Raw genomic sequence first — 283,197 nt, 5'->3', positions numbered from 1 at the left:
GAGGAGGGGAAGGGGGTCATTGGGTTAGGAACTGGTTTACATTTCAGATGGAGATTCTAATTGGCTTGGACCAGAGCCTCTTCACTTCTCATTACCACCAGGAGCCACTGAGTCCCTTTCATGTTTCTAGAGACCAGCAACCTCTTGCTCTCCAGCCAAGGCTCCAGTTTAACCCATTCTTGACCCTGCAACGTCTGTGTCCAGGCCAGGCCAGGCTTGCAGTGTAGGAGTGATGGATGAGTCTACTGCAGCAGCAAGATGCAGAACGAACACCTGATGTCTCCTCTAACCCCAGGCTTTGCTCCTTCTGTGTGGATAGGTCCCTGTTGCCATGTGGCGTGCCTTCACCCTACAGCCTCACCACGTGCAAGTCCTTCAGCCTGGGGCAGACATGCTTCAAGAAAGCCTGTCTCCCAGGCTGGTAGAAGATGGGTTCTAAATGCCACTTAGATTCCTATATCTGATCTTGTGTGGGTCGCTATATTTCTTCATTGTACTTTTAATTTTGTTCCAGTCTTGGGGCTTGAATATGGGGCCTGGGTGCTGTTCCAGAGCTTCCTCCCCGCCAAAGTCTAGCACTCTACCACTTGAACCAGAGTACCACTCTGGCTCTCTAGGAAAGTCCTATCTTCCTTCCATCTTATGTGACTTTTCTATTGTAGAGATGGCCCTGCATCTCTTTACTGAGATTGCACTTGTGGCATAAAAGCTATAAGAAGCATCACTTCTAAGCCACTGTTGTCATCTATATTTTAGTTAATTTTTTATATATGTGTATGGTACAGGGCTTAGGTGCTGTCCCTTAGCTTTGTTGTTGTTGGTGGTGGTCATGGGGCTTGAACTCAGGGCCTGGGCACTGTCCCTGAGCTCTTTCGCTCAAGCTAGCTAGTGCTTTACCACTTCCCTTCACTTTGTCCTCCAGGCTGGCACTCTACCTCTTGAGCCACAGCTCCACTTCTGTGCCATTTATAGTTGAGCATGGCTATCTGGTGTTTTGGGGAGAGCAACTGTCCATAAGGGAAGGGAGATAAAACAGAGGAACAATGTACATATTCAAGTCATCCCCAGAGAGTTCTCAATTTATCTCTACTTCTCCAGGCTCTGTGAAAAAAAAAAAAAAAGAGCAGAATGTCTCCTAAACTCCAGGCCACCCCTTTATGAGCTACTTTCACCCCACCCCACCCCCGTTCCTATTTCCATACCTAGAGCATCCCTGTGAGCCTTCCAATGCCTCCACCTGCTCCCCTGCCCTCTTCCTTCCCGCATAAGCTGAGGAGAAGGGTCCTCACTTCCTACAACTCCAGTGAGTGACCCTGGGCTTTGTAAACTGTAAAGCACTGCCATTATTAATGCCCAAGAGGAGAGGAAGTGCAAGGAGCACAGTGGAGGCGGGAAGGAAGGAACGGTGGATAATTGAGAAGGCAGATGAAGGCAGGCTTGGAGGACCCCACACTGAGTGGGTTGCCAGTAGGAAGAGATGCTGAGATTGAGGCCTGAAAGCCGGGAGCTTTGGAATGCAGAGAGCATTCAGATAGCCAAGCACTGTCATTATTCATCTCGCTGGAGGGGGTACCCTCAAAGGTTTCTATGACCTTCTCAGAGCAGTGGCTGCCTGAGGTCTGGCACCTTCTCCTAAGGTGCATCTTCTGTCTGTCGGTCAGTCTGTCTGTCTATCCACCCACCTCTCCCTGTCATTAAGAGCAGGGAAGATGCTTAGGGAAAACAGCTTTCTTTTTCCCCTGCTTATTCTTCAGACCGCTTGAGATGGAGAGAGACAGACAGAAGATTCTGGCTCTCAGGAATATTGGTGGGATTGTGGCAGGGAAAGGGGTCATGGATTTAAGCTCTCCACAGGCCCCCCCCCACACACCACCACCACCTAAAGGGCCACAGCAGGGCAGTAAGGCCCAAACAGCTTGGAGATGCTCGGCTCCCCCAAGGCGGGGCCAGGATATCAAAGTTGGAAGTGCGGGGGCATGTCAGCCTGGCTTTGTGAGCTGGGTTCCCCCATCAATGCATGAAAGCCTTGCTCTACAAACCTGCATTCCTGATTGGTCACGGCCTGGCCCCCAGCTGCATTCCTGGGCTAGAGAAGGCACAGGGGCCTGGCCTCTTTGTTCTTCTCAAATCAAGGCTCAGAACCATGACAGGCTGATCACATTACCCAGCTGAGGTCAGCCCTGCAGGAATGACCCTCTCCTGTTCCTCCCCCTACCTCAGAGCCTCTACCCCACCCCACTCTACTGTCCTCACCTGTGCTGAGCCTTTGGTATCAGCTAGTGCTGGAAGCTTGTTTTTGTTGAGGAAGGAAGGCTCACAAAACACAGCTCATCCAGTGTCATCCAATGCTGGGAACAGTGTCTCAACCTTTACTGGAGGGCTTGGCCAATTTCAGGCCATCTATAGCTACTTTGGAGTAGGCCCAGCTGCTCAGCCTGGACCCTCAGAACTCATATCCTGGATGGCATCTCAGACCTGAGCTCAGTACCAGGCCAGCTTTCAGTGTAACCGTGGATAAGATGCCTTTTGGTCCTAAGCCTCTGTTTAAACAGAGGCTTGACCCAGGAATGACATCTTACCATCCATCTTCCTTTCCTAGGCCTAGTGACAGGAACACAAATTTGACATTGTGTCTGTCTGGTTTGACTCTTCACACTGCCACTCACTTGCTGTGTAACCTTGGATGACTTGGTCTCGCTCTCTGGGCCTCAGTTTCCTCAAGGGGTAAATAAGTATAAATCATGAAGCTCTAAAGGATACTGCATGATAGACTGCTGGACTGTCAACAGTATAGGACCAAAGTTATCTTTCTGCTCTCTTACCTGCCCCCCTTTCCATTCCCATCCCCCTCCCCCGGCCCAGAACAAATGGCTTCAAGCAGATTTGTTACAAAATTAATTAACATCTTTTTCCTTCTTTTTATGAATTCCTAAAGCTCAAGATCAAGGACCAAACTGCTTGGAGCCAGCTCTGCACAAATCATGCCATGTTGTTCTGAATCGTTTGTTTAATTTATTTGTTTATCTTTGTGCCAGTTCTAGAGCTTAAACTCAAAGAGTAGGTACTGTCCCTGTGCTTTTTAACTCAAGGCTGATGTTCTACCACTTGAGGTACAGCTCTACTTCTGGATTTTTGATAATTACTTGAAGATAAGAGTCTCGCAGACTTTCCTGACCAGGCCGGCTTTGAACTACTATTCTCAGATCGCAGCCTCCTGAGTAGCTAGGATTACAGACATGATCCATAATCACCCAGCTCCTAAATAGTTTTGTGTGCCATTCTTTGTCTCCCCAGCAAGCCAGCCGGCCTTCCAAGCAAGATCTCTAATTTTGTCATTGGTCTGATAAATATCTATCAAAGACAACTGTGTAGGTCATCGGTAGAAAAACATCCCAGGCACTGGCTATGGCAGTGGGTGTCAGTGGATAATCTTGGTTTGTAGGGACAATGGTGACAGAGTCACAGATAGACATGTTGGGGCTACCCCACAAAAGACGTATGGGTAGCAGGGGACTTAGTTGGTCTGAGGACTGTGCATTGGCCTGCTTCCATTGGCAATGGAAACCCTAGGAAAGGTCCACCCCTCACTGCTGATTCGGTGTCTCAGAGACTTTCAACATCAAGAACTCCTCTATATTGTTCTCATTTTCATCCCCCCGAGTTGTGTTGAAGGATTTTTGTCTACTAAACAAATTGAAATCATTAGATCACTAATTAACTCACTTGCCTCTTGTTTTACTACTCAGGCCTACAGAGTCGGTAATCTGAGCTGCTGATTTGCAGGAGATAATTGCTGTTTCCACTGGGAGATGATTTAATTCCAACCGGAACAAAGACAGGTGATGTTTCCGATTGTTTAAGCAATCTGGTTAGAAGCTGGATAATATAGGAATGAACCTCACCCTTGAGGAGATTTCACACAAAGAGATACATGCAAAGAAACAGCTGGTTATGGTGCCCTATGACAATACTATGTCCTGAGTAAATCAAAGGTTATACATGCATGCCAAGAGGTTCTAACACAGCCGTGGGGGTGTGCTGGGTGCTCCCTTCTGTCCCTCTAGATACCCAGCCACATCTCCCTATTACCATTCAAGATTGAGTGCCTCTCCCTCCCACTTCTGGTTGGGTTTTGCCAAAAGGATTCCTTTGTTGGAGAAAGATGAAGTCAATGCCCTCTCTGGCTACCAGGTGACTGGGACTATAGCTGAAATACTGCAGTGCCTTCTTATAGCTATAGGACTTTCAGGATTCTAGTAACTACTTCTTGCTTACTCTGTCAGGACTGGAGCTATATTGCTAGCTATTCTCACCCTGGCCCCTCTCCTATACTTTTCTCTGTGGTCCTGTTTGAAGGAGCCATCTGTTGGCATCCTGTTGGGATATCTCTATAGGACAGATCAAGGAAGGCTTCCCAGAAGGCTGGAAATGATGTTGAAAGGATGAATAGGAGTTAGTCTTATTGCAGAAAAATGTAGTATCTGTGTGTGTGTGTGTGTGTGTGTGTGTGTGTATACACTAGGGCTTGAACTCAGGACCTTATCTCTATCTTTTAGCTTTTTCTGCTCAAGGCTGGTAACCTTGATCTACACCTTCACTCCTGGCTTTTTGGTAGCTAATAGGAAATAAGAGTCTCATGATTTTCCTGCCCAGGCTGGATTCAAACCGTGATCCAAAGATCTCAGCCTCCTGAGTAGCTAGGATTACAGGCATGAGCCACTAGTGCCCGGCTTCTATGAGGTTTTTTTTTAAATTAATAAACATAAAAGTAACTTCCAATCTCTATTACTACCTTTAGGGACACTTAAGGACTGGGTATGTCTAAGTTAACAATCATTGGCCTAGAGCTACAAGAGGCTACACAGACGCCAGAGAAAGGACCTGGGCTTTCCCTTCCTGGCCACATCCCAGGTGGGAAGAAGGTTGGGGGCTGTCCCCACTGGAGGCTGTACCTTGTTACAGACTCTCTCTGGACCTGAGTAGAGTCCTTGCTATCTCCACCCCTTCTTCAATTCAACTTCTGTCCTCTAACAGAGCTTGGCTGGCCAATGGCTGGTGGGAATGATGTTTTGGGAAAGAATGTCCCACGGTCCATCAGGCTGAGGGAGACAGCTGCCTGAAATATCACGTTTCAGAAAAAACATGCCTACCTCCTCTTGCCTGCAATCTTGGGCTCCCAGACGCCTGTGAACACCTGCTGGGGTCACCCAGCCCACTCGCTCTTATTCTGGGATGGGAAAGGACTGAGCCAGGCTGTGGGACCGTCACGCTCCTCCCCTCCCATCCGCCCAGTCTTGTCCCTCTCCTGCTCCCTGTCACCTCCAATTAGACAATTCACATTCATGCTTTTCAGAATCTGGCCTTCCCACCAGCTGAATTCGGCACCTGCCGATGCCCTCCCCCTCCCTCCAGCTTCCAGGACAGGGCTTCCTTTTGAGATTTCTGGCTGACCTCACCCTGGCATTTCTTTGTATAGGACACATTGCTGTCTATGCTAAGTCCCTCCCTCTTCCCCATCTACCCACTGACTGACACCTCCCTCTCCAAAACCCATCTGCACCCATCATGACAACGAGGAGCCCAATGCTACCTCTATTATTATTTAAACCCACCTACTATGTGCTTGGCACTCTGCAGTAAAACGGGCCCCAGGTTAACCCTATCAGGTAGGTATAGCTATCACCATGTTACTGTGGAAGTAACTGAGACCTTAAGTCACTTTCTAGGCTAGGGAATAGTAGCTATGAAGACTGCTCCTGATTCTTTTGTCTTGAACATCCTGACTCTTATGCACTCTTCCACACTGTCTCATCTCCCCAGAACATTGAAAGCTCTTGGCAGACAGACCTAGCCATGTAGTTCTCTACTATTCCACGGGTTAGAAGCCTCAGTCTCTTTACGGAGTAGTTCCATTGAGCTACTTAGTACCTAACTCACCTTCTGTCTATGCTCTGCTCTGGAGATAGTTTTTTTTTTGTTTTCCTTTTCAAGGGAGAAGCCCAACTCCTCTCAGTAGCCTGCAAAATCCTGGGCGATCAGCTAGCTACACAGTGCATTCTACCCCTTATCCACTCTGCTCAAATCCTGCCAGCCCCTGGCTTCTTCTCCTCACGATTTCCAGGGATGGCCCAGAGTCCCACCAGGAGCCACTGGCAAAGGCAACCTGTCCATCACATGAAGCTACTCCCAAGCCGCTGGCTTTAGTCTTATTTCCTGAGAGTGCCAAGGGCGCGGTGTCATTTCCGTAGCAGCTTTGTTGGCCTATGAGCAGGGTGAGACTTGTGATCCTCCCTCTCTCTCACTAATGGGGCAGTTAAGGATTCCAGGCTGACCCTTCCATCCCTCTCTGCTATGTCCACCATCTCCATTCCTTCCCAGAACTGAAAATACCAGACATTCCGTTCTCCAGCTGCACGAGCTACTTCCAAGGTGACCCTTCCCCACCAGGCCTTTCCTGTTGCGATCCTCGCTGCCCCAGATCTCGTTCTCCTTTTCCATTACACTGATCCATGGGCTTTTCCGGTCTCCCCTCTATCCTTTCTAGTCTGTCTCCCACCCCCCACATCTGCCATTTGATAGTGTTCTTAGCCTTTGACCGTATGTTTTTCATTCTCCACATATAGACTCTGATACCTTGCAAAGCAAACAAACATTCTGATCCATGCTGTGCCTCTTCGTGTTAAAGGGTACTCAGTTCCTACATATGGGTTTTAACACATTTAGTTGAGTTCTATCAGGGGGAAACTGAGGTTGAGAAGAGAGAAGAGTTGGCCTGGCCAAGATTAAAAGTCTACAGCCGGTAGAATCCCAGGCAATTTTCATTCTGGAAAAACAACACATAATTTTCCAGCATGCATAGTAGGCAGACTGACAAAAGTCAGGATGTCTGCCTTCTGATATTGCTCATGTGATAATATGGCTCAAAAGGGAGATGACCTAGAGGAGCTGGATCCCAGGAACCCTTCTGAAGCAAGGAGCATTCTCTACCTAGAAGCCAAGACGTTGGAGGTAGGATTTCTTGATATACATTTACTGGTTTGAATTGGAAAGACAGTTGGTGAGGAAAATGGATGGTAGCCAGGGGTTCCAAGGCACAGGAAGTAGAAACCTCAGTCCTATAACCACTAGGAACTGAATTTCACCAAGAACCTGATGCTACCTCCCCAGATCTTCCAAGAAGGAGTACAGTCCTGCTTGCCAACACCTCTATTCTAGCCTGAGAAACACTTAAGCCATGGATCTGGCTAGTTCTTCCGCACCCCACTCCATTCCCTGCTCCACTTTGACTTAGAGGATTGTGAGCTAATGTGTTTGTGTTGATTAAGCTGTTGTTATTGTGGCAATTTGTTATTACTACAATAGAAAAATAATATTATAAGTATGTGTCAAATATTGCATTAAAAAACTATTCATGGAAAATCTGCAACTCAAATTCAACTGGTTCTTTGGGGGTGGGGTTGTTTGGTGTTTTGCTTTTTCCCTAAATCTGACAACTCTAAATGCCAGAGACAGCATGAAACAGACTATCTCAGAGCTGGGACTTGTCCCTATCTGGTACAGAGTTCCACATCCTGGGAGAAGTTTGCACACCCTCTACCAGCAGAATACAATGGTTTCTAAAGAACCCACCCGACACCACCCCACCCCATAAGTTTTAACAACTTCCTCCAGACATTTTAGTGGCAGGAACAATTCCACCTTGTTTATACTACTCTAGGTGAAACATTGCCTTTAGTTATATACCTGTCACCAACTGAAATTCACACATCACCATCTTTATTGACATTATGAAATCTGTCTATATTCATCACTATTTTTAAACTATAATAGTTAAAATTGGCTTCTTTTATAAGTCCAGTATTGGTTTCTTTCTCATAGTGTGTGTGTGTGTGTGTGTGTGTGTATGTGTGTGTGTGTGTGTGTGTGTGTGTGTGTGTGCTGACATTGACTCCAAGGTCTCTCATGAAGCTTTGTGTTAGTATATTTTTTAAGAAACAGTAGTATCTGGAGAAAGGGAAAAATAAAGGATGGTGGGTGAATAATTTTTCAATACATCAGAACTGTATATGAATGTGACATCAGAAATCTCAGAAAAGAATACATGTATTGTTCTGTTATGATCTGAATCTAAAGCAGTCCCTCAATATTTGGTGTTTTGAAGGTTTAGTCTCCAGGGAAATTGTGTTCCCAAAGAGGACTTTAGATGGTGGTGGTCAGAGGACTCTGACTAATCAATGGTATCATCCAGTGTTGGATTCATGTGTTATTGGCCTATTGGGAAGTAATGGAAACTTTAGGTGAAGATTCATCAGAGGAATTAGGTTGCCAAAGGGACTCTTGAAGATTTTGTACCCTGTTTCTCTCTCTCCAGCCACGATGAGATTAGCAACTTCACCAATGTGTTCTAACTCATCACAGGCCCCAGAAACAAGAGATCCAAGTGATCACGGGCTAAAACCTCTGGAACTATAAACCAGATTAAACCTTTCCTCCTTTTAAGTTAATTTTCTCAGGTATCTTGTCACAGTGCTGGAAAGCGGATTAACGCAGTTCCTATAAATGTCATCAGACTGCCCATAGCACCAAAAAGGGTATGAACAGACTAGAGGCATTGTACATATTGGAGAAGTCATAAACATCAGATATCCAAATCTTGGCTTCCAGGCTTAATGACTATGAAAATGAGATCAGTTAACCTTTCTGAGTCTATGCTTCAGAAAGCCTCATTGGCAAAATATTTCTTGTAAGAAATAGTATATGGTTGGGTACCAGTGGCTTGTACCTATAACCCTAGCTACTCAGGAGGCTGAGATCTAAGAATCACAGGTAAAAGCCATCCTGGAAAGGAAAGTCTATGAGACTCTTATTGCCAATTAACCAACAAAAAGCCAGATGTGGACCTGTGGCTCAAGTAGTAGAGCACTAGTCTTGAGCAAAAAAAACTCAGGGACAGTGCCTGGGCCCTGAGTTCAAGCTTCCCCTTCTATCCCATGTCCCCAAACTGGCACCAAAAAGGAAGGAAGGAAGGAAGGAAGGAAGGAAGGAAGGAAGGAAGGAAGGAAGGAAGGAAAATAAAGAGGGAGGGAGGGAAGGAGGAAGGGAAAAGGAAAGAGCATATGGGAAACAGCTAGCACAAGTTGATCTTTAATAAATGAATGCTAATTATCATTATTAATAAACACAATTAGGGGCCGGGAAGGTGGTTCAGTGGTAGAGTGCTTGCCTTGCATGCATGAGGCCCTGGGTTCGATTCCTCAGCACCACATAAGCAAAAAGAAAAAAAGCTGGAAGTGGCGCTGTGGCTCAAGTGGTAGAGCGCTAGCCTTGAGCTGAAGAGCTGAGGGACAGCACCCAGGCCAAGAGTTCAGGCCCCACAAATGGACCCAAAAAATAAAAAAATAAACACAATTATAACCATAATTGCTTTATTCCATTTTTGCATTTCCCTTGTATCTCAGAGGGACAGTGGATCCTAGGATCCTAAGGATCTTAGGCCTCCAAAGAGCCACATAGCCACCCATCTACCCACTGTCCAGCAAAGAGGACAAAAATGCATATCCACCCTATGGTGGTGATTTTCTGGAATCTGCTAGTGAGACACAAGTGGTCTGCCATGCTCAGAGCAGAGGGAGGAGGACAAAAAGCCGCCATAGCTCAAAACCACATTCCTGAGGTAGCCTGGGGTGACACAGCCAGGAGGGGACAAGGAACTTCTCCACTAAGACTGTTCCTTGGCCACCGAGAGCCCAGCAGAACAGCCCTCCTTCCTGCTCACTCACACTCAGCTCTTCCTGTCCTGGGGCACTGGACATGCTGGGGTGTGGGCAGGAGAATAGCCAAAACCTGAGTCACTGGGAGGGGACAGTTGAGCCTTGAGTTGTGGTCTCTGTGGAGAGGACGAGGAGGGGCGGAAAGCTCTCTTTCTCCACTCCAGAATGGGAAGGCTGTGTCCTTGGCTCTAGAGCCCTCTGCCCTGTCTCCAGTCTTAATTCCCTTCCTTATCCCCTCCCCAACCCCAGTCCTCCACCTTCTCCACAACTCATTCCTCCTCCCATAGGCTCCTTTGTCAAAGAGGGGAGCAGGTTCACATGGGGAGAAGGGGGAGCTGACTCATCTAGGCAAATAGACCAGACTGAAGTCCATGGCTTAGACTCTGGATTGAGTAGATGCTTCTAGTTGGACCCTGAGCCCTGGGAGAGAGAAATCTCTCTGCAGCTGGGTCTGCACTCTACACTCTAGCTCTCAATCCTTGAGTACAGCATCTATTCACTACCACATATTGGATATGTGCATCCATGCATCTCCTCCTTAATGCTGACCTCTGGTCTTCTCTCTGCCTAGGCTTAGCAGAGGGAACTGTCTCCCTTTCACTGTTGCTGTTGCTTTGTTGGCCATAGGGCTTGAACTCAAGGCCTGGGTTCTGTCCCTGAGCTTTTGTGCTCAAGGCTGGTGCTTTGCTACTTAGAACCACAGCATCACTTCCAATTTTCTGGTGGTTACTGAGGTAACAGTTTCATGGACTTTTCTACCCAGGATGGCTTCAAACTGCAATCCTCAGATCTCAGCCTCTTGAGTAGCTAGGATTACAGGTGTGAGCCATTGGTACCAGGCTCCTTTCCTTTTGTTGGCTTAACAGAGCCTCAGTCAGGTTGGGCAGCCCCTAGGGAGGAGAGAGGAGCTGGATGGTATGCCTTAGTTTCCAGCACCCTGGCTAGGATCCCACCAAACTCCTCCCATTTGCAATTGCCCTTGGACCCTACCAGGCAGGGCCAACCATCCCACCGTCGGCCCCTGCTTTAGAGTGTTCCTGATCCTGTGGTCTCGACTCAACTATCTATATCTTCCTTCCCCTCATTCCAGACAGGACCTAGACCCAGGATCCTGAGAAGCACAAGGAACACGTCAGTCTGAGAGGAAGGGTCTGGAAACCTCCCTTTTCTCACCAAGGAAGAAGTATATTCATTACACACACTGTTGCATAGACTATCTTAGTCACTTCTTATGAGAACCTTCTGGAAGCTGACTGTCTTTATCTTACAAGTGAAATACCAACATGCAGAGATGTTGTTTAGCAGGTAGCTGCTAAACAATGGCTCACACCCACTTCTAGGCACATTCTCACTGCAGAGGCTCGGCAGCTCTCTGTGTTTCTTTCATAAGGATACTAATCTTATTCATGGGAAAGGGGGGTGGTCCACTTCATGACCTAGTCACCTCCTTTCTAAAGCCCGCCTCCCTCCCAGGAGTCCTAACGTGAATGTTGGGGAGACGCAAGCATTCAGACTGTCTATGGCACCCTCCAATCTGGCAGGAGCCCCACCATACCACCTAACTCTTTGTAGTCTCCTCTCAGGCTCCTACGTCCCCTAGAACCCACAGGGGCCCAAACCTAATTGGCTGATCCCACAGTCAGGCTGCTGATGCCTCCCTTGACTTTTCCTGCTGTGGTGTGCCATTTGTAGGGTCAGAACTTTCAGGAAGGATCTTAGCCCCAAAGAGGGCTGCTTTGCTGTTCTCTTTGGGATGTGGGCCAAAGGGCCATAGAATACTATGTTCAAGGTCCTGCCCAATGCTTGTCCAGCCCAGCCTCTCCCTTCTCACCCCAGACCCCATTATAACTTGAGCTGAGCTCATAGAAGCCATGAAAAGGGCAGTTTCTGACTCAGTGAAGTTCCAGCCACATGCCACCTTCTCCAAGGCACTCCATAAAAGGTGGCAGTTCAGAGGCAGATTGGATCCGTCACAATTCCTAGGTCTACTTGGGTCAGGGAGTGGGGATCACATGCGATAAGACCCAGCCAAGGATAACTCTGGAGACTGGAAAGATGAAAAGATGGACTGGCAAAGTGAGAGGATGCCAGAAACTCAGTAGAGTGTGTGGCTGGCTAGAGTCATCCAGTCCTGGCTTCCTCAGACAGGAAAGAAAGCAAGATCTGGGATAGTGGTGGGTAGAGAGCCATCCTCACATCCCGCGGAGCTGCCTGTTTACACTCCGTCTGCACATGGTGCCTTCTCCAGCCTGCCAACCCAGCTCCCTCCCATGCTGTTGTTGCCAACACTGCCCTCCTTGCCCCATGCCCCATGAAGGGGACATCTACTGCCTGCCACAGTGTTGCCACACCCCAAGGAGGAAGGACTCACTCCTGGGAAAACCCAGAGTAGCAAGTGATCGCCCAGTCCTTCAGTGGTCCAGCCTCGCCCTCTTTGTTTCTCATTGAGAATTTGAACCCTTTCCTTGCTTTTCTGCCGATATCCTCTCTCCAAGTCTTCGGGTCTTAGGGTTCTAACAGATGCGCCCTCGTCCCACACACACCGGCAAAGTCAGCATGAGCAGTCCACAGGCCCAGAGCAGCATATCTCAGAGCCCAAACCACCCTTCTTGTAAGGCCTGCAGCTTCCAATCTAGCAGATAACATGGGCCTACTCCAAGCATGAACCCTGAGCTCCGACGAGACCTTCCTATGCAGAGACCCACCTGTGTTTTCTCTGTCATGCAGCTTTCCTGTCCATTCTGGGACATCCCCAGGTCAAAGCCTGCCAGTGCTGGCTGCAGATGCAGCAGCAGGCCTTATCTCCTCTCTGTCCCTATGATCACTCAAGAGCAGCTATTTCCAGGACCAGGAAAGTGAAGAAGCACTGAGACAGGCTAGGGAGAAACAGAAGACACAAGCAGAGTGGGAGTTGGGGGTGGAGGGGAGGTGGGGAGGACAGAGAGAAGGAAAAAGCACTGAGAGGCCCAAATTGACACCACATGGCCTCCATACCGGACCCCAGGGCCCAGCAAACGAGGTTTCGTGCTGAGTCAGTTACCATGGTGACAAACACGCAGGAAATATCCAAGATAACTAGCATAGTGGCAATAACATGTGTTTTGGATAAAACCTCCTCACCCCACCCCATCCAATGGATCCATCGAATTATTGGGACAAACTTGGCCCTTGCACAATCTTCTCTAAGAGATGGGGACAGGAGGTTCTAAAGGTCATAAGGTGAAATGCACATAGCCTTAGGGAACTCGTGGGCCCGAGACAGGGTCTTGTTCAGGAAGCAAAGGTGTATTGCATGTTTCTCCCCTCACTCTGCATCCCCTGCATTAAGATTTGGGGGCCCCTAGTGTCTTCTGCTACAGAACACAGAGGTCAGGAAGAATCTGAATTTCCATTCAAAGTCATATGGCAGATCTAAGGGCAGGGGAAGAGACAAGGGGATCTTTGAGAGCCTCCAAACCCTGTCTTGGTAATTCAAGATCCATAGCAACTAAACCACAGATATAATGAGGATACACGGAGGTTGTAGGAGCCAAACACCTTAAGAAAGTGGCAACTCCACAGGCATGCCCACTGTCCCCCACATCCAAGGCAAAGGCAAGACTATAAGCAGGAAAGTCTGGACTTGGTAGCTCAATCCTATAATCCCAGTTACTCATCAGGTGAGAATCAGAATTGCAGTGGAAGGCCAGTTCAGGCAAATAAGTTAGTGAGACCCTCATCTCAACAAATAAGTGGCGGGCTGGGAAGTTGGCTGAGTGGTAGAGTGCTTGTCTTGCATGCATGAGGCCCTGGGTTCGATTCTTCAGCACCACATAAGCAGAAAAAGCTGGAAGTGGGGCTGAGGCAAGCAGAAAAAGCTGGAAGTGGGGCTGAGGCTCAAGTGGTAGAGTGCTAGCCTTGAGCTGAAGAGCTGATGGACAGCGCCCAGGCCCAGAGTTCAGGCCTCATGACAGAAAAAAAAAAAACAAAACAAAAAACAAATAAGTGGGTCGTGGTAATTCATAGCTGTAATCCTAGCCAGTTGGTAAGTGCAGATAAGAAGACTGTGGTCCAAGATCAGCCCCAGGCAAAAATATAAGATCCATGTTAGACACGCGCACACACACACACACACACACACACACACACACTTAAAACTGGCTGGAGTTGGAACTTAAGTGCCAGACACTTGCCTAGCAAATGCAAGTTCAAACCTCAGTGCCAAAATGAAAGAAAAGCAACAGGAAGAAGTGGGGAAAGGAGAGGGGAGCCAGGATCTCTGGATAGGTGACTCTCAGGGAAAGAAGAAAGGGAGAAGCTTTGGCCTGGCATACACAGGAAGGTGAGCCCCATATCTTGGGAGTGGAAGGAGGGATAGGAAAGCCTCAGAGGAAAACAATGCCTCTTAGAAAGCCCAAAGGATCTGGGAGAGCTGAGCTACAGGAAAGCCCTAGCTGGAAGCTAATCCAGTAGATCTCTTCCTGCCATCATCATATGGGATACCCAGGTTCCCTGTATTTCCATAGAAGGAACATGATGAGCTTTCAAATCAGAGGTCCTGTTTCCTCCTGCTTATACAATCCAGGTCAGACTCCAAGGCTTCTTGGGGCCTCTGTTTTGGCCTCAGCTGGGCGGAGCTCACAACTTCTCTGGCAGGGCCATTGGAGGAGTATTGCCATAGTGCACGTGGGAGTACTTGGCATGTCATAAAGCTCTCTGATTGCTGTTCTGACTCAGACAGCAAAGGAGTGGACAGGCCAAGGAGGCAGGGAGAGGTTTCAGGCTAAGGTTCACGCAAGGAGACTGGTGTCTCTAATGCCATTACATCCAGATTTCCTAAACAAGCCTCTTTGGTTGTGATTTCCCATCTTGGAAAGTTTCTGGGAGAAATAATCCATGACTTAAAAAAAAAAAAAAAAAAAAGAGTCGGGCGCCGGTGGCTCACGCCTGTAATCCTAGCTACTTAGGAGACTGAGATCTGAGGATCTTGGTTCAAAGACAACTCGGGCAAGAAAGTCCCTGAGACTCTTACCTCCAATAACCACTAGAAAACCAGAAGTGATGCGGTGGCTCAAGTGGTAGAGCGCTCACCTTGAGCTGAAGAGCTGAGGGACAGCACCCAAGCCCAGAGTTCAAGCCCCACAACCAACAGAAAGAAAAAAAAAAGGCTTGGGAATGATCCACCTGGTTATGGAAGACTTGATTTGGTTTGGAGTGTTCCCCTAGGGAATGGCAGAGCCAAATTCTGGCCTGCGGGGAACATGACAGGGTAATTCTCTCACCAAACCTCACTCCAGAGAACTGAGTACCATCAGTAGCTGCATCAGAACTGGGCCTGGAAGTGGTTTGACACCCGAATGAGGTTGTATCTTAGCTCCTTTGGGAATATAGGAGATGTCACCAGTCCAGATTTATTTTCTCTTTGGTTGTTGGCAACAGTAAAATCCACCCACTCTGGTCTCCTGTTCAAAAGCCTTGCTTTGCCTACCATGGTGGGAAGGATGTAGATGGAGGAGAGTCAGTTTCAGGCACAGAAAAACAAAAAACAAAAATAGAAAAACAAGGAATGGTCAACCCTTCGTACCTAACTCACCCAGCCTCAAACAAGCAAGGTTAAAGGGTAGGAATTCTATTTGTCAGAACTGGGCCTAAAGCAAGACCCCTGGCGAAATAGGAACTGGCAGCCCCTGGCAGGTGGCATGCCAGTTAGACTACATGCAGGGAATCCTGCAGACCAAGGCTGAGCCTGCCGAGCCCTGGCTCCAAGGGAGGCCAGCAGGAGGTCTGTGAGACCGGAACACCACCTCCCCAGCTGGCCGCCTTCTCTAGATCTGCTTTCACTCTCCTCCCCGAATTTTCCACACTGATTCTCTTTGGCCCTGGGCTGAATTTTCCAGCTCTTCATCTGGTTTTATATGGCATCAACAGAGGCAGGCTCTCTGACAGAAAACTGACTGTGGATGTAGGTACGTGTGCATGGACATGTGTGTGCACACAGCAGGTATAGGTGAGACAGAGATGATGGGGGGGGGGGGGGCGGGAGAGAAGAAACTGGTAGCTCTGAACCAAGCAATTCTGGTTGTTTCTCCGAACATTGCTGGAAAAGTTGAAGAGCTGAGGAACTAGAGATGGCTGAAGCCCGGAGGGATGGGAGGGGGGGGAGGGGGCAAAGTGCCCATCTACCCTCTGGCTTCATAATTTCCTGGCTTTGAAAGAAACAGGAGTAGACTATAGATTACAGAATACTGGGTAATCTGAGAAGAAGGAAGCCAGACTCTTTGTCTCACTCAACTGGAACCCTAGCCCATCCAACCCTAAGGAGTGAGGGTAGACTATGGAGGCACAAAGTCTGGCTGAAAGACTTTGGGGTATGGTGTTCCACAGCCCCAGGGTAAAGGCACAGTGCCGGCAGCCACTTTTTTCTGTGTGCCAACAAGCTTTCTCCCGGGAGATTAATGGGGCCTTCCTGCCACCCCATCTGGCTGGTATAGGAGCCAGAACACCACCCTTGGCTGCCAGCCAGCCTGTATCTGGGAGTCAGTACTCTCTCAGAGACTTGCAGACATGTTGCTTGGAAGTTAGGGTGGGAAGAGAGAAGTAGAGGCCTCTGGGGGAGGGGTCCTGGGCCACCAAGTTGGGATGTACTGAGCTTGAAACACAACCTGTCCTGGAATCTGGCCTGTTGCTAAGGCTGGATGGTGAGTAAGGAGGGTCTTGAGTTCGTTCGTCTTCCCTTCTCTGCCTCTCCTGAAGACAGGGAAATAATGCCCCATCTTTAGCCTGGGAAATACAAGACGCTTGTCTCAGAAGCAGTGGACTTCAGGTTTGTAAAGATGAACCCAGACATTTAGCCTAAGACAAGGGGTGGAAGCATTCTTGGGCAGGGGTGGGAAGAGGACTGAGAGTATAGAACAGGATCTGATAGGCTGACAGGCTCCATGGATGGGAAGATACAGTATAGATCTTGGAGTCTTCTAGAAAGAGGAAATTGTATACCTACAACAGAATGATGAAGCCAACCTTGTCCTTCAGATCAGGCCTGGGGGAAGCTAAGTGATTTTCCAGACACCAAATACTTATTGGTGAGTACAGCCTAGATTAGAACCCAATTGCTCTGTCACCTTGCCCCTGCCCCTGCCTCTGCCTCTCTTTTTGTCCCTTCTACTTCCTCTCAAGGCCTCAAAACTCAGAAGTGAGAAAGTACACCCAGAATGAAGGAAAGATAGACCAGCCACCATGATGGGATCTAAGTAATTTTTGCTTAGGAAAGGTATCAGGATTAGAGCAGTAAAGCTGAATCTGGGTCCCACAAAGGGGCTCTCTAGAACTACAGTGCCCATAAGACAGACCATTCAAGGTGGCACCCCAGACAACTCTCACCCTGTCCTGCAGACAGCCATAGTCTGCACTTGTCCCTCCTCTCGTCCTTCCCTGCACTCTGCTGGGTAAACAAACAGAGCACTCAGGGAACGCTCTACTGGCAAACACCTCCAACTTAGCAACCTCTCCCAGAATAAATAAACATACACTACACACACACACACACACACACTCAAACATACTCACTTATGTTCTTTCCTAGAACCAAGGGTTGCTCTCTTGCTCTTTACACAGTTTCTACCAGCCCAAATCTCAGACAAACAGGCTACATTCTCAAACTGTGACTGAAACCCCACCCCACCCCACTTCTACCAGAGTGCTAGACAACCTGGCATCTCAGGTGTAAACCCAGCTTCAGGGTCTTGCCCATAGCCCTACAGGAGGATTTTTCTCTTCTAAGAAATAATCAGCCTGGGATCACCAGAATGACATGCTAGGCACTTGGAACATGGAAGAAATAAGGGAACTTTTGAGACGATCCAGTAACTAGTTCTGCCAGAAGAAACCTTGGAAGAGCAAAAGGACTTGCCAAAAATAAATGAAATCTGTCCACCTTCTCACAAAAAGCCATTTCTCACCTCTACTAATTTACAGTACTGTCTCTACTTGGTTGGTTTTCAGGTGGCTGTTTTTGTTTTCTTTTTTTATGCTTTGAATAGCTTAAAGTGGCAAACCCTTGATTTGCAAGGGATGACAATCAGATAGCAAGTTATCCTACTTAGCTCTGGTGGCATGTTTAACAAGGTCCCAAGGTCCTTACCTTCCTTTGTCTTCTTCTCAGGTAGGGTGGCTTCTGGTGACGTGTTAGCTACCTCCCCTCAAGTCAGTTGGGAGTGTTGGCTGCTGAGAGCCTCCATTGAAATGGGCATAAGAAAGGCAAAATCTGTAGGCCTAAAGGACTACAGGTTGAGCCCAGCACTACAATGTGGTATACTAAGAAGGGGGCAGGGAAAGAGCTTGGCAATTGAAGCCCATGGCAAAGGGGGAGACACTAGAGATGTCTGCAGACCCAGACAGGTTGGCACGGAGCAGAGTAACACATAGCTTTAGCATCATTAATTTCTGATTTCAGATCTCTATTTTTCTGTAATTAGCTTGTAATTTACCTAACTTCATTGATCTCCAAAATATAGAGGGAATTTACCATCTTCTGGGCTTGCTATAATGATTAATAAAGTACCTTTTCTTACAGTCTCTATCTCTGGCACTGTTGATCTCACAGTGGCTGATAGATATAGTGTGATTTACCAGCCTTATTTATTATAGAAGGGGAAAACATATTTTCTGAGTCCTAAAAAAAGTAGTGTGAAAAATTAAGGCATTTTCATTTAAAATAGTTTTATTGACAAAAACCACATGAACATCTCCATAGATGCAGAAGAAGCATTTGACAAGATCCAACACCCCTTTATGATGAAAGCTCTGGAGAAACTAGGAATCCATGGAATATTCCTCAATATAATAAAGGCTGTATATTACAAGCCTTTGGCCAACATTATACTTAATGGTGAAAAGCTAAAGCCATTTCCTCTAAAATCAGGAAAGAGACAAGGATGTCTGTTTTCTCTACTCCTCTTCAATATAGTATTAGAGAATTCCTAGCTAGAGCAATAAAGCAAGAGGCAAACATGAAGAGGATGCAAATAGGGAAAGAAGTAAAATTCTCCCTCTTTGCAGAAGACATGATCCTGTATTTAGAGAACCCCATAAACTCCATTGCCAAATTACTTGAGCTGATCCAAAACTTTTGCAAAAAAGCAGGGTATAAAATTAATCCACAAAAATCAATAGATTTTCTATATAATAGATAACAACAAGAAGGGTGAGGCTTAAATTACGAAAGCAACTTCTTTTGTAATAGCGTAAAAAAATAGGAAATAACTTAACCAAAGGAGTGAAGGACTTCTAATAAAAACTTCAAAAATCTGAAAAAGGAAATTAAAGCAGATGTAAGGTAGTAGAGAAACCTTCCAGGCTCCTAGATTGGGAAGATTAGGATTGTGAAAATGGCAATATTGCCAGAGGCTATTTACAAATTCAATGCAATACTCATCAATATCCCAACCTCATTCTTTAATGAAACAGAAGAAGCAATCCACAAATTCATATAGAACAATAAAAGATCCTGAACAGTAAAAACAATCCTTAGCAGGAAGGACAGTGACGGAGGAATAGCAACAACAAACTTCAAACTCTACTACAAAGCCCTTGTAGTAAAAACAGCTTGCTACTGGCACAAGAACAGGCCTGAGGACCAACAGAATAGAACCAAAGACCCAGAAAGGAACCCACAGACTTATGGCTACCTAAACTCTCATAAGGGAGCCAACACAAACAAACAGGAAGAAAGATGGGCTTTTCAACAAATGATGCTGGCAGAAGTGGCTATACACATGTAGAAAACTGAAGTTAGATAGGTATGTATCACTCTGCACCAGAAGCAATTCCAAATGGGCCAAAGACCTTGAGGTAAAAGCATCTACCCTGAAAATATTTCTGGAAGGAATAGGAGAAACACTAGGGCTCCTTGGCCCAGGTTGAAACCTCCTTAATAAAGACCCAAAACACAATAAATCAAAGAAATGCTGGATAAATGGGACTGCATTAAACTGCAGAGCTTCTGCATGGCAAAGAACATAGCTAACAAGATAAATTGAAAGCCCACAGACTGGGAGAAGATCTTCACTAGCCCTACAACAGACAAGGGCCTCATACCTAAAATATACTTATAGCTCAAAAAATTAAATCCTAAGCTGGGAAGGTGTCTCAGTGGTAGAGTGCTTGCCTTGAATGCATGAGGCCCTGGGTTCGATTCCTCAGCACCACATAAGCAAAAAGAAAAAAGCCTGAAGTGGCATTGTGGCTCAAGTGGTAGAGCACTAACCTTGAGCTGAAGAGCTGAGGTATAGTGCTCAGGCCCAGAATTCAGGCCCCACGACTGGACAAAAAAAAAAAAAATTAAATCCTAGCCAGGCACCGGTGGCTCATGCCTGTAATCCTAGCTACTCAGGAGGTTGAGATCTGAGGATTGGGGTTCAAAGCCAGCCCGGGCAGGAAAGTCTGTGAAACATTTATCTCCAATAAACCACCAGAAAACTGGAAGTGGCGCTGTAGTGGTAGAGCACTAGCCTTGAGCTGAAGAGCTGAGGGACAGTGCTCAGGCCCAGAGTTCAAGGGCCACAACCGACCAAAAAAAAAAAAAAAAAAAAAAATTAAACCCTAGCCGGGCACCAGTGGCTCACGCCTGTAATCCTAGCTACTAAGGAGGCTGAGATCTGAGGATCATGGTTCAAAGACAGCCCGGGCAGAAAAATCCATGAGACTCTTATCTCCAACAAACCACTAGAAAACCAGAAGTGGTGCTGTGGCTCAAGTAGTAGAGCGCTGGCCTGGAGCTGAAAAGCTGAGGGACAGAGCCCAGGCCCAGAGTTCAGGCCCCATAACTGACAAAAAAAAAAAAAAAAAAAAGAAATCCCCCCTTAAAAAAAAAAAAAAATCCCCAAAGAAACAGCTACCCTATTAATAAGTGGGCTAAAGACTTAAAAAGAAACTTTTCTGAAGAGGAAATAAGACTGGCCAATAGATATGTAAAGAAATGCTCAACATCTCTGACCATAAAAGAAATGCACAAAACCACATTGAGATTCCACCTTACCCCAGTTAGAATTGCCATTATCAAGAAATCTAGGAAGTGGCACTGTAGCTCAAGCAGTAGAGTACTTGCCTTGAGCTGAAGAGGTGAGGGACAGCGCCTAAGCCAAGAGTTCAAGCCCCATGACCGACAAAAAAAGAAAAGAAAAAAAAAGAAATCTAATAACAACAGATGCTGGTGGGGATGTGGCCAAAAGGGATCACTATGACATTGTTGGTGGGAGTGCAAACTTTTTCAGCCACTCTGGAAAGCAATATGGAGGTTCCTCAAAAGACTAAAAGTAGAGCTCCCCTGTGACCCAACAATCCTACTCCTGGACATTTACCCAAGTGACCATAAACAAGTCCATACTAAAGCTACCAGCACAACCATATTCATTGCAGAATTATTCACCATAGGTAAGATATGGAACCAACCCAGATGCCCCTCAGTAGATGAATGGATCAAGAAAATGTGATATATATATACGTACATATATATATATACACACACACACACAATACACACACACACACACACACACACACACACACACACACAAAACGGAATTCTATACTTCCATGAGAAAGAATGGTATTACCCTATTCATAAGGAAATGGAAAGATTTGGAAAAAATTATATTAAGTGAAGTAAACCAGGCCCAAAGAAAAGTAGGCATGGTTTCTCTCATTTGTAATAACTACAATAGGTCTATGATATTCTTTTTTTTTTTTTTTTTTTTTTTTTGTTGTTGGTCGTGAGGCTTGAACTCTGGGCCTGGGCGCTGTCCCTCAGCTCTTCAGCTCAAGGCGAGCGCTCTACCACTTGAGCTACAGTGCCACTTCCGGTTTTCTGGTGGTTTATTGGAGATAGGAGTCTCACGGTCTTTCCTGTCCGGCTGGCTTTGAACCGTGATCCTCAGATCTCAGCCTCCTGAGTAGCTAGGATTACAGGCGTGAGCCACCAGCGCCCGGCTAGGTCTATGATATTCTTAACAGGCAATTCCAATTGCTAAGTGCATAGGCCCATATATAATGAAGCGTGTTTACAGGTTCTTACTATGTCCTGTTTGTAGTTATTTCCTTTTTTCCTGGTTTAGTGTTCTGTACCTTTTGTTTTGTATATAAGTTTATTGGAACTGTGGAAGGGAAAGGGAATCACAGCTACAGCAAGACAAAGGATGAACTAATGCAACATTGATACTCACTTGACACTAAGCTGGAAATGAACTTTACAACTTGGGGGTAGGGGTAGAGAGGGGTAAGCAAGAGAAAAGGATGGATGGGGTAATATTGTTTAAAAACAAATGTACTGGCCAGGCAGAGGTGGCTCAAACCTGTAATCCTAGCTACTCAGGAGGCTGAGATCTGAGGATCATGGCTCAAAACCAGCCCAGGCAGGAAAGTCCATGAGACTCTTATCTACAATAAGCCACAAAAAAACAGGGAGTGGTGCTGTGGCTCAAGCGGTAGAATGCTAACCTTGAGCTGAAGAGCTGAGGGATAGCATCCAGGCCCAGAGTTCAAGCCCTACCACTGACCAAAAAAACAACCAAACAAACAAAAAACAAATGTACTTGTTATCTTATTCGTGTTACTGTAACCTTCCTGCTCATGACCTTCTCAATAAAGATAAAAAATAGTTTTATTGGGCTGGGAAGGTGGCTCAGTGGTAGAGCGCTTGCCTTGCATGCATGAGGCCCTGGGTTCGATTCCTCCGCACCACATAAGCAAAAAGAAAAAAGCCAGAAGTGGCGCTGTGGCTCAAGTGGTAAAGCACTAGCCTTGAGCTGAAGAGCTGAGGGACAGCGCCCAGGCCCAGAGTTCAGGCCCCAAAACTGGACCCCCCCCCAAAAAAAATAGTTTTATTGTCCAGATTAATCTGGCCTTTATATATTTTTTTGAAATTTGAGTCTTGTTCATTGATGAGTACATGCTGTTGGTAGAATATAATTATTCCTCAATAGTGACAGGACATGGTTCAAGGACCTCCCCGCTTTTCTACAGATAGCAAAAATGTACAGATGCTTAAATCCTCAACTCATCCCTAGATTCTACAGAATACCTAACAAATTGTATACATATATACATACATACTGCATTGCTCAGGGAATCATGACAAGAAAAATGTCTATGCCTTTTCAGTATGGATACAACTTTTTCCTGAGTATTTCCCATCCAAGCCTGGTTGAATCTGTAGACATGGCACTTGTGAATAAGGGGGAGGGACTGTATTTTCTAATTAGGCACAAGTGATCACTAATACAGTAATAGCTAAATGTAGAGTTGGGTGTGATTGCGCAGACCCGTCATCCCAGTACTTGGGAGGTGGAGATGAGAGAACTGCAAGTTCGAAGCAGGCTTGAGCTACATAGTGGGAGAAAGAGAGAAAAGGGGAAAGGGAGGGAAAGCGAGAGGGAAGGGAAAGGACAGAGGGAGGCAAGGGAAGGGAGGGAGGAATGGAGAAAAACAAGGAGGGAAGGAGGGAGGAAGGAAAGGAGCTGAATACAAAATCCTCATCCTGCCAGTGAAGAATTACTACTTTTATTTATGTGCTAACTTTGCCGAGAGGAGATAGCAGTGCCAAGCAGAGAGGCAGAAGCCGTGGTATGTCTCTCATAGTACAGATATGAGGGGTGAGGCCCCTGGGCAGGTAGAGCTGCCTGGACTCTCAGCTCTGTCTTGTCCCTCCTGATAGACACCATGAGTAAGCATCTCTCACTTTTCTGACTGTCTGGTCCCCAAACTGTTGTCAGTGTAAGCAGACAGCAGAGATTACATTCAGGGCAAGGAAACTCAGAACAAGGCCAGGAGGGCTCAGAGTTAGGAGACCAGAATTCTAAGAACACTGGAATGGCAGGGGAAGCAATCAGCTCAGAGCTCAGGGTGTGGACCAGGCCTGCTCCCCAGGGCTAAAGGCTCAAAACCAACTGCTGCCGGCCAAGCGTGAGAAATCAAGCGCTCTGGAATGTTGTTGATTGGCAGTCTGCATGGTCAGGAAACAGTCAAGCAGAATTCACAGCCAGGAGGCCAGGAGACCAGGCTTCAGATCTAGGGAAGATCTAGGCAGCCATGGTGGGACCCCAGCAGCAAGAAAAAGGTTTTGATACAGGATTAAAGACTGACTGAACTGGAATGCCTGTGCTTTGCCAAATTTAGCCTCCAGGTCTAAGTTAATAAATCAAGCCCCATGTAGGGCTCTGCCCAGAACCCACTATGCAGAATCCTTAGGAATGGGAATGGCTGCAAGTAGCACTCACAGCTAAGAGCATGCTCACTCCTATGATACCTGCTAGCTTGAGACAGTTTACCAAAGCTTCAAAACATCTTAGTTTTCTCATGTTTTAAACAGGAATAATAGCACTTACCTCACAGAGTAATTGTGGTTGGATATAAATGGCATCTAGGTGAATGGCCTGGTTTTATGCAACCTGTGTGATAATAGCTGGGCATTATTACCTATTAAACATTAATTGGGTGTCTATTCTAGGCCACACCCTGTATTTTATGTCTATAATACAAAGATGAAAGATATAGGCACTGCCATCAAGGAGTTTAGACCTCAGGGGGTGGGCAAAGAGTCCTCCTTCAAATGAGCAGTCTCAGTAAATTATGATCATTGTTGTGGAAGCAGATGTTAAATGTGGCAAGGTGAGGAAAAGAGCACTTTCAGGGAAAAAGAAGTCAGGGAAGGCCTCCAGGAGGAGGCAGAGTATGGGCTGAGCCTACAAGGATGAATAGGATTTTGTTGTTGTTTTCTGGTAGGCATAGCACAAAAAGGGCAGTATGGGTAGAGGAAGTAGCAAGGACAATGACAAGGAGCCATGAGAAATCCACCAAGTTCTGAGAGTTAGATCAGCAAATTAGTGTTGGAACCAAGGCTTGCCTGACAGATGGCTTGATGGCTAAGCTTAACTGTCAACTTGATTGGATCGAGAGACCCCTAGGAAATTAATAAAGCACATTTCTGAGTGTGTCTGTGAGGGTGTTTCTAAAAATGATTGGCATGTGGCAGAGAGCAAGCAGAAGAGAAAGACCCATGGGAATATGGGGGCGAAAGGAGCACATCATCATTATGCTAAGGGCCTGTATGGAACAAAACAGCAGAAGGAAGTCCACCATACCGTACATTTCACTTCTTCTTGGGCAGGCATCCCTGTTGCTGCTGCCATCAATCATGATCATTATCATCATCATCACCACCACCACCACCACCATCACATCAGACTCCAGCTTCTTCAGTCTTTCAATGTGGATTCCCATCAGCGACTCTCCAGAGAGCTTCCAGGCTTTTAATCTTGTCCTGGGACTAGTATTGGTCCCTCTTGTTGTAAGGCTTCTACCTTCTTGGTTTGAGAAGTTTCTGGATTCTTTCTGCCTGTCAAGTGTGAAGGCAGTCAGGGTGGACTATCCAGCCTCTGATTGTGTGACAACCTTAATAAATCCCCTCATAATTGTATATACTTAGTCTCAAGAACCTTGACTCATACAGAAGGGGATCAGACTATAAAGGCTGTGGAGATGTTGTGTTAGACCATTTCTAAAGTGTCGTGAGCGTGACAAGAAGCCACTGAAGGAGCGTAAGGAAGGAAGTGATGGACAAGATTGATGATAGAGAAGTATTACTCTTGGTTAGTAGTCTGATGTGCAGTCTGTGCTAGAATGCTAGCATGGTCAAGGTTGGCTGAAGGGAAGTCCGTCAAGAGATTGTAGCAAAGGCAAGACATGAGATCCCAAAGGAAGGAAAAAGGAATGGGAACAGGACTGGAGCAGAACAGATGGATGCTTAGGAACTGAAATTGGCAAGACTTAGTGATTGAAAGTAGAGGCCCTGGAGAAGATGACAAGCTTATTCAAAATGAAGTTTTCATAAATGGATGAAGTATATAAAACTACATATGCTAATATTAGGGCCATTCAAAGGGTAAACGGGATCTTGCTCCTGAGTCCCATTTTGATCTCCTTAAGAGAACTTGAGGTTCAGTTGAGAAAAGAGATGTTGGCTGAAGTGCAGATCTGGGATTGTGGGCATGAGAATGTAGCTGAGATAGAGATGACAGTGTGTAGATTGAGAATGGAAAATAATATTGGATAGACATAGACAGCCCTGAAATTCTAGCCAATCACATGGGCCTCTAGAGGTAGGCCACAGGAGAGACTGAAGAATAATCTCCTGAAGCATGAGCAGCATCGCATAGATGGAAGGAGCAAAGCATGTGTAGATAGAGGGGGAAGCCGATGAGTTCCAAAGCCACTGACAAATCAAGGAACAAACTGAAAAGTGACTGCAGATGGTCCCTGGTAATTCCATGAAGTGACACTTTGCTGTTATTCGTGCCTGCCAGACCATGATAGTTGAGGACTGCCAGATGAAGGAAGAAAACATGGGTTCTTCTTTTGAAAAGCTTGACCCACAGGGAACTTGTATGGGGCTGTAGCTAGAGAGGGACTTTAGAGGGGAGGAAGGTTTTTATGTTTGCTTTTTAGTATGGAGAAGACTTGAACAGTGCTGTGGAATGGAAGCAGATAGAAAAGAAGAATAACACAAGGGTATGGCCAGCTGGGCATTGGCAATCAAGGAAAATCAATCTTGGATTCTTTAAGAGAGAAGGTTTGGCCGGGCACTGGAGGCTGAGATCTGAGGGTCACAGTTCAAAGCCAGCCTGGGCAGGAAAGTCTGTGAGACTCTTTTTTTTTTTTTTTTTCCTTTTCCTGTCTGTCATGGGGCTTGAACCCTGGGCCTGAGCGCTGTCCCTCAGCTCTTCAGCTCAAGGCCAGCGTGCTCTACTGCTTGAGCTACAGCGCCACTTCCGGTTTTCTAGTGGTTTATTGGAGATAAGATCCTCACGGACTTTCCTGCTGGGGCTGGCTTTGAACTGCGATCCTCAGATCTCAGCCTCCTGAGTAGCTACGATTACAGGCGTGAGCCACCGGTGCCCGGCGTCTGTAAGACTCTTATCTCCAATTAACCACCAGAAAACCAGAAGTGGGCTGTGGCTCAAGTAGTAGAGCACTAGCCTTGAGCTGAAGAGCACAGGGATAGAGAGTGTCCAGGCCCAGGGTTCAAGCCCCACCACACACACACAAAAAGAAAAGAAAAGAAAGAAGGAAGGAAGGAAGGAAGGAAGGAAGGAAGGAAGGAAGGAAGGAAGGAAGGAAGGAAGGAAGGAAGGAAGGAAAGAAGGAAAGAAAGAAGGTTTGTGATCACAAAGAAGGTAATAAAGGCCTAGACTAGCCTTGGAGGACAGGTGGAAATCGCATGCTAGGATCACTGTATCTTCTTCAAGGGGCAACAAAGATCAGATGCCCTAAGTATGTGAAGTCACTAATTTCTGGGTGAGGTAATTTTCCTCAGCAGGGCTCTGTATCTCAGAAATACAATTAGAAGAAGTGGCTGGGGGTGGAGGTAGGTCAATGTGAGCTATATTTCTGGGTGTTTGGCATGCTTCCTGCCCCACTGTACTGCTGGCCTAAGCTAGGCCTAGGGAGGAACCTGTAGGTCATGTCACTACTTGAAGCTCTTTTCTCCTCTCTCCCCTCTCCTCTCTTTCTCTCTCTCTCCCCCCCCTCTCCCTCGTTTTTCCTTGTATCTTAACCAACTTGCCCATCTTTAAAAAAAAAGGTTTTCTTTAAAGCAGAGTATGTATCACATCATTCCCAGAATCAAACTTTAAAATGATTTAGAGATCAGTGACTCAGATACATGTGGATTACATTTTCCTCTAACTATGTACTCGGTTACAAAATACTAGACTGGGAATTGGGATTGGTGGGTCGCATGTGGGACACCCAAGTTGTTACGAAGGGGTCTGATGTGTGTTCATGTTCCAATCCCTGGATCATCATACTTGTCCTGAAAACCTCTCTCGGGCTGTGTACTTCCCCAAGGCTGCAGATCATTGGACCACATTCCTAGAAGGCAGGACTTCAGCACCAGGATAAGCCAAGCTAAACCTTTCACAGGGCAGAGTTTGCTCTGCTATCTTTATCCACCCTTTCTGTTTAAATGAGGGGCAGCCTGAGGTCATGAGGAGAATGTCAAAAACAAACTCAAGATAGTGAGTTTCTTCACTCTTAGGAAGCCCACCAAAAGAGGATCCACAGATTAGGTAACTGGCGGTGCTCCGGAATGAATACCTCAGTCTAAGGTGAAAGTGGAGAACTTTCTGTGAAGGTCAAACTAATCAAGAGACCTAGCACTTCATTCTGTCTCTATAATGGTAAGGAGGTCTCTATCTCCTCACAGATCTGATTCTTCTACTGAAATATTAAAAGGTCTAGATTAGATGATGGTGATCTTGTATTATTCTGCTCTTATTTATCTAGTTCTAGTTCTTTCATACCTCCGTTTAAACTCATCCATCTTGTCTCTTCCATATTCATTCATCTTTCTTTTCAGGGGACACAAGAACACTGCTAAGCTAAAAGTTGTTGACTTTCTTCTTGTGTCTTCTTCAAACTTTGGGCAATTCTTTAAGGTATCATTCATTCATTCAGCAAACATCTGTTGACATCGATTTCTGTCTACTCTTTCATGAGCTTGGCAATTAAGCAGCTGAAGAAGAAAAAGAAAAGACTACCAAAGGACCAAAGAATTGGGCAAAAATTAGGTTACAGGAGGGCCCATTGGGACCTCCTAGTCATTATCTAATGGTCTCTTCTCCAGCCCATATTCCTATGCTCTTACCTTGGATAAAAGGGGAAACAACAACCCACATCTTGATCCCATAGTGAGAATAGAAAAGGGAGGGAGAAATAGGCAAAGGCAATGAGGTTTCATGTCAGGTGGCAGTAAGCTGGCAGTCCTCCAGTGCCTTGATCTCAAGGCCACATTTTCTCAGAGGAATGGTGGTGGGAGAGGAGCCAGCAAAGAGAGCCTTGAAATGGAATGCTGGAGCTTTCGGATGGACAGGGGCCCCATGCCGGTAACAGCTGCCCTGCAGATGGGGAAGAACATCTGAATGTTGAGTTTATATTTCTAGAAAAACTCCTGCCCACTCCCCTCCCTCCCCCCTCCCCCCCCTCTCTGCTCACAGTCTTGCTGTATTATAGTGTGTGTGTGTGTGTGTGTGTGTGTGTGTGTTGGTGAGGTTTAGCAAAATAAACAGAACCTAACCATAACTGTCTGAAAGTACTAAACTACCAAGAAAGACATAACAGATTAGCAGTGCAAATTAAACCTGATGGCCAAGACACTGAGGTGCTGCGAAGAGCCTACAAGAGGGGTAACGGTTTTTCTGCTCTGGTCTCTTTCTATAGACTTGAATGCTGAGCCTGTCTCAAGAAACGCAACTTTAGAAATGGAGGCTATGTCCACTTTAGACTCAGCCAGTCCCCTGGGCAAGAAAAGATCTTAGTCCACGCCATCTCTTTATCCCATCCCTGGGCTTTTAACTCATCTTGGTGGGAGCTGAAATTTACATCCTTTTTAAAAAGACACCACCTTTTTTTTCTTTTCCTTGGATGAACTAGACATTATGTTAAATGAAATAGTCCAGGCACAGAAAGATAAATACTGCATGATCTCCCTTATATGTGGAATTTTTTTTTTAAAGGCAAACTCATTGGAACAGAGATTTACCACAGGCTGGGAACTGAAGGGACTCACAGTATTAGCTAGACAGAAGAAATAGGTTCAACAGCTCTGTTGTGTATAGTATGTAGAGGATATATTACATAGTGTGTATATAGTGTGACCACAGTTTAACAACATACTATACATTAGAAAATTGCAGCTCAGTGCCAGTGGCTTATGTCTGCGATCCTAACGATTCAGCAGGCTGATATATGAAGATTGCACTTAGAAGCCAGCCCAGAGAAGAAAAGTCCTTGACACTCTTATCTCCTATTAGCCAGCAAAAAGCCAGAAATGGAGCTGTAGTCCAAATGATAGGATACCAGCCTTGAGTGAAATAGCTAAAGAACAGTGCCCAGAGCTCGAGTCTAAGCCCTAGTACTGACAACAAAAATAAATAAAATAAGTGAATAAATAGCCATTCCACCATGGAAATATATATATATATCACATCATGCCATACAATGCAAATAGGGAAAGTTTTTATTTGCTAATTAAAAAGTAATTAAAAGAAAAGCAGAGACAATCTTTCTATCTTCCTCCCAGGAACCTATTCCAGGGCTAAAATAATAATGTGTTGGCATTGAAAAAAATCTTAGAATGAGGGTCCAATTCTTCATTTGAATAAATTCAGGCTCACAAAAACAATTGCTTGTCCAAGATCTCTGAGACTGGAACCAGCTGTCCTGAAAGCCAGGACACACACACTTTCTGAATAGCTACCTCCTATCCTTCTTGCTAATTGCCCGATTTCCCTCATTTTTTTTTTAAAAAGGGGTCATACATAATAACTACTTGCATATTTTCAGCCAGTATGTATGCCTAGCTTCTATGGCTCTGAAGTTCCTATATCTTAATCTTAAGGTCTCCTTAGTTCAAGTGAATAGTTTATACTTACTGAGGCCCTGCCATTTGTCAGGCAAAGTGTTAAGTCCCAGGAACTCAAAGGTGAATAAGGCACAAACATCATCCAAAGTTCTACACATAGCCATCAAGGAAACTTCTGGAGTTCTTTCTGACAAAGAGACTGCTAACTATATCTATTAACCATTGATAAAAATGCCTAGGATGTGTGCAGGGTAGGTTAGTTAAGAGAAGTTACAAAAGTGAATTATAGTCTGTAAAAAAAAAAAAACAGGCTGGGAATGTAGCTTAGTAGTACAGTGCTTGCCTAGCATGCATGAAGCCCTGGGTTGGATTCCTCAGTACCACATAAGCAGAAAAGGCTGGAAGTGGTACTGTGGCTCAAGTGGTAGAGTACTAGCCTTGAGCAAAAGAAGCTCAGGGACAGTGCCTAGGCCCTCAGTTTAAGCGCCAGGACTGGCAAAAAAAAAAAAAAAAAAAAAAAAAAACAAGCAAACTAACTATTCTACATTCTAGAAGAGAAATCTCTCATGTCCCCACGTGTGTGAGTTACAGTTTGAATAGAAAATACCCCTCATCTGAGTGCTGGTGGCTCATGCCTGTAATCCTAGCTACTCAGGAGGCTGAGATTTAAGATTAAGCCAAGCTAGGATTATAGGTATGAGATACTCGATCCAGTTCACAATTTTTTTAACACCACCTTTAATATATATATATATATATATATATATATATATATATATATATATATATATGTAGTTGCACAAAGAAGTTTCAATTCAACAAATCAGTTTATAAGTACAATGCATCTTTTTGTAGTATCTTATTTATTTATTTTATTTATTTATTTATTTATTTATTTTTTTGGTCCAGTGATGGAGCCTGAACTCTGGGCCTAGGCACTGTCCCTGAGCTTTTTTTGCTCAAGGCTAGTACTCTACCACTTGAGCCACAGCGCCACTTCCGGCTTTTTCTGTTTATGTGGTGCTGAGGAATCGAACCCAGGGCCTCAGGCATGCAAGGCAAGCGCTCTACCACTGAGCCAACTTCCCAGCCCTCTTATTTATTTTTAAGTAGTTGTACAAAGGAGTTTTTTGTTTTTTGGGTTTGTTTTTTTTTGGTCGGTTGTGGGGCTTGAACTCTGGGCCTGGGAGCTGTCCCTCAGCTCTTCAGCTCAAGGTTACCGCTCTACCACTTGAGCTACAGCCCCACTTCTTGTTTTCTGGTGGCTTGTTGGAGATAAGAGTTTCACGGACTTTCCTGCCCAGGCTCGCTTTGAACTGCGATCCTTAGATCTCAGCCTCCTGAGTAGCTAAGATTATAGGCATGAGCCACAGGCACCTGGCTTACAAAGGAGTTTTAATTGCACAAGTATAATTCTACAAGAGTATGCACAGGATGCATCTTGATCAGTCTCCCTCTTTCCCAATCCTGATTCATAGTTTGATGGCATGACCAGGAGGTGTGAGAAGTGTGTGTGGTGGGGGTGGGGAGGAGGGAGGAAGTAAATCACTGGGACCATGATCTGGAAAGATATATACTATTCCCTGTTCCTTCCCTCCCTCTGTTTCATGACCACAGTGAGGCGAGCAGCTCAGCCCCAGAAGCCCACTGGCAGGACACTCTGTCTTGCCCCAGGCCTGAAGCAAAGGGCCCAGCTGACCTTGGTCCAAAATCGTGAGCCAAAATAAATAATTTCTCCCTTTCACTTGTTTTTCTACTACATTTGTCAGCGTGACAAATGTAGAGCTAACGAACATAATGTGAAAGAGAAGTTCCTAGTTTGCTAACAGATTCAGAGTCAGATAACCTGGATTTGAGTTATAGTTCTACAACTTGCTAGCAATGAGACCAGAGGCAAAGAGTCTCTACTTCTTCTGAAATAAGGAGAGTGGAACCCAGCTATAAGATTGTTATTAAAACACCAAATAAAAATCAGTGCATTTCCTGCCTCTTCATGACACACGGGAAACCTCTATAAATGTTACTTGCTTTCTTTTCTCTTGAATGCTGGTCTCATGTGGCCCACAGGGAAGGGTTTAAATACTTGTTTGTTGCGAGAGTGTCAAGGCTGAGGCCCTTACAGGTACAGAGAAGGGGTCTGATTTGCCACTTTAACTCTTCTCTATGTGACTTCCCTCTTCAGATCTGTCTAAACTAGACCCCTAGACCTTCGGTCAACATGACTGGTATCCCTTCCTGCTGACTCAGTTCCCTCTCTTTGAGTCCTTTACTGCAAAAAGATTGCTATGTTTGGTTTTGAAGAAGGAAAAGTGACAAGCCATGGGGGAGATGTAACTCCTAAAGAGAAAATTCTTCCATAATGAGTCATGAAAGACTCATGGGATTTAACATCAGAGGACATGCTTACATCAAGTATGGCAGTACATGCCTGTAATCCCAACACTAGGGAGGTGGAGGCAGAAGAGTAAGGGTTCAGGACCAATCTGCAACATAATGAGGGCTTAGTGCCTGTCTCAAAAAGGCAAGAGAAAAATTAAAGACACACATTCATTTCTTCCCTTCCTCCCTCCCTCCTTTCCTCCCTCCCTCCCTCCCTTCCTCCCTCCCTCCCTCCCTCCCTCCCTCCCTCCCTTCCTTCCTTCCTTCCTTCCTTCCTTCCTTCCTTCCTTCCTTCCTTCCTTCCTTCCTTCCTTCCTTCCTCTCTCTATCCCTCTGTTGGTCTGTCTGTCTCTCTCATACCAGGACTTGGACTCAGGGCCTCAGTACTCTTTCTTGGCTCATGGCTGGTACTCTACCACTTGAGATATACCTCCAGCTTTTTGCTACTACTTGGAGATATAGTCTCATAAACTCCTGCCTGGACTGTTCTCAGACCGTGCTCCTCCAGGTCTTAGCCTCCTCCGTAGGCAGAATTACAGGAGTGAGCCATTTGTGCTCAGCTTGGGACTCAGTTTCTTTAGCTATAAAAAGGGAATAACTAAAGCTACTCCCTTTTAAGTGTGAAGATCAAATTTAAAAGGATATAAGAAGGAACATAACAAATAGTCAAGTACTAGGTGGTTATTATTTTTTTATTTTCTTGTTCCTGGCACATATCAAGTAGGGTCTGGCCTGCACCAAATTTGGGGAAATGAACAATTCAATTTATTTTCTCTCTCTCTCTCTCTTTTTTTTTTTTTTGGTCAGTCATGGGGCTTGAACTCTGGGCCTGGACATGATCCCTCAGCTCTTCAGCTCAAGGCTAACACTCTACCATTTGAGCCACAGTGCCACTTCTGGTTTTCTGATTGGTTTATTGGAGAGAAGAGTCTCATAGACTTTCCTGCCCGGGCTGGCTTAGAATCGCAATCCTCAGATCTCAGCTCCTGAGTAGCTAAGATTACAGGGGCAAGCCACCAATGCCTGGCTTCAATTTATTTTCTCTAAATAGCAGTGTTCTATCTCAGCCTCTTCAGTCTGTAACACCCTCCCCAACCCCCTGCTCCCCATCTTCACCTGCGCTGGAGGAGGCAGGAAATGAAAACTGGACCCAAAAGCCAGCTAAGAGCTCTCTCCTTCTCCTTCTCTCTGTGGGGGAGTGTTCTTGGCAAGGAGCAGCTCCCAATGCAAATGCCGAAGGTGAAATCCATCACCAAGGCCTTGGGCTGAGTGAGATAAGATAGAGGAAAGTAAATCTAGGCTCCTAGAGATAAGAAGATGCAGCCTGGGGCCCAAAAACTGTCATACTCTTGCCAGCTGCCCACTTTTGCAAGGCAAAGTGGGCTGTGCAAGAGATTTTAACATCCCAGCTCCCTCCTTAAACAGTGGGAGGATCCTCTCAACCTGGGCTTTTTCTTCCTCTTGCCACAAACCCCACCTTCCAGGAGCAATTGGTGGTTTTTAATTGGATCCCTCTTGGCAAAAACAAATGTAAAAACAAAATAAATCTGCCAGGATCCCAGGGGCTGGCATCAGAGATCACAGATAAAGGCTTAGCTGCATACAGTTATACCGTCTGAGTTCAAATCACGCAGGCTTTTCCTTTTTGAATTTGTTATTTTTTTTTCTTTTCTTAGCAGTACTAGGGATCAAACTCCAAGGTTTCCCTGGTTCTGTGATCTAAGAACTTCTGGAGTTAAGGTTTTAGGAGATTTCAAGGCCAAGGTCAGCCTAGATTGTATAGTGAGATCCTGTCATAAAACAAAATAAAACAAAAATAGGGCCTTGCGGCCTTGCACAAGCTAGACAGGCATCCTATCATGATGCTACACCCCAGTCCTTAAAGTTTAGGTGTAGTCTTATTCCTCCTCCTCCTCTTCTTCTTCCTCCTCTTCCTCCTCCTCCTTCTCCTCCTCCTCTTCTTCTTCTTCTTCCTCTTCTTCTTCTCCTTCTTCTTCTCTTCCTTCTTCTCCTCCTTATTCTTATACTTATTCTTCTTTTTTGTTGGTCATGGGGCTTGAACTGTGGGCCTGAGCGCTGTCCTTCAGCTCTTCAGCTCAAGGCTAGTGCTCTACCACTTGAGCCACAGCCCCACTTCTGGTTTTCTGGTGGCTTATTGGAGATAAGAGTTTTACAGCCTTTCCTGCCTGGGCTGGCTTTGACTCGAAATTCTTTGATCTCAGCCTCTTGAGTAGCTGGGATTACAGGCATGAGCCACTGGCACCTGGCTCTTCTTTTCTTTTCTTTTGGACACTACTGGGGCTTGAACTCAGGTAGTCATACTCACTAGACAGGACTGTACTGCTGAGCCATGACCCCAGTCCTTTTTGGTGGCAGGGTCTGACTCCTGTGCAGGTACATGCTTGCATTTCAATCCTCTTAATTTTCCCAATGTAGCCGGCAGGTGTGTACTACCATGTCCAGCTATTGATTGAGAAAGAGTGACAAAAGGCTTCTCTGTGAGATATCACCAGATGAGCATGACAGATGGAGTAGGTGGGCCTGGAAGAAGAGAACTGGGCCCTAGTTCAAGTCTTGGCTCAGCCACTTGCCTACTAGCTGGCTGAATGACACATGCCACTGGGCAAGTTATTTAGCCTCTCACTCTTCAGTCACTCCACGTTTACCCTGGGTCAGGCTTATTGCCAGGTGCAAGGAGAGAAAAGGCCGTGTGGAACTAGTGGTCCAGTGAGGTCACAGAAAAGGAAGTGGAGGGGGCTGGGAAGGTGGCTCAGTGGTAGAGCGCTTGCCTTGCATGCCTGAGGCCCTGGGTTTGATTCCTCAGCACCACATAAGAAAAAAGCCAGAATGGTGCTGTGGCTCAAGTGGTAGAGCGCTAGCCTTGAGCTGAAGAGCTGAGGGACAGCGCCCAGACCCAGAGTTCAGGCCCCATGACCGGACCAAAAAAAGAAATGGAAGTGGATGGCCTTTTTATAAACACAAAATATATATGGGGTGTTGAGGGAGAAGGAGGAGGAGGTGGAGGAGGAGGAGGAGGGCCTTTCTCTTTTGGAATAATGACGTCTAGATGAAGGTTTGTCTTAAGAACTGATATATCTAAAGCTACTTTACAACTGTAGGTTAGGATGATGGCTGTGTTGAGAACTGGACATGGCAGGAAGGGAGGCTGACTGGGGATGATGAGTGGGTGAGGGGAGCTGATAAGACAGAGAGGCAGAGATGAGCATAGGAATGGTGGCATCCATAATCACCTTCCTCCTTTGGGTGCTCCTCTGAGGGCCCTTCTGTGTTGGGGTACATGAAGAGAGAATCAGATAGATTTACACTCTCCCTTGGCTGGAACCCGCAGTCAGAGGCAGACAGTTGAGATCAGGGAGTGACAGAACATGAGTGGATATACAAATAGACAAGATTAACTATTCTCATTGTATACACAAGAGGCTTTGCTAGCACTCAGCCAATTAGAAAACTAATCCAAACAGCCACCAGCTTCCCCAGCTCTCCACAGCTCTTGCAAACATCTGTTCTGTTTGCACTTGTTGCGGCTCCCTAACAAGTGCCCAAGCCTCTCCCTTTGATTCAGGTTCCCACTTGAGCCTTAAGAGCAAAGGAGCTGGGTGCCAGTGGCTCACGCCTGTAATCCTGGCTACTCGGGGGGGGGGGGGGGGGGGGGGGGGGGGGCTGAGATCTTAGGATCACGGTTCAAAGCCAGCCTGGGCAGGAAAGTCTGTAAGACTCATCTCCAGTTAAACACCAGAAAACTGGAAGTGGCTCTGTGGCTCAAGTGGTAGAGCACTTGTCTTGAGCTGAAGAGCTGAGGGACAGCACCCAGGCCCAGAGTTCAAGCCCTGACTAAGAAGAAAGAGAGAGAGACAGAGAGACAGAGACAGAGAGAGACAGAGAGAGAGTGAATACAAAGGATTGCATCACTCCTATTCCCTGAAGCCTCTCTCAGGTCTTGCTGCTCTTACGTATAGGACTCCTTCCAACTCACCTCCTCTGAGAAGCCTCCCCAGATCCCCAAACAGAGGGCCCACTCCAGCACCTTCCATGTAGCAGGGCCATATCTCCCGGAGTCCTACACTGAAAGAGAAAGGGCAACGCCTTTGAACTGGAATTCAAAGCCTTCTGGATGGTTCTGTGTAGTGATCTCTCTGGAAGTCTGGTTTTCCATCACTATTATAGTACCATTATTACTATTAGATTGCTATGCCTTGATTGTCTTTATGGCGGTGGAATCACCTGAAAGCTTCTGGAGCAGGTTAGCATCTAACTAGGTTCCTCTTATCTCTCGGCATTTATACCCTGTAAAATCACTTCTTCCTCCTGAATATAGATGGAACCTGAAACTTACTTAAAAAAATACAAGTATATTATTATTTTTGTTTATCTACTTATTTCTTTTTGCAGAACTGAGGACTGAACTTGGGGCCTTGCACTTGTCAGGCAAGTGCTCTTCCACTGAGCTAAATCTCCAACACCGTATTATGATTATTATTAAGATGCTATACAGAAGAGTTACTTTTATAGCTTTTTTTTTTCCAGAGCTCAGGGCCTTGCACTCGCCTGGCAGGTGGTCTTCTGCTGAGCTAAACCCCCAGCCCCAAAGAAGAGTTCCTATTTTGTAAGCCAGGTAATAAGTACATTTCTTTTTTTGGACAATGTCACACCTTCCTTTGCTTTCCCCTTCAATCTCTGTCCACAAATTATATATTTCATTTTCTGTATAGTGCATTTGTTCACCTTCTCTCCCTCTCTGAGCCCTCCCTTTGTCCCCCCTTTACAAGACAAAAAAAAAATAGCTAAAACAAACAGCACTACCAACACCACCAACAACGACAAAAACCATGTTTCTGAAACTTACTTTCAATTACTAGAATATGACAGTAGCAATGGAAGTTCACTTCCATCACCACATAACATGTGATCTTGACTTCTTTCCTGCTGATCTCTGTCTGTTTCTGTCTCTGCGTCTCTCCTTGTCAGCCTGCGTGTGTCAATGAGGCAAGCTGCCTTGGTAGAGACCCACACAGCAAAGGCTGAAGGTGGCCTTAGAAGTCAGGGCCCTCAACCTAAGCTCCTCCCAAGAGACTGGATTTTGCCCACAGCCACCTACCCTTGGATGCGGACCTTTCTCCAAGTAAGGCTTCAGAGGGGACCCCAGCTCTGATCAGAACTTTGATGATTACTCCCTCATGAGAGTAATCAATTCCAGTTAAGTTGTGTCCCCACTCCTAGTCCACAGAAACTGTGAGATACTACACAAGTGTTGGTATATGACACTGACATACAGTAATTTGTTACACAGAAACAGAGGTCAATACAACTTCCCTGTATTCCTTCCACATATAGAGTAGAAGTCAAGTGTGGACAGAATGAGTGAGTGGAATGAACAAATGATCGAATGAGCTGGACACTGGTGGCTCACATCTGTAATTCTAGCTACTCAGGAGGCTGAGATCTGAGGACCATGGTTCAAAGCCAGCCTGGGCAAGAAAGTCCGTGAGATTCTTATCTCTAATTAACCACCAAAGAAGCTGAAGTAGAGCTGTGGCTCAAGTGGTATTGCTCTAGCCTTAAACAAACAAACAAACAAAAAAGCTCAAGGATAGCATCCAGGCCCTGTGTTCAAGCCCCAGGACTAGTACAAAAAAGGAGGAGGAGGAGGAAAAATGGGGGTTGGGGGTGAGGGGGCGGAGGAGGAACAGAAGGAGGAAGGGGGAGGTGGGAGAGGAGGAGGAAGGGAGGAGAGAGAGGATAAGGGAGAGGAGAGGAGGAAGAGGAGGAGGAGGAGGAAGAGGAAGAAGAGAGAAAAACAAAGATAAGAAAATGGAAAACAGTAACTCATCAGTAGCTAAGAAAGACCTAAATGGCAAGATTGAGAATAAAGGCTTCTTCACTACCCATTACTTGTATTATCTGTGCCATTCTTTCCCTCATTGCAAGTAGGTCTCTGTCTCGAGTCTGTCTCTGTCTGTCTGTCTGTCTGTCTGTCTGTCTCTCTCTCTCTCTCTCTCTCTCTCTTTCTCTGTTCCTGCAAACTGCATTTAGTTATTCTTTGTGAATTTTTAATTTTCCTCCTTAAAAAAAAAAGTCCAGTTCTTTCTTCAAATATCTGACCCGGGTGAATTGCAGTAATTTCTGATGGAAAGCAGTCTTGTCCAGAAAGGCTCTTACCCACCCCGCTTAGGAATGTGGTTGCTGCAGATATTAAAACAGACCTGCAGGCGTCTGCACGGAGTGGAGAGCTCTGCCAGGAATGACCTCAGCCTGCACAGCGGGGCTCTTACCTATGAAAATCTGCTGCTGGATTCTGCGAAGCTTCCCCCTTCCAGGTACCTCTAAGTCAATGCCTGAGTCACAATTGCCCACTCCAATTGACTACCAAGAGTCAGGAAAGCAGATGCTCGTAAGAGCAGATGCTGTGGTTCTTTGGTCTCTTCAGATTCATGTGGCTTTAGCTAAAGGATGTAGGCCTCAAGGCTGATAGGCCCCCTTTCCTCTCCTTAGTTCCCTACTCTTCCTTCTCCCTAGATAGCACTGAGGGTCCCGTTCTGGGTAACAAATATCAATCAGGCTTCATTTCTGCAAGGGGCAACTGTCCAGAGAAAGCTAGGACTCTTGGGGCAGAAGCCAGGGTCTTTGCTGGGCAACTGGATTTCCATATGGGCCTCGGATTTCACTCTGCTTAATTAAGCCCCTATTAACAAATCTGAACATATCGAAGATGGAGTAGAAACTCTTGTCAATCATTAGATTTCCGAGGAGAATCCCAATTCTCATGCATTCCAGCCTCCAAATTCAACAACCTGTATTCCTTGATACTCCCAATGATTATAACCTTTGCCTAGCCTATTCTTAGCCAGGCAGAGCGCTTTCACATATGCTATTTCTCCTACAATATTTCTAGCTCCATTTAATGATGAATAAGTGGTAATTCAGAGACAGTAAGTAAAGTGTTCCCAGTTACACAGTGAGCAATTGGTAAAATTGGAACTTGAGCTGAGATCTATTGAGCCCCCTACTAGATCCACTACAACTCCATCTTCACTCCCCACCTCACCCCCACACTCGCCCAAGTCTCATTGCCCAGTGCTCATTTACCTCTAAGTTTGCATCTCATTTGCATGTTGATCTGTTCATGCTGAAATGTACACACCAGTTTATCCCATTGCTGGTCTAGTCACCCCACTTGGTTTGATTGAGTGGCTTCATGTAGATTGGTGTGACTTTCCAGACTAGAGACCTGGGTTTTAAGTTCTTACTCTGCCTTTAATGAGGGGTGTGACTGTGTGTGTATGTGTGTGTGTGTGTGTGCACACGTACGTACTGGTTTGGGGGCTTGAACTCAGGGCGCCTGGGCACTGTCTCTGAGCTTTTTTGCTTTTTTCCCCCTTTCTTTCTTTTGATGGTTAGTTGGAGATGAGTCTCTCAGACTTTTCTACCTGAGCTGGTTTTGAACTAGGAACCTTACATCTCACTCTTGTGAGTAGCTAGGATTACAGGTGTGAGCCACTGGCATCTGGCATCAGGAATGTGAAATCAAAGGCTTGTACTGTGAAGCTGACAAATTGGATGGTCTTTAGAATCCCTTTTTTTTTTTTTTTTAATCAGTTGCCTCTTAAGGGAAGGATCATTTTCTAAATCAGTGGGGGAATGGTTTAGCCTAATGCACAGCAGTTCCATCGGGAGCTTGGGCTGGAAGTAGAGAACATTTAGCCAGCTATTCCTAAAGCATTAGGAGGATCCTGACCTCAACTCTACCCCATCAGGTCCCTTTACTCCTTCTCCCCACCCCCCTTCCAGCCTTCTATATGTCATTATGGCCTCCATTAGATACAATTATGAGCTCCCCAAGTCCTTTTTCCTTGACTCTCATTGACCAGTGATTATTGCCTACACCAGGACCACACCAGACAGCCCGGCACTTCACTGATCTCTTGAGGAAGACTGAGCGCCTGGTCTGAAGGCTAGTCAATCCCCAGTGCTCAAGGAGACCCAGGGGGTGGGGGTAGGGTGCCTGCAGCTGCTCCCAGCTGTCCAGCTGAACAATGCAGATCCTGTCAGGCCCCTGGCTCAGCCTTCTTTAAGGGGTATTCAGATTGCAGTATCAACTGGAGGCATCTCAGCTGCTTCCTGTTTCTTCAGTCTCAGCAGAGATTCCCAAGACACTCAGCTCAGCTCTTCATCTGATGAGCGCCCCCAGCAGGTGGAAGGAGGGGTAGGAAAGAGTCTGAACCATCATTTCAGAGCCAAGAAGTCAAATTTCTCTGACTGGAAAGGACTCCAAGGACCAACGGCTCCAGGGCTCTGCTTCCAAGCATGCCAAGCAAGCATAAGCATAGGAGCAGAACTCAGTTTTCAGAAACATTTGGAAAGGTGACTTTATGGCCTCCCAAGTCATCTCTCTCCATAGTTAATGATCCCGAATGGAGAATTTTCTATCAAGTGTCCTCCCTCACATGTACACACTATTTGTGCTAGGAATGTTCTCCATGTCAGCCAGGCATGCCCTGCTCCTCTTCCCAGCCCACACCAAATGTGGCACTTAGGATTACCTAAGCTTAACTAATGTCTCCCCTGGTTTCCACAGCAATCCCAGTCCTTTCTGTGGCTTCAGATCTCTGCTCTAAGATTTTATCAACTTCTTATAAGAAGCGGTGAGTGATGCCAGAAACCATTCATTCCCATTCTTTTTTCCCCCAGGTTCCTAAACTCTTATTACTGACAGTTTTGATCAACATACTTACTTTTGTATTTTCTCTCATGGTTTTTTGTGTCGATTAGTGTCTCTCCAACATATTTCATAAACTTGGAATTCCTTCTGTGTACAGAGCCGGTCTCTTTCTTCCCTTTGAACTGGTGTGGGTGCTTGCCTCCTGACGATCAGGAAGTCCCACCTGAGAGCTAACTCTCTAGCTATACTTGGAGCCCATTTCCTTTGTGGTTGGGGCCTGAAAATGTGATAAAGGTTTGGCCAGCTGCCAACATATTGGCTGGTCCCCAAGACCAATTTGGGGCTATGAAGGATAAAATAGCTCTTGCTATAAAAATAGTATTTTAGAATGATCCAGAGTGGAAATAATCTTCCTGCAGCCAGATTCATTCTAACCCTCTTCTCTTGCACCTAGTATCCTGGTCTGCCAAAACTACGGTACTAGTAAAATGGCCCAAATAATGAGGAGCACTGTTTGAGGGCAGCCTGGACACCTGTGGAAGGGAAGTGGCTGGACAGGAACGTGGTGGGTCAACAAGGGCCAAACATGAGCCAAGTGTCTAGCTTCGTCCTCTGTCCCCTCCACCCACAGGCTGGTTCCTTTAAAGCTCTTCTTGAGTCCTAATGAAAAACAAGCTGGAGGCATGGCTGGGGGCTGGGGTGGGGGCTGCTGAGCAGAGTTTATAGGCACTTGCATTTTCTTAACAGCTCCCTCCTCACACATTCCTCCGCATTCTCCCTTTTATTAACGTGGCATCTTTCCCAGGCCACTTTATGGGACCGTGTGTGTTTTCACTTAGGCCCTGATTGAGTTTGATCATGTCTCTCCCTATGAAGAACCCTTAGATCTTGCTCAAGGCCTCCCTAGATCATGCCTCCCCCTGTAATGGCTTCTCCATTTTGGTTGCCCCAGGGCTCCCAGGCTCATCTCTCCACTGAACCCCCAGGACAGTTGTATTGGGGGGCACTTCTCGGCATTAAAGTTGCACCTTTTCTGGAGCCCCAAATAAGATATTCTAGTTTGATGACTCACCCAAATCTGAACTGACTCCTGGAACTTGTCCAACAGTCAGATCTGCTCCAGAGGATGAAAAGGAAGATTTGTCACAACGGAAGATTTTTTTTTCCCCCAAAGGAATGTGCAGCAAGCCCTGAGGGCTGTTTGTTGCCAAAGAGCAACTCTGAAAATGTTTGAAGCAATCGCAGCTCTGAAAGCACATAGCTTTCCAAGAGGCCTATTTTCAAAGGCATGGCAAGCGTTTTTTGGAGAGTTAGGCTTTGGCGTGTTTTTTGGTGTTTTTTTTTTTTTTTTTTAATTAAAAAAAAGTAGATACTCGTGTTGCTAGCAGAAACTCCATGCTTTTTTTTTTTTTTTGGTCGGTCATGGGACTTGAACTCTGGGCCTGGGCCTGGGCACTGTCCCTGAGCAATGTAGCTCAAAGCGAGCACTCTACCACTTGAGCCACAGTACCACTTCTGGTTTTCTGGTGGTTAATTGGAGATAAGAGTCTCACGGACTTTCCTGCCCAGGCTGGCTTCAAATCAAGATCCTCAGATCTCAGCCTCCTGAGTAGCTAAGATGATAGGCATAAGCCACCAGCATCAGGCTAATTGGCTCTTAACCTTCCCTTTCTCTTCAGTTCATTTCCAAGAGGGCAGGACCACAGTTTGCATGCACTTGCTCCCTGAGACCTGTTCCTTCTATCTGTCTTCTTTTATCTGGGAGACGGCTCCATTTCCCTCAGACATGAAGGGGCAGGCTTCATGACAACCCTGTGATTGATGCAAACATAGCCGCTGGGACCTGCAGTTTCTTCTTCTGTAAAATGTGAAAGCCACATTCTGCAAGGGGATGGGAATGAAATGCACCATCCCTGGCTGGCTGGAGACCTTTGGTAAATGCTAGGGGCCTTATGACTGCTATCAACCAATATTGACTGACCTCTCTGGGACTCTCCTTTAGTTCCCTCTTTGGCTAGCTTGTTCATACTGGCCCTTTCTCCCACCGTCACCAGTCTTTTCTGGAACGTCTGTGGAACACATTGGATTTTTCCCATTTCCTGCACCAAAGCAAGGACTTCTAAACCCCTTTGGGAAGTACGGTTCTGGGATTTGTTTCTTGTTGTCAGCAAGTTCTGGAAGAGGCATTATCCCCTCAAGGCTGGGAATGGGAAGTTTTTACAGGTACTGCTCATCTGGTGGGCAGATGGAGCTTTGCTAGAAGATATAGCTCTGTCTTCCAGATGGGAGGGTGCCTGGGATTGCTGAGGTGGGGCTAGTTGTTCTTGTCTTGGAGTCAGTGTGGGCATACACATGGGTCTGTGGCCTCCTTCCAATACCCTGGGATCCTTGAACCCCCTTTGAGTTGGCTATGCCTTTGACTCCTGAAATCCATATTCTGGCAATTAGCTAATAATGCCTCTAGCATCCTTACTATCTTCTCCATCCTGCTATCCCACAACACACCGTGCATGTATGCACATACATGTACAACACACACACACACACACACACACACACACACACACACACACACATTTATTTCTAGGGGAGAAGACAACGCTGGTTGCTAGCACTGGAAATACAAATGTTCCTGCCCAGGTAAATACTTCATTCATTCCAATATTTCTCATGTAGGTAAAACAGGGCATAAAAGGCCTCTAAAAATAGTTAACCCTCGAGCTCCGCCCCACAGCCCCCCCTTGCCACCCTCCCCCACAACATCACATGGAGCATTTTCCCTGAAGGAAGATAAAAGGAGGCCGCAGTAGTTAATGGGTGAGTTCTTCTGTCCCTGGCAACATCACAATGGATACCATAACTCCCTAATTCTCCATCCCGGAAATCTCATCTCTGCCTTGGCAGAGTAAGAATGTACTTCTGCCCATTAGCAGTGGCTATCCAACCTTTCTGAGAGTTGAGTTTACATGCCAAACTCATGCAAAAATGTTTTCTACCTTGTCACTCTTGTTCAAGTAGAACAACTCAACTCCACCAGCACCTAAGGAAAAAAAAACAGAGATGGCACAGTAGGCAAAAACTGATTTCAAATAAGTGAAATACTTGTCATACTCTCTCCTGCTGGGCCACATTGGCTCATCCTCATTTGTCTGTGCATAATTTTGGTTTGCCTGTGATTTTGTAATATGGCCTTAACTCAAGTCCTTGTTGATCACGAAGTTTTAGTGGGTATTCATTTCTGGTCAAATTAGAAGTGACGGGGGTGGGGGGGAAGGGGGGAGACATACTGCACACAAACTTCATTTGATGTAGCAGGGACTAAATGACTAAATGACGGGTGCGTGTTCTGCTCTGAGAAGCAGAGAGGGGTGGAATCCCACCCGAGGTTTGCCTAGTATGGAACTTCTGTGTGGTTTCAGGAACCAATCCAGTGACTGGTAATAGTCATCCCCAGTCAACCGTCCACCCCAGCAGAGTTGGAACTTGTATGTTGGGGAGATACTAGAGTCACGGAGACAGCTGCCACTCCATGACACTCATGGGACATTTCTAGAAAGAGTGCTTGCAGACATGTCCTGTGGAAAATAGCTCTGTTCTGGGCTTCCGACCCATCTCTGATGTTAATCCACAGCATGACCTCAGGAAATTGTTCTTCCTCCTTTAAGTCTCAGATTTCCCTTAAGGAAAATAGAAATAATTAATTATTATTAACAATATAATAGGCAATAATAATCAGTATTTCCCAAGCCTATGTCCTTATTTCCTCCCACCCTGCCCACATACCACAGTGTCCCAGAAATGCATTAGAAGGGAGTTCAATGACCTACTATTTTGGTGGCATCTCTGCCAGCTGCCTGTCTCTTGTGACAGCCATCTCAACCCCTGTAATTAGTCCCTGAGCTTTCTAGCCCAGCCCTGGAGCTGTTGGAGAACATCTAGGCCGGATCTTGCTAGGATATGGAGACAGAAATCCCAGTTTCTAGAAGCAAATCTGTTTCTGAGCTCCCCAAGGCTGAAGACAAGGCTGAGCGCTTACTCTCTGGCCACACCAGTGAGACAAGACTGGGTTGAGGACTCAACCAGCTGGGAAGTGTTTAGTTGGGCCACCAGGATGAGGAAGACTATGGATGGGAGAGCAATGAGCGGGAGAGGCTTAGTGAGGCAAGGACAATACGTTCATTTGGAAAGGGAGAGTGGAACATGTTGAGGGTTCCCAGGGGAGAGTGACAGGGACAGGGGAAATGGCTTGTGTCTTTTGGCATCAAATGAGTAGCATTCAAAGAACATGCAAAATGCCATCTTAATCGGCACCTGTTCCCCTTGGAAGCAGTTACTGTGGGGGCCAATGGCATTTGAGGTTGAGTCTGCCTTTGGTCATCCTCGGGAGAGGAAATGCAACCCATTGAAATGCACTTGAGTGTTGAAAGCCAGCCCCGGTCCTGGGCAGGGTGGAGCAGGGACAGTGACCTCAGCTTCTATTGCTTCTCCCTAGCCCCAAATGCTCTGTCACATACCCAGCTCAATCCCAGGCAGATGGCTGGTTGCAAATGCTACAGGGGCCCTCTGTGCATTCCCTTGGCTAACAGCCACATTCCAGAATAGCATATGTTTCATCTCAAGCCCACAAGGTTTGTACTTCCAAGCAGAGCCAAAAAAGAAACTTTGGCCAGGCTGCAAATTTCTCAGGAGAGGTGGGGGTCAGGGGAGGCCGCCTTGGGGAGGTTGAAGCTGTCTTGTGAGGATATTTGAGTTTGAGCAAAGCAAGGTCCCAAACGGGTGATGGACACCTGGATTTCTAACTCATTCCTCCTCAAAGCTCCTACGGAGGAGATGGAGGAGCAGAGCTGCTTGTTTTTCCTTTTATTTTCTCCTGCTGCTTCTACTGCCCCCAGACTTCCCAACTCCCTGAAAAAGAACTCCTCACCTTGGCCCCTATAGAATACATGATTCACAGCCCTGGGCCTCATGGAATGAGTTAGGGAGAAGAAAAGGGGTGACTCCTACTCTTTCTCTCTGCCCCTAGGAAATGCCTGCACTTTATCAGTGCTTGCTTGCTCCCCACTCCCAGCTCTGAGAGGTAAGCTCCTCCAGTCCTAGCCTTCCAGAAGATACCAAGTTTGCAGGGTGAAGTAGAAAGCATGGGGGAGTGGGGTCGGGAGTATCATGGGAAGAGACAGGAGAAGAGAGCGGAGGACCATGAAAGGACAATACATGGAGGTAAGCAGGGCACCTGTGACTCACATCTATAATCCCAGTTACTCAGGAGGCTGAAATCTGAGGATCAACAGTTCAAAGCCAATCCAGGAAGCAAAGTCCATGAGACTCTTACCAGCAAAAAAGCTAGAAGCAGAGCTGTAGCTCAAGTAGAGCACTAGCCTTGAGCACAGGGACAGAGCCCAGGCGCTGAGTTAAGCACCAGTACCAGTACCAAGTGAGAGACAAAGAGGGGGGGGGAGACAGAGACAGAGACTGATTGATGGTGGGGACAGAAGTACAGAAAGGGACAACAGAGGGTCTGGGGCTGGGATAAGAGAAGGCCAGATCTCTTCTGGTGGGTGGGAGCTGGGGGAGGGAGATGGTGGGAGCCAGATCTTCTCTGGGGTTCTGCTCTGTGGTAAGCTCAGGGATTTCTGACAGCAAAGTAAACTGTGGTATGCAGAGTTTACCCAGCTCCAATAAGCAGTGTTTGGAGTGTTTAATGTTTCTTTCCCGCTGAATTGGTTGACAGGCACTGAACCACAGCTAGCCTTTGGCTGTCTTTTGAGGAGGTAGAAGATGGAGAGGTAGGTAGAGATTTGTCAGGAAAGGCAGCGTCGCTGACCCTAATGGTGACAGGAACTGGGACACTCTGTTCACATCACCGTGAAGTGCCCGTGCAGAAAGAAGAGACGGAAAGACAATATATTCTTCCTTCACTCTGCCCAGCCAGCCAGGCCTGTGTACAAACAGCAACTTGGGGCCTGCATAGAACAAGGCCTGTTAACTGTTCTTCCTGTGCTCTGAATGACATGCTGACTGCCAGGAGGTTCTGCGGTCTCACACAGCATGCTTATGTGGATAGCTGCCGGGGACAGTCAGACGGACCACAAAATAAATCAGGAGGACACACCATTGCTTAGCTCCCAAGTACAAAATAAACTCAGCCTGGCAGAGTGCCCAGTCCAATGTGCTTGTGGGTTTTGTGCTAAGTGAGGTTGAATGAGTTGGGATATCTAGAGAAAAAAATAATAACTTTACTTTGCTTGTCTATTCAGGTCCTCTCCTGGGAAGAAACTAGCAGGAGAAAGTTGAGACACAAGGGCATACAGACTTATAGGGTAAAGAGGCAGAGAGTGGCCAAGGAAGAGCAGCAGATAGAAAAGGATGGACAGAGGCTGCAGTCCTGGACTGCCATTGTTCCTCTCCAACCTGTTCATAAGGGACCTAAGGGTAAGTGGCTATGTATTGGCTGTGTGGTAATGACACCAGAGACTTTGTTCCTCTCCAACCTGTTCATAGGGGACCTAAGGGTAAGTGGCTATGTATTGGCTGTGTGGTAATGACACCAGAGACCTGAGACACACCACTTAGTGGTAGGCATGAAGTGGACAGGAGAAAATGATGTCTGTGCATGGAAAGGTTTAGAAGTAGTGAGGAGAAGAATAGCTAAAAATACAGATTTTTTAGTGTTAATTAAAAAGGGGGGCGCTGGTATAGTGCTTGCCTCGTTTGGATGAAGCCCTGGGTTTGATTCCTCAGCACCACATAAACAGAAAAAGCCAGAAGTGGTTCTGCAGCTCAAGTGGTAGTGCGCTAGCCTTGAGCTGAAGAGCTGAGGAACAGCGCCCAGGCCCAGAGTTCAAGCCCCACGACTGAGGGAAAAAACAACAAAAAAGCAAGAACCCACTCTCTGCTTGGAAGTTAAGGAAACCAAAGAAGACAGGGTAATGGTGGGGTGTGTGTAGGGATGGAAAAGTAACACAGGTTGCTAATTAATTAGGCCATACTTTCCAAGGTTATCAATTCTTTCATCTCTATCAAAGTATTCAAAAATTGCCCCCTAAAAGCAATGATAGCTGGGCGCCAGTGGCTCACGCCTGTAATCCTAGCTACTCAGGAGGCTGAGATCTGAGGATCAAGTTTCAAAGCCAGCCCCGGGCAGGAAAGTCCCTGAGACTCTTATCTCCAATAAACCACTAGAAAACCGGAAGTGGCACTGTGGCTCAAGTGGTAGAGTGCTTGCCTTGAGCTGAAGAGCACAGGAACAGTGCCCAGGCCCAGAGTTCAAGCCCTACAACCGACAAAAAATGAATAAATAAATAAAAGCAATGATAAAGAATAGATTAATAACTTTAGTCTGGATCTATGGAGTATTTGCAGCTCCTAGAAACCAGCACCAGACTGAGGGAGGAAGAGGGTAAAGAATAGCAGGCCAGGCCCTTGTACCCCATCCATCCCCTTGTCCACTGGGGCCCTTGGACTGTTGCTTTTTTCTTTTTCTTTTTCTTTTCTTTTCTTTTTTTTTTTGGTCCCTCAGCTCTTCAGTTCAACGCTAGTGCTCTACCACTTGAGCCACAGCCCCACTTCTGGTTTTCTGGTGGTTTATTGGAGATGAGCGTTCCACAGACTTTCCTGCCTGGCCAGCTTTGAGCCTTGATCCTCAGATCTTGGCCTTCTGAGTAGCTAGGATTACAGGCGTGAGCCACCGGCGCCCAGCTTGGACTATTGCATTTGATATGCACTTACGTAAGACTTCCTTGAAAGAAAACTTACTATACCCACCTATAAAAACAGTCATTTGAAAACCGCTACGGTAACTGGGTGCAGATTGTTCACTCCTTTAATCCTAGCTACTCAGGAGGCTGAAGTCTGAGGACTGCAATTCAAAGCCAACTCAGGCAGAGAAATCTATGAGATTCTTATCAGGAAAAAAGAAAGTTGGCCAGGCAGAGGCAGCTCATGACTGTAATCCTTGCTACTTGGGAGCCTAAGATCTGAGAATTGGAGTTCAAAGCCAGCCAGGGCAGGAACGTCTGTGAGACTCTTAACTCAAATAGACTACTCAGAACAGGCCAGAAGTGGCACTGTGGCTCAGATAGTAGAGTGCTACCCTTGAGCACAAAGAGGCTCAGGGACAGCATCCAGGCCCATAGTTCAAACTCCAGGACAGGCAAAAGAAAAAGAAAAAAGTTGGAAGTGGAGATGTGGCTCAAGTGGTAGAGTACCAACCTTGGGTGAAGAGGTAAGGGGCACTGTCCAGGGCCTGAGTTCAAGCCCCTGATTCAGCAGAAAAGAAAGAAAGGAAAGGATAGGAAAGGAAAGGAAAGGAAGAAGAAAAGAGGGAGGAAAGGAAGAAGAGAGGGAGGGAGAGAGACACAGAGAGAGAGAGACAGAGACAGAGAGAGAGAGAGAGAAACAGAGAGAGAGAAACCACTGTGGTGTGATTTCTCTTGGAGCTCACCAGCTTGAAGAACCAAAAGGGAGCCTGTGGAAAACACATGTAACAACTTTAGGGGCAAGTCCTCAAATCCAAAATTCTAACCTATGGCAGATTATTGGCTCTCTCTTTCTCGCTCTCTTCCTCTCTTCCTCTCTCTCTTCCCCCCCTCTCCCTCTTGGCTATAGCTTTCTCCTTTTTTCATTTGGTTCATGAATGAGACAGAGAACACACTCCACCCTTCCTCGGGCATGTGCCTACAACATCACCAGCACGCAATAATGACATTTGTAATAATAATAAAACAACAATGGAACCATCTAAACACAGCAGCCTGGCGGCTGACCTAAAAGGAAGAATTAGTACAGGGGCTAAAACCTGTCTGCTAGCCCAGATTTAGCTCTATCTGACTGAAAATGCCAAGCTCAAAGACCCCATCTCTACTCCCCACCCCAATAACATTCCTAGTTCCTGGAACTGTAGGGCAAGGCAATGGCCCAATTTCCAAGAGATTATAGGCCTGGCCTTAACTTGGGAGATAAGGCCTTCAAAAGTTCCTCCTTAGCCATCCAGGCCCCGGAGAATGAGGCCTGCAACCTAGTGAGAATGCTGTTAACGTATATGACTTTGAACTTGAGCTTTATCTTCAGACTGTCCCCATCTGTTTATTTCCTGCAGTTGCTGAGGGGAGGGAAAAAAAGAAACAAAACAAGACTCAGAGGGAACACTATAAAGGACTTTGAACTTGTTTAAAGGGGAAATATTAAAAAGAGCCAGAGACCAAACTGGATTCCAAATTCAGAGCTGGCTTAGGAAAGGGAGTTTGCCTTCTCCTGCAGGCGTCCATCCGGAGAGGGGTGTGGGGAAGGGAATGAAACAAGGAAATGAAACAAGCAAGACAGCAAAGATTGAAATGCATGCCTAGATGTGGCAGAGATGGGTGGGGTGTGAGTTAGGTAGACGGTTCTCAACTTTTTCTTGCAGTACTGAAGTTTGAACTTGGGACCTCCCATTTGGTAGTTTAGTGCTCTATCACTTGAGTCATACCTTGTGTCCTCTTTTTTTTTTTTTTTTTTTTGCAGGTTATTTTTAGAGATGGAGTTTAGTAGACTTTTCTGTCCAGGCTAGGCTCAAACTAAAGCCCTTCAGATCTCAGCCTTCAAGTAAACAGGATTATAAACATGAGGCACAGGCACCCGTGCTTCTCAACTCTGTGTGTGTGTGTGTGTGTGTGTGTGTGTGTGTGTGTGTGTGTGTGTGTGTGTGTGTGTGTGTGGTGTGCCAGTCCTTGGGCTTGAACTCAGGGCCTGGGCAATGTCGCTGGGCTTTATGCTCAAGAATAACACTCTACCACTTTGAGCCACAGGTCCACTTTCAGTTTTCTGGTGGTTAATTGGAGATAAGAGTCTCATGGACTTTCTTGCCCTGGCTGGCTTCAAATGGTGATCCTCAGATCTCAGCCTCCTGAGTAGCTAGGATTACAGGCATGAGCCACCGGCACCTGGATCAGCTCAACTTTTTAAACAAGTAGTATTATCTTCTCCAAAGAAATCTGCCTCTGATCCACAGGAAGGATATAAACTGATCAAGGGGAGGTATCTCATTCAATGTGGATAACAGGTGTTTGTCCATGGCTGTCACCTGCCCCTTCCCTCCTGGCTCGGGGTCACCTGATGAGTCAGAAGCTCCAGCAGGAAGTGTTAATCACAGAATGGTCTCTCCTACCCATCCCCCAACTCTGCCATAACAATAGGACTTCATTGCTTCACTTAGCATTGTCTGTTCTGTCTCTAGGATGTTTTGTTTGATACAAACAAACCCCTTAGTAAACATTTGTGGAACCCTGGTTGCATTATAACTACTTTGAGTCTTTCCCTTTACAAAGTATATTCGTGGAAGTTTTCTGTGCTGAATGGCTGTGCAGGGAGAGGGAGAGGGTGCTGTCCCCATACAGATTGGTCCCTTGGGGGGGGGGGGGGACACACTGAGCATGCGCAACATGGTGTGGTCTGGTACCTCTCCACCTCAGAGGGCCTTCCAGATCTCGGAAGCTTGAGGCTTCCTCTTTGAAGCTTCTTTTCTGCCCTTACTTGGTCACAGATCTACCATCCATCCAGCCTAGAGACCCTCTGATTCCTTCCCCTCCCACTCTGTGCTCTGTGAGTCTTGCAGGGTCCACAGAGAGACAAGTCCTGCAGGAATCTGGGGTGTCTTACATAGAAAGGGCCCTGTCCTTTTTTTATTTTGTCAAGGTGGCTGATCTCTACTCACCTAAGTTCCCCACTTTCCTGGAAAAAGAGGAGCTCATCTTGTGCCAGGTCTTCTGTCTCCTTGTCCATCATCATTTGGGACACTGGAACAGGCCAGGTCCCCTCTAGGAAGCTCAAGGGGAGGGGGGTGGGGTCAGAGTCAGGCGCTGGCTGGGCCTCCAGGTTGGCCTGCCCTAGCCCCAGGGTTTAATAAACTCAGAGAGAGATTTTCAAAGGCCACTTGATCTATCCCATCAGGCAACCCCTGTCTCCCTTTCAGAGCCGCAGGACTGGAAAGAGAAAAAAAGCTCAATGAACAAGGCAGCCAGAGAAAGCCGAGCCGCGGGGCACCTTCTATGAATTTCTGATGAGCGCACAGCCCTGACTCCTGGGCCCCAGCCCAGTGCAGTCAGGGATGTTAGTTTAAGTCATTTCACACGGTTCACCAGCTCTCTGAGAGCAGCTTGTCTCCAGCCTGGGCCTCTCTAACAAGCCCTTTTTACTCGGGGCTTCTCTGAGCACAGACCTCAAACAATAGCAGCTTTCAAGGGGCTTGGCCCTCCGCTAGCAGCTTCCCTCTCCAGCCCCAATCTCTCTGTGTGCAGCTCACTGGCCCACCTGAACGTTCCAGCCCAGAGCCTGACCTGCCAAAGCAAGAGGTGTTTCCTCCCTCTCTGTCTCCCTTTTTTTCTTTCTTTCCTCTTTCCTCCCACCTTTCCTACCTTCCTTCCTCCCCTTTGCTTTCCCCCTTCCTGCCTCTTTTCCCACTTCCATCCTCTGCTTCTCCCTTCCCTGCTTCCTTCCTTCCTTCCTTCCTTCCTTCCTTCCTTCCTTCCTTCCTTCCTTCCTTCCTTTCCTTCTTCCTTCCTTCCCATCTTTCTGGTCTCCCCTTTTTGTTCCTCCCTAATGTTCCTTCCCTTTCTTCTCCTTTCCCATTGCACTGCTCTCTCCCTCTGTGAGTTGGCTGAGTGTCTACTACCACCTGATCCAGACACTTCGGTCCTATGGGGATGGCGCCCCCTGGGGTTGTGCAGTGAAGATACCAGGACAAGAGCAGCTCAGCCTGGCACTCCAAGCCTTCCTGAAATATTGAGCATTTTCCCTCCTCGCTTGAACCTGAGGAAGGGGCTGGTTTCCTCTATCCTGGGGGGCTGCCCAGGCCTGATAGGGTAGATAAAGGAGTCTCAAAGAGCGGGGAAGTCCATCTGGAATATGAGCACTCAGGTTCCCTACCAGAGCAGCTTTTCCACCGATGCAAAAGAGAGCCATGCAGCTCTTTGGTCAATAGCTCTCTGCCATTTTCTACTGCTTTTTCCTCTGTTGTCCCAGCTGTCCCCCAGGACTGTGAGTAGACAACTTCTGGTCTTCCCTATCTACCTTTGCTCTTATTTCTAGGACTACCTAACAGGTCCTCAGAAATTCCCCTGGAAATACTATTCGGCCATAAAGAAGAATGAAGTTGCTGGATGTGAGTGGCTCCTAGCTGTTCAGGAGGCTGAAATCTGAGAATTACAGTGTGAAGCCAATCCAGGTTGACAAATTTACAAGACTCTTATCTCCAATTAGCCAGCAAAAAACTAGAAGTGGAGGTATGGCTCAAGTGGTAGAGCACCAGCAATGAACAAAACAGTCAAGGGAGAAAACAAGGCCCTGGATTCAAGCCCCAGTACAAGAACAAGAAGTATGAGGAGGAGGAGGAAGAAGTCAGCAGGAAAATGAATGGAAATGGAAATCATAATGTTAATCAAAATAAGCCAGGCTCAGAATGACAAATGTCACATGTTTTCTCTCATATATGAAATCTAGATGCCCCCCAAAAGAAGGTCTGCTGGTGGAGAGAGGCAACCAGAAGGGGGGGAACAAAAAGAGAGGGTGGTAAGGAGTGAAAATAATCAGAGTACTTTATATGCATGTATGAAAATAGAATCATGAAACCCATTAAAATGATTTTTAAGGAGTAGAGGAGGGAGGAGATAAGAAGGAATAATGGGAGGGGTGGGAATTTCTATGCATGTATTGAAATATCACATAGAAACCCCAAATTTAACAAGAGAATTAAAGAAAAGTTTATCTAGAAAGATAAGGCAAATTAATCAGCAGGTGACAGTCATTCTCATGTTTAGACTAGACCTCTGGCCAAAACAAACAAACCAACAAAGTTCATACAGAGACAGGACAGAGATTCCACTTAATAAGAGTGTGGCCTTAACATCTGGATCCTTTGATGGTGACCTTTGACCTGGGGGAACTCCAGAAGGCTTTTGAGCTGTCATTCCGTGGCTATTCCAAGCTGAGAGAGGCTCCAGCCCCATCCTAAAACACCTGCCAGCGATTAAAGGTCCTTTCTCCTTTCACCAGCGGCCAAGGCCTTGCCTCAGGGCCACTACAGCTCTCTCACCTTTCAGAGAGCAAGGCAGCCCAGCCCGTTTGTTCTGGAAGCTGCTGCAAGAAAGTAAGTTAGCTACCCTTCCTACAACATACCTGCCTCTTCTCCACTTCTCTTCTAATACCCAGATCCCTATCACGTCTCTCCAGGAAGAGACATCTGGAGCCACCTTCTCCAGGAAGTCAAGTCTGGTCTGTAACAGCATGGCCAAGATGAAAGAATGGGGAATGGAGAAACAGCTGGCTAGTGGCAAGGCCTTCCTATTCTCCAGCATCACTGCCTCCTCCTGACAAGTGCTGCCCAGGTACCAGGTCTCTTGCTATCTAATCCCAGCTGTCCAGTTCCTTGGGAGAAATTGTTAAAGAAGCAAGCTGTAATCCTAGCTACTCAGCAGGTTGAGATCTAGGGATCCTGGTTCAAAGTTAGCCCAGGGAGACAAATCCAGGAGTCTTTTATTACCAATTAATTCTCAAAAAAAAGCTCCAAGTGGGGCTGGGAAGGTAGCTCAGTGGTAGAGTGCTGGCCTTGTATTCATGACGCCCTGGGTTTGATTCCTCACCACCACATAAGCAGAAAAAGCCGGAAGTGGCGCTGTGGCTCAAGTGGTAGAGCACTAGCCTTGAACTGAAGAGCTGAGGGAAAGTACCCAGGCTCAGAGATCAGGTCCCACAACTGGTCTGGGGGGGCGGGGGGGACTACAATTGCAGGTTTGGCTCAGTTGGTAGAGTGCCAGTCCTGGGAGGAAAAAGCTAAGCAAGAACAGGAGGCCCTGAATTCACACCCCACTACTGATACCCCAAAAGAAAAGATGTCTGACAATGCCACTATTAACTTCTGACTTCTCAACTTCCATGGTAACGTATGTCCCAGATGAGACTTACACCCACTGATAGTTGGGAACCATTGCCCTACACTGTTCCAAGCTATAGTATTGACTGCTGACACACTCAGCTTAAAGTTGGTTTAGCTCTCTTCAGGGACAGATTTCTTGAAGCTAATGGCCTCTGCACAAGCTCCTTCTGAGTTCTTGGGAGATGTCCTGGCAACTGTGTACTCATACTTGCCAATTCTTTTATTTAACCACAGTTCCCAACCACCTACCACCACTATGCTATAAAAGTTCAAACCCCACAGAGCCTGACCCAGTCTTTGGTTCAATTAGTGTCATGGTGATTTGTCCCAGAATCTGAGCTCTTTGTCACACCTGCCCCTTCTGAAGCTAAGCTCTCTTCAGATTCTTACATTTTGTTTGTTTTTTCTTTTATATTTTATATTGGTAGGGTCATGGGGCTTGAACTCAGGGTCTGGGCCCTGTTCCTGGGCACTTTTGTTCAACGCTAGTGCCCTATCACTTTGAGCTACAGCTCTACTTCCAGTTTTCTGGTGGTTCATTGGAGCTAACAGTCTCATAGACTTTCCTGCCTGAGCTGGCCTGCCTGAGCTGGCTTTGAGTTGCTGGGATTGTAGGCATGAACTACCAGCATCTGACCAGACTCTTGCATTCTTCATCTTTCTCAAAGCCCAATATTCCTTACACAGTAGAGCAATGGCATTACCTCTACCCATGACTCCAATCATCCCAGAGATCACATTTCAATACCTGTAGTGGCCATAGATAAAACTACTCCCAGGCAGGTGCTGGTAGCACCTGTAATCCTTGCTACTGAGGAGGCTGAGATCTGAGGATCACGGTTCAAAGCCAACCAGGGCAAGAAAGTCTGTGAGACTCTTATCTTCAATAAACCACTAGAAAACTGGAAGTGGTACTATGACTCAAGTGGTAGAGCACTAGCTTTGAGCTGAAGAGCTGAGGGACAGTGCCCAGGCCTAGAGTTCAAGCCCCACGACTGACCAAAAAAAAAAAAAAAGTAATCCCAGAAGGAGGGATCTATGAGATGTGCCCCAGATTGCTTGATACCCCAAACCCAGACTCTAGTTGTCAAAAAGAGATTCATTCCCAAGTGTCTGGCATAATATAGGTCAGATTGGACCAGGTGGAGAAAAGTCAAAACTTGCTTTTAAGCTAATTGTCCATTCTTCCTATCAGTGAAGATTGGGTTCAAATCTTTATTTTACTTCTTATCAGCCAAATGATATGGGAGCCTCAGACTCCTTTGTCAGGAAGGAGTACTAACCTGCATTCCTGGTGACAGGGTATCTTACGGCTATACAATGTTGCTAACTGGGTAATTGATAATAGGGAACCATTGCTGTAGCCATTATTAGAGTATGAACTACCTCACATCGTGGATGGGGCTGCTCTGTTACAGAGAGTGGAGAGGGCCCACCCTACTGGGCTCTCAGATGTTCAATTTCCAGACAGCATCACTCACGCCTGTCCCTCTCCCCACCCCACCCCCGCCCCACCCCCAATATACTGTTGGCATCCAACAGATGCCCTGTCATGCAATGCCTTTCCAAGCTCCTTTGTAAGGATCACAGAACTGGGCAGGAAAGCATAGGTGAGGAAAACAGGATGTGGGCAGAGGGCCTCTGCTCTCCCTTACCCACTGTAGCCCTGGGCAGCTGGAAAGGAGGGAGAAGGAAGGAAGAAGAGGAGGAGGAAGCCACATCTGGTTTGAGTGAGGCTCCCAGCAGGGGGGACAGGGCCCTGGAATGGCCCACAGAGCAGAGGGAAAAGGAAGCAGGGAGGGTTGGCTGGCAAGGGCCCTGGCCAGTCCTGAAAAACACAGGGAAAGTGGTTGGGGTTTGGGGAAAGCAAACAAATAGAGTGGTTGAGACGATAATAATAAAGAGAAGAGTCATTAAAGTGAAGAATGGAGATTGTGTCACACCCAAGACAAACAGAAAATAAAACGACCAGTCGATCCACTCTGCAGATGTTTGGCACCAAGTGAAGACAGATTAAAGATGCGTGGAAGATGCCGGAGTCTGCCAGGGCTCTGCCAGCAGCAGCTGGAGAGCAGGTGGACAGGATCTGCAGCCGGAGAGCCCTTCCCAGCCAAAGGGGAGCCAGTGTCAGAGGCTACTGCACGCTCCTCCATCCTCAGGACCCGGGCCTGACTTCAACACCTGCATCAATGCGGTTCAGGGAGGAGTGGAAGAACAGCATCCTTCCTGGATTATAGATGGACCCCTCTGTTTGTGTGGAGTCCCTCTTCTGTAAGATAGACCTGGAACCTCCCAGTGCTAGATGGACCTAAGTTTTTCATTGGATCTCATATCAGCGCTGCCTCTTTGTTGGTTAGTCAACGGCTTGCCACTGAGCACATTTTAATAACTCTACAGGCAATCAGACTTCTTTTTTGGCATCCCAACTTCTGAGCTAAACTTGTCTTGTACCAATGTCCAGGTAAGGATGCTCCATGCATAGGGCCTTTGCTCCCTCATTTACTCATTTTTTTGTGATGGTCCTGGAGCTTGAACTTAGAGCCTGGGTCCTGTCCCTGAGCTTCTGTGTTCAAGGCCTATGCTCTACCACTTGAGCCACAACTTCACTCTGGCCTTTTAGATGAGTAACTGGAGATAAGATTCTCACAGACTTTCCTGCCCAAGCTGGCTTCCAACTGCAATCCTTAGGTCTCAGCCTCCTGATTAGCTAGGATTACAGACATGAGTCACAGGTGTCTGGCCCCATAGTTTGCTTTTCGTGCCAGGCACTATGTTAGACTCCTCAGAGGTCACAAAAATACAAAACCGATGAAGACAACAAGCTGGGCACTGGAGGCTCACACATGTCATCTAGCCACACAAAAGGCTGAGCTCTGAGTATGGAGTTTCAAAGTCAGCCTGGGCAGGAAAAGTCTGTGAGACTCTTGTTTCCAATTACCCAGCAAAAAGCCAGCAGGAAGTGGAGCTATGACTCAAGTGGTAGAGTGGCAGCCTTGTGTGAAAAAGCTAAGGGACAGCGCCTAGGCCTGAGTTCATGCCCCAGTACCAGCACCAAAAAAAGAAAAAAAGAAAAAGAAAAAGCGAGGAAGACACTTTCTTCCCCATAACTATTAACAGTCTGGGGGCGGGGGATCAATATTTTGGATGACTGACCATTCACTCTTATGTACTCTGCCAAGTATCTTCAAATGGTTTACTTGATAATCAGTAGGAATTATTATTTCATTGTTCTTAGGATGAGAAAGGCTGGAGGGAAAAAAAAAAGAGGGATTTGATGTTTTTCCCAGAGCTGCCAACCTAGAAAAAGAACGTATACAACCCCAACTTCACCTGATCCCAAATCTAATGCTCTTTTCATGATGCCACAACCAAGCATAAGACCCCAAATTTGACAACTGCTAAGAAAATCACAGGCTCTTAAAAGACACAAGAAAGGGTTCTCCTGTCTCGCATCAACCCCTGCTCCCTGCCCCCTTAATTAGAACCAAACTTCATCTTTCTGCTCTGTACACCAGCAGGGAAGAGGCAGCACATCCCATGCCCAGCCAAGCCAAGTGCCTGCAGGTGTCTGAGGAATGCTAATAGCCATGAGTTGGAGGGGGGAAGGAGGCCCCAGGCTCTCCTACAGCATTTGCTTCTCATTAAACTCTCTCCCCTTCTCTCTAGACCCTCTCCACTCCTCCAGCAACGTGCCGCTTTCATGAGCCAATTACCCTGCCCAGGTTCCTCTGTTGTCTGAAGCTACCGACACTGCTAACGAAACCCAGATCCCCAGGGTCTGCCCCTGTGTCCACTGCAGAGCCCCAAGGACCTCAGGTAGAGAGAAGCAAAAGCTGGGTAGTTCAATTTCAGCTTGACTCCAGGAGGGGGAATGCCTCAAAGGGTGATTATGGGTAGATTTATGGGTAGAATTGGTTTGCCAGCCATGATCAGAGCAGAGGATCCAAGTAGGAGGAGTCAAGACCAGGTGTGAAGTAAATTGTAGGCCAAGGGCAGTTCCCCCCAAACCTTTTGCTCACACACAGATTATTGACAATGCCCAGGTAATGTAACTCAAAATGAATGGTAGGAAATGGAGCTATGGCTCAAGTGGTACAGTGCTAGGTTTGAGCAACAAGCTCACAGGCAGTGCGTGGGCTCTGAGTTCAACCAAGTCTGACATTTAAAAAAAAAAAAAATTGTGTTAAGAACTCAGCTTGAACCTCTCCCCATCTGCTCCACCATATAATACTCGGTAACTCTTAAAATTTTTCACTCACCTTCAAGTCTCAGCTTTCCAGGAACTTTCCCAAATAGTTCTTGAAAAATTGAACCACTCCTTTCTCTTTCATTCCTTAACATCCTGGCTGTATGTCTTTGAATACAGTATTACTCAATTTCTCAAATCCGTTTCTCGTTGCAGATTTATCCTTAGCTATGCCCTTCACAATTCCTAATATTTCTTTCATCTGAGGAAAAATGTCTTCCATCAACCCTGAGAAACTGTTAGACTCTCCTACTCTCCACCTTCTTTTCCTCTGTAGCTCTTGGTAACTCGGACTATCCTTATCGAATTTTCAATCCCTTAAGTGTCTCTTTCCTGCATTTGCCATCATTTCCTCTTATCTGTCCTAATTTTTTGCTGAGTTTTATCTAATCTGCTTCCTGATAAGCTTCACACCCCCTCCCCCAGTCACTATCAGTTCCATTTCTGGAAAGTTCCATTGGCTCTTTTCACAAATTTGTTTGTTCTCTTTCAAAATATGCTATTTTTTCTCTATTATTTTCTTTCTGATTGGGGGGGGGGGGGTATATGCACTGATTCACTCATGTATGTGTGCATATGATTTGTATATGTATGTGTGCATATGATTCATACACGTACATATGCATATGCAGACCCTGGTCCTGGGGCTTGCACTCCAGGCCTGGGCACTGTTCCTGAACTTTTTGTGCTCAAGGTTAGTGTTCTACCACTTGAGCCACGGCTCCACTTCTAACTTTTTAGTGTTTAATTAGAAATGAGTCCTATGAACTTTCCTACTCAGGTTGGCTTCCAACTGTGATCTTTAGATCTCAGCCTCCTGAGTAGCTAGAATTACAGATATGAGTCATCAGCACTCAGCTATAGTTTCTTTTCTAAAGATATTTTTTTTTTTTTTTGGGTCCAGTCGTGGGGCCTGAACTCTGGGCCTGGGCGCTGTCCCTCAGCTCTTCAGCTCAAGGCTAGCGCTCTACCACTTGAGCCACAGCGTTACTTCCGTTTTTGTTTTGTTTTGTTTTGTTTTGTTTTGCTTATGTGGTGCTGAGGAATAGAACCCAGGGCCTCATGCATGCAAGGCAAGCGCTCTACCACTGAGCCACCTCCCCAGCCCTTTTCTAAAGATATTTAAAATTATGCTAAACAGTTATTTTAGTTGCTTTCAGGTTGCTTTTTAAAAATATAATTTTATTTATTTATCTTGGAGTGCTGGAGATCTAGCCCAGGATTTTGCTCATGCCCAGGCAAGTTTTCTACCAGTTCTGCAGCGCTAACCCTCAGGTTATTTTACATTATTGGAATACTAAACCAGTTTGATATGTTCAGTGTCTTTCACTCATGGCTTATCACTTCCTTATGTGGTTTTATAACATTTTGTTGTTGTTGTTAGGGTAACTTCAAAGGGGGACTATACTTTGCTGTAAGATGCTGTGACTCTGGGGTGCATTCTTCCCAAATAGTTTTGCATTTCCTTCTGTTGAGACCCCATGAGTTTCACTGGTCTGGAATCTATTTTTACATTACGTGCTCAGCTTAGGAATTCCAACAGTGGAAATGCAGACACGACGGTCACATATGTGCGAGGACTGACACTTCTATTTCTCACAGATTTTTTTTCTATTCAGAGTCCCAGAAAGGGAATGATTAATTGTCACACTACCCTGGCCATGGGTGATATTTCTCTAATCCTTTTTTTTTTTCCTGAGAGTATAACCCTTAAAGTCTCAATGTAAGCTGCCTCGGTCTTATGAAGTAGAGATCATGTCACCTGCCCCCATATCCCTAGCACTTGGAGCTATATCTAGTCTGATATGTCATGATGATGGCTTCAACTCTCATCTTGCAGTGACCTGCTGATCACTTCTTCATTATGTTGTATTCTAGTGCATGGGTCTTTTGCAAATAGGTCAATATGACCTGAAAACTGTATTGAATTCATTTCTGTTTCTCTCTTAGTGCCTAGCGCAGTCATTGGCTTCTTATCCACTTAGACAACATCCTTACACACCCACACATGACCATTTCATATATGCAGAATCCCAGAAGGCAATGAGCATGAGAGCTGACAAAAGGATGGGAGAAGACAAATGGGAGAAGTGACCATTGTCCCAAACCATAGCCTTCCCGCTCTCTTCTAATTCACTTTTCTTTCCCAGATGGCAATGCAGGTCCTAAGAAAAGATTTGGAGCAGAGCTAGACCAGCTTCTAAGTCTGATCCTGGAAACCTATGAACTGGGTAGACTAGGAAAATCGCTTCTTTCAGGTATCAGATTTTGTATATGTGAAATGGAGGGAGGGAGAGAAGAGAGGGAGGGAGGGATAGAAGAAAGAAAGGGAGGAAGAGAAGGGAAGGGAAAGGAAGGGAAGAGAGGGAAGGAAGGAAGGAAGGAAGGAAGGAAGGAAGGAAGGAAGGAAGGAAGGAAGGAAGGAAGGAAGGAAGGACACATGCTTTGTATATCCAGCTAGAATTTCTCACTCAGTTATCTGCCATCTTTCTCTGTCAAATTTGCTCATTGGAGTTTCTAGCTCTCCTTCTAGTACCTCTCTCCTCTGACTCCTTTTCATTCAGCCTTTTTCCTCACTCTTCCATGGTCTTTCACATCTATTCCCTGCTGGGGCTTCTGTCCTGTGACTGTCTTAGGAAAGCGAGGTGGGGACTTGGGAGTGATTGGTATTCTCCCCAATGGTGAGGGTTTGGAAGCTCCAGGGAGATCAGAAGGAAAAGCAGAAGTTATAGAAACCTGGGTGTGTGGAAGCTGCATCTGCCTCCAGCTCCCTGAGCTTTGGACTAGAGACTTAAGGAGCCTCTTAAGTACGTTCAGAAACAATGAATCAAAACCAGCTGGAAACTGCCCTCCGACCCAGCTAATGACTTGTTTATTGTCAGAGCAGCAGTGCGTCATATAAGGGAATTTCAAAGTGTCACTAATTGGCAGAGGGCCAGTAAATAGCACCATATAAATCTGAAGGCGCTTCCACTTGGGCTGAGCATTGTAAGGAACAGATACCATGAGCAAAGGGAAGAGGGGACAGGCAGGGCACGTGCTAGGTGCCCCTTATCAGCTGCTGCTGCCTCTGCTCAGTCTCTGCTGCCCAGTGGGGACTGGAGTATTTGTTCTGCGATTGGAGAGGAAAGGCAGAGCACTGTGATGAACTTAGTTCAGGTTGGTGACTCTGGTCTGCATACCCTCTGCCCCACAGGTATTGATGGAGTGCTGCTGGTGCTCTGGGCACATGTTCAGATGTAAGTGAACTCTCAGTTCTCCAAAACCAAGAGGGGGAAAAGGCATCTGAAGAGTGTCGATAATATCAAACACAATGGAGGAGCTAGGTATGAGTGGCTCACACCTGTAATCCTAGCCACTCAAGAGGTTGAGATCTGAGGATCCCAGTTCAAAGTCAGCCCAAGCAGGAGAAATCCATGAGACTCTTAATTCTGAATAACCAGCAAAAAGTCAGAAGTAGAACGGTGACTCAAGTGGTAGTGCACCAGTCTTGAGCAAAAGAGCTAAGGGATAGTGCCCACGCCCTGAATTAGTCTGCAACAAAATAAAACAGAAAACCAAAGAGCTAGAATGTAGGAAAGACCACAAATTATGTCAGAAGGGGGCAGAGTGAATTGTGGTCTGTAAGGAATAGGGAAGATTTCATGGCAGTGAGGGGGAGAGGGGGGAGGAGGGAGGAATGGGATTCAATGGCAGCCTGAGGGAAGAAAGACTGAACGGGAGAGAAAGGCCTTCCCAGCCTGAGGGCCCCTGGCTGAGGTGGCTTTGGCACTTGCCTGCCTCTTCCCCAGCCCAGAGCAGTGCTAACAGGACATAGATAGATATTGAGGCCTTGAGTCTGGACCACAGAAGAGTTGTTGAGACAAGGCTCTTAAGGCACAAAGTGGCCAGCTGAGGAAATTAAACAGACATACCTGGACTCCCTTTGACCTCCAGCCTCAGAACCCCCAGATCTTCAGATGCTTTTTTCTTTTTCAGATCATCACAATCAGCCCTTGCCTGACTTTGGTGGCCAGATATCATGACGTTTCTAGAATTCAGGGAGTCTGAGGGCTGGGAATGTGGCTTAGTGGTAGAGTGCTTGCCTAGCATGTATGAAGTCCCAGGCTCGATTCCTCAGTACCACATAAACAGAAAAGGCCAGAAGTGATGCTGTGGCTCAAGTGGTAGCTCACTAACCTTGAGCAAAAGGAGCTCAGGGACAATGACCCAGACTAGAAAAAAAGAAAGAAAGGAAGGGAGGAAGGAAGGAAGGAAGGAAGGAAGGAAGGAAGGAAGGAAGGAAGGAAGGAAGGAAGGAAGGAAGGAAGGAAGGAAGGAAGGAAGGAAGAAAATTTAGGAGGCTAAGAGCTAGTGGCTCATACCTGTAATCACACTGTTCTGAAGGCTGAGATCTAAGGATTGTGGTTTGAAGCCAACCCAGGCAGGAGCATCTGTGAGATTCTTATCTCCAACTAACCATCAAGAAGTCAGAAATGGGCTGGGAAGGTGGCTCAGTGGTAGAGTGCTTGCCTTGTATTCATGAGGCCCTGGATTTGATTCCTCAGCACCACATAAGCAGAAAAAGCCACAGCTGTGGCTCAAGTGGTAGAGTGCTAGCCTTGAGCTGAAGAGCTGACAGACAGCTCCCAGGCCCAGAGTCCAGGCCCCACGACCAACAACAACAATAACAAAAAGTCAGAAATGGAGGTGTGGTTCAAGTGGTAGTGCTCTAGACTTGAGGGAAAAAGGTAAGGTACAGCGCCCAGGCTCTGAGTTCAAGTCCCAGTACTGGCACAAAAATAATTAAATTAGTGAATGAATATATGACACTCATGTTAGGAAAATTCCAAAGCTAATATGGAAGTTTTAAATTTTTTAATTAATTAATCAATCTATTTTTTGTGTTTAGCAGATGATATGATAGTTTCCTTTGCGTGTACTCTGGTTGGCTTGGCATCAACCACACCCTTATTAATGCCATTTGTGACGTAGCAAAAGTGGTCATTGACATTTCAGTAGGTTCTTAGTATTCCTTTAATAGTTCCAGAAAGTTTTCTATTTAAAGGATGCAATCTCTTTCAGGCAGAAAAATAGTATTTTTGCTATATGTGTAATGTTTTTCTCTTTTTAAAATTTTTATTTATTTTTTATTTTTTATTGATTTATTTTCTTGCCAGTTCTGGGGCTTAACTCAGGGCCTGGGTGCTGTCCCTGAGCTTCTTTTGCTCAAGGTTAGCATTCTACCACTTGAGCCACAGCACCACTTCTGGCTTTTCTGGTTATATGGTACTAAGGAATCAAACCCTGGGCTTCATGCATGCAAGGCAAGCACTCTACCACTAAGCCATATTCTCAGCCCTTAAATTTTTATTTATTTATTTGTGGTTCTGGTACTGGGGCTTGAACTTGGGACCCTGAGCTTTTGCTTGGCTTTTTTTGTTTTTAAACTGGTCCTGAGGCTTGAACTCTTGGCCTGGGCACTGTCTCTAAGCTCTTTTTGCTCAAGACTAGCACTCTACCATTTGAGTCACAGTGCCACTTTCAGCTTTTTTTATGATTTAATTGGAGATAAAAATCTCACAGACTTTCCTGCCCAGGCTGGCTTCAAACCACAATCCTCAGATCTTGGCCTCCTGAGTAGCTAGGCTTGTAGTCACTAGTACCCAACTTTGTTTGGCTTCTTTTTGCTCAAGGCTGGCCACTTCTGGTTTATCACTGGCTAATTGGAGAATAAGTCTCAAGGATTTGTCTGCTCTGTCCGACTTCAAACCTGGATCCTCAAATCTCAGCCTCCTGAGTAGCTAGGATTACAGGGGTGAGTAATCCAGGGCCCAGTTTATATTTTTTTCCTTTTCTTTCTGTCTCTTGATGGTTTCTTGGGGGCTGAGATAATGAAGAAAATCCAGAAGGTTCCCACCTCCACCTCCACCCATTTTGAGTGGTCAGTTTCCTTGTCATCTCCAGGCCCTTTCATTCATCTTAGTGACATCATCACCCACCTTTATTGGAGGACCATTCTTGGGGTCAGGGCAGATGTGGCACCAACCTTAACAGGAGTGCAGCTCAGGTACATAACTGAACTGATGGGTATTGAACTTGGGTTATGTGGGTTGGTGGAGTCAAATGAACATGGCTGACCAAAGAAAGTTATATCTTAGCTCCTTCTGAGCCAAAAGGTATTTTATTAATTTAAAACATAAATCAATAAGCAACTGTTTTTGACATAGTGTCTCACTGTGTAGCCCGGGTTACCATGGCATCCTGAGTGCTGGGATTATAGGCATGAACCACCACACCCAGCCTAAAGTTGATTTTATGTGACACAGACATAGAAAAAGATTCAAAAAGACCTAATATGAAAAGTATGCTTTCCACCCCTATGACTGGTTATTTCATTCCTCTTCCTGTTCTCAATATTTGCAATAGTACCGAGTTCTTTTTATAGCTTTTCTGAGCCTTTCTACATCTCGTATGCTCTTTTCTTTGAAAGATTTTTATTTGCATATATTAATTGAATAAGAGAGCGTTTCACCAACCAAATTCAACACCTCCACCTCTCTCCCTCATCTACTTTCCTGTCTTCTTAAAACAATATCAGCTAGGTGCTGGTGGCTCATACTTGAAATCCTAGCTACTCAGGAGGCTGAAATCTAAGGGGCCTAGTACAAAGCCAGCCCAGTCAGGAAAGTCTGTGAGAATCTTATCTCCACATAAGCGCGCGCGTGCGCGCGCGCGCACACACACACACACACACACACACACACACAGAGGCAGAAGTGGAACTGTAATTCAAGGGGTGGAGCACTAACCTTGAGCAAAAAAGTTCAAGGACAGAATCCAGCACCTAAGTTCAAGCCCTAAGACCAATACACGTGCGCGCGCGCGCACACACACACACACACACACACACACACAGAGGCAGAAGTGGAACTGTAATTCAAGGGGTGGAGCACTAACCTTGAGCAAAAAAGTTCAAGGACAGAATCCAGCACCTAAGTTCAAGCCCAAAGACCAATACACGTGCGCGTGCACGCGCGCGCGCGCACACACACACACACACACACACACACACACACACACAGAGGCAGAAGTGGAACTGTAATTCAAGGGGTGGAGCACTAACCTTGAGCAAAAAAGTTCAAGGACAGAATCCAGCACCTAAGTTCAAGCCCTAAGACCAATACACGTGCGCGTGCACGCGCGCGCGCGCACACACACACACACACACACACACACACACACACAGAGGCAGAAGTGGAACTGTAATTCAAGGGGTGGAGCACTAACCTTGAGCAAAAAAGTTCAAGGACAGAATCCAGCACCTAAGTTCAAGCCCTAAGACCAATACACGTGCGCATGCACGCGCGCACACACACACACACACACACACATACATTCAATAAGCTTCACTGTTCTATTTTCATGCATGCATATAAAGTACTTTGATCAAATGCATTCTCATTTACCCTGTTTGTTAACCCTCCTTCCCACTAGTGTCTACCCCTTAATATAGCCTGTTTTACTTTCCTTGATTTTTTTCCCTTTAAAAAAATATATATATTTATTGTACAAAAGGGATTGATTTTTCCATTCCTACAAGAATGAAATTTTGATGGGTATTACAATGAACCTTTAGATTACTTTTAGTAATATGGACATTTTCTTGGTATCAGTTCTGTTGATCCATGTGCTTGGAAAGTTTTTCCATCTTCTAGTGTCTTTATTTTTTTCTTCAAGTTTTTTTTCTTTTTTTGGTCAGTTGTGGGGCTTGAACTCAGGGCCTGGGCACTGTCCCTGAGCCTCTTTGTGCTCAAGGCTAGTACTCTACCATTTGAGCCATAGCACTACTTCTGATTTTTGAATGGTTAATTGGAGATAAGAGTCTCATGGGGATTTTTCTGCCTAGGCTGACTTTGAACCATGATCTTTAGATCTCAGCCTCCTGAGTAGCTAGGATCATAAGGTCTGTATTTCCTTTTTTTTTTTGTAGAGATTTTCCATCTCCTTGGCTAAGTTTATACCTAGGTTGTTCATATTTTTGTTTACAAAGTCATTATATTTTTATTTGCCTTAGATCCTAAGGATCTGGTCATTCAACAATATGTTGTTCAGTCTCCATGTGTTTGCTTTTGTAGTTTTTTTCCTCTATATTTTTCCTTTCTCGCTTTCTTTTTCTTTTTCCTCTTTTCTGTTTGTTTTTCTTTTGAGTTACATCTCTTCTTTAAAAAGAAAATCTTTCCCAGCTAAAACAAATATTTTGGGCTCTGTTTGGAACATGTAAGTAAAAGGGAAAAGTATATCATTTATGGCCTTTGTAGAACAGCAAAACCTGCCTTTAGAGTTTACATACAAATGTAAGCCAGGTACCAGTGGCTCATGCCTGTAATCCTAGCTACTCAGTTCTAAGTCAGCCCAGGCAGAAGACTCTTATCTCCAGTTAATCACAAAAAGCCAGAAGTGGAGCTGTGGCTCAAATGGTAGAGCATTAGCCTTGAGCAAAAGAGATTAGGGACAGCGCCTAGGCCAGAGTTCAAGCCTCAAAACCAACACATACACATACACATAAAAATACAATGTTTATCCTTAGGATAATAATAACCAACACTTTGTGTGTTGTGTCCATCTTCTCTTGCAGTAATCTTCATCAGTGTTACTGTCATTATCCCCTTTCTCCAAATACACAAATGGAGACAGGGAAGCCCATTGCCCAGGTGGTATGTAGCTAGCAACACCAGGGTTTGTACACCATTGACTCTGTGTGTGTGTGTGTGTGTGTGTGTGTGTAAACAACCTTACTCACCATCCATCCTCCTTGCCTCTGCCTTGTGAGTGCTGAGATTACAGGCATGAGCCATCAAGTTCAGTCCCACATCATTAACTTGTAACCACCAAACAATCTGTGTACAAAGGGGGAGTGGAAAACACCTTGAATATTAAAGAGTGACATCTACACAGAAACGAGGACCTACACTCTAGCCTCTTACTCAAATCTGCTTACAAAAACATCTCGTTTCCTCCTGAGATTTTTTGTTTTCCAAACTGGCTCTGTGGAGTTTGTCTGAGAGACAGAGATGCAAGCAAGAACAGAACCAGTGAGAACTAAGAAATACCTGAGGTATTTCTGAAAAGACCCATGTAACTCTCTCCACCCAGGTCATCTGGCCTTAGTGACCAGGGGAACCCAATGCCCTCTTTGCCCCGAGATTCATGGCAGTTTTCTAGTGGCCTTGAAGAGGCCCGTGCAGGGATCGGCTTCTAAGGAGGAGCTAGGCCATCACTCCAGACAGAGATGATTGCTCTAATGAGGACAGAGGTGGCAGCAGAGCCCTGCCTTGGCCCCAAGCCTCCAGTTAATGAGACTTCCCTAGAGAAAGTGGGAGGGTGAGCTGGGGCCCCTGCAGGGCAGCAGAACAGCTGGAGGCCAGCAATCATCCAGGCTGTTTATTAGGAGACAAAGAAGGAACTTTGCTCCCTGCACTGAGGTCAAACTCAAGGTATCCTGGGGAATGGCAGGGGAATTTATGAAGTGAAGAGACAGCCTGTTTGACAACCTGTCAACTGCTGCTCTCCCCGCCCCCACCCCCAGCCCCAACACCATTACCTCTACCTCCTCCTTGCCACATCCTGAAAAGCATCACCTTGGCGGAGCAGGATTCTCCAGGCCACCAGAAGGGCTTCTGGGAAATGAGGCACATAGGCTCACAACAGCTACTACCACACATCTCTGACTCAGGTCTAGGTCAGACACACACAGATCATCTTCCTTAGGTTTGGACATTCCCAGAGATAGGGTTATGGTCTCCAGCTCTGCCTCTGAATTGGTATCAAGAAAATGTCTACGTTTGGAGGTATGTGTGGCCCAGTTGGTTGCATGCCAGCCAATGAGCAAAAGCATCAGGGACTGAGTTTGAATCACAGTCTCAAACCTAAAAGACAGACAGAGAGCGGGGAGGAGGTTGTGAAGCTTTCTGAGACTGTAATCAAGAAGGGATTTAAGCACTGCATTTGGAACACTGGAGAAACAAGTAGAAGAAGAGACATGATTTATATTGAGAGATTTAAGTTCAGTCACTCCAGGTATATATATGGCAGAGGTTCCTATTAATGAAAGAAAGTGTGTGTGTGTATGAATGTGAATGATTGACACTACTTGAGTGGTACGTGTGCATGTGACAGGAAGAAGGGGACTATGAGTGTATGAGTATGTGAGTATGAGTGTGGGTGTACATTTGAGGTAGGCCGAGGGACAGCAACCAGATAAGCAAAATGTGCTTTGCCTGCACAAACTGGAACCCACCCGTCCCTTCACACACACCTTGGTACCCACACAGAACACAGAAACTTGAGTCTTTTAAGAAGGCAGAAATACAACTCAAGATGACATGCTCTAACTGAACCCCATCCCCCACCACCATGTAAAGCCTGTCCTCCCTCCCTCCACCCAGCTTCTCAGCTAGAAAAGACCCGGACATCCATGTCCCATCACCAGCCTCTCCCAAGCCTTCTTCTGCCCTCCACCTGACCTCTCTGTGCAGAGCCTGGCCCCAGCCCTCAGCAGGGGCTGCTGAAGCTGCTGCCAGAGCCCATCCATCAGGCCCAGAGCAACCTCTCTCCCCTCCCACTGTCCCCCACCACATGGAGCCAGTAAATGTCAGCCCTGCCTTCAGAGAGTCCGCGGGGAGGGACCCCCAGGGTCTAGCTGCCGCCACTCCCCCTCCTCTGCAGCCCAGTCCATGTGACAGCTACTGCGCAGGGGAAAGTGATCATTCCCCACCCCACCCTCTTCTTTCAGGCTGGAGCCTCCCCCTCCCACCTAGCGACCTGCTGGGATCCACAGAAACCAAAGCTGGGATCAGAGATGAAACATACCCGGCCATTGATGACAGAGACACAACAGTGGGTGAATTTGCATGTTATTTGCATAACCATGCATACTAAAAGGAGATGGGGTAGGGGGTGAGTCCCAATGGTTTTTCTCAGTGGCCCTGATACCCAAGGCTACCCCCCCCCCACCATCTTCTTCCCTGGGCCCTACAGAGGTTCTGCTCCAGAGTCTGATCCCTGAGCAGCCTGCAGGGCATCGCTACCTGTGGCATTTCTCTGGTGCATTTTCACAGCATCCTAAGTGTAAGAAATGAGAGGGGACCCAGAGTGACCTATACAGAGCTCAAGCCTTTACTAGGGGACAGACCTGCTAGGCTGCTCCAAGAAGGAATGGAGGCAGCAGTCATGGACAGGTGTTGGCTGAATTTAAGCAAAATTTTAGGGGGCAGTCACATGGGGCATATTATGTAGTCTATGGGAATTTGGGGGTAGGGTGGGTCCCAAGAAGAGGTGTTATGGTGTTATGTGGAATTGTGGGGGGGGTCACATTCAAAAAGGAGTGTAATGAGACTGTTGCAAGTGGGGCAGGAATATGTATATCACACTGGAAAAACAGTATCTGGAAATAGTAACATATTTTTGTAAACAGGTAGACACACGATAGGGACACACGATAGGGACTTAGCCATTGGCAAGCTGACTCTGAGATCTTCGACTAAGAAAGGTCAAATCCCAGCTTGATGGCTCCCCAATCCTACCTTGTGTTGGTGCAGAATTTGGCTGATATAATAAGAAGCCAATAGATATGCAAGGGGGAGGACAGAGAGGCAGGGGTGAGGGGAGCCAGTGGAGCAAATCAGGAGAATGGCAGGACAGTGTGGGGGGGGGGGGGCGAAACGCAGCAGAAAACATTTGGGGTTCAACAGTAGCAGTTCACACATGATTTTTTTTTCCTCCACACAATGCTCCCTGCTCCAACCTGTGGGCCCCTGAGTCAAAAGTTTCCAGGACAGTAACAAGCTTTAGTTTACACACAGCCAGCTGCATGTTCCTACTACTGTTTCACAGTGGGAACCCGCCCAGCATCCTCCCAGCTCCACAGGGCCTCAGCAATGGGTTCAAGCTGGACTCCTGCAAGAGCTGAGAAGATGTAGTCTTCCTGATTGGTGCATCCCAGGTGGGCCCTGACCTTCGAGACCTATCACAGTGAGAAGAGCCCAGAGCTGGAGGTGTTCCAGAGGAGCCTGAGTCATCCCCATCCCCTCCGCTTTGCAGAGTGGTGCACGGGAACCACCACGTCTCTGCCTCTTCCACACCCCCCTGGGTACCACAGGCCTGCTCCTAGGAGACTTCTTCTAACATGCCAGTCTGGAAAAGGACAGCCTCTGTCTGGGGAAGGAACATAGGAAAGAGGGGCCCATGAAAGAAGATGGGTAATAGAGTTGAGAGAGGAAGGATCCAAGGATAGGACTAGAGTTGCACGAATATGAAAGGGACCTCAGCAGACCACCCTGGCTATGTCGCTTGGCCAAACCCAAAGGAAGCAAAATCCTAGCCCGGGGCTGGTGTAGGATGGACCAGATGTGACCATGCTGTGATAGTTAAGGGACTTCATAGGCTTAGGGGTGCTGACATGCAGTCATCCTGCCCCACCCAAGCCCCAAGGGAATGTGGAGGAGGGAAAAACTTTTCTATAGATCTAAGCTATGGCAAGGGGTAGGAGCCAGGCTGAAATACCCCATTATGGCTCAATGAGAAGTGTTATGGCTCAATGAGAAGTATTGGACTCTAGAGGCAGACCTCCTCCTTTCTGAGTGACCAACCTTCAGCCTCTCTCTGGCCTCTTATACTCAGGACAGAGAGTTCAGATCTTTAAATGTGTCCATCCATGTGAATGGGCCTGACACATAGTAAGTGCTCAGTAATGCCAGCTTTTGAGATCTCAAGAAAAGTCCCAGGAGGGACTAGGGGCTGGGCCTCAGGGGGTGATTGGGAAAGGGGGAAATGTTGGTTTGAGGCCACAGTGGGCATTCTGCCTCACTAAGCTCTGAAGGCTGTAGTTGCCTCCAGGTACTGCATGATTCTATGCATTGTAGTCTTTCTTTGGTAGTACTGAGATTTGAACTCAGCTCTTCAAATTTGCTAGGCAGGTGCTCTACCATTTGGACCATATCTCCAGCCTCTTTTTACATTGGTTATATTCGAAGTGGAGTCTGGCTTTAAGCCTGGGATGGCCTGCACTTTGATTCTCCTACTAATTGGTGGAGATAACAGGTGTGCACCATCAGACCCACCCAGCATGTCTCCTCCCCCCCTATAGCTGAGATGATAATAGGCATTCATCATTGAGCCCAGCCATCTTCTCTTTGGGGTTTGGGGAAGCCAAAGGAATTAATTTCCTTCCTCTGTTGTATCCTTCGGCCACTATCCCTTGTCTCCCTGCTTCTGTTCCTCAGCTGATGAGAGAAAAAGGCCTGGGTTTCAGAGGCAAACGAACCTGTGTGGGAACTGAAGCAAATAGTGCTGCCTGTGAGACCTTGAACAAGCAATGCACATGCCCCAATTGTCCTGGGCTATAAACATCACAAGCTAAGCTGGGCTACTCAGGAGGCGATCTGAAGATCTCGGTTTGAAGCTAGCCTGGGCAGGAAAGTCCCCGCGAGACTCTTTTCTCCAATCAACCAATCAAAAACCAGAGGCTTTAGCATCTTACCTAGGTGTGAGCATACCTGACAATCCAGCAGGCCTTAGAGAGATAGGGATGTCTTTCCTGCTCAATGGGACTCAGGGCCAGGCAGGCAGACAGGCCCCTGTGAATTCTGCTCAGACAAAAAGCAGTTAATAGGGCTGGGAAGGTGGCTCAGTGGTAGAGCGCTTGCCTTGCATGCCTGAGGCCCTGGGTTCGATTCCTCAGCACCACATAAGCAAAAAGAAAAAAGCCGGAAGTGGTGCTGTGGCTCAAGTGGTAGAGCACTAGCCTTGAGCTGAAGAGCTGAGGGACAGCGCCCAGGCCCAGAATTCAGGCCCCACTACCGGACCAAAAAAAAAAAAAAGCAGTTAATAATAATGGTGGTGGCTCACATCCGTAATCCTACCATGTGAGAGGTATAAACAAGAGGACTGAAAGTTTAAAGCCAGCTGGGTGACACAGGGAGACCCAAAATCGGAAAACAAAAGAAAGGAAGGGAGGGAGGGAGGGAGGGAGGGAGGACAAGATGGAAAGGAAGAATACCCATGAGGCCTCAGGGCAATTTGCAGGAACTTGGGAGATCCTGGAGTGTTTGAGCTTTCACTCTGGGAGAAGTTGGGCCTCAGGCAATCTCCTGAGGATGGGCAAGGCCCTTATCTGGAGGAGGGTGGTGGTGCAGAGTGGCTCACTGGAATGGCATCTGATGCCTCCAGAGTAAAATCAAAGGCACTTTCAGGCTTCAGTAAAGCGCACATCCAAGTGGCTGGCATAGCAGCAGGTTCAGCTATCACCTGATGTCCTGAATGAGAGCATCTCCCACCTACTCAGAGACAGAGAGTTGGGGAAAGGTCTAATATGCAGACTTTTGTCACCAAGCTCCAGGATCTGCTCATCCTCACACACCTGCACACCTACCTACTGCTGGGCCTGGCTGCAAGCTGTCTTGGGTTCTTGAGACCCAGGATGTAGAAAGCCCTTTAGACGGCAGCTGGGACAGACCCTGAAGCTCTGTCTACACTAACTCCTTCTCTGCCGGGAGATGGAGAGGAGGGAGCCGGCAGCCTAAGTGAGAAAACAAACTTCAGACTCATTATTCCCCAGCCCCCATGGCTGCTCCTAGCACAATTAAAGGTCTCTAATCCAGATTGAAAAGCAAACACAAACTCTTGTCCCCTGCTTCCCCTAATCAGAGCCTCAGGCCTTGGCTCCTGTTTTTCAATACAAACTTTCAATCAAACATTCCTGGAGTAATTGAGTCCCAGAGCCGGGTGCGGAGCAGTAGACAGAAAGAGACCCAAGAGGTACAGATGCACCTAGGGACAGAGTCACAGGCGGAAAGCAGGGAGAGGAAGCAGAAAAGAGGAGCCCCCAGAGGGGCTTCCAATCATGCCTAATGCTCAGAAGGCTATGCCTCCCAACTCTGGCTCTCTGAATTGGTCTTAGGGAGGAAATAAATCCACAAAAACAGACTAGACCTGCTGAGACCTGCATGTCCTTGTCATGCAACCTCCGCCAGTCAGCAGCTCTGGTCCTATCAGCTGAGTCCCCTGGGTCCTGTATCCTCTTTCCAACATTGTCCTGTTTAAATTATATATATTAAAAAGAAGACCTGCCAGGCATCCGTGGCTCACCCCTGTAATCTTCGCTACTTAGGAGGCTGTGATCTAAGGATCTCGGTTCAAAGCCAACTCAGGCAGGAATGTCCCTGAGATTCTTAACTGCAAATATAACCACCAGAAAGCCAGAAGTGGTACTGTGGCTCAAGTAGTAGAGTGCTTGCCTTGAGCTGAAGAGCTGAGGGACAGCACCTGTGTCTACCTTTGATTTGAACTGCAGATAAGAATAACGAGTTCTGCTGGGCGCTGGTGGCTCACACCTGTAATCCTAGCTACTCGGGAGGTTGAGATCTGAGGATTGCAGTTCAAAGCCATCCCAAGCAGGAAAGTCCTCGTGAGACTCTTATCTCCAGTTAACCACTCAAAAACAGGAAGTAGTGCTGTGGCTCAAAGTGGTAGAGCACTAGCCTTCAGCAAAAGAGCTCAGGGACAGCACCCAGGCCCTGAGTTCAAGCCCCATGACTGACAAAAAGTATCATGAGTTCTTTCCCTACAGTTGCTTATCCAGAATGGACTCAAAAAATAGAAGTCTTCTCCTATTCCTGAGCAAAGATAGAAGAAAAATCTGGTCCATGCACCCCTGTGAGTTAGGGTCCAAGCATGACCTGGAGGGTACCTCCAGGTTATTTCTACTATACTCCCTCCCTTCCCATCAAGATTGGAGGGGAGAGGAGGGAATGTAGGCTCTAGGTCCAGATTTGCAGCTGACCTGCAAATCTGCAAAGAAGTGACCCCTCAGCTGGCACCAGCAGCTCATACCTGCAATGGTAGCTACTAAGCTTAAGGCTATAAGATCTAGAGATCCTGGTTTGAAGGCAGCCTAGGCAGGAAAGTCCATGAGATTCTTATCTCTAATCAACCACCAAAAAGCCAGACATGGAGGTGTGGCTCAAGTGGTAGAGCCCTTGAGTGTCAGAGCTAAGTGAGGGCCATGAGGCCCTGAGTTCCAGCCTCACTACTGCCCACCAGAAAATACCCTCTCCCCTCTCTTCCAACCTCCAAGAAGACTTTCCTCCATTAGAAACTTCCTCCTGAAAAATCTAAGGACACTGAGAGACCCAAGACACTAGAAAATAAGAAGTAAAATACTAAGCGAGATGAGAGGTTAGCAGTTTGTTCATTCTCCCTTCTTGGTTCCATCTTATGAAATCAAGTTACAAGCCAGGCTGGAGACTGGTAGGGGACTAATGAAGGAGGCCAGCTGGCCCTCCTAATTACAGCCCTAAGCCCTCTTGACAGATCTGCCTGACAGTGTGTAGTTGACTCCTTTAGCCCTGTACAGACTGCACCTGGAGCCCCCCCCCCCCCCTGCTCATGACCTGTAGACGGACAAGGTTGACTGGAAAAGGAAGATGGAAGAGGAGGGGCCAGGAGCCCCGTCATTAGAGCTGGAGAGAGACAGACTCTTGGGCAGCTGGAGGGAGTTGGTGGGGGTCAGCACAGGAAGGGCCCCAGCAGGAATGCAAAGACCTGGGTGCTGGGGCCTCCAAGGTATAAACGTTTTTCTGGATTTCCTCCTCTTGTAACCCCCATGGCTGAGATCGATGGTTTTCTGGGACCTCTCCAAAATCTACTCCATCAGCCCTTCCCCAAGATGCTGGGCCAGCATCTCTGAACCCAGTTAGCCGGAAGTTATGGGAGGACTAAAATGCTATAGTTAGCCCAAAGAGTTTTATCCCTAGCAACCTGAGCTGGTAGAAAGTTCAGGCTGAGCAGGGCCCTGGAGGTCCAGCAGAGGCAGAAGCTGGTGTGTGAAGTCTGCAAGAAGAGCAGTTTGGGAGACGCTCCTCGTGGCCGAGAGCCCAGGACGTGAGAGCTGAGCCAGGAGCTTCCAAAGGAGTCTGGCTTTGGGATTTACGAGTCTCTTGTTCCCATTAAAAAAAAAAGACTCTAGGCCTCCAGTGCTCTGGAGAGGATCATTCTATGGAGCCAAGACACAAGGCAGGAGGGAAGCTAGCTTCCCCCAGAGGCACTGTCCTTTCCCCTCTGTGGCAGGATTCACTGCTCCCTGACACCCTTGTTCTAGGCCAAAGCCTGAAATTTCTCCTACAAAGGACAAAGCGCATACATGGAAGATAGGGAAAGGGCTGTGTTTTCTTGATCTTGAGCCTGAGAAGGAGCTTCATATTATTGAAAAGTAGAAGCAAAGACCCCAGGTAGTATGGTTCACTTGCCATTTGACTGGAACTGCCATCAGATTGGAGTTGAGTTGGGTCTTAATATCTTTTCTCTGCAATGTCTCCATTGTTCCAGAAATAGCATCATTGCAACTCACATTAGGTTAGCAAAGTCCCTTCCTCTGTAAATCCCACACTGAGATTACCATAGCCTGTGTGTGAGTCTTTAGTTTTAACCCCATTTTGATCTTTTGGCATCAGATTGTCAGACAGAAGAGGACAAAGGAATATTGAACTGGGTGTGTGTGTGTTTGTGTGTGTGTGTGTCTAGCCTTATGTAGATGGGAGATGCTGCTGATGCTGATTTATCTTGTATTTGTTGAAGTCTTTGGCTTAAGGACAGTCCTAGGATGATGAGAACTGAAAGAGAATTGATGAGAGAGGCTCTAATGGTCCATTCCATCAGGAAGCAAGCTATGCTAGAGGAGGCTCTGGACTAAAATGCACATTATTGGGATCCACTGATGAGAGCAAAAAGAGGAACAAGAAAGAAATGAGGACTGGGTGTCGGTGGCTCATGCCTATATCCTTGCTACTCATGAGGCTGAGATCTGTGGATCAAAGTTCAAAGCCAGACCAGGAACGAAAGTCTTTGAGACTCTTGAGTTTGCACAGGGAAATCTTATATAGAACCTGGGACGTCCACACTCAACGAATATTATTTGTTATTCTACCATGGTGCCTTTGTGGTACACTATGTGGATCATATGTGTTAATGGTCATATGCTTGTGTATCATGGCCACGGACTGTGAGTTCTTGGCTAGCAGGGCCCATTCATTGAGTGCTTTTGTATACTTACAACCTGGGTTGTGATAAGTGGGACATGAGGTGGTTTAGAACCCAATATATGCTGGGCGTCATTAAGCATGCATGAACACATACATGAAAAAAATGAATGCTTATGCACGTTTGAAATGTATTATGAGCAAAACATGTGCCTGCCACCAGTGGTAGTCATGTTCCCTTGGACATGTGTTCCTTCACCCCTTCCCACAGCTTTGGGCACCTAGCCAGCAGCTTGTGGTCCACTGTTTTTGGAGGGAGTTCATTTTGCTTTGCTCCAAGGCAGCCAACATCAACAGCACAATGTAGAGATGGAAAACAGATCAGGACCAATGAAAGTTGTTCCTTCTCCAGCTGAGGTTCCAACCATTTTCAATCTGCTAATGAGAGCCAGCTAGTAGTAATCAGGAAGTGTCTAAAATTAGCTGTTTTAATTTGAGCAAGAGGGAAAGGGACTGACTCAGACTCCAGTGCAGAGTAGGATCCTGGGAGCCTCCAGAAAAGCCAGACCATCATCTGGTGCTCCAACACCCAAGAGAACACCCAGGATGGACCAAGGCTCCTGTAAATCAAGCACCTGGTCACAAATTAAAACAATGCACTGGCCATTTGTCCCAGAATTTATTGTGCTTCAAATTAAAGAGCAGAGGCCATGGGCTGACACCTGGAAAATGTTAGCTGGAGTTTGATTATGAGTTCTTTCTCCTACCCAACTTACCACTTTCCGATTTCATTATTTTGGTTCTCATTCTCTAGCCTTAAGAGCTAGGAATATTGTGAGTGCGTCATTGCTCCTGACAAACTTTTTTCTGACTGTCGTGGCCCACAGAAATCTCCACTGTCGTTGATCTTCTAGGAGAAATATATTATCTTCACCATTCAGGTACTAGTCCACCTAACATTCATTGAGCACCTCCCATAAGCTAGATAGTAAGGAACAGATCATGGATTTGCACAAAGAGGAAATGGAGCCAGTGCTGATTTAAGGAGCTTAGCTTGTCAGCAAAACAAACACGGAAATGAAGAACTGCAAGATTACGTGGTAGCTGCTCTCTGGGAAGATAATGCAAGTACCAGGAACACAGAGAAAACAGGCAGGGAAGGGGAAGATTTTATTTGATACTTGGTATATATATACTTTGTGTTATTGGTGCTCCTCCTCCTCCTCCTCCTCTTCTTTCTCCTCCTTTTTTTCTTTATTCCCCTTCCCCATCCCCTCTTTCATCTTCCTCTTCCTTCCCATTTTTTAATGACAGGGTCTTTAGCCCATTTTGTCATCAAGCTTCTGATTCTCCTGCCTCAGCCTCCTGAGTGCTGGGATTAGATGTATTAATTACTATGCCTACCACTTAAAAAAAAAATGTCCTTGTGCCCCTGTATGAGTAACTTGTGGCCAAAGTGTGTCTTCTAATTCTTTATATTCTAGCCTGCAGACCTTTCACATAGTAGAAATCCAAACATGTTTTACATTGGCCATTGCCTAAGAATGTGGAGATCTTTCATGATAGCAAATGGTAACTATTTCCATTCCTCTGAGAATCAACAAAAGTAAGGCAAAACTGGAGAGAAAAAAGAATTAAGATGAGGCCTTCTGTAGAAATGTAACAATGAAATCCCTTTCTGTATAATTAATGTAAGCTAACAAAATATGTATGATATTTAAAAAGTGAGGTCTTTTGGACCAGTCAAGGGTGACCCCATGAGATTGTAGGATCTCCAGCTGTGTGTGTGTGTGTGTGTGTGTGTGTGTGTGTGTGTGTGTGTGTGTGTGTGTGTGTGTTTAAAGCGCACAAAGCAAATTTATTTGAAGGAAAGCCATGAAAGTAGGGAGACTCCATTTGGAGAGGGCTCCCTCAAAAAATTCTCAAGGATCTCCACCTTTTAAATGTTTCAGAAACAGTAAAGTCTCTCCAATGTCCAGGACAATTTAGACCTGGCTCTCTCTAAGGACAAGAGAATGAAAAGGAACTTCCAAAGGCCTAGAGTGCCACAGATTCTCCACCCCAGAAGGCAGAATTTATGAGCTGGAGAAGTGCTAAACATCCAACTCCTTTCTGTGGCTTCCACAGTTCTCCTGAGCTGGACCCAGCCATTGCTCTCCCTGGCACATCTCCATCACTGCCATTCTGAACATCCCATCATGTCCCCACACTCAGCAGATCACATGCTTTTAGGACACCCTGCATTCTTCATCTGAGAACTTCTGCTCATCCTTCAAGGTCCAACTCGCACACCACCTCCTCAGCAAAGAATTCACTGAATTCCTCCCACTTAGTCCTCTCAGCAACTCCAACTTTTTATTTATATGTGTTGTGACACTTGCCAAGTTGTGTCGTAAACATTAGACTGTTTGGGTTATGAGGACCAAAGTGATCAAGACTTCAGGATCTAGAAAATCTCGGGGACTCAACGGAGGTCACATGTTTAGACAACAATTAGAGTAGTTTGGAGGAGTATTGCAACAGTAGTTTCCTTCTAACAACTTGAGGCTACTGATAGTTCCCCTGGGATTCTCCATTGGCATTACTCCAACCTATGTCTGGACACCTCACCTTTCCCTCCCACTGAGCAATCAGTTGCACCAAAGCCTACAAATTGCAGATCATTTGCATGTAAGTTGAAACATTTCCCTGCTTGACAACTACCACTCTCAGCTAGCCTTGGTGGTCCCTGCCTCTATTCTATATTAGAATCAGACAGATTCTTATTCTTAGGATCTGATTGCTTTCTTGCCTCAGGGCCAAAGCCCTCAAAATTTAGCCCTCACTATTCTTAGGCCTCTTTCCTGTCCTCTACCACACTGAGCTTTGTGACCCTGCTCTAGCTTGGACTAGCCACGAGTGTGTCTCCTAAAACGTTGTGTGCTAAAAGCTTAGACCCTTCTGTGGCAATGTCAGGATGTGGTTGACCGAACCTTTAAAGAGTGACCCCAAGAAGACATGTTGGTATACATCTGTAATCCTAACACTCAGGAGACTGAGGAAGGAGGATCATAAGTACAAGATCAGCCTAGGCTACATTGCAAGACTCCCATTTCAAATATGAAAATGAGAGACAAAAAGAAAGAAGAGGGCACTGGGAAGGTGGCTAGAGTGCTTGCCTTGCATGCATGAGGCCCCGGGTTCGATTCCTCAGCACCACATAAGCAGAAAAAGCGCAAGTGGGGCTGAGGCTCAAGTTGTAGAGCATTGGTCTACAGCTGAAGAACTGAGGGACAGCGCCCAGGCCCAGATTTCAGGCCCCACAACCAAAAAAAAAAAAAAGAAAGAAAGAAAGGAGGGAGGGAGGGAGGGAGGGAGGGAGGAAGGAAGGAAGGAAGGAAGGAAGGAAGGAAGGAAGGAAGGAAGGAAGGAAGGAAGGAAGGAAGGGAAAAAGAAAGAAGAGGAGACACAGTAGAAGGGGACTAGATCATTGGGGTATCCCCTGTCCCCTCAGGAGGAATATCCTGGTCTCCTACAGTGAGTTCTTACAGGAGCAAGCTCTGGCTTCCCGAGCCCCTGTTCTAGCTTCCTGTAATATGATGTCTCTGTCAGTGTGTGATTCCAGTGGTGCCATCTGCCATGTAGCCAAGGCACTCCCAACCAGAGGCCAGAGAGGCCTCACCAATCTTGGATTTCTAGCCTCCCAAAACTGTGAACTAAATAAACCTCTTTTCTTTATTTAAAAAAAAAAATACACAAAGGAGGAGGCAACAATGCTCAATAGGAAATAGACTCATTACCTTGCTCATGTAACGGTAGCTCCTCTGCACGGCATTTTTACAATAAAAAAAGTACAAAGAATACACCACCTCAGCTACTTTGTTATGGCAATGGAAATGGACTAAGACAGTCCTGATGTGCCAAGCCCTTCCTTCCTTGGGGCCATGCCCTTTCCTCAACATGAGCTCTAGAACACAGCTCAGATGGCAATTCCAGCTGTAGGATTATGCCTGCCGCATAGGTCAGTCTGAGTCTGATATCTCACCTGAGCTATACTTTCTTCATCATGGTGTCGCTGCTTAGGATTATAGCTCTAGAAGGCAACTGTGGGCAGTAGAGTCTCCTACCGGTAAAGGTAATTTACTTAGATGTCTGTCCACTACCTGCTATTGCTCATGAAGGAGAATCATGGTATCCTTCCTTTTGACTATACCTGACACTGTGTGCAATGTACGTTCTATTGAGTGGGAACAAATGTCCCCACCTGGGTTCCTAAGGCACACTCTGCCTGGCGTTTTCCCCAGCTTTCTGATATAAGGAGTACTAGAACCCTTTGCCTTCAGCTTTCCTCAAAACTAAGCAATTTACAGCTAGAGAATTGTGACTTCCTCTCTCCCCACATCCTTCCACATAAAGAAGCAGAAAGTGAGATGGACATCAAAAGCCTCTTTAAAACCAACATTTTGATGACTTAAGAGTAAATGAATGAGAAACATACGGCTTGAATTTCCTTTATGATACACCAGGGCTCTTTCTGGACTCACTTTCCATTGCTGCCAAGCTAATGATGAGGGTGGAAGTTGCCCAATTCTCACATCATCAACAGATGGCTCCCCATATTTGGAAAAAATTTTCATATGGCAGAGGAAGGAAACTGCCAGCTCCTCAAATGTGTTTCCCGCCCAGTGGCTCTTTTTGCCTTCCTCCATATCTCACCCAGGTTGAAAGGGAAACTCCACAGTATGGGGCCACTCCAGAGTGGTCCTAAAAGCCTGGGGAGGCAGTGCTTGCTGGCCTGGAGTGCAGCCTGCCCCTGGTCAAGCAGAAGAAATGTGGAACCAAGCAAAAGATCCAGAGGCCAATGTCAAGATCCAGTCCAGGTTTTGCCACTGACAAAAAACACTAAGATCCACACTTTTCTCCTTGGCAAGATGGAGATAATGAGCCTTTGGCTGTATCTCTGATAGATTTGTAAGGATCAATGGGACAGCACACATACCATGTCTGGCACCTGAAAAATGGTTAGCACTCATCAACTCTGAACACTCATCAACTCAGGACACTGAGGGGATAAATCAGTGAGTGGATTCTTTTGATCCTCTTGACTGGGCAAATTAAGACTGTTTTGATATGATAGGAAGAGAACTCAGGAGACTTATCCTTTGGTTTTAGTGCTCTGGGAAGGAACCACTGTAGACAGGCAGAGTTTGAGTGGCAGCTCCCAGACATCATTCTCAATACAGTGACAGACCCCATTTCCCAAGGCCCATTCTCATTTTCAGAGTCATTGGTGGATAGCTAAGATTTAGATGACATTTTTGTGGGGGGAGGAGGGCACTGGGATTTGAACTCAAGGCCTCAGCTCTTGCTTAGTTTTGTTTTTGGTTTTTGCTCAGGGCTGACACTCTACCACTTGAGCCACACTTCCTCTTCTGGCTGGTTAACAGGAGATAAGTCTCTTGGATTTATCTGCCCTGGCTGGCTTCAAGCCTCAATCCTTATATGTCTCAGCTTCCTGAAGAGTTAGAATCACAGGCATGAGCTACTGGTGCACAGCATAGTGGCACATTTTAAGTCAGAGAGACTTGAAGTAGACAAGGTAAGATAACGCCAGCATTAAAATCAAGTTACATAAGGAACATTTGCAGAATCTAACATTGTCAGTCTGGAGAAGAAAAAGCCATGCAAATGCTATGCTTCATTTATGTGTCCCAATATTTACAGAGTGAAAATTCAGTGTCTGGTAACCTTTTGTGTGTTGCCATAGTAATCAGAAAGATATTGGTGGTAGATGAATTGGTGCTCTGCTCAGCCTCTCTCTTCAAGGAGATAATCTCATCCCCAGCTCCTGGAAATGTCACATGGTGGCTAACACTCTAGTTCCCCCCACCCACCCAGGGTCATTCAACCTGCCATGTTATGGCCTAGTACAGAGAAAGGAAGGCCTGGCCTTTTTACCACCAGGCGAGACCATCATGGTTCAGAGTACCTCATGGGACCAGAGATCTTAGCTGAAACCACCATGGACTCAGCCTTTCCCTCTGTCCAGTCCCACCCTTTTCTTTTTTATCTTTTTCTTTTCCTTAAAAAAAAAAATTTTTTTTTTTTGTCAGTTGTGGGCCTGGGCACTGTTCCTGAGCTCTTCAGCTCAAGGCTAGTGCTCTACCACTTTGAGTTACAGCTCCACTTCTGGTTTTCTGGTGGTTTTGGAGATAAGAGTCTCATGGACTTTCCTGCCTGAGCTGGCTTTGAACCATGATCTCAGTCTCCTGAGTAGGTAGGATTACAGGTATGATCCACCAGCACCTGGCTGGTAGAAGCTCTTAGTGAGTCATGGGACCCCAGGATCTCACAAGTCCTTTGGTTCTATTCTTGGCTAGTGGCTAAAGGACCAGTCTTAAGCATCAGATGAGACATCTCTCAATGTCAGAACACCCTGAAGTTCTCCTTGGTGCTTGGATCTGTGGTCCCTACTCAGCCTAGTAGTGTCTTGTACAGTCCTGGAAAGAGCCTAAGAGGGTTTGTTTGGCTGGCAGGACTTAGGATCCTTGTAACTTTGGGTATCTTGTTCCTGGTACTCACAGACAACCCCTATTCTGCCCAAGGCTGGCTCTTCATGAACTCCCCCATGCCTGCTACCAATCTGCAGGTCCAAAGAGTGTTTAGTTGTAGTTAGAGCCTTAGAGAGAATGAGGAAGGCTTGGAACAATCTCCAGAATTCCACTTGGAAACAAAATGGGAGGTGGAAAAAGCATACCTTTCCAACAATGGAATGGAGGACTCTCATGGCAGGGTTAAGCTCCAAAGTATGCCCAACCCAAGCATCAACTCTGTTCATCTGCCTCTGTGATGGTTTTGTGTATCTTCCATTCTTTCTCCTCCATTGGCTAGTATTTATCAGTGTTTTCTCTTCTGCTATTCCAGTTGTTTCCCCTATTGAGTGCTTTTTCCTCTAAGATTTTAACCTTTCCTCACTCGGTCTCCATCTTTGTCTGCCTTTCCCTTCTCATCTTTTCTCTCTGGCCTTGGGCTGCCATTTCCAGCTGCATCCTTTATGTTAATTCCCTCCCCTCCTCTGAATGGCAGCCTCAGCTTCATTCCCCGCTCCGAGACTTTCTTTCACCAAGGGGAGCTCATCTTGGGTGAAACTTTGCAGCAGCCCCTACAGAGCAGACATGATGTGTATGATGTGTGTGTGTGTGTGTGTGTGTGTGTGTGTGTGTGTGTGTGTGTGTGCATGAGTGCTCATGGAACCCTCACAAACCTTGAGTAAGAGGTGAAGAGTAGGGGTGTGTATGTGGCAGGATTAAGCTGGGTCTTGGTCAAGAGCATAAGGAGCCTCATTTGTCTCAACTTCTCCCAGATGGGTTGGGGGAGACACCCATTGCAGAAATCATGGTGGACCTGGCAATCTGGCATGCACCAGTCAGGGGCCCAATGGGACTGCAGTGGAATTTAGTCCTTAATCTGTCTCTTCCCCTCCATCTACCCCCAAACAGACCTAGATAGACTCCAAGGACAGTGTGAGGCATCTCCCTAAGCCCCCTTTGGTGGGGTGGTATCTCCTCAGCCCCTCTTTTGAGGAAGAGCCTGAGGGTGCTGAGGATACCAGGGCAGCATGAGCCCTGTCCTGAGTCCAGTGGGCGGGAGGAGAGGGGGGTAAGGCAGTGCTCTACCTCTGTGGTGTTGCAGGGGACATTTGGGGAGGAGAGATCTGTTTCTGCATGCTAGCATCCCAGTTATACAGTATGACTTTCAAGTTCAGTTCTTTGGTGACTCATAACCTCATGTGATGACCAAAAGATGGAGAGGCGAGTTCACAAAGGCAACACGCACCCCGCCTCAAACACCTAGGAGGCTCCTTCTGGACGTTGTCTGCAGCCTGGTGTCCTTTTGAAGAATTGAAGTCCTCTCACTGGCCTTGCCAGGTCCCCTCACTGGCTCCTCACTCAAGGGAGACATTGAGCCTACATTCTGCTGACTCCTGCTCCACCTAAAGGCCTGGTATCAGCACTACCCCTTGCGTGGCCTCTTGGCCAAGCTTGGGCTTATGTGTCCCTCTCTGAGGAAGTCACCGCCATGCCCCTCTCCAGGACTCCAGGCACACCTGCCCCTCAGACCATCATGCAGTCAGTCATGTGACTTTCTGAAATGAACTCTTTGCGTGATGCTCTTCTGGCCCCCACTAACTGCTGCCCTTCATGGACTCAGGGAATCTGACGAGAGATGTACACCAAATAGCTATAATGTGCCAGGAATATACTTAGGCTCTTTGATATGTTTCCTCATTTAATCATGATGGTGCTGGTCCTTCATGGATGAATAGGCTTCCATGAAAAGTCAGCTTAGGACACAATGTGCTAGGAAATGGTTGATATAGCCAGGATCAGGCTTATTCCAGAATCATTCCTTTCTTGTCCTCTAGGACTCAGCCTGAGAGGGTCAGTGCTGAGTTCCAGATACAAACTGATGATGGCTGTTAGTTTTGTGCATAAAACTAAATGCACTTATGCATTTATAAATGCTTGGGTTCCCCAGGCTTTGGTGGCTCAAACCTGTAATCTTAGCTACTTAGGAGGCTGAGATCTGAGGATTGCGGTTCAAAGCCAGCCCAGGCAGGAAAGTCTTATCTCTTATCTCCAATGAACCACTAGAAAACTGAAAGTGGCGCTGTGGCTCAAGTGGTAGAGTGCTAGCCTTGAGCTGAAGAGCTGAGGAACAACACCCAGGCCCAGAGTTCAAGAGCCACAACTGACCCCCCCCCCCCAAAAAAAGGCTTAGGTTGAACAAACATTTGCCTAATGCATTTTCTATGCTAGACCTTGGGGAAATTGGTAGGCAGAGATAGACTCAACAAAGGGGGTGCTTATGGACGAACCCTTCCAGAAGGGATCGCTCTGCCTCTGGACCCTAGGTTTACCAATTCCGTTTCTGTGCTGATACCTACCCTGGCTGAGGGAGGAGGGGCCAAGTATAGGATGTGAAGGGTGGGCTGTGGGGTGACAGTGTTGGGGGTGGAGGGAGTCCGGGTTTAATGAGGTGACTGCCACTTGTAAATGAAACAGAAGGCGGAACAGCTTGTGTGAACTTTGACCTCTCCTGTCCATCTTGCCTTTCATCAGGAGTTTTATGAGCAGTGCCTCACTCAGAAGAGACCCACCGCAGCCTAGGGGAAGGTGGGCTGGGCCAGGATGCCCAGCTACAGTAAAAAGATGGGGTGAGGGGAAAGGGTCTAGGCTAGGGTTCAGTGGATCTCCTGTATCTCTATTGGCCCTCTGTGGGGTTTGGGGGAATAAATGGGTACAGCTGGGTTTGGGAGATGCTCAACACTGTAGATTGCAAGCCTGAAGACCTCTAAAAAAAAGTGTAAGATTCTGGGCCCTATCCTTAGTATTTCTATTTTAGCAGATTTGGGTGGGGGCTTGGAAATCGGTAATTTTCAAAAAGCTTCAACCATGATTCTTTGAAGCAGCTTAGTTTAGCAAGCAGTCTTGGAATACAAGGTAACACCTCTGTTGGTGGGAGCGTCAGCTGACCATTGATTCAAAAAATCACCGTGTTCCTCTTGTGTGTCTCCAAAGCCGTTCACTCCACTAAGTGTTTAATGCCATTGCCCCATCTGGCCCACCAAACTCTGCATGGTGATGACATTACCCACATTTTAGAATGAGCCAGATGGAGGTGGAAGACCTTGATGAAGGTTCTCTGGTCAAGCATCGTCATATCCTGTTGGCTTTATGGACCTTGTCTGTAGGTTAGCCATTAGCATCCCAGTATCTAACACATATAAATTAATACTCATTGTCTCATTTCTAAATATAGCTATGGATGGCCAGTGTTGGATACCATGATAAGGGCAATCCTAGGACTCTCTCTGTTGTTCAGAACAGTGCAAGCACAGGTCTGGTCTTAAGTGCTTAGTAAATGTTTGTCAGATCGATGGTAAATACTGTTAAGCAGAACAAATAAAATGGACCTCAGGTACAAAGCCTCTGGCGGCCCAATCTTCATTGTTTACCTCTGCATAACTATGAAAGAGTATTTTCTTTTTGTAACAGAGGAAGTTGGTTTGATTTAAAGGGGAGAGGTGTTTCTGATATCATGTAAGGTTCAGGTTTGTTTTCACTGATTAAAGAATCCAAGGACAGGGAAATGTTTAAAGTAGACAGAGCAAGTTTATTTGAAAGCAAAAGGAGCAGCAAAAGGGACTCCTTAGGCAAGGGAGGGTCATGGAGCTCAGTGTCTCAGTCTCACTCGAGGCCTGCTATATATAGGGTCTCTGGCTTCTTCTCCTGAAGGTATGCTTCCCACTCATTGGTCCAAGGGTGGACATCTTCTGTGAGCAGACTTGTAATTGGTTCTCTGCATATGTCTTCCTGAGTTACCCTACCCCTCACCTCCCAGCCCACTGCCATGTTGGAGCTGATCCTGGCTGCCATCTTCTACCTAGGTGTGGTGTAGGGGTTGGGGAGGTCCAACTTCTGTCTGGCTTCGGGTCTTCTAGGGTTGTCTTTAGTCATGTATCAAAGCTGGCCCCAGGACTACATTTACAAGGGAATGAGACAATGCATTAGACACTTGGACATTCATGGTTACTATCACATAAAGCCAATGGGATTTGACAATGATTGACAATTGAATTTTGGGAGTCAAATGGAGATATTTCCAAATGACAAGAGAGGGAAATAGCTCTGGGAACAAAAAGTGAAAAGTCTTGATCCTTGAGGGTGATTCAGTGTGGTCTACCCAATTTGGTCTCAATCATCCAGAGAGAATAGTCCCTAGAGCTGTGCATACCCAGAGGCCCGGGCTTTGTGGATTCCACAGCTTTATGAATTTTCAGCTTTCACTTAGTTTTAAATAATCATAACAACAACAACAAATATTATTATTTAAAACTGAGTGAAATTATTATTGTTTTTGATATTGTTGTTGTTGTTATTATTATTATTTTGATCAGTCATGGGGCTTGAACTCTGGGCCTGGGTGCTGTCCCTCAGCTCTTCAGCTCAAGGCTAGTACTCTACCACTGAGCCACAGCACCACTTCTAGTTTTCTGATGGTTAATTGGAGATAAGAGTCTCATGGACTTCCCTTCCTGGGCTGGCTTTGAACCATGATCTCCAGATCTCAGGCTCCTGAGTAGCTAAGATTACAGGCTTGAGCCACTGGCACCCACCTAGCCCTAACTTTTAAGGCCATCTGCTGTCGAAGGCAGATGCAAAGTCTCCTAAGGGTCACTGAGGGCTAGTCAGTCCCAGAAAGCAATGGTTAGTCTCCTCTGTGGATTATGGAAACAATTAAATGTACCTTATACACCAGGACACTTATGAGAATGAAATGCAGTACTGTGTAGTCATTCCAGAACACCATGCTTAAACTAAGGCTCTCCACAGGTAACCAGCACTATGGTCACTCTACTTCTGGGTCATTTCAACATTGAAGTGACCAGGTGTATGTGCCCACCAGTCAATACCTTGACTAGGCAACAACAGCAGGAACGAGGGGCAGGAACTTATCATGGAAGTGAGGGGTAGCGGCATCTGAAGGGAGGAGAAGTGTGGCAGAGAGGAAAGGGCTGGAGAGAGCCAGAGCCTGGGGACTCCAGGCTGTGGTCAGAGTGCCTGCTCCCCTTGAGCCTTGGCTAACCAGACTCCACACAGCTGAGCAAACCCAGATCAAACAAACAGATGGGAAATAAAATCTGGCCCCCAAGGAGTTATGGGTAGAGTCTAGCCCCTCCCACATCAAACCAGGAAGCAGGAGCAGGAAGGGGAGGTGCAAAGCAGCTTCACAAGGGTCACCTTCCTAATCCCTAGAGTATCTCCAGGTCAGCCTGAGGACAGGCATATATTTTGTGTGTGGCTTGGATCTTTTGCACAATTGGAGGAAAGCTGTAGGCCTTCTAAGTAAACACTCTTACACAAAGTATTTTGCCATTTCAGGTAATTCCAAGGTAATAAGCCTTGTTATAGGCAATGAGCTTCTTCTTAGCTCTCTGTCCCTCTTAGCTCTCTCTTTATTGAGAATTCAAAAATAACAAAACTCACCCACTTAGAGGGTATGATTCAATAGTTTTTAGGATATTCACAGAATTGTGCAACCATCACCACCATTTCCATTTACTTCCAGCCCTCATTAAAAAAAACCAACCAAACAAAAACAACACCTTTCCTCTTAGCCTTCAGCCCAACCCTTCCATTCTCTCCAGATCTAGGCAACCACTAATGTACTCTTTATCTCTAAATATAGACCTATTCTGGACATTTCAGATAAATGGCATCATATATTATGTGATCATTTTAACTGTCAACTTTCACTTAGCATAATGTTTTCAAGGCTTATGCATGTTGTAGCATCTAGAAGTACTTCGATTTTTAAATTGTTGAATAATACACTATTGAAGGGGTATGCCAAAGTTTCGGGTATTCACTTAGTATAGACAAATGAACAGACGTTTGGAATGATTCTATGTTTTTGGTTTTTATGGATAGTGCTGCTGCAAACACTTGTCAGACACCTCAAGATTTAAGTGTCTCTGGAATGGCAGTCACAGATACACCCAAAGGCTTCCCTAATCTAGTAGGCATCAGTTTGACCATCAAATTTCACTAACAGCTGAGCTTAGTGGTATGTGCTTGCAGTTCTGGTTCTCAGGAGATAGAGGTGGAGGGGGATAAGTCCAAGGCCAGCCTGGGCTATGGAACAGATAAGAACAAAACAAACAAAACAAAGTAGCAGCAGCAGCATCAACAACAAAACATTAATCATCACAGCACCCAAATATTCATTGAAAGAAAATCTACCTTCTCACTGTCTTTCATTAACTTTCAACAAGAACTGGAGCTCAAGACAAATACCAGAAGAATTTTTTTTTTTTTGGGGGGGGGGTCCGGTCGTGGGGCCTGAACTCTGGGCTGGGCGCTGTCCCTCAGCTCTTCACTTCAAGGCTAGCGCTCTTCCACTTGAGCCACAGCACTACTTCCGGCTTTTTTTTCCTGCTTATATGGTGCTGAGGAATCGAACCCAGGGCCTCAGGCATGCAAGGCAAGTGCTCTACCACTGAGCCACCTTCCCAGCCCCCAGAAGAATTTTAAAGAGACGGCTTGCTAATTTCTCTGGTTCCGTCACTGTTCTAGGAAGAAGTTTTGCTGGTTTAAAAATCTGACTTGTTGGGCTATAAAATTCTGGTCATTTAAATAAACTTCTATTTCCTTCCTCAGACATTAGAAGCAATCTGATAATCTAGTCCAGAAGCCCAACAACATCATTGCATAATAATAACAATTATAACCTGAGGCTCATAGCTAAGGATGTAGCTTAGTGATAGATCATGTACTTAGCATGTGCAAAGCCCTGAGTTTGTTCTCTATCACCAAAAAGGAAAAGAAACCAAGGCAACAAGTCCTAGAAAGAAGAGATTCAGCTGACCTCACATGGCTAGTTGGTTGCACGCTAGGCTAGAGTGCAAATGCCCTATTCTTATCTTTTTCATCCCCCTCTATCCCTTGAATGGGGCCATTTATAACCATGAGACCCAGGGTGTTTTATAGTTAGTGGATGCTACAGCAGCCAGGGACTTCCCACACTGTGGGGGTGAAGCCCATCTGAGAACAAGTATGGGAGTGCCTGGGATACTGGCCCATCTTCCTGCCTTCCCCTCAAGGCTCTAAGAGTTGGGAGTTCATCAGCGGCACGAGGCATCTTGTTCATATTTTCTCAACTGGGCGGTCCTGGCAGCAGCTCTTCATTTCCTGCAAAGGAATGAGTTTTTAATCTTCAAGCTCAAATTTACTCTGGATGGGGTAGAGATGGGAGACAAGAAAAGTACATCTTCCAGTGTAGAGTCCTTCTTCCTGTTTGGGTCCTTCTAAGAGGCTAGTAGTGTCCAATAGGTGAAAAGTAGGAGTCCTGTCTATCCAGACTCTGGGCAGAGATCCAGGAGGCCTCAGAGGAACCTCGGTCTTTCTTCTTCTATTTGGGACTAGCTGGAAATTAAAAATCATTTTTGCCTATATCCCTTCCCCACATTTTGTCTCGTATCAGTTAACCTTTCCTAGGAATCCCTCTGAACTTTTTGCTGTGGTTTGAATGGGTCTTCCCCACCCCCAAATTCTGCTATTCCAGTTGTTTTCCTTATTGAGTGCTTTTTCCTCTAAGATTTTAACCTTTCCTCACTCGGTCTCCATCTCTGTCTGCCTTTCCCCTTCTCATCTTTTCTCTCTGGCCTTGGGCTGCCTTTATGTTAATTCCTTTCCCTCCTCTGAATGGCATCTTCAGCTTCATCCCCTCTCCAAGAGTGCTAGCCTTGAGCTGAAGAGCTGAGGGACAGCACCCAGGCCCAGAGTTCAAGCTCCATGACTGACCAAAAAAAAAAAAAAAAAACCAACAAAAATCTACCATAAAGCCAAAATGGTGTAGTAGAGTGTTGGCCTCAAGCAAAAATACCCAGGAACAGTGCCCAGAGTTTGAGCCCCAGGACTAGCAATAATAATAATAATAATAATAATAATATGGGCTGGGAAGGTGGCTCAGTGGTAGTGCGCTTGCCTTGCATGCATGAGGCCCTGGGTTCGATTCCTCAACACCACATAAGCAGAAAAGGCCAGAAGTGGTGCTAACCTGGCCTGATGGTTAGGCAATGAGCTAGGCTGGGGCCCACAGCCTGAGACCCCTAGAACTTCCTCCCCTGACAGAAACTCAGACCCAGCTGCGGTTCTGCTGGGTAGGGCTGTAGGGCCAGTAAGCCCTGGGTAACTTGAAAAGCAGGCCCAGCCCAGGCCCATGGTTAAGTTCTGCTCCTTTCTAGTTGGGATTTGTCATGAAAGGGTAAGAGAGGCCTACCAAAGCCCAGACATTTGCTGTCACCTGTTTCACCTTGAACCTTGCTCCTGGCCTTGGTGAACAGGGCACAACTCCAGGATGAGCCTTCTGGAGATACTCCGTGTTTGGCCTTGGTGAGTTTGGAGAGCAACACTCATTGTGGAGTCAGGTAGGGCCCAGAGTCCAGGCAAGGAAGTCAGGACACAGCCTGAGCTCCTGTGGCGGGACGTGATGACCTGGTGACCAGTGCTGATCAGGTGCACACAATGGTGGCTGTGTCCCTATCTGTCCCCACCTCCACCCCTTCCACAGTAGCCCTGGCTCTTCTCTTTCTCTGCTGGGCTTTCCCAGGCCTTCTGAGCAGTGTGGCCTTTCCCTTGATTACTGGGACAAGCTACCAACACTGACAGCTCTGTCTTAGCCCCGCCTCCCTGGCCTTTCATACAGGAGAGGTGAGGACAGCGTAACTCCTTGTCTCAGACATGAAGTAGCTTGTCAGATAGGGTACAGGGGCTCCCACTCCTCTGCTCCCCTCCCTGGGAGGTGGGCACAAAGGGGCAACAAAGCCCCTGGTGTTCTTCCTAGGGTGACCTCCCTGCCCCTCCACCTGCCCCAAATAGCAAGCACTGATAGCAGCTAAATTGCTCAGGGATGAGTGACATTGGAGGATCAGGGGGAAGGGAAAGAAAGTGCTGTCCACATAGCAAATGACCCTCCCCCACCCCCCCATCCCCTCATCGAGGACAGGCAAAGAAATGGATGCCAAATTTGAGGGGTTCTCTTAGCCTCTGGATCTTGGGCCCTTAAATCAGGAAACAAAGAGCCCTGGTTTCCTGTGGCAGCTTCAACACCCTCCCCCTCCCCAGCTCCAACTCTTCATGGAGTTCAAGGTTCTCAGGACCTGTCTGAAATGATGTGTGCTTTCTCACATGCCATTACTTACCACACCAGAGGCTTCTACTGGGGTATTTGCCAGGCTGTCCACTCCGTGGGTCTGTAGACTCCAACTCTACTTTCAGTGGACAATGGCTCTTTTTTTTTTTTTTTTGGTCGGTCATGGGGCCTGAACTCTGGGCCTGGGCGCTGTCCCTTAGCTCTTCAGCTTAAGGCTAGTGCTCTACTACTTGAGCCACAGCACCACTTCCAGCTTTTTCTGCTTATGTGGTGCTAAGGAATTGAACCCAGGGCCTCATGCATGCAAGGCAAGCACTCTACCACTGAGCCACCATCCTAGCCCTACAATGGCCCTTCTTGAGGTACTTAGTCAAGCTACTGTGGGGGCTGCTAGGGCTAAGGAATGCTTAAGCAGCATGTGGCCATTATGTGTCAAGGCTACTATCTGTCCTATTAGAGCTCCTGGTCTCTGTGCATACCGGAAGGAACTCATCCCCCTTTTCTTTGTCTCTCCTTTTCTAGTTTTTCTTAAATCTATAACAGAAAAGCAACATTAGAGCTACTCTGTATTTTCCTCAGGACTTTAGAAAAGAAAAACAAACAAACAAACACTAGTGGCTTCAGAAAGTCTAATCTTGAAATCTGCATCCTCTCTAGAAAACTTAGTGGAAATCTTACTCTGCTTCTCACACCAACAGGCAATACAACTAGGCACTGGTACTTCATGCCCATAATCCTAATGACTCGGGAGCCTGAGAGCTGAGAATTGTGGTTCAAAGCCAACCTGGGCTGAAAAGTCTTGTGAGACTCCTACCTCAAATGAAACTTCAAACAGCTAGAAGTAGAGGTGTGGCTCAAGTGGTAGAGCATCAGCCTTGAGAGAAAAAGCCAAGCAAGAGTGTGAGGCTCTGTGTTCAAGACCCAGTACCAGAGAGAGAGAGAGAGAGTGTATGTGTGTGTGTGTGTGTGTGTGTGTGTGTGTGTGTGTGTACACAAATGCTCTGCTCTTCTCCAAGATATTGAATTTGTGGGTTCTCAGTAAAGAGCTGAGAGTATCAGCCAGTTCTCCAAAATAAGCAATCTCAGATTATTAGGCTCAAGGTCATCAAAAATGGTCTTATTTAAAGACCAAGATTATAGACTATGTCCTATTCACTTCATTTTTTTTTTTTTTTTTTTTTTTGGTATGTGCTGGTCCTGGGCTTGAACTCAGTTCCTGGGTGCTGCCCCTGAGTTATTTTACTCCAGGATAGCACTCTACCACTGGAGCCACAGCTCTACTTTAGATTTTTTGGTAATTAATTGGAGATAAGAATTTCACAGACTATTCAAATCCAGGCTTGGCCTTGCATTATGAGCCTCAGATCTCAGCCTCCTGAGTAGCTAGGATTATAGGCATGAGCTACCAGTGGCTGGCTCATTATTGAAGATTTTTAAAAAGACAGTATGTTGAGGAGGCTTTGCATGGACAACACATGCTGAAAATTGAAGTTGCCTTTGTCATTAGCTTTCTAGGTCTTCCGTGAGGCCCTCTTCTAAACCTTAAGTTCTTGCCTCCTTGATTTCTCCCTCCCTAGGCTAAGGAAATAGGGAGAAAAGGGAAGTCTGGTTTTAACTCCAGAAAGTGAGGGTGGGAGTGGAAGGGCCGAGAAACTTCTGGAATTTTCTGTAACTTTAGACAGGAAAAGGGCCAGACTTTCAAGCCAGGCCAAGATGAGCTGGCAGCCTTTTAGGCCCAGTGTATGTGTGTGTTTTGGGGGGTGGGGGGCAAGTTTCTGATAGCCATAGCTTACTCCCCTCCCCCCCCCATCTGATTTGTCTTCCATTCCCTCCCTCTCATCTTGTCTTCCCCACAGTGAGAGTGAAGCTGTCTAGCTTGTGTGACTGTGTCAGACCAGGTCTGGCAGGTAACAGGTAAAAGTAGAGATGAAGGATTCCAGTATCCAGTCACAGGCCGAGTACTGAGATCTGAGGCCCCTCCCAGAGTTGGGACCCTTAACTTCCAAGGAGGAAGTTCTTTCAGAATTGGGTGTTTCATTTGTAAAGCCAAAACCACATACCCCTTAAAAATCAACTGCTCTGGGCACCGATGGCTCATACCCATAAGCCTAAATACTCGGGAGACTGAGATCTGAGGATCACAGGTTGAAGCTAACCCTGGCAAGAAAGTCTGTGAGGTTCTAATCTCCAATTACCCACCAAAAAGCCGAAAGTGGAGCCATGGCTCAAGTCGTAAAGTGGCAGCCTTGAGCGAAAAAGCTAAGGGAAGGTGCTGGGAGGCCTTGAGTTCAGGCCCCAGACCAGCAGAAAACTAAATATAACTCAAGTGCTGCAGGCAGATGAGCGTGGCCATCACAAACCCCTCCATATCTAGGCTGAAGGTACAGGATGAAGAAACCCAAGCTGTTTGCCTAGAGCTGTCTGGAGTTTGGGGCAGAGGAATACTGGCTCCAGAGAATGAAGAGATAAAAGGGGTAAGGAAGACATATTGGCGTCTTTCCCAGGAAGCCCGTGATGGGAGAGGGGATTATGTCCACAGTCCCTCACCTCCTGCCCTGCCTGCCTGACCTCATAGCTCACATCAAAGTGGGTTCCCTGTCTCCCAGGCCCTCAGGCCGAGTCATCCAGGTCATCACTCCTGGCTCCCGATGATGGACAGACAGTAATCGCTCCCAGAGTGCTGAAAGAGGACAGGGACTTGGAGTCAGGGGCGCCCTGGCCAGCTTGGTGGTAGGAAAGGCTGCGGTGCTGGCTGTCCCCTTTCTGTAGCCACCCTCCTGGAACTGGGGCAATCTGGGTAGCTTGTGCTGGGGAAAATGGAGGCTGAGAGTCAAAGGCCCACAGATGCAGGAGACAGGAGGTTCAGAGACCTGAGGAGCCTAAGGATCCCTCATGGTGTGTTGAGTCAGGCGGTGAGAGGAACAAGGGAGCCCGCAGAGGAGACTGGAGAGAGCCTTGGGGAGACCTGGACAAGGGCTTGCTCAGTCCATCTAAAAGCCATTCCGGCAGCAGAAGCTTTCCAACAGGCACTCTTATCTGACACTCTGTTATTTAGTAAATAACAATTCATCTACCTAATTTTATGTAGGCAAAAACATGACTGATTATCAAATTGGGGCATCAGATCAACTTTTGTTAGTACATTAAGCTAGGAACCAGAGGTGTTCGAGGTCTTAGCTAAACTGTGTAGTCATGTGCTGAATAAAAATACATGATCCTATTAGGCTTTGTTTTTTGTTTTGCATGTGCAGCAACTTGAACTCCAGGCCTCACATTCTTGCTTGGCTTTTCTGCTCAAGGCTGGCGCTCAACCACTTGAGCCACACCTTCATTTCTACCTTTTTCTGGTTAATTGAGATAAGAATTTGATGGATTTTGTTTGTTTGCCTACTGGCTTTGAACTATGATCCTCAGTTCTCAGCCTCCAGAGTAGCCCTATTAGGCTTTTTGTTGATTGTGAATGGCTTGATCATATTTTCCATATTTTTAATCAAATGAATCTGTAGTGCTCTTATGACTTTGTGTGTCTGGGTCAAATTTTATTTCAACTTCACTGGAGCAGCTCAACAAATGATCTCCTCTACTAATTTACTTCTACCAGAGAGTAGAAAAGGCCAGGCTCCAGATAGCTAAAAGAATAAATAAAAAGAAAGGGGAGCCAAGATTTATAACACTAAAACAGTCAGAGTAAGATTTATAGGGTTAGAGAAAATGACTTGTGGAGGACACTTGATCTTAGTTATAAACTGTCACCGCTTAGGTAGGAAAGGAATAAAATCTGGGAGGCGGCTGCCATCTGGTGGTAAATATATGCATTTCATTTATTCATTTTAATACCATAAATGAAATAAAATCATATCCGATTATGTCTGTTTATATTCACCCCATTGGGACCTTCAAATGTGACAATTTACCAAACAATCCCATGGGAGGAAGTCACTCTTCTATCCTCCCTCTCATCCATCCCCACATCCAGTTCGTCACTGTTAGGATTTGGAAATGAAGTGTCCCCTCAAAAAGCTAAAAGTCTCAGTCCCCAAATGTTAGTATTATTGAGAGGTGATTAGATCATGAGGGCATAATTTCACCAACAAATTAATCCATTGATGAATCCAAAGCTGAAATGCCTATTGGGGGTGGGACAAGTTGGAGCCAGTAGGCCAACGGGAGTCTGATTTTATTTTGTTGGTCATGGGGCTTGAACTCTGGGCCTGGGTGCTGTCCCTCAGCTCTTCAGCTCATGGCTTTAACCACTTGAGCCACAGCATCACTTCCAGTTCTCTGATGGTTTATTGCAGATAAGAGTCTCATGGACTTCCCTGTCTGGGCTGGCTTTGAACCAAGATCCTCAGATCTCAGGCTCCTGAGTAGTTAGGAGTAAAGGCATGAGCCACTGATGACTCATTCAGTCTTTTTTTGTTTGTTTGTTTTTAAGTCAACTGAAAGCAAGTGAAACTAGAGGGTTATAATGTAAGTGAGGAATAAACGATTTCATGAACTGCTGAGAAAAATCAAAAGATTTGGCATTGTGCAACAGGATTATGGATCTGTGGCTGTCTTGTCCAAGCTAGTACAAGCCAGTGCAAGCCAGGTGCTGGTGGCTCATGCTTGTAATCCTATCTATGCAGAAGGCTGGAAAAATGAAAATTGTAGTTGGAAGCCAGCTCAGGCAGGAAAGGTGAGACTCTTATCTCCAATTGGCTCGAAGTGGTAGAACGCTAGTGACAGCACCCAGGCCCTGAGTTCAAGCTCCACAACCAACCAAAAAGAAAAAAAGGCAGTCTAGTGGTTGTGACAGATCACGTGACTTACAAAATCCAAACAATTTGCTTTACGGAGAATGTCTACTGACCCCTTCTTTGAGTAACTGTGGAGTATGTACCTTGGAACACAGCTGCTCATCCACTTCTGAAACCAGCAGCGCTGGGTACCCAGCACCTGTCTTCTTCACTTTACCACACTTGGTTCCAGTCTCACAGCGGCTGGGTCCCAGCTCTGTGGCCAGTGTCTAGGCCTGATGGCCTGGTATGATAAGCCTTATGCCTTGCCATCCCTGCCATCTGCAGCTTGGGGATCGAGTTTAATTCACAGAGGCAGTTCACAAAATAGGACCAGTTTAACAATCTACTGTAATAAAATGCATGTGAATAGTCTGTTATTCTCATAAAAAGCTACCTGAACACAAGTACTGTGTTACTGAAACACAGTATCTGGTCTGTTATGTAATGGCTATTAGCTGAGGAGCAGGACCATATTCTGCCTGGGGACACTGGGCAGGGGACACTTCAAATCCCTGGTGGCATGGAGCAGGACAGTGCAAGATTGTACCATACTACACAGAGTGGAGTATAACCGAAGACTTATGAATCATTTCTGGAATGTTCCATTTACTATTTTCAGACTGTGGTTGACCACGGGTAAGAGAAACCATGGAATGAAGAACAACAGATAAGGGAGTGAGTTTGGGGGTACAGAAGGGACATATAAAGGCTGTTTACAGGCCTTTCCGACTATACAGTTACTCTAACTTTCAACCCAGTCCAAAGCACTGTGAGGTACCTTTGTGTGTAAGACTGATTGTCTGTGAAAAGCAAGATGGAAGCTGGACGGGCCAACTGAGCAGGTAAGTCAAGGACCTCCTTGCCCCCGGCCTCCATGCCTAGTATTACTGGTATTGAGCAGAGCCATCTAGGAAAATAACCCAAGAACTGGAGGCTGTTTCCAAAACAGACTTTCTTTTTAATGGCGGTGACTTTATAACCACTCCTGTGCATCGAACAAAGTCATCCCCTCATGTGGGAAGGATACAGCACACACAGCACAAATGCCAACCACTGACCCACAACTTTAAAGGTGATATCCTGCCCCAGACTTCCCTTTTGTTCAACACACTGCAAATCAGAAACCTGAAACCTGCTAGCCAAGGCCAACTTACAAATGTGTTTGGCTGTCTTAGGGTCTCTTCAAATTTTGATTTAATTGATAACAGGCTAGGAGATATTCCTGAGAGCTGTTTTTTTGTTTTTTTTTTTCGGTTGTTATTTTGAAAAATACAAACAGATTCTAATTCCTGAGTCTTGGAAAAAATAAAGTTAGAAAAGCTATTCCCCACATGGCAACCACCAGCTGGTACTAAAAATTGCTACGAAGTGTGTGTGTGTGTTTTGTTTGTGTGTGTGTGTGCGCGCATGTGTAATTCCTTGGTTTATTGTCCCCACCACGCCTTACACCCCACCAGCTTCACTCACTTCTGTTACCCAGCTGGTAGTTCCACTTGCTTCCCTTCCTTATCAAATACCCCACCCTACACCCCCTTCTCAGGCTTCATCACCACTTGTGCAGTACAGCACCCACATTTTAGTTCCAATAGAACCCTCAGATTCCATGCGTTTAAGCATAACGAGTTCTTTCCAGCCACAGGAGCGTTTTCCGATCGCTCACAAGCTTTTCTGTTGGATGGAAACAGTTCTTGACTGGACTCTGTTCTTCAGTTCTCCCCAGTCTGCCTGGCCCTCGGCTCCTGGTAAAGACACTGGATGACAGGGAGACTTCCAGCAGGCCTTTCCATAGTGTGATCAAACTTTCAGCAAACAGACTTTATACTCCAATAAAAGGTCTGAAGTGGTGAAGATTCCTCAACTTATCCACATGGCTCCTCTGGAGTCTATTCAAGTGAGAAGCTAGTTCCATGAAACAAAGGAAAGAGTTCAGGGTCAAACAGCTCAACAGTCTTCACTGTGCTCCTGGTTGTCCAGCTTGGTTGTCTCCGCTTTGGTCCTGACTTGGCATCACCAAACCCAGACGGCGCACAGAATGTACAAAGAAGCGAGGAGGCTTGCAGACCAAGTTGAGTTCCTCCTTCCGGGACCCCAAGGCAGGCAGGACCAGCTGCCGGGCATGCAGGTGAAGGGGAATGTGGCGGGCCTTCGACTGCTGCAGCCCCAGCTTCTTCAGGGTGCCAACAGAAAGCTTCTACACAAAGCAAAGATGAATCCCTGAGAGCAAGGTCAACGGAGGCCACAACCGGCAGGTGAGGCCAGAGCACTTCCACTTATCAAGAACCAACACTAATGCCCTGAACGGAGAGCCTGCTTCAGGGAAGGCCTAGGAAGGCTTCAGAACCAGCTAAAGCAAGGAAAGAGAACCATACCAAAGAACCTCTTACTAGCCAATGTATAGCCTTTCAGGAGAATGAAGTACAGCTCTGAAAGACGATAAAGATGGCTTCTGTTTCAGACAGACTGTTCTGCTTGCCCACGCATCCCAACAAGAGCTAAGGCTAAAACAAATGAGGCAGTGAGGTTTTGCCGATGGATTCTGCAGCTTCATGAAGTCTCTAACTACTGTATAACTAGTATGGTTCTGTATTTGGAGACAGTCATACCTCCTTGTGGTGACTCCTTTCAGGGCTTATTACTATTACTATTATTATTGTTGTTGTATTATTATCAGCTCTGGGGATTGAACTCAGGGCCTGGGCACTATCCCTGAGCTTTTTTGCTCAAGGCTAGCACTCTACCACTTTGAGTCACAGCTCCACTTCAGTTTTTAGGTGATTAATTGGAGATAAGAGTCTCACAGACTCTCCTGCCTGGGCTGGCTTCAAATTGCAAATCCTCAGATCTCAGCCTCCTGAATAATTAGGATTATAGGCATGAGCCACCGGTGCCCAGCCCTTTCAGGGTTTTAATAGAAAGAAAGCATAGCACAGTGAGCTAAATCATTTTACCTGAGGGGCCAACTTATTCCAGTCTGAGTACTTATGATCACCAAGGATTGGGCAATCCAGTCCAAATGACAGGTGAACTCGAAGTTGATGCTTTATTCCTTAAGAAAAAAAGAGAGAAAGAGCATTTAAAGAGCTACAGAAACAATGCCAGTGCTAGCATCTACTTCAAATGATGTACATCAAAGCACAGTAGCAGGAAATGCCCCAAATCCAATAAGCAATAACGAAAAATATACCAGCTGGGTGCTGCTAGCTCACACCTGTAATCTTAGCTACTCAGGAGGCTAAGATCTGAGGATCATGGTTCAAAGCCAGCCCGGAAAGTCCGTGAAATTCTTATCTCCAATTAACCATCAGAAAACCAGAACTGGCATAGTGGCTCAAGTGATAGAGACCTACCCTTGAGGTGAAGAGATCAGGGACAGCACCTAGGCCCAGAGTTGGAGCCCCACAATGAAAAAGAAAGAAAGAAAGAAAGAAAGAAAGAAAGAAAGAAAGAAAGAAAGAAAGAAAGAAAGAAAGAAAGAGAAAGAAAGAAAGAAAGAAAGAAAGAAAGAAAGAAAGAGAGAGAGAGAGAGAAAGAAAGAAAGAAAGAAAGAAAGAAAGAAAGAAAGAAAGAAAGAAAGAAAGAAAGAAAGAAAGAAAGAAAGAAAGAAAGGTTGGAGATGCAGCTCAGTGGAAGAGTGCTTGTCCAGCATGAGCCAGGCCTTGGATTCTATCCCAATCCAGTAATAACAATACCAATACTAGTCGTAGTAATATAAACTATAAGCTATATAGTAGCAGTCAGCTCATGATACTAATATCACAAATACTCTACATAACCATTATCATGGATTTGATGTTTACCTTTTCCTTTTTGATAACTTTGATTTTTTTAAATAAGTCGTAGTATTTTGCACATTTTTTTTTTTTGGCCTAGGCGCTGTCCCTCAGCTCTTTGGCTCAAGGCTAGCACTCTACAGCACCACTTCCAGGTTTTTCTGCTTATGTGGTGCTGAGGAATCGAACCCAGGGCCTTATGCATGGGAGGCAAGCACTCTACCACTGAGCCACCTTCCCAGCCCCATTTTGCACATTTTTTATTTATAGTAAAATATACATAAAATTGCCCATTTTACCTGAGCACCAGTGGCTCAAGCATTTAATCCTAGCCACTCAGGAGGTTGAGATCCAGAGGATCATGTTTTTTAGCCAGAAATGTCCTTAAAACTCTACCTCCAAAATAATCAGCAGAAAGCACACCTGGAAGTGTGGCCCAGAGTGCCAGCCACACAACACCAGGAAAGCAAGCAAGTAAGCCATTCATTGATCATTGATATTTCGTTGTCTCCATCTTTTGATTATTGTGCTAATTCTCCTATAACCAGAGTATATAGACAGTTGCTTTACATTCTTCTGGGAATATATACAGAACATATATACAGATAGAAATGCTAGATTATATGGTATTTTTTTTCTTTTTCTTTTGGTGGTGGTATTCAACTCAGGTGCTCTACTATTTATGCCATGCCCCTAGCCCTTCTTGCCTTAGTTATTTTGATGACAAGATCTTATGTTTACACCCAAACCAGCCTGGCCCACAATCCTCCTATTTATGCTTCCTGCATGGCTGTACGCACACTACTACCAGATACTGGATTCTGCCAACTTTTTGCCCAGGCTGACCTCAAACTGCAATCCTCCTGATCTCCATCTTCCAAGTAGCTGGGATTATAGCCATGAGCTACCATATCCAGCCTATTTTTCTTTTTCTTTTTTTTGGGTCCGGTCATGGGCCTGAACTCTAGGCCTGGGCACTGTCCCTCAGCTCTTCAGCTCAAGGCTAGCGCTCTACCACTTGAGCCACAGCGCCACTTCCAGTTTTTTTTCTACTTATGTGGTGCTGAGGAATCGAGCCCAGGGCCTCAGGCATGCAAGGCAAGTGCTCTACCACTGAGCCACCTTCCCAGCCCCCTAATTTAAATTTTCAAGGACATGTTTTGTATATTTTTTATTTATTAACTCAGGGCATGGGCTTTGTCCCTGAGTTTCTTTTTGCTCAAGGCTGGCACTCTATCACTTGAGCCACAGTGCCCTTCTGGCTTTTTCTGAGTGGTTTACTGGAGATAAGAGTCCCATAGACTTTCTTACTTGGGCTAGCTTCAAACCACAAACCTCAGACAGATCTCAGGCTCCTGGGTAGCTAGGATTACAGGTGTGAGCCACCAGCGCCCAGCTTGTGTATTTTTTAAATAAACATATTCAAACTATATTTTTTGTGCTTCCCCCCCCCCCCCCCCCCCCCCCCCCCCCCGAGCTCTCAGTCTCAGAGCAGCACCAAAAGCCACAGGGTCAGCTTCCTTCACCCACCTACAGTATCAGTGGCTCAAAACAAGGGCAAAACTCAGCACAAGGCCCTGGGCCCTCTCACCAGTAATGGGCTGCAGTTCCAGGAGTGCCGAAGACAGAGTGCTGCTAAGGACCTGGTACTGTGTGACGGCGATGTGGGCATTCCGGCTGGCCCGCCCTTTCACCATTTTCCCATTGTCCATATGGTAGGTTGGGGCCAGAGTCATCTGAAGCCAAAGAAATCAAGACATAATTTCCAAAGCAGTTCAGAAACCCGTGCCTCAGGGAGACAGCTTCCCTACCTTGTGGTGCTGCCGCTGCCCTTGCACCTCCTTCTCAATCATGGGGATATCCACCACTCCTGCAGATGGCATGGGGACTCGCACAGTGATGGCCCTGAGGGTGACACATAAACCAGTGCTTCACCACGGAAGCCAGGGAGGAGCTCCCGGGACTTGGCAGCTTACAGGACCTCACAGCAGACTCTGTACTAACCACGGGCATTCTTCATAGTTTCTTATGCTGTCTATGAGGTAAGAAGAAGACTACCCACAGAAGAGATTTGGAATGGGTTACAGAGTCGTGGCTGTGGCTCCTGACTTTTGGGGCACAGTTTCTTCCTGTTTACCTATGTGACAAATATAATAGGTAGTCCTATGAGTTTTTTACTTGACTGGTTCATTCATTGTTCTGTTTGCTCATTTAGTATAGCATCAGAATCCACCACCTTTATTATTTTAAAAAGAAAAACGGGATACAAAACCATATTATCCTAATTTTCTTTTAACTGTACACAACCATTTATAAAGATTATTAAAGACTATGTTACTAACATGCTTTTCTTCTCTTCCTCCCCCCCCCAAATACTATATGATTGCTATTATAACTTTAGTAGTAAAAGATATAAGCTTATAAGAAGTATCCAGCTCTCAGGCTAGGCACTATACCAAGAGAATCATAATCTTTTATAGTGGTTTTTACAATTTGATTGTATGCCCTAGGAATTTATGGAGGGTTTTTCCTTTGGTTTGGTTTTGTGGTATTTTTATTTATTAAATTTATTTATTATTTTTTTTTTGAGACAAGAGTCTCTATGTAATCTAAGGCAAGCCTCAAACTCTTGATCCTCTTGCTTCAGCTAACCAAGTGAAACCTAAGATTTTTAAAGGGCTCTCCAATTACAGCATATCTATAAAACTAGGCTGAGATCTGAGCTTGCAGTTTGAAGCCAGTCCAGCCGGAAATGTCCCTGTGAGATGCTCATCTCCAGTAGAACTATTCAAAAAAGCTGGGAGTGACTCAAGTGGTAGAGCGCTATCCTTGAGCACAAAGAGGCCTAGGGACAGCACCCAGGACCTGTGTCTGTAAAATCTGTCAAACAAAAAGGACTATCATGTAAAGTAGAAAATAAATACTTGTAAGCAAAAGAGAAAAAGATAACTCAATAGAAAAATCAGCAAAGGAAAAATTAATAGTTTATTTCTAGAACAGAAAGTTTAAATTTAATAAGTACAAAAAGACAGCTCATGTCACTAGTACACAGGGAAATAGAAAATAAAATCCTATTATTATTTCTTTTTACCCATCAGAGTAATAAACTTTTTTAAAAGGTTTGTTCTTTAATGGGAGGTCAGTGCTCAGCCTTGTTGCTGTAGGGAGTACAAACCGAAAACTTTTGGAGAGCAGTTTGAGTACTAAAACTTTAAACATGCACGGTCTTCAATCAAACAGTTTGAGGTCTAGGAATTTACTCTAAAAACATTGCTATGGTTTGGATGTGGTTTATTCCTGCCACATTGAAGCTGAATTGCCATTGTGGGTTATTGAGAAGTTCAGCTTCTAAAGGGAGATTAGGTTATTATTATTTTTTTGGGGTCCGGTCGTGGGGCCTGAACTCTGGGCCTGGGTGCTGTCCCTCAGCTCTTCAGTTCAAGGCTAGCGCTCTACCACTTGAGCCACAGCGCCACTTCCGGCTTTTTTCTTTTTGCTTATGTGGTGCTGGGGAATCGAGCCTCATGCATGCAAGGCAAGCACTCTACCACTGAGCCACCTTCCCAGCCCCAAGGTTATTAAGAATGAGAACTAAGCCAGGTGCTGGTAGTGCATGTCTATAATCCTAGCTACTCAGGAGGCTGAGATCTGAGGATCTCAGTTTAAAACCAGCCTGGGCAGGAAAGTCCATGGGTCTCCAATAAACTACTCAGAAATCACTGGGAGTGGTGCTGTGGCTCAAGTGGTAGAGTGCTAGCCTTGAACTTACAAAGAGGTTCAGAAGTAGTGTACAGGCCCTGAATTCAAGCCCCAGGACCAGCAAAAAAAAAAAAAAAAGAATGAGAACTACTTGGAAACATGTTATTGTTATTGTTGGTGTTGTTTTTATTGTTGTCTTTTTAGTGGGGGCAACAGGGAAGAATAAGAATGAAGGGTAAACAAATGCAGTCATGACATCTAATATACACTATGTATATATTAGAACTATGTGAACTATGTGACCTGTGGACAGGGACAGGAGGGAGAAAATGGGGGAAAGTGAAAGAAGGGGTGACATTGTCCAAGAAGCATTGTATTCATCACCTGACTTATGGGATTGTAATCCCTTTGTACAACTCTTTCACAATATCAATAAAAGAGAGAATGAAAGAATGAACAAAAGAAAGAAAAAAGGAAAGGAAAGAAAGGACTATTACTCCAGTGGGACTGAGTTCCCTTCCAGCGAGGAGTTCCCACTGCAGAGACTGGAGTGTTAACCACACAAGCAGAAGGCAACCTTCTGGTTTTCCCTTTTCTATACATGCCTACCTGCCCTTCTACTTTCTATCACAAGGTGAAGCAGCAGCACAAAGCCCCCAACAGATCATACCTCCAGAAACCTATGTCAAAAGAACTTCTTTCCTTTACAAATTACTTACACTCAGGTATTGTTATAGTAAGAGAAAATAGAGTAAGCTAAATACATTCACCCATAGTTGCAAAAGACTCTGAATAATATGAACCATTTATCTAAAACATCTATTCATTTGGCAGAATATCCTAGAGCCGTTACAATGGAGACAGTTCTAAATACACAACATGAAATGCTCTCCAAGACATACAATCCAAGTGCAAACAGCAGGGTGTAAAGCACAGTATAAAGTATGCTTACAAGCTGTGCACCAGTGGCTCAAGTGCTGAGAGAAAGCAAGCCAAGACAGTGCCAGTTTAAGCCACAGTGTACACACACGTGCACCTACACACATACACAATGCCCCCATACAATACTGTGTTTATATATTCCCAGTATAACTTCGGAAGTTTATTATAAGACACTGTTATAGAGACTGCTTCTGGGAGAGAGAACTGCATAGATACAGAACAGAAGGATTCTTTTTGGCTCATATATCTTTTTCTTTGAAGAAAAACAACTATATGCACTAACATTCAAAGATCTCCAAGATAGTTCAGTGGCAGCAAAAAATAGGATGTAAATAGTATAATGTGATATACACTCATATATGTCTGTGTGTGTATGCACGTGCAAGTACTATATATATTAGACATAATGTAAATGAATTGAATAAGAAGTAGTGGTTGTTACTTGAAGGGAAGGATCTAGTAGAATGTGAGGGGAGGTAGATTCTCTAGAAGATTTCTGCTTTACCTTTGTTTGCTTATTTTAGCATAGGAGTAAAATCATATTATTTTATAATTTTTTTTGGGGGGGGGTCCAATCGTGGGGCCTGAACTCTGTGCCTGGGCGCTGTCCCTCAGCTCTTCAGCTCAAGGCTAACGCTCTATCACTTAAGCCACAGCACCACTTCCGGCTTTTTTTTTTCTTTTTGCTTATGTGGTGCTGAGGAATCAAACCCAGGGCCTCATGCATGCAAGGCTCTACCACTGAGCCACCTTCCCAGCCCTGTATAATTATTTTTGATAATTATGATGTACAGCTATAATTAAGAGCCACTCTTAACCACTTAACACTTTTAACTACTCTTATCAGACTATTAACATACTAAGCATCAAATTTTTTAACCTCTCTTTGTATCTTAACTGGCCCGAGTACAGTGCCTTCTATAAACAGTTCCTGCTCTGTGATGGATAAACGTCTAGACACAAGAAATGCTAGCTGGGCACTGGTGGCTCTCACCTGAATTCCTAAGCTTCTCAGGAGGCTGAGATCTGAGGGTCACGGTTCAAAGCCAGCCCAGGTAGGAAAGTCCGTGAGACTCTTATCTCCAATAAACCATTAGAAAACTGGAAGTGGTGCTGTGGCTCAAGTGGTACAGCACTCGCCTTGAGCTGAAGAGCTGAGGAATAGTGCTCAAGCCCAGAGTTCAAGCTCCACGACCGACCAAAAAAAAAAAAGAAAGAAAGAAATGCTGCAATCATGGTGCCTCATACCAGTACTTCTTCACCACCTGACGGGTTCTAAACAACTCCTGAACCTGATGTGCCACTTCCTTCTCCCAAGCCAAAACCATTACACCTGTGGTTTCTTTATCCAGCCGGTGGCATAGATGCAAAGGCTCTGCTTTGTGGCCATGAAGCATCTTTCCCATGATGGGCAGTACTTCATTGATGCAGAGCTGGACCCCAGGGCCACCTAAGAAGGAAAAAGTCAGAGGTTGGAGTGTTTTCATCAAAGAATCCTTCTTGGGGGAAAAGTTGTTACTACATTAACTATCAACTTGTTCTGGAGTGTATTACTAAAGTATGGAAGATCTAGTAATATCAATACATAGAAGATCTCCCTTACTGAAAATGAAGCTCAGGGCCCCAGTCTAGACTAAGTTGGAATCTGCATTTTAACAAGCTGCTTTGGCTCCTAAGCAATTAAAATGTTAAGAAACAATGTCCTAAAGCCTAAGCTTTCCTCCTTTTCTTCTTCCACTTCCGCTTCTTCCTTCTGTTCCCTCTTCTTCCTCCTCCTTTTCTTCTTCCTTTTGTTTGTCATAGGGCTTGAACTCAGGGTCTGGGAGCTGTCCCTGAGCTTTTTCCCCCTCAAGGCTAGCACTCTACCTCTTTGAGCTACAGCCACACTTCTGGTTTTCTGGTGGTTAATTGGAGCTCAGTTTCAAGGACTTCCCTGCCCGGGCTGGCTTTGAACTGAGACATTCAGATCCCAACCTCCTGAGTATCTAGGATTACAGGCATGAGCCACCGCCTCCCAACTTCCTCTTATTTATTTTTATTTTTTGCCAGTCTTGGGGCTTGAACTCAGGGCCTGGGTGCTGTCCCTGAACTTCTTTTGCTCCAGGCTAGTATTCTACCACTTGAGCCACAGTACCACTTCTGGCCTTTTCCATTTATGTAGTACTGAGGAATTGACCAAGGGCTTCATGCACAGCAGGCAAGCACTCTACCACTAAGCCACATTCCTAGCCCGTGTTTTTCCTCTTTTTGAAATGGGGTTTCACTGTTGCCCAGACTACCCTGGAACTCCTAATCCTCCTCAGCCTCAGCCTCTGGAGGCCCTGGAATTACAGGTGCAACTACAAGTGCAAGCAACTGGTACATCCACCAATACACTTGGCTCTCTTTCCCAGTTTTGGTGGAAAACAACCAGAAGACTAGCACCACACAGCTCTGGTATTCCTCTTCAGCAATCCCTGGGAGTGGGGATGGGGGCGTGCACCCACACATTCTGCATATCCCTGCTGTGGGCAGTTTATAAGACACTGGATACTTAAGTCTGTATCCTCTACAGTTCCCTGACATAGAACAAAACTTGGCCAAGGTCTGATCTGAATGCAAGAGGGTTTCCCGTGTAACGTTTCACAGTGCTCCTGGCTGTAAGAGAAATCAGCAAGTCCCTCCTTTTCCCACATGCTCCATACCATGAACAGGGAGACCATAAGGCTTATTGATGACCACGAGGTCCTTGTCTTGGTAGAGAATCCCGCGAGTCAGTGCCTTGGCAAGCACGTTGGGATGAACTCGCTGCAGCTGCTGCGTGAATCGCACCAGCTCTTGCACCCTCCGCTGAACAGGGTTTGTAGGTACCTAAGGAGAAGAGAAGGAACTGGGCATCAATGGCTCCCGCCTGCTATCCTAACTACTCAGGAGGCTGAGAGGTGAGAATCGATTTCAAGCTAGTCTGGGCAGAAAAGTCCGTGAGATTTTTTTTATCTCGAATTAACCAGCAAAAAGCCAGACAGAGGTGTGGCTCAAGTGGTGCAGAGCGCCAGCCTAGAGTGGAAAAGTGGAGGGACAGAGCCCAGGCCCTGCGTTCGAGCCTCAGTACACAACCAACAAAGAGGGAGAGGAAAGAGCGTGAGCAATGCATGGTGAGGACGCGTGGATGGCGGGCGAGCAGGGAAGAAGACCTTCAACAAGGCGCGGGCAGGAATGCATCTTTACCTTCGACCAAGGCGGCCGCTCTGTGTCTCAGCCCGAGAGAAGCAGACCCAGCCCAAAGGAACACAGCGTACCCCCACACTACCGCCACGCCAGATACCCTCACACCCGACAGTGACTAGACTCGGGGTCAAGGGTCCTCGCCGCGCCCCCCTGGCCTGGAGAGCCGGTGCGCGCACTGCCTCCTGGGACTTGTAGTCCTTCCATGCTTACCGGCAGCTTTTGCTTCTTTTGCTCCTGTTTCTGGGCTCGAAGCCTCTCCGCTAACTTCTGGGCGCTCAGAGGCCTAGAGGCAGTAGCCGCGGAACAAAATGACTTAGAGATGAGCGTCGAAAGACCCCCTAAACGCTTATTCGTGCCCAGGACCCAGAAGGCAGGCACACTACAGCATGGCGCCGCCATCTTTCTAACAAGGCGGGGACGAGACCAGACCACGTGGAGAAGAGTGACGTGTAGGAGGGGCTAGCGGGCGGGCTGTGGCGGGTCACGTGGTGCGAGGAGGGCGGGGCCGTCGCGTCACGTGGGCGGTGCGCGCTCAGTGCGGCTGCGCCGGCCGGTAGCTGCAGCTGGAGCGGTGGCGTTTGGAAGAGACGCGGTGAGTGTGTGGGGAAGCCGGACCGGGGTTGGTAAATGCCGATTCCTCAGTGTTTTCCGCATCCTTAGGGTTTTCGTTCGTGGAGAACACTATCCTGAGGAGCGATTCTCCCTTTCTGGGGGTGCGTCCTCACTCCAAAACACCTCCCCGCCCCCGCGCCCTCCGTGAAGCGGAGCCCCGTGGACGCTCGCTCGCTCGCCCCGGAGCTTTCCTGCCCGGGAACCGACCTCGTCCCTCCTGGCAACCACGTCCGCCGCCGGTCCCCGAGGGGAGCGGCGAGTCCCCTCCGGAGATGGCCGGACCGCCAGCCTCCGTCCCTCACCTCCCGACCCCCGACCTCTTTGTTTCGCGTTGAAACCTGTCCCCACCCCCCCTCCCTAGAATGGTCGTCGCTTTCTTGGTCCGGCGTCCCCAGCCCCTCATTCCCACGTAGAGCGGGCGAGCGAGCGAGAGAAACGGGAGACAGAGGAACACGCACCGTGCATCGCTTCTGTCCTCCCTCAGGAATTCGTTTCCTGGAGTCTCCTCTCCCACGGCTTCTCCTCCCAAAGGACTTCCCTTTCCCTTTTGCTTCCTTTATTTTTCCCCGTCTGTAGTTTGCAGCTGCCCCAAACCCTGTGTCCCACCTCTTGCGAGAGGTGCTGAGGGGACTCCCACGCCTGAACTAAAGCGATCCCTCTGGTTTCTCCAGAGGTCGGTCAGGAATGCGAACATCTGTTTGGGTTGGTAATCGTTATAAGAATACCCTGGGATGAACGTGCCCCTGGTGAAGAAAGCTAAGAGCTCGTCCTGTACGAGTGTCTGGAAAACTGGTGGACCTGTCAGTACCGTGGAGAGAAGGATGCTTAAGGGCTGCCTAGGGCGTGCGAGCAGGTAGTTGCATTACATTTGGGCCGACCCCTCCCAAAGAGAGGACAGCCGCGAGGAGCCTGAGACTGGTGGAGCTCGTCTGAATGCGACTTCAGGTCCAAGAGTTTGAGTTACATGTGATAGGTGGGTGGCTGGGAGTCTTTGAGGCTTCTTGGGAGATTCCTTGAAAGTGGAAATCTAGGAATGAGTTTTGGCAGTCCGAGGCAAGATGGATTAAAAAGGAAAGGGTTTGGAATCAGGAAAACCTGCTGGGATGCTGCCATCTTGGTGATCATTAATGAGGCCATGTCCATTCAGTAGTCGTTTTTTTCTCCACCTTGCAAGGTACTATTCTTTGAATTTAAATTGAGTATAAATGTTGCTGGCCAGTTTGGAACATTGCTGCAGTCGATCTGTAAGTCCCTTGGACAATTTTTTTTTTTTTGGGGGGGGGGTGGGGTTCCGGTCGTGGGGCCTGAACTCTGGGCCTGGGCGCTGTCCTTCAGCTCTTCAGCTCAAGGCTAGCGCTCTACCACTTGAGCCACAGCGCCACTTCCGGCTTTTTTCTTTGTGCTTATGTGGTGCTGAGGAATCAAACCCAGGGCCTCAGGCATGCAAGGCAAGCGCTCTATCACTGAGCCACTTTCCCAGCCCCGAGAATTTTTTTTTTTTTTTAATTCTCTGACATAAGTAGTAAGCTCAGCAAATATTTGTTAGATTGCTACAGGGCCTCAGGGATGTGTGAGGTGTTTCTGCACTTTTTGAGTTATCATATTTCTGTCAGTTTTTCACCTGAAGAATAAAGTTAAGTAAAAATGAATGTAAAGAGTGAGAAGACTTGTGTATTTCTTTAATATGATAGGTGATTTGAATAGAAATGAAAATAATTCCAAGAGAATTTGGAAAACACCTGTGTTTCTTGTGCGTATGCGTATGTATGTGTGCGTGTGTATGTGTGTGTGTGTGTATGTATGTATGTATGTATGTATGTATGTATGTGTGGTGGTGGTGGTGATTTGCCTCCCCTGCAGATAATAGGGCGTAGTGCTATTTCAGCATAAAATAATTATTACTTTCTGCTAATATGCTCCAGACTCAGGTTATAATTTCACTAAATTGTTAATCATCACTTGCTACCTAGTTAAATGAAGAATTCTGAAATCTTAAGAATTCTGAAATTTGGACACTAGAATGTGAAGTGATAGCATTTCATTAATTAAAACCATTTTGGGCTGGGTGCTCATGCCTGTAATCCCAGCTACTCTGGAGGCTGAGATCTGAGGATCGTGGTTCAAAGAAAGCCCAGGCGGGAAAGACTCTTCACCAATAAACCACTCAGAAAGCCAGAAGTGGCGCTGTGGCTCAAGTAGTTGAGGGCCAGCCTTGAGCTGAAGAGCTAAGAGATAGCACCCAGGCCCAGAGTTCAGATCCCATGACTGACCACAAAAACCAAAAAAAAAAAAAACAGCTTTTGGGGCACAGGACTTTCATGGGGGAGGGAGGAATGCTGGGAGAACTAGTTTCATTTTTCTTCACATCATTCAAGAAACATTTTTTTCTTACAGAACAGACCTCCTATAGCAGGCAGAATGTCTCTGCTTGGGTTTCAGGTTAACTCAAGGTGCACATTATACTGCCTAAAAATAAAAACAGAGATTGCCTCCTTTTTTTCTTTTTTTAAGGTTTTTCTTGTTAAAACTTGTAAAATGAATTTAAAGAATTCAAGTTTGTATTTGTTATCACTATATGGTGCTAGTTAATGTGGTTCCAGAAGCTACAACTTCCCTAAGTTTTGCCAATGAATATAGGCATTTCCTGGTTTGAAGTACAGCTGCTCTGAGTATAAGAATTTAGGCAAATATCCTGTAATTCCTTTTTTAATCTGTATATTGCTTCCTCCATCTCCTTATTCATTTGACGCTATTTTAGGCTTTCAGTTTTCTTACCAAACTCACATTGTCTTTCTGGGTGGTAACACCTCTTGTCTGAACCATTTTCTCATACAAGGAATGAAATTCTGTTAGTGATTCTTCATTGTGTGTTCAAATGTAGCTTATTTTTTGATGTGTCACAATATTTGTCCTCAAAATAACTATTTAATGAAAAATGTGATAGTTTGTTCTTAAGGGTATTTCCTACTCAGTGCCAGGACACAGAAAAAGTTGCCATGTTATTTCACAAATGTAAACAAGGACTAGATAATAAAGGAACATGAATTTCACTATCATAAATTTGAGGTTGATTAATCACACACAATTAAATTGTGGCTCCTCAAGAAATGATTTGCTAGTTTCAGATTAGCCAGAGATCCTGTTTCCCTGAAGAGCAGGAAGTACATTGTTTTATGGTTTTAGAGAGATTGAAAGGAGCAATTAGACTCTGAAGGAGTCCTTGAGGAGCCAGGAAGGCTGGGGACTAGTCCCATTTCAGCTGCTACAAACTGGAACAGAACATTTGAGTTTCAGTGTTTTGGCCATTTAACAGCTGGTCTTTACAATTTTGGCTTTTGTTCTATGAAGATTTTTCATTGAACATTTATTCAGTACTTTGGTTTTGATTTTTAACAAGTGGAATTTGATACTTACCTTGCTGATTACTGGAGTTTGAACTCCCAGCTTTATGGTCTGACTTGGCTTTTTTGCTCAAGGCTGGTGGTCTACATTTGAACCATGCTTTTACTGCCACCATTTTGCTAATTAGAGGTAAGAATCTCATGGATTTTTTTTTTCCTCCTGCCTGGCTGGCTTTGAACCATGGTCCTCAGGTCTCAGCCTCTTGAATAGCTAAGATTATAGTAATGAGTCACTGGTGCACAGTTTGACATTTACCTTGAATGCATTTAGCTCTTGCACAGAGAATATGGATTCTTCTGCTGTCCCCAAACTTAACTTTATACCAAAGATAGTACTATATTTAGAATTTGTTTTATTGTAAATATGCTGTACAGAGGGATTACAGTTACATGAGTAAGGCAATGAGTACATTTCTTGTCGAGCATTATTACCCCCTCCCTTGTTGTTCTCCCACAATAATTTACTTGGTTGAGTGATGTTGTTATTAGTCTTAAGATATCCTAAGAGAGGCATGGGAGGGATGCAGATAGATAAATAATATGTGGGAATTAAGGGTTCAGTTTGGAGGTGGGTCATATAGTTAGCACATATGAGATCTTGGTTTTAATCTCTGGGTTGGGTGGTGGAAGAGGGAGAAAAAAATATCAGAAAACAGTAGAGTAGACCTATAGTAGTGTAGACCTGTAATATGGATATTAGGTTTTATTTGGTAAAAACATTTTTAAATGACTCCATTGTACTATTGCCTCTTATACTTTCACTCAGCTTTTGAGTAAAGACAATTGAAGAAAATGTTTTCTAGACTTATTTCATGACACAAGTAGAGATAATTGCTATATTATTGAGAAAGCTGGAAATGGCCCACAGAGACCAGCTGACCCTACACAGTCCCCACCTGGCAGTACCAAAGGCTGAAGAGTTCCATCACTATATGAGACCTGTCTTACCATCAGGAAGGTCATTCATCTTAACTATAAAGAAGAATTTCACTGTTGGTTATTTTTGTAAATCAGTCTCTAATCTGTTTTGTGTTTATGCTAATTTATATTTAAAGATCATACTTGGTCTTACATAATTGCCTTTCTAAAAGTATGTGAATAGCAGTTTTAAAAGATGGGAAACACTCTTGCCATGCTTGGGATTTTGTTATTGTTGTTTTGGGTTTTTTGTTTTTTGTGGGGTTTTTTTGAGACAAGATCTTACCATATAGTCTAAGTTGGCCTTGATAATTAATATGGACAATCTTGGTTATACATTTAGCAACAGTAATAAATATCCAGAGAAGTCTGGGTATGGTGTTGCATGCTTGTAATGCCAGCCCTCAGGAGCACAGGTAGGAAGATTGCAATCCTAAGCCATCCTGAGTAAAAGCACAAGACTCTTTCTGAAAAACAAACTAAAAAAGCAGAAGAGCCAGGTGCTGGTGGCTCACGCCTGTAATCCTAGCTATGCAGGAAGAGATCTGAGGATCAAGGTTCAAAGCCAGCCAGGGCAGCAAAGTCCATGAAACTCTTATCTCCAATAAACCACCAGAAAACCAGAAATGGTGCTGTGGCTCAAGTGGTAGAGCTCTAGCCTTGAGCTGAAGAGCTGAGGAACAGACAGCATGCTAGCCCAGAGTTCAAGCCCCAGATTCAAGACAAAAAAAAAAAAAAGCAGCAGAAGATATTCAGAATCAAAGTTATCCATACAAGGAATATGTACTTTTTAAAAAATTAAATGCTTTTTAAGTTTATATATATTTATGTGTATGTATGTATATTTGAAAGGTTGAAAGTGCCAAAAATAGAACTATGATGGAGAGGGGAAATCATTCATAATTCTGCTTTGCAATTATATATTGCGGTTTTTCTCCAGTCTTTTTAATGTGTATTTTTTCTCAATTGTGGAAAATTTCAGGCATTTACCGAGGTAGAGAAAGTCCTGTAGGAAACTCATGTATTCCCTCAGCCAGCTTCTATAGCTAGCCAGCACAGAGCCAGTCTTGCTCTGCCTCCCTCACCTCACTGTCACCTCCAAGATGGTTTTGAATCAAATCCCAGACTGTCATTTATAACCACTTAGTATCTGTTTGTAAAAGAGAAGGACAATACGGTTATCACAGTAACTAGTTGGTGCACAGATTTTCCTGTTCCGCTTTTTCTTTTTCTTTTTTTCCTTTTTTGCCAGTCCTGGGGCTTGAGCTCAGGGCCTGGGTGCTGTCCCTGAGCTTCTTTTGCTCAAGGCTAATGCTCTACCACTTGAACCACAGTGCTACTTCCAGCTTTTTCTGTGTTTGTAGTACTGAGGAATCGAACCCAGCGCTTCCTGCATGCTAGGCAAGCACTCTACCACTGACCCACATTCCCAGTTCTCCTTTTCTTTTTAACAAATGAATTTGAATTGAGATCCAAGAAAGAGCCACAAACCATGCATACCCTTTAATTAGAAGAATAGTATTGAATGAGCATTCATAAGAGGCAAGAGGTCTGTGAACCTCAGACATGATAGAGCAGGGTGGCTAGGAATTTGCATGATGTAGTCAGCCAGACTGGGTAGGCTTCAAATCCTGGCTCTACCACTTAGCAGTAGAACCAGGATGTGGACTGCTTAACCTCTCTCACTTTAGTAAATTTTTTTTGTCTTTTTTTGGTACTGGGGACATTGCACTTGCGCGGTAAGCACTTAGACACTGACCTACTTCCCACCCTAGTATTTTTTCTTTTATCAGGATGGGGCTTGAACTTAAGACCTGGGTGCTGAGCTCTTTTTGGGTAATGTTTTTGCCCAGTACCAGCCTCAGACTTCTCAGTCTATCAACAATCTCCTACCATGGACATGTTCCACTATGCCCAGTTTATTGGTTAAGATGGAATCTGGCTAACTTTATTCCCCAGACTGGGGAATAAAGACTGAGCCACCTTCCCAGCCCCACATGTTTGTAGTTTTAAAAGCCAAATAGTTGAACCCCAAAATATGTATTCAAATGTTTTTTTCTTTCATGCGATTGTTTCTAACACATAAGATTATTTCTTTGTTGCTTTGTATGTCCCTCCCCCACGGTATAACCCCTGCTTTCACTGTATTTGATGTTATTATAATTTGTGGAGGGGAAGGGAAAAAACAAATCGTTTAAATAGGGATACAGGTGGACCCATTGCAACGATGAGATATACAAGTCGTTATGTCGAAAATGAACTTCACAGCTTTGATGGGGTGGTGGGGAGGAGGGGGGGGGGGAAGGATGGGAAGGGTTGGGAAGGGGAAACAAAGGAGGAGGCTACAATGCTTGAGGCTACAATGCTTGATAAGAAATGTACTCATTGGGCTGGGAAGGTGGCTCAGTGGTAGAGCACTTGCCTTGCATGCCTGAGGCCCTGGATTCCATTCCTCAGCACCACATAAGCGAAAAGAAAAAAGCAGGAGGTGGTGCTGTGGCTCAAGTGGTAGAGTGCTAGCCTTGAGCTGAAGAGCTGAGGGACAGTGCCCAGGCCCAGAGTTCAGTCCCCACAACCGGACCAAAAAAAAAAGAAATGTACTCATTATTCTGCCCATGTAATTGTAACCCCTCTGTACAGTATTTTCACAATAAAAAAAATAATTTAAGAAATATCCCAGCAAGTAATAAAATTAAATCCCATTCCTTCTCCCTGAAGATACCTCATTGACATTTTATGTTCTTAAGCTTTTCAACAATGGTGTCATATTACTATAAGTGCCTGTCTTGCTTGCATTTACGACTCAATCTCTTGATTTTGGAGTTAACAGGTATCGATAAAAATATTTCTTCCCTCTGTACAGCATCTTAAATAAAATTTAAAAAAATTAAAAAATAAAAGCCAAATAGTACTGAAAAGCTTATAATGAATAAAGTTCCCTCTGCCCTTCCTTCTTTAGAAGCAACCACTCAGTTATTTTCCTCTGGTATGAACTTTGTATTTACAACTCATTTGGTATACTTTGTTTCCTTTTCGTCCAGTGTTAGGTTTATAGAGGTCCTGTGTGTTTGTCTACTTCACCACTTCCCTATCCTTCCCTCACATAGTTATATTGTAATCTTTGGCTAAAACAGGCAGCATTTATGTCATCAGACTTCTGCCAAACAGTGTTGCTGTTGAGCCATATGATTCTTCCAGCTGTCTTCTTGTGTTTAGGTTAGTCTGTGCCTGTTTTTCATGCACTTACTATTAACTTTTTTCCAAATTTGCCAATATACTGGCTAGTCTTATCAGTAACATTTTTGTGTAAGCTCAGCTGTTGAGGTATCACCTGTTTGTTCCTTTGAGCTAGGCCTTTTCCTCCTGTCTTTGCCACTGCTCTTCTGTATTCTTTTTTTTTTTTTTTTAAGATTGGAATATTGGAGTCTTTATTATACAGTTAGCAGGCTGCAGACAGCCAAGTGTTACAAAGGCCTGCAGACCCCCAAATACACATAATGCAGCTAGGAAACAGGCTAGAGAAGAAAGAAAAACAATACCAACAAACCAGTTCAGCTTCGATGGAGAGCTGAATTGGGACACCATGATGACTGGAGATGAGCCAAGAGACAAGACGCGGGGCACACACGTGGCATGGAGTCTCTCCTGTGTTCTTGAAGCACTTAATTTTCTGACAGTCATTGCAATGACTGTTTCACATATATACTTGTTTGATGATTTGGACGCTTTTAGAATTGAAGGTTTGAGATGATTTGCCCTGAGAATGTTAAAATGTTGCTTTTCTGTCTTCTGTTATTTTTTAATTGCTCTACAGACATAGTGGTTCAGATCCTTTTTATGTGACCTTGTTAGAAGTGTTTTCTTTTCTCCCTCCCTGGAAACAATGTGCAATCCCTGTTGTTCTGTGGCTTCATGGGGTGTAGCATCTTGTGAATCTTTCTTTGGTTCTCTCATTCATGTCTTTTGTTTTCACTTTTCTCCCATCCTTTTTCAATTACTTTTTTTTTTTTAATGTCCCTTCTAGTTGCATGGATGTGACAGGCCCACTGTAATTCTTTAGATTTCCTCTGTTTTCTGCATTGGCTTCAGTTCCTCCAGGTGATAGATGAGCTTTGTGCCTGTTATTGTCTGCCTGGATATATCTTACCACAATGACTTATTCCTTGCCCTCTTTCAAGCCTGAGTTAAGAATGAGTCGCTACCTCATATTTGGTATTTCTGACCCTAGAAGTGATGAGGAGGGGAAGGGAAAAAGTGAGTGAAGGGAAGGGGGAGGAAGAACCTCTTGAACCCTCTACTGTAGGCGATGGACAGAAGAGATCTTCTGCTTAGAGAAGTGTAAGGGAAACCAGGAAAAGATGAAATGGAATCAAGTTGCTAGAAGGTAAAGGAAGATAAATACCTACGCTTTGTTGAATTTTGCCTTTAGGGTTTCATTATCTCCAGGCTTTCCTTGATCTACCTCCAGCACAGGTGTTATCTCCTCAGTATCTCCTGTGTGCTTGCTAAACTTGGTACAGACTTGTTATATAACTCGTGCTTGTTTATAGTAGTTGCCCCTAAAAACATAAACTTGATAAGGATATAGACCTTCTCTTACTCATCTTCGGTAAGACACATTGTATCTTAACAAGGTAGACTCTCTACTCAGAGTCCCCTGTCTTCCTTGTATTAGCCAGGTGACCTCTAGCAAACTGCTTACCATCTGTGCGCTTGGGTTGCCTTATCCAGGATGTTTTCGTGTGCAATGATAATGGAGTCTATTTCTTCAGAGAGTGGATGTTTCTGAATAGTTGAGCCATAGTAGAAATGCTGTGTAATATTTGGGGAGATGAATTGTATGCAATAATTGTAATACTCCTAACAGTGCCTAACATGTAAAGGTCTTTGAACATGGAAGTTCGACAACTTGTGAAGTTGGACAACTTGTGACCAATGTGATTCCTGTTATTTTAAACTCTGTAAACATAGACTGTATCAAGGTCAGACCATAGGAAAACCACAAACTGGAAGTGGACTGATTTTAATGCATATAGCTTTGTTTCCTAAAATCACATTGGTAGACTTTCAGCACTAGTCCTCTGTGACCTTAGTTTCACTCCACGTAGTTGGGAAGGGGAAAACAGAAAGATAAAGGAGACTCCTCCAAAGGAGGTGTGCAAATTTATGTGTGTGGATAAACATTTGCTTCAAACAGGTGAGTGGTGGGTGTCCGCTGTGGAACATATTTGATATGAAAGAAAATGGTAAAACTGTCCTTCCTGATGTTTAACAGCTCAGAAAATTAGACATACCAATTGATCTCTTAGATTTAATTCATGGTGGATGCACCTTCATTGAATCAGCAAACACTTTAACATTTACTGTGCTGTGTAAACATTTGCTCACTGTGTAATAGAAACTGGGCTAGGATTGTCAGTAAAACAGATACTGTACTTGCCCTAAAAGAGCTCTTTTTCTTATGGGAGAGGCCAATAACTACAAGTATTGAGATATGCTTGCAAATAAAGTGTTAAAATACAGGTTTGGTGCTTTAGGTGAAGAGGGAGGAAACCTCAGCCTACTAAGGTAACATTTGAACTGAACCTAGTGAGGAAGGAGAGAGATCAGGAGAAAGATTGAGGACCAGTGGTGCTGATGCTGTATGATGCCTGGTTTTATAGCCAGGAAAAGGAATTTAAGCTGGTGATTCACACCTTTATTCCTAGATACTGAGGAGGCTGAGATCTGAGGATCCTGGTTCAAAGCCAACCCCGGCCGGAAAGTCTGTGAGACTTTTATCTCCAGTTAATCACCGGAAAACTGGAAGTGGTGCTGTGGCTCAGGTGGTAGAGCACTAGCCTTGAGCTGAAGAGCTCAGGGACAGCGCCCAGGCTGAGTTCAAGCCCCATGACTTACCAAAATAATAATAATAATTTATTAAACATCCTGAGAAACCATGGAATGGATTTTAAACCATTACTTAACCCAGTTAGTGTCTTGATATTTATGGCTGTTCAGTAAGCTTTTCTTTTTCTCTCATTGTAAAGTATTTCAGATGGATTGGTAAGAGAAGAAAAACTGTCTTCACTGGACATGGTGGAGGCAAAGGCAAGATGATTCAGGTCAGCCTTGTCTACATAGTGAAACCTAGTCTCTAAAACCAACAACAAAACCAAACAAAAACTCTGTTCTCTTAGCAAACTACTAATGTCCTTGAGTCTTTGGCCAGATAATGTTCTTTTAAGAATCCACCCTTAAACATCAGTTTCTATTGGAGATACATGAAACCTGAGTTATCAAAATAAAGTGATTTATATGTCAAATGTTCAGTTTGTGCCAGATGCTGGTCTTGAAGCCTCAAGTCTGAAGTCCTACTTTGCCTGCTCAGTCAGATTGTCATACATGAAAAATGCTAGTCTGAATGTTGATTTACTTGTGTGCATAGCTTTCCCATTTGAAAACTAAAATTGAGCCAGGCACTGGTGACTCACACCTGTAATCCTAGCTACTCAGGAGGCTGAGATCTGAGGATTACAGTTCAACTTGCCCGGGCAGGAAAGTTTGTGAGACTATCTCCAATAAACCGAATAAATCTCAGAAAACTGAAAGTGGTGCTGTGGCTCAACTGGTAGAGCACTAGCCTTGAGCTGAAGAACTGAGGGACAGCGCCCAGGCCCAGAGTTCAAGCCCCATAACTGACCAATAAATAAATAAATAATAAAAATCACCTCTAATGTTTTTTGCTATATTAAAAGCAGTAACAGGATATTTCTCTTTTCACACACTTTTTTCCTTTCTTTTCTACTACTTGGTACACAGAAAATATTTTGGATCAGTATTTTTAGTCTCCTTCCTTAGCAACATGTGCTGTTTTTTGTTTTTTTGTTTTTTCAGGATATCCCTTATCAGAAGCTTTGCAGAAGGGAAAGCAATAACAAAGAAGTTGTCATTCTTTGCACAGTAACACTAACCTCTCCAGTTACCAGCTTTTCATCTGGAAGATCCATTATTTCTTCCACTTTTGTTCCTTCTATGTGATATGTTACATTTGCTTTATAATTGAAAATGATCCATAGAAGCAACATCTGAGCTTCTGATCGCAGAATATCAGTATAACTTATTTGGGTACTTTCATTCAATGGCCTACTAGAATTTGGGCTCTACTTTTCAGTTTTTTTGTGTCTCTCTGCATTTTTTTCCGGGGGGGGGGGGGGGTCCGGTCATGGGGCCTGAACTCTGGGCCTGGGTGCTGTCCCTCAGCTCTTCAGCTCAAGGCTAGCGCTCTACCACTTGAGCCACAGCGCCACTTCTGGCTTTTTTCTTTTTGCTTATGTGGTGCTGAGGAATCGAACCCAGGGCCTCAGGCATGCAAGGCAAGTGCTCTACCACTGAGCCACCTTCCCAGCCCCGTTTTGTGTCTTTCTGAAACCATACTTTTGGTGAGACTCTTCTCATCAGAAATAGGTGAAATATATAGGTGTTGAGACATGTAAGTAGTTTGCTGGCAAACTGGAAGAGTCAATGACATCAGTATGACATTTTATCAGTAACTTATGTTAAAGTAACTTTTCAAGTAATAGATTTAGATAGATATTATCTCATAGAAGCTCAAAGGTGTCAGGCACCCTTAAAGATAAAAGTAGAGAAGTCCAGTAAGTTAAGCATCAGTCAAGGAAATATTTCAAGCATGGGATGCACAAAATAATCAAATCCTTGCACAGCCAGGCATAATTCCTATCTCTGTTTGTGATTTCAAAGGAGAAAATGCTAAGCTTGCTTTATGCACTGACAGCAAAAGCTGCAGTGTACAACATGAAGTGAATTCATTCAAACAAGGTATTTGATTCAGTTTCTCTACTTCCATCAAGCTGTGGAGTATTCTCCTTATACAGGATAATGTATACAGGATAGCTTTTCCTTTCTCCACAGCTGCTAAAAATCAGATGTGTTGACATTAGTTCAGAAACCACAGTTATAGAGGGGTTTGGCTGCCAACTCATAGGATGACTATCCTTTTTTTTTTGGCCGGGGGGGGGGGGGGGGGGGTCCGGTCATGGGGCCTGAACTCTGGGCCTGCGCGCGGTCCTTCAGCTCTTCAGCTCAAGGCTAGCGCTTTACCATTTGAGCCACAGCACCACTTCTGGCTTTTTTCTTTTTGCTTATGTAGTGCTGAGGAATCAAACCCAGGGCCTCATGCATGCAAGGCAAGCGCTCTACCACTGAGCCACCTTCCCAGCTCCAGGATGACTATCCTTAAAAAGATAAAAATAAAAAAAAACCCTTTCTATGTTTATGCTAGAGAAATAAGTCTTTGTGATGGTGTTTTTTTTTTTTTTTTTTTCTGGTCCTAGGGCTTGAACTCATGGCCTGGGCACTTACTGTTCCTGAGCCACAGATCTATCACTGTACCACTTGAGCTGCAGCTTTTTCTGAGTAGTTGAAGATGAGTCTCACGGACTTTCCTGCCTAGGCTGGCCTCCAACCATGATCCTCAGATCTCAGCCTCCTGAGTAGCTAGGATTACAGGTGTGAGCCAGAGAAATAAGCCATTCCAGTTACTGTTTTGTTTTTTAAATAGAAGCTTGCTATAGATAAGTGTTAACTGTTTTGTTGGTTTGTTTTCTAATTTTTTTTTAGTGGTACTGAGGACTGAACTCAGGACTTTATACTTGCTGGGCAAGCATTTGTCCACTGTGATCCATTCCTCCAGTCCACAACTAACCTTTTTTGAAGCCAGAAATATACCACCCTTTCAAGCATGTGTAGATCTATTTCCTAGCAAAAATGCTAAAAACATTAGAACTTTTCTATGTGATTTTTTTTTCTATCTGGCAGTCTACTACAGTATATTATTCCGAGTTCCTTCTGGCATGCTACTTGCTTGAGCTGGATACTGTACTCTGGATGCCCAAGAGAGAGACATCCATCAGAATGGGGAAAACATCTGGGAGACCTCTCTGATTCTCAAGTAGAGAGAAGAGCGAAATTTTGCCCTCTGTGCTAGCATGAAGATGCCATGGAAGCAAGAGCTGCTGCCATCTCTGATGGTTTCAGATCGCAGGTCCTCTATTTGTGTAGATTTTTCTCTTGACCCTTTCCTTTGTTTCTTGTTGGATTTTCCTAGGAGACTCACTTTGATTTTGTTTTAGTATAATATTTCCTGCTACACTGACAGGTTTTAAAGTATGTGCTGTTTCTTGCATGAACATTTTAGCCTTAAAATTTTTTTTGTTAATGAGATTGTAGCATTTACTGAGTATTTGACTTTAATTTTGTTGTATGTTAGCGTTGAGGGATTTCTCCGTGGCTTAGTAGTCATAATAAAGATACTGCCATAGGTAATGCCTTTGTTTTCCTGTGGCAGAAGATTTTCTGCTTCTGTTCTACAGAGCAAGTCCTACTGAAATGAAACCTCCGTAATGATCATGTGAGGGAATTTACATGTGAGCTAGTTGATACAAGTTAAGAATTCTTTGTTAGGTCTCCACAATTGTCTATGAAGCTCTTTAGCAATTCTGTGTATCCTTTACGGTAAACACCAATGTGTGTGTTTGAGAGGGTGTCACAAAAAACATTACTCTAGCAGGAATAAAATATGATTTATTTGATGTATATACATGTAAGATAGTATGTGAAACATCCTTTGAACTTTGTCTATGAGAAAACAGAATGATTATAAAATGACGTATTATGTGGGCAGGGAGAATTACTTCTCAATCCGTTCCTAAGTAACAGAACATTCCAGACAGGAGCTGTTGTACTTATGCAATTTTCTTAAATTATAGTGGGTTCAGTGGGCTTTCAGAACAGTAGACACTATAGTAAATAAAAAGCAGGAAGTTTAGTATTCAAGATTAGTCATCAAGATTTGACCACTAGTCAGAGATAGAATCCAACAAAAATGATTAGGCATATTTCCCAGGAGAAAATAATAGAATACATCTAGAGTTCAGGTGAGAAGTCCATAGCGAGGCTGGGAAGGTGGCTCAGTGGTAGAGTGCTTGCCTTGCATGCATGAGACCCTGGTTCGATTCCTCAGCACCACATAAGCAGAAAAGGCTGAAGTGGTGCTGTGGCTCAGCACTAGTGTAAAGCACTAGCCTTGAGCTGAAGAGCTGAGGGACAGTGCTCAGGCCCAGAGTTCAGGCCCTTGATTGACTGAAAAGAAAAAAAGAGTAAGTCCATAGCACAGTGCTTGCCACCAGAGAAAGTAGGTTCGTTCGCTTAGCTTTCTGAATGAGGGACTGCCTGGTAGTGACTAATTAAGACCTAGTCATGAGTTAAACAGTGTGTAGAATGATTTCAAGTAAATCTGCTTTAGTAGAATGTTACTGCTCTGTGTATACATATGCTTTTGATAGTTTTGAAGTTTGTTTGTTTTTTTAAACTGAAAAGCTAACATTTAAGAATATTTTTAGTTAGTAACAGTGTAACTAAGAGCATGGTCTTGGCAAGGAAAGTTTTTCATGGTTTGAATTCAGGACTAAGTATGCCAGTGCCTCAGTTTTCTCACTGTAAAATAGTGTCATAATACAGGCTGAGAATCCCTTATCTAAAATGCTTGGGGTCAGAAGTGTTGCAGGTTTCAACTTTTCTTGGATTTTGGAATCCCTACACAGACACACAGACACAGACACACACACACACACACACACACACACGTTATCTCAGAGACAAGATCCAAGTCTAAACACAAAATTAGTTTGTGTGTCATAAAATACTTTCAGTGCACCTGCACCTTGCTATAACCAGTCACATGAGATTAAGTGTGAAATTTTCCACTCATGGCATCTTGGCACTGATTGGCATGTTTCAGATTTTGGATTTTGAGGGTACAGGTGGCCAACTCATAGTTCCTAATAAAGTTAAAGAGAATAAAGGAACAATACTTATAAATAATGTGTGGTATGTGGTAAGTACTATAAAAAAGGTTTTGGAATAAACTGGTTTAATAATTGAGCACTAAATTCTGAAGATACCTTTCTTCAAAATTAAGATCAGTGCTCCTTTACATTTTTCTTTTATATTTCCCACACGGTATTTTTACCTAGGTATAATTTAGTTACATTATGTAAGCTTTTCCTAATGTAGTTGTAAATAATATCCTAAAACTGATTAATTGATCTGTTAACCATACTTTTATCACTAATCTTCCTTTGAGAACATAAACTTTTTTTTGTCAAGGTGATGTACAGAGGGGTTATGGTTACATAAGTAAGGTAATGAGTAAATTTAGAACATAAACTTTTTTGGGGGGGGATCTGGTCGTGAGGCCTGAACTCTGGGCCTGGGTTCTGGGCCTGGGTACTGTCCCTCAGCTCTTCAGCTCAAGGCTAGCACTCTACCACTTGAGCCACAGCGCCACTTCTGGCTTTTTTTTTTTTCTGCTTATGTGGTGCTGAGGAATCGAACCCAGGGCCTTAAGCATGCAAGGCGAGCGCTCTACCACTGAGCCACCTTCCCAGCCCTAGAACATAAACTTCTAAGTGAGAAGTTACTTCATATAAATTAAAATTTTATGAAAATATTTTAGTGATGACTAATGCTGTTTGCTGGAATTAGCAAACTGGAAAGCTATTCGACTACAGTGATACATACACTTAAAGGAAGAATGGTGTGATGGCATATTTGATTACTTATTGAGTATTAATAGTATATTTATACCAAAATAGATGGACTCTAGAAAAACTGCCTTTTATTCAGGTGTTTCCTTTTTGATGTAGTAAGATCTCCTGGAGCTTGGCTCAGTGGTACACATCTGTAATCCCCGCTACTCCGAAGGCAGAGAATGGAGGTAGGAGGATCATGTGATACCATGCCAAGCAAAAGCGCAAGACTCTGTCTGAAAACAGACAGAAAGCAAAGGAATGGAGGACAGTGCTCAAGGTGGGGGCCCTAAGCCCTGAGCTCAATTCCCACTTACAAACAAATCCCCTAGAGCTTCTGGTTCAATATTTTAGCATATATACTAAATGTGCTTTCTAGAAAAATCAACTTTTTTTTTTTTTTTTTTTGGTCGGTCATGGGGCTTGAACTCTGGGCCACAGCGCCACTTCCAGTTTTCTGGTAGTTTATTGGGGATAAGAATCTCATGGACTTTCCTGCCCCCGTTGGCTTTGAATTGTGATCCTCAGATCTCAGCCCCCTGAGTAGCTAGGATTACAGTCGTGAGCCACCAGTGCTGGGCTAAAAAAAAAAAAAAAAAAAATCAACTTCATTTGCAAGAATCTACAGTCTCCTTTTAACAAGCATGCATATGATGGAGTTAAATCATTAAAATTGCTTGTGTTTCATGAGGCCCAGCTTTCTCCCCAAAGATTGCTAGTCAAATATTGGACCAGAGAGGGTTCATTTCCTAATGCTTATGATTTTATGAATCTTATTTTCTAAATAGTTACAGTATCAAAGAACAGTTCTATTATATGAGGTAGGATATGCAGTAAGGAACTGAGTCTTCTGTTTACCAGAAAAAAATTAATTAGGCAAACTTTTTCAAAAACTTTTTTTTGTCAGTCCTAGGGCTTGAACTTAAGACCTGAGTACTGTCCATGAGATTCTTTTTGCTCCAGGCTAGCACTCTACCACTTGAACCATAGCATGCCATTTCCTGCTTTTTCTGAGTAGTTTATTGGAGATGTGAGTCTATGGATTTTCCTGCCCCAGCTGGCTTTGAACCACGATCCTCAGATCTCAGCCTCCTGAGTAGCTAGGATTATAGGTATGTGCCACTGGCACCTGGCTTTCAAAAAGTTTTCTAACAATAAACCTGCAATAATTATTAATGATTTTGTTCTTCCTGAACATTGATGGAAAATGATAAAAAATACCCCAAACTCTGTGTATTGTCTTCTGAATGGTGTATGCCTAAAATATTATTGCTATTATCAGTTCTTAGATTTGGCAAGTTTATTAAGGTTTCAAACAAACAGTTCTTTGTAATAATTTTTATTATTCCAGTGCTTGAATCTAATTGGCCATTTTTTCTTACATCTTTGAATGTTAATAGCCTTTTCCATTTATCACAGTGACTTGATTTAAATGCCCCTTCCAGGTTTAGCTGTCTAGGAGGATACAGTTGTTTGGTAACAATAAGCAAACTAGTATTGATTATTCTTAACCCAGTGACTTCTTCACCTGAGGGTAAATGGATAATTGAGACTTCTTAGCACTCTTGTCCATGGGTTGTTTTCATCTCCTAAGTATCCCAACCCCATCTCCTATGAGAGGATCACAGGTATTTCTTAAGGGTCACAGAGTATTGATGTGGTTGTTTTGCTGGGAGGTTGGTGGAGACCTTCAGAAACAGAAGCAGTAAGATGGCACTGTGGAGCACCAAAGTCCTCTTCATTTGAGGTTACCTCTTTTAGACTGATTTAATTTAATTCTTTAAGTTTGGAATACCCACTAATAAATACATTTCTGTAAAGCAGAGGGCAGTGCCAAAACACCTTTAAAATGTATATAGTTGGGCTGGGAAGGTGGCTCAGTGGTAGAGCGCTTGCCTCACATGCATGAGGCCCTGGGTTTGATTCCTCAGCACCACATAAGCAAAAAGAAAAAAGCCGGAAGTGGCGCTGTGGCACAGGTGCTAACTTTGTGCTGAAGAGCTGAGGGACAGTGCCCAGGCCCAGAGTTCAAGCCCCATGGTCGACCAAAAAAAAAAAAAAAATGTATATAGCTTATTAAAACTATTTAATGTATTGCTATTTCAAATGGTATAACTTACAGATCTAATCGTGGTACATGGTGTCTAATCTATTTTAGAAACTGGATGGCTTCTACAGGGAGCCAGGCCTCTGATATAGACGAGATTTTTGGATTCTTCAGTGATGGCGAACCCCCCACCAAAAAGCCCAGGTAAACAAGAGAAAGAGAATCAGAGGAACATAAAAAAAATTACTACCATTAGTGGGAGGTAAAGAAAAATAATGAACTTTCGCTAATGAACATTGACTTGCATTGGAAAAATTATTTTCATCTTGGATTTCATTTTGTCAAGGTAATATATGTTTTAAAGTCTTTACTGAGCCGAGTGCCAGTGGCTCATGTCTGTAATCCTAGCTACTCAAGAGGCTGAGATGAGGATTGAGAATCAAAGCCAGCTGGGGTGGGAAAGTCCATGAGACTCTTATCTCCGGTTGACTACCAAAAAGTCAGAAGTAAAGTTGTGGCTCAAAGTAGTAGAGCACTACTAGCCTTGAGAGCAAAAGCTCAGAGACTTTGCCCAGGCTCTGAGTTCAGGCTCCACAACAACAAAACAAAAAGGCTTTGCTTCAGTCAGGCATCAGTGGCTCACACCTGTAATCCTATTCAGACTAATCTATCAGTGTAGTGTGTTGACGAAATCATAGCCTTAGTGATCTAATGATCTTAAAAGCCTCAACCCTGAGCATTGCTGCTTTGGGAACTAAGCCTTCCCAGCCTAGATCCAAACCACAGTAGTGCTTTGTATTAATTATATGACCTCATTTTCTCTGCTTAGTAAAGCTGAAAGATCATCTTATTGTCAGTAACCTGAAATTTCACAACGATGTGTCCTCATACAAATTTAGACACTGGAGCTCTTTGAAGCTAGCTACCAGTAATTTCACTTTGAAGAAACAGTCTTGTGTTAAATATTGGATACTTTCCGTTACAATTTTTTTCTTCTCTCTTTGTAGACTGTGTTTCAGATGTTGGACCTTCTGTATTACATCTTTAGTTTTCTTACACTTTGTTCAATTTTTTAAATCCCTTATTTTTAAATTCTTTTTCTCCTTTATTTTTAGCTTGTGTATTTTTCATTTCTGTGCGTTTTTTCCCCCCAATTTTTGTTTTTATATCTGTTTTGGATTTTTTAAGACAGAATCTCGCTATATAGCTCAGGTTGACCTCAAACTCTCTCTGTCCTCCTGCGTCAGCCTCCTGAGAACCACTCCTGGCTTTATATTTTTAATTTCTAAGAAGTCTTTTTGTGTGGATACAGTTTCTTAAAATATATGTAAAGATACTGGGGTTTTTCCCCCCTTGTCTTACTTCTTCCAAATTTCTCTCTACCTGCTGCTTTATTTTTGTGTAATTCTTGGGGTAAGGAACTTTTCTTTCTCAAATGTAAACAACTGATAGTTGTTTGCTAACATTTAAGAGAAAACACTAGATGGGTAATAGGTTTTCTTCCGGGTATCAAGAATGACCAGGCTTTACAGTTGAGGAATTCACTCTTGTTCTATTTTCCTCTGAAGAGGAACCCTCACATCTCCTGATTGGATTCAGATTTTCACAGACTTTTCTGCCCAGGGTAGCTCCAAACCTTGATCCTCAAATCTCAGCCTCCTGAGTATCTAGGATTACAAGCATGAGCCATCAGCACCTGGCTGCAATTCTTAATTAGGAAAAATGACAGTTCAAGCATCCATACCTATGCATAGCTAAAAACAAAAAGGCTGAGAATGTAGCTCAGTGGTAGAGTGCTTGGTTAGAATGTTTGAGGCCCTGGGTTTGATCTCCAGCATTAGGAGGAAAAAAGTAAATAGTACACTAGGTTATAAAATTATTATTTGGAAATAGAAAAGGCAATTTCTTGGGGGAAAAAAAAAAGCATGCTACCAGCAGAAATTAAAATGAAGGGACTCTTTTTAAACAAATGCTTTAGAAAGAATAGTGAGGAACAGAAGTACAAACTTTGCCCATGCTTCCTCATATCAGTGTTTCAGAGAGAGGTCTGTGTGTGGTGAGAAAGGGATGTTTTCGCTGTTGGATCCTATCCTTTGTTTATTTGGATATGTGAGGCCCCTCCTGGGTTTCCAGAATCTTCATGACCTTTTTTTTTTTCTCTTTTTCCTGTTTTGCCTGAAGATATCTAGAACATTGTTCATCAGTCTCATGCTCAATTTTATGTTAGTAATGCTTAACAAAATTTGGAGTTAAAATGTTTAATTTGCTTTTTCTCTTGTTGCACATTTCTCAACAATAGGAACTTAAATTTGCATGGAGATCTTTTATCTCTCTCTGGAATACAAAGCAAAGGTGGTCTTTTGAAATATTATACTGATTTGAAATATGATTTAGTTGATAGAACTAAGCTGAGCTATAATACATTTGGACCTTTTCCTAATATGCAAGGGTTTTCGTAGGTTGAGACAACTACGAAGAAAAAGTTGATTTTAAGATTTTTTTTTTCTTTTTAGGATTCCAGAAATAAGTTTATTACTTTGTTTTCCAGCACAATGGTACAGCTCTTTGGCCTTTGTTTTGCTTAAGCTCCGTTAGAGAAGTATCAGAAGCCAGTATTTTGTCATCCTCACACCTATGAAAGTTAACAGCGGGGAAACATGTTGCCTTTGACAGCTGACTACAGCGCTAATCACTCAGACTTTCCTCATTCGTACATCTATAGGAGATTCCAATCCTCATATGTTTTGCTTTTTCAGGAAGCTGCTTCCAAGCTTAAAAACTAAGAAGCCCCGAGAACTTGTGCTGGTGATTGGAACAGGCATCAGTGCTGCAGTTGCACCTCAGGTTCCAGCCCTGAAATCCTGGAAGGGGTTAATTCAGGCTTTACTGGATGCTGCCATTGATTTTGATCTTCTAGAAGATGAGGAGAGCAAAAAGTTTCAGAAGTGTCTCCATGAAGATAAGAACCTTGTCCATGTTGCCCATGACCTTATTCAGAAACTCTCTCCTGTGAGTAATGCCCTGTGTCCCATGCCCTTTCAGATTTCCTAAAATCGTGACTAGCATGCTGAATGTTCCTTTATAACTTACAGGTTTGTGTAATGTTTGGGTCTTCTGCAAACTATTAATGGACCTTTCTCAGGGTAATTAACTTGACCTTATTTCTGTGTGTGTGATCAGACTTTCACATACACAAAATTAGTACCCATTTCCACTGTATTTTTGATTTTTCTGTTCATTACTACAGAGTGTAATTCTTGGAATCTCAGAAAAATTAGAGATAATTTTTATGAAACAAAACCAGTTTTTTAATGTTCTTTCTAGAGGTAATACTCTAAAGGAATTTCATCTTGTTGTATCAAACTGAGGTGGACAAAGGACTTGAATGTCTTACTTTACCTTAAATTATTGAAAATTAGCCAGGCACTGGTGGCTTACACTTGTGATCCTAGCTACTTAGGAGGCTGACATCTGAGGATCTTTTTTTTTTTTTTTGCCAGTTGTGGGGGCTGAACTCTGGGCCTGGGCGCTGTCCCTCAGCTCTTCAGCTCAAGGCTAGTGCCCTACCACTTGAGCCACAGCACCACTTCTGGCTTTTTTCTGCTTATGTGGTGCTGAGGAATCGAACCCAGGGCCTCATGCATGCGAGGCAAGCACTCTAGAATCGAACCCAGGGCCTCATGCATGCGAGGCAAGCACTCTACCACTGAGCCAACCTCCCAGCCCATCTGAGGATCTTGATTCAAAGCCAGCTTAGGCAGATAAATCTCAGAGACTCTTATCTCCGCTTAACCATCAAAAAGCTAGAAGTGATCTGTGGCTCAAGTGGTAGAGTGCCAGACTTGAATGAAAAAGCTAAGGGACAGCCCCAAGTCTTACTACTGCAATAAAACAAAAACCAAAAACATAGTGGAAATCAAAATTCATTTGTGCTGGAAGAGGTAGTGGTAGTACACACTTGTATTCCCAGTACAGTTGGGAGGTAAGGAAGGAGGAAAATGAATGCTAATTTGTTAATATTAACTTGTTTTCCAATGAGCCTACTTGTGGTAAAATAACATTTTTATTAAAATAATAGTTTCTAAAACAAAATGAGTAAGAAGTAGGTGATGGTGGCTCACACCTGTCATTGTAGCTACTGAGGAGGTCCAGTCCTAGAGGCTCAAGGCTTGAGCCAGCCCAGGCAGAAAAGTCCAAGAGACTCCATCTCCAGTTAACCAACAAAATGTCAGACTGAAGGCATGGATCAAGGAATAGAGCTGTAGCTATGAGCAAGAAAGTGACTGAGAGCACGTGGCCCTGAGTTCAAACCCCAATTACTGTTGCACCAAAAAAAATGTATTTGGTGAAAGAAGTTAGAGTTTGGCTTAAAATTAAAATAACCATTCGTGAATTTTTCCTCAAGACAACCACCAAATGTGCAGCTGAAATGATTTATGTGCATTTTTTTGTTTGTTCACACCAAATATTAAAAGGTCTTATAGTCAGGCGTCAAAGTTAATGTAATTGATCATTTTTACTTCTTCATAAGACATTTAAAAAATCTTTTTATTGGCACTGAGGTTTAGACTCTAGGCCTCCTGCTCATTAGGCACTCTGTCATTTAATCACACTTCCAGTTATTAAGGGTAGTCTTGAGTTCACTGGCTTTTTCTGGACTGTCAAGTAGAGAAGGATATAATAATGATGGCCTGATTGTCTGAATCAGAAAGATCCTGCCATTTAAATATACTGGAACGCTGGGCAAATCACTTAACCTTCCTTCCAACATTTGTTTTGTACCTATAGACCTGGATGGGACTGGGGAACTACAACTGTACTAGAGCACTAATTACCTTGAAAGAATGATAGAGTCCAAAGTAAATGCAAAGTAAATCTTGGGGAAAGAGCTGGGAGGCTTTTGTTTGCTTGTCTCTTTTTCTCTTGTATGGGATTAGAAAGATGAGCTAGCTACAGGGTGAATGAACTGAAACTGAAGGCTTGGGACTCAGAGCCGTTGGAAGTGAATGGGCAAGGTCCTCAGAAGTTGTGTGGGAGTTGGGCACTTCCTTTTGACTTCTGACCCCTCTGTTCATGTTCTCATTCCTTTGTCCGACCTTACTGAAGCTAACTGGTGAGAAATTAGGTTCTAGGGTCACGTGCCCTAAGAAAAACACTTTCAAATCTGAGGAAATTAATGCTACTGAAAAAGCTTCATTCCTTCCTGTTTATGTTAATAGTAGAGATTGAATGATTTATGGAAATATTAATAAAAGATAAATAGCTAAAATAAATGCTTCAGTATTTTATATCCAAATTTGTATTTCTTTTTTTGTTTGTTTGTTTTTTTGGAGTCCGGTCATGGGGCCTGAACTCTGGGCCTGGGCGCTGTCCCTCAGCTCTTCAGCTCAAGGCTAGCGCTCTACCACTTGAGCCACAGCGCCACTTCTGGCTTTTTTCTTTTTGCTTATGTGGTGCTGAGGAATCGAACCCAGGGCCTCTGGCATGCAAGGCAAGGGCTCTACCACTGAGCCACCTTCCCAGCCCCCAAATTTGTATTTCTTTTCTTGGAAAAAAGAAAATGTATTCTACATGGCTATCTTAGTCTCCCCAGGCCTTTTTATCTGTGTGTTAAGTACTTAGACTGATGTTGAAACAGTGTGCGTATATGAGTCAGGCACCAAATAATTATTAAACACAGGTTCTTTCTAAGAAGAACAAGAAAATCATTGCATTGAATTTGAAACTTAATTTTGCTTTTGGGGATTTTTTTTTAGGGGGAGAGAGGGGAGACACTCAGTGCTTTGTGCTGCTAGGCAAGCACTCTACCGCTTGAGCCATATCTCCAACCCAATTTTGCTTTTTTTTGGGGGGGGGGGGGGGTCTGGTCGTAGGGCCTGAACTCTGGGCCTGGGCGCTGTCCCTCAGCTCTTCAGTTCAAGGCTAGAGTTCTACCTCTTGAGCCACAGCGCCACTTCTGGCTTTTTTTTTTCTTTTTGCTTATGTGATGCTGAGGAATTGAACCCAGGGCCTCAGGCATGCAAGGCAAGTGCTCTACCACTGAGCCATCTTCCCAGCCCCATAAGATTTTTTTTTTTTTGTCAGTCATGGGCCTTAAACTCTGGGCCTGGGCACTGTCCCTCAACTCTTTAGCTCAAAATGAGCACTACCACTTGAGCCATGGCACCACTTTTGGCTTTTTCTGTTTGTTGTACTGAGGAATCAAACCCAGGGCCTCGTGCGTGCAAGGCAAGCACTCTACCACTGAGCCACCTTCCCAGCCCTCCAATTTTGCTTTTTTAAAGTAAGTATTCTAAATAGATTAAGACACATTGATTTAAAAAAAAATTTAAATGCAAAGAGGTTAACTCTATTGAGGCATCTTGCTCCTACCCATGCATTTGTAGCATTTGTCAATCTCCTCTTCCCACACCTACCTGCCATAAATTATTATTTGTATGTATGTGTCAGTGTCTGTGTCTTAAATCCTCTTTACAAATGTAAACAGGAACACTGTATTTAATCTTCCCTTAACTGCTTCTATCTCCCAGTTCAAAAAGATAGCAATCTAGATAGAACTGTTTTATATATTTTATCTAATAGCTTTATCTAACAGCAGCAGGAGGGTAAGACAGGAAAATGCATCAATAGGCCATTTGCTGTTGTAAAAATCATAGAGTGTATACAAATTAAGATGACTACATCAACACAAGATGGATGATACAGTTGTATGGGATCACTGTAGTATATATGGTCTGTCATTGACCAAAACATACAGCACATGACTTCTTTTTTTGTGTGTGGGGGGGGGGAGGGTCCGGTCGTGGGGCCTGAACTCAGGGGCGCTGTCCCTTAGCTCTTCAGCTCAAGGCTAGCGCTCTACCACTTGAGCCACAGCGCCACTTCCAGCTTTTTTTTTTTTTTTTTTTTTTTTTTGTCGGTCGTGGGGCTTGAACTCTGGGCCTGGGCGCTGTCCCTCAGCTCTTCAGCTCAAGGCGAGCGCTCTACCACTTGAGCTACAGCGCCACTTCCGGTTTTCTGGTGGTTTATTGGAGATAGGAGTCTCACAGTCTCTCCTGCCCGGGCTGGCTTTGAACCACGATCCTCAGATCTCAGCCTCCTGAGTAGCTAGGATTACAGGCGTGAGCCACCAGCGCCCGGCCAGCTTTTTTCATTTTGCTTATGTGGTGCTGAGGAATGGAACCCAGGGCCTCCTGCATGCAAGGCAAGTGCTCTACCACTGAGCCACCTTCCCAGCCCAGCACATGACTTCTTTACATACATTCATAGTAAGCTAAGAAAGCAGTTATTTCACCTAAACTATATATTATAAAATAGTCGATTTCAGGCCATATATGGTGACTTATACCTGTCATCCTAGTTAATTATGAGGGCAAAATCAGGAGGATCACAATTCAAGCAAAAAAGTTTTTGAAACCCAGTCTCAATAAAAGCTAGGCATGGTGGTACATGTCTGTCATCTTAGCTATATGGAAAGTATAAATAGAAGGATGACAGTACGTGAAAGAGAGAAATACTTTATTTGATTAGTATATAGTATGCTGGTAGCATATTAGTGGCAGAACCAGCACAAGACTGGGTATAATCCACAGTACCACAAAAACTAACCAATAAACAATTGCAAAATGTAATTGTGTGTGCGTGCGTATGTTTATGTTTATACTGATACTGGGGCTTGAATTCGGGGCCTCACACTCTTGCTTAGCTTTTCACTTGAGGCTGGTTCTCTACCACTTGAGACACACACCTCCACTCCCAGCTTTCTGCTTATTATTTGGAGATGAGTCTCTCAGATCTGTCTACCCAGGCTAGCTTTAAACTGGAATCCTCAAGATCTCAGAGTCCTGAGTAGCTAGGGTTACAGATATGAGCCACTGGTGCCCAGCTAAAATGTAAGTTTTAATTGTAAAATTTTTATACTTTTAGGTGTACTAAGTATTTTTCTTAGAAAACTTGTGATCAAATTGCTGAATTAGACCAGGAAAAAACAACAGAGAGATGTTAGTTTTCCTTTATATTATTAAAATCATCTCTAAGTAGTTATATAAAAGGATTTCAATTCAACATGTCAGTTTATCAGTACAATGCATCTTAGTGGATGTTACCCTTCCTACATGTTTTTCCTAATTCCATAAGCAGACATAAAAAACACCCAGGATTAGAAAAGGAGATGCTAAGCCACAGTTCAGTCTGTCTGAGTGTCACTTACCTGAGGCCTTTTACCCTCCTTTAATTCTTAGAATAAAGTCTCATCTCTTAGCTGTGCTAGTTTTCTTCTATTAAAAATGTCTACCTAAGCCATGTGCTAGTAGACTCATGGATATAATCCTAGCTTCTCTAGAGGCTGAGATCTGGGGATAATGGTTCAAAGCCAGCAATGGCAGGAAAGGCTGTGAGATTCTTATCTCCCACTAATGACAAAAAAAAAAAAAGAAGAAGAAGTAGAGCTGTGGCTCAAGTGGTAGAATGTTATCCTTGAGCCCCAAAACTCAGGGGGACAGTGCCCAGGCCCTGAGTTAAAGCCCCAGGACCAGCACACAAAGTCTTCCTAGAGAGCTTATACTTATTTACCTAAGATGGAACAATATCAATCACTTAATCTATGTAGACATTTGCTCAACATGTATCATCCCATTTTCTTTATTCCTGTGAAAGTGATAGTTTATCCTTTAAGCACAATATATTCTTCAAATTTTTTATTACTGTATCTAAAATGGCCTGCCAAAACACTGTGGATTAACTTTTTTCTTTAAAATCCCTCCCCAGCGTACCAGTAATGTTCGTTCTACATTTTTCAAAGACTGTTTATATGAAGTATTTGATGACCTGGAGTCAAAGATGGAAGATTCTGGAAAACAGCTACTGCAGTCAGTTCTCCACTTGATGGAAAATGGGGCCCTAGTACTAACTACAAATTTTGATAATCTCTTGGAACTGTATGCAGCAGACCAGGGAAAACAGCTTGAGTCCCTTGACCTAACTGATGAGAAAAAGGTAAGAGCATAAAGCACTGTCTCCCCTTGAGCTAGTGGTTTGCATCTTCATCAGAAAAACTGCTTGTTATGTTGATATTCATGTAGCATAAGAAAAGAAGTGTCCTTTCCTTGATTTTGTGGGTGTAGGTTTTTTTTTAAGATAAAATCAATGTACAGTAAAGTGCACAGATCTTAAAAGTGTATATCTGTGAGTTTTGACAGCTTCCCCTACTTTCAAAGGGGGAATTAGGGATTAGGGGAAGTTGTTTGGAATATAAGATCTCTTTAGTACTTGAGAGTATCAAATGGTATAATGTTTTCTAGAACCTATTTTATGATGGTTAGAAAAGCAAGTTCTATACCATATGACAGTTTAAGGGTTGAGATTGGTCTTTACTGGAAATAGCAGCAGACTTCTCTTTTTTTGTCGGTCATAGGGCTTGAACTCTGGGCTTGGGCAAGTTCCCTGTGCTCTTCAGCTTAAGGCGAGTGCTCTACCACTTGAGCCACAGTGCCACTTCCAGTAGCAGACTTTTCTAAAGGTAGTCTGTGCCATACCTAAGCCATCTACCAAAATCCTGATGTTTTTATTTGTCAGCTGTTCAAGATGAATTCTTAATTTTTATTCTTGACTTTGTTTTCAACCTGCTTTTTCTGTCCATCTTGGTACACCAGCTAAATAGTCTGAGTAGATCAGTGATTCACCCACTGACATTCATTGCCATAGTCCTGCCTCTGCCAGAGTAGTACCTAAAATATCCATCTGTGGTTTTGCTGGCAAGGAAGCCAGGTTTTTTGTTTTTGTTTTTGTTTGGGGTCTGGTGGTGGGGCCTGAACTCTGGGCCTGGGCGCTGACCCTCAGCTCTTCAGCTCAAGGCTAGTGTTCTACCACTTGAGCCACAGCGCCACTTCCGGCTTTTTTTTTCTGCTTATGTGGTGCTGAGGAATTGAACCCAGGGCCTCAACATGCAAGGCAGGCGCTCTAACACTGAGCTACCTTTCCAGCCCAGAAGCCAAATGTTTTTGTTTTTGTTTGTTTGTTTTTTGTCAGTTGTGGGGCTTGAACTCTAGGCTTGGGCACTTTCCCAGAGCTCTTCAGCTCAAGGCTAGCGCTCTAACGCTTGAGCCACAGCGCCACTTCTAGCCTTTTCTGTTTATGTGGTGCTGAGGAATTAAACCCAGGGCCTCATGTGTGCGAGGCAATCACTCTACTGCTGAGCCACCTTCCCAGCCCCAGAAGCCAGGTATTTTTGTGGGTTTTTTTTCAGGGGGTGAGGAGGGGAGAAAGAGGGATTATATTAGTACTGGGGCTTAAGCTCAGGGCCTAGGCATTGTCCCTTAGCTTTCGTTGCTTAAGGCAAGCATTCTACTGCGTGAGCCACTGCTCTACTTCCTACTTTTTGGTCATTAATTAGAGATAAGAGTCTCATGGACTTTCCTGCTTGGTGCTGGCTTTGAACCATAATCCTCAGATCTCAGCTCTGGAGTAGCTAGGATTATAGGCATGAGCCATCAGTTCCTGGCTATGGAAGCCAGGTTTTAAAGGGGAGTTCAATTTAGAGAAATGGTGCCATGAAGACTTTTCAAGCTACTCCCTCATCCTCTCATAAATCTCAACTGAAGTATTGTCTCCCTGGAGAAACCCTCTGGCCATCCTCTTCAAGTTGGACTTCACTTTTTGGTCCATTCACGTATCTACTTCCTTCAAAGCACTTAGTACTAGCAGGTTTTACCTTGGATGTTCATCTGCTTGCAGACTTTTTTTGGTCGGTCATGGGGCTTGAACTCTGGGCCTGAGCTGAAGAGCCACAGTGTTACTTCTGGCCTTTTCTGAGTAGTGTATTGGAGATAAGAGTCTCTCAATGTCAGTCTGCTTTCTTTTCTGTCTCTGACAGTACTTAGGACATTGTGGATGCTCAGTAAATATTTCTTGAATTTTAATAAGTGATTGCACAAAATTCAAAACTTAGTAACCATTTCTGATAAGAATCAAATCAAATCTTCATGGCATCAGAAGCTAATATAGGCCTTTCTACAGCTAAGGAAATCCTTCTCATTTCCAGAATTTGCTTTGTGTTTGTGGCCCACATTAGGAACAATGTCCCAGTCATTTGCTAAAGCCATTGATTGGTTCTTAGACCATGGCTTAGTAGTACTCAAACTTTATTTTTTTTTTTTTGGGTCCAGTTGTGGGGCCTGAACTCTGGGCCTGGGCGCTGTCCCTCAGCTCTTCAGCTCAAGGCTAGTGCTCTACCACTTGAGCCACAGCACCACTTCCGGCTTTTGTCATTTTGCTTATGTGGTGCTGAGGAATCGAACCCAGGGTCTCAGGCATGCAAGGCAAGCGCTCTACCACTGAGCCATCTTCCCAGCCCTACTCAAACTTTAATATGGAAGTGTACATCACTCAATTTTTACTTCATAGTGAAACAGGCCCTTGGCAAGACGATGTGGCTTTCTCTGCTGACCAGCTGTCATTTAGAACTGCTCCATACTTTCTAATATGGTGATGTTACCTCCTTGTTTTGCCATCATCCCAGTATTGTCCTGCTGCCCACTGCTTGCCCTCTCCACATACTGTCATCACAAGATTCATCAAGGGACCAAACTTCCATACTGGTCTTTGAACAAATCTCCCACCATTTAATTTCAGTGATTTTTTTGTTTTTAGTTCAAGATGGTGAGCTTTGCTCATGATCTTTGTGTGTGTGTGTGTGTCTTTTTCTGTGCTAGCCCTGGGGCTTGAACTCAAGGCCTAGACACTGTCCCTGAGCTTCTTTGGCTCAAGGCTAGCACTCTACCACTTGAGCCACAGTGCTACTTCTGCCCATTTCTGAGTAGCTTATTGGAGATAAGAGTCTCATGGACTTTCCTGCCCAGGCTGGCTTTGAGCCACACTCCTCAGATCTTAACCTCTTGAGTAGATAGGATTTCAGGTGTGAGCCGCCAGCGCCTCGCTGGTCTCTACTTTTCTTGGCTGCTTTTTTATACTCAATGCCTTATTTCTCCAGAATGTCCTAAGCATAAATTTATACTGTCTCCCAAAGTGGAGCTGTAAAATCTAGGTGACTGTTGTAACACTGTCATCTAATGGTTGTTCCTCATTAGTAGCCTTTTAGGTTCCTGATGTGTATCTGATGTGATTTTTTTTTTCAGTCTCTTCTATTGCTGTACAAGAAAATCTTCTGAAACTTCAGAGCTTATTAAAATAACAAACATTTCTCTGGCTCTGACCCTTGAAGAAGTGAGTTAGTAAGCGGAGCTCAGCAGCCCAGCTGACCAATTTCTCAGCTGTTGTATGGCATATTCACATGGGTTAGATTGCCTGGTGGCTGGTCTGGGGCTGCTTGATAGAAACCAAGCTTCCCTGTCTAGATGCAGGTGGCAGGCTGCGCAGACAGCTTTCTAGCAGGCAAGCCTAGGCTTCTTCACATAATAGCCTGGTTCCAAAAGCAGCAAAGAGGAAAAAGAACTCACTGAACCAACACTCTTCAAGGTTCTCTTTGTGTCCTGTTTGCTAATGTCCTTTGGCTAGAGTAAGCCATGTGACTAGCCTGGAGTCACTGTGAAAAGTAAAATGGCACACAAGCCTGGAGCCATCACTGAAGCAGTCATCCAGAGCTGCTCATATTTACAATCACAGGGCCTCTGTTACTCTGATGACAAACTAATTTCTAGTTGTTACTTTCAAAGGATAAATTGTCCGAGTTGCTGCTATCACTCCTGTCAGTCATACCTGAAGGGAAACTTAAGCCACAACCGGTGTGGTATTCTTGTCCTTTGATTTGAACTGGAGAGTTGGCCTCAGCCTCTTGCCCATTGTGCTCTAAAGTAGATACTCACCCTGCCATCTTTTTTGAGTTGTGTGTGTGTGTGTGTGTTTGTGTTGTGCAGGTCTTGGAGTGGGCTCAGGAGAAGCGGAAGCTGAGTGTGTTACACATCCATGGTGTCTACACCAACCCTAGTGGCATTGTCCTCCATCCAGCCGGATATCAGAATGTGCTCAGGAACACTGAAGTTATGGTGAGTGGTGCTGAGCTGGCTGAGGTTGGGATTCTTTCCTGAAGGCATCTCTGAACGTATGAGAGGTCTTCAAGGAGAATATTATATTTTGTTATCCAGAAACTGGAAAGTCATGGTGATACACAGCTGGAATCAAAGGCAAGAGGATCACAAGGTCAAGACCAGCCTGAGCTATGTAGTGAATTTCAGGCCAGCCTGGGCTCTTAGCCTGTGGATATGCATTTCCACCCAAGGAAATGCAGAACTTTCCTGCAGGTGTCAGGCCACAGGGCTCCATTTATCCATGTTCATAGATGAAAAGTACATTGCTACCCTTCTTTTTTTTTTTTTTGGTGGGTCGTGGGGCTTGAACTCTGGGCACTATCCCTCAGCTCTTCAGCTCAAGGTGAGCACTCTACCACTTAAGCCATAGCACCACTTCTGGTTTCCTGAGTGGTTTATTGGAGATAAGAGTCCTCACAGACTTTCCTGCCTGTGCTGGCTTTGAACTGCAGTCCTCAGATCTCAGCTTTCTAAGTAGCTAGGATTAAAGGTGTAAGCCACCGACATCCATCCAAGTAACTCCCTGCCCAAAACAATTTAGGAAGCTTTTTCAAACCAGTACTACAGTATATATGCCAAAGAGATTTCATACAAGTAGCATTGACTTACATTGAGTAACTAGACCTATTTACACTTACCTGCTCAGTGAAAATAACTGAAAAATAAATTAGCTAGGGTGATTCAGTGGAGGTTTTCTGGACCGTAGAGGCTTTTTTACCTACAGCTGGCACTCTGCCACTTGAGCCACATCTCCATTTCTGGCTTTTTGCTGACTAATTGAAAATACGTGTTTTGCCAGATACTGGTGGCTCACACCTGTATCCTACTACTCAGGAGGCTTAGATCAGAAGGAAGTGGTTCAGGGGCTAGGAAGGTGGCTCAGTGGTAGAGCACTTGCCTTGTATGCTTGAGGCTCTGGGTTCGATTCCACAGCACCACCTAAGCAAAAAGAAAAAAGCTGGAAGTGGCGCTGTGGCTCAAGTGGTAAAGCACTAGCCTTGAGCTGAAGAGCTGAGGGACAGCGCTCAGGCCGAGTTCAGGCCCCACGACCAGACCCCCAAAAAAAAGGAAGTGGTTCGAAGCAAGCCTGTGAGACTCTTATCGCCAATAAACTACCAAAAATGTTGGAAGTGGAGCTATGGCTCAAGTAGTAGAGTGCTGACCTTGAGCAAAAGAAGCTCAGTAATATCACCCAGGCCCTGAGTTCAAACTCCAGGACTGGCATTAGGAAAAAAAAAAGTGTCTCTTGGATTTAGGTGTCTAGGATTGCTTTGAGCCTCAATTTTCAGATTATCAGCCTCCTCAGTAGCTAGGATTATGACGTGAGTCTCTGGCATCCAACTCATCCTCCTTAGTAGTTAGGATTACAGGCATGAGCCACCTGCGTCATGCTGTACTTGCTTAAATCTTGGTTAATTGGCTATCATATTCTACTAAATATAGCAATTATAGACAGTTTTGTTTCAGGAACAAAAATTTTGTCTTCTTCAATGTCATTAATACGTTGTTTCTTTTCCTTCAAGAGAGAGATTCAGAAACTTTATGAAAACAAGTCTTTTCTTTTCCTGGGTTGTGGCTGGACTGTGGATGACACCACTTTCCAGGCCCTCTTCCTGGAGGCTGTCAAGCATAAATCTGACTTAGAACATTTCATGCTGGTTCGGAGAGGAGATGTTGATGAGTTCAAGAAACTTCGAGAAAACATGCTGGATAAGGGGATTAAGGTCATCTCCTATGGAAATGACTACGCTGATCTTCCAGAATATTTCAAGCGGCTGACAAGTGAGATTTCCACAAGGGGTAGATCAGGTAAGATGTACTGAGGAGTCGGAGAACAGCAGCCCTCTGTCTTTTAGTGTAAAACCATTCCCGAATGAGGAGTGTAGCCAGGCATCAGTGGCTCGCACATGTAATCCTAGCTATGGAGGCGGCTGAGATATGAGGATCACAGTTCTAAGCCAGCCCAGCAGGAAAGTTTGTGAGACTCTTACCTCCAATTAAGCACCAAAAAAGCCAGAAGTGGAGCTATGGGTCAAGTGGTAGGATGCTAGCCTTGAAAAAAAGAAGCTCAGGGACAGCGCCCAGGGCCTGAATTCAAGACTGCTTAGGGATTATTTACCTCAAGCTTCTGACAGTGAAGGGCAAGAGTGATGTAAGTTTCATCACTAATGGTCACTGCACATTCCAAATAACCCTAAAATGCAGACGTTTTTCCTACCAGCCTGATTGGGGGAACACTTTAAAAAAAAAACAACTCACAGTTGCCAGGCACCAGTGGCCAACACGTGTAATCCTAGCTATTCAAGAGGCTGAGATTTGATTATTGCAGATCAATGCCAGCCTGGGCAGAAAAGTCTTGTGAGATTCTTATCTCCAGTTAATCGCCAAAAATCTAGAAGTGGAGCTGGCTCAAGTGCTAGAGCGCTAGTCTTTAGCACAAAAGCTCAGGGCTAGCGCCTAGGCCCTGAATTCAAGTCACAAGACCAACATACACAAAAAAAACTCACACTAAGCTGTGTGTGACATGCACCTAGAGACCCAGCATACTGAGGAAGCTGGGCTTGGAACATGGCTTGATGCAGGAGCTCCAGACCAGCCTGGGCAACACTGCAGGACTGAGGCTCAAAAAACAAACTTAAATGGAACAAAGCCCCAGCTGTAGGGAATGGATATTCTGACTCACCTGCCCAGTTCTAAAGAAATTCTGCTGCTGTTGAACACAGAATATCATTGAAAAACTTAATATTTTCATTGTCAGTCTGATCACATCTTAGGAGGCCTATTGAAAGTTATTTCACATCTAAAGCTTAGACAATAAATTCTCAGGTTTCTTTTTTGAATAAGATGGCTTTAAGTAGGATTCTCTTCTAGTAAAAATTCCCCAACTACATGGCTGTGCTTTGGAGGGACCGCACTCCTGACCGCCCTCACGTAACTGAACACTGCAGACTGTCTGCCCTTCCTGCACACACTTAAGAAACTTGTAGTGAGACGAATCTTTTGGGCAGTCTTTTATGAAAACCATTACTGAGCTTGCTCAGGTAAACTTCTGTTGTCCTTCAGGGTTCCAGACCCTTCTGGGGTTTGCCACACTTTACATATTCTGTCTTCATTAAACCAGACAGATACCTCCAAGCTCTGCATATTTTGATCTCGATTCTGACATTTTCTGCCCAGGAAAGATGCTACGATTTAAAACAACAAAATCCCTCTTGTCAACTGCTCTCTTGCATTTAATCTTAATACAAATATGAATGCTATAGAATGGAACAGATCTGATTATTAGCTCTATAAACTTCCTACCAAAGTGGCCTTGCTCAAAATCAGTAAGGCATCTGTACTTCTTCAGATAAGGATTTTCATTATGACCAAAGAGCTTGTTAGAAGGTTCAGTCACAGACCAGGAGTGTTGGCTCACTCCTGTAGTCCCACTTACTTAGGAGGCAGAGATGAATTTTAGTTCAAGGATAGCCCAGGCAAAACTAGTGAGACCTCACCTCAACCAGTAAGTCAAGTGTAGGTGGTAGACACCTATGATCCCAGTTATCTAGAATATGGTCTGAGACTGGCATAGGCAAAAAACTTACCAAAAACAGGAAGCAATAAGGTTAAGGGTAAAGCACTTACCTATCAAGCATGTGGTTCTGATCTCAAAACACAGTAACACCAAAAAGAAAGAATGGAGGGGGAAGAAAAAAAAAAATAAGGCAGCTGTGTTTGTAATCTTTCATCCTTGATGGTTTCAAATCTCTGGAGTTACATACTGAGAAAAGGTGTTTAAAGTTGGTTTATTTTTAATTTTTTTGGCAGTATTAGGATTTGAACTCAGGGCCTTATGCTTGTTGGGATTGTTTGTTTCATTTGAGCCACATCCCCCAAGCCCTTTCCTACTTAGGTTATTTTTTTGATAGGGTTTTGTTAGTGTTTTTTGTTTTGCCGGAGGACAGCTTTGGATTGAGATCTGCTTCTACCCACGGTTCCCCAAGTAGCTGGGATTACAGGCCAGTGCCCCAGACCTGGCCTGGATGATTTGAGGTTTCTTTTTATTTTTTTTCCAGGATTTTTAAAATTATCTTTAAGTGGTTCCCATTCTACAAAACAGTGTATGAGTACAAGGTGTCTGACAACATTGTCACCCATCGCTCCTAACCCATCCCTTCTCACTTTTTTTAAAAATTGGGATTAGGTGATTACATAAATTTCACATAGTTCACAGTATTGTGGAATAGTGATACTTGAAGTCACAAACACATTTTAACCTTCACAAGGAACATGGTCATTATCATGGTCTATATGGTTTGTGAATGTTACGAGCTTTGACAATACAAATTATCTTTTCCACCTTAGGTGATGTTTACATTTCTTTCTTTTTGCTTAGTGTAAGCTTTTCCCTCTTTTCCTCTCATTCCTCCCTTCCCATCGCTGTCTTTGGGTTGCTTAGTTCTTTTTCTTGTATGTCCAGTGCAGCTGATGGGCCGGGGTTTCTTTTCTAATGAAGTAGTAAATCATTGATTTTTCTACATTAGTGAAGGATTCATAACTTTTTTTTTTTTTTGAAGGGGAGCTCGAACTCAGTACATGGACGCTGTCCCTGGGCTCTTTTGCTCAGGGCTAGTGCTCTACCCCTTGAGCCACAACTCTACTGGCTTTTTAAGTGATTAACTAGAGATACGTGTCTCAGACGTTCCTGCAGGACTGGCTCCAAACGGTGATCCTCAGATCTCAGCTTTCTAAGTAGCTAGGATTAGTTTTTTTCCTACAGAGTTGTCTGTCCCAGTGTTAGCTGATAGAATTTTTTGCAATTGTACAAGTATCTCATAGTCTTTACTGCTCAGCACAGGAGCCACAGGCCACATATTCCTAATGAGCACTTGAAATGCAGCTAGTATAATTGAGGAGCAGAATAATTGAAAGCCAAATAGCTATAAATGGCAAGCGATACCATATCACAGCAATAACCTAATCCATTTTCTGGAGTTATATGCTACTTTTCACTCTTCTTGATTGAATTTGCTCACTTATTCCCATCCCTGACTAGAGGTTTTTTTTTTGCTTTGTTTTGTGTTTTTATTCTACACGGTAAAATCTATCCGGTGACAACAGACATATTAAAGTGTTTTATTTATATGCAATCTTGCTGGGCTAATGGCCTCATGACTATAGTCACAGCCACCAGAGAGGCTGAGACTGTAAAACCATTAAGGTCAAGCCCAACCTGGAACTTTAAGGTGCATCTCAGTAAAATAAAAACAAAGCCGGGCGCTGGTGGCTCACGCCTGTAATCCTAGCTACTCAGGAGGCTGAGATCTGAGGATCAAGGTTCAAAGCCAGCCCGGGCAGGAGAGACTGTGAGACTCCTATCTCCAATAAACCACCAGAAAACCGGAAGTGGCGCTGTAGCTCAAGTGGTAGAGCGCTCGCCTTGAACTGAAGAGCTGAGGGACAGCGCCCAGGCCCAGAGTTCAAGCCCCACGACCGACAAAAAAAAAAAAAAAAAATATATATATATATATATATATATATATATATATATAAAATAAAAACAAAAAAGTCAAGCATTCTGAGTACAATAAGACTTACTGATTCTGTAGTTTAATGTGACAATCTGAAGACTGTTTACTCTTCTACCTCATCTGTGTCATTCCTAAATGTCACTCTAGTCATACCCTGTGCTCTTGGCTCTGTTAGTTGTTTTTTTCTAGCCTAATATCTGATGCATTCTGTGTTTAGCAGGGATGGTGAGAGAAGGCCAGCTAAATGGTTCATCTGCAGCACACAGTGAAATCAGAGGTACGCATTTCCTCTTCTACTTTTACCAGTCTGTCGGCAGTTCTCCTGAACTCCATTAAGACTATGGGGCATGACCTAATTACCTCTCCTCCCTACTAAGCCCATGTTCCTGTCAAGTCTTTTCCAAAACTCCGAAGGGTAGGACTATAGATTTTCAGCATTAAATGCATAAAGCTGTTTTGTGAAGCTCCATTTTCATTCTCCGCCTTTTCTATCTTTCCACAGGCTGTAGTACATGAGCAGCTAGGCATCATCATTAAACCGTGCTGTAAGGCCCTCCTGTGGACAGTGTTTAACCTGCAAATGTCCAAGAACCCAACACAGCTCCCAGGAAGCACCAATACCCAGAGGCTGAAGTTTGGGGGTAGGATGGGGGGGAAGGGTTTCACCTTTAACATCATGCCAGCTGGTTCTCTGCTGCCTGGTTCAATTCAAGAATACATACGTGACATCAAGACCCAATGCAGTTCCCACTCACCCCCAGGCTGGACATGCGTGTGTATACCACAGACCAATGTGATGCCTCCAGGCTACACTGCAGCTCTGCAGGAAGGACTTGGGGAGCTGGAAGTCATGGCGTCAAGCAGTCTCTTGTTGCAGTTTTGTACTCGGTTTTTCATTAAGCTTAATGGCTTTTTTAAAACATGACTTGAAGTTCTAGTTTTCTAGATCTTTTACAGTGTACAGTATTTTACATAACTGAGCTGTATTAAAAGCTTGTTCATTTACTTGCCAGGGCCCTGGCTCTACTTTGAGAGTCACTGTAGAAAAACAAAACAAAAACAAAACTCCTAACTTGTATCAAGGTATTAAGAAGCTTAATTTTTTTAATAACTCAAATTTGGTAAGTTGTGTGTTAAACCTTGAGGTGGGATGTTCTCATTCGCATGACAGTCAATGCCCTCTTCAAAGCATTCTTCAGTTTCTGCTTTGGTGCTCTTTTTACTACAAATAAGCCCCAGAACTATATGGCTGGTGTGACTTAGATTTTAGCTGAGTCCTGTATAAAATAACTTCCAAGACCTTGGAGGCAGTTTACTTATGAAATTTATTTTCTCATATAAATTATGTATTTCTCTGGGCAGACAGCCTTCACCTTATTGCACTAATAGCACATCTGTAATACCAAGCTACAGGACAAGAGGTTTGTATTCTTCAACATAGCACTTGTCTACCAGGTAGCACTTGTCTACCAGGCACTGTAGGAGAGAGGGCTGAGGAAAAGCCAGGACCCACTCAGGAGGCAAAGGGTGGGGCAGGGAGGTGGACAATGGCTGCCCTTCTGACAGTTAGCTTTCTCCCAGGAAGGGGAACATGCAAAGCTTACATCTGGGTCCTGGGAGGGGGAAGAGTGGGAAGGCTAAGCCCGATGCAATTGCAGCTTGGTTCCCGTTGTTTCCAAGGGAAGCAGGGACTTGCCTTTCACTTACATGTAACAAACTTGGGCCTAGCTGATGCTCTAGGAAACAATAGGGTAGGGGCATCGTTGGATTTTGAATTAGCAGCAATTAAGAACAGGCCACACTGGCACAGTGAGGTGGGCATCATCTTGGCACCAGTGACCTGAATGATGTGTACCCTAGGGAAAGGTGCCACTCAACACCCAGAGCTGGCTCTGGAAGAGTCTTTTAACCTAATGTAGCTGGGACTTCAAACTGCTCCTTAGTTCAGATGCTCTCTGGCCACTGTAATTAGCAAAGCTCTGGGTACTGGGTCTTCTGAACATTGGTCAAAGCTATAATGAGACTGAGTCTGAAGGCAGAGTGAAGGGAGCGCCTGAGCAGGAGTAGGGTGAGTGGGCAGTAACTGTAACATGATTAGGCCCTCCGTGCAGGTGGAGGCTGGACTCAACAGGGAGTGGGAGGAGCTTTAAAGCCCTGCAGCTCCCATTACTCTGCCGTAGTACTACACTGAAGACAAGTTGCTCACATACTCTAAAGCACATTCTTGATACGGGAACAAGGACTTGGGGGAAGCGGCGATTTGGTATTAGGCAAGAGCCACATTAAGCCTTCATGAGGGCAGCCACCACAGCCTTGGCATTAAGACTGCGTAGGTCACAGTAGGTCTGGCCAGTGCCCACAAAGACGATGGGTTTGCTTGTGATGTAAGTCATAGAAATAGCAGCTCCCACCTGAAGTGGAGAAAGGGGATAACCAATCAGTTGAAGCCTCCTTGTAGATCCCATCTCCCTAACAGCGAATTGTAGAGACCACCTATCCCCAAGGCCTCAAAGCCCATCCTTCAGTCTCGCTGTCCGGCACCATCCACATTTACCTTGTCATCAATGGTGTCAAATTTGGTAAGTACAATGCCATCAATGAGCCGAGGAGTTTGAGCCATGGAATGGTCAGCCAGTGCTCTGTTGAACTTGACCTGAGAGGGAAAAAAAGATCATGTAAGTACAGGACTACTAATTTGCCAGAGTTTATGTTGTCAGAGGAACTAGGCCTGAGCCCTCACCAGCTGGTCCACAGCTTCATTGCCAACTAAGGCCTCCCCCACAAACAGCACCAAGTCAGGTGTATTGACGGTAATGAGTTTTGCCAGGGCAGTCATCAGGGGGGCATTGTCTTGCATGCGACCAGCTGTGTCCACCAGCACCACGTCAAAGCCTTGGTTACGTGCTAAAGAGGAAAGAAAAAAGTCAATCCCAAAATACCCAACTGTCCCTGATGCTCACTGCCAGCCTCTGAAGAAATCTCCATCTGGCTAAGTGAAAAGCCCGTCTGTTTACTACTTAGTCTCTGGATTCAGTTACAAGGTAATATGAGGAAAAACCTGCCCTATTCTTGGCCACCACCAAAAACATTTAGGGAAAGCACAGAAGTAGGATAAAGGTGACTCAATTCCTATCTCTGGTTAGGATATATTTGCTTGTAACTATACAAACCACATGGAAGCAGAACATGACAAGTAACTAATTCTGACTTTAGTAGTCCAAGTCTGATCCTCTGCAAATTCCAAGGAGGCAAAAGGCCCACAAGCCTCCACACTGCCCAGGGACTGTACCAAAGGCAATGGCTTCCATGGCGATGCCAGCAGCGTCCTTGCCATAGCCCTTTTCAAACAACTGCACCATGGTGCGGCCACCATGCTTCTCTGGGGGGTGCAGGGCAGTCAGACGCCGGGTGTGGGTACGGAGCTGCTCCACAGCCCCAGCACGAAATGTATCACAGGCAGCAATGAGGACACTGAAGCCATTCTCTAACAGCCAGAAGGAAATCTGAAAGAGTTAAGGAAAAACAATGACTGGAACCAGGGCTCGTGAGACATGGAGAGTGAAGGCATACCAGTGGCAGGTCGGAAACGGCACTGACCTTGGCAAGATTAGTAGACTTCCCTACTCCGTTCACACCACAGAAGGTGACAACATAAGGGCGCCGGCGACGCTGGGCATCCATGATATCCCGGAGCATGTCTACCCGACGCTGTGGCTGCAAGATCTGCACCAGGGACTCCTGTAGAGCTTGCTTGACTGTGGACGTCACCGCTGCAAAGGGAGGTGAAATGAACACAGCCATGAAGCCTAGGAATGTGCTCAAAATCCTCCACACCTTTCAGACTAAGGGAACTACAACTAAGAATCCAAACCCTACTGTTCTAAGCACTTTATTTTGTTATTACAAAGCTGATGTACAAAGGGTTTACAGTTACATAAGTCAGGTAAAGAATACATTTCTTTGTCACCCCTTCCCTGCCCCCCTCCCCTCCAGATTTTCCCTCCTGTCTCCACCCACAAGTTGTATAGTTCATTTTCAACACAGTATCTAGTGAGTACTACTGCTGTATTTATCCTTTGTCCCTCCATTTCTGTGCCACCCCCCACCCAGTCCTCCAAAAGACAGATAAACAAATGACAAAAACAATGAAAACAGCAACTAGGAAAAAACCTTGTTTCCATTTCCTGGAGTTCCATTTTGATAAATGTATTTTTATAATCAAAGGCATATTATAGGTATTGAGCCTTTGTGTTCCTCTCCTAAGAATATCCTCCTTTGGTCTCACTGTGTGAACGCCCAGAGTTCTATATAATTTACCATGTTCCAAGTGTATATTAAACCTAGTTTTTGCATATGAGAGGAAACATGAGCCGTTTGTCTCTCTGGCCTTGGCTTACCTCACTTAACATGATTTATTCTAGCTCCACTTCTAAGTACTTTTTAAAATATTAATTCATCTGCCTAATAACCCCTAAAATCTTGGTTATATAATAGAGGTGTAGAAATAAAGGGATCAGCCAAGTCATGTGACCAAAAAGAATGATGGTCTCTATGAGTGACCTCTTTACACATAAGCACATTTTGGCTGATGGAGATACTTACTGCTGAATGTCCCCATCACCTTCCCTTCCAGCTTGTTGGCAACAGAATCACAGAGCTGGACAGCAATATCTGCAGCCACATTCTTAGCTGACAAGCAAGGAACAAGTATGAGTTCTAAGTCAAAGCAACTGATTCTTACCATACAGCTAAGAAACAAGGTCCTGCTTCCCATACCAATACGAGAGCCCAGTCATCAGAACTTACCAATGAGATGATCACGCATCTTGTCCAGCACAGATTCCATGTCTTCACGACTCAAGCTCTTAGAACCCACAAGGCCCTTCAGCATCCCAAACATGCCACCCAGAGTCCCCTTGGTAGAACTGCAGGCACAGAAGACCACAAATACACATAAAGTCAGCAGACAGGAGTTAGGAATTCTGCAGCCAGACACCACTTCTGGAAAGCCCTATACCTAGGTTTGGTGGAGTTTGGGGCGGCCCCTTCATCATCCGAGCTGCTGCAATCCAGATCCTGAAGCTGCCCGCCAGGCCCAGTCCCTCGAATCTGTAGGACAAGTGGGAGAGATGGCTATAGGAACATTACTGGCTCTGAGTAAAAGGCCTTGAAGAAATCTAGGTTGTTATACTTCTAAGTCTCTACTTTTCCCAATTTCCAATTACCAGTGACCTTCCCTTTGTCCCTTGTTGGCTCTTACCAAGTTGATATCCTCAGACAGAGCAGCCTCTGGGGTTCCATTGGTGGTAGGAGTACTATAATCCAAGACTTCCTTGTTAGCACTACCACAAAGTTCCCACACTCGGGGTGCTTTTTTGCCCTTTTCCTTTGGAGCATCTGACTTCGTGGACTTGCTAAAATGCACCACAGGACAGAGAGTTATAATGGAGAAATCAAAAAGAAAGTAAGTCAGAAACAGCTCCCTGAGCCCTAAAACTAGTGAAAGCTAGAATGCTCACCTGGATTTGTCAAGACCCCTCCCATGCTTCTGAATGAACTCTTCCCTCTTCCTGCGGATCAGCTCCTCTTTGGAAAGTTCTCCATTCTCAGGCCCCACTGGGAGACCTGACTTTTCTGCAGGAGCTGCTTTGCTGGTAGCCAAAGGACCATCAGAACCTGTTAGGAGAAATCTCACTGAAGGAAAAAAAGACCAAATCCCAACCAACTAGACAATGGCTACACTTCTCCAATTTCAGAAGAAAACATGGGTCAAACATCTTGGGGATCACAAGTCCTGGGGATGATAAAGTGGTGAGCAGCAGGGTCAAAGAGAAGGAAGTCCTTAATGCTATGTTAACACCTTTTATGCCCCAGCACGTCCAAGTAGTTCTAACACACCTTCCTTTTTGGACCCCTTTTTTTTGCTGTTCTTTGCTTTTTCTTTGGGCTTTTCTCCCCGTGTTTCAATCATAGATCTCACAGGTTTCTTGGCCTTTTCAGAGTCTTCAAATTTCTTCATGGTAGTAGGAGCACGGATCTTACTGCTCTCCTCCGCTTCACTAAAGACAAAAAATAGTTTGCTACCATGCAAGAAGAAAGGTCCCATATACCAAAAGGACAATCAGAACTGGGCAGCAAATAAGAAGTGGCTTTACTATTTTTCACCGTTTTTTTTTTTTGGCAAGTGCTGGGTTTTGAACTCAGGGCCTGAGTGTCTATCACTCTACCACTTGAGCAATAACTCCACTTCCAGCTTTTTGGTGGTTAATTGAAGATAAAGAGTTATCATGGACTTTACTACCCTGGCTGGCTGTGATCCTCAGATCCTCAGACCTCAGCCTCCTGAGTAGCTGGGGTTACAACAGGCATGAGCCACCAACAACTGGCTCACTTTACTACTCTTGAACCACCTTCAGGAAGGGAGCTCTCAGGAAGAGAGTTCATCAAATCATGGAAATCAATTTTGTAGAGGGAAGGTCTCTCACCGAAGGAGTCGCAGGAAGTCATTTTGAAAATCAAAAGTGCCATTCAATAGACTTAAGGCACTTTGTTGTTGAATCTCTGTGCGGTACTTGTCCCGAAACAGCCTGTGCACATCATCTATCAACTTGTCTACATATGTCAGTGTTAGGATCTTCTGAAAACCAACCTGTTTAGAGAAGGAAACAGAGCCAACAGATCTGCTTACATGTCAGCCTACAATGGAGGAAAGCCAACTCAACTTAGTCCTCCAGAGATAGGCTCAGCCACCTGGCAGGTTTCCCTGTCTCAAAAGGCAGCCAAGCTCTCTGCCTGGCTCAGAAGTTCTTCCTTTGCCCACACCACCTTCCTAGCATTCTCAGCCTCTTCACATATGTAGTGCAATTACCAGCATTTTTAATCATTCGTTCTAGATCACTGTCCTTCTAACCCCTACTTACCACAAACACCAGCTCAAACTGATTGTCCAATTTATACTTGAGTGTGAGGGCCTCATGAGTAAAGGAGTTATTACCTCCTCGTTCCTGAAAAAAAAAAAATCTGTCTCAGTGTTCAGGTCATTCCCAAATGTCCCAGACATGAGCCATTCAAGGATAATTACCTTTGGGAAAGTACTGAACACTCCCTACAAGAAGATGCTAGGGCATTTCTCTCTAGACTTCCACCAGCGAGAAAGAATGACTACACAAATGAGGGAAAGGGGAAAAGTTGAAAGTCAAGACACCGTGGGAACTGGAAGGGCAACAAATCAGTACATACATATCGGATCTACTAGCATCTGGATACTATTTAGTTTCTTCAAGGGGTCTTTCCAACCATCTCGGCCTCGAAACAACAACCCAAAAAAATCAAGCTGGGGCTGGGGAGAGGAGGAAAAAGTCCCCACAGACGCCGAAATCCGACTGGACTCCCAAGATGCCAAGTGGGGGTGAGGGGGCGAGGGAGGAGGCGACGCAAAGTTGCGGGACTGTCTGATGAGGGAGGAAGAAAGTCGATTATCACTGAAAGGGGCAGCAGGGTGATTAGTCGAAGGAGGACCATGGCCCGGGTAGGGGGAGGAAAAAAAAAAAAAAAAGCTCGGAGTTCTGATCCCGCGGGGGTGGTACCTGCAGCAGCACGGAACGAATCAACGCGTTAACGGGCCCGGTGCATGAGTCGCTCACGCCCTGGAAGCACCAGAGCACGAGTCCGCCCTTGGAGAAGATGGTGAAGAAGTCGAGCATGGCGGCAGCGGGAGAGGAGCTGGGGCTGGCGCCGCCGGGGACTGGAGCCGCGATCGCCGCCGCTTCCTGCTGCGCCAAGCTCGAGACACGTCACACCGGCGGCCCCGGAAACCGGCGCAGCCGCACTTCCGCTCCTAGCCGCCGGGTTCCCTCACCGCTCCCTGTGCACCGGGGACGCGCAAGAATGACGTACACGACCAGGAGACCAATCACGGATGGGGGCGTTTCTGGGCGGAGACGTCCTGGGGACTTAACTACCAATAGTATGAAGGGGGGAGGAATCTGGGGGTGACTGTTGACCAATGGGTGGGCTCGTCCGAATACCCCCGTGGCGCGGAAAGGTGATAACGAAGGTTGTAGCAGAGTCCCGGGGTGCGAAAAGCTGATGTTTCGGAGGGCTCTGCAGCTGGGCCTGCGCCCAGGCCTCTCATTCCGGCGGCTAGGCACACGCAGAGGAGGCTCAACTCTGGGTAAAGCTGAGGGCAGTTTTGGGTAGGGTTCTGGGTCGTCTACAGCCTCCAGTTGTTTGGCTTGTAGGGCTTAGAATGGGTTGGCTGCGCGGAGGGAGAAAGCGTCCCTTCGAGACTTTGTTGAACCTGGGCCAGTGTATGGATCCCAAGGAGACCCCTGCTTACTCTGGGTGTGAGTTGACCTTGTGAGACAGGAATGACTGGGAACTGCCCATCCAACCAACTCCCTACCATGTGGGAAGGAAATACATGTCCTAATGATAACTGCGCCTCCACAGACTGGGATGGAAAAGTAGCTGAGATAAAGAAGAAGATCCAGTCAGCCCTGCCTGGTGACACCTGGGATCCACTGTATGACACCAGCCATCTGCCTCCAGAACACGCGGATGTGGTGGTTGTTGGAGGTGGGGTGATTGGCCTGTCTGTGGCCTATTGGCTGAAGAAGCTAGAGAAGAAACGAGATGCCATCCGGGTGCTAGTGGTGGAACGAGATAGCACGGTGAGATCTGGGAGCGAGCAAAGTCATGATTGGTGCAATAAAGATATATCATTTTATTAAGGACTCTAGGAGCAATGGAAGTGGAGGAAAGGGAAGACCTTAGTCTTCCATTCTTTTTGAAGTTTTTGTTTTGTTTTTTGTCGGTCGTGGGGCTTGAACTCTGAGCCTGGGTGCTGTCCCTCAGCACTTCAGCTCAAGGCTAGACCTGTACTACTTGAGGCACAGTGCCACTTCCAGCTTTTTCTGTTTATGTGGTGCTGAGGAATCGAACCCAGGGCTTCTTTTCATGCGAGGCAAGCACTCTACCACTGAGCCACCTTCCCAGCCCCATACTTTTGAAATTTTTGTACTTTGGTTTTTTTCTATTTGCTTTTTATCAGCTAGCTGCTGGCCTTTGGTACTTTGGTCTTGTCTTTTCATTTTCTAATCTGCCCTTGGATTTATTATCATTTTGTTCCAAGGTGGCCAGCCCTTTATAAATGATTGACACTCTTTGCCCTACTCATTTATCAATAATAAAACATTTTATTCTAGTGCTTCTGGTTGACTTGAATACAGGTTTGTTCACCCCTGTTCCTTAGATTATAAATTTGCACACCTGACTTCAGCTAAATTTTTCATAAGTCTATTACATATGACAGCAAGCATACTTGCCTACCTCAATTTTTCTTGTGTTTCTACAGTATTCAAAGGCCTCCACGGTGCTTTCTGTGGGCGGAATTCGTCAGCAGTTCTCCTTGCCTGAGAACATCCAGCTCTCCCTGTTTTCAGCCAACTTTCTACGGAACATCAATGTATGTCCAGTGAGATTTGGGGGGGCTGGGGATTGTGACCCTTTTCTTAGCTTAGAAAGAGGAGTAGTTTATTACACAAAGGGCTGAAAGAAGGAGGAATGGCTCCAGTAGCTAGAATTAGAACCCTCACTTTTCTCCCTAGAGTTGGTTCCTAGTAGGGCTCCTGTCTGGTCTGTAGCACTGAATTCTGGGAGCCATAGTGAGGAGTCCAGGAAAGCTCTCCAATTCGCTAAGTTAGCCTTTTTAGAGTACAGCTTTTATTTGTAAACAGGAGTACCTGGCTGTCGTGGATGCTCCTCCTGTGGACCTCCAGTTCAACCCCTCAGGTTACCTTTTGCTGGCTTCAGACAAGGATGCTGCAGTTCTGGAGAACAACGTGAAAGTGCAGAGGTGGGTATCCACCATAAGCTGGTTTCACCTTTTCAGATTCACATTTCCAAATTAGGAACAGGGAAGCCGGGGTTGATGTCACAGATGCCTCTTGTCTAGGAGCTTAGTCTATTAGGAAAGAGTCAGGAGTTAACATACAACTCAATCATTGGGACATGTCTATTTCATATGGAGGTGGTAGTAGAGAAATGAGGCACAAGGACCTAGTCAGTGTTAGCACTGGGAATCTGTACCAGCCAGTCCTTCTGGCTCATGAAAGTGGTAGGATTAAGGCCTGATTTCAGTGACTCACACCTGTAATCCTAAGCTACTCAGGAGGCTGAGATCTGAGGATCATAGTTCAAAGCTAGCCCAGGCAGGTAAGTCCGTGAAACTCTCATCTCCAATAAACCACCAGAAACACAGGAAGTGGCGCTGTGGCTCAAATGGTAGAGCACTAGCCTTGAGCTGAAGAGTTCAGAGACAGCAGCCCAGGCCCAGAGTTCAAGTCCCACGACCAACCAAAAAATAAAGTGGTAGGGTTTTGTTTTGTGCCAGTACTGGGGCTTGAACTCAGGGCCTCATGTTCTCACTTGGCTTTTTTTCACTCAGCCTTAGTGCTCTACTACTTGAGCTATATCTTCACTTCCAGTTTTTTGCTGGTTAATTGGAGTAGCTAGGATTATAGGTGTGAGCCACCAGCATCTGTTTTGTTTTTACAGGGCCCCCCTTTGAGTGACACTGTCCTAGAGGAGACAGTCATTCTGGAGAACAAGATTGTAATGAGCAGTGGAGTAAGGGGTAGCAAGTTTCCTATCTGTCTGTGGAAGGAGATAGGGTGAAAACTGAGAGTACTGAAGGAGACCAGGTTGTAGGTTGGGGAAGAGGCTTCAGATGCTAAAGAACCTTCACTGGAAGGTTCAGTCTTTGCACATTCACCAATGAAGAAAAAACAGGAGGTTTAAGACAAGAAGTGCTATCAGGGCCTGCACTTCCCCCTGAAACTAGCATTCATGCTTCTCTCCTCTGCACACAGCCTCTCTTAATACTGTATGCACATGCACATATTTCTCTCAGGCAGGAAGGGGCCAAAGTTTGTCTGATGTCTCCCGAACATCTTCGGACCAAGTTTCCCTGGATAAACACAGAGGGAGTGGCTCTGGCTTCTTATGGTAAGGTTCATCTGCAGAGAGAAGGGACAGCCTTCTAAAGATAGTGATGTCTCAGCATGCCATGGCCACAATAAAGGAGGACCACTTTCCTCCTGGGTACCAGGACTGGCCTCTGGCCATACTACTTCTCGTTCCTTCACCAGGATTGGATTCTAATGACCTTCCCTGGCTTCCAAGCCCTAGAAAAATGTTAATGGAGGGTCAGGGAATATACTAAGAAGAATGGGATCTTAGTCCTTCTTTGTGAATTAATTCTGTTTTCTTCATCTCAGGGATGGAGGGTGAAGGTTGGTTTGACCCCTGGTCGCTGCTCCAAGCATTTCGGCTAAAGCTCCAGTCAATGGGAGTCCTTTTCTCCCAGGGAGAGGTGACACGTGAGTCCAAGGCACCTTACCTTCTGTTTCTAGCAACCAGTGCGAGGTTTCGACCGGGTACCATCTTCTCACTCGCAGCCTAAGAAGGATTGGCAAGAGATAGGGCCAGCCTAACTACTCCACACTAGTCTGCTTTGTGACTTGTTCAGTTGTTCAGCATTACCCTGTCTTTTCTATATAGCCAAGTTCCTCCTGGTTCCCTAACTTCTGTTCACTTCAGTGCCGGTGGGGAAATGCTTACCCTTAGCCTTCTTTCCTAGACCTGTGGGATCCTCACTTCCTTCTGCAAGGCCTCGAAGGCTTTACTTTTGTGGGGAGAATGGGGCAGGATGTTGAGTGAGATTGAACCTGGGGCTGTGTGCATGCCAAATACATGAGCTCTCTCTCTCAGCCCCTAAGGGCTTTTTTTTTCCTTTCTTTTTTTCCCTGCAGGTTTTGTCACTTCATCTACCTCCATGGAGACCTCAAGTGGAGAAAAGGTCAACTTGAAAAGGATCTATGAAGTCCATGTAAGTCCCTCGTCTCATTGTGCTCCTCCTCTCCACAATAGAGGGACAAGAAAGGTAGTTTGTCCTGATGTCGGTCCTCTGTCCATTTTCCATATGGGCAAAGTAAGACCCAGGATACTGAGTATCTCTCCTAGTGCCTGTATGTGGTCCAGGCCCTCCCTCCCTTCACCCTCGGGTGTCTGCAGGTGAAGATGGACAACAGCCTGGAGTACCAGCCAGTGGAATGTGCCATAGTGATCAACGCTGCTGGGGCCTGGTCTGGGCAGGTTGCTGAGTTGGCTGGTATTGGGATGGGGCCACCTGGCACCCTGCAGGGCATCAAGCTACCTGTGGAGCCAAGGAAAAGGTAGCTTCCCTCCGGGCAGCTGAGGAAGTTGGTGAGAGAGAAAGCATATAGAAATTCGAGAAGATGGAGAGTCATGGAAGGGGTCAGGCTGCCATGCTGTTCTTGTAATGTCCTCACTCCCTTGGTCATGGCAGGTATGTGTACGTATGGCACTGCCCGCAGGGACCAGGTCTAGAGACTCCCCTGGTTGCAGATGTCAGTAGAGTCTATTTCCGGCGGGAAGGATTAGGCTGCAACTACCTAGGTGGCCGGAGTCCCACTGAGGTAAGCCAGTTTGGGGGGTGGGGGTTCTGTGTGGTGTTGGTGCTGTAGCTCCCCAGATTAGAATTTGTTGCTACCACCCTCCCTGCCATACACATGCAGTTATCTTTTTTTCCTCCCTGCCATACTGCAGTCCTCTCTCCCTCTTCTTCCCTCTCCCAAGTTCTCTCTCCCTCCCCCTTAGATTGGTTAAAGGGATTAGGGAGGGCTGGGGTTTTGCCCTTAAATCCCAGACAATAGAAGTTTTGCCCTCACCTCTCTCACCCAGGAGGAAGAACCAGATCCCACGAACCTGGAAGTGGACCATGATTTCTTTCAGGACAAGGTGTGGCCCCATTTGGCCAAGAGGGTACCAGCGTTTAACAATTTGAAGGTAACTGACAGGCGATGGTTGTGCATCTTGGTGCCCTTTCCTGTGTACTGGCATGTCCTGCCACTTTGTAACTACTGAGGAACCCGTCGGACCCATTCCATCCCATGAACCCCTCAGAAGCTGACCCCTGGTGAAGAGTGAGGGCTGAGCATGTTAGCAGCACTCTGAGAACCCTGCCTCTTGTTCACCCACAGGTTCAGAGTGCCTGGGCTGGTTTTTATGACTACAACACATTTGACCAGAATGGCGTGGTGGGCCCCCATCCACTCGTTGTCAACATGTACTTTGCTACGGGCTTCAGTGGTCATGGGCTTCAGCATGCCCCAGCTGTGGGACGAGCCGTGGCGGAGATGGTGCTAGAAGGCCACTTCCAGACCATCGACATGAGCCCTTTCCTCTTCAGCCGCTTTTACTTGGAAGAGAAATTCCAGGAGAGGAATATTTTCTGAGTATAGAAGCTCTTCCTCAGGCCCCAGCCTACTCATCACCCATCCTCATCTGGGCATTGTGCCAGACCTCCTTTAACACCTTCCATCCAGGGCTGGGAAGGTGGCTCAGTGGTAGAGCGCTAGCCTTGAGCTGAAGAGCTGAGGGACAGCACCCAGGCCCAGAGTTCAAGCCCCATGACCAGACCCAAAAATAAATAAATAAATAAAATAACACCTTCCATCCAGCCCATCTGCCCCCATGTGGCAGGGCATGAGGTCTAGGCCTGGGCCAAGAGAAAGTGGCCCAGGTGATAATGTACACTAAGACAATCTCTGGTGTCCTAGACACCAGGGCCTATGGCTTCTTACCTGGTGCTGGCACAGAGGGATGGCCTCTGACCTGGGCAGGTTCCAGGCAACCGGAGCTATCTGAAACAGCCTCACCTGGATAGATTGACTTATCTGCTACCTGAGTCATCAATAAATGTGATTAGCTCACTCCCTCTAATCTTCTGTTCCTTCTGTCTTCTCACAGCAGAAGTTTTTGAAGCATCCCACTAGCTTTGGCCCTAGGAATAGGTAAATAGCCCCATCCTCCACCCCAGATCTTTCTTCAATCCCAGGGAGTAGGCAGCTGGTTTGCAAGCGAGGGCCCCCTGCTCCTAAGTTGCTGCAGGGGTGGTGGTTATAGAGGGAAGGATGAAGCAAGTCACCTATTTAATATTTATTCCGGCCCAGTAAGATGAGAGACACCAGCAAGCAGAGACAAGCACAGTACAGCTTCACTAGAACTTTTCCTATCTAAGAACCCTGCATGCCATCAGGGGTAATCCAAGTGGGGCTAGGATTCATTGATGGGGCCTCAGCAGACAACCCAGGCTGTAGATAGTGATGACATCATGGAACATGATGACATTTTTAAGGAAGGGTAGAATGGGGTGGGGGGGGTGACCGGGGAAGCTCCAGCACCCCACTGACATTGAAGAAACACAGGAAGAGAATGCCGAAGAGGTCCCGGAGAAGCAGGAGAAAGTCCAGGGGAGTGTGATATGGAAATGAAAGCAGCTGGCCGTATGAAATGACAGTGCAGCTGAGTTCAGCACCAAGTAGGTCAGCGGTGACCTCTCAGAGGGCAGTTTCAGCAGCATGGGGAGGAATAGACAGTAAGCAGAAGAAAGGTGGCCCTGAGAGAACAAGCCAGGAAAATGTCCCCCCCTCAAAATGAGAGTGGAGTGCACAGGATGGATGGGGGCCTCACACACGGGAGGGAGGGGAGAGGAGGTGCTGCTGGAGAGGAGGCTGGCCGGAGCCAGGCCCAGTGAAATAAGCAAAAGAGGAAGCACCACAGAAGGCAATCCTGCAAAGACAGGAAGGAACATGCTAGAGGCATGGCAGAAGGACACCTGGAAGGTAGCTCCTCAGATGCTCAGCGCTTTCAGTGTCTTCAGCACAGGCACTTTAACCTAAGGGTCCAAAGGGAAAGGCTTCATCTGGCCGCTTGCCCCGAGCTATGCCCTTTAACAAATGCTATATGTTAGCCAGGCATGATGGGACACACCTGTTATCCCTACACTTGCGAGGTAGAGGTCGGAGGATTGGGGCTGGTTTACATAGATCCTGTCCAAGAAAACCCCACTAACATTACTAACACATTAAGGAGTTCTGTTGCAACAAGACCTTGTTCAAACTCAGCCTACTGGGATATGCTGTTGAATCTGTTTTCCTTTATACAATGTGGAGAGACAACCCTTCATCTTTGTTCCAACACTCAGCCCTCCTAAACTTTGTCAGTCTTGTCACTTGTCAATATCTAAGTGCTCCCCTGGGAACTTGCTGCTGGACCCTGAAGATCCATCCCTGGTCTCAAGGCCTTCCCAGTCCAAGATGACAGCTAAAGCCACATTCCTGGAGATTTAAAGAGAGGATGTGGGAAGGGCAGATTCCCTGCGGCTTGCAGAAGTCAGCCCACATGGTCCACCCCACTATCTGTGGCTCAGCTTGGAGAAGGCGTGATACTCTAGCTCTACAATAACCACTAATGTTCATACATTTCACACCTAATTAACCACTTAGGACAGTCATGTCTGCTTACAGGTATTATTTGTTAAAACTAGTCTGCAGGTTATTTCATGACTGCTTTGTCAAATTATGGAAGTTAAGTGCAATAATGTTTGAAAACTAAAATGATGGTGTGCCTTGTTTCTACTAAGATCAACTTTTTCTCTCTTTGTTTTATTAGGGAATCATGTCAGTGTTTAAAAATGCTGTGTGGTTTAAGTGTGAAGTAATTTCTTGAAAAGAGGAAATAAAAAGGGGAAAGGGAAAACTTTTCCTGCCAGACTGTGTGGCTCATGCCTTTACAGCTACTCAGGAGGCTGAGATCTGAGGATGGAGGTTCAAGGCCAGCCTCGGCAGGAAAGTCTGTGAGACTCTTATCTCCAATTAACCATCAAAAAGATGGAAGTGGGCCTGTGGCTCAAGTGGTGGAGTGCTATTTTTGAGCAAAAGCAGCTCAGGAACAGCAAGCGCTCAGGCCTTGAGTTCAAGTCCTGGGACTGACGCACACACTTGCACACAGAAAAGTGAAACAGGCTCTGTTAGAAGAGGTATCAGCAGAAAGTACAGTTAGTGGAGAAAGTGACGAAAGACACATGGTGAAAGTGGTCATGTGTCTGTATGGAAATAGGACAGTGTCCCTAGACGCGCCGGTGAGGGCCTGGATCCTCAGATCTCAGCCTCCTGAGTAGCTAAGGTGACAGGTGTGAGCCACAGGCGCCTAGCTTCACAGAACCTGTGTAGCCTGGGCTTGCCAACGCCTTGCCTTCTTTCCCTCTGGCCGCCACAGCCCTGTGGAACGTTCCTGGGGAACAGCAGGTTCCCACTTGGGACTCTGGGCCTGGAACACAAAGCCCTTTGGCCTGGGGCCCCCCAGCCTGCAGGGGCCCCGCTCCCGCCCCAGCCTGTGCGCCCGGGGCCAGCCACCCAGGCCGCCCGTCCTGCCTTCAGGACCCTTCTTCGCTGCGGCGCGGCCCGCCGAAGCCGGGCTGTGGGCTGCGTGCCCGGCCCTGCGCGCGGCCCGGCGGCGTCGCCAGGCGACGGGACAGCCGGCTGGAGGGGCGGCGCCCCGCCGCTTCCGGGAGCCGGGCCGCGCGCCGCATTTCCCGGGCCGGGCCCGGCCAGGCAGCGCGTACCGGGGGCGCCAGGTGAGCGGGGCGCGATCGCGGGGGCGGGGCGGGGGAACCCGCACCCCCGGGGCGCCCAGGACGACTTCCAGCCTCCACCCGGCCTGACCTCGGCCCCGGGGCAACTTGCTCGACTTCTGAGCATGCCGCCCGAGGGGCTCGGCCTCAGCGGGGCTCGAACCCGACTCTGGCCAGGCGAGGTCAGCCTTGCCCCGCTCCGTACAGCCGTCTCTGGTGGGCACCGCCGGTCCCGCTGCTTTTGACTTGGGTTGGTGCCTCCAGGGTCAAGGACCGATGACGGACAGAGGCGCCCAACGAGCGCCCTCCGCGCCCACGGACCAGGCACGGGGCGGAGGGACCCGACAGACCCGCGTCCGGTTCCGGCCGGTGGCAGGTGAATGGAGCTCCGCTCTGCACCCGGAGCAGGGCGGTGAAGACGGGGAAGTGCTCCAGCCGAGCCGACCCCTGGGGCCTGAGGGCCAGGGGTGACTCAGAGGAAACCACATTTTGGTTTGGTTTTGGTTTGAGTGTGTGTGTGTGTGTGTGTGTGTGTGTGTGTGTGTGTGTGTGTGTGTGTGTGTAGGTTACATACCTATAGAAAAGGGCACAAACTGTTTTTTTGAACTCTGGGCCTGGGCGCTGTCCCTCAGCTCTTCAGCTCAAGGCGAGCGCTCTACCACTTGAGCCACAGCACCACTTCTGGTTTTCTGAGTGGTTTATTGGAGAGAAGAGTCTCATGGACGTCCCTGCCCGGGCTGGCTTTGAACCGCGATCCTCAGATCTCAGCCTCCTGAGTAGCTAGGATGACAGGTGTGAGCCACCAGCACCCGGCACAAATCTTACTAAGTATGTAGCCTAATTGGTCATTTTTCACCGTGATTTTTGTTTCCTGTGCAACCTGCTTCTAGAACAGAAAACAAACCATTACTAGCACCTATCAAGGAAGCCCACTGCCCACTTCCAGCCTCGGCTTCCCCTCAGGTGATTACCTTCCCAGAGTCTCTTTATTCGGGGAGGAGAGACTACTTCTCTCAGGGTCTTCTTGGCTCAGGGCTGTCACTCTACCATTTGAGCCACCTTCACTCCCAGCTTTTTGTTGGTTAATTGGAGATGAGTCTCCCAGTTTTGTCTGCCCAGACTGCCTCTAAACCTGATCCTCAAACCTCAGCCTCTTGAGTAGCTAGGATTATAGGCCTGAGTCACTGGCTCTTAGCTCCACTCCAGCCCTCTGCTTCTATAAAATAGCTTTGCCTGCTTTTGGATTTCTAGTCCTTAAGTCATGTTATATAGTCTTGTGTATTTGGTATTGTACAATCAATAAGTTTGGTGATACGCATCCATGTTGTGTTAATACATTAATTTATTTCTGCTGCATGATTATACCAGGCTAGTTATCCATCCTACTGGACTTGTGTTGCTAGATATGTTTTTTCCTGTTTGTGGGTGCATGTGCACATGTGTACTCAAGTACTGGGGTTTGAACTCAGGACATTATGCAATGGTGTCTCTCCTGTCTTTCAAGAAGGAGCTGGGTGCATACAAATGCACCTATGCATGCACATATAATACTCATACACATGGTATATATGCATCTCCTGTATAGTGTGTGCAGGTATGAAGACAAACACACATGCATCATAAATAGTAACATAACTATATGAGTGACACTCCATCATCTTTGCCATATTCTGTGGTTTAGAAATGAGTGGGTCTACCCCACACTCACAAGTGTGAACCTGGAGGTCACTCTAGGGCTGGTCTCCTGAAGTCTACAAACCACTCTTTGATAAAACTGTGCTATGGTTAGCTTGTGGACATCTTTGGGGAACTACATTACCTGTCTACCCCAAATAGTGATTTCAGATGAAGAGAAATCTAAGATAAAATTAAACGTTAAGAGACATATCTTCAATCATAAGTCTTTAAAAATTAAAAAAATAAAAATCATAAGTCTTGGGCTGGGACGGTGGCTCAGTGGTAGAGTGCTTGCTTTGCATGTATGAGGCCCTGGGTTCGATTCCTCAGCACCACATAAGCAAAAAAAAAAAAAAAAAAAGCCAGAAGTGGCGCTGTGGCTCAAGTGGTAGAGTGCTAGCCTTGAGCTGAAGAGCTGAGAGACAGCACCCAGGCCCAGAGTTCAGGCCCCACGATCAGACCCCCCCCCCCCCCCGCAAAAAAAAATCATACGTCTTCACAGGTCTCAAGACACTCCCTAGATAATAAAAATTGGAGACCAGTTAGACACTGGATAGTATTTAACACATTTTGTATTTTTTTTTTTTGTCAGTCATGGGATTTGAATTCAGGGCCTGAGTATTGGCCTTGAGCTCTTTTACTCAAGGCTAGCACTATTCCACTTTGAGACACAGCTCCACTTCTGGCTTTTCAGTGGTTAATTGGAGATAAAGAGTCTTACCAGGACTTGTCTGCCCGGGCTGGCTTTGAAATATAGTCCACAGATCTCAATTTCCTTAGTAGCTAGGATTATAGGTGTGAGCTACCAGCACCCAGCTCCACATTTTGGATTTTATACAGTGAAACCACATCATCAGATTTTCCTGTCTTAAGTTCCTACATATAATATTGGAAATACAGCCAAAAAGACACCAAAAGTACTGTGAAGAAGTTCCTTACTAATTTTCTATCAGGTCTCTGTTGTTCTCTATTTAAATGGGTATCTGAGGTATATATTGTTCTGCTTTATGAATTGGTTTTTTTCTTCTTCTGTTACTATTGGTAGAACCCAAGCTAGGCACATGTTCTACCATTTCAGTCACTATTCTAGGCCTTTCTTATTTTGTTTTTCAGATTGGGTCTCATTGTAAGTTTTCCTGGACTGGTCTTCAACTTATTAAGATCCTCCTTCCTCTACCTCCCAAGTATCAAGTATTATAAGTGTGCACCATTGTGCCTGGATGCTTTGTTTTTCAAAAACACAAGAAAATGTGACCATATATACATACACACACATATATATATATACACATATGTATGCATGTATATATATATATATGTATATGCTATGTGGCCTCATATATATACATATATACATATGAGGCCACATAACAAATCAGAGACTCGACAAAGCTAATGAACAGACCTTCCAGTTAAGTCTTACCTTCTTGACAACTGTATCTTGCCATATGATAACCATTATTAAGTCTTGGAAAGATGAAAGCATGTGTGACTGTGTGATAGTTCCACAGCTCTGGCTGCATGCACAAAGTCTGGCAAGGAACAAGGAAGGTTTGAGATTTGAGACTCCAGGAAGAAAGTCATGTGTGCAGTTACTGGAACTTATCTAGAATCTTGCTCAATTATCCTGTCAAAGATGATGTTGTTTCCCAAGCTTAAACGTTTTCATAATAGTTACAAGGGCTTATACACCTCATGGGTAGAGATGGGAAAAGGTACTGGGAGAGAATGAGGGAACAGAGGACACTGTACAAAAGGAAATGTACTCGGTACCTGACTCATGTGATTTTAATCTCTCCATTCATCACCTCTATAACAATAAGGTAAAATATTTTTTTAAAAAACAGTTACAAGGGCTTGTACTAGTCTTGTTCCAGAGGCATATGTTGCTAGATTTCTTCTCCATCTTCGTCTTCTCTTTTGGCAGTGTTGGGACTGAACCTAGGGCTTCACATATGCTAATCAAGTGCTCTTCCAGTATACTCCTCAATATAGATTTTTTTGCCTTTTTCCTTTCTTTTTTGATTCTGGGGATCGATCCCAGGATGTTGCACTTGCTAGGCAAGCACTTTGCCACTGAGCAACATCCCAGCCCTAGGATTAGAGGCATGAGTCACCAGCATCCAGCTATACATTTCTTGAACAATGAAAAGGGTAATCACCCCAAATTAGGATGTGTTGTCAAAAGGCAAAGGCATTTTGTGAAACTTTTAAATCTATACATATTACAGTTTAAAAATTAAAACAAAATTTAAAAATATAATGTAAAAACCAAGTGACCTAATGTATGTTGCTGTGGAGGAAAAGGCATCTGTATTTATTTATTTAATTTTTGGTGGTCATGGGCCTTGAACTTGGGACCTGGGCCCTATCCCTGAGTTCTTTTGCTCAGGGTTATCAGTCTACCATTTTGAGCTACACCTCCACTTCCAGTTTTCTGGTGGTTAATTGGAGGTAAGAGTCTCATGGACTTTCCTGCCAGGGGTTGGCTTTCAACTGTGATACTCAGGTCTCAGCCTCCTGAGTAGCCAAGACTCAATCCAAACTAGTTGACCATGAAATAAGTCATCCCGTGCCCTGCCCTGCTCCAGTGTCTTTGTGTGTGTGTGTGTGTGTTGGTCATGGGCTTGAACTCCTGCCCTGGCTGGCTTTGAACCACAATCCTCAGATCTCAGTGGTCTTTTAGTATCAGTGAACAAGGTATTAATAGCCAACCTAGACTGACATTCTTTAAGTTTGGAAACCTCTTGTTACAATGTTCTAGTAATCAGATTGGTTTCTTTTCTTTTGGCCTCTGAAGATCTGACAGTCAGAAAGCAGCCCTCTGCAGGTGGCTCCACTACCACTACCACAGAGAGCCAAGTTCTTCAACTGGAGAGGTATCTCTAGAATGCAGCACTCCCGCTGCACCAGGGCAGGCTCTGCATCACGCCATCTTCCTCCAGAAACAGAGGCTGGAAGACCTGCCAGCATCCGGGACATCCCCGTCCTTCTGGTGGGAAGAAACCCCAGCAAATTATCCATCCAAGGTAAATTCTTGATCCTCTGTTTTTGTATCAATTTAGAAGCAATTTGAGCATCTCACCCTCCTCCACAACAAAAACAAAAGCTTCTGGAATCTCAGATAGCAGTGATCAATGTGGGAACAAACAATGAAAGTCACAGTATTGAATATTATTTACAAACATATACCTTACATGTGGATCTGTATGTTATTTGTTGGCTTTTTCCTTGTGTGAGACAGTCTCATTCTGTTGCGCAGGCTGGTCTTGAATTCATAGTGTTAAGCAGTTATCCTGTTTCAGATTCCCAAGTAGGTGAGACTGTAGCACCTATCACCATGACTACACGGGTTATTTATCTCTCTATCAATTTATTTATTTTTGTGCCTGTCCTGGGTCTTGAACTCAAGGCCTGGGCGCTGTCCTTGAGCTCTTTTGCACATGCCCAGTGCTCTACCATACCACTGGGGCCGCAGCACCACCTTTAGTTTGGTGGTTCATTGGAGATAAGAGTCTCATGGGGATTTTTCTGCCTGGGCTGGCTTTGAACCACTAATTTTCATATCTCAGCCTCCTGGGTAGCTAAGGTTACAGGTGTGAGTCACCAGTACCTGGCTAGATAGGCTAAAGACATATTCTACAACATTTTCTGAACACATTACATAAACTACCTTGTGTGATTCTTGCAATAATCCTGAGAAGCAGTTTCTAACATTACAGTATCTCTGTTTCCCAAATGGAGACACTGGGGCATAGCAAGACTGCAGAAGGCCACAGGTAACAAGAAGTGAGAATCCTGGCACTTTGCCTGCAGTCAGCAGCCCTCACCATATCACTCCATGAAAGTCTCCCTAAGCTGACAGTCCAGTGCTAGATGGGTGGATCAATGGGGTCATTAAGGGAAAACAGACTTGGTAAAAACAAAACAAAACCAAATAGTCTTACAAGGTTTCCTGCTTGTACTACTCCTTATCACCCATCCATCTGGATACAGAATTATCTCTCCAAGTAGTAATTGTCTTTCTCCCATATCAGCAATTACCAGGAAGTCCCTCTGAAGAGCTGCCTGTCAGCCCAGTCTCCCCAAATTTGGAATGTGTTTTGGCCCACGTAGAGCCGAGAACACTCACTCTGCCAGTCATGCTGAACTCATACTCTGTAACTCTGAGCCCTCTGCACCGATCTGGGTTTATCCTGAATCCGCTCCAATCACAGTGCCTTTTCCTGCTTTAGACCAGTCTTAGCCCTTAGACTAGGTTTCAATTAGAAACCGAATCTGTTAGGTACCAGGAGAAAAGCAGAACTTGTGGAAGCCCACGCCCTGCGTCTAACAGTAGGGTAGGTACGGTTTTTGTGACTCTCTCTCCCTCCCTCTGCCTTGTAGGATGGCTGCTCTACGAGGTCACCACTGGGTCTCCCCGCTTCTGTTGCTTTCCTAATCCTGGTCTCACAGGATTAATTTGCAAGCCAGCATTATGGCCTCCTTCTCAGCTCCTCACTCCCATTCTAAGAAACCTCTGGGCAAGATGGCTGGTGAGTGGACACTGTCTCAATTAATTCTGCTTCCTTTTTTTTTTTTCTTGCGTCTAAGGAGTGCTATCCTCAGTCCCTATGTTGGTGAGGTGAAGGCCTGTCTGGTAAACACAGGAAAAATACAGCAAGGCTGATTAATACAGTGAAGCTCCGTGCTGGACTTCAGGTCTTGGATGCTTTGTGGAGAATGAAGAGGAAAACATGTGTTGGTGGATTCTTTTTCTCTTTTTGTGCCACAACTGGGGCTTGAATTCTGGGCTTGGGTGCCGTCCCTGAGCTCTTCAGCTCAAGACAAGTGCTCTACCACTTGAGCCACAGCACTACTTCCAGTTTTATGGCAGTTAATTGGAGATAAAGAAGTCTCCTGGACTTTCCTGCCCCGGCTGGCTTTGAACCACGATCCTCAGATCTGTGCTTCCTGAGTAGCTAGGATTACAGGCATGAGCGCCTGGCGCCTGCTTGTTAGCTAAATCTTTATTCCAGAACCATTTACAGAAGGAGCCAAGAAGAGAGAGAAACTAATCATTCCCTAGGACACCAAACTGCCTATCCAGATTCACAGCTGAGGCTTAATATCGTTATAGAGAATTATACCAGATACTGCATTACCTAAATGAACCTTCAACAACTGAAAAGAACCCATTTAACAAATGAGGAAATGACTAGCTTGCTTGAGGCCCCAGAGACAGCACTTAGTAGATCCACCATCAAATCTGGGAGCCAGAACCTGATGTGGTTATACACACCTATAACTCCAGCTACTTAGGAAGTGAAGGTAGAGGATTATGATCTGAGGTCAGCCTGAGCAAAAGTGCAAGATGCTCTCTGAAAAACTAAAAAGCAAAAAGACTGGGACATAACTCAAGTGGAAGAGCGCATAGCTAGAAAGTGCAAGGCTCTGAGTTCAATTTCCAGTACCCCCACCCCAACCCCACTCCACATACGCACACAGTCTGAGTGCCTGCCCCCAACATGTAGGTTCTGATTCAGTAAGTTCTGTGTTCTTCTAGCAAAAACCTAGGATTTTTCAGGGCCTTTCCCTTAAACAATGAGTAGCCTCCCTTAATCTAACTTCCCCTTCTGTTAGTGTTGGAAGGGGCTTTAGGCCTGCTTGACCCTTACCCCTGCACACAGCTGTTTACAGAATCATAGATGGTTGACTAGTCAGCATTAGTGGTGTCGCAATCCACAGTGTGCTACTTAATTCACCATGACCAGGAGCAACACAATAACGGAGACCTGGACCATGCAACTGAGGTTTGGGGTACCAGGGGACCTGTAGCCTTCTGCCGGCAACAAATCCCAAGGTTCCATTAACCAAAGTTTTTATTGGTCTTCTGCAAGGAAGTACAAACTTCAACCTGTGACAATATTAGAAAGTAGGTAACTTTCTGATTTGGGGAAGGAGAACTAAAAGGTAAACAGCCTACCAATTGCAGGATCCCACACAGTTTAGGGTGGAATCTGAGTTCTTGTTAAGCCAGGATTGATTGACCTTTCCAGGAAAACTCTCAGCATTCTGAGAGTGTATTGGGAGAAGGCATTCCAAACTCCCAATCCTTTCAGGGTCTCATAGCTTGGATTCTCGGGCTCTCACAAGTAGAACATTCTGTTTAAGGTGGGATGGGACTACCAGCTTTCAAAGAACATGAAGGGGCTTCGTGGTAGCATGCTTGCCTAGCATGCACGAAGTCCTGGGTTCGATTCCTCAGTACCACATAAACAGAAAAATCCAGAAGTGGCGCTGTGGCTCAAGGGGTAGAGCAAAAAGCAGCTCAGGGAGTGTCCAGGACTGGCAAGCACACGCACGTGCACACACGCACACCCACACCCACACTCCAAAGAACATGAAGCTGGGTGAGACTGTCCTTTGTCTGTTTTTTGTTGCAGAGATGAGTATCAAATCCAGTTCTTGTGCATGCTAGGGCTATATCCTAGCACTATCTATTTGTTGTTGTTTTCTTTTTTCTTTTTTTTCAGTCGTGGGGCTTGAACTCTGGGCCTGGGTGCTGTCCCTCAGTTCTTCACCTCAAGACAAGCGCTCTACCACAGCACCACTTCTGGTTTTCTGGTGGTTAATTGGAGCTAAGAGTCTCACAGACTTTCCTGCCCGGGCTGGCTTTGAACTGCGATCCTCAGATCTCAACCTCCTGAGTAGCTAGGATTACAGGCATGAGCCACTGACGCCCAGCTCATTGCTGTTTTCTTGAGAAGGGGTTTCAGAACTCCCAGGCTCACTGCCTAAGCCTTGTGAGTAGTTGGGACTAGAGGCACTAACATGCCACTTTACCATCTCTCTAGTAGAGCAGGCTGCTAAAACACTGCCATAGAGGAAACTCTTAGCCAAGACCTGAAAGGTATACAAAAAATTGCTGGATGCTGGTGGCTCATGTCTGTAATCTCACCAAGTCAGGAGGCTGAGATCTGATGATGCAAGTTAGAAGCCAGCCTGGGCAGGAATGTCTGTGAGACTCTTATCTCCAACTAACCACCAAAAAGCTGGAAGTGGCCGGGTGTCGGTGGTTCATGCCTGTAATCCTACTTTCTCAGGAGGCTGAGATCTGAGGATAGCAGTTCAATGCCAGCCCAGGCAGGAAAGGCTGTGAGACTTTTATCTCCAATAAACTACCAGAAAACTGGAAGTGGCGCTGTGCCTTAAGTGGTAACGCACTCCCCTTGAGCTGAACTGATGAGGGACAGCACTCAGGCCCAGAGTTCAAGCCACACGACCGACAAAAAAAAAAAGCTAGAAGTGGAGTTTTGGCTCAAGTTATCACTTGAATGCTAACCTTGAATAAAAAAGCTCTGAGAAAGCTCCCAAGCCAGGAGTTCAGTCCTCAGGACTGGCACAAACAAATGAAACAGCAGGGCAGGTCTCTGGGAGTAAAGTGTTTCATAGTTCAGGGAGCTGGCTGGAGTTCTGCCTGTCCTCCCTTGTGCCGTCAGTGGGGAGGCTGAGATTAGAAGGAACAGACCTGAGCAGCGTGTTTCTCCTCCTCAGACTGGTTCAGGCAAGCACTGGTAAAGAAGCCCAAGGAGAGGCCTGTTTCCTCCAAAAGCCACCCCAGTGACAACTCAGAGCTGGCCTCAGAGGACATCCTCCCATCTTCAAGCCCTGGTCCAGATGTGTCTGCAGTCTCATCACCAACACCTGTGGACACCAGCAGCAGTGGCCGCTGGAGCAAAGACTACGATGTATGCGTGTGCCACAGTGAGGAGGACCTGGCAGTGGCCCAGGAGCTGGTATCCTACCTGGAAGGCAGCACTGCCAGCCTGCGCTGCTTCCTGCAGCTTCGAGATGCAACTCCAGGTGGCGCCATTGTGTCTGAGCTGTGCCAGGCTCTGAGCAATAGTCACTGCCAGGTGCTGCTTATTACTGCAGGCTTCCTTCACGACCCGTGGTGCAAGTACCAGATGCTGCAGGCCTTGACTGAAGCCCCTGGGGCTGAGGGCCGCACCATCCCCTTGCTGTCAGGCCTGACCAGAGCTGCCTATCCACCTGAACTGCGATTCATGTACTGTGTGGATGGCAGAGGCCCGGATGGTGGTTTTGGCCAAGTCAAGGATGCTGTCATGCGCTGTAAGCCCTGGGAGGGGTAGGGGAAGGAGAGTCAGCCAGTGTCTGATCCTTTCTTTAGTGGAGTTAGAGCGCTACTGGTTCAAAGTGCAGGCTCTGGGACTTACCTGGCTTTTTCTTTTCTTTTCTTTTTTTTACCTACTAGCATATGAAAAATTGCTTTGTTGAGTTACTTAACTGCCCTGGATCTCTGCTTTCTCAGTGTTTCTCAAGCTTCCGTTATTGTAAAATGACATGTATGCATACATGTCAGTGCATGCACACGCACATGCATGCGTGCACACACACACACGCACACATACACCACAAAAGTTGTCAGTACATATTAGAGTAACAGTGGTGATAATAGGTTTTCATAGATTAGGTTGGAGATGTCTACCAGGAGCTAGACAGGTGCCAGGAGGGAATATCAAAAAGAATCACACACAATAAGCCTATCTGGGAAAGAAGCATTATATTATAGTGTGTTGAATGAAACAAGGATAAAAAGGGAGGTGAGGAACGGGGTGCTGGTGGCTCATACCTGTAATCCTAGGAGGCTGAGATCTGAGGATCGTAGTTCAAAGCCAGCCCAGGCAGGAAAGTCTGTGAGACTCTTATCTCCAATTAACCACCAAAAAAACATAAGTGGCTCAAGTGGTAGAGCGCTAGCCTTGAGGTGAAGAGCTGAGGGACAGTGCCCAGGCCCAGAGTTCAAGCCCCACGACTGACCAAAAAAAAAAAAAAAAGGAGGCGAGCACTTACTGGGGAGAAACCATTGCTGTGAGGACATGCCCTGTCACTCTGTTTGGTCTCTTTCAGATCTGCAGACACTCAGTTGACTGTCATGTCATCATGGAATGCAGAAAGCTGGAGTCATGTTGGAAACAGCCCATATTGGGCCTCAGGTTCCAGCAGGTCTGGTAGGAGACATGTCAGCAGCCAGAGTCCACTGACAGCCCAATCAGGGCTTTCCATTACTATGGCCTCCCTAGGGAAACCACAAAAACTGAGGGTTTTCCCCCAAAGAAGGCCAAGAAGAAGCTGGGTTCTCCCCCAGGAAGTTTATGAAGTGCTGGGGACTCCCCCCGAAGGCCATGAGGAAGCCAGATGTTGGGGTTGGCTGGAGAACATGCTGATACCAGGAGGGTCAACATTATCTTGTCTGTTGCTGAATTGGACAGAAAGCTGGCACACACCAGCCTTCTTCCCCATCAATGTTGATAGACATCTTTCCAGAGGAATAAGCTTAACTGATGAGCTGAAGCCGAGGCTGCAGGCCTCAGCATGGATCTTCTTACCAGTTGCCCTCAATGCAGATGTCAGGAGAAAGCTACAAGAACACCTGTAATCCTAGCTACTCAGGAGGCTGAGATCTGAGGATTGAGGTTCAAAGCCACCCCAGGCAGGAAAATTCTGTGAGCCTCTTATCTCCAATAAGCCACTCAGAAAACCAGAAGTGGTGCTGTGGTTCAAGTGATAGAGCACTAGCCTTGAGCTGAAGAGCTGAGGGACAGTGCCCAGGCCCAGAGTTCAAGCCCCATGACCGACAAAAAAAAAAAAATCCTTCACACACACTATTGCTGCTTACCTTCTCAGACACATCAGCTCACTTCAGAAAGCAGGATGCAAGACAACTGTCCTTCTAAGCTATGGGATGGAGCACCATGGATGGCTGCGTGCAGCAGCACGTGCCATATGCCTGTCACGCCAGCGATGCAGAGAAGCATGAAGACAACTGCAGCCCAGGCCAGGCTGGGCATAAACCAAGACACTCATCTTGAAACAACCAATTCAAAAAGGAGCTGGTAGGGCTGGGAATGTGGCTTAGTGCTAGAGTGCTTGCCTAGCATGCATGAAGCCCTGGGTTCTATTCCCCAGCACCACATAAACAGAAGAAGCTGGAAGTGTGCTATGGCTCTAGTGGTAGAGCAAAGGAAGCTCAGGGACAGGGCCTAGGCCCTGAGTTCAAGCCCCAGGACTGGCAAAAAAAAAAAAAAAAAAAAAAGGAGCTGATGGATTGGCTCTAGTGGTAGATGCCTGCCTTGCAAGTGTGAGACATGAGATCAAGCCCGAGTACCTCCACCACCAAGAGAAAAAAGAACAGAAACTATGTTGAACTGAATGAATGTCATGGTTTCCCCAACATGTATTTTGGTGCCTCTTCAATAAGCTTCCCTTTATCAGATCCCTTGTTATTGAAACTTTTTAATTATGAATTATTTTATTATGTATCAAAAAGACTATGAAATGAAGTACCCACCACCCAACATGAGAAGTGAAATCTTACCATTCCTGAGGTACTTTCTTTGTACTCTTTTTTTTTTTTTGGGGGGGGGGGAGGGGTCCGGTCGTGGAGCCTGAACTCTGGGCCTGGGCACTGTTCCTTAGCTCTTCAGCTCAAGGCAAGCACGCTACCACTTGAGCCACAGCACCACTTCCGGCTTTTTTTTCTGCTTATGTGGTGCTGAGGAATCGAACCCAGGGCCTCATGCATGCAAGGCAAGCGCTCTACCACTGAGCCACCTTCTCAGCCCTATCTTTGTACTCTTAATCCCAGGCCCTCAATTCCTCCACCAGAAATGACTATTCTGAATTTTGACTTCTCATTCTTAGCCTTGTGCTGTAAAGTTACTGCATTTGTATACATCTAGCTCAACATGTTATTTAATTTTACATGACCTTCTTGTTTGTACAAATGGCATGTTTATATTCTTTTATACATCTAGCTCAACATGTTATTTAATTTTACATGACCTTCTTGTTTGTACAAATGGCATGTTTATATTTTCCTTTCTTCTTTCCTTTTCCTCTCTTCCCTTTCTTTTCTTCTTTCTTTCTTCCAGGGTCTGAGCACTAACTATGAGCCTTTTGCTCATGGCTAGCACTCTATCACGTGGGCCACAGCTCCACTTCTGGATCTTTTTTTTGTGTGTGTGTGGTTAATTGGAGGTAAGACTCTCATGGACTTTCCTGCCTGGGCTGGCTTTGAACCATGAACTTCAGATCTCAGCTTCCTGAGTAGCTAAGATTACGGGTATAAGCCACTGGTGCACATCTCATACACTACTTTTAAAACAAAAACAACAAAAATGGTTTTGTTGAGATATAATTCATACACTATTTCCAATAGCCTTGACAGCTTATAGTCAGCTCTTCCTTTTCTTATTTTCCTAAAACATCTTGACTTTCTTAGTCCTTACTTTTAGTTTACTCAGCTTGTCATGTTTCAGGGTGGGGGGGAAAGCTTATATTTTTGTTGTAATTACACTGAGTTATAGATTTGTTGATTGGTTGTGAATTTTTTTTTTGGGGGGGGGGATGGTTTGCTGAAAATTGAACTCTCAGCCTTGTACTTGCTAGGCAAGCACTCTACCAGTACTTCTGTTTTCCAGATAGGGCCTACCAGTAACTTTGCTAGACGGGTGCTTTACCACTTAGCTACAGGAATTGTTAGTAATTTTTCAGATAAATTACCAGGATCCTCCCAGTCTCTGCCTCCCAAGTGAATGGTGTTTGCCACCATGCTTGGATTGCTTATTGAGATGGGGTCTTGCTAACTTTCTGCCCTGGCTGGCTCTAAACCACGCTACTCCAGATTCGTTTTCTAAGTAGCTAAGATCACAAGCATAAGCCACTGTCCCCAGCTTTTTACTGAATCTGTGGAAGTGGACTGTTAACGAAATGAGCTCCCTTCCCATAGTTCAGTCCTCTCCTTCCCTTCACAGCTTAGCATACTCCCTTCCTAGGCAACACTAGGCCCATGTAGTAGAAGCAGAAAATAATCAGGCTCCAGCTCCTTTACCTTGGGATGGCACTGCTCTGGGGCAGCTACCATTATATAAGGCAACAAGAGTCCCTTAAAGTGACCTACAGGTCTGGGCAGTTGCAGGACCCTTATCTACTATTTGGACAGCGGCCATAAATCCTAGTCCACCATGATGAAGCCCCTGGCCCACACGTCCACACCAGGTCTCCACCTTCTAGCCCCTCCTAAACCTCCTAGGTCACATAGGTCATTTCAGACAATAACCAGTGCTTCTTCTCAATTCTCCCTTGTGAGAAGGAGTCTTGCCGGCCCCCTTTCCTGGCATAAACTTTCTTTGTTCTCTGTACCTGGATGTCTGCATGGTTCTCTGGCAAAGTCTAATTAATCTTTTTTTAAAAAGCTTTCGTGGACCATACAGATAAAGAAGATCAAATATATTTTCAGACAGGAACTTTTATTTTTTATTTTATTTTTTATTTTTTGAGTCTAGTCGTGGGGCCTGAACTCTGGGCCTGGGCGCTGTCCCTCAGCTCTTCAGCTCAAGGCTAGTGCTCTACCACTTGAGCCACAGCGCCACCTCCGGCTTTTTTCTTTTTGCTTATGTGTTGATGAGGAATCGAATCCAGGGCCTCATGCATGCAAGGCAAGTGCTCAACCACTGAGCCACCTTCCCAGCCCATCAGGAACTTTTGTTTGCTTCCTCACACAGACTTAACTCAGATAAGAAAAAAAAACTGTCTTTTTTCCCCAGAAATAGCTACAAATAGAACAAGGAAATCTTTTGATTTCCACCTTAGATGGAAATTACTCCGTGGTATAGAGAAATAAGTTAAAGGTGATGCAATTGGTAGAGGAGTTGGCCCATAGAAACCACTCAGGTTGCAATCTAGTCCTTAGGAGAAGTAAAAGCCAACGTTCTTGCCTTGCAAATTAAGTCCTGTTTCCTACACTCATCAGGCTACTGTGAAAAAGTCACGGATTGGAAGCACGGCTCAAGCAGTAGAGGAAGGTGAGCGTATGTGAGGCCTTGAGTTCATCCTCAGTTTGAAGCCAGCTGGAAGTCCGTGAGACTTACCTCCAATGAACTTCCAAAAGTTGGAAGTTGAGCTGTGGCTCAGGTAGTAGAGCTCTGGCCTTAAGCAAAAAAGCACAGGGCCCAGGTCCAGAGTTCAAGCCCCATGACATGCACCTAAATAAATAAATGAATAAACGGATTTTTTCCTTACATGACCAAAAGAAAGGTGAGGGAAGGAAAATGACAGATGACTAGCAAAAACCATCTGTCCGGGCGGCACGGCATAAACACTGGGAAGGGACACAGGAGAGGAAGCAGTTCCGGGTAGGAGGCAGGTACTGGAAGGACACCGCTCAGTCTGCGCTTACCTTTCTTTGAGCCAAAAAACAACCCCCAAACCAAAACACGTCAAACAGTCTTCGTAAAATACGAAAAATAGGAATGGATTAAATATGCGCTACAAGAAGCCCGATGCAGATACTCATAGATTTGTCTCAGGAAACATTCCTTCCTCTAGCACTCACCAGCCAGGGTGTAACTTTACACTTTCGCCACTCGGACCCACCAGTAACAGCAGGCGCCGGATGCAATGCGCAGCACCGGAAACTACGTAACAACGATGGTGAAGCGAAGCACGCTGGGAGTTGTAGTCGCAGCCGTAAGAAACAGGCGATAGGGCGGGGCGGGAAGGGGGGGGGAGGCGAAGATGTTCGTCTGCGCAGGCGCACACAGCTCCTTGCGGGCAGCATGGCGGACGCGGCTCCTCAATCCAAGAGAAAGCGGGAAACGGACACACAGGAAGCCGAAGCTCCTAGCGCAGATCAAAAGGAAGCAGGCGTTGGGAATGGTACCTCTGCCCCTGTCCGCTTGCCGTTCTCCGGCTTTAGAGTGCAAAAAGTGCTGAGGGAGTCTGCGCGGGACAAGATCATCTTCCTGCACGGGAAGGTACCACGGAGCAATCCTAGATGGGGCGGAGACGCGGGAAGGAAGGAGCCAATCATCGCTTCGGAAGCGGGTTTTTTCCCACCTCTTCCCCCCCCCCCCCGCCGGGATATACCTATTCCATCATTGGAGAGGGGGGAGGCGGAATGTACCACTACAACGAGTGGGGGGGGGAGGAAGATTACCTGTGGAATTTGGTGAGGAATGAACACCTCTGATTTTCCTAGCTTTTCCCAAAACACCTACCAAGCATTATAGAGTATATCATGTTAAAAACATTTGTTAATTCCCCAGGCCATTCATCATTCCTTCCAATCTATAAAGGTGCTAGGAACGCATGAATGCTGATGGATGTCTTGCTTTGGGCCCTTGGAAATATTCAGAGTGTAGGTTGTAGGATCCCATGCTTTACATGGCTTCAGTTTAACCAGAAACGGTGATTTAAATTGTTAGCCTCGTTTTGCATGCCATGCACTTTTATTCATGCCGGAGATTGAGGTGCTGAGCCTATGGAGATAAGTTAACCACCCCCGGTCTTCAGACTGCAAAGTAGCTTTGTGGAAACAGATATACTGCTGGCTTTAATACCATCTGCTCAGCTGTCTAGCAGAGGCGAGATGGGGAGACTGTTCCCAAACCAAGTGTTAGGGTTCCTCACAATCAGCAGCTCGTCCTTGGATGGATCAAGGGTTTAGAACCCTGGAAGCCCATGGCTCTTCTGCATCTCTTGACTATTTACAATGTCCTGTCTTTTATTTATTTATTTATTTATTTTGGTCAGTCGTGGGTCCTGAATTGTGGGCCTGGGCGCTGTCCCTCAACTCTAAGCTCAAGGCTAGTGCTCTACCACTTGAGCCACAGCGCCACTTCGGCTTTTTCTGTTTATGTGGTGCTGAGGAATCGAACCCAGGGCCTCATGCATGAAAGGCAAGCGCTCTACCACAGGGCCACTTTCCCAGCCCTCCTGTCCGGTTTTCTCAGCCGCACTTGTCTTTAGATTGTATCCCCTGCTGAAGTATTGACAGTAGGAATTAGTGAAGGAGACCTGGATTCTACTTATGTTTTGACATTGACTATTCATGTCACTTTGAATAAATAGCTTGCGTCTAAATCTCAATTTCTTTCCTTCCTTCCTTCCTTCCTTCCTTCCTTTCTTCCTTTCTTTCTTTCTTTCTTTCTTTCTTTCTTTCTTTCTTTCTTTCTTTCTTTCTTTCTTTCTTTCTTTCTTTCTTTCTTTCTTTCTTTTTGCCAGTCCTGGGGCTTGAACTCAGGGCCTGGGCACTGGCCTTGAGCTTTTTTTGCTCAAGGCTAGTGCTCTACCACTTGAGCCATAGTGTCACTTGTGGCTTTTTCTGTTAATTTGGTACTGAGGAATCAAACCCAGGGCTTCATGCATGCTAGGCAAGCACTCTATCACTAAGCCATATTCCCCAACTCCAAGTCTCAATTTCTTTTATATATATATATATATATATATATAGTAAAAATACTGTACAGAGGGGTTACAGTTACATGAGTAAGGTAGTGAGTACATTTCCTGTCGAGCATTGTTACCTCCTCTGTAAATCTCATTTCGTTTATCTTCTAAAGTGAGGGAACAAGTGGCTCATGCTTGTAATCATAACTACTCAGATGGCTGAGATCTGAGGGTTGCTGTTCCAACCCAGTCTGGACTCCTTATTTCTAACTAACTGACAGGAAAATGGAAGTGGAGCTGTGGCTCAGTGGTAGAGCTCTATCCTTGAGCAAAAAAGCTCAGGGACAGCATCCAGGCCTTGAGTTCAAGCCCCACAACCAACAAAAACAAACACATAATAAAGTGAGGAGAGTTTATCAGACATTTTCAAAACCTAAACTAGAAGACAATTGAGAAGCTTTTCATCTTTTAGAAGAAAGGTGTGAGAGCTTCCACAAGAGAAGAATTTGGAGTGCCACTGGCCAGCTTTCCTCAGAAGGCAGATTGCAGGAAAAGAAATCCCAACTGCTGAGATTTCACTGGCCCCAGAGCTTCTGCTTCTGCATTCTAGGTTTTACTAGTGGCTCTGTTCTGGGCTCACTCATGGTGTCTCTATCCACAGGTGAATGAGGAGTCTGGGGATGGAGAAGATGCCGTTGTGATCCTGGAGAAGACGCCGTTTCAGGTAGAACAGGTGGCACAGCTCCTGACCGGCAGCCCTGAGCTCCAGTTGCAGTTCTCTAATGATATCTACAGCACCTATCACCTGTTCCCTCCAAGGCAACTGAGTGGTGAGCAAGTGGCTGAGGTAGATGCATGAGAGGCCAATGGGATGGTGGGAAATTATGAGCTGTGGTAAATAAACTTTCTATGCCTGGTTTGCATATTCTAGTGTCATAGTTCTCATTGGAAGAAGGAGCAATTTTTTTTTTTGGTCAGTTGTAGGGATTGAACTCTGGGTCTGGGCGCTGTCCCTCAGCTCTTCAGCTCAAAGCTAGCGCTCTACTACTTGCGTCACAGCACCACTTCCGTCTTTTTCTGTTTATGTGGTTGTGAGGAATCAAACCCAGGGCCTCATGCATGCAAGGCAAGCGCTCTACCCCTGAGCCACCTTCCCAGCCCCAAAGGAGGAATTTTTTTCCTCCAGAAAATGTTGTCAGTCTTTGAAGACAGTTTTGTTGTTCAAACTGTGTGTTCTGGCATCTGGTGAGTAGAGGCCAGGGATACTGTGAAACATCCTACACTGTATGTACATGACAGGCCCCACATCAAGGAACTATGAATAGTGCTGAGGTTTAGAGTTCCTTTCTGGTGTAGTATGTTATGGGGAGGAAGTATGATTCATGGAACAGAATAATACTCATTTATCTTTAACTATCATAATTAAATTATAATTACCAGGACTTATTAAACTGTTAGTATTATATTAGCCAGTATGCTAGGTATTCTACATGTATTAACACATTTAATTCCCCAAACCTCCCTATTATAAGAGGGCTTCACAGTTGAGGAAACTGAGATTTTTGAAAGGCTAAGTGATTCATCCAGAAGCACACAGCCAATCAACAGCAAGAAAATTAACTCTTTCAGTAGACTGAGGTCTTGTTCAACACATGGACCAAATGCAGTGTGCTGGGTACTACAAAGGGTGAAGGTAATCACTTCCCTAAAAGGGAACCCACTCTTTTTTTTGGCAGAGGGAGGGTTGGTTCTAGAAGTGGGTTTTGAATTCAGGTCCTCATGATCATACAGCTTTTTCTTCTTCTTTTTTTTTTTTCTTGTCAGTCAAAGGACTTGAACTCAGGGCTTGGGCACTATCCCTGAGCTTTTTCACTCAAAGCTAGCACTCTACCACTTGGAGCTACAGCACCACTTCCGGTTTTCTTGTGGTTAATTGGAGATAAGAGTCTCACAGACTTTCCTGCCTGAGCTGGCTTCAAACTGTAACCTTCAGATCTCAGCTTCCTGAGTAGCTAGGATTGCAGGCATGAGCCACTGGCGCCTGACTGGAACCCACTTTCTGATGGAAATAAATGTGAGTGAGTAGGATGGACTTGAGAAGGGCAAGAATTCATGAGTAACTGGCAGAGATTTGATTTTGATTTCAAGCATTTTAAAATTTTATCAAAAAAGGAGAAGACTGCCGGGCACTTGTGGCTCACACCTGTAATCCTAGCTACTCAGGAGGCTGAGATCTGAGGATCACGGTTCAAAGCCAGCTGGGGCAGGAAAGTCTGTGAGACTCTTATCTCCAATTAACCACCAGAAAACTGGAAGTGTCGCTGTAGCTCAAGTGGTAGAGCACTAGCCTTGAGCTGAAGAGCTCAGGGACAGTGCCCAGGCCCCATGACCAACAACAACAAAAAAAAGAAAAAGAAAAAGAAATGAAAATAGGAGAAGACTCTGGACCAAAAGTCAGGGACAACACATTCAGTTTTTCTCTCAATAGTATAAGGCAACTTTGGTAGTTGACCAAAGTGGTTCCTGTTAATGGTTCCTAACCAGGATATCCTGGAATCTGTTTTAGAGCACATAGTAGCTTCACCACATCCTTCTGTGTGTTGTTTGTCCTCCAGCATTTAAGAACAATTTGGCTTTACTGATATCCTGCTCTATAGTCTTTTTTCTTTTTTTTATAGTGTTTTCCACACTCCCATGAAAGGGTGCTATTGTCCTTTGAAAGTAATGTGAGCGCTTAATGTCAAGACAAACAAACTTCTCAAAACAGAAAAAATCCAGTCTGATCTTCATTGAAAGAGCCAGATTGATTAGTTCAAGTTGACCAAAATGGACAGTTATTTACTTTCTCAGTCACTGACATTTAAGCAAATGTATTCTTCAACAAGCGTTGGCAGAAGCGTGACAGAAGGCTCCAAACAGGCTTAGAGCGGTTCCCAAACCACAGGTTCTGGGGCCATTATTTTGCTGACCTTTTTTCCCCTTCCTCAATCCTTCTACTTACTCTTTCCCGTCACCTTCAGCTGGTCTTGCTGCTCAGATCAACCTTGTGAAATCAAGTTGCAGTCCTGCCCTGTGGTTCTGCCCTCTCTCTTTCTAGCTAACAAAATCTAAGATGAGTGATTGGTTATTAGCCTGCCAGGGTCCTCTTCCTCACCCTGGCCCCCATGTCTCCATAAGCTTTTCCAGGGGTGAACTTTACCCGCCTAGAAATTTTAGATGGGAGCTCTTCTTTCCCAGCCTTCTTTAGCACATGTCAGGCTTGCTATACTATAAGACCTAGGCTTTGGAAGTCACATTTGTCCTTAGGGCTTGGTCCTTATACTCTCTCTCTCTCTCTCTCTCTCTCTTTCTTTTCTCCCTTCCTTCTCCCCCTCCCCTCCCCACACACACTTTAAAAGACATGGTCTGGGGGCTGGAAAGGTGGCTCAGCCTTGCATGCATGAGGCCCTGGGTTCGATTCCTCAGCACCACATAAGAAAAAAGAAAAAAGCCGGAAGTGGCGCTGTGGCTCAAGTGGTAGAACGCTAGCCTTGAGCTGAAAGCTGAGGAACAGTGCCCAGGCCCAGAGTTCAGGCCCCACAACCGGACCCAAAAAAAAATTTTTTTAAATAAAAAATAAAATAAAAGACATGGTCTGTGTACTGGTGATGCTACCTTTAGTTCTTAGCCTCTCCAAGAACTCCCAGTTTGTATTGAAATGAATATGTATGTGTATATATATATATATATATATATATTATATGAATGAATGAATATATATATATATATATATATATATACTTTTTTTTTTGGTTGTAGGGCCTGCACTCTGGGCCTGGGTGCTGTCCCCCTCAGCTCTTCAGCTCAAGGCTGTCACTCTACCACTTGAGCCACAGCACCACTTCCAGCTTTTTCTGCTTATGTGGTGCTGAGGCATCAGACCCAGGGCCTCATGCATGCAAGGCAAGCCCTCTACCACTGAGCCACCTTCCCAGCCCTAGTTCATATTTCTATTTGGAGGTCTTGTAGGTACTTCATAGTTGAAATGTGGGCATGGATGTGTTCAGGAGCACTTGACATCTATTCAGTAGTAGCTGCTGTTGTCATTCTGGTGTGCTTGGTGCTTTGTATCAAAAGGAATAAGATGCCATCTCCTGTCCCCAGGTATATTTGGGGTGGTAGCAGGAGGAACAGCACAACATGAGTGACTATGAAGAGACGGGGATAAAAAGAGGTGGGTTTGATCATTGCTTGGATGGAAGGGACAGAGCTGGAGCCAGGTGAGACCAATTTCTAAGTCCCAGCAGTTAGCTCTTACTAATTGATTGATGAATAACCCACAGAGATCTGTACATTCCCTTTCCTGTGGACTAGGCATTCCATGGCCACAAGGTGGCAGCATCACCTAAGTAGTCCCCAGGGCAGCTCCTCTGACTTTCTGCTCAGGTCCTACTTAGCCAGAGCCTTCTGGAGGTCCAGTCTCTTTATTCTCAGTTTGAGTCGCAACTCAAAAGTTGACTACCTAAGGCACCTTAAGATACAGTTCCTGTAACCCCAGCCTTCTGTGCCCCATCCACAGTTGCCCCTTTGAGTTTTTCTGCTGCCTCTGGCTGCTTATTACCCTCTTTCTCAGAATATTACCACCTGTCTGGGAAAACCCAAGCCACTTCATTTCTGAGCTGGCTGCTCTACTAAGCTTGACAAAGGTGCTATGCTCAACAGATTTCTTCTGGTGTTTCCCCAGTCATTGGCAAATTTCTTCTTCAGGTCTGAAGGCTTTGTAGTGTCTTCATTTTGTCTCTTCCAGATTTCTAGCTGATGACCAATGTCTGCTCCTATGAACCACTTGTGGCTTCTCACCCTGATAACATCCTACGTTCTGTACTTTTTTAGTAGGGTGGGCTAGGGCAGCCACCTGCTCTTTCTGAGTATTATTTTTTTTAATTTATTTTATTTTTGTCAGTCATGGGGTCTGAACTCTGGGCCTGGGTGCTGTCCCTTAGCTCTTCAGCTCAAGGTATGTGCTCTACCACTTGAGCCACAGTGCCACTTTCAGTTTTTTCTGCTTATGTGGTGCTGAGGAATCAAACCCAAGGCCTCATGCATGCGAGGCAAGCACTCTACCACTGAGCCACCTTCCCAACCCTGTTTCGAGTCTTGTTTTAGTGTAGTGTAGGGGTGAAGAACAAGCCTTGGGCCCTAGTGACCTGGGTTGGAATCTTGACTCCACTCTTTGCCAACAGGCGACTTGGTACATTTCTTTATCCACTTAACAGTTGTGAAATATCCACTGTGTCCTAGAGCAGCTGCTCTAGCGGATGCTGGGGGTATGTTGGTGAGTACAGCAGATGTTAGCTCTGTCTTTGAGTTCTGGAAGGGAGGCTGGCGGCAGACAAGGGAACAAGTGTCTCCGTGGCCACAAGCAGGCTGGCGGCTGCTCACATCGGGCTGGAAGAGAGCTCTCAGCAAGCACAGATGATGCTCAAGCAGAGACCTGGGATACTAGAAAGAACGAGCTGGTGAAGATAGGGGAGAATGTTCTAGACCGAGCCAACAGTACATGGGCTAGGGAGGAAAGAGAAACAGAAAGGAGATGGTTATGTTGGGAACTAGGTGGGGCTCGGATGACGTTGGAGAAGTAGCTTTAGCTGTTTTCTCTGCTCAGTGAGGTTAGTAACTGAATGTACTTCAGCAGCACGGTTATGACATAGAGAAGGAAGTGTTTTGCAACAGTTTTTCATCTTTGCTGTCAGTGAGGTAAGTTTTACACTTTGATCTTGTACCTGTGAATAAATAGATGTGAACATAAGTGAAGGAGAAGTTTCACAAAACAAAACAACTTTGTGGTATTCTCTACTGAATATTAGTCTTATCTATTTCCTTCTTTCCTTATTTAATTATTAATTTTTGTGCCAGAACTGGGGCTTGAACTCGGAGCCTTAAGTTCTTGCTTTGCTTTTTTGCTCAGTGCTGGACTTCTGCCACTTGAGCCACAGCTCTGCTTTTTCAGCATTTTGCGGGCTAATTGGAGATAAGAGTTTCTTGGATTTGTCCCCGGGCTGGCATCACACTGTGATCCTAAGATCTCAACCTCCTAATAGCTAGAATATGAGCGCCTGGCTGTTTCCTTTTTTTCAATGCTGGTCTAAACTTCCTAAAGTGACATCATGGGGTACAACCCGATGCAATACGGTACGTAAAGCTCTTAGCACTTGCTGGTGGTATGTGGCCTGGATCTGACAGTATTATTACTGTGTTACCAGTTATTATTTTTCCAACTTTCCCCTACAGAAAGCTTGAGAGGAATAGTACACATAACCTAGGGAAAAGAGATTCACCCCAGCCACGGTAGATGGGAGATTTCTTTTCCCTCCTATGGCAAGGTGGCACACCTGAGGAACAAGTGGGCCAGATGGCCAGCGTTACCTGTCATCAGCCTTCCTCTGCCATCCAGGAGGGCAAAGCCTGAGTTGCCTTCTGCTGCCTGAGCGGTCACGCCTATGGTGTATCAATGGAGCCTTTCATTAAGATGTCTGTTCCCTCTTACCTGAGAAAGAAGGGGGGAAATACTAAGGGGGGGGTGTGGCTCAGAAATCCCGGCTGCCTCTAAAAAGGCCAATTGTTTTGCCTGCTGTATAAAGCAGGGGTGGCATCTCAAGTTCAGAGGCGAAAGACAGGCATGTGTGTGAGAGAGGCCAGGGCGGGGAGCAGAGGTTTGGGATCCTGAGAATCACATCGTCTTTCTGTTACAGAGAACACCCAGTACTTTAGCCACAGGCCACAGTTTTCCACCCAGTGCTCTTTGCAGAGGCAACGCCCAGACCTCAGGAGGGAGGGAGGAGGAGGCAGGGTTGGTTTGGGAGGAAGCATCTTGAAAGACCGGCTGTTCCCAGGAGAATTTCCCTGAGAAGCATTGTTCATAATGTGTGTGTATGGGGGGGCGGGGGGGGGGGGGGAGCTAGAATCAATCAAATAACAGTAGAATAGATCCGTAAGCCAAGTTGCATGCCTGCAGTGGGCTGCCTGCCCGTGGCAGTGAAAGTGAACTACAGCTGTGTGCATCAAGTGAAGGACAAATCTCACCCAGTAGGCCAAGAACAAGATGCAGAATAGCCACAGGAGGATTCCAGGAAGGTGAAATTGAAAATCAAGCAGACTATGTGTGTAATAAAGTTAGAGAGAAAGAAATTATTAACCCCCAAATGAGAAAGGCGATCAGAATGACCAAAGTATAGTGATAGTCTACTTCTTGGACTATGTATTCTTTCTATTTTGTCTTAGGTCTGTTTTTTTTTTTAATTTTTATTGTTATGAAGGTGATATACAGAGGCGTTATATAAGTCAGGAATAATAACATGTCTTTTGGAACAGTGTCACTTCCCTCCCTCCCTACCCCCTCCTGCCAAGTTGTATAGTTCATTTTCTTTCTCTTTTCTGTCAATCCTGGGCTTGAACTCAGTGCCTGGGCACTGTCCCTGAGCTTCTTTTGCTCAAGGCTAGCGCTCTTATCATTTGAGCCACAGCACCACTTCCAGCTCTTTCTGTTTATGTGGTACTAACGAATTGAACCCAGGGCTTCGTGCATGCTAAGCAAGCACTCTACCATGAAGCCACATTCCCAGCTGTATTGTTCATTTTCATTATAGTGTCTAGTGAGTACCACTGCTGCATTTGTTCACCCTTAGTGCCTCTTATTTCTGTGTATTTTAGGTCTTTAAATGCCTATTAAATATATGCACACATACACATACCCTTGTTTTGCCAGTGTGCTTCCAAGTTAATAGTTAAGAAAAATTGGCTGTCCTTTGCATTCTTTTCATACATATGAATCAGGACTCCATCTTCATTTTCGTCTTCATTTCGTTTCCAGCCTCTGTTATTGAGAGTGAGGTGTTTGGTTTAGCTGTCTTCCAGCTTCTATATCCTTCTTCCTCTTCTCTGGGACAGAGGAGTGGCCAGGCCTGATCCTTTTCTCCCCAGCAAATAAGGGAGCTGTTGTGGAAGGCACCCCAAGTTGATGCCAGTCTGGCACAGCAATGTGGACAGACCCTCCAGCAATTGGAAGAGAAGCCAGTGGGCAGGGAGATCCCAGACTCTGGCCCCACCCATTCCTCCCGCTGCAACTGAGCCAGGAGACCAGAGTTGCCTGAGCGATGACCAGCAGAGAATTTCTTTCCAGACAGGTCTCTGCCAGGACACTGACAGACTGACATGATCTTCTAGCATGAGAAATACCACAGACTTAGGACCATCAGCCAGTACCAGAGAAAGTCAGTGAATTGCTGAAATTCTGTTTTTTCTGAATAACAAATGAAGAATAAAATATGTAACCCAGCTCTGGGGGTTTCTTTATCAGAAGGTTCTAGTCATAGTATCCCAAGTTAGTAAAATGCCAGGTTTTATTTGTAAGGAGCTCTTAACTGGAACTATTTATCATAATTGGTTAATTTAGCAGCATTGTCATGTCCAAAATCTGAACCTACTGAGCAAAAGTCTCTGGGGTAGAGCCAGAGCATTTATCAAAATCATATATGTAATGACACAGTGAGGTAATCAACCCAAAAGGCTTATAATAGGAGCAGGCTTTCCTACCAGTCTCCTACCACAGGGCCTCAACCTGGCCCTGCTTCTCTGAAGCATACTCTTAGTGAAGGGAAAAAGAAGAAAAAAGAAAGAAAGAAAAGAATATTCCTAGGGCTCCTGCTTCTTGTAGTTTCCTCTAACATTGACTGTAGAATATGCTCATACAGTTCTTTGTTGACTTATTAAGAAAGTGAAATGATTCTTCTTTTTTTCCTTCTTTCTCCTCTTCCCTCTACTTCCACTTGTGCATACATGTATGCTTGGGTGTATCATGCACACATGCATATATACATACATACATACATACACACACATATGCATGGCTGTCTATACACAAACATACTGCCTTTGGAATCTAAATAATACAATATTTTTAGTTTCATAGTCTGTCCACAGTAGGATTTAGCCCCTACCAGGTTAAAAAAGAAATAACGATAATTCCAACTTTTCCGTCTCTTCTATTCTCCCCAATCTCCTCACTAATGTCATTGTCCTTTTTATTTTGTGGTATGTTCTGTTGTTCCATGATTAGGAAGTCTTTATGCTTTGTCTGTAAATTGATTCCTAAGTAGAAAACCAGTAAAAAATGTTTTTAAACTAGTGTGGTATATTCACATTTGCTATATGATCAAGTAGAGTATTAGGATTTGTCTCTTTTCCACCCATCAAATGGATACTCTTTTTACATTTCTTCCAAACTTGCTGTTGTTTTTAGTTTGTTCAGTATTTGAAGTATTTTTTTAATCAGCTTTTACCTTTTCATGGGGTTTCTAGGTGTCTTTATTGTGGTACCTGTAGCCTACTTTCTTTGTGCTCTTGTAATGTGCCAGCTGCTTAGTTGGTAATTCACTATGTGCTATCTCATTCCTTCTCGGTAACACTGTAAAGAGCTCTTTCCTGCTTTCTCTCATCCAGACAGGTTTTCTATAGGCATGCTATATGTAGCTCTCAACGGGTGTTATGCCAAGGTTGCAAGAAGACCACCGAGAGTCAGACTCTACAGCTGTTTTATTTAAACAGGCTGCAGCTTGGGCCTCGTCCTATACTCCGACACAGCAGAGCCTAGGAGAGCCCCGAGCTAAGGATTTGCAGGTCTTATATAGGCACACAATCAACCGGGTGTTTTGATTACCACCACGTGTTGCTTTGCTAGACAGAAACAAGCAACACGTGGTGGTCACTGCCTTAAACTTTAACCTTTCACGGGAACTTCTTTTCATAATTCTTTTGGGTCTGATCCACTGTTTTCTAGATTCTCTGTGTGTGTTTTTGGTTTTTATTGTTTTGTTTTTTGCTGGTCACAGGGCTTAAACACAGAGCTTAGGCACTTTCCCTGAGCTTTTCTGCTCAAAACTAGCTAGCACTCTACCACTTTGTGCTACAGCTCCACTTCTGGTTTTCTGGTGACTAAGTAGAGATAAGATTTCATGAGCTTTCCTGCCCAGGTTAGTTTTGAACTGCTATCCTTAGATCTCAGACTCCTGAGTAGCTAGGATTACGAGTGTGAGTCACTAGCACCCAGCTCTTTTCTTTCTTTTTCTGTGTTTTCTTTCTTGTTTTACTCTCTTGATTAGCTGAAGCACATTAGTCAGTAACTCTTCAGAATGAATATGTGGGAGGTAAGCCTTGAATCCTTTATTTTGCTGCCAGTTTTGATTGATAGTTTAACTGAATACAGAATTTAAATTTATTTTCCCTCAAAATATTAAAGGCACTGGTCTGTTGATTTCAAGCATCTATTGTTACCAACAGGATATCTGATACCAGTTTGATTCTTACTGCTTTGTAGGGAACTTGAGTTGTTTGTTTGGAAGTGTATGTATGACTTTTGGACAAAATTTTCTTAAGGATGTTGGGTTTTCTTATTCATTGTTGTGGGGACTCTTGGACCCTTTCCATTAAAAGCTTTAGGATCTGAGTGTTCTTTCTGATGACTTCTTTCACTCTGTTTTCACTTGGTTGATTTTTATTTTTACTAGCATTTTATTTTACTAGGGTTCAAACCCAGGTCCTCAAGTATACCAGGCAAGTACTCTACCATTGAGCTATACCTTCACTCTTGGAAATCCTCACTTTTTTCCCCCCTCTTTTTGTGCTGGTCTTGAGGTTTGAACTCAGGGCCTGGGCACTGTCCCTGAGCTTTTTTGCTCAAGGATAGCACTCTACCACTTGAACCACAACTCCACTTTGGGCTTTTTGATGGGTAATTGGAGATAAGACTCTCAAGGAGGGGGCTGGGAAGGTGACTCAGTGGTAGAGCGCTTGCCTTGCATGTATGAGGCCCTGGGTTCGATTCCTCAGCACCACAAAAGCAAAAAGGAAAAAGCCGGAAGTGGCGCTCTGGCTCAAGGAGTAGAGTGCTAGCCTTGAGCTGAAGAGCTGAGGGACAGCAGCCAGGCCCAGAGTTCAGGCCCACGACTGGACCAAAAAAAAAAAAAAGAATCTCAAGGACTTTCCTGCCTGGGCTGGCTTTGAACCATGATCCTCAGATCTCAGCCTCCTGAATAGCTAGGATTACAGGTGTGAGCCACCAGTGCCCAGCTAGCTGTGACATTTTTAATTCTCCTTTCTCTGGTTCTTTTAGCTATTTCATTCTCATAGCATCCTGCCTTTGTTTTACAGAGGCCAAATTGGGTTGGATTTTTCTGACACACTAATTAGAATTGTTTTTAAAAATTATCTCCTGACCATCCCTCAAATGATTTCATTTCCCTGTGGGATCTGGTTGTGGTTGTTTATTTTGGTCATTCTTTTTCAGGCTGCTGGTTTCTCTCAGTGGCTCATGCTGCACAGTAATTCATTCATACTTAAAAGCAAAGCACCAGGCTGATACCAGATGAACTGATGTGAGTTTTGTTCGATGTCAAGTTGTGGGTCTGTGTCAATAGTAGACCTTTGTCCCTGGTGTGCAGCTACTGAGAGACAGTAGCTGTGTGGGTGAGGAGTGAGTCTTCCTGGCTGGCAGGCTTAGGCATGAGGGTACAATTTGACTGGCATTCTGGGACATCTGTCCCCCTCTTCCCAACAAAGAATAATATGAGCTAGAGATACTAGATGACCTGCCAAGACTAAAGGATTTATTATCTGGCCACAGAACAATGTGCCCACCTTGGCACAGCCTTCCTGTTTTTACCTGGCTTTAAGTGTCTGCTCCTGGGGCCTGATGAGGATGGAGCCAGTTAGTGCAGTTCTATAGCCAGCCCTCAAGTGAATGTCACTTTTCTGCTTTATTTCCTTTCCCGTCCTCTCTGCCTGTTATTGTGTTTGTTTAATTTTTTTATTGTAAAGGCAATTTGCAGAGGGGTTACAATTACATAAATCAGGTATTGTGTACATTTCTTTTTGCAGTGTGTTACTTCTCTCATTTTTCCTCGGTTTCTCCCACCTCAATGGTCCTCCTCCCCCATCCCCAAATTGTATAGTTCATTTTCAACATAGTATCTAGTGAGTATCACTGCTGAATTAGTTCACCCTTTGTCTCAATGAACTCAGGGCCTGGGCACTGTCCTGAGCTTTTTTTTTTTTTTGTCAGTCATGGGGCTTGAACTCTGGGCCTGGGCACTGTCCCTCAGCTCTTCAGCTCAAGGCGCACTACCACTTGAGCCACAGTGCCACTTCTGGTTTTGGAAATAAGAGTCTTACAGACGGACTTTCCTGCCTGAGCTGGCTTTGAACTATGATCTTCAGATCTCAGCCTCCTTAGTAGCTAGGATTGCAGGCGTGAGCAACCAGCATCCGACTTTCTGCCTGTTGTTCTGAACCCAACTTCCCTCCTGCGCTCTTGCTGACCGCCCAAACAGCTATTCCTTCCATATTCTTGTCCACTTGAATTCTGATTCACTGCTGCCTTCCACCCTTGTTCTTGTCGCTATTGTGGCTTAAATCCCTTTTGTACTTCATTAATACCTCATTTTAAATAGTCTGTAAGCCACCATTAAATAGGAGTCGGCTGCCTTCCATGTATGTCTGGCTGCCTTGGCCAAGGGCTCTATATGTAGATAGCATAGGTTATGGAGAACTTAGCCCACCGAGGACACAGAGAGGAAGACAGACCTCAGCTTTTCCCTAACACCTGCTCACAGAGACTCCTAGGTGCTCCTGGGCAGTGGGCTTATGTTTAGATTAGATATGTTCAGATGTACAGACACGTGCCACACTTGTAAAACTTGAGCTGTTGAGCTAGGACTTCCACTTCCAGACATCTGGCTTAGATGGTTGCTCATGTGTTTGCATAAAAAGGTAGAAAATTGTTCAGTGCAGCATCCTATGTGATGGAGCAAAAGACCTGAGTGGTAGAGTCAGTAAGGCATGGTGTACTCATACTGTGGGCCACTGGAGGAGAAGGTGTACACTGTTGTGGGGAGTTCAGGATCATCCCACGTGCTTCAAAAGAGGCCTGTAATTGTGTGTGTGTTCATACTTCTAGGAACTTTTTAAAGGAAAACTAGAATGATGAGCACTCAGTGATTATTAGTGTGTTGACCTCAGTGAAATGGACCAAGGGCTTACAGTTACAGAAGTTGGATCATGTGTATGGTTCTTTTTGAGCAGTGTCACCCCTTCCCTCTCTCCCAGTTTTTCCCTCCCATCCTCACCCACAAGTTGTAAAGTTCATTTTCAACATAGCGTCTGGTGAGCACCACTGCTACATTTGTTTACTCTTTGTCCCTCCATTTCTGTGTTTTTCCTTGCATTCCCAAAGACAGATAAATGAACACACAAGACAGAAAGAAAACAAAAACAGCAACAAAGGGGAAAAAAACCCTCTTGTTTCTATTTCTTGGAGTTAATTTTGATTAATATTATTTTCTATGATCCAAAGGTAGATAGGCATTGCGCCTTTGTGTTCCTCCCCAAGAGTATCCTCCTTTGCTCTCACTGTGTGTGAATGCCTAGAGTCCTGTATAATTTATCATGTCCAGTGTATTTTAGATCTAGCTTCCACATGAGAGAAAACATGTGCCATTTGTTTCTCTGAGCTTGACTTACCTCACTTAACCTGATTTGTTCTAGGTTCCTCCATTTCCCTGCAAATGACATACTATTATTCTCTCTAATGGCTGTGTAAAATTCCATTGTGTTAGGTACCACATTTTTTGATCTGCTCATCTATTATAGGGCATCTGAGCCGTTTCCTTACCTTGGCTATTGTGAATAGTACAGCAACGAACATGGGTGTGCAAGTGTCTTCATGGTATCCTGGCTTGTGATATTCTGGGTAGGTGATGTGTCTGGGTCGTAGGAAAGATCAATGTTTCTTTTCTTTTTTTTTTTTTTTTGAAGAAGCTCCAGACTGCTGTCCAGAGTGGTTATCCTAGTTTACATTCCCACCAACAGTGTAATAAAGTTCCTTCCCTCCCCACATCCCTGCCAACATTTATTGTTTGAATTCATAATGCTGGCCAGTCTTTTTTTTTGGTCGGTCATAGGGCTTGAACTTTAGGCCTGGGCGCTCAAGGCCAGTGCTCTACTGCTTGAGCCACAGTGTCACTTCCGGTTTTCTAGTGGTTTATTGGAGATAAGAGTCTCATGGACTTTCCTGCCCGGGCTGGCTTTGAACTGCGATCCTCAGATCTCAGCCTCCTGAGTAGCTAGGATTACAGGCGCCCAGTTGTGCTGGCCAGTCTTAATAAGGATGAGATGGAATCTTGGAGTTGTTTTAATTTACCTTTCATTTATGGCCAGGGATGATGAGTATTTCCTCATGTGTTTCTTTGCAATTCTTCTTATTCTCAGAAATCTCTCCTTAGCTCCTTTGCCCATTTAGTGATTGGTTTATTAGCTTTGGGAGGGTTAGTTTCTTGAACTTCTTGTATATTTTTGATATTAGGCCTTTGTCAGAAGTATTGCTGGTAAAATCTTCTTCTAGTCAGTTGGCTAAGGTGTTTTGTTTGTTTGTTTTTGCCAGTCCTGGGGCTTGAACTCAGGGCCTAGGCACTGTCCCTTTTTTTGCTCAAGGCCAATACTTCTACCACTTGAGCCACAGTACCACTTCCAGCTTCTTCTGTGTATGTGGTACTGAGGAATCGAATCCAGGGCTTCATGTATGCTAGGCAAGCATTCTACCACTAAGCCATATTCCCAGCTCAGCCCTGGCTGAGGTTTGCTTTTTTTTTTGTTTTGTTTTGTTTTTTTGGGTCCAGTCGTGGGGCCTGAACTCTGGGCCTGGGCACTGTCCCTCAGCTCTTCAGCTCAAGGCTAGTGCTCTACCACTTGAGTCACAGCGCCACTTCTGGCTTTTTTCTTTTTTGCTTATGTGGTGCTGAGGAATTGAACCCAGGGCCTCATGCATGCAAGGCAAGCACTCTACCACTGAGCCACCTTCCCAGTCCCTGGCTGAGGTTTTTTATTATTTGGTTTTTACAGGTAGTGGGACTTGAACCCAGGCCTGGGCACTGTGCTTGACCTCCCCCCCCCCCCCCCCCCCCCCCGCAACGTTAGCACTCTGCCACTTGAGCCACAGCTCCTTTTCTGGCTTTTTGCTCATTAATTGTAGATAGGAGTCTCATGGACTTTTTTGCATGAGCTGACTTCAAACTTCAGTTCTCAGCTCTCAACCCTTTGAGTAGCTATGATTACAGAAGTGAGCCGCTGGCACTGGGCTATAGACTGGTGAGGTCTTAGAGAATATATTCATGTGATTCTCGGACCCACAGACAATTTTTAAGATGTTAACAGCTCACCAGACAAAACAAAGAAGCAAATTAAAAAATTAGCCTGCCTTGGGGCCCCCTGTTACTCTCTCACAGCAGTATTCGTGAGTAACACTGGTCAGGTGGAACCTGTTAGTTCATCAACAAGCACGGCATAGCCATAAACCACATGTGTACCACTAGCAATTCACACCTGCCTCTGGCATTGCAAAACTGTGAGATGCTAATTAAGTCAGGCAGCTGCAGAGTAGGCATTTCTCCGGAGTCGATGGGCTGAACTGTGCAGTGGAGACTCCTCCCTCTCAGGACAGGTGTGGGTCTCCCGGATGAGTAGGGAGCAGGAGATGGAAAGGAGGGTGAGCCAGGTAAAGGCAATAGTGTGGATAAAGCATTAACTGAACCAAGTATTAGAATCAGGCTTTGTTAACGTGACAGGAAATGTGAATGAGCCCACAGGCGGGAGTCATCAATTTGGACCATGTAAAGATGATCTGTCTGAGGCTGCCTTCCACTGAGGGGCTTCCAAATTCTTGACCACAGAGCCACGGTCCCCTCTGGACATGGAAGGATAGGTATAGAACAGTGGCAGGCAGAACAATTGCAAGGTATGAAAGTCTTTGATATCTCACTCAAATTCTTTACCCAGAATCTGGCTTTGTTCCTTTCTCTTAACTGTCTCATTGGCCTTTTATTTTATTTATTTATTTATTTATTCTTTGTCCAGTCGTGGGCGCTGTCCCTCAGCTCTTCAGCTCAAGGCTAGCGCTCTACCACTTGAGCCACAGTGCCACTTCCGGCTTTTGTCTTTTTGCTTATGTGGTGCTGGAGAATCGAACCCAGGGCCTCAGGCATGCAAGGCAAGCACTCTACCACTGAGCCACCTTCCCAGCCCTCATTGGCCTTTTATTGATCAGTCATGAGGTTTGAACTCAGGGCCTGGGCACTATCCCTGAGCTCTTATGCCCAAGGCCAGTGCTCTACCACTTTGAGACACAGTACCAATTGCAGTTTTCTGGTGGTTCATTGGAGGTCAGAGTCTCATGGACTTTTCTGCCCAGGCTGGCTTCAAACTGTGATCCTGAGATCTCAGCCTCCTAAGTAGCTAGGATTACAGGCGTGAGCCACTGGTACCTGGCTCCCATTGGCCTTCATTCCTCTTCCTCACCACCTTGACTCAGTGACTTGCGTAGTGTCCCCATCTTTTCTCTTCACCAGATAGCCAAGAGCAGAGGCCCACTGGCCCATTCTCCATTTTCTTCCCAGGCTTCAGGAATCTGGGAGAAGTCACTGCATTTTTAGAAATGAGTAGATAAAAACTACTGAGCTGTAGTCACCACCACAAGACATGTTTCTCTCTTTCTCTCTCTAACCTTCTAACAAGGAGCAAGTTCCCAAATCTCTGTGGCACTGTTCAGGCTCAAGTCAGCAGAAAGGTCATCTTACTTTGGACCAGTGGGTGGAAGCTGGTTATCCTCAGCTGATTCTACCCCATTGCCTGGCACTGCCTGTGGTGGCAGCTTCTTATCCACTCCTGATCGGTACTTTCGTGGGTGACAAGCTAGAATACGTGGCTCCTCTCACAGGGCTTTATCCGGTGCTTCTGGCCTTCTCCTTTCCTACGTCACTTCATGTGACAGTATCTAGGCATGCTGTGTTGGCACCCAGGCCTCTCTCAGAGTAAACCAAGCAGAGACCATTAGGGAAGAAGTTGAAGAGATGGACTGTGTTTTGGAGTGTTCCTTCTAGCAGCTCTGGTGAAGTCCGGGAGGCAAGGGCTGGGTCCACAGCTCTAAGGCTAGGACAGTCATTGAGCAGTTCCATAATTACCTTAAGAGACACCCTCAATCCTTTTCTTCAAAACTTTGCCACACGTGGGCCATGTAAAGATGATCTGTCTGAGGCTGCCTTCCACTGAGGGGTGGGTTTTTGGTGTTGTTGTTTTGTTTGGTTTGGGGAAAACAGTCCTGGAGCTTTAACTCAGGCGCTGGGCTCTGTCCCTGAGCTTTTACTCAAGGCCAGCGCTCTACCATTTGAACCACAGCGCCACTTCCTGCTTTTTCTGTGTATGTGGTACTGAGGAATCAAACCCAGGGCTTCATGCATGTTAAGCAGACACTCTACCACTAAGCCACATTCCCAGCCCAAGTTCTCCACCACCTTAAAGCAGCATTTTTCATCCCGAAAGGGCTGCTGACCCTGGGGTTAAGTTCACATTGGCTTGGGGACCAGGAGACCCTGGGGTTTTACCATGAGATCCTGTCACCCACTTCTCAACTCTCCCCCCTCCCTCCTGTCCCCCAGGCTTAGGAGGGATAAAGAGGGAGGGAGGGCAGGTACTGAGGACTCGTGCAGGAAGCCTGTTGCTGCAGAGTATTGCTAAAGTCAGCGTCTGCCTCTCCTCCATCTCTCCCAGCACCTCGTTGCTTTCAGAGAGACAGCTCATTAGTGGTTGGAGCTCCACTGCTAAGTGTGGAAGCTTCCAGCAGGATCCAGACCCCGCCCTCAGCTGAGTTTATCCTCCAAGTGGAGGCCTCTCCAGGACTCCACTGAAGTCTTCTAACAGCCCTGGAGTGCAGGACAGCAAACACCCCACCCACGCCTGCAACCAGAGCATGATTTAAAGTCCGCTGCAGCCCAGCCAGCTTCCCTTCTACTCTGTGGCCTGAGCTGTCAGCCAGGGGGCTTCTAGAGAGGAGAGCAATGCAGATCTGGAGGCCTGCCTAGCAGCCTTTCTCTGCAGGGATTGTCTTGGAGTTGTTTGTTTGTTTTATGCCTTGCTGGATGGAGTGTCTTGTAGGCCTGGTTATCCTGTCCCTCCCTAACTGGTTCTGGGTGGCTCTTCTGGAGGGGCAGTGGGGTGTGCCTTCATGCTCAGATCATGCTTTGCTGTTGCTTCTTCCTTGCTCTCCTGGGGTCTGCACATCTGGGTCAAATAAGTGGAAACGGGCTCATCATAACGAAGGGAGAGCAAAAGCCACAGACAGAGCCATAGAAATGACCTCATCCTGGAGAAGTCATTGGCTACGGCTGGAAAGCAGTCTTGTTTGAACATGTGTATGGGAAGGAGTGCAGACTGTCTGTGGTTTGCATTTTCATGTTTCATGTGCTGCAGCATTTTCCTAGGGATTTGGCTAAGCTAGCTTTGGCAACGAGCTGAGAAGCAGCTGCTCTTAACTTTTCCTCTGGCTTTTGTGTCCTGCCTGGGGACGAGGGATTGCTTTATTTATTGGAGAAGGCCTTGTAGGAGATCCTCAAGGTCCTGGCAGATAAGACTCAGACATCTTAGCCAGGACCTATGCCAGCCTGTTCATCTAAGCTGCAGACAACATGTGTGTGCAGGGCTGCTGTTCAGCTGGGATGTATCAGGATGACTGTTCCCTGCTGCTTAAACATTCCTGTGGAGAAAGAGCTGCCTCTCAAGACTCACAAGGGAGGGGGAGGCCCCTTCTCCATGCTTCCAACTTCTGTACGCTGTCATACTTGGTGGGGATGGCACCCCAAGCTAGGTCAAAACAGCTTTTGTTCCCCTGTTCCCTTTCCGTAGCTAGGAATAGTGTCCTCTCTAGTCCTGCTTTTGTGCAGGCGCGCGCGCACACACACACACACACACACACACACACGCACGCACTCACGCACGCACGCACTCCCCCCCCCCACTCCCCCCAGGGCTGGTTCTTCAGCGGTGTCTTGCTTCAGTTTCCCAACTAAGTGTCCTCAGATGACATCCCAGAACTGAAGGGAGTGGGGTAAGACAAGCACAAGGGTCCTTCTATCTATACACGGTGATTCCACAGCCTCCAGTCTACAGCCTCAGTCACTTTGTGTGTATGTGTGTGTGTGTGGGGGGGTAACTGAAGGCTTGAACTCAGGACCTAAGCACTGTCCCTAACCTTTTTTGCTCAAGGCTGGAACTTGAACCCAGCTCCATTTCTGGCTTTTTGATGGTTAATTGACTGGAGATAAGAGAGTCATGGGAATTTCCTGCCTGGACTTTGAGCTGCGGTCCTCAAATCTCAACCTCTTGAGTAGCTAAGATTACAGGTGTTGAGTCATCAAGCCTGGCTTTTTCAGTTATTCTTTTTTTTTTTTTTTTGCTAGTCTTGGGGCTTGAACTCAGGGCCTGGCCATTGTCCCTCAGCCTCTTTGTGCTCAAGGCTAGTGCTCTACCAATTGAGCCACAGCTCTATTTCTGGTTTTTTTTTTTTTTGTTTTTGGTGGTTAATTGGAGATAAAAGCCTCACGGGGAACTTTTCTGCCAGTGCCAGTTTCAAACTGCAATCCTTAGATCTCAGCCTCCTGAGTAGCTAGGATTACAGGCATAAGCCACTGGCGCCCGGCTTTTGCAGTTATTCTTGTATCTCATTATATCCTTAGGATTTTCTGGCAGCTGTTTATGTGTATGTGAGAGGGGCTGAGCTATCCTCAGGGGCCACTTGCAGACAATATGGCCACAGCATGGATTGCTTAGGAAAAGGCTTAGAAGAAGCTGGCCCTGTATGGGATAAGGAAGGGAGTATTTATATACAGCAGCTAAAATTCTAGTCACAGCTCTACCACTTAATAGCTGGTGACCGTGAGCAAATTGCTTCAACTGTCTGGAACTAATCCCTTTACATCCTCCAGATAGGGTCTCACTGTGTAGCCCACGTTGCCCTTGAACTTGTAATTCTGGGGCTCTTTTATAAATGGCTTACTTTTTCTCTTTTAATGTATTTGCCACATACGTTATCTACATTTGTTTTAGGAAAACTCGTATACTAAAAGTAATTTTCCAAATTACAGTGACATAGAATTCTGTTGCCCAGAGGTGACCTTACTTAACATCTTATACAGTTTGTCTTTTCCAAAGGCTTCCCTCTGTGTGGACTGAGGTGTGTGCAGTAGCACAGGCATCCACTCAAAATACCATGGTAACATATACAGTCCTCTTCAGACTCCATTGTGAGAGTCTGGTCTCGTCAGTGCTCTTTTAGGTACTGCACATACAGTGTGCACAGCATCAGCTCCACAGTTTACAAGCTAGGTTCAGTTGGAGATAATGGGCCTTAAAGAACAAGCAAATGGGGCTGCAGGTATGGCTCATGCCAGCAATCCTAGTGAGTCAGGAGGCTGAGATCTAAGTATCACAGTTCCAAGACACCCAGGATAGGAAAGTTCATGACTCTCGTTTCCAACTTACCATCAAAAAGAGAGAAGTGGAACTGTGGCTCAAGTAGTAGAGTTATCTTCCCGCAAGTAAGGAGCCCTTAGTTTAAAAACAGACAAAAAATATAACTGAATATTAGTGGCTCATGCCTGTAATCCTAGCTACTTGGAAAGCTGAGATCTGAGGATTAAGGCTCGAAGCCAGCCTAAGCAGGAAAGGTCTATGAGACTCTTTATCTCCAATAAATACTTAGAAAAAGTCAGACTGTGGTACTGTTAGCCTTGCAAAAGAAGCTAAGGAACAGTACCCAGGTCCAGAGTTTAAGCCCTAGGCCCTTTCTTTTTTAAGAAAAAAGAAAGGACACACACACACACACACACACACACACCACACACACACACAAAAGCAAATGAAAGTGTCCCATGGCATTGAACAGCTAAGAAGAACAATGAAGCATTAAGGGTATGACACAGGACAGTCATGGGCTGGAATGTGCACCTGCTTCCTTTAAAGCCCCCTGTCACATTGACATTAAAGGAAGATCCTTGAAAAATATTAACCCATAAAGATGATGAGGAAACAAGAGGAGATAAAAAAAAAATATTTCAAAGCTGGGAAGCAGAGGGAAGAGGGAAACTGACATAACAGGTGCAAGACCGGAGCCCTGAGTCGCAGAGTCCCTTCAGCCTCCTTTGCCAGGCAACTGATCTGAAAGCTGCTCCTCCCCTGCCCCACAGCAGGGAATTAAAGGAGAAATGTCTGGAGGAAAAGGAGGGGTGTTGGTACCCAGAAATAGGAGGGATCAGTGAAGTTCATTGACATGAACATTTTTGGTATGCGTCCCCCACCTCCAGCTGCTGGGCTTCCCCATTATCTGGAATGTTCTCATCCAGGAGAGTTTTCTGTGTAGAATGGGGCCAGCCCAAGAGAAGACCTGAACTGTTGGCAGTGGGGGCATCTGTAATGCACTGGATAGTCTGCCCATCATAACTGGTTGCTCCAGGCAGCCACACCCAGAACTGTCCCTCAGCTTGGAAGTACCCTACTCTTAAATACGAGTGAGTAAGACAGGCAAGGATGATCAGACCTTTAGTAGTTAAAGACAAAGACAAAGCCAGGCTCCAATGGCTCACACACGTAATCCTAGCTACTCAGGAACTGAGTATTGAGGATCAAAGCAAGCCCAGGCAACACAATCTGTGAGATTCTTATCTCTAGTTACTCACCAAAAAAACTGGAAGTGGAGCTAAGACTCAAGAGGCAGAGCAAAAAGATAGCATCTAGGCTGAGTTCAAGCCCCAGGACAGAAAAAGAGAAGGATTCTGGAGAGACAGAAAACTGTACTGGGAGGAGAGAAATTCAAAAGCTATTATTAAGGTCAGAACAATGATGATATATCCAATGTACAATAATAGAAGTCAGTCAATAAAGACTTTTGAGAAGAGCTTAGGAAAAGTATCCTTAAAAATTAAGATGTACGTAACAATATATTTATATTTAAAAATTGAAAATATAAAGAAAACAAAAAATTAAGTCTGGTGCTGATGGCTCACACCTGTAATCCTAGTTACTCAGGAGGCTGAGATCTGAGGATCACGGTTCAAAGCCAGCCCTGGCAGGAAAGTCCGTGAGACTCTTACCTCCAATTAACCACAAGAAAATCAGAAGTGGCGCTATAACTCAAAGTGGTAGAGTACTAGCTTTGAGCACAAAAGCTAAGGGACAGCGCCCAGACCCTGAGTTTAAACCCCATGACAAATAAAAAAATAAAAAGAAAGAAAACAATAGAAGATGAAGATGGCAACTTTCTTTTTTCTTTTTTTGGTCGGTCATGGGGCTTGAACTCTGGGCCTGGGCACTATCCCTGAGCTCTTCAGCTCAAGGCGAGTGCTCTACCTCTTGAGCCACAGTGCCACTTCCTGTTTTCTTGTGGTTTATTGGAGATAAGAGTCTCACAGACTGAGGGGCGCTGGTGGCTCACGCCTGTAATCCTAGCTACTCAGGAGGCTGAGATCTGAGGATCACGGTTCAAAGCCAGCCCGGGCAGGAGAGACCGTGAGACTCCTATCTCCAATAAACCACCAGAAAACCGGAAGTGGCGCTGTAGCTCAAGTGGTAGAGCGCTCGCCTTGAGCTGAAGAGCTGAGGGACAGCGGCCAGGCCCAGAGTTCAAGCCCCACGACCGACAAAAAAAAAAAAAAAAGAGTCTCACAGACTTTCCTGCCAGGGCTGGCTTTGAACCACGATCCTCAGATCTCAGCCTCCTGAGTACCTAGGATTATAGGCATGAGCCTTTGGCACCTGGCTGATAACTTTCTTAAAAGTAGAACAAAAAGACAACTGGAAAAAAGGGAGAAAAAAAATTTTAAAAAAAGACTAGCTGACAAATTCACAAGATTAAATATCCAAATATATGTTCCAGAAAGAAAAGGCAGAGAAAATGGAGAAGAAAATACTAAAGAATTAACTCAATACACTTTCTCAGGACTGAAGATGATTTTTGAAATTGAAAGAGCCCACAGTCTGGTCCCCAACAGTTACATAGCACAACAAATAGAAATAAACCCTCTCTGATAGCAATCAACATGATCAAGACATTAGAGCCTAGTGGGGGGGAAAAAGTCACTAGCAAATGACTGAGAAATAGATTCAACTGCTGTCTTTTTTTTTTTTTTTTTTTGTGAGTCATTGATTTTCTAGAATTGATTTCCTAGAATTCTATACTACTTAGGCTTTTGTATTGCTGAGATCAGATTTGAGGAAAACAAAGGAAGGGGGGCTTATTTTATTTTTGGTGTCAGCCCTGGGACTTAAACTTGGGGCCTGGGTGCTGTCCTTGAGTTCATTTTTGCTAAAGGTTATACTGCTCTACCACTTGGAGCCACAGCTCTACTTCCTGCTTTTTAGTAGTTAATTGAAGGTAAGAGTCTCTTGGACTTTCCTGCCTGGGTTGGCTTTGAACCCAGATCCTCAGATCTCAGCCTCCTACGTAGCTAAGATTACAGGCATGAGCCAAAGGCACCCAACAGGAAAGGTTTTTATTTTGCCTCGTGGCTTCAGAAATGTCAACCCATCATGATGGGGAGGGCATGGTGGAGAAAAGCAGCTTAATTCATGTTGGACAGGAAGCACAAGAGACAGGAAGGAGCCAGGGCAAGACAGCTTCCAATGATATAGTGACCTACTTCTTCCAGCAAGGCCCCATCTACTTCTTAACCATCTCCCAGGAATGCCATCATGTGATGAACCCCATCAAGGAACTAATGCATTGGTTAAATCAGGGCCCTCACTAGCTACTTACTTTCCCCAAAGCCTGTTGTGGCATGACTTTCTCTATTCACACATTAGTTAGCCAAATTCTTAGATGTGTCAATAAAATAAGGACATTTTGAGATGTTCCAAGTTTTGAGCTTTATCTCCTGGTGCTATCACTCTGGAAGCAGAGTTTGTGCTTTGGCCTAGTGGTTCTCCATGTGGGGTCCCTGGGTTGGTGCCACCTGGAAACTCATTACACTTGTAGATTCTCTGGTTCCATCCTTGGTCTCAGGTAGTTCTGGTAGTTCTGGTAGTAATCAGGTAGTTCTGGCTGCATGCTCACGTTTTATGAGTTTGGGGCTGGTAAATGTGCTTTATTTACACTTAGCATGTTGATTGAGATATCCAGCTTTTTATAAAATATAGCAAATAGAAGTACCAGCTGAGAGTCACAGTTCTGCTAATTCTGTAAGGCTACTAGTAGTTGCAGGAGGCCATGTAATCGGCTTAAATGAGACACTATTTTCACAATACAATTTCTTTTATATCTTAAGTAATACAAACTTTGCAAAAGTTGTGCTTATTTTTATTTTAATTTAGGTTTGCAAGCTGATGTATTATTTTTCATAGCAGGTATAGTTCAACGGTAAAGCACATAGATATTCCTCTACTAACAATGAGGTAATATCCTGATAAAACTCTTGTACACTAAAATACTAAAAAGTATATTATGAGAGCTGGGAAGGTGGCTCAGTGGTAGAGCGCTTGCCTCGCATGCATGAGACCCTGGGTTTGATTCCTTAGCAGCACATAAGCAGAAAAAAGCCAGAAGTGGTGCTGTGGCTTAAGTGGTAGGGCGCTAGTCTTGAGCTGAAGAGCTGAGGGACAGCGCCCAGGCCAGAGTTCAGCCCCCACGACTGACAAAAAAAAATTAAATTAAATTAAAAAATATATATGTATATGTATATATAGTGAGAATTTTTCTATTTTTGGTATCGGCAGTGGGATTTGAACTCAAGGCCTTTTGCCCTCGCTTGGCTTTTTCATTTAAGGTGAGCACTCTACCACTTGAGCCGTAGCTCCACTTCCAGATTTTTTTGCTGGTTAATTGGAAATAAGAGTTTCATGGATTTTTTTTTGCCCAGGCTGGCTTTGAACTATGATCTTCAGATCTCATCCTTACTGAGTAGCTAGGATTATAGGAGTCCCCCGCTGAAAATATCGTTAAGTTGAAGTACATGTGATCTAACCCTGGCAGTTTGGTTGTTTCCCATTCTGATCTGATCTGAACCAAGATCCTCAGATCTCAGCCTCCTGAGTAGCTAGAATTCAATGAGAGCTCTGGCCCAGTGCTTCTGCCCAGCACCTCCAAAGAACTTACTGCCTATCACTGCCTGGGAGTTGTGAAGAATGTGAATGTATCATTTTTAGGCTATCGTTAAAAACAAAATCAAATGATTGCCTGTTGTGTTGTTGACTGTAGTTCCTTTTCTGAGCAAGGCATTCACACAGTGATAAATATATGAAAATTGCGTATCTGTACTCATTCCTTGTTTCACATAGCAGATTGCAGAGGCCAAATTATTTTAGTTGCATCTACAGTGAGACTTTTTGTGTTTTAGGATAAATACATCTGTGTCCTCAGACATTTGTCATTTCTTGCTTTCTTTCTCTCTTTCTTTCTCCCTCCCTCCCTCCCTTCCTTCTTTCCTTCCTTCCTTTCTTTTTTGTCTATTTTGGGACTTCAACTCAGGGCCTGGGCCCTGTCCCTGAGCTTTTTTCACTCAAGGCTAGTACTCTACTGCTTTGGGCCATAGCGCCACTCCCAGTTTTCTGGTGGTCAATTGGAGATAAGAATCTTACGGACTTTCCTGCCCAGGCTGGCTTTGAACCTTAATCCTTAAGTCTCAGCCTCCTGTGTAGCTAGGATGACAACAGGTATGAGCCACTGCTACTAGCCTTGAATGTCAATAATAAAGCTAGAATGAAGCTGGAAAAGCACTGCTTCAGGCTGGGAATGTGGTCTAGTGGTAGAATGCTTATATATCAAGCATGAAACCCTGGGTTCAATTCCTCAGTACCACATAAACAGAAAAAGCCAGAATGGTGCTGTGGCTCAATTGGTAGAACACTAGTCTTGAACAAAAGAAGCTCAGGGACAGTGCTTAGGCCCTGAATTCAAGCTCCAGGACTGGCAAAAACAAAAAACACTGTTTCAGCAAAATAAGAAAAAGCAAGAAAGCGGAAGCTTATCTTTTCAGAAGAAAACATGCCAGTTCCAGAAAAAGGGGAAGGGAATCCCCGGGATAGCAGTGCTGGGGACAGACGTTCCAGGAACAGTTTTATCATGTCAGGAGATTTATGAAAACAGGAAACCTGGTGTGGGGATGAATAAGTGACTAAGTTTTCTAGAAAATTAAGAAGTAAAAGTAGTTGCTCATTCCACACACCAAAAGTAGTGCGGAAAAAGGACAGATAATGACAGTATAATTTTCAGTAGGTGACATTTAGTCATTGTGATAGTATCAGTATTGATCACTCACTTATCTAAAATGTTAAGGTAGCTATAGAGTAAGAATGAGGCTTAGGTGTTCTCTGTGAACACATACTTTGTTGGTGTGTGCCTGGGCACTTGGGCTAGTGAAAAAGAGTTCTCCTTGGCCAGACACAGCAGCTCATGCATATAGTCCCAGCGACTGAGGGGACAGATCAAGAGGTTTGCCATTCAATCCCTGTCTGGGAAAAAAAAGAGAGAGAGAGAGAGAGAGACCCAGTAAGTGGGTGTGATAATAAGCACCTGTCATCCCTGTGACTTGGGAGGTGTAAATAGGAAGATCTCAGTCCAGGCTGCCTTGGGAATAAACTCAGGACTCTATCTAAAACAATAACTGAGGCAAAAAGGGGTGTGCTCATGGGTTCCAGTGGTAGAGTGCCTGTCTAACAAGTGCATGGAATGCCCTGGGTTCAGTTCAAACCCCAACACTCCCAAAATAAGAGAGGAACATTTTCTTCTTTTTTCTTCTTCCTCCTCCTCTTCCTCTTCTTCTTCCTCCTCCTCCTCCTCGTCCTCCTCCTCCTCTTCTTCTTCTTCTCCTTCTTCTTCTTCTTTTCGTTGTTCATGGTGCTTGAACTCTGGGCCTGAGCGCTACCCTCAGCTCTTCAGCTCAAGGCTAGCGCTCTACCACTTGAGCTACAGCGTCACTTCCCGGCTTTTTTCTTTTTGCTTCTGTGGTGCTGAGGAATGGAACCCAGGGCCTCAGGCATGCAAGGCAAGCGCTCTACCTCTGAGCCACCTTCCCAGGCCCTCAAACAAAAATTTTAAAAGCATGACTGATAGGATGGACTTTGTAAGCAGTGCTAGGGAATTTCTCTAAATATATTGTGAATGTTTTTGAGGAGTGGTTGTTGAGGGTTTAAGACTATCCTGAACTGATTCCAGCCCCCCCCCCATGCCAGCAGAGGGGCGTGGCTGGGGAATTCCATGTTGCTTCTCAAGCCACCCAGAAAATGTTTGGGGCAGTGGAATTTCCAGGTGTTGCTCAGGCTTAGCAGATGGCTTCTTCCCGTCAACTTGCCACACAACAGTTGGCAAAGACAGAACCCAAGGAGGTCCACAGGCTTTCACTGTGCCTCAGCTTCTTCTTGTGTGACATGAGATTATCATGATTTCTAATCACTTTGGTTGGGAAGAATATAGATGAGTTCATGTATGGAATGGGCTTAGAATAATGCCTAGAGCACCCATTGGCAACTAGAGTTAAATTTCCCAAGGAAATCCTATTTATTTAGTTATTTATTTTGCTGGTTCTGGGGCTTGAACTCAGGGCCTGGGCACTGTCCCTGAGGATTGAGGCTCAAAGTCCAGCCTGGACAGAAAAGTCCGTGAGACTCTTATCTCCAATAAACTGTCCAAAATCTGGAAAAACAGTTGTGGCTCAGATGGTGAGTGCTAGCCTTGAGCCAAAGAAGCCTTAGGGACAGTGCCCAGGCCCTGAGTTCAAGCCCCAGACCAACACCAAGACAAAAAACAAAGACTTCAGTCCTAGGAAAGAGAGAATAATATGAAGAACTTCTTTATAAACTCTTACTTCTTGTTGACCTTTTATCACATTTACTTTTTCTACTTCTATATATAATAATATTTCTCTGTATATAAGTATTAGAAGAAAAATAACCATGATCAGTTTCAGGAAATTGTGGATCAGGAAATCTTGCACTTATTGGAAAAGCATGGTACAGTCTGTTACTCAGTAAGTTATTTGAGTGCAGGATCTCAAGATGCAGAATCACAAGATCTCTTCTAAATCCTATTAGTCACAATTCCTTAGGCTCTTTGAATCTGGAATAGTTCCTCAACTTTTCTTTGTCTTTCTTTGCCTTTTGTTTGGGGGGGGGGAGGGGGAGGAGCTATACTGGAGTTTAAACTTTGAGTCTCATGTTTGCGCTATCCCTCAGCAATTCAGCTCAAGGCGAGCGCTCTACTGCTTGAGCCACAGCGCCGCTTCTGGTTTTCTAGTGGTTTATTGGAGATAAGAGTCTCACAGAGTTTCCTGCCCAGGCTGGCTTTGAACCATAATCCTCAGATCTTAGCCTCCTGAGTAGCTAGGATCATAGGCATGAGCCACCGGTACCCGGCATTCCCTTTTGCTGTAGAGTCTGCAGTCTAGCCTTTTTGTAGCTAGGCTGGCCTGGACCACCACCTCCTATACCTCCTGCATAGCTGGGACAATTACATGCCACAAAGATTGGCTAGGCTGACTTTGAACCTCCATCTTTCTAATCCCTGCTTCCTGCTTGGCTGGGATTACAAGTGTGAGTCAGTTTAGTTGGCTTTTTTGTTTGTTTTTACCCTTGTGTTGCCCAGGGTGAGCTTGAACTTGGGCTCAAATAATCCTCCTAAATGCTGTGACTTCAGGCCGTGATGTGACACTCAGCTAACTTTGACTTGTGTGTGTGTGTGTGTGTGTGTGTGTGTGTGTGTGTGTGCGTGCATGTGCACATGAATGTGCACTGGTCCTGAGGTTTGAACTTAGGATCTGGGCACTGACTCAGCTTTTTGTGCTCAAGGCTAGTGCTTTACCACTTGAGGAGCTACAACTCCACTTCTGACTTTTTTTTTCTTTTTTCTTTTTTTCTGGTTAATTGAAGATAAGGGTCTCAAGGACTTTCCTGTCAGGGCTGGTTTTGAGCTGTGATTCTCAGATCTCAGCCTCCTGAGTAGCTAGGATTATAGATGTGAGCCACTGGCTCCTCCCCCTCAGCAATTTTGACATTTTTGAAGTTATAAAAGATTCTTTTTTTTTTTTTTTTGCCAGATACCCTTGGATTTTGGTTGCTGGTATTTCTTTGTGTTTAGATTTAGGGTCCACATTAAGAGTGAGGTAAGGGTTGGAAAGGTGGCTCAGTGGTAGAGCACTTGCCTTGCATGCATGAGGCTCTGGGTTCCATTCCTCAGCACCACATAAGCAGAAAAAAGAAAGCCAGAAGTGGCCCTGTGGCTCAAGTGGTAGAGCGCTAGCCTTGAGCTGAAGAGCTGAGGGACAACGCCCAAGCCCAGAGTTCAGGCCCACGACTGGACCCAAAAAAAAAAAAAAGTGAAAATGATATTGGGCTGGGAAGGTGGCTCAGTGGTAGAGTGCTTGCCTTGCATGCATGAGGCTCTGAGTTTGATTCCTCAGCACCACATAAGCAAAAAAAGGCGGAAGTGGCGCTGTGGCTCAAGTGGTAGAGTGCTAGCCTTGAGCTGAAGAGCTGAGGGACAGCGCCCAGGCCCAGAGTTCAGGCCCCACAACCGACAAAAACAAACAAAAAAAGAGTGAGGTAATACTGGGCTCCAGTGGCTCACACCTGGGAGGCTACTTGGGAGGCTGAGAGCTGAGTATCCCAGTTTGAAGCCAGCCCAGACAAAAGAGCCTGCAACACTCATCTCTAATTAATCACCAGAAAGCCAGAAGTGGGACTTTGACTCAAGCCTTGAACATAAAAGCTAAGGGACAGTGTTAGCAAATTGAGTCCCTTCCTATAGCCTCGTCCACTCCTTCCCTTCTCCACAGCTTAGCATGCTCCTTCCTAGGCAGCACTAGGCTCATGTAGTAAAGGCAGTAAATAATCAACTTCCAACCCCCTTTACCTTAGGATGGCTCTTCTCTGGCAGAAGGCAACAAGAGCTCCTTAGAGTGACCTTCAGGTCTGGGCAGTTTCAGGGCCCTTATCTACCATTTGGCTGCAGCCATAAATCCTAGTCCACCATGATGAAGCCCCTGGCCCACACATCCACACCAGGGTCTCTGCCTCTTAGCCCCTCCTAAACCTCCTAGGTTATATAGATCACCCCAGACAATAGCCGGTGCTTCTTCTCACTTCTCCCATGTGAGAAGGAGTCTTGCCGGCCCCCTTTCCTGGCAATAAACCTTTCTTTGTTCTCTGTACCTGGATGTCTACGTGGTTCTCTGGCAAAGTCTATTAATCTTAATTTTGCTAAGAGACAGTGCCTGGGCTCTGAGTTCAAGCCCCAGGACCAGAAAAAAAAAAGAGTGAGGTCAACCCCCTTTATTTGAGTGAGGCAATATTGTGTATCCTTTGCAGTTGATCAGTAATCTGTGGGGAGCTGTTTTTGCGATTATGCGTGTATATCCCATCCCCCATCCCCTCCCCCAGTGTATATTTAATGGACAGTTTATGCATTTATTTATCATGGATGCTTGATCCAACTTCTGAAATTCAGCTTCAGGTGAGAGTTTTGCCTGATAGTTACCTAGGTAAACACCACAGTTCTTTTTTGAGACTGCCAGTGTCAAACAGCATTGAGAAATATATTGATTTTTTTTTTTTAATCAGAGTTTTAAAATTACATTTGAAATGCTCTTCCAGGGGTTAAAGTCTGTAAAGGCCAGATTCCTGTGTCCGTTTGTCCGGTAAGTATTTACTTAAGTCCACTCTGTGTGTCAGGTGCAGGTCCAGTTGCAAAGGAGAGATTATGAAAAGAAAGAGAGCAAACTCTTTTCTTCCTGGGAGAGTGAGACAGTAAACCTGCACTGTGCTGTCAGACAGTGACAGGGGCAGAAAAGCAAGGGGTAGACTGAGATGGAGGGAGGGGCTGAGGGCCGCTTTAGCCAGGGCTGTTCAAGTTGACTGAAACCAGAGTTTCTGAGTAGGGCGAGGGAGCAAGGAAGCCGTTCTGCTCTGCTGGGAGGATTTGCCTGTGTTGGGAGCCATCATGAGTACAGGCTATTAGAGGTTGGGAGAGATGCTAGGTGAAGGCCCTGAGTGGCTGGGGAGAAAGCAACACAGAACAGACAGGTAGATGAAGTGAGAAGGGCCTTGTAGATCATAGTAGGAAGCTCCTGGCACCAGCATTCAGATGTATTTGCCTGGTCTGAGAGAGAAGCTGGGTCCCTGCTCAGTGAGAGATGTAAGCGGGAAGGGGGGGGGGGAGGGGAGAAGGACAGGAAGTGAGCAGTCAGGATATCCAGGCCTCTCTCTGAGTTCTTGTTGTCAAGGGTGAAAGGCAAGAGAGGGCTGGCTTGGTGAGATTCCTGTGTTTCTCTGCACCCTGGGTGGCAGGGCTAGGGCCTTGGCAAGCCTGGGCAGACAAGGACTTGCTCTCAGAACTCCAGAACAGCCAGAAGCCCCAGGCTGTGAGCCCAGGGCTACGTGTCCATTGCCAACAAAGTTAGGCTGTCCTCCAGCATCAGGTCTGCCTTTGTTCCCAGGCATCTCTCCCCTACTCTGAGGGAGTTCCACAGCCATGGCTCATCTCACCCCGCCCAGCCCAGGCAACTCAAGACACAACAAAAACAAGGAGAATGAAGCTAGTGTTAGAGCAGCAATTTTCTATGTGAGGTATTTTCTAAATGGCTTCCACCTAAATTCCCACCCCAGACCTATTGTTATTACCCTATGGTCACAGAAGCCAGGAAAAGAAAGCAACAGACCAGGTTGACTAGTAGCCATGGGCCACACAGCTAGAGATTGCACAGTCAGGATTGGTACCCAGATCCCTGCTCTCACCCACTAGGGCGCTGGAGATATCATGGCCTCTTCCTTGAGGCCACTGCAAATTCAAAGGTGGTACCGTTGGTTAGTTTCAGGCCTGCTCCTATCTCTTGAGATCTCAGTGTACTGGGTGGCTTTTTCTTCTTCTTCTTTTTTCTTGCCAGTTCTGGGGCTTGAATTCAGGGCCTAAGCACTGTTCCTGAGCTTCTTTCGCCCAAGGCCAATACCACTTGAGCCACAGCACCACTTCCACCTTTTTCTGTTCATGTGGTACTGAGGAATTGAACCCAGGGCTTCATGCATGCTAGGCAAGCACTCTACCACTAAGCCACCTTCCCAGCGCTGTATTTGGCTTCTGAGTACAGGCTATTAGAGAACAATCAGAAGTAAAATCGAGATCAATTTTACGTTATTCCCCAGAGGGTTGTGAAGAGGGCTTTGGGCCTTGTATTCAGGGTCAGGCACCTTAAAAAAATCAATTTCTTGAAGTAGTTATACAAAATGGGTTCAATTTAATGTATCAGTTTATGAGTACCATGGGTCTTGGCTAATGCCAGCCCTTCTCCCCCAGAGCCAGGCATTTAATGACATTTAGTGTCTTTGGTAGTGTCAAGTTTCACTTAATAGGCTAGCATTAAATATTCTTGTTGTTGTAATTTTGTGCTGCTGGTGCTGGGGCTTGAAGTCAAAGCATGGACACTGTTCCCTTAGCTTTTTTTGTTCAAGGCTTGTCCTCCCTCACTTGAGCCACAGCTCCATTTTGGGCTATTTTGCTGGTTAATTAAGAGATAAGAGTCTCATGGACTTTCCTGTCTGACTTTGAACTGTGACCCTCAGATCTCATCCTCCTGAGTAGCTAGGGTTTCAGGAGTGAGCCACTGGACCCTGGCAAGCATTAATGTTGAGGTGACTTTTGTAATGATTCTTTAACAAGTGAGGAAACTGAGACTTTAAGAGGCCACATGCTCAAGATCATCCAGGAGTAAGGGACAGTCATTTGGTAGCCTGGCCCAGAGCCCGAGTCTTCTCACCTTAGTGTTTTGACCCGGAGCTGATAGACCAGGATGGTTAGTGTGCACCAGAAGTCCAAATAATCTGAAATTACAGGTTGGTAGGTTTTAAGGTGTGAAGATGAGTCACTGGGTTGCTTTCTTTTTGAGTATATCTGAACCCACGGATCTTTTGAGAAACATCCCAAATGATTTTGAAATGCAGTTTGCCATTCTCCCTGCCCTGAAGATCTGTGTAAAGATGCCATCTAAATGTCTTAAGTGGTGATTATAGCTGCACCAGGTGTTAAGTAAAATAGAGAAAGGGACTTAACCACAGCCAAGAGATGTTAAACCGAAGTACTTAGCCTACAATCTGTTCAGGAAAACTGTAGTGTTTCCTTCTGATGAAAACCCCTGTTGTCTACTGGGGACAATTTTTGCCCCCCAGGAGACACTTGTAAACATCTGGAGACATATTAGTTTGTCACAACTCTGGGGAGGAGCCACTAGTATCCAGGGAAAGAGGTGAAAGATGCTGTTAATGGAGCATGGTGCAGTACGCAGGACAATGCCCCACCAGAGCCAGGAGTGCCCAAGGCGCCGAGGTTGAGAAACCCTGGATTATACATGGCCAGCATTTGTGCAGTGTTTACTTGTGCTAGACATTGTTTTAAGTGCTTCACAGGTAATTAGTTTGCTTAATCTTCCCAGTGTTATGACATAGGAGCTGTTACTATTCTCATTTGGCAGATGGGAACATCGGGGTGCACAGAGGTTAAATAACTGGACCAAATTCCCAGCTGGGGCCAAGATCCCACTTTCAGTAAGGAAGGAACAGACAAGAGCCAGGACTTGAACACAGACCCAGTCTTGCTCCAGAGTGCACTGTGAACCATTGTGCTGTCCCACACATCCCAGCTTTCAGGGAGCTGCTGGATTGTAAACCACATTTTCAGCTTCAGGTTTGGAAAACTATATACCTAGAAATTTGTATATGAAAAGAGCTAAAGAACTTTGGTTCCCATGCTAGGAATTTGGAGGGGAAGAGCAGAGGTTAGCTTGATGTGAGGCCCAGGAATCTCTCCATGAAAGCCTCGTGTTTTCCAGATTTTTTTTTTTTTTTTTTTGGTCAGTCATGGGGCTTGAACTCTGGGCTTGGGTGCTGTCCTTGCGTTCTTCAGCTCAAGGCGAGCGCTCTACCGCTTGAGCCACAGAGCCACTTCCAGTTTTCTAGTGGTTTATTGGAGATAAGCATCTCACAGACATTCCTGCCCAGGCTGGCTTTGAACCCTGATGCTTAGATCTCAGCCTCCTGAGTAGCTAGGATTACAGGTGTGAGCCACCGGCGCCCAGCTTTCCAGATTCTTGATTGAGGCTCATCAGCTCATGAATTGAATGGACTTTACCTTCGAGTGAGACTATGATGTGTCATTGCAGATGTCAAGACGACTGTAGTATACCCTGCCACGGAGAAACACCTGCAGAAGTACCTGCGCCAGGACCTGCGTCTGGTCCGAGAGACAGGAGAAGACTACAAGAACATCACCTTACCCCACCTGGAGTCACAGAGCCTCAGCATCCAGGTGAATGGCCTCTGAGGCTCGGATGTGAGGTGTCATTCCTATGCCTGTCTCCCTTTTCATGGCCCTCTGTTGCGACCTTCTAAGGGGCCAGGCTGTGGGCACAGCAGACCATATCCCTGCCTTGTAGAGCTTACTTCCTGTGTGGAATCAGCATACAAAAATCTAAGCCCATATGATATGTGAGATTGCAGTAGAGGAAAACAATGGAGAGGAATCCTAGGGTGGGCTGGTTACTGGTTTGCAGGGGTGTGTGTGTGTGTGTGTGTGTGTGTGTGTGTGTGTGTGTGTGTGTTGAACTCAGGGCCTCATGCTTACTAATCAGGTTCTGTACCTCTGAACTAACTATATCTCCAGTTCTTATTGTATGGTTAGAGCAGGCTTCATGGCTTGGGGACTCCATGAGTAGCCGGACATGCCACTGAGGTTCTGGGAACCTGAGCAGTCTAGTCTGGAAGGAATTTGTTTCTACAGGAGCCCTGATAACAGTCTCTGAATCACTATGCTCTGGCTAAAGGTCTTTGAGTGGGTAAAGATGGGTGTTGGGTTAGGCCAGCTGGGTCTAGCCTCTTTCTTGTTTCTTGTCTTACAGCAATCCATTTTGCTGAAGCCAGGTCTGAGTTAAAAACTTTTCCAGTGCTTGCCTGCCCTTGCATTCATTTCTCAGAAGGCAGTACCCATTGTCCCTAATGTTCACTTAGTACAGGTCTTTGTGTGGAGTGTTCTGGCTGGGCCAGATGTAAGACTGTTTAGCTCAGAGATCCTGATGGTTCCTTGGTCTTAGGCCCAGTGCCAACCAGAGCCTCTGCCTGGAATAGGCCCCATGTGGATACTCACAGTTAAATATGATGAATGCACATTGGTGAGTCATTTCCTTGCCTACTCCCTGGCTCTCACTGACTCTTTCTCATTGTTGCTGACTCTTGTTCTCTTTGAGTATTTCTCACTATTGGCCCAAGCTTCAGGATACCTGGCAGGAGAATGTTCAAACGTGGGAAGCTTATAGCCATTCTTCTCTTGGCTCAGAAGAAAGACCCAGCCTGGGCACCGGTGGCTCACACCTGTAATCCTGGCTATTTAAGAGGCTGAGATATGAGGATCGAAACCAGCCAGGCAGAAAAGTCCATGAGACTCTTATCTTCAATAAACTACTCAGAAAAAGCAGTTGATGTTGAGTCATGGAACTACCTTAGTATGCACCATTGCACAGTTTTATTTGGAAAAAATTCAACAGAAACTCCTGTACTCTTCCAACTCCTGAGTGACAGGAACATGCATACATTCCTTCTTGGCTATTTCTAGAAAGTATACAAGCATGTAGCTTAATTGACAACAGTCATTATATTTCTTTTTCTTTTTTTTTTTTTCTTTTTTTGGTCAGTCATAGGGCTTGAATTCTGGGCCTGGGTGCTGTTCCTGAGCTCTTCAGCTCAAGGCAGGCGATCTACCACTTGAGCCACAGCGCCATTTCTGGTCTTCTGGTGGTTAATTGGAGATAAGAGTTTCACAGGGCTGGGAGGGTGGCTCAGTGGTAGAGTGCTTGCCTTGCATGCATGAGGCTCAGGGTTCAATTCCTCAGTACCACATAAAAAGAAAAAGCCAGAGTGGCACTGTGGCTCAAGTGGTAGAGCGCTCACCTTGAGCTGAAGAGCTGAGGGACAGTGCCCAGGCCCAGAGTTCAGACCCCCCGACCGACAAAAAAGAGTCTTAGAGACTTTGCTGCCCAGGCTGGCTTTGAACTGTGATCCTCAGATCTCAGCCTCCTGAGTAGCTAGGATTACAGGCGTGAGCCACCAGTGCCCAGCTCACTGTACTTCTTGAACATCTACTAGTGTGTAGCAGGGCCTCTGCTAGGCTCTGGGAGGACACCCAAGTAATGATCCCTTGCTAATGTTCTTACAGTCTAGCAGGAAAGTCAGATGTACAGACAGGCAATTGTGATCATGATACAAGTTCTCTGGTGGGCTACACAAGCTGCAATGATGAAGCAGAGTGAGGAACCAGCGTAGTTAGTGGTGGTCTTACATTGATTTGACAGATGAGAGTTTGCCAGGGGGATAACGCAGGGGAGATCAGGCCTAGAGACATGGGAAACTTGAAACATATGCTGCATCTGGAGAGCTGCAACGTGTTTGGTGCAACTGGGATCTGAGGTACACGGGTCAGAGGGCATGCGCTGTACAGCCAGGCAGGTGCCACGAGGAGGCCTGTGGATCATCAGGCCTGCCTAAGATTCTATTCCGTATCGACTCGATCTGACCCTTTCCAGGAGTGGAGCTGGAACATATGCATTTGAAAAATGTCTTTTCCAAACGACTGCCAGATCTGAGAGTGATTGCCATAGGAAGTGGGAATCCCTTAAGTGACTTTAAGCATGAGACTAATGTGGTCAGATTTCTAGAAGCAGGGGAACCAACTAACATAGATCTAGAGCACAGCTGAGATGGCAGGAAGCTCATTAGAAAAAGGCTTAATGAGGCTGGATGGACTTAGAATCTGATTGATGGTGGAGAGGAAAGAAAACATGGGGTGATCCAGGTCCAGCTTGAATAGAGTGGACAGTAAGACTATTCATCAACCAGGGTAGGACATGACCAGGAGAACATCTTTATGTAGAAGACAGTGAGTTGGGTTTAGGGTTCATCAAACCCATATTCAGTACCAGGGATTGCACACTTTTATCACCTCACTCTATAACCACAGGTCTTTACAAGACAGGTCTCAAAAGTTGCTGGGTGCTGGTGGCTCATGCTTGTAATCATAGCTACTCAGGAGGCTGAGATCTGAGGAGCAAGGTTCAAAGCAGCCCTGGTAGAAAAGCCTGTGAGACTTTCCTTTCCAATAAACTACTCAGAAAAATCCAGAAATGGCACTGTGGCTCAAGTGGTAGAGAGATAGCTTTGAGCACAAAGAGGCTCAGGGACAGCCCCCAGCCCCCAAGGTCAAGCCCCAAGACTTGGGGGGGAAGGTCAAACAGTCTGGGCCTTTTATCTGTTTTTAGCTGGCAGCATTATTTGCTTCCTCAAGTCTGGGATGCTTGTAACTTACCATTAGGGTGTTTTAAAACTGCAGTGGGCTGTGTGGATCTGTGATCAGCATCAGTCAGTATTTGGATTCTCATTCTGCCAGCCAAGGCCAGCGATGGCATTGTCCTTATCTATGCAGCCCCCGTTTCTCTCCCACCGTTGTGGAAATGGTGAGAGATTTCACTTACCATGTGTCAGAATGGAGCTGCCATTATTCATATAAGGTAGAACGGGAATGAGTGGGGAAGATACAGAGCAGAGATACCTGAGGAGATGTGGACAGAAAACACGCTGGAAAAGGGGCAAGGTCAGTGAGCAAAGTGAAAACATGAGAGAATGCAGCAGATGCGGGTGGCTCACACCTGCAATCCTAGCTACTCAGGAGGCTCAGATCTGAGGATCGCAGTCTGAAGCCAGCCTGGGCAGGAAAATGCCACCAGCAAACCAGATAGGGCGCTGTGGCTCAAAGTGGTAGAGCACTAGCCTTGACTAAAAAAGCTCAGGGACAACACTCGGGCCTTGAGTTCAAGCCCTACAATAGACAAAAAGAAGAATGGGAGAATGAAGAAGCATCAAGATATCCCATAGGATGTCCAGGAAAGGAAGAGAGTTGTCAGTGTCGTCTACTCTACAGTCCAGCCAGATGGATTCTAGGGGCATCACCTACAGCCCTGTTCTAGGTAGAGCTGTCTGAGCTTCCAGGGCTGCCTTGCAGATGGTGCTCTCCCAACCCTGCTTCCCTCACCCTGTGTGATCTGTGTGAATTTTGTTCTTTTCTGGGCTTCTAGCCCTGAGACTTCCTGTGGATACAGGTTCTTGCCTCTTATCCAGAGCCTCTCCCAGGAGGCAGGATGTGCTGTGGGCAGAAGTATAGGTTAAAGTGACCTACTTTGGCAGCTGGGATTCTGTGAACTCAGGGCAACTTCCTTGTGCCTACATTTTTCCTTACATGAAACAAGAGGTTGTTCTGGCTCTTTGAGCAAAGTAAAAGTAGGGTGCCTTTGTGTCCTCACACCCTCAGCCTCTGCTCCCCTTAATTCTTCTCCAGTTAGTGCTGTTGCCTGCAGCAAACTATCCACAACCACAACTGTGGCTCTCCCCTCTGCGGGCTCCCTGTGCCTTCGTGCCTTCTCCCTGTGTGCTCTGGGCTAGGTGATTTCATATAGGCTCTAAGCTAGGTGATGTCATTGTGTGCGTCATTTAGCATCCTTACCATCATCCTAGAATGCAGTTCCTTCTTTCCTTCCTTCCTTCCCTCCTTCCTTCTGTCTTTCCTTTCTTTCTTTTTTTTTCTTTCCTTCCTTCCTTCCTTCCTTCTTTCTTTCTTTCCTTCTTTCTTTCTTTCTTTCTTTCTTTCTTTCTTTCTTTCTTTCTTTCTTTCTTTCTTCCTTTCTTTCTTTCTTTCTCTCTTTCTTTCTTTCTCTCTTTCTTTCATGTTTTTCAGTCTTTCTGTCTTTCTTTCATTGTTTCTCAGTCTTTCTGTCTTTCTATCTTTCTTTCTTTTTTTTTTTTTGTCAGTCATGGGGCTTGAACTCTGGGCCTAAACGCTGTCCCTCAGTTCTTCAGCTCAAGACGAGCACTCTACCACTTGAGCCACTACGCCACTTCCAGTTTTCTGCGTGGTTCATTGGAGATAAGAGTCTCACAGACCTTCCTGCCCAGGCTGGCTTTAAACCTTGATCCTCAGATCTCAGCCTCCTGAGTAGCTAGGGTTACAGGCATGAGCAAACAGCACCTGTCTTTTTTTTTTTTTTTTTCTGTGCTGGTAATGGGGCTTGAACTCAGGGCTTCTAATTCTCCCTTGGCTTTTTCTCTCAAGGCTGGCACTCTGCCACTTGAGCCACCCCTCTGCTTTCAGCTTTTTGCTAGTTAATTGGAGATTAAGAGTCCCCCAGATTTTTCTGCCAGAGCTGGCTTTGAACTGTGATCCTCAGATCTCAGCCTCCTGAGCAGCTAGAATTACAGGTGTGAGCCACCAGTGCTGAAGAAATTCGTTGTTTGACCAAGGTGACAGCAAGTCTGTGGTAGGGCTGAGAGATGGCATTTCACCTCTGTGGACACAGAACATACTTGTGCTCTCTGACCACCTGCGGATCTCCAGTGGGAGATGGCAATGGACAGGCCCAGGAGGGCTTAGAGGTGCATCAGGACTCTCTGGAATGAGAAGTCACCATCTCCCTCCTTCCTCTTTGTTTCAGGTCCGCTTTGGTCTGGCTTTCTCTCTCTCTCCAGCAGTACGTTCCCAGAGAAGTCTCTGGTGGGAGAGGAAATGCCTTTGGAAGAATTTTGTCAACCACTGGGTTGTGTCTGGCTCTGGCTTTGGCCATGTGCTCTACATAAGGAAGCCCCTGCCAGGTGTCCTCCAGACTCGCCCCTCCCTCGAGGTGGCTCTTCCTGGGAAAACCTCCCTTTTGTGCTGGGTAGACTATGGCTTGGGGGTCTAGTCAAAGGGTTCAGAGGCTCTTCCTCAGCTGAAATGCCTCCTGAAGTAATTACAGGAGATCTGGAAGCTCAGGTGTCCTCTACTCCCTGCCCCCATCCCAGCTGGGAGCCAAGGGTGGGTACAGGGTGCTCACTGTACAGGCTAGGGTATACTGTGTGAAGACCCTAGGCCAGCTGCCTATCCTTGGCCATGGGGGGGTGCTGCCTGTGCTAGTTCTTTAAGGAGTAGACCATGACCATCTGGTTATGTCAGTTCCCTGGCTTCTCCATCAGGGATTTCCCCTCTCCCATCAGTGAACTTAGAAATCCCTGCGACTCTTGAGTAGGAAGGGACCACAGAATGTGCCCTCCCTTGTTTGTGAGCAGTTTCTCTTTGGGATATGGGGTATTCATGGGTACAGGGGGCTCCCAGAGCTAGGGGTAAATGGAGAAGAGCCAAAGGAAACAGCCTTGCAGAATTCTTAGTCTGACCTCCCTGCAACCTGGGCTTTTACACATGGGCTGTAAAGTCACATCCTGGCAGGTCAAGCTGGTCAGCAGGTAGCCTGAGGGCCAGAAAACCCAAGCTACGTCTGCGTGCACATGGCTTTCAGCACGTGTGGGCAATAGAGGGACTCGTGTGGGGTGAAGTCAGTGCAGAGCAGGCTTATGAGTAACTTTCACAGCAGAATGCATGTGTTATGTAGACGGTGAAAAACCTCAGGACCAAGCCCTCTACCCCTACCCCTGGCCAAGCTACAAAGGCTCCTGTGGGGACTGTGATGGCTGAGAGTTATCTACGGTGGCAGAAGGGGAAATTTCTTCTGACACTCTCCTTCCCCAGCAGATAATTAGGGATGGTTGGCCTGATGGTTGATCCTGAACTTAGTGGTCTTTTATTAGCTGGGTCATCCTAGAAGGGCCAGAGAGCTTGCTTGACCCAGCTAGGGTGAGTTGAATTGGAAACCATCTCTCTCTCTCTCATTCCAGTGGGTGTATAACATCCTTGACAAGAAGGCAGAAGCTGACCGGATTGTTTTTGAGAACCCAGATCCCTCTGATGGCTTTGTCCTCATCCCTGACCTCAAGTGGAACCAGCAACAGGTAAAGGCTGGATGCTACAGGGCTCTGATCTCTGAGAACCTTTACACCATCACCCCTGCCCTCTCCCCTTCTCCAGTGGAAGCCTGGCTGCCTTTGCTAGCCTTCTTTATACTCAACAAGGGCTGACTTGTGCTCTCCTCTGGTGACAAGAGTACATGCCTAGTAGACACAGCTGCTTTTGCTTTCAGTTGGATCAGCTTCAGGGTCTGGTGACACAAGGTAGTGTTTGCCTCCATGACTGTGTGGGCCATTCTTTAGCCAGCCAAGTGGCTAGAGCTGCCACCTTCCTGCCAGCTGCACCTGGAGTCCCAAGGTGAAATGTTTTATTTTCATCCCCTTCACCACGAATCCAGGCAGGCTCAGGTTCTAAAGCATTGGCCTGCAAGAACCATGGGAGCAAATCAGAGACCTTCTCAGCCTGAGCTGCAGAGTTGGCTTCCAGGAGCCCAGACCTCTACCCTACAGGGTAGAGGTCAGCTCTCTGCTCCCTGGCCTCCAAGAACTCTGCTTTTTTTTTTTTTTTTAATGGAGGAGGGATTCTAAGGGCCCCAAGCTTGCTAGGCAGACACTTTACTGCTTGTTTGGCAGGCTTTCTATCTCTTGAACCTCACACACAGCCCTTTCTACAAACCATTGAAGGAACAGATTTAGAAGCACCTTCTCTCCTGTGCCAGCCTCCCACAAAGTTACAATTTTCAGTCATTTTAAAATTTTTTTTATTTTTTTATTACCATCCCTTTGCATTTGGGCTCAAGGCTGGTGCTCTACCATTTACTCCACAGCTCTACATCCAGTGTTTCCTGCCTGGGCTGACTCAAATCATGATCTTGAAATCTCAGCCTCCTGAGGAGCTGGGATTACAGGTGTGAGCCACCAGTGTCCAGGTTACAGTCATCTCTTTAATGCCCTAAGAGATACTCTAATGGGATCAGAAATGTATTCTGATGGGATCAGAAAGAAGCAGAACCACTGTGTTGCTGAGCTCCTGTCACAAGTTGGGGCTGGGGAAGGGGCAGGAAGGCCAACACAGAATTCAAAGTAGGCAGTGGCCTCTCTCCTGCATTATACTCTCAATCTAATTTGGAGCCAAGGGGCTCCAAATTCTACCATTGATGTGCCCTCACCCATCCTAGGACTCCTGCAGACATGTTCTGGTGCTCTGGCCCTGGCATCTCCTCTGTGGCTGCCTTCCCTCTTGCTTTCTCAGTTGTATCTTGCTCTGTAGTATCCTACACTGAAGTCACCTAAAGTTTGTTTGGTCTTGAGTCAGTGATTTCTAGACCTGCCATGCCACTCCACTGCCCAGAAAGATGCCAAGAGCCTATGGTTGAAGTAGAGGGATAAGATTTATACTCAGACTAATAAGCATCTTTCGTCTCTTCACAAGAAGCTCAGAGGTGCTCTCGAAAAGGCTCAAGGCACCGTAAGGAATTACAAGGGAGTAGAAGTTTCAGTATGGTGTGATGATTTATCAGTGCCAGGGAAAATCAAAGAAGATGGTTCTTCATGTGTCAGGTATTGTCAGGGAGGCTAAGGGCATACCTGAGTCCACTCTTCTCTTATCCTGTAGCTTGTGTTTGCCTGAGCCACCTTCAGTCCTTAACAAATAACTGGGATTGGCTGGGTGGAGGACCTCACGTAGATCTGCAGAGCCTCCACTCCCTTCAGGCAATGCTGTGCATAGAGATCGTGGGTCAAAGCCTGGTCATGGGACATGAATGTGGGGAGGAGGGAGGAGCTTCTGCAGTCCATACACCACAGCAGATACTAAAGAGGGACTTGAGCTGGGCGCTGGTGGCTCACGCCTGTAATCCTAGCTACTCCAGAGGCTGAGATCTGAGGATCATGGTTTGAATCCAGCCCTGGGGCAGAAAAGTCCCCAGGAGACTCTTATCTCCACTTAACCATTCAAACACCGGAAGTGGTACTGAGGTTCTAAGTGGTTGAGAGCTAGCCTTGAGCAAAAAAAAAAAAAAAGAAAAAAGAGCTCATGGACAGCGCCCAGGCCCTGAGTTCAAACCTACAACCAACAACAACAAAAACAAAAAAGGAGGTGGTGGAGGGGGAATTTGTACATCTCCATTCCAGAATCCCTGAATACATTTGAGAATGGAAATCCATCAGATTGTTTAACCCGGGACTGGCAGGAATCTGCCAGGCCTGTTAGTCAAACTGCCTCTTGAAGACAAGAAAGGCTTGGGGAGCCCTTCTGGGTCCCAGCCACGTGGCTGGAGCTCCTTGCCCACAATGATGATGGCGAGGCCAGCACAAGAGTCAGACCTTGCTTGACAGTGACACAGATGACTCAAGTGTGGTCCTCCTTAATCTTTGCTTAATCCTTGATTGTCTTTATTTGTGCCCTGTTTCAGTGGCACACACCCCTGGCTTGCGATATCATGACCTCAGCACTCCCTTAGGAATTGGCAAAGTATCTAGCAGGAAATCAGGCTAAAATATCTGAACTTCTGTTCCTTGTTACGTGGCCAGAGACAAGGCAAGGACTCAAGGACTCCAGCGTTGTCTTTGAGGAGCCTCTCGAGCACCCTGGATTCTCCTCTGTCACTTCTCTTCTCTTTGCCTTATCTCCTCTGCCTCTGCTTCTCCTCCTTTTCTTTGTGCTGGGGACAAAACCCAGTGTTGCACAAATACTAAGCAGTTGATGGACGTCTGAGCTATACCCCCAGCTCATGGAAGTATACCTTTATTGTCTCCACACTCATGGTCCTGTATTTAACCATTTGTTCTTCTTTCCATCCATGCAACAACTATGTATCAAGTACCTGCTGTTGCTTGAGATTTCACCTTCCCCAAGATTATGGCATCCCTTTTTTAGTCTCTCTCCCTCCCCCCCCTCTTTCTCTCTCTCTCTCTCTCTGTTTGTTTTGTTTTGTTTTGTTGTTTTTTTGTGGGTTTTTTTTTTTTTGCCAGTCCTGGCCCTGAACTCAGGGCCTGGGCACTGTCCCTGAGCTTCTTTTGCTCACAGCTAGCACTCTACCACTTGAGCCACAGTGTCACTTCTGGCTTTTCTGTTTATGTGGTACTGAGGAATCGAACCCAGGGCTTCATAAGTGCTAGGCAAGCACTCTACCACTGAGCCATACTCTCAGCCCATGTTGGGGATTTTTTGAGACAGAATATTACCACGTAGCCCAAGCCAGCCTGGAACTCACTATCCTCCTTCTTTAGGCTTCCAGGTACTGGACATACAGTGTGTTAGTATACATGCTTCCTTCCTTAGTCTCTTAAGAAATCATCCATATGTTGTTTTTTTTAAAAATTATTTTGTTTGTTATTATGAGCCAGTGGCTCATACCTGCAATCCTAGCTATTCAGGAGGTTGAGAGCTGAAGATTGTGGTTTGAAGCCAGCCCAGATAGGAAAGTTGGTGAGACTCATCTCCAGTTAACCACCAGAAAACCAGAAGTGGCCCAAAGTGGTAGAGTGCTAGACTTGAACAAAAAAGCTCAAGGACAGCACCTAGGCCCTGAGTTCAAGCCCCACAACCAACAACAAAAACAAAGTATCAATGATTATTAAAACATATATGTGTGTGTGTGTACGTACATAGTACAGGGCATGTGCTATAAAAATAAGTTCCCTAGCCCCACATTGTTCCACTTCCCTTTCCCAGAAACAATCACTGTTATTTCTTTTATTTGTCTCTCCAGGGTTAATATTTGTATATCATGTATATAAACATCTCTCTGTGGGGCTGGGAGAAAGGCTTAAGTGGTAGAGTGCCTGCCTAGCAAGCTTGAAGCCCAGAGTTCAAATTTCAGTACCATTACAGCAAATAAGAATAAGAACAGGACTGGGAAGGTGGCTCAGTGGTAGAGCGCTTGCCTTGCATGCATTAGGCCCTGGGTTTGATTCCTCAGCACCATATAAGCAAAAAGAAAAAAGCCGGAAGTGGTGCTGTGGCTCAAGTCGTAGAACACTATCCTTGAGCTGAAGAACTGAGGGACAGCACCCAGGCCCAGAGTTCAGGCCCCATGACTGGACCCAAAAAAAGAAGAAGAAGAAGAAGAGGAGGAGGAGGAGAAGGAGGAGGAGGAAGAGGAAGAGGAAGAAGAGAGGAAGAGGAAGAAGAAGAAGAAGAGCAACAAAAACCCCTGTGTGTACACATAGACATACACTTTCAGTTCAGTGAGCTAAGTTCTTTCGGTCAAGTTCTTGGACAAGTTATCCTTTCTTCTGAGTTACTCCAGAGGTCAAGGTCAAGAGATGGCTCTCTCTAATAGTCCAGACCCCTTGCTGGGAACTTTTTTGTTGCTGTTGCTTTATGATCCTGCCTTAAAAAGAGATAGTGAGGGGCTGGGAATATGGCTTAATGGTAGATTGCTTGCTTAGCATGCATGAAGCACTGGGTTCAATTCCTCAGGACCATATAAACAGAAAAAGCCAGAAGTGGTGCCGTGGCACAGGTGGTAGAGCTGTAGCCCTGAGTATAGAGAGGCTCAAGGACAGAGCCCAAGCTATGAATACAAACTCCAGGACTGGCAAAACAAAAACAGTGATTGGTGGACCACTTTCTAAGGTGCCAATCTCAGACCTTCTCCTGCCCTTACCCCGCTTTTTCTAGGCCATTTCTATGGGCTAGGAGGCCCTTTGGCTGATTGCAGAAAGCCTTGAGTATCTGCGATCAAAGAATGTTTTCTTCTCCCTCCCTTACCCAGCCTGAGCTGACTGACACCCAGCACCTGGCCCCACACTGCATTCCATGCTGGTGGAGCAGAGAGATATGATTGAATGTCATGTTTGGGATTTGTCTGCAGACATCATCTGAAATAAATGCAGCTATTATATTTGGGTATCTTGCGACAGTGACACAAAGCACAGGAGAAAAGGTACTTAGTACATGGGCACACATCAAGTCAAATAATTTTGTTTCCTGGTTTCAGACTTGTGGTTAATGAGAGAGTGAATTTCCTGGACACAAATCCAAAAGGGATTTGTTAGCAGAACAGGCCTTGAAGGGTGCAACTCTGTCCTCTGCTGGGGGGTTTCTCAGGGACATGAGTGTACTGAAGCTCTGGGACTGAGCCCAGATTTTCAGAACACTGGTGGGAAGAACTACTATGACTTGAAAAACTGTGACATACTTGAGCATCCATCAGGCAGTGACATGGAAGATCTCACACTCACTTCTGAAGTTGCCTCCCCACCCCTCCTACCCCCCCACCCCCCCACCCCCCAGATTTGGCTGGGTGACTCATGCTTCCCAGATTATCTCCATGGAGAATCTTGCAGATTAAACTGCATGACTAGGGCAGTGATAGGTTTTCCCCAAACCTTGACTTCCAAGAGCCTTGATTGCCTGGCATGTAAGTATGATAACTCAGCGAGACTAGGGTTTGGGGAGCTGGGAGGGTGCGGGAGGGTTTCCGCGCAAGAGGGCAAGTTCATTTGCTCTCTGGCACAAGATCTTGTTGACTCTGGTTCCTTGCTCTGTTGTGACCTCCAGGTTTTTAGCCAGGCGCTGTTTTCAGGAAGGACTACAGGAAGGGTTGTCTAGAAACTGTTGAGATAGGGGAAAAGAGAAGAGGGCTAATCACTGTGTGGTGGGTGCTCCTTACTGAGTGGCCAAGGGCTCCTTCCTTTTCCTCCTTCACATTCCCCCCTCCACTCCCACACGTGCCGTTGACTTCAGACAGGTCAAGCTGCTCGCCCTCCCTGTTCTGTGCCCTGTCCAATCTAGCATCTGAGCGTTCACTCCCACTGTCCCCTCTAAATGGTAAATGGCCTTTCTCCTCTAGAAGCCTTTCCTGGATAGCCCCCAGCTTGCTGGCAGCTTCCCTTCCTCCTCCTATGCTTTTATCACTGTGTTTTGGGGGCTTCAGCTCAATGGGAGAGCAAATGCATACCATGCACAAGGCCCTGGCTTGCTGCTTCCCCCGCAGCAACCCTGAAGAGAAAAAGGAAAAAAGTCTATTGCATTTCTCCTTACAGCAGAGTAACTTATAAGCATGGATTCGACTTTTACGTATGTACACAGATTAGACTATGAACTTGTGGACGGAAAGGCTTGTCCTTGAACCTCTTCCTTATCTCCCCTCCTTCACCCTGTCCGTATATAGATGTTGCCGTATATAGGATATTCTTTTTTGTTTGTTTTGTAGCCCAGGCTGGCTTTGTACTCTACCCTCCAGCCCAGTCTCCTCAGTGTTGGAATTACAGGCACACAGTACCATGCCTAGCTCCTTGTGGTAGTCTGTAGCTGAATGGGTCGAAGTTCTGTCCCTGAAGCAGTCCTGTTCACCTTGGGCACATCAAAATGCCTTGGGATTGGTTCCGTTGTTAGAGTGGGCTCTGGGTACCGTAAGGATTTGGGGAGGTGTTGGGGACGTTGGTATGGCCCTGGCTAAAATCGGCATTGTCCTCCGTTCTTTCCTCCCCGCCATGCAGCTAGATGACCTATACTTGATTGCCCTCTGCCATCGCCGGGGCATCAAATCACTTCGGGATCTGACCCCAGAACACCTTCCGATGCTCAGGAACATCCTCCGGGAGGGGCAGGTGAGTTACGTCACCAAGCAGGTTCTAGCATGTTTCTTGGGCTTCCTTCCTCACCCTTCCTGGAGTCTGTCTGGAAATGGACTTCTCTCTGAACGCCAGTGTTGGGTCTCTGAACATCATAGGTTGACTCACCAGGTCCTTTGTTTCCTGCCCAGTGCTCCAGCTCTACTTCTAGCCATCTTTCCTCGTCCTACACTCGTTCTCTCCTACCTTTCTCTGCAAGTCCCATCTGCCCCTCCAACTCAAGTCCCAGCCCTTTCCACCCCAGGATCACCCATCCTGCTCATAACATTCACCTCCTACTAGACAAGTTTCTTGGACTGTGGGCACTTCATTCTATTCATGTGTTTCCTTGACTAAAGGTAGGCTGAATTCTATAGCACTTGGCTTTCTAGGGTACTTGATTGAAGTGAAAGAAATTATAAGGGCACTGAAAGCCTTTGGGGCAGGAAAGGATGAGAGAAGATTGAATAGAGTCTTGAGTGTGTCCCGAACTGCTGCCTTGGCCCTAACTAGCCAAGTGGCCTGTGGGCCTCAGTGTCTGGTCAGGGTCCCTTCTAAACCCATGCTACAAGCATCCACCATTTTACTCTGAAAAGTGGGTACCAAACAAGGAAGGAGCTCTGCCCCCTTTCTGATCAGACCTAAAGCTCTGTCTGAACTCACTGCCATTGTGCTCGGAACTGTCTCTTACTCCCAAGCCCTCCTGCCCGTGGCACCCTCCCTCAGGCCGCCTTTACCTTTTGAGGAGACTTACTGCTGTCAGGAAATAGTCTTTGGATACTGCTGATAGCCCTGAATAGCGTCTTTCTCTCAGAGATGCTGGGCCCACATTTCCTTCCCCTACAGCCTGGGTGGACTCACCTTGGCAACCAGCCCTGCTGAGCCCACAAAACCTTTGGGTGCCTTGGCTCTGAGCTCACCCTGTTGCCGTGATCCAATGATTCTGGGGTGTATTCTGAATCCATAGAAGCCCTCGTCTTTTTTTCTGTTCCCCTCTAACCTCAGGGATCAGCTCACCATAGAGACTAGTGTGTCCTTGTGATTCCCAGGCTTGGGGGCTCCTAGTGGGTATAGTTGACAGAAAAAGATTTTTTGCTCTGAACAAGATAGAATGAATGGTTACAGGGAGCCAGAGCCAAAGTAAATGTTTTCCTCTTTCACAAGGAGCCAGCTGAGGTGTCTGTGTAGGTCTGGGTCAACCCTGCCCACATTCTCTGCTTAGCACAGTCCCATCTCCATTGTTTCTAAGCCTCATTCCAAGAGGGTGAGACTTCTTCCTAATCCCTTCAACTTTGATTGTTTGTGAATCATTCATTAGAAGGTCAGTCCCTACAGTCTTGGGACTCTAGACCTGACCTTAGGAGCTGGGACTTCCTTGGTTTCCAAAAGGAGCTCATGTTTTATGCAGTTTGGCATCAGAGAACCCTGGTGGAGGCCATGGCTTGCATCTGCTCAGGGGACTGGCTCAGCTTTGCTGCTGACATCTGTTATTTGTTGATCTCCTTCAGTGGAAGACAGGGATCTGAAACAAGCAATGGGCAGGGAGGGGCTGGTGGGTTTTGTAAGCCTTCCCAGGCTAGCCCTGGTTAACATGGGAGAAGGGTCCAGGCAGTGGATGTGGCATGAGACACGGGCAACACATGATCCATTTAGCTGCTGCTCTCTTTCTTTCCTCATCAGGAAGCCATCCTGCAGCGCTACCAGGTGAAGGGAGACCGCCTTCGTGTGTACCTGCATTACCTGCCCTCCTACTACCACCTGCACGTGCACTTCACCGCCTTGGGCTTCGAGGCGCCTGGCTCAGGTGTGGAGCGGGCTCACTTGCTGGCCGAGGTGATCGAGAACCTGGAGTGTGACCCCACGCACTACCAGCGACGCACTCTCACTTTTGCTCTCAGGACCGACGATCCCCTGCTCCCGCTCCTGCAGGAGTCCCAGCAACCCTGAGCATGGGGGGGAGAAAGGCACAGATGCATGGGTTAAGGGGTTGACATAGGGCTGTTTTTGTTTGTTTGTTTTTATCTCCAAGGGAATTTTTTAAATGTATTTTGTATGGGCTATTCTTTATATAAGAATAAAAGTACTGGGCTCTCTGGTGAGAATCTGATGGCTTGGCCTGGAAAGGGGGAGGCAGGGGGGAGGCGGGGAGTAAGGGTGGTAAGTGGGCAGAGCTGGTGGGAAGGCGGCAGGAAGGGTGGAAAGTCTCAGGGTGGCTGCCACAGCTGGCAAGTAACAGCCCCTTGAGAAGGGTTTTTCCACATGCATCAATTCTCTGCCCCGTTGGCACTCCTGCCCGGTTACCACATACTTCCCCACCCCATCTCTTCTTTGGTGGGGGGGGGTCTCCCACCAAAACCAAATGCAAACCTTTCTGGTAATAGTCTATAGAGGTTTCAATGTCATTTCCTCCTTCCCTCCCCAGCCCTAAAGTCCCACACACCCTGGGTGTGCGTCAACCCTGTTGATAAACTCTTTGAGGAGGTTGGGGATTGATGCTTGGAAGTGGGAGAGTATTCATGAGAATCAGATGATGCAAGTCCCAAACGCCTGCTATTACCTCTCTTATTTGATCAGTGAGTCCCTGGCCTTGAATTTATTATCTAGGCAAGAAGACAAAACACTCACATGAAGCAGCAGATCAAGTTCCAAACTTTTATCAGCAAGGGCAAAATGGTCTGATTGCCCTGAGTACAAAGCTGTAAATGGGCTTGGTGTCTGGGTGGTCAGAACCGTGAGGTTCATAGATTCTAAGGCTGTGACGCGACCTTGAAGTGACAGACTAATGACCAGTTACGGAGCTGGCAGGATCCTGTCTGAGAGGGTGACATCTCAGTGTGCTAGCAGAGGAGGGACACAGCATTCATGTCAGCGCAGTCTAACAGAGGACAATGTCCTCTTACTGCCGGAGAGGGGCTGACATTTACTGTTTGTCAGGGCAGGGCTGAGGAAGTGCTCTGTGCAGACAGGATGTTACACTCAGAAGTAACAGAGAAGGAAAGTATGAGGCACAGGGGTAACTGTCACCCTTCCTATTGTGCCCAGGCACCAAGGCCTGGTTTCAGAGCCCTACTTCTTTCCTTGAAGGTAAGGCTCTCAAGTGGTGGCCCTGGCTCTGGCCCCTACTCCAGTCTGGCCCTGTCTACTGGAGAGAGCATGGGTCACCCTGAGAGAGACTCCTTGAGAAGAGTAAGCGAGTAGACAGAGCTGGTGACTGGAAAGCCTCTGGGCTTCTGCATTCTCCAGTAGCTCCAGGTGACACGTGACCAAGTGATTGTTTTACTACCTAGGAGTTGGCGGGTACTGACCAGAGCACGTGGGTCTATCTCAGAGGCTGAGTCTGCCAGATCCATTCATGCTGCCAACGCGTTCACACATGGTTTCTTAGACAGAAAGCAAGTGGACAGAAAGCAAATAGACTATAGGCAAGGCCATTGGCCACTGCTCGGGGAGGGTGAGAGGTCTGGAGGTCACAAGCTAACCTGAGGTGTCCCAGAGCAGTTTCCAGTATGCAGATTGCTCCCTGAGTCTCAGTTCTTCTCCTTCCAGGTGCCAGAGGAGATAATTGACCCCCGCCCTCTCTAAAAGCAAAGGGTCCTGACAAGCAGACACCATCTTCTCCAGATTTGCAAAGCCGCCGAGTGAGGCTTTCCTCCAGCACCTCACTTGCTCCATCACTCACCGCCCTTCACCATTGGCTACCTGCCAGTCCAGTCTCACAGCATGAGCTGACCTTTGTGTCCCGGGCAGTGGTGGTGGTGGTGGTGGTTTCATGGTGCCTTGCCTGGAGAAAATGGACAGTAGGAATTTGATGGCTGGGCGCATAAACCTGTACAGAGGGAGCCGAGTTGAGACAAAGCTCCCTCATTCACTGACAGAAGGTCATAGCAGCCAGGACTGTAGTCCGGTCTGGAGAAGCAGCCAGTACATTCCCAGGGCGTAGTTCCAGGCAGACAGACCCGCACCCTGGACGGCTTCCCAGCTTCCCAGCTCCCCCTTGGGCCAGCCAATTCTATCTTCATTGTGCAAGGAGGGGCCTTTCGGAGATTGTGTACCCTGCCCCCACCTTGTTTTCCCAGCAGTACAGAGGGGTCTCCTCTCTAGGCCTTGCCATTTTTATTATTATTATTATTATTACTAAGATTAGCGTCTGCCTGACACCTGGCAGGGGTCCCTTTATAGCTAGCCAGTTTTACCTCCAGAGAATATGATGGCAGTCTGTCCCTAGAGCCCAGCACCCATTGTGATCTCATGATCCTTAATACTTTATCCCATGGATATGTCTGCCAGGCAGCCCAGCCACATGCCAGAGGTCCCCAGAGTTGGCCACTGCCCAGTACTATTGAGGTCCCATCTAAAGCACACTTTCTGTGTCTTTGTAGGGCAACTCTTTCCATCAGACTCTCCTGTGTGACTTGTCTAGGTAGATTTACGAACATTAGTTCTTATTCCAACTTAGAGCTGTTGGCTTGTGTGTCTGCCCCACTGGCTGACAGTTTTGAAGATAAGGACTTGTTTAGTCATTTCTGTCTGCCCAACATACCGGGGACACTGTGGCTGCCAAGGAAGAGTTGAAATGAAATTAACATTACAGTTCAGTTAAAGGATCTTCAACTCATTCCATTTTATCGACACAGAACAGGATCCAGCTATCTTGTCCAATGTTACAGGGATAAATATCAGCTCCAGGAAGCTGAGACTTCCTGCTCTTTGTTCACTATTTACCAAGGATCTAGGACAGTGCCAAGCCCGTACTAAGTGTTCAATGAACACATGAATACAAGAAAGGGGCTGAGCTGCTAAATTCTGGCCTCCTGGTTCCCGATCAGGAGTTGTAGGGTGACAACCTCCCCTTTGCCCATGCTGTTACTTCAGAGGCCAATATCCTGCCTCCCTAGAGAGCTTCCTGCTAAGGGCATAGTATGCCCCGCCCTAAAGAGTAAATACAATGCTGGGTGCTAGTGGCTCATGCCTGTAATCCTAGCTACTCAAGGCTGAGATCTGAGGATCGTGTGGTTCAAAGCCAGCCCAGGCAGGAAAAGCTGTGAAACTCTTATCTCCAATAAACCACTAGAAAACCAGAAGTGGCACCATGGCTTAAGTGTTAGAGCACTATCCTTGAGCTGAAGAGCTGAGGGACAGCGCTCAGGCCCAGAGTTCAAGACTGACAAAAAAAAAAAAAAGATACCAGGTCCCTGACAGTGAGAGGGTATTGTGGCCATGCTGAAGAGAGTATACTCATGTGAAAATGGGTCCTTTGCTCTGCTGGAACAATGTGAGATGTTACTCTTTCCAGATAAATCTTGATGTATCCACAAGTGGCTTTTATCCTGGCCTGATATGAAAGAAAGAAAACGATTGGATGCATGACTGCTAGTATTCCTTAGTTTTTCTCTTTTTGCCCCCAAATGGTAAGTATTTAACACAGTGTGTGTGTGTGTGTGTGTGTGTGTGTGTGTGTGTGTGTGTGCGCGTGCGCGCGCGCGCGCGCGCGCGCGTGCGCACGTGCAAGCACATGTACATACATTGGTACTTGGAATCAGGGCCTTGTATTCTTGCTTAGCTTTCTTGCTCAAGGTTGGTGCTCTACCCACTTGAGCCACGCCTTCACTACCAGCTTTCTTTTGCTGATTAGCTAGAGATAAGAGTATCAAGGAAACTGGCCACTGGTAGCTCTTGCCTACAATCTTAAGTACTCAGGCTGAGATCTGAGAATCAGAGGAATGTGGTTTGAGGCTAGCCTCAGGCAAGAAAGGCCCTTGAGTCTTACCTCCAATTAACCATCTAAAAACTGCAAGCGGAGCTTTAGCTCAAAGTGATAAGAGTGCTAGCCTTGAGCAATTTGCTCAAGGACAGTGCCCAGGCCCTGAGTTAAAGACCCACAACCAACAAAAAAAAAGGTGGGGGGGGGGAGGGGGGAAGGGAAGGGGGGGTGGGGGGGGTCTTATGGACTTTTCTGATCAGGATGACTTTGAACCACAGTCCTCAGATCTCAGCCTTCTGGGTAGCTACACTGAGCCACCTTCCTAGCCACCGCCGCCCCCCCCCCCATCCCCCATGAGCAGCTGGGATTACAGACATGAGTGTCCAGCTTCAATACATTCTTATTAACTGTAGCCAGCATGTTGCACAATAGATCCTAACTTCTTTCTCCTGACCATTTCCCAGGCCTACACCCACCTATTCCTGCTAACCACCATTCTCCTCTCCGTTCCTGTGAGCTCCACTCTTTAGATTCCATATATAAGTGAGATCGTGCACTATTTGTCTTCATTTGATTATCATTAGCCAAATGGCAAGTGCAAGCAAAGGCCCACATGTTAGGTAAGCTGGGGCTCAGTATGTCTGGGTCTCAGAACTAAGCTTCAATCATGAGTAGAGAAAGATCATGAACATTAGCCAGTTTTCCCTCAAGGCTATAATGAAGTCATGATTAGCTGGAGCTGGGGCTCAGTGGTAGAGCACTTGCCTAGTGTGTGTAAGGCCCTCACTTGGAACTTTGCACTGAAGAAAAGAAAGAAAAGATAGGGCAGACAAGGCTAAGAGTAAGCTTCATGACATTCTGTTCTTCCTCCTCCTGGGAAGCAAAGTGATCTGATGATTCCATTGTAGACTGTACACTATAACCATGTGTGATCTTGAGCAAGTTCCCTAACTGCTTATGAGATCCAAGTGATCAGAATGCCTAGCCCAGGAGGGAGACTTGAGGATTAAATGAAAGGATTTTGCAGACGTAGTATCTGTAAGGTCTGCTCCTGGATGGCGAGCAGACTCCACCCTCCTGGCAGCAAAGTCTCCACCCGGTACCTGCATTACCTAGGCAACTGGCACACCTGGCACATCTGCATCCGCTTAAGTCACATCTGAATTTGAAGTGGCCAAACCTTTCTCCGCCCATACCCTAGATAAGGCCTAGCCCAGGCCCAAAAGCTCTCTTTTCTAGCTCTTTCTCAGCCCTTTCCCACCTCTTTCCCAGGCCTTTCTCAGCCGCGTGGAGGGCCAACTTGGCCTGATCCCAGCCAGAACGATGAATAAACCTGCCCCTTACCTGAATACCACGTGTGTGGTGTGGTTCTTACTCGGCTACCTCTTATTAAAAACCTAACAGTATCATTAATAAATACTAGTTGTGTTTTCCTTTGTCATTCCTGGGGCTTAAACTCAGGTCCTAGGCACTGTCCCTGAGCTTTTGTGCTCAAGCCCAGCACGCTGCCTCTTGAGTAAGCCACAGTTCCACTTTCTAGCTCTCTGGTGGTTAATTGGAAGTAAGCCTCATGGATTTTCCTGCTTGTCCCAACTTTGAACTGTGACCCTCAGATCTCAGCCCACTGAGTAGGTAGGATTACAGGCATGAGCTATCAGTGCCTGGCTACATAGTAGCTATTTTTCTGTTGTAAGAATGACGAAAAAAGGATGAAAGAAATGAGATATTGTGGATTAGATTCTTGTCTACAGCTTGAATGTGTGTGTTTATGTCCCTCTTTAAATTAATATATTGCCTGGTGCCAGTGGCTTATGCTAATATCCTAGCTAGTCAGGAGGCTGAGATCTGAGGACCATGGTGCAAAGCCAACCTGGGCAGAAAAGTCCATGAAACTCTTATCTCCAATTAACCAGCAAAAAGAAAACAAAACAAATTTAAAAAAATGGAAGTGGAGGGGCTGGGAAGTTGGCTCAGTGGTAGAGCGCTTGCCTTGCATGCCTGAGGCCCTGGGTTCAATTCCTCAGCACCACAAAAGCAAAAAGAAAAAATCCGGAAGTGGCGCTGTGACTCAAGTGGTAGAGCGCTAGCCTTGAGCTGAAGAGCTGAGGGACAGTGCCCAGGCCCAGAGTTCAGGCCCCATGACCGGACCCCCCCCCCCCAAGAAAAAAATGGAAGTGGAGGTTGTGGCTTAAGTGTTAGGGCACTAGCTGTGAGTGAAAATGCAGCTAAGGGACAGTGCCAGTCCCAGAGTATAAACACACACACACACACACACACACACACAAATACACAAATACATTAATATCCTAAAGCCAAAGTGATAGTGAGGTCCTTGGGAAGGGATTAGATGGACAGCAGAACCTTCATAAATAGGATTAGCTCCATATAAAAGAGACCCCAGGACTGGGAAGGTGGCTCAGTGCTAGAACGCTTGCCTTGCATGCATGAGGCCCTGGGTTCGATTCCTCAGCACCACATAAGCAAAAAGAAAAAAGCCAGAAATGTGGCTGTGGCTTAAGTGGTAGAGCACTAGCCTTGAGCTGAAGAGCTGAGGGACAGTGCCCCAGGCCCAGAGTTCAGGCCCCACGACCAGACCCAAAAAAACAAAATAAAATCAGTCCTGGAGCTTGAACTCTGAGCCTGAACGCTGTCCCTGAGCTTCTTTTTGCTCAAGACTAGCACTCTACCGCTTAAGTCACAGGGCCACTTCTGGCTTTTTTTTTTTTTTTTTTTTAAGTAGCTTATTGGAGATAAGCTTGTGAACTTTTCTGCCTGGGTGGCTTTGAACAGTGATCTTCAGATCTCAGCTTTCTGAGTAGTTAGGATTACAGGCATGAGCCACTAGCACCACAGACTTTTTGTAGTTAATTAGTTGAAGCCCTAAAGAGAGGCCAGGGCTTCCTAAAATGACTTCTTGGGATCTCTTCCAGCTAAAAAAACTTGCTGGAATGCAATTTAGCCTTGGCCTTCTGGCAGGTTTCTAACACTACAACAGTGATGTCCCTTGCTATTGAGATCCCTGGGAACAGCTCCACTCCATAGTCCAGCCATATAAATCTGATAAAAATAGGAGCTGAAATACCAGCCTGGAGTTGCTATTTTTAAAAGCGTCTGAGATGTTAGATTGGGTTTATTTCTTCTTCAAACAGCATCGTGCTGTTCCCTCCTCCTGGTGGGCAGGATGTTAACGTGGCACATTTGAGAAGGACAGGAGCCAGAAGCCTAAGAGACACATTCGTTAAGCATCCACACCATTGCCTGCCAGGGTTTTGCCACAGGGCCAGAGTCTCCTAGGTGTGGATGCACCTGCTCCTCCTATAGGCCCCTTTCTGTACCTGCTGCTCCTCTGGTGTCCCCAGCAGAGGTCTTGCCACGCCCACCACAGGAGAGGCAGGAGAACTAAAAAGAGAGCCAGGAAAGGAATGGAGGTGGCATTCCTTAGAAGCAGCCTGGATGTAGATTTGTTCTACAGGTTGTCTTCGCCTAGCCTCAGTACAGCTAACCTGAAGAAGGAACAGTCCATGAACCAATCTGTGCTTGGCCTACCACATTACCTCTTGGTAAGCAGCTGGTACTGTAGGTGGGCCAAAGGATTCAGTGGAGTTGGGAAGGGTCTGGAGGTCAGTGCTGGGATGAAAGCAACAATTGCTTCGTTCCTATCACCAAAGATACAGTTTCTAGGCCACAGAGCTGGGCTTCTGGCTGTGCAGTTAAGAAGCTGGAGGGGAAAGGTCCTGAATAAACACATTGTGGCTAAAGAGAGGTGATCAGAATTACACTTCGCTTCAAGAGACCAGGTCCCCAGATATAGGATAAGCTGGGGTTGTGAGAACCTGCATATAGCTTATAAGTTAAAAGAGGAATTCCACCTCTTTAATAATAGCACAGTTATATATAGTGTGTTATGCTTTCAGTCCACATCCATTGCTTTATTTAATACGACAGCTTTCTGAATCAGCTCTGTTATTTCCATTTCTTTTCTTCTTGTGAGAAAACGAAAGCTACTTAGTGGTGAAGGCAGGGTTGGAACTCAGGTCTCTAGGAACAGAGCTGGCTTTTAAAGTTCTTGTTTACATGGCACTTATCAAGAATTATAACCTGTTTAGACACTGGATATCAAAAATTTCAACCAGCCAGGCACCAGTGGTTTAGGCCTATAATCCTAGCTACTCTGGAAGCTGATATATTAGGATCAAATTACAAACCAACCCCAGGTAGAAAAGTCTGCTGCTTGGGAGACTTTGGGAGACCTCCAATTAACCAATAAAAAGTTGGAAGTAGGGGTGTGGCTTAAAGGGTAGAGCAACGAGCAACAGGGAGAGTGCTTGGGCCTTGAGTTCAAGCTTCAACACTAGAGTGCGTGTGTGCACGTATGCATGTGTGACACACAGAAACACACACGTGCAAGTGGAGAGGCCAGGCTGATTCTTGGATCTGCTATGGGACACACCTAGTTTTTTCTTCCTGGGCCAGTTTTCCTTCTGTAAAATAGTATCTTCCTTGTGTGTATGTGCGTGTGTGAGTTGTAAGACTTGAACTTGGGAGTGCTCAAAGCTAGTGCTCTACCACTTGAGCCGCAGCTCCACTTCCTTTTTAGAAGTTTATTGGAGACTAAATTCTCATGGACTTTCCTGCCTGGGCCGGCTTTGAACTGCTATTCTCAGATCTCAGCCTCCTGAGTAGCTAGGATTATAGGTGTGAGCTATTTCCTCTTGATGTGTCCAATGCAAGGACTTAAGTCATTGTGTTCTGTTTCTGTTTGTTTCTTTGTTTGTTTTTGTCAGTCATGGGGCTTGAACTCAGGGCCTGGGCACTGTCTCTGAGCTTCTTTTGCTCAAGGCTAGCACTACATCATTTGAGCCACAGCGCCACTTCCAGCCTTTTCTGTTTGTGTGGTACTGAGAAATCAAACCCAGGGCTTTTTTTTTATGGTGTTAGGAACTGAATTCGAGACCACCCACTTACAAGGCAGGCACTCTACCGCTTGAGCCACACCTCCAGTCCTCTCTGGTTCCAGTTATAGCTGAGCATGCTGTGCAGCAAATATTTGTTGAATGAATGTAGGGCTGACAAGGCCAAAGGAACCACTGAGATAAAGTTAGCAAGACATAAACTTCAGCTAAAGAGGACTTCTCTGGAAGTCCTCAAGCTCACTACTAGCTTGCACTTAGTCATATCCTGTCCTGCTTCTCAGTGTGTGTGTGTGTGTGTGTGTGTGTGTGTGTGTGTGTGTGGATTATAAAGAGTCTCACAGACTTTCTTGCTTGGAGTGACTACAAACTGGGATCCTCAGGTGTCAGCTCCCTGAGTAGCTAGGATTACAGACATAACAGGATTACAGCTCCCAGCTCTGCCTTATTCAGAACAAGCTATCTCTCTGCAGCTGGATGGTAAGCTTCCTGGAGATAGGGATTGGACACTTTCCTTGGAGTCTTGGGTGCCCCAGCCCCTGAATAAACCATGTGCTGACCTGGGAAGAGAACCTTGGAAAGAAACGGTCCCGCAGAGTGATTTCTGCACTCTTCTGCAGCCCAGACAATTCCCCGGGCTCACTCGGGGTGTGTGTGTGTGTGTGTGTGTGTGTGGAACCAGGGTTAGGGAGGTTGATGGGGTTTCCTCCTGGAGACTGGTTGCCTGGCACTTTCGGTTAAAACGGAAACCGAACGCTACTGGGGGACGAAGATAGGGCGTGCAAGGGAGGGGTGCAGAGGCAGCGATTGGGAGCCTGGCAGGCTCAGACTGGGGCAGAAGAGGGGCCCAGGAATCTTCCCAGGGCCACCTGGCCACCCTGAAGTGCCTGGGGTGGCGAGGATGAGGAAGGGCTGGCTCCCAGAACGAGGTGTCCCCGGTGCCTCAGTTTCTCCAACGAGGGGGAGGTCACGGTTCAGCGCAGGGGGAGAGCAGGAGAGAGCCCATTCTGGGGAGCTCCCCGTTTCCGGGAGGGCATACCCATCCCGGCGCCTCCGGCCCCGCCTCTGCCTCCCCCCACCCCCCTTCGCCTGGTCTTCGCGCGCCTCCCGCACCCCGGGCGCCGGGCACCCCGGGCGCCGGGCCTGGCTCCCGGAGGGGGCTCGCAGGCTCCTCACCCCAGCGCGGGCCGGGCCCGCGCGCAGCATCGCCCCCGCCCTTCCTCCTCCACCACCCCGCCCTTCCTCCCCGGCTCCCCGGCGCTGTGCGCAAGCGTGTCCAGCCCCTTCCCCCGCCCCCCGCCCGGCCCGGGCCCCCGCCTCCCCGTCACACGGGGCACCAGGGGAGCCGGCACACTCGCCCCGCTCCCAGGCCGGCCCCGCGCCCCGGGACCGGGACAGGGACAGGGACCGGGGCCGAGCGGAGCCGCCGCCCCGCGCCGCCAGTCCGTGCGCCTAGCGGATCGGAGCTGTGCGCCGAACCGGCCTGCCCCGCCCCGCTCCACCCGCGAGGGTGAGTACGCGGCGCCGGGCTCCGGGGGCCCCGCGCCGGAGGGCGGGGAGCGCCGAGGGGTCCCGGGCTGCCCAGCCCCAGCCGTGCGCCCGCTGCGGGGCTCGGGGAGCGCACAGGCCCAGCTCGTGGACGCAGTTCGGCCCTGGGTTGGGTGGGGTGGCCACAGCCCTAAGGAGCCAGCGGGCTGCTGCTTCCCGGGGCATCCCCCCACGGCGGGAAGCCCGATCCTTCTCGCGCCCTTAGAGTAGGCAAACTGGACCGCCCTCTCTCTTCTCCGCAAAGTTTCTACCCCCGATCTGGATGGCAGAGGTTGTCCACACCTCTCAGCATGCTCTGAGCGATGGTTTCTCCTACAACTGTCCCTACCGCCCCTCACCCCCCCCCCCAAGTCTGGGACACGTGGATCTGCTTGGCTGAAGGTGACAAGCCGTGCAGGGGCTGTGTGTGGGAGTAGCAAGGTCGCTGAGCCAGTGCGCAACGGTAGGGTGGCCAACAGGAGGCTGGCCATGCCCGTGGCATCATATTGTGTGTTGGGGGGGGGGTGTCTTTTGGGGCCTAGGGCACTGTGCTTCAAAGCTTGCCTGAGTGGTGGGCAGTGGGAAGGAGAGGGTGGGATTGAACTGGAGGCAAAGCCCCTGGGCTCAGCTCTCTGCTCTGAGTGTCTTTCTGGGTCCCTTGTTGGCAGGGGCCTCTGGCCGGCCCATAGCAGCCAGCACGCCTGCCAGCACAGCCCCTCTCCATTCCCAGCCCAGGATGGTGGGGGTGGGGGCAAGGGGGGTAGGGAGATTTTGTCTGGGTTGTGAGGCCTGATCTACTGCTGCTTTCTCTGTTCCCCAGACTGGGATCCGGCTTGAGGGACTGCTGCATTACATCTGGGGGTGTAGTGTGTGGGTGCAGTGTGCCCCCTCTGACCTCATGGTCATCTAGAGGCCGGCCCCTTCTGCACTGCCACCACTCAAGCAGGCTGTACTGAGCACCACTGGAGGGAATCTGCACAGAGAGGAAGCCAAGTTCAGGGGGACTTTGTAGAACCTTGGGAATGGGTCTGTTAACAGGCAGCATTGTCAGGCGGTACACAACCCCATGCCAACTGTGCAAGGCCAGTCCTGCTGACCCCACCCTCCAACCCTGTTTCTCCAGGCCCTGGCATTTGCCCATGAGATTTTTTTTAATGAGTTGATCTGTATTAAGTACTGTGAAAAGTGCCTTGGAGGGGAAGAGCTATTGGCTGCTGGAAGCATTTCTCCCACACCCTTGTTCTTCCAGAACTGCTGTCTAATTCTAGAGTGAAAACCTACAACCCCTGCTGCTTGGAGTGGAGAAAGTCACTGTAGAGCTCTTCCACTTTGCTGGGAGCTGGTCTAGGAGTCCCCTCTGCCCAAGTTGAGGTGGCCCAACTTCCTGCTGTGCTTCTGAGAGTGCTCTTTATGCCTTGTCCTGCTGTGTAGAAGGTCTCAGGCTGCTCCATGGGCCCCTGGATTCCATCAAGAAGTCAAGGGAGAACCAGGAGTTGGGACTGACTTGAAGGTGACAAGGAGAGGGGACATAGAAGGAGACATCGAAGAGAGGGGACATAGATAGAAGGAGACATGCCAAAAAATGCAGTAGGAGCGGAGTGCCTGTGGCTCATGCCTGTAATCCTAGCCGCTCAGGAGGCTGAAATCTGTGGAACACAGTTGGAAACCAGCTGGGGCAGACAAATCCATGAGATGATTACTTCCAATTAACCACCAAAAAAACTGTAAGTAGAGTTGTAGTTCAAGTGGTAGAGCTCCAACCTTGAGGGGCAAAGCTAAGGGACCATACCCCAGCCCTGAGTTCAAGCCCCGTTAGTGCACACATGCCACTCATACAGACATGCACAGGTAAATTGGGATCTGGGAGTATGACTCACTAGTAGGGAGCTTGCCTAACGTGTTCAAGGCTCTGGGAGGGAAAAAAAAAAAGTGATACCTACTTGGACTTTGGGCTGACAAGGCATCTTTAGCTTGGAAGTGGGTTTTGCTGCTGAATAGGGCTCCACTTCCCAGGTGGAGGAAGCCCCTAGCATCTTCTAGGTTCTTTCTTTCCCTCCTTTCCTCCCTTCCCTGAAGTAGTGACTCATGCTTGCCCCTCCCCTCCCCCCTCCCCCCCCCCCCTCCTCTAACTCTGAAGAGCAGAGGACCTACAGCCATATGGATTTTGGTTTCTGGGTAGAATCGAAGTGTTGTAAATCCTGGGAAGCTCAATTCCCTCCACCCCCCAGCCCAGGCAAGGAGGAGACAGGTGCTCCTTTCCGGTGGGGCCATCTGAGTTAGCATCTGCCCCTTGCTAGGGTGGGCACCCAGAGGCACTACTCCAAAAGTCTCCCAATGGAATTAGAGCTCCTCTCACACAATGGCTTGAGATTTGTACCATCTGTTGTAGGTAGAGGATCATTCCATCTTACGCCTAATGGTTGCATGTGACCAGGTTCCAGTTCCCTTGCGCGTATGAAAGGGAGGGGTGGATACGGAGCCCAGGCCCCATAGGGTCTGGAGGCCAAGCCAACAGATTGCAATCAAGACAAGGCTTCCAGCTCCAGGAGATGGACTTTGGACATTGAAGGACAAGGCCAGTATTAAGGGATAGGGCCCTTGAGCTCACTGTAGCTGTTCCCCTCCCCTGACTCAGCCCCATGCACTGTGCGTTAGATTGTTCCCTGCTAGTGGGTAGCTTAGCTACTGCTTCTGGGTCCCCTGGCACTCAGGACCCACCTTCTTTCTCAAGACCTGGCTGTTGACTGGAAGCTTGTAGTTTCTGTGACGGAGTAGTCAGGGTTGGCTTCTTTGAGTTACTGGAGTCATCAGACCATTCCTTTCTTGTTTCCCAGACCTCTGTGCTCCCCGGTGCTGCTGTGGAATGAGCTGTTAGCCACCTGGCCTTGTGCTCTCCCAACCCCTTCCACACTCCTCGGGCTGTTGCTTTCAGAGACAGAAGGGTGTGAGTATCCAGGTGTAAGTCTTCCTTTAGTCTCACCTGGAGCCAGGCCACACAGCACCATCTCTGCCTGCCCTCCTCCAGAGACATAATGGGATTGTCTAGACTCCAAAGCCCTATGTTCTGCTCTAGGCCCAACAGGGGGGAGGGTCTGCTGCTCTTCTGAGGCTTGGTTAGGCCCTCAGTTTTCCTCCTGGGACATAAGTGTGAGGAACGCCTGGCTGCAGAAGCCTAGGAGCAGCTGGAGGACAAGGACAGTCTTTGTCCTCTTGCCTACAGCTAAGTTCAAGCCAGTACTGGGGTTAGGGTCTCCAGAATCTGGGAGAGTCCAGGGAGCCAGGCAGGAGAGTGCTAGGCTAGCATGCAGCTGTGTGTCTACCATGGACCCAAACCTCCTCCAGGGTGTGGTGGTGCTGCTTGGATTGCATTAATGCCAGTTGTGTCAGTGGTCTGCTCTGTGTCTTCTGTCCATTGCAGTATAATAAGCCATAATGAAAAGGGATCTAGAGTGTGAAGGTATAGCTCAGTGGGAAAGTGCTTGCCTGGCATGTATGAAGCCCTGGTTCAATTCCCAGCTCTGCAAAAGGAATGTGGGAAGGAAGGGAGGGAGGGAGGGAAGAAGGAAGGAAGGAGGGAAGGAAGGCAGGCAGGAAGGAAGGAAGGAAAGAAGGAAGGAAGGCAGGCAGGCAAAAAAAGAAAAAAGAGAGAATCACCATGTATGGATCAAGCACTTTCTAAAAGTCAGGTCTTATACATTTAAAACCTCATTTGCATCACTTCATATGTGCCTCACAGAATGAAGAAACAGAGGCAGGAAGATTAAAGTACGTGGCCATGGTCATGATGCATATAAGCTGCTGATGTGGGGCTCTGACCCAGGCCTCTTTCTAAAAACCTGCACTTTCCAGCCTCGTTCTGTCCGTACATACCCACCGAGCTTGTCTTAACCAGCCTTTAAGAAAGAGGCGCTGACTCGAAAGCGTGAGGGGTTTGCTAAGGGCCACAGTATGTTAGTGACCCAGAGGGAACACAACCCCTGGCCTCCATGTTCTGCCCGGAATCTACATCTTGCCCTGCCCATCCCCAGGGTGCAGTCCTGATTCCAGGCACTGGGCTTCTCAGGCCTCAGTAGGCCAGGCCACAGGCCAGGCCAGCACTCTCCTCCTCCCTCCAGCTTCCCTTTTCTAGCTTCCCTCCTTTTTGAGGGCCCCTCCCAGCCCCCCACCTCGCTGCTTTCCCGCCAGTAATTGCTTCCATCTGCCCCTCCTGCCGGCTCCTATTCCTTTGGAAATGCGGTTCCTGGGCCGCCCACATGGCTGCAAAGACCTCATCCGGCAGCCACAGCGACACGTGGAGAAGGGGAGGGGCCCTTCTGGGGTCTGAGCATGAGAAGCAGCCAAGGTGGCTGCCTCCTGGTTCTTGGTGTCCCCAGATGGCCGCAGGTAGACACACCTTGGCTACCTGGCATTCGGGGATGGTGCATTCTGGGCTGACTCAAGGATACACAATCTCCCCTAAAGATCCCATTCTCCTTCCAGGGAATGCCACCTCTGCCCTGCACACATGCTAGACACCCACAACCCTCTCTGTCCTTTTGAGGTTGTGCTTGTCAGGAGGAGGGGGTGGCTGAGGGGAGAGAAGGAGGGACCACACTCTGGGTTTCTGGCATTTGGGGACTGTTTGTGGCAGAGCCAGAAGGATCCTTGGAGATCTGGGCTTGGGGGAATAGACACTGGACCAGAGAGAGGAAGGCTCATATTTCACCTTGACTTAAAATTTGCATATTCTAATAGGGCATTGACATGGTTAATTCCTCTTAGAATGCTAATGGGTGGAAAGAGATAGTAGCAGGACTTCAAGATGGCCATCTCCTGGATTCTGCATGTGGAGGAGGCAAGTTTCCTGTTCATGGTCATTGAGGTCCTTGGAGCATACTCTGGTGACCTTGACCAGGACCTTGACCTTGATCAGGTGAAGCATGTTGGTGGTGTGAAATAGATCTGAACACTTCAGGCATTCTCCTTGAGATTTTAGGATTTTAATATAAACTGAAGGAACTTAGGCTGCCTTGTCCCCTGTTCTCTTCTCATTACCTTGAATGATGACTAGCAAATAATAGGTACTCATTAAATATTTGTTTGATGAATGACTGGAAAATGTAGCTTGGGTTTTTCTAACTTTGTCTTTCTGCTCTCCTGGCCCCATTTCCTCCTTTCTTGAGAGCCAAAGGAAAAAAGAATTGCCCTCTTTCCAGGTGAGCTGTTGGGTAGAAAACAGCTTGAACCCAGCCTGGCCCCAGAGTGAACGGCCACTTCCAAGGGCTTTATTCAGACACCAAAGAGGCAGGCAGGAATCCAGATGGCATTGGGTAGGAGCTGATCCCCAGAGAAAGGATGTCTCCTCCCTCCCGCCTCAGCTTGAATTTCCCTTTGCCCACCCTTTTTAGTGACCTTGAGGTCCTCCAATCATTTGCTGTACCTGCCACGTTCATTTCCTTTAACCAACAACATCACAGTGCCCCATGCCTATAATCCTGGCTACACAGGCAGCTGAGATCTAGAGATCTGTAGTTTGAAGCCATGCCAGGTCGCAAGTCTCTGCAACTCTTACCTCCAATTAATCACCAAAAAGCTGAAGAGGAGTTATGGGCCAAGTGGTAGAGTGCCAGCAGGAGCAAAACAAAAAAGCTAAAGAACAGCGCCTAGGCCCTGAGTTCAGTCGCCAGTGCTGGGGTGGTGCATGTGTATGTATGGGCACACAAAACTACTCACCACCAACAAAAAACTCCACTTTTAGTCTTTCTACATATTTGCTTTGTATTTAAAATTTTTTGAAATTGGATCAGAGGATTTTATTGGCTTAATTTTTTCCCCCTAAACCCTTATTGGAGTCTGCTAAATTTGCGCTCTCTCTCTCTCTCTCTCTCCCTATTTTTGATACCATGTCACATGTGTTTTTACTTCCTGAACTTGGCTTGGGCATCTTTGATAACAGCCATTGTTAATTGCAAGTATTCTTCACATTATGTCCAACTTCTACTCTGTGAGAGCTTCCCAACTTTCTCCACTTGGCACGGTCCCGGTCCAGTGATGGGGAGAAGACTCTGGGCCTCCTGGGTCTAGAGTAGAACTCTGCCCCCTACATGCTGAACCAAAGGTCCTGAAGCAGAGTTCTCCAGGGAGCTGGGGGAGCCTGAAGATTTGTATCCCTGGGGGCAGACTCTCAGCCAGCTTGCCTTTGTTAGCTTTGTTTACTCCTCCAAGAAATTAACACTTCTTAATGAGATAGCATTTCAGATAACATTCACTACCTGGAAACTGGTACTCTATAAATGCTGGCTAGGCTTCTCTTATTCTTGGGTGGGGCTCAGAGACTAAAGACATCTTTTTTTGTTGTTTTGGCCTAGGGAAAGTGGAGTAGTTTAGCTTGGCAGCTCTTTTTTGTCCAACCTTACGCAGGACTTGAATTTGATTGGTTCTTAATCAGCACACTGTGCCTGGAATACAGCTTATAAATATTTGTCCCACCAATAGAGGATAGAGATGCACAGGAAATAAACATTTTCAACCTGGGAGGGACAGTAGAGGTGGGCATCAGTTAACTTACTGGACCACAGGGCAGGACTTGACATTGTCTCATTCTCCAGCACTTAGTGCCACATTATTACAGTAGCTATTTCATAAATATTTCTTTCTGCAAAGGATAGAGTGATAGCACAGATTTACTAACTTGTTCTTCCTCTCACTTGGCAAGAAGGCAGCAGCCCACTCCCTGGTTTGGTTAAAACTTAACCATGTTTACCTTGACCCCTAACTCATCCTTTTTTTTTTTTTTTCCTGGTCCTGGGGTTGAACTCAGAGCCTGGGTACTGTCCCTAAACTTCTTTTGCTCAAGGCTAGCTCTCTACCACTTGAGGCACAGCCCAACTTCCAGCTTTTTCTGAGTAGTTTATTGAAGATAAGAGTCTCACAGGTTTCCCTGCCAGGGCTGGCTTCAAACCATGATCCTCCCATCTCAGCCTCCCGAGTAGCTAGGATTACAGGTGAACCACTGGCTCCCGGCTCATACTTCCCCCCTTGCCTCCTCTTTTAAGCAATTTGGTTCTCCAGATCCTGGGTTGTTGAAGTGGCATGATGAGTCCCTGGACTTGGTGGACTGGTCTAGATAAGACTGGCTGTGTCCACTTGAACTGAGAGGCAGACTCCAGGGGCTGGAGACAAGGATTGGTGGAGTTGGGAAACTGCCCTATCAGGCAATGTTGGCCCTTCTCTCCTCATTTTCTCCCTTCTTTCTTCTCCTTTTCTTCCTCTCCCCCATCCCCACCAGGCCTGAGCATTTAGGTTGTCCTTAGGGAGTCTGGGTTGGATTCCCTGGACAGTTGGGGTGCTCAGGAGAGCCTTCATTGAGAGCCCAAAGTACCCCACATGCCAGCAGCTCTGGTATTTTTTTTTTTTTTGGTCGGTCGTGGGGCTTGAACTCTGGGCCTGGGCGCTGTCCCTCAGCTCTTCAGCTCAAGGCGAGCGCTCTACCACTTGAGCTACAGCACCACTTCCGGTTTTTTGGTGGTTTATTGGAGATAGGAGTCTCACGGTCTCTCCTGCCCAGGCTGGCTTTGAACCTCAATCCTCAGATCTCAGCCTCCTGAGTAGCTAGGATTACAGGCGTGAGCCACCAGCACCCAGCTAGCTCTGGTATTTTTGAGTGGAAATGGTTGTGCCTGCAGTTGGGTGGATGAAGAGACAGTACCTGCCCAGAATATGCACTTCTTTGATCTTCAGGACTGTTTCCTGGGTCCTCACCTACCTCTTTGGACATCTTCTTGGGCAGGTAGGCGGGATCCTTCTGCACCACCTGAGGGTCTCCAAAGAAGGGCGGCAGAAAGAGCTTCCATGACCTCTGCCCTCCGCTTTCCAGAGCTCCAGTTCTTTCCCCAGAGGTATCTGCTAGAATGGAGGGAGCTGGCCAGGGCAGAGAAGAGGTTTCTGCTCAGACCCCTGCCAGGTGAGCACACCTATTGTGCTTGAGCTGATGCATGTATTTGTGTGTGCCTGTGTGTCTCAAAGCATGCAATGAGTGTTACATGGGTTGAACGTGTGCAAGAGCACACAGGCATGCATCTGTATATGGACAGCACATGGGGTGCCCCTACCTGCTCAGGGCCTAGCATGCATTGCCTGTCCCTGGCTGGAGTTTTCCTCTTTATGGTTGTTGTAACTGGTCTTTATGGCTTTGCCTTGGGACCTGGATCTAGCTCCTTGCTGTGGTCCCCACTCAGCAGTGACTGATCCCTGGCCACCCAATCAGCTGCCTAGGGACCCTGGGGCCAATGTTTGTCCCCTGTTTCCCCAAATGGAGGCATGTAGAGGCTTCCTGCCCGGAGTCTCAACTCTGCCAAGGCGGAGGGAATGGGGAACAGCTGCGTTGGGCCGATTCCGGCTCCGTATGGATTTAGTTTGACAACAAAGCTCTCTCTGTGTGTTCTCAGGCCCCTTACATAACAGGGGTGGGGGTGGGTGGCGGTGGGTAGGCAGTAGGAAGAGGTGGAGATGGAGACCAAGAGACACTGGATGGGATGGCTGGGAATGTTACAGGATGGGTAACTGATGATGCTTCAAGGAGGAGGCCTCTGAAAAGGGGAAGCTGCTGCCTGGCCCTTTGGATGTGGAATTCTTTGCTTTTTCCTTTCCTTTCTTTCCTTTTTTTTTTTTTTTCTTGTTGTTGGTTGTGGGGCTTGAACTCAGGGCCTTGGCACTGAGCTCTTCTGCTCAAGGCTAGCATTCTACCACTTGAGCCACAGCTCCACTTGTTTTTGCGGTGGTTAATTGCAGATAAGAGTCTCCTGAACTGAGATCTTCAGATCTCAGCCTACTGAGCAGCTGGGATTCCAGGTGTGAGCCACCAGGGCCTGGCTGGATGCTGAATTCTTGTCATAGAAAAGAATTAGAGGATATATCAAAGTGGAAACCAAGAGAGTTTATTAGTAAAGCAAAAGATTAAATAATATACAATCCAAACATGGGTACAGCCTAACTGATAACAGGTGTGCCAAGGGCTTTAATATCCTGGCTATTTCATTGTTTTTATACACATTACATTTAGTCACTCTTGGGATTATACTATTATCCATTGGCCTCAAGACTTTTAAGATTGATTTGCTTGTTAAGCTTTGGTGGTTGATGTACAGGCATCATAGCAAAGAAAGGATACATTTTGTTATATACTCCCTTTAAGACAGAGGTCCATCCTTGAGAGAAGTGAAACTTTCAAACATACTTTGTGCTAAGAGGAGTCATTTGCCTAAGTGTTTTTCCAGGAGAGGTTTCCAGAGCACACTAATAATTTGGGGCAAGAAGGCCAGGTCAGAGGAAGAACCCCTGTTCTTTTACTGCAACTTATGCGGGAGTGTAAGGCTTAAAGCAAAGAAGATGGCATGTCTGTGGTTTTAGGGTTTTTGTGTGTTTGTTTGTTTTCCTTTGTCAGTCGTGGGGCTTGAACTCTAGGCCTTGGCACTGTCCCTGAGCTCTTCAGCTCCAGGCTAGCACTCTACCATTGAACCACAGTGCCACTTCCGATTTTCTGATGGTCAATTGGAGGTAAGAGTCTCTCGGACTTTTCTACCTGGGCTGGCTTTGAACCGGGATCCTCAGATCTCAGCCTCCTGAGTGGCTAGGATGACAGGCGTGAGCCACCAGCACCTGGCAACATCTGTGGTTTTTTAATAGAATTCCTCATGAACGTGGTGCTGGTCTCTGAATTCCTGGCTGCGGTTTCCCTCATTTTCCCTGATATTCCCTGTGACCCAGGAGGAGAAGGAGACTGGTGAGAGACCATTAAATGAGAGGATGGGAAGAAGTATTGATCTTCACCCTACTTTTTGCTTTTTGTCCCTATGGGGCTTCCCTTTGGGTTCTCTCAGGATCTGTTTCTTTGTCTCCCTTAGTGTCTCTGAAGTGGTTTTTTTCCCCCCCCTGACTCAGAGGTATCTAGGAAGAACTGGGTATGCAGTGGCTCTGTGGGTGGTGCTTATCCCTAGGCCGCAGTGGGGTGGACTGGTCATGCTTTTGTATCTTGAGGACAAGCTTGGTTCCTAGAAGGGCAAGGAGAAGTTGGTGGCTAAGGAACCACATTATCCTAGGCATGGGTTTAGGGTCTGATAGGTGAAGGTCTGGCACATGATGTGCGCCACCATGGGACCACCACAGGGTGGAAGTGAGTAGGTTTTAGGATCCAGACTGTCACCTGTTCCTGCTGTCTTCCTTCTCTAGGGCCATGCCCACCAGGGCTGGATCAACTAAGGAGTGGACCTTGAAACTTGTCTAGAAGGGAGGCCCCATCGTCTTGGATCTGAGCCTAATGGGTTGGTCCCTGACCCTACTCTTTAACTGAATAGATTCTATAAAAAGAGAATCATTTTCCTCCCTTGCCCTTGAGCTTCTGGTCCCTCCCCTTAGGCCAGCCTGCGTCCTAGCTCCCCCTCTTTGCAGTGCTCAGGCGGCAGTCTAACTAGCATAGATCTTCCTTGTCCCAAGAAGACTGGCCCTATTCAGCCATTTCCTATCCAGGGCGCTCACCCCACCTTCCTGAAGCCCTGTTCTCTGCATACCCCCTCACCTCAACCCCAGTGATCTGATGTTTTCTTGTCATCACTAATCTCCCTACAGCTGTCCAAATAGAGTGGGAAGAAAATGTTCATTTTCTGGAATAGCTAGACCGACAGCCCAGTAAGGCCAGGTAAGCTGGCCAAAGCTGGGTGTGCCCTGGAGTGCCTGTGCGGGCCGGTCCTCATTCCTGCTTTTTCTAAGCAGGAGGAAATCAAGGCTCAGATTATGCCACAGGGACTGGTAGGGCCTCATTGGTCTCTCCTGCCTTGTAGTGGACCACAGGCCCTTAGGACTACCTGTTTGGGTTATCTCAGGGGCCTGTCTCTTTGGCTCTCAGTTTTTCTGAGGTTTTTTTTTTACTTTTTATTTTGGGTCCCAAAGTTCCTGGGAAGAGCTCGATTTGCCATGGCCCTGGCATGGTGCTTGCTCTCAGGCTGCAGTTAGTCATCTGATCATGCTTTCATAACTTGAGGTCAAGTCTGGTTTACCAAGAAGGTCAAGGAACAAGGCTACGCATGGGTTTGTGACCTTACATGTTGGCATCTGGCATACGGTGTGACCGGAATTGTTTTGAGGGATCTTTCTGAAGAAATTCTGTGGACCTTGAGCCTGCTGATTATGAGGATAGGTGGGTGTGGGGCAAAGCTCTCATCCATTGAACAAACCTAGGCCCTAGAATGCTTGGTCTCAAGGCGCTGCTGTCCTGAGCCCCACTTTCTCATTGCTTTCCCTCTGGTTGACAGATGAGATGCCGGAAGCCTGAGGGCTTATGAGAAGCTGGGAGGGGCCTAGGAATTTTCTGGATTCAGCTGATCCATGAACTGAGAAGACAAACCCTCTCACAGGATTAGGTAAAGGTGTAGAGAGGTTGGCCAGGCCCGGCTTTGGTAAATGTGGGCTGGGAGAGAGCTCTTCACTGGGCTCTGGGTGTGCTGTGGACAGGGCTATAGCCACAGGCTGTCCCAGGGGCCTCTGCCATGTGATCTCATCTTCTATTGGAACTCCTGTAGCCCCTCCTCAGACATCCCTCCCCCACCCCCCCAAGTCCCTCTGAGTGTGACAGAAGATGGGCTGTGGTCCTGGAAGCTGAGTCTAGCTGGACAGAGGGCAGCTTTTTCTCTACCCAACTTTCAGAGGTCTCAGGAGGGCTGGTGTAGCCACTCCCTGCTCCTGAAGCTCCCTAGCTTCTAGCTCCAGGGACCTGCAATCAGACAAACAAAACATCAAGAGCTCCAGCTCAAGATGAAGGACTCAGCACACCAGCACCCAGAAATGGGGGAAGAGAATGAAAGGAGTATCTTGGCTGAGGGTACCCAACAAGCCCTGGAAGCTGTATGTGGGGGTGGGGTGGGTGGGTAGGGAAGGAAGAGGAATGAGGGCTGTGTGTGTGTGTGTGTGTGTGTGTGTGTGTAGGGGGCCCACTGTGCTCTTGTGTGTACTGAGTAGTGACTAGTGTGCACTGAGCTATGTATGGGGTTATTGTTAAAGCCTGAATGAATATGTTAGTGGGCAGGGCAGGTGTGGCCTGCGAGGGGGCCATTCCTGCTTCCCGGCTCTGTGGTATGATAGAAGTGTGAGTCCTCGCACCACCTCCCCCTTCCCCCCTCTCCCAAAGGGGCTGGGTCAGCACAAGATGGCCCTGAGTTCTGTGATTACTCAAGCCAGCCTCCTCTTTAGCATTTCTTTCTTTCTTTTTTGGGTCTGGTCATGGGCCTGGGCGCTGTCCCTCAGCCCTTTAGCTCAAGGCTAGCGCTCTACCACTTGAGCCACAGCACCACTTCCGGCTTTTTTCTTTTTGCTTATGTAGTGCTTAGGAATCGAACCCAGGGCCTCAGGCATGCAAGGCAAGCGCTCTACCACTGAGCCAACTTCCCAGCCCCCTCTCCAGCATTTCTGCCTGCTCCACTCCAAGGGACCACTGTTCCCCGTCTATTAGGGCTGGTCTTTTCCAGCAGTATCTAGAATACCCAGCTGTCTCCCCCCTCTCCCCCCAAGCTTCCGTCCTCATCATCTCCATTACTTTGCACACTTTTTACTGATGGAGACCACCTTCAGAGGGTCTCTTACCACTGTCTTTGTTCCTGGGGATGGCCAAATACAGGACTTGGATGGCTTGATTTCTCTTTTGGGAATCATAGACTCCACTCCTCTCTGGCCAGCTCCACTCCCCACCCCCCCTTTTTTTAAATAACTTCCCCACACTCAGCCCCTTTAACTTTATTGGGGCTGAGTGGACCCTCCCATGCCTGAAACTTCCTTGTTTCTGATCGCCAGCGCAAGCCATTTGTCCATGCTTTTGTTGCTGACCAGATAGCCCACTAAGAGGGGAGGGGAGAACAGATCCTACCCAATTGACAAGAGCCAGAGGATGGAGATTTCTTAAGAATCACTGAGAGTCCAAACTGAGCTGAGAGCCAGCAGCATGCATCGTTTCTACCATAGGGCAAAGCTGAAATTTTATTCACCTCGGTGGGATTCTTGGGACTATATCTTGCCCTGTCCTGTGTCTACTTGGGAAGTTAGGGAGCACACATGGTTTGATTTAGGAACTTTTTTTTTTTTTAACTTTACGATGGTATGTAAATAAGGCCCATTCTGTAGAAACTGCATCTGGAATTCTGCCTTTTGTCTTTTCTTGGGCTGGCACTTTGTGGCATGAGCTTCTTTCAATGCTGGACAGGCACAGCAAGCTCCAGCTCTCAGTCACACGGTGAGCCGCTGGTTCCCTCAGGTAGACTGTGCTGCTAAGCTAGGGGCTGTTCAATAGGTCAAGCGTATGCTTTGGGGTTTTTCAGGTCATCACCTCATCGTGAGTTGGGTGCATTTCTGTCTCACGTGGAGAGGGCACTTGAACGGCAGGGGCAGTGTCATTCTGAAAATAAAGGGCCACGCATTGGGGGGTACTACTGCCTGTGGAGGGCTGGCACTCTGATGGTGTAGAGGCATGGAGAGTAGAATGCCAAAGCGTCGGCTCAGACTCAGAGGACCTGTCCAAGCTCCACTGGACTGACCAGGTATGGTGGAACTGCTCAGGGGCCTGGGTGCCGACTTCAGAATGTTGTTATACCTGAAATGTAGGTGAGTTGCTCCACTCTTCCCCAGTGCCACCCCTGCCTCTCCTCTCCCCTCACCTGTCATAGCCAGGGCCCAATGAGCTGGCCAGGCTGGACTGTGTTCTAGGTGAGAGAGATGATGGGGTGGAGGGGGGAGGGACAGGGGTCTGCAGGGAGGGTGTTGTCAAGGGGCCTGGACATCCTCATCTGTAAACAAGAATAAAAGTCCCACCACATAAAGTAGTTTAAAAATTAAACTCTCTGCAGAACAATCCCCAAGGGTCTTTTAAAAATTAATCCAGCTGGGTGCTGGTGGCTCCCGTCCTGTCATCCTAGCTAGTCAGGAGGCTGAGATCTGAGGATTATGGTTCAAAGCCAGCCTGGGCAGGGTAGTCCATGAGACTCTTCATTTCATTTCATTTTTTTGTCAGTCATGGGGCTTGAACTCTGGGCCTGGGCGCTGTCCCTCCCTCAGCAATTCAGCTCAAGGCTAGCACTCTACTACTGGAGCTACAGTTCCACTTCCAGTTTTCTGAGTGGTTTATTGGAGATCAGAGTTTCATCAACTTTCCAAGCCAGGCTGGCTTTGAACCATGATCCTCAGCTCTCAGCTCTCAGACTCCTGAGTAGCTAGGATTATAGGCATGAGCCACCAGAGGATTATAGGCATGAGCCACCAGCGCCGGACTCCATGAGACTCTTATCTCCAACAAACTACTCAGAAAAAGCCAGGCAGGTGCTGTGGCTCAAGTGGCTTAAGAGCATTAGCCTTGAGCAAAAGAGCTCAGGGACAGCCCCCAGGTCCTGAGTTCAAGTCCCAGGACCAGTACAAAATAAATAAATGAATTAATTCATTAATCGAGTGATGTCACATCTCCTCTGGTGACTTTTCTTTTCTTGTCTTTTTTTTTTTATTTGGGTCCAGTCGTGGGGCCTGAACTCTGGGCCTGGGTGCTGTCCCTCAGCTCTTCAGCTCAAGGCTAGTGCTCTACCATTTGAGCCACAGCGCCACTTCCAGCTTGCTTTTTTTCTTTTTGTTTATGTGGTGCTGAGGAATCGAACGCAGGGCCTCATGCATGCAAGGCAAGCACTCTACCACTGAGCCACCTTCCCAGACCCTCTGGTGACTTTTCAAGACACCTGCAATACTTCAAGCTCCTTGGGATGGCCTGCAGTGTCCTATACCACCTGGTCCTGTGACTCCTCCCTCCACAGGGCCTTCAGCCTTTGCTTGTCACCTACAGCTCTCAGACTTGGTTCTGTTTCTTACATCTCACAAGCATAGGGTCTTTGTGCTTCTCTCAATCCAGACTCCTCTGTCCGTGGCCCCTCCTAGCTTCTCTTGGAAGCTTTCCTTGGAGGTCTTAAGTCAAAGCCATCTCTTTAAAGAGATGGTCCTGATTACCCAGTTGTTTGGGAGCTGCCTGATCACGCTGCTTCTTGGCTGTGGGTCAATAACCTCATAGTATCTATTGTCATTATATTACCTTCAAGCATCTATTGGCTGAGGGACAGCAGTGATTATCTCCACCTAGATATAAACTCCTTGGATATGGGTCTGTCATCCTGTTAACTACTCTTGTCTATATCTAAGTCAGTGCCTTGTGTTCAGCAAGCCTAAGAGTCCTTATTGTTTTCTATTCCTGTCATGGGTCCAGCCTCACAGATTTGTGTCCTTGAGCTCCTACCTGTGCTGGGACAAGGGCACTCTTTCAGGCCAGCCAGTATGAGGTTCAGGTAGAGGTGGAGAGATGTGAGTATCGTTTTCTAGGTAGTCTCATTCAGTGCCCTAACCCGCTGCTCTAGAATTTGGAAGTGAGCAGAACTGCACTGAGGGTGACAGGAATCAGTTCCACAGAAACCACACCTGCGTGTGAAAGGGGTTTCCTTGTGACACTCAGAAAGAGAAGCACAGCTTCTCTACATGGGCTCTTGCAAGCCTTCTCTGTGCACACCCAGGTCTTCACATAGGGCTATTTTTAACTCACAGAGGGCAGGAGGAAAGACACTACTGCAAATGGCACTCTGCTAGCCCACACCACAGAGCTCTTGTATAAATTAGAAATAACCCTTCCATCTGCACAGAGTTCTGTCCTGGGGCATACTGTTTACCATGTAGAAGTATTACTAGACTTTGGACTCATTTGCCCCCTTGGCATGGCATTGTCCACCCCAGAAGTGTATTCTGCGCTCATCTCTGCACTTAGAGTGGGGTACAAGGAGGAAAAAGAAGGCAAGGTCTGAAAGGCTAGCAAAATGACTTAAGTGAGAGTGTCTGGCAAACCTCAAGACCACCAGAGAGAGGAGTGGAGAGTGCTCTGTGAAAAGGTATGTCTTTTTAGGGCTGAGATGTGCTGCTCCCACTTCAGTAATGAACCCTGGAGCCTTTTTCAGCACATCCAACTGCCTTCCAAAGTAGTACTTTGTTTTTATCCTCATTTATCCAACACAAAACCCCACTCTAGCAAGATGCCAGTGGCTCACACCTGTAATCCTAGCTACTCGGAAGGATGAGAGGTGCAGATCGTGGTTCGAAGTCAGCCCAGGCTGGAAAGTCTGTGAGACTCTTATCTCCAATTAACCAGCAAAAAGCCAGAAGTAGAGTTGTGGCTTAAGTGTTAAAGCATCAGCCTTGAGTGAAAAAGCTAAGGGACAGTCAGTGCTCAGGCTCTAAGTTCAAGCCCCAGCACTGGCACAAAAACAAAATAAAACAGCCGGGTGCAGGTGGCTCACTCCCGTAATCCTAGCTACTCAGGAGGCTGAGATCTGAGGATCACAGTTCAAAGCCAGCCCAGGCAGGAAAGTCTGTGAGACTCATATCTCCAATAAATCCCCAGAAAACTGGAAGTGGCCCTGTGGCTCAAGTGGTAGAGCACTTGCCTTGAGCTGAAAAGCTGAGGGACAGCGCCCAGGCCCAGAGTTCAAGCCCCATGTCTGACAAAAAAAACAAAAAACAAAAAAACTCACACAGCTAATAATCCATCTCTTATTTCTTCTTCTTCTCTTTTCTTTCTACAGTTTTGTTGTTGTTGTTGGAGTATATTGTACTCATCAGTTTAAAAAACCAAATAGTCCAAAGGAGCATATGATGACATCTCTACCAGACATGATAGTGGATGCCTGTAATCCCAGCTCTTGGGAGGCTGAGGCAGGAGGATGGAGTTTGAGGTTGACCTGAGCTACATAGGCCAGAGATGATGACTCAGAAAGACCAAACCAAAAACAAAACAACTAAAATAAGTCTCACTTCTTACTCTTTTTCCTTTTTTTTTTGGTAGGGCATGGGGCCTGAACTCTGGGCCTGGGTGCTGTCCCTCAGCTCTTCAGCTCAAGGCCAGCGCTCTACCATTTGGGCCATAGCACCACTTCTGGCGTTTTCTGCTTATGTAGTGCCGAGGTATCAAACCAAGGGCCTCATGCATGCAAGGCAAGCACTCTACCACTGAGCCACCTTCCCAGCCCTCATTTCATACTTTATCTCTCAAGTCTGCCTTCTTCAGAGGCAACCACCTTCTGAGTAATTGATTCAGGTGTTGACACATGTATGCATGCACTGGAATACTTTTGTTAAAAGCCCATTTGGAGAAAAACAGAACAGTGATCTCTACCTGCTTTTCAAAATGGACTGCTGAGCTTTAGAGACTACTTGCTAAAGAATGCATGAATTTGCATCCTCTTCTTTCCACATAGTGTTTGTTCATTGTCTGTGCCATGAAGCCTTTAAGCAGATCCTGGGGGTAGATTTTTGTCTCCACCTTTTGCTGTTATGAAAAGTGCTTGCTGTGAGCTGGGTGCAGTGATGTACACCTGTAATCCTTGCCAGTTAGAAGAGTGAGACAGGGTTGATTGAACCCAGGAGCTTGAGAGACCAGCCTGTGCAGTGTGGCAAGAGCTGGTAAAGAGGGGGGGGGGGGATGGAGGGGGGCAGGGTTACACCGAGGGTTGGGGTGGGGAGGGATCATTTGTATCAAGCATCTTGATCTGCAAGTCTCTGTGCAAACATAGACTTTTCTGTAGAATAATATGGCACTGAGATACCCAGGGTGGTGAAGGGGATGTTGATAGATATTGCCCAATCCCCACTCACAAGTCTAACCTGTTTTTCACGACATAGTCTCTGTGAGGGCCCTTTCCCCACATCCTGACAGAACTGTGCACCTCATGCCACTTGTGATTTTAGCATCAAGAGCCCTAAAAGAACAGTTCTGTAACCACATTGGATTTTCTTTGTTTTTGATGGTCATGAGCACTTTATAGGCTAAGGAAATTGACCGGTTGATTAGACTCCTATGTCGCAAATGTTTTGTCTGTGTGTACGTGACAAAAGCAACCAGAAGGAGGTCTTCTGAGTGCTAAGCAATGTTTTATCACTGGGCTACACCCCTAGTCCAGGGTCATAGGGCTTTTTTTTTTTTTTTAAGTTGATTTGATCTTGAACTTGGGATAGTGTTAGTCTTTGGAAGGGTAGCAACCGGAAAACAATCCGAGTAGCGAGTGGAGGGAAGGAAAGGGGCAGAGGCAAAGGCATGATTTATTATTTGGCTCAGTCTCTAAGCCAGACAAAGAAAAGCAGGGGTATCTCCGCGCCCCTTTCGGTGGCCCAGCGGCCTCTGGGAGAGGCTTTTTGCTGAACTCCTGGGGGCGAGGGGGCAGCTTGCACGCTGGGGCAGGGAGGACGGGCTGCGGGGAGCGCCCTGGAGCGGGGTGCAGGCCAGGTCTCCGCAGCAGCTGCAGCCAGGTAGACACCAGGCCGGTGAGCGCCTCTTCGCGATAAGGGTAACGCCAGGCTGTCCTTTGGTCGGAGCCCACCGAGCCAGCTCTTTGCCAAGCTCATCCCCGAAGCAGTGCAGAGCCGAGAAGGCTGTGGGGCCCCCGGCCCAGACACCCTGAAGACACCGCAGGTGGATGGACACTCAGGTGTCGAGCTCTGGGCCTGGCGCATGCCCAGCTTGGTGCACATGGGGGGGGGGGAGGATGGAAGCAACGTTGATCACAAGTCACGGTGCCCACGTTGCGTGCGTGCTGCCGTCCCAGTGCGTGGAGGTCAGAGGTCAGGGCTCCCCCATCCGGGAAGGCCTGGAGCTAGTCGGAGGCAGGAAGGCCCTAGTGGCTCAGCGCGGTCGTCCCCTGAGTGACAGACAAGCCGAGCCCACGGGGCCTGCTGCCAGGATGCCCCACAGTCTCCCCAGTGGCGCCCAAGGGGGCGGAGAGGCGGGCAGGATGGGCTCGAAGCCGGATGGCACAGCGGGTGCCCCCTGCGCGCAGGTATGGCGGCCCCAGGACGCCATTGCAGCGGAGGAGGCCGTGCCCCCGGGCCTGGCGAGGCCGGGGCGGTTCCCCCGCGGCCGCGGCGGGCGGGGGGCGCTGGGGCTGCCAGACCACCTGCACCCCGTCCGGAGCAGAGGGGTCCCGAGGAGGCGGCCGCAGCAGCCGCGGGCCTCGGCACCAGCCATCTTGGGCCTTGCATCGCGGGGGCCTCGTGCTGCGCGGAGCCCGGGAGCCCGAGGCCCGAGGCCCGAGGCCCGGAAGGGCTCGCGCCCGCCGCCGCCGCCCCTGCACCGAGGCCCTCGCTCGGAAGTGTCTGTCTTTGTGGTGGTGCTGTGGCTTGATCAAGCCCCCCCCCCCCTCATTTCCCCCGCGCGAGGCTGGCGCTCCACCCCTCGAGTCGCACCTCCACGTCCCGCTGTTTACGGGTTCATTCCACATCCGAGTCCTCCTTCCAGCTCCCCCCGGGTAAATTCTAGGTTTATTTTTATTTTTCGTCCGGAGTCTGGACTCCCAGCTCAGTAGCTGACGTGTGCTTTCGCCCACTGGCGGGCGCTCCACGGCCTCGCCTCCAACACCTCCTGTAAATTTTGCGTGGCAAATATATTATTTTTTTCTTGTGTGGTCTTTAATTTTTTTTTTTTTTTTGTGGTGCCTGAACTCAGGGCCTCTAAATGCACATTCCCTCCAACTCTCTATTCCCTCTGTTCAAGATAAAAAATATTTTAAGCATATAATTCGTATCAGAGGCCGGGGTTAATCAGTCAGATTGTCAAAATAACAAATGTGAACTTTTTTTTTTTTTTTTATAAGAAGACCACACTTTTTATTTTTATTTCTTTATTTTTGCTTATGTGGTGCTGAGGAATCGAACCCAGGGCCTCTGGCATGCAAGGCAAGCACTCTACCACTGAGCCAACTTCCCAGCCCCTGAACTTTTTTTTTCCATATTAGGTCAGACTTTTTCCTTTAAGAAATAGAAAAGTGGTAGAACTTGCCTAGCATGCACATGAGGCCCTGGACTTGATTACTCAAATATATATATATGGGTGCATGTGTGTACATACATATTCATCCCTTCTTTGTTGTGTGTGTATGTGCTATTACTGGGCTTTGACTCAGGCCCAGGTGCTTTCCCTTGGCTTTTTCAGTCATAGCTTCTGGTTCCTAACCTCTGTTTGCATATACAGTTTGCAGAGACAGACATAATGTTGTGTTTTTTTTTATTCTTATTTTATCTTTTTTTTTTTTTTTTTCTGATCATGGTGCTTGGACTCATGGCCTGGGCACTGTTCTTGAGCTTTTTTTACTCAAGGTTAATGCTCTACCACTTTAAGCCAGCTCTATTTCCAGTTTTCTAGTGGTTAATTGGAAATGGGTCTCACAGACTTTCTTGCCTGGGTGATTTTGAACTGTGATCCTCAGATCTCAACCTCCTGATAGCTAGGCTTACAGGTGTGAGCCACTAGTGCCTGGCTATTCCTACTTTATCTTTTCATAACACATTAACGTATTTTCAAATTGATTTATATGGTTATCTTCTGTTTAAATGGCTATATAATACTCAATTAAGGATATTTTAGTTGTTGCCATGTTTTGCTATGGCAGTAATGCTAATTTAAACATTCTTTGAGTGTGGTATCTGTGTACAGGGAAGGTCAGTCTGAGGTGTACCTAGAAATAGGTTTGTCAGGCTGTAGGTTGTATAATGTCTTCAGTCTTGCTAGACACTGTACAGGGCCTTGTGAAGCCTCTGTGTGAACTGTACTTCCACCAGCAGTGTGTGGTAAATGATCCTCAGGTTTCATATGCTTCTCTGATTACTGGTATCTTTTCATGTCTTTTAGGTGTTTGGATTTCATCTGTGATTTACTTTCTGGGGTGCTTTGTTTTTCTTATTTCCCTGATTTGTTCTTTTTTTTTTTTTTTAATTCTGGGGATTGATTCCAGGAACTTTCACATGCTGAGCATGCATTCATTCCACCACTGAGCTCCACCTCCAGCTGCTCACTTGAATTTGCTTTTTGCTTTTCTTGGGTGGTCCTGGCGCTTGAACTCGGGGCCTGGGAGCTGTCCCTGAGCCTCTTTGTGCTCAAGGCTAGCGCTCTACCACTTGAGATAGAGTGTTCCTTCTGGTTTTTGTGTGGTTAATTGGAGGTAAGAGTGTCAAGGGAACGTTTTTGCCCAGGCTGGCTTTGAACCATGATTCTCAGATCTCAGTCTCCTGAGTAGCTAGGATTATAGGCATGAGCCACTGGTGCCCAGCATCTTGGATTGTCTTCTCTCTCTCTTCTCGTTTTTGCCTTCCTTCCTTGTTTCTTCCCTTGCTCCCTTTTCCTTTTGAGACAAGATTTTTTTTTTTTAACTATGTAGCCCAGGATGGCTTTGAATTTGCGAATGTGTCTTCCTCCAAGTGTTAGGATTATACCAGGCTTCCTGATAGTGTGTGTGTGTGTGTGTGTGTGTGTGTGTGTGTGTGTGTGTGTGTGTGTGTGTGTGTGTGTGTGTGTGTGTGTGTGTGTGTGTGTGTGTGTGTGTCCTGGATGCTGTCCCTGAGCTTTTGTGCTCAAAGCTAGGACTCTACCGTTTGAGCCACAGCTCCACTTCTAGTTTTTTTGATAGTTTATTGGAGATAAGAGTCTCATGGACTTTCCTGCCCAGGCTGGCTTTGAACCTTGATCCTCAGATCTCAGGCTCCTGAGTAGTTCTTGTAGCCTGTGGCTGCAGGCATGAGTCACTGGCACCTGACTCTGATTTTTTTTTTTATTATGGTAAACTATATAGTCATTATATTTTTCCATTGTAACTGTCTTTGAATTTTTTAATTTTTAATTGTACAATGAGATTTACTATGATATTTCTATACATATACTTTGCTCATCCTATCTATTACCTTTTCTTATTTCTCTTCCCCCATCTTAATCAGTTTTTTTTTTTCTTGCCAATCCTGGGGCTTGAACTCAGGGCCTGGGCGCTGTCCCTGAGCCTCTCTGTACTGAAGGCTAGCACTCTACCACTTGAGCCACAATGCCACTTCTGTTTTTTTCCGTTTATGTGGTACTGAGGAATCAAACACAGGACTTCATGCATGCTAGGCAAGTATTTTACCACTAAGCCACATTCCCAGCCAATCTTAACCAGTTTTAAGTGCATAGTTTTTAGTAACATTAAGTACATTCACAGTGTGAAATCATTATAGTTGTCTTTCTTCAGAACTCTTCATTTTGTAAAACTGAAACTTTTAAACTATTCCTCATTTTTTCTGCCCTCCTCCATCTTCTTGTCAGCCACTGTACTTTCTGTCTGCGATTTTGACTGTTCTGTGCACCTCCTGTAAATGCAACTACAGAGCATTGGTCTTTCCATGACTGGCTTATTTCACTTAGCACAGTGTCCTCCCTCAAGGATCATTCATTTTGTAGCAAGTGCCAGAATTTCCCTTTTATAACAGATAATTCTCCATTGTGTGCATACCTTACATTTTGCTTGTCCTCTTATCCTTCCGAAGATACTATGTTGCTTCTGCATTTTAGCTCTTGTGACTAATGCTGCTATGGGTATGGGTGTATAAATAGCTCTTTGAGGTCTTGGTTTCAGTTCTTTGGTGGGTATTCATGTAGCTAGAGGTTGCATTGCTAGATCAAATTGTGTCCTTTGCTTTTTCCCTTGATTCATTGCCTTCTTTCTGAGTTAAAAACTGGTATATGTTAGTACTGTGGACCATACACGTTTTCTGTGACTTGTTGAGAGCTTAAACCCTGAGCATTGTATACCACTATGGATTGGGAAGGGTCTATTCTAGACTCCTTGAACAGAGGGTGCCTCTCAGGAGAGGGCAACATTGAGACTCTGGTCTGGATTCTACAAGGTCCAGCACCTGGAAAGACAGAGTGAGAATAACTTCCCAGTGCTACCGCCTCCCCATTTCCCTCCGCCTCTCTCCACCCCACCAGTGTGCCCTTGAGTCTGGGCCAGTAGGTGGCTTGTGCTCAGTGTGGGCAGAGTCTGGGTGGCAGTGCCTCTCCTGTCGCCCAGGAAGCTGCAAGCTTGTGTATTGCGTATAGTCAAGCAGCCACGAAGATGGGTGAGTGTGGTTGTGGGAGGGTAGATGCTGAGGTGGAAGAACTGCTTGTCTGGCATGGGGCAGAAGCTGCCATTTGCCAGGAGAAGCCAGGGCTACCTGACACTGTCATGTCCCAGGGGCTGAATGCTTGTGCTATGTCAGGCCAGTATGAAGCTATGGTCTGTAGGCTCACGACACCTTGAAGAACTTACTTCTGCACCCTCATTTTATAAAAGCAATCTGAGGCTCTGAGAGTCCAAATTGGATTACAGGTCTTTCTGCGTCCCTTTCCCTTTTTACTGCTAATGGTACTTTGAACCCCTGGCATTTTATCCCAAGCTGGCTGACTTGAGCAAATGAGGAAGGGAATTTTCCTGGGAACTCTCCTTGGCTTTTTGGAGTTTGCCTATGTGACATGGTCTCCTGGTGTTGCCTCCACCCCTGGAGCTGATGATGGTTAAGCTGAGTCAGAGGTGGCAACGGACAGTTTTTCAGAAACTGTAATCTGTCTGTCGATAAGGGTGTCCTTGTGAGGAGAGATAGTAGAGGTCTTTGTTGCCCCTGCTAGATCCCAGTGTGAACCTCTGGCAAGGCCCCAGTACATTTATGTGTCCCAGGTCTTTGCAAAAGAAGGACCTGATGAAATTTTCTGTTCATAGTTTCTCTGCTTGTTTGCTGAGTGAGTAGATAATAATTCACATATCTATTCATCTAGATATTTGTTAATTACTTATGTACCAAGCATTCAGTATAATGTTAGGAGACACTGTGGGGCACAAGAAGTCCCTGCTTTCTTCAAAGTACTGGAGACCACATGGTATAACTGCTCCAATGGAAATGAAGCAGGCTGTTTTCACCGAGATGGATGGGAGAGTGAAGAGGCTCCTGCTGTGGCCAGGAGGAGAGGAGGCTGGTCCCAACCAGCTCTACACTCCCCAACTTTTTTTTTTTTTTTTGGGCTGTGGGGCTTGAACTCTGGGCCTGGGCACTGTTCCTTGGCTCCTCAACTCAAGGCAAGCACTCTACCACTTGAGCCACAGTGCCACTTTTGGTTCTGGTGGTTGGAGATAAGAGTCTCATGGACTTTCCTGCCTGAGCTGGCTTTGAACCGCGATCCTCAGATCTCAGCCTCCTGAGTAGCTGGGGTTACAGGTGTGAGCCACTAGCACCTGCTCCTCCCTAACCTTTGTAATACCATCCATCCCTGCCTGCCCCGATGAGGACCCAAAAGTGAAGTCATTGTCTTTGACCTCTATGTCTGCCCAGCCTCTGTTCTCAAATGGAGGGTCTTTGTGTGCAGATGGGGTTGCACAAACTCAGATTCTTACCTTTGAGGAGGGAAGATGTGTTTAGGAAATAGAGGAATGCCTAGGTGTCATCTAGGATTTCCATAGTTCTATAAACACTCAATCATGAGTGTGTATGTAGTTCAAAGTTCACAGTCTTCTTTCTTTTCTTTTTTTTTCAATTTTTTTATTGTGATTAAGTGTTTACACAATTTCCCAAATTTCACAGTACTGTGGGATAGATGCTTAGTTAAAGTCACAAACACATCCTAACTTTCATGGGGCAACTTCCATGTTGGTCGTGGGGCCTGAACTCTGGGCCTAGGTGCTGTCCCTCAGCGCTTCAGCTCAAGGATAGCGCTCTACCACTTGAGCCATAGCTCTACTTCTGGCTTTTTTCTGCTTATGTGGTGCTGAGAAGTCGAGCCCTGGGCCTCATGCATGCAAGGCAAGCACTCTACCACTGAGCCACCTTCCTAGCCCTCTTATTTCTTTTTAATTGTAGGCAGATGGATAAAAAATGGTGGGTCTTTTGTTTGTTTGTTTGTGATATGCAGGGCTTTTTTTGTTCATAGCTGGCACTTTACCACCCGAGCCATACCTGTAGACCAGTATTTTACTGGTTAGTTGGAGATGGAGTCTCACAGCCTGGGCTAGTTTTAAACTGATTCTCCAGATCTCAGCCTCCTGAGTAGTTAGGACTACAGATGTGAGCTACCAATACCTGGCTGAGATGTTTTAAAGGATATTTGCATGTTTCCCACATTTTGCACTGTTGGAATATTAAGATTGCATTTTGTATACAATTGAGCCTCCTCTTACTCTTATCTAATCACCACCTTGTGGAAACGGTGGGAGGGACTATGCTCTTTTTATTAATTAGGAGACACAGAGTTAGACATTGTAACATCTGGCAGATGGGTTGGGGGTAGGGGAAGGAGTCAGTCCCAGCAGCTGGCCTCCAGGACAATTCTGAAGAGAATGCTCTGGGAACTACTTTAATCTGATCCGTTTATTTACCCAAGTGAGTTGATGTAAGCTGTAGAAGGTGTTGGAGGAGAAACTTTGCAGGCACTGGAGCAAGATACTAGGCTCAGGAAAAGAGGCTGGTGTAGCCAGAAAAGCAGTTGAACCCATTGGACAAGGGGCATTGTCATCTTTAATTACATGTCTATATTTGAGGCTTTCAGGTGGTCCCAAGGCATGGGGACAGAGAAGGAAAGTTTTTTTTTTTGTTCTGCTTTGTTGGCTTTTTTTGGGGGGGGAGGAGGGCACTGTTACTGGGGCTTGAATTCAGGGCCTGGGCACTGTCCATTAGCTTTTCTGCTCAAAGTTGCTTCTCTACCATGTGATGCACATCTCTACTTCAGGCATTTTGCTGCATACCTGAAGATAACAGTCTCAAGGACTTTGCTGCTGGGCCTGATTCTGAACCATGATCTTGAGATTTCAGCTTCCTGAGTAACTAAGGATTGCAGGCATTAGCTACTGGTGCTTGGTTGGCAGGGTTTTTGGGGACTCTGATGTGTAAGGCCTTAGGACTTGCCTGTAAGTCAGCAGGAGCAGGACACCTCCCCAGATATCTCAGACCCCTGTGAGTCTTTTGGGATTGAAGCCCGTGAAGCAAGTCAGTTTTTACCCACCCTGCAGTGTAGTAGTTGAAGCTGAACATGGCCTTGCCTCCTAGACAGGGCTAGGAGGGGTCTTTCAGATTGTCTCACCTAGTGCTGTCCTATTAGAAATAGAATGGGAACTACAAACCATTTTAAATTCATTTTTACCATGCTCTGATGGCCTGTAATCCTGGCTACTCAGAAGGTTGAGATTTTGAGGATTGAAGTTTAAAGCCAGGCTTGGCGGAATAGTCTACAAGACTCCACATCCAAAAGAACTAGCAAAAAGCTAGGCTGGAGATATAGCTCAAAGTGGTTGAGAACTAGATAAGCAAGCAAGCTGAGCAGGTACAAGCCTCCAAGTTCAAATCCTGTTATGTCACTTAAAATATTTTAAACCATTTTAATTTAGCTACATTTTCAAAAAAAATATATAGAGATGAAATTAGCCCAAAGTAAATAGAGAGGTATGATACAGCCCAAATATTACTTGCCAGGCAAGTGCACTTCCACTGAGCTAAATCTCTAACCCCAACATTACCATTTGAATGTGAGAGCAATATAAAATAATTATGAAAGTAATATTTCATCCTTTTTTCCCCCTAAGTCCTTGAAATCAGTGGATGTTTCTACTTAAAATATGTGTCATTGTGGGCCAACTACATTGCAGGTACACAGTAGTCACCTAGCTTGGAGCGGTTATGTGGGGAGAGGAGGGCTGATGCAATCTAGGGACCAGACGGGTTAGGAACTGGCACTGCTGGTGATGATCTGGATCCTAGTCCCCTAGCCCAGACCCTGGGTCAGGTCCATTTTGGCACTGAAATTCTTTATTTATTCTGGATCTGGCCTGTCCTGCAGACTACCACCTTATCACAGTCACTACAGCTTTTTAACCCTGAGAATCCATGAAAATCAGAGTCTCTGGCCCTCTGGGCAGACTCCGGAAGTCTGACTTTCAGGTGCCCCCCATGGTGTCCAGTGACTGGCAGCTGATCAAATGTATGATACAGTGTTTCTATGCAGAAGTCTGCTGAGCTTAGATGTTGGGGCTGGTAACAGAGAGAGCTTTGTGGCTGTAGAGGGAAGTGTGCCCACATTTTCCTCTACGCTTGATGGCTTGGGGGCCTCCCACTGATGGCCTTGAAGTGTTTGGTTGATTTCTGTGCCCTCTGTTGTCTCTAAAGAGCCTGGGAGAAGGGCAGCTCCTTCCCCCAGGCCTGTTGGGATTATACTGTACAATGCCTCTAGCCAGTGCCCATCAGCAGCTACACAAGAAGCACTGGAGGGGACCTGAGCTATTCTTACTGCTTGTTTCCATTTGTACTATGGCAACAATGTCCTAATGCGTTGATCCATTTGTTAATTCCACAACTCCATATTGTGAGCCAACTGTGTGCCAGGCACTACTAGTCTAAGCATTGGTGATATAGCGGTAAGCAAAACAAGAGCATCTTTTGAAAGTAGGGGAGGAAGATCAGCAATGTTAGGAATACTGGGAATTGTTGCTGGGAAGGTGAGTAAATTGCTGGGTGAGTAGAAAGCTAAGCCCATGGATGAGAGAAAAGCATTGCAGGCCAAGCAAACAGCAAGTGCTGAGGCCCCGTGGACAGCATGTGCCTAGCTGGCCTCATCAAGGCATAGGACACTTGGGGAGAGGGGAGAGTTCTGCTGGGTATTGCCCCATTTGGGCTTCTATATGGTGGTTCTACTTCTGTTAGAGCCTCAGGCTGCCCGTGACGTCCTTTGAAATCTAGAAGAAGCCACACCTCTACAAATCTTGCATCCTATGTCCATATAAGTTAGCACCAAAGCCTATTATGGCTCTTTTTGGTGTGGCAGGTTAAGTTGTACCCTGAGCATTAGATGGGGCAGTTGGCAGATGGGAATGGTGGGAGTATGGGCCTGCGTGCCATCCCTGAGCTCTTTAGCTCAAGGCAAGCGCTCTGCCACTAGAGCCACAGTGTCACTTCTGGTTTTCTAGTGGTTTATTGGAGGTAAGAGTCTCACAGACTTTCCTGCCTGGGCTGGCTTTGAACTGTGATCCTCAGATCTCAGCCTCCTGAGTAGCTAGGATTACAAGCTTAAGCCACTGGCACCCACCTGGAGTATAGGCTTGGAAAGCCCTGGCAGTGAGCTCTGAGGTCCCCAGAATGCCGTGGATCTCTTCTTTGACATATTTCTTAAGCTCTAGGCTTGGCATTCTGGGTAGATGATGGGAGGGGCAGTGCCAGCAATCTCCAAAGGCTTTGTGGTCATTCTCTGGGTCCTGATGAATAGTCTGGGGTTCCCCCTGTCCAATAGAGGGAAAGACTTCCTTATCATCTGGCCACTGGCCATGCCTTTGTTTTCCTTTCCATTCTCTTACCACAGCCAGGCTGAGAATCCTTCAAATCCCCAAGCTCTGCTTCCTTTTAAGTATAGATTACTCTTCAAAATCAGTTCTTTCCACATTTTACTGTGGACAGTTAAAAGAATCCATAATGCAGGCTGGGAAGGTGGCTCAGTGGTAGAGTACTTGCCTTGCATGCGTGAGGCCCTGGGTTCGATTCATTAGCATCACATAAGCAGAAAAATCTGGAAGTGGTGCTATGGCTCTAGTGGTAGAGTGCTAGCCTTGAGCTGAAGAGCTGAGGGACAGCGTCCAGGCCCAGAGTTCAGGCTCCATGACCGAGAAAACAAAATAAAAAAAGAATCCACAATGCAGCTCCTAGTTTACTGTTCTTTATTTCTGCCTTCCATAAACTTTTGGGGCCTAGGCACAATTCATCCAAGTTCTTACCACCTTGTAATCAGGATGATTTGTTTTTTTACTCAGTTTTCAATACCATCTGAGAACTCACCAGAATGAATGACCCTTATTAGCTGTTTCTACCTGCATTCAATGATAGCCACTTAAGTCCTCTCTAAGAAGTTTCAGACATTTCCTACAATTCTCTTCCTCCTAGTCTTCACCAGAACAACCCTAATGCTCCACTTTACTCAATCCAACCTGTACCTCCAAAGTCTTCCTATCTTTCTCCATACTAGTTCCAAAGCTGGTTTTCAGGCATTTGTTATAGCTGCAGGCTTACTTCTCAGTGTGGAAGGAATGCAAGATAGTTCTAGGGTCCAGCATTTAAAGAGGGGTATATGCAGAGCCTATGAATACTGGAGACCCTTGACTAGAAGCCAAGAAGAAGGCATGGTAAATGAGGAAGAGTAAGATAGAGTATAGAGATTAGAAGGGCAAAGATGGCTTCTACAAGAGCAATTTCTGCATAAACATGAGGGAGGAGGGAGCATGTGGAGGTGGACAGCAGAGTGGGAAATGAGGAAACCTAGCACATAAAGAGATGAGGACAGGCAGAGGCTCTGGGAGCTAAGGAGTGGAAGCAGAAGAGTTGCTTTGAAGGAGAGTGGAGAATGTTTATAAGTTAGAATTGAGAAGCCAGGTGTGGTGGTACATTCCTGTAATCCCAGTCTTGGGGAGACTGAGAAGGAGGATCACAAGTTCAGGACTAGCCAGGGGTACATAGTAAGACCTTGTCTCAAAAAAACCCCCAAACACAAAAAATAAATAAAAAAACCATCATACCATAAAAAACGGAAGGAATGAGATAAAACACAGAGAAAAGGGATGGGATCATTGACCAGAATTGATTCTGGGAAGGTATTAGGGCTGGATGAGTGTTCATGTGGAGGAATTTGGGAGAGGAATAGTATATGAGTTTTTTTTTTTTTTTTTTTTCTGTTGTCAGTGTAGGGCTTGAACTCAGGGCCTGGGCTCTGTCCCTCAGCTCTTCAGCTCAAGGCCAGTGCTCTACCACTTGAGCTACAGAGCCACTTCCAGTTTTCTGGTGGTTTATTGGAGATAAGAGTCTCACAGACTTTTCCTGCCCAGGCTGGCTTTGAACCGTGATCCTCCGATCTCAGCCTCCTGAGTAGCTAGGATTTCAGGCGTGATCTACCTGGGGCTCTGGTTTATGAGTCTTAACAGGCGCATGTGTGTTGTGATCTACTTATTTGCCCGTTGGTGCAGCAGGTCAAGGCTGGGTGCTTGCTGCATATTGTACTGTGACATGGGGGCAGTCCAGCATGAAATGTGGCTCTTGCTCCATTGGGCCTCACCTCCTCACCTGGTGTCCCTAGTTCTGCCCTTGGGCAAGTCCCCTGGTAGGACTCACCAGATAACTTAGCCAGGGACACCTTGATTCTGGGCAAAGTATCGGGAGTTTTCCTTCCTGTCTGGAGTCAGCTTTCCTTGCAAGTTGTGTGAGCCGGTCTCCTTCGTAGCTGCTTTTAGGGAGAAGTTGCTGAACCTTGAACAATGGATGGAGCAGATATGGGCAGTAGAACCCAGGTACTCTGCTGTGACTTTTCTCCTGCCCTTTGTACGCAGGAGCTGGGTCAAGCATGTGGGACTGCTAGTGGGGGAGAAGGCCACAGGTTGTTCTTTTCCTTCCTTTTCTCTCTCACTCTTTTTCCCTCCCTCCCTCCCTCCCTCCCTCCCTCCCTCCCTCCCTTCCTTCCTTCCTTCCTTCTTTCATCGGTTGTGGGGCCTGAACTCTGGGCCTGGGCGCTGTCCCTCAGCTCTTCAGCTCAAGGCTAGCACCCTACCACTTGAGCCACAGTGCCACTTCAGGCTGTTTTCTGCTTATGTGGTGCTGAGGAATGGAACCCAGGGCTTCATGCATGCAAGGCAAGCACTCTACCACGGAGCCACCTTCCCAGCCCTACAGGTTGTTCTTGTAATAACCCAAGAAGTGCTATACAGTTGGACCGCCCCGGCATGGCACAATCTTCTTGGTTTGGCCCAACGAGGGACAGGGATACACCCATTAAATCCCTGATTGTGCATCTTGGAGCCAACTCTTAAGACTAGCAGTCTGCTTAGCATAGCACTAGCTCCCTTTGTAAATGAAGACATGCTGATGCAGACCTGTGTTAGCAAAGAAGTCAGGGGTAGTTGTTTGGTTGCCTGAGTCTGAGCTCATCGCTCACCCTTTTCTTTTCTTTTCTTTTCTTTCTTTCTTTCCTTCTTTCCTTCCTTCCATCCTTCCCTCCTTCCTTCCTTCCTTCCTTCCTTCCTTCCTTCCTTCCTTCCTTCCTTCCTTCCTTCCTTCCTTCCTTCCTTCCTTTCTCTCTCCCTCTCCCTCTCCCTCTCTATTTTCCCATCCCGTCCTGTCCCATCCTGTCCCGTCCTGTCCCATCTCTTTTTTTTCTTTTTGGTCCAAGACTGGGACTTGAACTTGGTACCTGAAGACCTGAAGCTTTTGCTTATTGGCTAGCACTCTGCCAGCTGATCCACACTTTCAACACCAAAGGGTTGCTTATTTATTTTTTGGTCCCAGACTGGGTCTTAACTGTCAAAAATCTCTTCCCTCAAAGCTGGGGCTAGAATGAGGCTTAGTAGTTGTCTTTAAATTACTGTATGCCATATTTTCCATTTTGGTTGATGTTAGAATTACAGAAGAGGTAGTTTTTGTTGTTTTGCTTTTTACTGTTGGTGTTTGAATCTCTAATGAATAAAACACAAATCGTTTTTTAATTTTAAAAGTGTTATTTTTGACATTATAAGCCAATATTTTAATCACATGCCATTACCTTTTTAAAAAATATTCACCATTTAAAAATAATTTATTGTTCTTATAGAGGTAATGTACAGAGGGATTACAACTACACGAGTCAGGTAATGAGTACATGTCCTTAGTACAGTGTCTTCTGTCCTCATTCTCTCCTGCCCCTCCCTCCCGTCTCCGCCCACCAGTTGTGTAGCTCACTTTCATCAGTGTCCAGTGAGCTCCACTGCTGCGCTTTTTCACCCTTTCTCCCTCAAGCTCTGTGCCCTCCCCCTCCTTCCTGAAGATGTACCCGTGAATACACCATAGCTAAGGTAAAGAAGACTGAAGCGTCAAAAACTAAAAAAAAAAAGTCTTTTGTTTCCATATCTTGGAGTTTGTTTCAGTACGTACATTATTTTATATAAATAGGAAGAGGCACTTAGGCATTGTGCCTTGATGAGGGGATCAACATAGGTGGATATTTTAAAGTCCTCAAATCAATGCACTGTGCAGTCAATGTTGTGACCTACCGATGATATACAAGGAGATACAGTGAGAGGGAGGGGGGAGGAGAGTGTAGTTGATAAAGTTATGAACTGTTAGAGATGGAAAGATCTATGTTCCAAGCTTTGTTAACTCCAAGTGTGATTCCAGCTAAGCAGCAGGGCCCACAGGGAGCTGGTTAGAGCTCAACCCACATTCTTGAATCAAAATGAGCCCATCAAAGTTCAAGAAGAGAAATCTGTTTTTGAGATCACCCAGCCTAGTAGTTCTCCACCTGGCTGCACCTTAGAACTGCCTGGGGTGCTTACTCATATTCTAGGCTGGAACAGGCCAATGAACTTGACATTGCTAAGTTTATGAACCAGAAACTCCTTTAAAATACTGTTCAACCATTGTCAAGAACGCTCTCTGACAAGTGCTTAAACTTGAATGTAGCTCATATACAAATCCAGATTCTGACCTTACAATCTTCAGGGGAGCCAAAGATTTTGTACATCTTCAGGGGGTCCAAGATGTTTCACTTATAAGTAGAGCCCTTGTGCTGCCCAAGTTACTGACCCTGATAAATGTATTTGGGCCAGTAAGGATTTGTTAGACTGACTTCCCAGCCTGGCAACCCAGGGAACAGGGTCAGAGAAGGACATGGGTTGTGCGTGTTCCAGGCAGCACACTGGAGATGGAAGTTTGAACTGGGAATAGAATGGACCTAATTTTGATTCCCATAGATTTTTTTTTTTGTCGGTCATGGGGATTGAATTCTGGGCTTGAACTTTGAGCTCTTCAGCCCAAGTCTAGTGCTCTACCACTTGAGCCACAGCACCAATTCTGGTTTTCTGATAGTTTATTGGAGATAAGAATCTCATGGCCTTTCCTGCCTGAGCTGGCTTTGAACCTCGATCCTCAGATCTCAGCCTCCTGAGTAGGATTACAGGCATGAGCCACCAGTGCCCAGCTCCCCACAGAATTTCTGTTCCAATAGGTTCAGACAGAGAGCAGAGGCATAAGTAACTAAGCTAATTGCAGATCAGGAGGCAGCTTACAAAGGCAATGAGGAGAGCTCTGTAAGTGGAGAATGACTTGGAGGTTGCTGTGGGAGAGTAGAACTGTCGGGGGAGTTAACTCAAAGCAGTGGTGTGTGTGTGTGTGTGTGTGTGTGTGCGTGTGTGCGTGTGTGCGTGTGTGCGTGTGTGCGTGCGTGTGTGCGTGTGTGTGTGTGTGTGTGTGTGTGTGTGATGTGTATCTCAGTGCCAGGGTGCCACCTACTGTGAGAGGCTCAGGAAGGGGGAATCTCTGACATTTCTTTATTGAGAAGTACCATCTTCCATCCCTCCCCAGTATCTGGCCCCAGCTGGAGTCTCAGGAGATTACCAATGAGTGGAGGGAAGTGGCTAAACTCAGGGATGCTCTAGATGATGAAAAGTAGACAATCTACAGTTAGCTAAGATATGAATCATGCTCTGGTACTGTTAGCCTAACTTTCACATCAAAGCAGAGGCACTCACTTGTTTCTTGATCTGAGTTGTCCTAGGTCAAAATGTGGAATGTTGCTGAGGGGAGCCCCATAGTGAGGCTCAAGTGGGCAGGTCTTGCTTAAGACCTAATCTTTGAGAGCTGGAACCTCAGTTTCCCTTCCTTTTTTTTTTCTGGTCCTGGGGCTTGAACTCTGGGCCTGAGCACTGTCCCTGAGCTAGTGCTCTACCACTTGAGCCACAGCACCACTTCCAGCATTTTTTTTTGAATAGTTTATTGTAGATAAGAGTCTCATGTGCTTTCCCACCCAGGCTGGCTTTGAACCATGATCCTCAGATCTCAGCCTCCTGAGTAGCTAGGATTATAGTGCTTCCTGGAGGAGGAAAGGGGGGGCAGGGGAATGGCTTGCTCCAGTGCCTAGGTAGGTGTTGGTGGAGCCAACTAGACAGACACCTGGGACTCCTACCTCCTAGGTGGCCCGAGGCAGCCGGGATGACAGTTCTGCCCAGGAACCCTGCTACCTGCTGAGGAACATGATCAGCAAGTCCCGTGAGTGTGGTCCAGGGGCTTCCCCATGCTGGAGGAGGGCCTCTCCAGAAGCTGGCCTCGGCAGTACCTGGGACCCTCCGGGGTGGGGGAATGGGAGCCAGAGACCTATCTTCTTTCCAAAGGACAGCAGATCCCAGTTCCAGGAGAGGGCCAGGGACTGGGTCTGCTCTGCTGGTGGTGGAGGGCTCGGAACAGGGCAAGGGGAGAAGGTGGACTGGGGCTGTACCTGCCTGTTTCTGCCTCTAGCTCCTCTGTGCATGTGCCCTGCAGGCTGGAAGCTCCTGGCCATGCTGGCTCTGGTCCTGGTTGTCATGGTGTGGTATTCCATCTCCCGAGAAGACAGATACATTGAACTGTGAGTGCGCTTTCTGTGTCCTTCCATTGCTTCTTCTTTCTCAGAGACATGCAGGCAGAGGATCTGGTCAGACAGGGGGCCTGGCAGAGCATCAGTGTTCTGAGGGCCAGGGCCTGATCTTTTCCTCTCACAACTACTTGGCAGAGTCATTCTGTGAGGGTGGATGGGGCTAGATAAGAGAGGGTCTGGATAATTCCTCCATAAGGGGTGTGGCAGGGCAGGAAGAGTTGGTCCCTCCATGATTTGTGTTCAGAGTAGTCCTTGGACTGAGAAGATGTCACTCTACAAGTCCCTCCAGTGCCCTGGAGACTGTGTGTCATGGGGAGCTGGAGGCTGCCTGGGATGCTGGCCTTGGGATCTTAGCTCTGATGGGGCTCCCTCCTCTCTTTCTCTGTCTCCAGTTTTTATTTTCCCATCCCGGAGAAGAAGGAGCCGTGCTTTCAGGGTGAGGCAGAGAGGAAGGCCTCTAAGATCTTTGGCAAGTAAGCACATGAGGATGAGGAGGGCGGGCAGAAGGGACAGGTGATTAAGAAGTTCAGCCTCAGTGCTGGCTTGTTGGAGAGAGGGGGCCAGGCTTGTGGAAATGGTTAGGTGAGGCTGCGGAGAAAAGGAAAGGTCATGCAACATTAGCCAGAGGTTTGGCCTTCTTGTGGCATCTAGATTAATCCCCCTTTCATTCGCACCCTGTGTAGCCACTCCCGAGATCATCCCCTCTTCCTGCAGCTTAAGGACTATTTCTGGGTCAAGACACCATCTGCCTATGAGCTGCCCTACGGGACCAAGGGAAGTGGTAAGTCTGTGCCCAGTTCAGGAACGACTTCATATTGTCTACACTGTTTGTTCTTTGTCATGCGTGTCCTTCTTCCTGAAAGACAGTGGAGACACCTAGGTCCAGTGTCAAGCTAGGGATAGAGAGGGGCAGAGACGGGTCTGCTCTACTGGGGGGTGAAGGACCTAGAATGGGAAATGGGAGAAGGTGAATTGGGCCCTATGCCTCAGCCATATTCAGATATTAGGGTTAGGAGGGAAAAGGTACTGAAGGGTAAAACAAAGCAGGCAGCCTTCAGAAGGCTGATGACTTGTTTCGGTCCCTTCTGTTTGTTCTTTTTGTAGAAGACCTACTCCTCCGGGTGCTAGCTATCACCAGCTACTCCATACCTGAGAGTATCCAGAGGTAAGGAGACACTCCTACCATTCCAGTCTGGGTACCTTCTCCTTTTCCTGACTCAGGGTCAAAGCATCCTGGCCTAGTGCCATCCCAGTGAGCCTCCTAGCTACTAGTTCCCTGGGCCAATTTGACCTTCCCTCCTAACCTGCCTCTTTCCAGGGGCTACACATATGCTATTCCCCACAGCATCCTAGCCTGGGCATCCACGTGCCAGAGCATGCAGATGCTGCTGAGGAGTATCACCATGGCAACAGACAAGCCTGGGCAGCCAGCAAGAGGGCTCTGCTGTGGGGTTTCATATGGTGCTTTCTGCGCTTGATTCTTCCTTCTCCTCTTTGCTCTTCCATTCTCTACTCGATTTCTTCTCCCTTTAGGACCTAGGGCTGCAGGATTATAAACAGGACCACCTGGCCATGCCTGTTCCACAGGGACCACGGGCTAAGGGTGATGTTGAGATGGGCCCTAGGCATATCTAGTCACTGAGAGTTAGGGGCTACTGCTAGATTTGATCTTCTCTTCTCATGGCAGTCTCAAGTGCCGCCGCTGTGTGGTGGTGGGGAATGGGCACCGGCTGCGGAACAGCTCTCTGGGAGAGGCCATCAACAAGTACGACGTAGTCATCAGGTGCGTATGACTCTCCCTCCCACTTCCCTTTGGGCACTGGATACCCCAGGCAGGACCCAAGACAAGCCTGGAGGCTATTGTGATGAGCATTCTCTTCCTGCTCCAGATTGAACAATGCCCCAGTGGCTGGCTACGAGGGCGACGTGGGCTCCAAGACCACCATGCGTCTCTTCTACCCGGAGTCTGCCCATTTTGACCCTAAAGTGGAGAACAACCCAGACACGCTTCTGGTCTTGGTAGCTTTCAAGGCAATGGACTTCCACTGGATTGAAACCATTCTGAGTGACAAAAAGCGGGTAAATTGAGGGCAGGTGGGAGGAAAAGACCCAGATGTCCGGACACTGTCTGAGTCAGGATCCCCTGCACAGTGTCAGTCTCTAGTCCTAAAGAGCTGCTGAGGGGACAGCATGAATCAGACTCCCAGCAGGCAGCACCTCAGGCTTTCCTCCCAGGGCAGTGTCCTACAGGGCTGTGGATAAGCTGTCCTAGTGAGCTGACCCTGTAGCCTGCAGGGGTCAGGCAGAGGCAGCCAGAGGAGGAGCCTCCTCCCCCACAGTTGAGGGCTGCCTGGATGTGTGTAAGAAACCTGGGAGCGGAGCAGCTCTCCAGCAGTCATCCCAGGAGGTCTAGAAATAAGCTCGGCACCCTTTTTGTGCCCAGAAAGAGCCTGCCCCATCTGGTCCAAGGCTGAATTTTCCCATCTGGAGGTTTGGTGTGGGGGTTTTGTTTTTTGTTTTTTGCCAGTTTAAAACTTGGGCCTCTACTTCCTTGCCTGGAAATTCTGGAAGTGGGCAATGGTTCGACCCCACACTCTAATCTTATCACCTGGACTCTGAGGGGTGCCCCTGCCTTCTTTCTCTCTCCCCCACTTCTCTTTTTTCTCTCTCCCTCTCTCTCTCCCTCTTCCTCTCCCTTACCCTCATTCTTTCCTAGGGTCCCCTTCTTTGTCTGAAGATCATTGACCTGTTTAGATAAAAGAAACAAATCTTCACCCATTATTTTCTCTCTCCATTCCAATTCTTCCCTCTAGGTGCGAAAAGGTTTCTGGAAACAGCCTCCCCTCATCTGGGATGTCAACCCCAAACAGGTGCGGATTCTCAACCCCTTCTTCATGGAGATTGCAGCTGACAAGCTCCTGAGCCTGCCCCTACAACAACCACGCAAAATCAAACAGGTGATGGGCTACTGACAGGAACGCCAGGCCTGGGGGGTGGGGGGCCTTGGGTAAGAAGCTGTGGAGGAACCCTTGAAGTGGGGGCAGATAAGAGATAGCAAGTCACTCTTGACCTTCAGGAATGCACCTGTAATCAAAGGTAGGTTGATTAACCAGCTGTAGGGAGAGAGAGTGAACACATACTTCAGGGAACCACTGGACAGCTTCAGAGTGGGAATGAGTGAAAGGTCTCTATTAGAGTTTAAGAGCTGGACTTAGAGGATGGCTTTGGCAGACACTGGACAGTCTCTATAAACTGGGAGCTGCTGGAACATTCCCTGTCCTATCTTTGGAACAGTGTGAGTCTGTGCAGTTACTATTAACTATGTAGTCTGTGTTCTTATCTTGGGACATATTGATCTAGTTAGGTTAGAAGAGTCTCAGCTTCAATAGTTGGCTTTGTATGTCATGGTTTGGAATGGTGTGCCAGTTTTTGGAGGCATGGTAGTTCTGTGTCATGGCTTTGAGTTCTCAGTGCCCCAGTGGTCTTCAGTTGGTGTATGTTAAGCTTTGTTGTGGCTTCCTAAATATTTCTCTACATGTCTTAGATAGGATAGGGACAGGAAGGGGGTAAATCAACAGGCACAAATAGGACTCTTTTTAATTTTTTGTATTATTCTTATAAAGGTGATGTATGATGTATAGAAGGGTTTCAGTTATATAAATCAGGTAAAGAATACTCTGTCTCTCTGTCTCTGTCTCTGTCTCTCTCTCCCTCTCCTCTCTCCTCTCTCTCTCTCTTCTCTTTCCTCTCTCTCCCCTCTCTCTGTGTCATGGAGCTTGAACTCAAGACCTGGGTGCTATCCCTGAGCTTTTTCACTGAAAGTTAGGGTTCTACTACTTTGATCCACAGTGCCACTTCTGATTTTCTGGTGGTTTGTTGGATATAAGCCTCTCATGGACTTTCCTGACTGGGCTGGCTTTGAACCATGATCCTCATATTTCAGCCTCCTGAGTAGCTAGGATTACAGGCATGAGCCTTTGGCACCCAGATAAAGAGTACATTTCTTTTTGGACAATGTCACCCCTTCCCTCACTCTCTCCCAGTTTTTCCCTCCCATTCCTACCCACAAGTTGTTTAGCTCATTTTCAACATAGTGTCTAGTGAGCACCACTACTGCATTTGTTTACTCTTTCTCTGTACTACTTACTATGTATGGTGAGGATAATATTAGTACTGACCTTTTAAGGCCATTGTAGAATCAAGAAGATACTTAATTATGTATAATGTCAATCATGGATATGGAACATAGTGTCCTCTCAATCAGTGTCTGCCAAGTTTTGAGTAAATGATTTTATTCTTGAATGTTTGCTGTTACTCGACATTGCCTGTTGGATACCTGCTCAATGCCAGACTCAGCGCCTGCAGCCTCCACAGGTGAGGCATGCTCCTTGCCCCAAGGAGACTCAGTCTAGTAGAAGCTTTCAGGTAGCACTGTGGGGTGATAGAGTTGTTCTAAGTGTGGAGGGAACTGGGGACAGTCAGATTTCTGCTGAACTAGCTGGGTGTGGTTGGCTTCCCAGAATAAGGGGTACTGGGGTTGTGCCTGGAAGAATTATGATGGGAAAAGCATTTCATTTGGCAAGGCCAAACAGTAATTCCAGCACTAAGTTGCTTTAGCTTAGTTAAGGGGCAACAGGAGATCTTTTTATGCCATGGATGAGGTATAAAGATGGTGTAAAGGCTGGAGAGGGAGTTAAGAGGAGGCAAGGACCTGAATCCAGCCCTTGGCAGTGGGGAAGGAAAAAGGGGAGAAGGTAATAGACTTGACATTGTATTCATGTTCTACTGTTGCCTAATTACTGCAAGCTCAGTGACCTAAAACAATATTCACACATTTTCTTATAGTCCTGTCTTTGTTTGGAAGTATTACAAGGCTGAATACAAGAACTGAGTTTTTGTCTGAAGGCTCTGGAGAAAACTTCACTTCTAAGCTTATTCTTACTGATAAGAGAATTGGATTCCTCCGGGTGTAGAAGTGAGGTCCTTGTGTCCTTGCTGGCATGGGCTGGGTAAGGGGGCATCTTTGGCTTGTGGTGTGGCTCCTCCATCTTCAGGCCAGAAACAGCAGGATAAATCTTCCTTATGCTTCAAGTATCTGTCTTTCTCCCTCTCTGATCATGACACCCAGATTTAGAGGTTCAAGTGATTAGATTAGGGGTAGTCTTTCTACTTATGAACAAAGGTGCCATATGAAGTGAAATTTTATAGTGAAATATATTTACCCTGTTGGGTTCCATATGCCTAGGAGGAGAACAGATTATGCAAGAGTGAGGGCCACTGGGGTCCTCTTATAATTGTGCCTCCTACAACCGCTGTGTTATGGGTAGAAATGGGAAGTTCATATTCTGATATATAAGGACACATGGGATATAGTTAACTCTGAGAATAAATGGAGAATCCATCAACACAGAAAATGAAAAACAATACTGAGCTGGGTGCTGGTGGCTCACACCTATAATCCTATCTACTCAGGAGGCTGAGATCTGAGGTTCAAAGCCAGCCCCGGCAGGAAAATCCATGAGACTCTTATCTCCAGTAAACCACCAGAAAATGGGAAGTGGTGCTGTGGTTCAAGTGGTAGAGCTCTGGCCTTGAGCTGAAATGCTGAGGGACAGCGCCCAGGCCCAGAGTTCAGGCCCCATGACGACCCTCCTCCCCCCTAAAGAAAAAGAATTGAGAAGTTTATGAGCAATACTAGATTTCTAGCTTGGACAGTGGGGTAGGTGGTGTTATAGTTATCTACTACGAAGAACGTAGGGAGGGAGTGTGAGGAGTGCACCCACGCAGAGCCGGCTAGGAGGTGATGGCAGTGAGGTTTTGCAAGTGGCCCAGACTGGATGAGAGTGCACTGGGCTGTTAAAGCTACAAGGGTAAGGAAAAGTGCCTGTGAGGGGGTAGAAACGAGACATCAGGAATGCCAGGAAAAAGCTGGTTTAAGAGGCCTGGCTGAGTCTTGGAAGTGGTTCCCAAATGGGAGCAGACAGATGATAATGTTCTCTAAAAGCTGGTTATTGAAGCTGAGGAAGTCAAGATTTGTGAAGTTTATTTATCAGGTTGCCCATCCCTGTGGCTAAGGCAGGCGTGGAGGAAGTGGGGTCTTTAGAGTACAGTAAAGGTGGGAAAGGGATTGTCAGCCCCACTTTACAGACCAGAGCCCATCCATGAAGGATTAGGTGGCACTGAGTATATGATTGTCTGATTGAGAGTCCCCCACCCTGCCCCGCTTTGGAAGAGGACAGATACCTTCTCTTCTTTGAGAAAATGGCTTAATATTCAAAAGCCGCAGTTTCCCCAGTGGAGCTAGTGGTAATGTCTGCCTGTGTTTTGGAGAGGGATAGATGTGATGATGTATCATACTATGTTAAGATTTAATGCGGTGTCTGACACGTACTCCAAAAGCAACAGGTAGCATTAAGATGGTAATATTTCCTGTACTGGATGTTGTTTTTTTCACTAGAACCCCAGACCTTCCCCAAGATGTTTAAAGTTGTAAGATCTAGTGTGGAAGCTATTGTTAGTCAGACTTCTGTTGCTGTGGCAGAGTGCCTGACGTGAACAACTTAAGAGAGGAAGGATTTAATTTGGCTCTGGTTTCAGTGATGTCAGCTCATCATGTTGGAGAAGACACATTAGAGTAGAGCAGTTCACCTCATGGTGGTCAGGAAGCAAAGGAGGGGGGGGGGAGAGAGAATGCTTCTACTAGTGGGTTTTCTCCTTTTTCCCCTTTATTCCTTCTAGGCCCCAAGCCTAAATGTGCTGCCCACATTTGTGGCAAGTCTCACCACTTGGTTAAACCTCTCTGGAAATATCCTCCCAGATATACCCAGAGCTTTACTTGTCTCCTATCTGCAACTCACTTCTCAGCCCAGTCATGTTGGTCATCAAGATTAATCTCACAGTACCCACTAGCCACATGTGGTTATTTAAATTTAAAACTTAATTAGGGTTGGTGGTATAGCCCAGTGATAGAGAATTCACCTAGAACGCAAGAGGCCCTGGGTGTCACCCTTGGCTCTGCAAACAAATAAATTAAAATTTCAAAGAACAAAAACTCAGTTCCTCTGCTGCACTCAGCTGCCCCCATATGCTCAGTTGGCCTAAGGCATCCCTGTTGGATCATGCAGGTAAGGGACATTTCCGTGACTATGGAAGGCTCTGAGCTCCAGCTACAGAACACAGGCCCAGAAGACAGGCAAAGAGCAGGATTCCTTTTAATACCCTCCTACCTTTTGTCCCTCAGAAGCCGACCACAGGCTTATTGGCCATCACCCTGGCCCTCCATCTCTGTGATTTGGTGCACATTGCTGGCTTTGGCTACCCAGATGCCTACAACAAGAAGCAGACTATTCACTACTATGAACAGATCACGCTCAAGTCCATGGCGGTAAGTGGTCCTGCTTAGGAGTTCCCTAGGCCAGATAGGTCTAGGGGTCAGGTAACCAGAGGTGCAGGGGCCCAGAAGCTGCTCGCAGTAGGGTCATTCAGAGTCAGAACTGGCACTGAGGCATCCTCTATATTTGGCCACATAGTTTGTTTTCATCCTAGAGCGGACACAGGAAAGAGACCTCCCAAGAGATATGGGGCCATGGGGAGGGGCAGAGAGACTTTGCTGAGGCAAAAAAGTCCCTAAGAGCCCCTGAGTTTACTTTCTCGGCTGTATCCACAGGGGTCAGGCCACAATGTCTCCCAAGAGGCCTTGGCTATCAAGCGGATGCTGGAAATCGGAGCGGTCAAGAACCTCACATACTTCTGACTCGGCAAGACCTAAACCTGTGGGTTGCCCATTGTGCTGCCTGGATGATCCCCATCTGCGGTGTGGGTGCTTTGTGCCAGCACTACCCACTTACACTCACCCTCCACTGAGGGGGAGGGCGTCGCAGACTGGCCAGATCTGAAATGAGGCCATGCCCCTGGCTGCTCATGTGGGGCCCGGATCCAGCCAGGGTAGAGGCACTGAGGCCTCAGAGCCCGGCCAAGGCAGAGGACTTGTTGCCAAGGCAAATGCTCTCTGCCAGCACCGAGAGATTATTTAATGGGCTATTTAATTAAGGGGTAGGAATGTGCTGTGGGCTGGTCCCATGGCATCTAGAAAAGGGGCACGGTACAGTGTTCTGCCCACTTTTTATAAAAACTTCCATGTGATGGGCAAACTAAGGCCCAGACCCCGAGCTAGCCTCCCAGGAGGGTGGAGGCATTGGGAATTGGTATGTGTCCTCCAGAGAGGGGCTGCTACCTCCCAGCAGGCATGGGAAGAGCACTGGGAAGGGGGTTCCACCAAGATGGGGACCTCAGCTTGAAGAGAGGTTTCAAACCTACCATTAAAATATTTTTTCCTAAAACGGAAGCAGTTACGAGGCTTGTATTCTTTCAGGTTGGGGAGGATCTCGTTGGGGCATGACAGCACGAAGGCTTGATGGACCAGAGCAGGACATAGTCATTTGGGGAGTCATTATTACAGAGATGGTGCTTGGTGTTTAGTTGTGAATTACTACCTTTGCAAAGCAAGCAAGCAAGCTTTGTCTGGAGTAGCCCTGTCTGTGGGCACCCAACCTGGCATCCTGTATCCTGGTACATTTCTCAGGGGAGGATAGAGGAGGCCAGATGGGGGTGACTTCCTCTGAGAACCCTTTTCCATCTTCCTTCCTTTCCCTCATTCTTTAATTAGCGAAACTGTACTCTGGGAGGTGCATATATTAAGGATGGGGTGGAGTCAGACAGAGCTGGCTCTGCTCCCACACTAAGTGGGAATTAAAATGGAGCCCATGAAAGTCCTGCCAGCAGCACAGGCGCCAGAATTGGGGTGAGCAGGGTGGAGGACATTGCTGGAGGGATTTGGCAAGGTCTCTCGGCCAGTCACCAGGCCAGGGGATGCGATTGCCCCAAGTCCCTAGAATCCTAACAGCCCTGTCGTTTGCCTGCATCTCCAGCCTTTGTTCTCCATCCTCCAGGCCCTGCTTCACTGCCAACTGGGCCTCTTGCCACCCCCACAGCTGTTCCTTTACATCTGGAGCCAGGAGGGAGTGTTGGAACTGCCCCGAGGGATTAGAACTCACAGCTGTGTTCCTGGCTTTCTCGGAAAGCGCTATAGTCTTGAGGTTTTGAGACAAGCCAGGCTAGGACAGGACTGATATGGAGGGGCAGCACAGGCGATGACACAGTTCTTGGCAGTGTTGGAACTGCTTAGAGAACAACCAACCCAATACTGCAGAGCACTCCTGAGAACCAGCCCAGGCAGTGGAATTGCCCACAGTCTAACAAGCCTGGCAGCTTTGCTAGCTGCCCTTGCCTTAGAGCACAGGGGGAGTCTGGAAGGCAAAAGGGCCTTAGTGTCTATACCTCAAATTCCCCCCACTCTACTCACATGGACAAGCTGTCTTCCAGGCCTTGTCCTGAGGAGAGACCTTGCTGACCTCAACAGGGGTTGTGAGTGTGTGTGAGAATCTCAGCTCTGGTTATTTCTGCCTGCCTCTCGTGAGAGTCCGCAAGGGAGTGTCCTTTCCCCGCCCAGAGCTGCTGAAAGGGGCTGTCTGCACACATGATCCAGCTGCCT

The 283,197-nt window shown here is 46.4% G+C and overlaps 7 protein-coding genes across 14 annotated transcripts; 5 read left to right on the top strand and 2 right to left on the bottom strand.

Annotated features, from left to right (window-relative positions):
• Positions 1 to 98,801: 98,801 nt before the first annotated feature.
• Positions 98,802 to 109,875, bottom strand: Rpusd4 (RNA pseudouridine synthase D4). The gene is made up of 7 exons (XM_042674872.1): positions 109,687 to 109,875; positions 108,954 to 109,119; positions 107,518 to 107,719; positions 103,440 to 103,533; positions 103,220 to 103,364; positions 100,807 to 100,904; positions 98,802 to 100,049 (listed from the first exon to the last, which is right to left on the bottom strand). The coding sequence occupies exons 1-7, from the start codon at positions 109,873 to 109,875 to the stop codon at positions 99,810 to 99,812; spliced, it is 1,134 nt and encodes a 377-aa protein (XP_042530806.1). The 3' UTR covers positions 98,802 to 99,809.
• A 109-nt stretch (positions 109,876 to 109,984) lies between these two features.
• Fam118b (family with sequence similarity 118 member B) lies at positions 109,985 to 147,600 on the top strand. Of its 4 annotated transcripts, none has more exons than XM_042674844.1 (9): positions 110,043 to 110,068; positions 123,225 to 123,450; positions 128,154 to 128,246; positions 130,799 to 131,051; positions 136,809 to 137,036; positions 140,912 to 141,040; positions 142,606 to 142,891; positions 146,816 to 146,872; positions 147,098 to 147,600. In XM_042674844.1, exons 2-9 carry the CDS (start codon positions 123,395 to 123,397, stop codon positions 147,109 to 147,111), a joined length of 1,116 nt encoding a protein of 371 aa, XP_042530778.1. In that variant the 5' UTR covers positions 110,043 to 110,068; positions 123,225 to 123,394; the 3' UTR covers positions 147,112 to 147,600. The 4 variants fall into 4 exon arrangements, with proteins under 4 accessions (XP_042530779.1, XP_042530780.1, XP_042530778.1 ...); XM_042674843.1 differs by having other exon boundaries at positions 146,813 to 146,872; XM_042674845.1 differs by lacking the exon at positions 123,225 to 123,450 and having other exon boundaries at positions 109,985 to 110,068; positions 146,813 to 146,872.
• A 301-nt stretch (positions 147,601 to 147,901) lies between these two features.
• Srpra (SRP receptor subunit alpha) lies at positions 147,902 to 154,410 on the bottom strand. Its single transcript, XM_042674841.1, has 14 exons — positions 154,182 to 154,410; positions 153,516 to 153,599; positions 153,081 to 153,244; positions 152,494 to 152,654; positions 152,115 to 152,271; positions 151,856 to 152,009; positions 151,613 to 151,704; positions 151,402 to 151,520; positions 151,198 to 151,284; positions 150,193 to 150,365; positions 149,885 to 150,098; positions 149,336 to 149,499; positions 149,150 to 149,248; positions 147,902 to 149,006 (listed from the first exon to the last, which is right to left on the bottom strand). Exons 1-14 carry the CDS (start codon positions 154,296 to 154,298, stop codon positions 148,878 to 148,880), a joined length of 1,914 nt encoding a protein of 637 aa, XP_042530775.1. The 5' UTR covers positions 154,299 to 154,410; the 3' UTR covers positions 147,902 to 148,877.
• A 230-nt stretch (positions 154,411 to 154,640) lies between these two features.
• On the top strand, positions 154,641 to 160,401 carry Foxred1 (FAD dependent oxidoreductase domain containing 1). Its single transcript, XM_042674924.1, has 11 exons — positions 154,641 to 154,768; positions 155,047 to 155,267; positions 155,951 to 156,061; positions 156,333 to 156,451; positions 157,508 to 157,602; positions 157,875 to 157,976; positions 158,409 to 158,485; positions 158,671 to 158,831; positions 158,966 to 159,095; positions 159,361 to 159,465; positions 159,660 to 160,401. The coding sequence occupies exons 1-11, from the start codon at positions 154,684 to 154,686 to the stop codon at positions 159,912 to 159,914; spliced, it is 1,461 nt and encodes a 486-aa protein (XP_042530858.1). The 5' UTR covers positions 154,641 to 154,683; the 3' UTR covers positions 159,915 to 160,401.
• Positions 160,402 to 163,022: 2,621 nt separating this feature from the next.
• Positions 163,023 to 174,272, top strand: LOC122104201 (TIR domain containing adaptor protein). The gene is made up of 5 exons (XM_042674923.1): positions 163,023 to 163,096; positions 167,571 to 167,799; positions 169,157 to 169,305; positions 172,307 to 172,885; positions 173,684 to 174,272. Exons 3-5 carry the CDS (start codon positions 169,248 to 169,250, stop codon positions 173,701 to 173,703), a joined length of 657 nt encoding a protein of 218 aa, XP_042530857.1. The 5' UTR covers positions 163,023 to 163,096; positions 167,571 to 167,799; positions 169,157 to 169,247; the 3' UTR covers positions 173,704 to 174,272.
• A 4,069-nt stretch (positions 174,273 to 178,341) lies between these two features.
• Dcps (decapping enzyme, scavenger) lies at positions 178,342 to 229,364 on the top strand. The gene is made up of 6 exons (XM_042674921.1): positions 178,342 to 178,590; positions 180,666 to 180,834; positions 214,045 to 214,190; positions 220,625 to 220,738; positions 227,144 to 227,254; positions 228,938 to 229,364. Exons 1-6 carry the CDS (start codon positions 178,393 to 178,395, stop codon positions 229,202 to 229,204), a joined length of 1,005 nt encoding a protein of 334 aa, XP_042530855.1. The 5' UTR covers positions 178,342 to 178,392; the 3' UTR covers positions 229,205 to 229,364.
• Positions 229,365 to 239,225: 9,861 nt separating this feature from the next.
• St3gal4 (ST3 beta-galactoside alpha-2,3-sialyltransferase 4) lies at positions 239,226 to 281,500 on the top strand. 5 transcript variants are annotated; one of them, XM_042674933.1, is made up of 12 exons: positions 239,226 to 239,378; positions 247,164 to 247,337; positions 273,208 to 273,283; positions 273,530 to 273,638; positions 274,040 to 274,120; positions 274,331 to 274,428; positions 274,752 to 274,812; positions 275,335 to 275,430; positions 275,537 to 275,726; positions 276,461 to 276,604; positions 280,888 to 281,031; positions 281,314 to 281,500. In XM_042674933.1, the coding sequence occupies exons 3-12, from the start codon at positions 273,268 to 273,270 to the stop codon at positions 281,398 to 281,400; spliced, it is 1,026 nt and encodes a 341-aa protein (XP_042530867.1). In that variant the 5' UTR covers positions 239,226 to 239,378; positions 247,164 to 247,337; positions 273,208 to 273,267; the 3' UTR covers positions 281,401 to 281,500. The 5 variants fall into 5 exon arrangements, with proteins under 5 accessions (XP_042530867.1, XP_042530868.1, XP_042530869.1 ...); XM_042674934.1 differs by lacking the exon at positions 247,164 to 247,337; XM_042674935.1 differs by lacking the exons at positions 239,226 to 239,378; positions 247,164 to 247,337 and adding an exon at positions 262,276 to 262,339.
• The last annotated feature ends 1,697 nt before the right edge of the window (positions 281,501 to 283,197 follow it).

The sequence above is a fragment of the Dipodomys spectabilis genome, unplaced genomic scaffold (genome assembly GCF_019054845.1).
Source record: "Dipodomys spectabilis isolate Male_0828 unplaced genomic scaffold, ASM1905484v1 ptg000023l, whole genome shotgun sequence".
NCBI classification, from domain to species: Eukaryota; Metazoa; Chordata; class Mammalia; order Rodentia; family Heteromyidae; genus Dipodomys; species Dipodomys spectabilis.
This window is presented reverse-complemented; position numbering and strand designations above follow the sequence as displayed.

Excerpts from the sequence above, each read along its gene's own strand:
- LOC122104201 (XM_042674923.1), top strand. The coding sequence starts at position 169,248 with ATGGCCTCCTTCTCAGCTCCTCACTCCCATTCTAAGAAACCTCTGGGC. Across the intron at positions 169,306-172,306 it reads ACCTCTGGGCAAGATGGCTG|ACTGGTTCAGGCAAGCACTG; the intron begins GTGAGTGGACAC and ends TCTCCTCCTCAG. Across the intron at positions 172,886-173,683 it reads CAAGGATGCTGTCATGCGCT|ATCTGCAGACACTCAGTTGA; the intron begins GTAAGCCCTGGG and ends GGTCTCTTTCAG.
- Fam118b (XM_042674843.1), top strand. The coding sequence starts at position 123,395 with ATGAAGATGCCATGGAAGCAAGAGCTGCTGCCATCTCTGATGGTTTCA. Across the intron at positions 137,037-140,911 it reads ACCTAACTGATGAGAAAAAG|GTCTTGGAGTGGGCTCAGGA; the intron begins GTAAGAGCATAA and ends TGTGTTGTGCAG. Across the intron at positions 142,892-146,812 it reads TTCCACAAGGGGTAGATCAG|CAGGGATGGTGAGAGAAGGC; the intron begins GTAAGATGTACT and ends TTCTGTGTTTAG.
- St3gal4 (XM_042674931.1), top strand. The coding sequence starts at position 269,527 with ATGGATGGAGCAGATATGGGCAGTAGAACCCAG. Across the intron at positions 273,639-274,039 it reads GAAGACAGATACATTGAACT|TTTTTATTTTCCCATCCCGG; the intron begins GTGAGTGCGCTT and ends CTCTGTCTCCAG. Across the intron at positions 281,032-281,313 it reads TCACGCTCAAGTCCATGGCG|GGGTCAGGCCACAATGTCTC; the intron begins GTAAGTGGTCCT and ends CTGTATCCACAG.
- Foxred1 (XM_042674924.1), top strand. The coding sequence starts at position 154,684 with ATGTTTCGGAGGGCTCTGCAGCTGGGCCTGCGCCCAGGCCTCTCATTC. Across the intron at positions 155,268-155,950 it reads TGGTGGAACGAGATAGCACG|TATTCAAAGGCCTCCACGGT; the intron begins GTGAGATCTGGG and ends GTGTTTCTACAG. Across the intron at positions 156,452-157,507 it reads AACAACGTGAAAGTGCAGAG|GCAGGAAGGGGCCAAAGTTT; the intron begins GTGGGTATCCAC and ends TATTTCTCTCAG.
- Rpusd4 (XM_042674872.1), bottom strand. The coding sequence starts at position 109,875 with ATGGCGGCGCCATGCTGTAGTGTGCCTGCCTTCTGGGTCCTGGGCACG. Across the intron at positions 109,120-109,686 it reads AAAAGAAGCAAAAGCTGCCG|GTACCTACAAACCCTGTTCA; the intron begins GTAAGCATGGAA and ends TCTTCTCCTTAG. Across the intron at positions 107,720-108,953 it reads TTATGGTCTCCCTGTTCATG|GTGGCCCTGGGGTCCAGCTC; the intron begins GTATGGAGCATG and ends TTTCCTTCTTAG.
- Srpra (XM_042674841.1), bottom strand. The coding sequence starts at position 154,298 with ATGCTCGACTTCTTCACCATCTTCTCCAAGGGCGGACTCGTGCTCTGG. Across the intron at positions 153,600-154,181 it reads TTCGTTCCGTGCTGCTGCAG|GAACGAGGAGGTAATAACTC; the intron begins GTACCACCCCCG and ends TTTTTTTTTCAG. Across the intron at positions 151,705-151,855 it reads TGTCTGAGGATATCAACTTG|ATTCGAGGGACTGGGCCTGG; the intron begins GTAAGAGCCAAC and ends CTTGTCCTACAG.
- Dcps (XM_042674921.1), top strand. The coding sequence starts at position 178,393 with ATGGCGGACGCGGCTCCTCAATCCAAGAGAAAGCGGGAAACGGACACA. Across the intron at positions 180,835-214,044 it reads CCCTCCAAGGCAACTGAGTG|ATGTCAAGACGACTGTAGTA; the intron begins GTGAGCAAGTGG and ends GTGTCATTGCAG. Across the intron at positions 214,191-220,624 it reads CACAGAGCCTCAGCATCCAG|TGGGTGTATAACATCCTTGA; the intron begins GTGAATGGCCTC and ends CTCTCATTCCAG.